The following is a 288,358-nucleotide window of genomic DNA, read 5'->3' on the forward strand; positions in this document are numbered from 1 at the left end:
TGTTTTTTTACTGCAGCCCATTTGGAAATTGGGCTCAATCCTAACAGTGCCTGAAACCTCAAAATTTGTGAAACAATTAAAAAATGTGTTCTGTTTTCTATGGTAACAAAGGAGCTGACTTAAAAGCAGAGAAAAATTTGAAGTCCTTCCCACTCTTAAATAAACTAGAATGGATCTGTTATTTGGAAACGAGCAACCCTGAAAGAAGAAATGAACAAGACAAATGTAACCAGCAATTTTGTAATGGCAACATATTTTATTAAGGTCAGAATATTTCAAGTCTGCCTGTGCACGCATTCTTTAACAGGAGAGAGAATATCCCTTGAAAGCTAATGGGTGGAATAAAAAATATGAGCCAATCCACACCATACTGAGGTGGATATGAAAGAAAAGTTTATAGGCAGGTTTTGCTGTTAGGGTTGTTCATACAATTTGTAGACCAGAAGGTAGATTGAATAATTTCCCTTATTCAGTTTGAAATTTTTACGCTCACTTGATGGAGTGCCTGGGGGTAAAGAGATTGCTATGGATTTCGTTGCATATGTCTGCATAAATTAGGATCACAGTATCTAGAAATTTTAGCCAATTTTTTTACTTATACTTTAAGACAGACTTTATAGGGTGTTTTTCATGTCCAATAAATTCATTTGCATCACTTGTATATAACCATAAATTATATTCTTTAAAAAAACAACCGCACTGGTGTCCATATTGGCAATTGGAAATCAAACACATTTTGAAATTCTGTGATTAATCAAGAAAAAATAATAACTAAAAACTAGACTCTACAATTTGGCCAAATAAGAGACATTTCAAAATGAACAAAAAGCTATCTATTTCTATTTTCCTCTTCTGTCATTGAAATGTTTTTTAATTCCATTCTCTGTGGTCTGTCACTATTAACATCTCCCACAATAACAAAGAAATGGTGGAAAGAATGGGATTAGGATCCGAGTTCTTGAAATACCAAGAGTGCCCCCACCAAGGTTATTTGAAATTGAGGGCACACAGAACACTGAAAATTAGGGACTCCAATTGTTCCCCTGAGCTTCTGAAGAGTTTCCTTTGCTACATGTTGATGTACCACATACATCCAAATAACAGAGGATTTTCATCCCTTGGGCACAACAAAGACAAAATTCTTAGGTTTTGCTTAATTTATGTGAAGTGGTTGTAAGCACTAGACAAACTTAGAGCCTGAAGTCCGCCACAGAAAAGGCACACCAACTAGTGTTTGTAATGATACATGCTTTAAAATGATGGATGTGCCACTAAAGATGTTTGAAATAAAGACATTTTTAAAACAAATTAATTTGTATTCATAAGTACATCCTAAATGAGTCATATTGATGGAAATGTTGCAAATTCTTGATTAGGCAAATTAGAAGAACTAAATATATCAGTACTGCTGTAAGTCAGTAAGTCCTTGACCTTTTTTATCCAAAATTAAAAAGATATTTTTGGATATTGAGAATTTTAAATTTTCAGTGTCTGTCTGAGTTATTCTTATAATTTCCTTCTTTTACAAGTGGGAAAAAAAAGATTGCCTAGGCATTTATTAATATTTTCCATAATGGAAATAACAGTCGGGAATCTAAGTCCCATTTAAAGTGAGCAAGAGTCAGGAAGCCAAATTTGTCTTTTACACTGAAAATTACCTTTTCATGACTTACAAGGAATCATGTGGGAAGTTGTGAAAGAATCTGCTGAATAAACTGTTTATCATCCCTCACACTCCTCACCTCAGATACAAGAAAATCCTTTATATATCTTTGCAATATAGTGGGATATTGTCTCACAATCTCTATTTAGGGTTATTTAAGCTCAGAATTACATTGATTGTAAGGTATTATTGACTGAAAAAGAGGGATAACAACTTTTGTTATGCAAGGATGTATCACATATAAGTATTGAAGGCTAGGGTTTTGTCCCCTTTTTTTTGGTCTCGTTATTTGAAATATTAATTTTGCCATTATATTGGCAAAGAAAAAATGCATCATGGCATTTTTTTAAATTTGATAAATATATAACAGAAAACCTGACTCCTCCTTGTACAGCAATTACTTTTTTACATCCTTACCTGTGCATCAAGAGGATGTGCACATCTCAGCTATAACCTCTCCACCTTCTTGCTTAGCATTTTTTGCACAATATAATCTTTTGAAAGATGAAATGTTTGACATCCCTCACAGAAAATGCTGCACTTACTTTGACAGTGCTATATCTAGCATGTTGTTTTTACTAGGCAAACTGTCTGGAAGGGAAAATGGAAGTAACAACACAGTGGCTTTTGTGTTTGTTGCTATGGCTAAACTGCATAGCAACAAGACTTAGGACACTTGCCCACATTGAGGAAAAAGTGAAAATTTAGCCTTCTGAATCAAGTGTGTGATGCATGCACACAGAGCAAAACCTCATATCAAAATAGAGACCTCACATCTTATCCATACTTTTCAGCAAGAAAGATAGATGGACCTTAATTTTCCAGGAGGTTAATTAAGCAAAGGTAAATTAAGTACCACTTGGCACTGGGAAAAGTTTCTTTATATGAATTAAGCAGCTGGATTAATAAAGAGAAAGAAACATTAAGAAACATAAAAAGAGAGATCAGTGGTGTGATAAAGAAGTAGGAGAAATAAAGCAAATGACAACCTTCTATGTACAGCACAGATTTCTAGCTGTTTCTCATGCATCTTTCAAGAGATGAGCTTTTTCAGAGTTTCATAGTATATAGGAATGACCAGGATATATTTGACTGTTGAGTTTATCTGTTTCTTTATTCCATATTATGGAATCTTATGGCTAACTTTTAACTGTTAGGGGGCAGGGAGGGAAGAGGAGTTTCTGGTTTGTTTGTGGGGTTTTGTGGTTTTTTTCCTCTAAACCTTTATGTGAGGGTTTTTCAAAAATTTACTGTTCTGCACTCTGTATAAAAATCTTAACTCAGCTTCTATAATGGGCTTAGTCTGAACAGCTAGAGAGCTAGTTGCAAATAAGGCAGCAAAGATTAAAGTGATTTTCAATTCTTTTCCTTTTTTCCTTTACTACTTTGAAAGAAATGCAGAGAAGAACCAGTTCACCAAAAAAAAAAAAACAAAACCCAAAAAACCCTAAATTGTAGCTCATATCCCAGGTTAAAACGTTAGTTTCTCAAGTTTTCATAAGACAAATTTTTTTTTGCAGATCTTATCTGAGGGTATCTGGACTGCAGACTATAATTAAACATTGCATTTTGCTGCTATATTTGAGCTATTCCATGACATATTGCTTCACCTCTGTGGCATATTTTTACTCTCAAATGTCTCAATCATTGTAACAAAAGTGAGAGTTTAGCTTCCAAGGCTGATTTTGTACTTTAAGGTTATCTCCACCTCCTCCTTGATTATATGCTTAGCTACTTTTGCTCGACTGAAACTGTTATATAGAATATAATCTATTGTACTCTTAGACATATGTAAATGGAAACAAGGAAAAAAAAATAACCCATGCTGAGGGACATGTACATTTCCAAAAGACTGAGCAGGAGGTATGTAGACAAATCCTATTATTGGGTAATGAGATTTGTGCGCGTACCCGGACACCATTATGAAAATGTAGCTCTTTTTCAAAACAAAGTGAAAGAAGGGGGCAATCTTTTCAGCTAAGGTCAAATTCTGCTTCCAGTAAGGATGTAATAAATTCCAATAAAATCAACCTTATTAGTGTTCAAAAGTAGCTGAAAGAAATAAGCAGCCTTTACATTCACAGATATTTCAGATGACTTTGAGCTTGATCACTGAAAGTAACAGGAATTTTGACATTGAGATGTAGCAACAAGCTTATTAATTACTAATCTGCTAAAGCTCTTTTCCTGTCAAGAAGTTTGCATTCCTTGCAATAGTTTTCTATGAAGTGAAACAATTAATGCAAAATCAGGAATGTTATGAATAAAAGATTCAACCATTTCATCATTGATGGACTTGGAAGCAGATTCTGCCAAACATTTTTAAGTCATAAGTAAAGATCTTGATAATAATTTAAAATTGTGAGTTTTAATATACAGTAGGTGGTGTATATCTACTCCGTGTCTGCTGCTACCAGACAACATAGAGCTATGTTCCCGAAGTTTTTTTTAATAATGACACTGACTAAGACTATGCTTTTCCATAAAGGAAAACCGTAACTCTTTGGTAATAGAAAGATTCTGCCAGAAATATAATCTAAGGAAAACATGCAACATGACAAAATGCATAAACCTGAGAGCATTGAGTCTCTATACATTTGGAGACAGCTATGTATAAAAGATAAAAATTGACGATAGTTTTAGATAGTGCTAGTACCCTTTGTGTTTTACCAGCTCATATTCTGTAAAATATTTTACACATAAAATACGCCTTTGCTTTGTTTAATATTCCTGGTAACACAGAACCATTTAATAGTAGAAGATAGATAACTCATGAAATTTAAGTAATAATCTACTATTTTTAATTTTACAAATAGGCAGCTGTTAAATGTTTCATACATGAGAGAATGAGGTCTCCATATATCTTAATTCCATTTTTACATTGCAGGGTTGCTTTTTTCCCAGGAAATTCCTAGGGGAGAGGATCACACTCCTCTCACAGTCTGAGGAGTTGCAACTTCAGAAGCTGCAGTGAATGAAATGCTGACAGTAGAGGTGGAATTTTCACCATCATACCCAAAGTTAAGTTATTTAGCAGGAGCTTTTAATGTTCTGAGATCACACTATTGTGTGTAAACACAGTGTGTGCCTGTTATATGTTATCTCCAAGATGGGTGTAAAAACTGTTCAAGTTATTGGATGACCACTTTTAGGGAATATTTCTAATCCAGATGATGTTCCTATTTACAGATCCTTTCTGGTGCATGTATTGTTGGATAGCTGTTGAAAATTGGATGGATGGTAAAAAAATACTTGGTGGTAAAAATGGAACAAATAAGTAGATTAATGAATATCATCACTACTTATAAGAACTGCACATACTTTTGTAACTACATTAGCTGATACCTCCAATCTTTAAGCTGACCATGAACACATGTCCAGACTGGATGCCACTTCCTTTTTCAACAACCATGATAGACTTCAGAAGAAAGTCATGAAGAAAAATCACAGAGGAATAATTTGCATGTTTGGTAATACAGTGTCTCCCTCTTGCACCAACTGGATGTTCAAGCAAATGTGTACATGGGCAAATTGTGCAAGACAGGGTTTGGCTATGGAAAATGTGACTAAATTCGTCTCTCAGCGGCCCCGGTTTCCTCTTACTGGCTCAGCAGGAGGGAGACCTTTTAATGAAATTTTGTCTCTATCCATATTTTACTAGCATGTGCTTTAGTATGTCTACTACTTTCCTTCACCCCTTTTCACTGAAACTACCATTCAGGTGAGGTGATCTCCGAATTCCTCTCAATGTGTATTTATGGGCTACATGTGTATATTATGAAGAAATATGACTCTGTACATGAAGGAAAATAGCTTGAAGAGCTGTGAAAAAACTTTTGAGTGATGAGAACACTTGTCATTATGTCAGTTCCAGCATGACCTTATTTCTGATCTGGTTTTCATTGCTGTGAGTGAAACTGAACATTTTTTCCTAGGTAAGGTTGACATCCATGTAAAACTAGTGGAGACAAGCTCAGAATGAGGCTTCATCTCTCTAGCAAAAATAGGGATAGCACAAAATAATGATTTAAAATAGAGGAATTGGTGAAACATTGCTTCCACACAGACAGGGGTTATGCACTAAGAATGTGTGACAGGAGGAGAGTCCCACTGTTGTCATGGAGACTGAAAAATAATTGATAACAACTTCTAAAAACAAAAAAGTGCTTGGAATCTCTCCCTTCTTGTTCCTTGCAAGTACTAATGTGCAATTTAGTGATGTTTGCTTTAGACTTTAATGAAATAAACAACAGTAAATAGCAATTTTTGGCTCTAAATGTATGCTTTTGTTTTCCCAGAACTAAATTTAACTATAAATAATTGAAAAAAAACCCAAACATATGTACATTTGTAGATGCATACACAGCCAGCAGACAGGAAGGAAGTCTGCTAAAATTTCTGCAAAATCATGCAGAAATTACAGAGTTCAGCAGCTACCTTGCATGGGGTAGCAAGAATGTGGCCCAGCACTCCTTACAAGGGGCTTGAGGGGATTTGAAGGTCTTGGAAAGAAATGTGCAGCAGACATTTTACTGCATGAGGGTAATACCCAAAATAAACAGTGCAAAAATTCTTCTATCCAATTCATCTTGAAAATGCCAGCTTCTCAGCTCTAGCAATTTTGAGTCATAGCATGGAGCTGTCACCTGCCATGTGAGGTCTGTGACATGCTTCAGCAGAGGTCACTCTCTTCTTTCAAGTCACAGCTAGAGAAGACAATTTCTATTCCTCTTTCCCTCATATGTAAAGAGATTAGTGAGTATTCACCAAGGAATAAATGCTCAACTTATTTAATAAAATATGTAAATGATATCAAGGTCAACTAGAAGAAGAATGTGTGTTTGCAAGTTTAAGGTGAATATGTGGTGATGTGGGAAACCAGGATTTACTCTCTACTAAGACATGTTAACCAATAACTCTTCACTGTAAAATGGGCAATCCCAGGCCCTTTTTTAGGGAAAAGATTTCAGCTCTACCATAATGCTGCATATTGCTATACTTTTTTCTAAATTATGCTGTCATGTTATCACAGATCTGAGGTAAAATGGACTTTCATAAATCTCCTGACTTATTCTTGCCCAGAAAGTGATATTTCTGTACTTCTCCAACAGAATTCCCTAGCAACATTTAGAAGTCTTATGTGAAGAAAGTCATCACCTACTGTGAAAAGGGTTGTTCACAGACCCCATGCAAACTCAGGAGATAATTCCCTTCATAAAGTATTTATGAACAAATGCAGGGGTGTTAGTGATTAAAGACTGTTTTAATGCACTAATTGTCATGGAAAATAAGACTGTAACTTTGCTATGATTTTTTTTATTGTCAGGAATGAAGTTCCTGAACTAAGTGTAAATCTTTTGGGGTTTTATATTTCATATGCTCACAATAAACACAAATACTATATAAACATAAATTTTTTTGTAAAAAAAAATTTAAATGAAAGAAGATGGAAAATACAAAACAGAGTATAACAATTGCTTGAAACCAAGCCAAACCCAAAATTTTGAATGGTTGTATTGGATGCTTGTGATTACTGAAAATTTAGCAGAACATCAAAATAAGATCAAAATTGTTGATTCAGTAGAGGTCTTTTTGATGTATCAGCTGGTGTATTATTACTAGTTAGTAGTTTAAACCGAACTTAAATTGTTTTTTATTGTGTTTCAGAGCTGAGACTTTGACTTCCTTTAGACAAGGCTGTTTTTTAGGTTTACAGGTATTGTTATCACAGCAGAAGGTCACTTGAAATCTATTGTTTGGTCTAAATGATGCTTAAAATCAATAGTAGTTCCTGAAGAGTTTTCCACCCTTTTTGGTTCTGTGGATAAACAGAGGCCTCATTCAAAACAACATAGAATTTTCAGACTCAAAGTCACCTTTCAAAAAGAGGGAGCCATAGGAATTTGTTTCTGTTAATTTCTTTTTGCAATAGTGTTGGGATTTATTTATATCATGTCGACAACTGCTGCTGTAAGGATGCCCCAGGACAAGAGAATATATTCTTACTTCTCAAAACTGATCTCTTTAGAAAGAAGGCTAACGCTTAGCTCATATAGATATACACTGCTATGCAAATATCTGGGTGTAGTGAATCATTAAATAAAGAGACAAAGTCACAGCTAGTGTAAGAGGGCAGTACTTGTGAAATGAATGGAGCCAGGCTTGCCTTTTTCAGCAAAATATTTTGCCTGAGGATTTTTAGCTTCCAAAGTGTAAAGAGCCAGCATGTTATCATTCTGCCTGAGCTGTACAGTTTTGCTGCAGAACAAAAGACGTTTCTCGTTAGCAACAAGCCCATTGAAAACAGAAGCAATGGATCTTTTTAGCTATTAATGGAAAAAACATTAACATAACATTAAGTACACAACTGGGGAAATCCCCAAATTAAAATTCTCGCTTGGTGTCAGTTCAGCCAAACTTTGTACAATTTATATCTTACTCTAAAGCATGGGGTTCTGATTTTCCCAAATTCATATGTACACAAATTTAAGATTTCAACCCAATTTGTCTGTACAATTTCAGTAATTGTATGTACGAATCACAGATTTGCCTGTAAAAATTCCCAATTCCTTTATAGAGGGTGAAAACTTGGTCTAATTAGAACTAAAATATTGTCTGTATGTATCATGTACCTGTTGGTAGACTGTAATACAGCATCTTTGCGATGATGCAGGAAAATCTCTGTGTCCAGTCTTGTAAGAAGATGTTTAAATAGTTCTTGAATATTATCAGGTCAAATGCATACATCAATTTTCTTAGGACAAGGGATATTTATCTGAATTTGAACTTACATACATAACTGCAGACTTATTTCATGTGCCAATTATTTCGTTATTCAGAACCTACAGTGCAGTAGCAGGGAACTTACAATTAGAGAAAGGAGATTACTGAAAATGAACCATTCCATGTCTTTAAGTGTAGTCCTGCTGATCCAATTGAAATGGATAAGATTTACAAGACTGGTACCCTAGAGCATAAGGTCTTATGATTTAGCAAAGAAACTCCACATATAAGCAAATATTTCTGTTGGTAAGTTTAAGTGCACAAGACTCCATAACAGATCACAGCCCACTAGCAGAAAAAAAAAAAAGTTCTTCATTCATTTCTGTGGAAGCTGGATAAGGTCCAGAAAAAAATATATTTTGACACATTTTGAGGAAAACTTAAAGAACAGGAGATAAGTTAAACAGATTTCAGATCAGTTTCTGCTCTCTGACACTAGTAGCAGACTTTCAAAAGTAAAAGGCAAAATCTCCTGCTAGTTACACCTGTGTAACATTGACTTCAATGGCATTTCACAGTTAACAGAACACAGAATTAGATTCAACATGTCACTTCTCACTAAATGCATCCCGATACCTTTGCCTTTCAGGGCTTAAACATCCTGTTTACTAAAAAGGTGAAATAGAGCAATGCAATATTTCTATTGCCTTTTGCAATGGCATAAAGGAGTCAAGCAACACAGGTGGAAAAAATCCTTCAGCAACAGCAGGAGTGTTTTTTACCAGTGAAAGCTATAATTCATAGGGATGCTATAATCTCAAGTCTCCTCTGAAAACTAATCCTCTACCTCACTTATCACATTTACTTTCCTTCTTCTCTGTCTATTTTTTATTATTTCATTTTGTAATTATTTTGCCTATCTCAGTGAGAAGGTTTAGGGATCAGAAATTTCAAACATTTGTTTGAAAGATGTTATGTACAACACATTTGCATTGTATGGAGCCATCTATACATGTGAATGTATTTTTCTATAACTATGAAAGCTGATAAACCTAGCTGTAATAAAAGCTCTAACAGATAAAAGCTGTCAGACACAGAAGCTGTCTTGACTGCTGGTTTATTCCATTTTCTTCATTGCAATGTGAAATTGGTTTCTCTTGTCCTCCAGAACAGGCAAAAGTTTCTCATCTTTTATCCTGATTCCTCTTGACTTACTACAGCAATTCAGTCAAATTTTCTCTCTGCTGCTCAATAAAGTTAATAGGTTTTTTATAGGTGTAGAAGGATCAGAATTTGCTTCATTTGTTCTAAACATGCTGTGAAAATACTAATGTGTTTACATAAAAGCAGAAGTCTGAAAACACAGTAAATCAACCCCATGCTGTTTCAGTGTCAAAAGCAAAAATTATGTAAAATGTCATTAAATCATTGCAAAAATGGTAAATTAAATCTAAACTATAAATGATCAACAAATTAGAAGTGTTTTGAGTACAGTTGACAATGTTTGTTTTATGTCTTTGTAAATGTCAAAATTTAGACATAAATCCTGAAAGTCTAAACTAGATTTAGATTTGGTGGGGGTTTCTACAAGTAAATATGTTTTCTTCCTTTCTCAGTCTATAATGAATTGGTTTTTTTTAGCAGGACATTTGGACATTCAGACTGTTTCATTACCTTTTGATAGCTCTGAAACTTTAGGGTTTGAGGGTGACATGTGAGTCAAAGTGGAAAAATTCCTATTTTTCATGTTACACTTTTAATGACAAAGAAAATATTATTTTATCCAAAGCTATTATTCTATTACTTTTAGCACTAAATAGCAAACTGTCTTAGACTGGTACATTATAGGTGGAGAAAAAAAATACATAGAGAAAGAATGTGCAATCTCCTGGCTGTAGGATAGGAAGATTATTAAATTACTAAATTATTTTTTAAGTTTGCACATTACATAGATTGATTGACTGCAGTGAGCAGATTGCTTGTTTGACTTTTCCAACAGCAAGTCCAAAAGGCTAACTGGCTGATTGTAAACTTTTCAGGAAAAGGTTTCATTTTCCTATGAAGAAATATGAGTATGTAATATTATGAAGAGCTTTTAAAATTCCTCCAAAGATGTGACCTTTCATATATTATGCCACAATTCACACACAAATGTTAATGATACTGAAGATATTTAAAACTGTTTCTTAAAGATTCATGCAGGTATTCATTATTTTATAGGAGCATTATCTTCATTTATTTGAATTTTGTTTTCAATAAAATTTGATACCCCAGTATAGTATCAATAGGAAAGCAGAAGGAATAACTGAGAATTTTAATGCTAGATTCCTAAAGGAAATATGGATATTGCCATAATCTGAGCTCCAAATTAAAGGAACCAGAGCTAGTTATGTCAAAAAGACCTTGAGGACGTGTCTTGTGATGACTCAGTCCTGTAAGTCTAGGCTAGAATGAAAGTGAAAGAATGAAATTCACAAAACTTTATATTGCAGAAGAAAATACCTAACTTAGGACAGTCATTCCTGAAAATCTAATGAAGGATCAGTACTGAGTTTCTATCTAATATCCCATAAACCTACAGAAAACTGGTCTGTTTCCCCGTTCCATTCTCTGCTTGTTTTAGGGGAGGCGTTTACATCTAATACCACCAGGTTTATTATGATTATTGCACTATACAGTAATTTAAAGGAGACTATCCTTCCTCCTTTCCGCTCAATCTTTTAAACATTTCATTTTTGAACAAGAAAGAGGAAATTACTACAGTCTTATGATTTTTACTCTGCAGAGAGACCTAAACATGCTGAGATTGATACAGATTCAGAATTATATGCTATGCGTGAATGATACAGATAATCACAGAATCAGAGAATCATTTAGGTTGGAAAAGACCTCTAAGATTATCAAGTCCAACCTTTGACTGATCACCACTTTGTCAACTAACCATAGCACTAAGTGCCATGCCCAGACTTTTCTTGAGCACCTCGAGGGACAGTGACTACACCATAGCTACACCACCTCTGTGGGCAGTGCATTCCAGTGCTTAGCAACCCTTTCAGTGAAGAAATTATTCCCCATGTCCAATCTAAACTTATTCTGGTGCAACTTGAGTATATGTCTTCTTGTCCTGTCAATAGTTGCCTGGGAAAAGAGGCCAACCTCCACCTTGCTGGAATCTCCTTTCAGGCAATAAAGTTCTCCCTGACTCTCCTTTTCTACAGGCTAAACAACCCCAGCTGCCTAGCCTGCTCCTCATATAATTTAGTCTCCAGACTTTCATCAGTTCTGTTGCCCTTTTCTGGACATGCTTCAGCACCTCAACATCCTTCTTACAGTGAGTGGTCCAGAACTGGAGACAGCACTCGAAGTGTAGCCTCACCAGTGCTGAGTACTGGGGGACAATTATTGCCCTGGTCCTGCTGGCCAAGCTATTCTTGATACAAACCAGGTTGCCAGTAGCCTTCTTGGCCATCTGGGCACAGCTGGCTCATGTTTAGCTGGCTGTTGACCAGCACCTCCAAGTCCTTTTCCAACGGGCAGCTTTGCAGCCACTCTTTCCCTAGTCCGTAACTGCATGGGGTTATTGTGACCCAAGTGTAGAACCTGGCACTTGATCTTGTTGAACCTCATGCAGTTGATCTTGTCTTATCAGCCCATCCTATCCAGATTCCTCCAGCAGATCAACACCGCGACTCAACTGTGTTGTAGTTTCTGAGAGTACACTTCATCCCCACATCCAGAGGGGATAAAGATATTAAAGAGAGCAGGCCCTGATACTGAGCCCTGGGGTACACCACTAGTGACTGGAGGCCAAGTGGATGCAGCACCATTCATTGAATTATTAACAAAATATCAATAGTCTGTGTGAAAACCACAGCCTGAAGACAGGATGGAGTCTATGTCATTCTTGCCATGTTATACATGTTATTTTTCACATAGAATGGTGAAAAGGAAGGCAAGTAATAAAGGAATTCTTACATACTCAGACAAAAACTAACTAGAACCTGAAAATGAAGACTATGCAAGAAAGGAAAATATCACATTAACATCTCAAAATGTTCTCAAACCATGTTCAGCTCAGGAATTGCTACTACAAACCATGTGTGTCTTCTCTGTATTTGACAATCTTTTATGAATTTCTCTTCCATAAATTTATCTCTCAAACCATGCAAACTACATATCTTAAGAGTCCTATCAAGAGATATATATTAACTATAACATTGTTTTGGGTTTTTTCAGTTTTTTTTAGTTGTGCTTAGATTTTCATGTCTATGGAAAACCTAGTGAACACGACCTCAAAAAACTTACTCTGTGTCTAAACTAGCAAGTTAGGCAGTGGCCATACGTGTTTCCAGGTGTTAATATTTATTTTTAACACCACTGAAAATTTTAAGTGGTCATTGGAATGGTTTTGGTCTAAGTAACCACTTCCCCAAACATTCCCTCAATATGAACAAAGAGTCTGGAAGTCACAGAAAGTTTTGCCAATAAGCAATCTGAGAAAAAGATTTTAATATTATGAATGTGGATCATGCTATGTCTATTAGACTCTTTATCAGAGAAGAAACCTAAGCATGTCCAGTTCACAGCTATAAATCTAGTCACAGGAGCATCAGTGTGTCCAGCAGAAATGCCTCTACTAGTGAATTCACACATGCTTTGTAGAAAAACGTGCATGACTTCTCAGTGAATGAAAATTATTTCATTAAGTTTCAGTATCTTATAAAAATGCAATGAAAATACTGGTAACTTGGATAATGTGGATAGAAGAGAATTACAATAATGTTCACATGACTGTCAAAAAAAATGATGAGAGGAAGATGTTTTCTGGAAAGTATGTTGCTGTTTCTTCAGTCAATTAACAGCTTCTGACAGTGAATTGTCATCTCACTTGGGTGCCTTATGGACAGCTCAGTTTAGAAGGTACTGCCTTTAGACAACATTTTTAAAGAGTTTTCTCAGCTGGAGTGTGTTTGTGCTATCGATCCTCTGTCTACGAAAATTCAAGAGTGATGGAAACCAGGTTTATATTTCTACAAGCATTGACAAACCCCAAACTTTCCTTTCTAAACTGCAGAGTAACAAGTATTTCTACCGAATAGGTACAGTTTATACTGACAATTTTGAAATCCCCGTGATAAGCCCAGAAAGTGTTTAGACTTTGCAGTATCCTGTGGAGAAACACTAAGTGCTGTTCGCTGTGGCAAAATTACCTGTGTGTAAGTGCTGACTTGATATAAACAAGAAATGGCCTAAGAACCACTTGACAAAAGGAGATGGTCTGGCAGTGGCTTTCCTGCTACAGCTCAGTAAGGTGTAAAATGAGACACAGGAGAAGTTCCACTGTGCACAGCAAGATACAAAAGAATAGGACAAAGAAAATAATAAAATCTCACTCTAACAAACACTGGAGAGGTAATTTGCACGAGGTGGAGGGTAGTTACCTGAGCTGAGACCTGAAGCTGTCTGTGCCCTCAATCCAACAAGCCATACAAGGTTTCAAAAACCAACAAATAAAACATTGATAAATAAATGTATAAATTTCATTTCTATAGCTAGCTTGCACTGAGATCTTGAGAAATGGTCTAGTAAAAGGAAATAAATATCCACACATGATTAGCCTTGCTGCAGCCTCTTAAGGAAAGAAACCAAACCACCTTTACCTCCAGAGGCTTTTTAAGCTGTGATATTCCTAAGGTGATCTGAAGACCATAAGGAGAAGCATGCATGAATAATTGTTTCTCTTAACTCAGAAAGTACTATTTTCTGTGATTAATTTAATTCATAATTTGTTTTAAAGTAACTAATGTTTACTAAGTTCCCTTTTCTGATGAAATGAGTAACTTCCAAGAAAATCAACAGTAGTCAACCTGACTTTACAAAGAAGTGAAAGAGTGTTAGAAGTTTTTTTCTGATAAAATAACAGGCCTAGATTCTTAGACTTTTTTGTGTGCCCTTTATAAAAGAACTAACTCATAATCCACTAATTACTTTTCCAAGTTTGATCACCAAGTTTGTTTCATTGCATGTGCTCTGTATGGAGTACTAAGCAACATAGTTTTCATCTTGGGAAAGAAGACCACATGGAATGTTGATGGAATGGCAGAGTCCCCAGACTGAAAACCTGAGGAGTTACAGCTGAGCATTTTACAGCTAAAAATACCCCAAAACAGCAAAACAAAAAACCACCTGGGCAGGGCAGGGCACCTGGCTTCAATTATAGGGGGGGGAAAAAAAGGGAAAAAAAAGGGAAAAAAAAAAGAAAAAAAAGAGGGAAAAAATAAAGAAAAAAAAGAGGGAAAAAAAGAAAAAAAAAAGAGAAAAGAACAAGAGGAAAAAAAACCCCTAAAACCACCAACCAGTGCAAAGGTTTAATTTTTCACACAGAAACTTCAAACAGAAATTTGAATTTAAACAACATTTGAAAACACTAACCTCAATTCACTAATCATTCTAATAAATTTGCTCAGAGCAGTAGACAGCCTCCTCTTTCCCCTCTGAGCTCTTGAACTGTGAATCTGCGATAGCAATACCAGAGGTGTATCTGAACAACTATGAATATACACTGTAGATTAAATATAAATTGGTGATTAAGTAAAAGAAGACTATGAAAGATAGAGCATATACATATATATATAAAACCAGTAGCTTCAGTTCAAACATATTCTGAAGGGCAAATAGAAATAAGCCAAGCTTTTTTTACTTCCTAACACATTCATCACTTGGAAATACTGGTTTATCTAACCAAAAGCCCTGCAACTTAGAATATGTAGCCCATGTACAGATGCTGTGGTCTAGATTCATATGGTCCAATTTTAGGTGCCTAGGTCAGTTGCAAAACCTGGAAAACTAACCTCAAGGCTTCTTCTGTATTTAAAGAGAGAGAAAAAGAGGGTTTTCCAAAATGTGGTTCAGTCAGACTGAGGTCTGAATTGTAAAATGAGAATGAAATGCTTATTTCACTCCATCAGCTCTGTAGATTTATCACCATCAGCTATCAGTGGAACCTACAAAATCAAACACAGATACCATGAATGCTTCAAGTAAAGTGAATTTCTATCTCAAAACAATTTGTGGTGTTGTGTAATTCAAATAGAGAAAAATGAGACAGTAGAAGTCTGTATGACTCTTTTTGAGTTCACATTCAGAACTGATGTGTGACAGCAAACTGACAGCAAAATGCAGTTGTCTACCTTGCCTGATGTTTCTGCCTGGGGTGACATTCACAGCTGTTTATCTGTCACCTGCCTCGCAGAGGGTAGATAAAGAGCATGCACCAAATTTAAAATCTCAAAAAAATGTTTATGTAGGATTCAAATAATGACCCTATTCAGATGGTGGTTAGAACATCAGAAGCATTTTGAGATGTTCTGGATCTACTTTGCTTGTTTCTACCAAGCTAGAGCCAAGGTTCCCTTCCTTGCTGTGCTCCATGGATGAAGGCTGAGCCAGAGGTCAGCAATGAGCTGCCCATACAGTCTCATAGCTGTTCCCTTGTGTGTCTGTCTGAATAAGAGACATTGCAGAGACAGCCAGGCTCTGTCCCACTTATTCCCATTCTTCTTGGACCTTAGAATGAAATATTTTTGACTTGGTTGATATCAGAAAGTTGTGAGTATTTAAATGCCTTGTCAAAACTTGTATTCCTTGTTTTATGTTATCTTTACATGCTGTTGAGGATAAATGATTTCTACAGTGTCCTGGCTTGTCTTGTACTTGATTTTGTCATGTTGACAGCATGGTGCTCTTTCTGAAGCAAACACAGAATGAGCTGTGTCTTGTTGTATATGTCTGATCTTAAAAAGCAAAGTCAGACGAAGTATATCCCTTTGAATGGGCATTGACTGCTGAGCTGCTAGTGAGTACTGACAAGTCAGCCTTGTCTGAAAGTTTTGCAGGACAGTATGTATCAGTGAGGGAGGAGGATATAAACACCTACAACTTTGCCACCAGGAGATAAAAATCAGCCTAAATTTACTTAGACAGCAGTATCTTCCAATTACAATATGACATTCAAAAACATCAATGCAATGCAGTGTTTAAAAATGTACATGTATCTGTGTTTAATAGTGAAGAGATGCCTGTATAGTTCAAAAGTAAAATCATGCCTTTTATATGTCTTTAATAAGAGACATTTTGGAGAAAAAAATTATGGCGTAGAGAGGGTAATCTTGTCTTCTGTTTTTGCCCTATAGCTCCTAGGAGCGTGGAATATGATAATCAAAGAGTCTATATGAAATGTCATTCATGTACAATGGTTCAATTGTTATTTAAATTATCTTTTCAGAGCTACTACCCTGCTTCTGCCTATCAAGGGAACTGTGGGGAAGAAAGCTTTTTACCATAAGTGTTAATTTTGCCTACATATAGGAGTTTGATTGTAAAAGCTAAATCTGGATGTGATATTGTGCAAGAAGAATATTTTTAATTTAGGGGTGGATGCAATATTCATTGAAAAAAATATGATAAAAATAAAAAAAAAGCCTTGTGAATTTTGAACTGATAATATTATGTCCCACAAGCCTCCTTGGCTCACCTTTTAGACTGACATTAGGAAAGCTGTTTATTAGCCTTAATTTTTATTATGTTTGATCACAAGTGCGGTAATTCTTGAATTTTCTCCTTTCTGAAGCATTATCAGAACCCTTGGGAGTTCTAAACTTTTTGCTTATCTCTGACAGCAATTCATCTATGAAATAAACTTCAAAACAAATTTACTCCTCTTTGAAGTACAAAACTGCAGCGTTGAGGTCATTTGCATTTACCCATTAAGCTATAGTGTTTCTTTTTTTTTTTTTAATCAAAATGACAACCATTAATGACAAAAACGTATTGAGCCTTTTTTTCTCTTTCTGCCTAGCGTGAATCTTATAGAATGATAATAAGGAATCACCTCAGACAAGCACAGATGAAAATGAGTTCTGCCCACTACTGTATCTGAGCAGCTAAACATTTCCAAACTGCTTTGATGGCTCTTACTTTCTAAAAGGCTTTATCTGAGCTTCCATATTCTCAACCACATTGAACTGTGTGTTATTAAAAAGTAGTTAAAGTTCTCTTTCTAAAGTGATTAATCTCACCCCAGCTAATCTCCTCATCCACACTCTGCTTCTAAGGCATAACAGAAGCTATTTTTCATTGGATTTCAGTTGATTAGATAGTCTGATTTAAAGCTAGTTAAGCTGTGTTTCAATTGTGGTAGGGAGATTACTTCTGAGTGCTAAAATCCCATTGTATCTTCTGGGGGTGTGGGGCCACAGGGCTGTTTTCCCTTTTTTTTTTTTTTTTTTTTTTTTTTATCCATTGAGCTAAAGAAGAGACTAGTCCCAGCTGGATGTAAGAGCACATCCTTAGAAATCCTTTCCCTCGGGCAAATGCATTTACTTGCTTGCTTTCTTTTCTCCTTCTAGCTTCCCATGACATTCACAAATAAAGCTGTTCCGCTATTTGGGGAAAAGTTCCCTCCCCTCTCCTCCCCCTATTTTTTGCTTTGATTATAAGTTCAGAGCCAAAAATGTTGGGAACAGAAAACCCACACAAATAATTAACATTTGTCAACAAGAACCATTATGCTGCTGGGTGTAAAGCAAAATTGTATTTGCTGCTGAAGAAATCAAGTATGTCCTGAGGAAGGGTGAAATTAACGATGTTCCAAAAGTGACTGAAATACTGAATTATTTTTTTTAGTGAATAAATGAATAACACTAATAAGCAAACTTTATAAACAGGTGATATGAATATAATGCTGAAAAATTTTCTATTCTGATGAGAAGGAGGTTAGGGAATAATGGAGGGAAGTGAAAGTATGCAATTCAGAAAATCTGAATATTTTGCATCCTACTGAGTTAACACATATTACCTCAAATATGCATTGTAACACTGCTTCAAATATCAGAAAGAATGAAGAGGGCTTTGAAATGTTAGTGTGAAACTATTTTTAAATACAAAAGGAACTATGAGACGATTAGCACATGATCCTTTTATATATTCAGCACAGCAGCCTTGAGCTGGTAGATAGTACTTTCAAGCATGCAAGTATTTCTATTGACTCCAGCAAGATTATGTCTGCGTTTAAAGATGGCCATGTGTTTCATTGCTTTGCTGGATTGGGGCCATCCTGCTCACTGTCTTGCTCTGCTTTGTCCTTGTTCTTCCCCAAATAGCAAAGCTCATAGCAAGAAAAAAGACCCTGAATGTCTATAGGCTAATGCACCTAGCAGGAAGACGCAGAATAGATGTAGTAAGAACAAAGGGGGAGAAGATAAATCTGATTTATTTTTTAACTAGAACTGCAAAGAAAAATGGGAACATGAAAAACAATAGCTGCAATATATTTGGTTTGCAATACATGTTAAAATCTTGGTCAACATTAATTAAAATTGGCTTCAATAGAAACACTGTTCTTGTTGAAAGATTGAAAGAGGATGAAAGAGCATAAACGAAGGATAATGCCAGCAATATATCCAGATGGGAAGAGGTGTGTAACATGGTGCTTCAGGGATCTGTATTAAGTAAGGGATTAATATCTTCACTAACCCAGGAGAGAAGTAAATAGCATTAATTACATTCACTGATAATACTAAAGAGATGCTTGGAGGACAGAGAAGTAATGCAAGGAGACTTAATTATCTTAGAACCAGCATCAAAAAATACCTGTATACTCACATAATGCCTGGCACAGCAGGTCACTGATCTTGACTGCAGCCCCTCAGATGTAATACAATAAAAAAAAAAATTGTTGCAGAAATGAACAAGGGTAAAACATAGATTTTTACTATGTTTAAATGCAAGAATAGGGGGCAATGGTGACAAGTTCCTTTCCAGACACAGCAGGCATGTCTCCTTTGTGACTGCCCCCTTCCCAGGTGCCCTGTCATAATGGCTCTGCAAATGAAACTGAACAATAATGAGGATGAGAATTCATCCAGCATGGAGGTGACACTGAGGTTAAGTCAGTCCACGCCCTGTGTCAAAACTGCTTCCATAGAGAAAAATATTGGTCATTGTCATAAGAGACTCTCTTCTGATGTAAAGAGAAGGCTCAATATTCAGATTTTTTAGAAGTCGGCTACTTCTGGGACCAAAGATAAAGTTGGGATGAGAAATCTTCTTATCCTAATGGAGCCCTTAGTTAGCCATCCATTACTGATTTTTCAGGTGGGCAGCAATGAAGTTGGAAGTCCAAGGGTAATCAAGAGAGATTTCAGGGTTTTGGGACAACTAGTTAAAGGATCAGGGGCACAAGTGCTCTCCTCTATCCTTCAGTTACAGTGAATGATGTCAGAAGAAACAGGAAGAACCAGCAGGGCACCTGGCTTCAATTCTGGTGTCACTGACAGAATTTTGGAGTTTTTGAACATGGATTTGTTTACAAGCCACCAGGGCCTATTGGTGACAGACAGGGTTAAAAGGGGGAAAAGATGCTTGTGCAGAAGTTAGAAGGACTCATTGAAAGAGCTTTAAAGTAGATATGGAGGGAGAAAGGAATAAAGCAAAGCTAACTAGAGATTAGCCTGGAGACGGCATGCCAGTGTCTGAAGGATGATGTGCAAGAGAGGTCCTTCGGTCTGCCAAAGCAGGACACCCAAGAGAACTTCAAAGAAGAAATGAGATAATGCAGGGAGCAAATTAGAGGGCCCAAAGTCCACCTCGAACTAAATCTGGCTACTGCCATAAAAGACAGTAAGAAATATTTATATAAATGCATTAGCCACAAAATGATGGCTAAGGAGCCATCTTAACCTCTAATGTTTACTGAATGTGGTGAAAATATAGTGACAAGGGATGATGAAAAAGACAGAGGCACTTCGTGCATTCTTTGCCTTAGTCTTTAATAGTAAGACTAACTGATCTCCAGGTATGCAGCCCCCTGAGCTTGTAGGCAGTGACAAGGAACAGAATGAAACCCCTGTAATCCCAGGATAAACGGTCAGCAACTTCTTATACCACTTAGGTCCACACAAGTGTATGTGAGCCACCAAAGGGTACTGAGGGAGTTGGCAGAAGTGCTCACTGAGCCATTCTCCAACATTTACCAACAGCTCTGTCTCACCAGGCAGGCCACAGTTGAGTATAAGTTCACAAATATGATGCCCATTTACAAGAAGGAGGGTCCTGGAAGCTCTAGGTCTGTCAGCTATCAAGACACTGCTTTGTGCAGTGAAAAGTCAGGGAGCAGGTCATTTGAGAGACCACATGGCATGTTTAGGACAATCAGGGTGTCAGGACAAGTCAGTATGGGTTTTAGAAAGGCAGATCCTGCTTGACCAACATGATCTTCTGTGACAGGGTGACCCACTTGGAGGATGAGGCAATGACTGTGGATATTGTCTGCCTAGACTTCAATAAAGCTATTGACACCATTTTCCACAGCATTCTCCTGGAGAAAATTTCTGCATATAGCTTGGATGTTTTCACTGTTTTCTGGGTAAAACCTGGCTGGATGACCAGGCTCAGGGAGTGGTGGTGAATGGAATTACATGCTGTTGGTTGACAACTGGCTGAACGTGAGCCAGCAGTGTGCCCAGGTGGCCAAGAAGGCCAATGGCATCATGGTCTGTATCAGGAAAATTGTGGCCAGCAGGAGCAGGGAAGGGATTTTGCTCCTATACCTGGCACTGGGGAGGACACAGCTCAAATCCTGTGTTCTGTTTTGGGCCCTTCATTTCAAGAAAGACATTGAGGTGCTGGAGCATGTCCAGAGAAGGGCAGTGGGGTCTGGAGCACAAGTGACTGAGGGAGCTGCATTTGTCCAGTCTGGAGAAAAGGAGGTTGAAGGGAGACTTTATCACTTCCACTCTTTCTACAGTTACATGAAAGGAAGTTGTAGCTAGGTGGTGTTCAGTCCCTGCTTCCAGGTAACAAGCAAGAGAAAAAGAAGAAATGGCCACAGGTTGCTCCAGAAGAGGTTTAGCTTGGATATTAGGAAAAAAAATTAATGAAGATCATTGTCAAGCATTTGAATAAGCTGCCCAGAGGCGTGTGGGGTCACCACCCCTGGAGGTGTTTAAAAGATGTGTAGATGTGGGTTAGTGGTAGATTTGCAAGTGCTGGATTACCTGTTAGAATCAATGATCTTAAAACTCTTTAACAACCTAAGTGATTCTACCATTCCTTGACTCTGAAAGGTAAAAAAATATCACAGGCATTATAGAGAAACAGCAAATTGGACAGCAGTAGTTCTGAACACAGCTGTAGGTGTAAGAGAGTAATTTACAAATGTTTTCCATACAGTGTGGTATGAAGAAATCGACTCATATTTAAGTCATGCATGAAAAAAAAAAAAAAAAAAAAAAAAGTCTTGTGTCAGAAAATAAAGCCACTGTGGAACATGATTGAAGTGTGATGGTCTTTAGAAAATTGCATAAAATTCTGAGCAAGACCTTGCAAGGAAGATATTAAGATACAGACAGGAAAGTCTCAAGCTCAAAGAAAATATACAATCATTGTAAAGTGACTGGATGCGTAATTATGCCTCTATGGTAATATTTATTGAATTAGAGAATTTATTATTATTATTGTTTTTATGCATTTAAGGATGGTATAAATATATGAAAACATATATATATAAAATTCTCAAGTGTTCAAGATAGAATATAAGAAGGTAGAATGAAAAGCACATTTTAGATAATATTATTTTGATCTAGAGTTTTATATTCAGAAAAGAAAGTTATAAAAATATTGTTATAAGAAGACTTCTTCCTTTCCTACAATTTCATTTGGGTATGTTCAGAAATTATTAATTAAGGTGATTCGTTTGGTTTATAGTATACATGCAATTATCTTTATATGCAATTTTTTCACCTTACATTTTGCAATGTTTTATTTTATGTCGGTTCCATATTCATTTATTGTGCTGTTTCAAAAATTATTTATCTCTATTATGGTTACTAAGTGTTTAAAAATATTTAGAAAGACCAAGTTGGATTGATTTATCATGTAGATTTATAGGGGCAGCACAGAAATGATAAAAGCCAAACCAGGTTTAACATCTGAAGGAACAAAACCACAGATTTTCTAGCAGTTCAATAGATTCCTGTGTTAAATAGGATTCAGATAAACATTTCCACATCTTGAAACACTCAAACTAAAAATTAATAGCTGGATACAAATATCCCAATGTGATAAGTCACAAGTTGCAAGGGAGATAGGAAGCATGATTCAATAGTTTTTTTTTTCCATGTTTAATTTGCAAGACCAATATTATTATCAATATACTCTGAACAAGTGGGGTTAGTGGATGTTTGAACCATCTGTGATCTATCACCTCACCCCCCTGCAGACTGGCCAAGTGCTCTGCTGAACCAGGCCTCGATGCTTGCAGCCTTGTTAACCTGCAGGGTAAGAGCCCTGGGAGGATCAAGATCACTTCTGAACTCAGGCAACAGCTGAATTTTTAATGAAGTGACTGCTAGACAGAGGGATTTGAAATCTGGATTTTTTTCATTAATATTGTAGCTGACTATAATTTTTCCTAAGCTACCATTCTATACTCCAAATTTCTCTGAATTGACTACTTTTAATAGTTCTGTCAGTACAACACCCTCTTCAATTATTTTCTTTTAACATAAGAAAGCAAAGCATAGTAAAGGAAGACTGAAGCTCAGCTTTTTCTGAGCCACATGAAAAAGCATATTTATTTTCATTAAATACTATAATTCAGGGTTTATTATTATTAGATTAAAATATGCCTTCTTTATTTTTATTGTATTTTATTTTAATTATTTTTATTTGTATTAGAAAAATCCCTTATATAAAAGTTTTATGTTTGATTTATAGCTTAAACCTTGCTATTTTAAATCTGCCGTCAAGAAACATATCAAAATATAATTACAATTAAACTGGCTACCTGGTTTCATAAGACACAGTACTGATGGCACCTCACTGACTCATATAACACCTATGATCATTGCTTATGGGAGATTAGCCACTTCTGGGAACACAATGACTATAAAACTATTTTGCAGATTTATGGCTCACCATATTTTCAGAGCAGTGTGATGTTGTTAAACAAAGATGTCCAACAATTCTCTTTGCAGTAATCTGTATGCTGTTGTATAGACTCAAAGATCAGATGAGCTGCCCAAGCCAGAAAAAATGGTGGAGGCAGAAGCAGGATTAGGAGACAAGACTGAAACCTAGTAAGCATGGATTTACTTGGCCGACTAGAAGTCTCTCCATTCATAATACTTGCCTACAAAACCTTTACTTTGTTCCTAAACCCAGATTGGTATTTTAGGCACAAAACCAAATTCAAAGCTATTTTTATGTGTTCTGCCTAATATAGGGAGAGACTCCTAAATACCTTTCTACATCTAATTTCAATAGTGGAGTATAATCCAATAGCATCACTTTATGTGGGATTCAGTGTCCAACAGCTTCAACTCCCTCATGCAACATTTCCAATCAAATGCAGCAACCTTATATACACAAATGTGCTTTCATTTATGTTGTGCAAAACACAGAACTGGCTTGTCTTTGCAGAAGAGTAATTTATGATGTGAGTTAAAAACACAACAGCAAACTTGTTTCTATTAAATTAAATATCTGGATGATCTGGGTCACCGAAGGTGATAATTAATTCAAACCACAATATGTCAACAGTCATTAAGGAGGAAAGGAGGTACACTCTGTGTTTTAAATTATCTCAAATTTTGGAGATATGCCCTATTCAGACATTTTTTTTTAAAGCTGTAACTTCGTCTTTTTATTCACATGTTACACATTGTCGTTGCTGAGTTGATACCAAATGAGACGTAGAAAGAGATGGCAACACTCTGCACAGTTTACGATTGAATTACCTGGACCTCATACTAGCTTTTCTTTAGCACTAAAGAAACATTTTAGGAAGGGCAGAACTGAGTTTCAAAGAGTTCTCAGAAACCCCAGTGAAATTATTTTTAATGGGTTCCCCAAAAACTGTGCTTTGCAAATTCCTATGCAGATGGTTGTTCTGCTTCCTCAATACCAATTCAGATCAAGCCTTTTCTTTTCTCTGCATATTGTTTGTTTTTAGAAGTCCTTTTTTCAATAGCACTAAAACAAATTGCTAGTGTGACATTTATATCTCTCCTACCGGTTTAATCTTCCTGTAACTCTCTTGGAAGAGAACAAGAAAGGGGGAAGGTGCTCTCAGATTGATGTGTTTTTCAATGTTCCTTTTTATAATGTTTATTTGGCCATAAAATTTATATTAAGAATGATTTTTTCTATTTGATTATAATTGCAATATATTTTTTACCTTTTGGCCTAATTTTTGCAGTGAATTTACTGCTCATGAAAATTCCTGAGTTAATCACTTAGAGACTGAATTGCACTAATTCACTCACAGGCTCCAGCAAGCTGTAGTGTAGAACAAAATATTCAAGTCATTAGCAATCCCCTGTCCCCTTTTCCATCCTCTTTAATTAAGTGATTCCTCTCAAAAGATAGTACAGATTGAGGTTGTCCAGTGTTTTTGCAGCAGTTGTGACTGTGGAAACCCATTCACAATGGGAGCTGTCTGAAAGGGAAAACTCCACTGGGATGGGGATGTGAGGGAACCAGGGAAAAGGGGGGTTCACTTTACAGTCCTGCCAGCAAAAATTACTTACACATAGCCCAGGACTGTTCTGTACCTCCTAGTGTCTATCAATTTCCATCAGAGAAATGAGGGGATAAGAGAGAGAAGAAAGGGCAAAAGAAAGGTAAATAAATCGATTGAACAGTAGATTTCTAGGAAGCTTAGGAAGGACTCACACTGATAGGTGACAGAGCATCAAGATCTACTGTGATATATTAAATGTCTCTCCCACAGGCTTTCCTCTCAGCAGTGTTGTAACTGTGAAAGGTGGCCAATAATTTAAAGCAGACAATCCCCTCAACCTTGGGAGATGATACTTGTCTGGCACTGGACCAGCCCCTGAAGATGCAGTGAGACTTTCAGCAGGGGAAGGGACCAGGCTGGCCTGCAGGTGGGAATGAATCTTACCCCAGTACACCTGCTGTACCCCAGCTATTTTGTACCTCTATGGTCCAAACCAAAGGAAAATCCTTTGAGATGTTTTTTGCAGTTATACAATTATGTTATCCTTTCCTTTGCAGGAGGGAAAATGGAGGGTGAAGAAGTGCTTCTTCAAGCACTCTTTTGCTTCAGTGTTTCTGTGTACTTTAACTGGTAGAAGAAACAAAATAACCCCAAAATTAAAATATATTACCCGATGATAGAACATGTATTGTGGTAACCAAACTACTCAAAGTTGCGTATTAACATTACAGAGTGAAGCTTCTTTGACAAATGTAGGAAAACACTGAGGAGTTCCCTGTTTTCATTGCAAAAGTTGTTCAATTGTTAACAAAGAACTGTTAATGAATAATAAATCAAGGTCCATACTTAATCAGACAGCCAAAGTGCGGTTTTGTGTATAAGAATATCCTTCACTGAATGTTTTTTAATAAGAAAAGACCCCCAGAATCTTAATGTGGAACACTACATTAAAATGTACTTCCACATAACAAAATATTAATAAGATATACATTGTATTTTACAGTTTCATGATAGTTATTATAGGTGTACACTTTTAACTTATATTTTAGTTTTTTCATATACTTAGCCCCATTTAAAATATAGATGTCAAAATATGATTAAGAGAGGCATTTTTTTGCCAAACATTTTCATGCTGAGCACAGCAGTTAAAGTAATTGCTTCTCTCTCTGAGAAGAAACATGTGGGTTCTTAAATTCTAAAGTAATAGACATCTTCTTCAGACTGAAATAATATGGCTTTCCTCAGGAGGGAAAATTGCTGTGCCATGGAGAAGGTTAATCTCCTCTGAAAGCTGTTCCAGTTTGGAACTCTGACAGTTTTCATGGATAAAATTCTCCTTGAGAATCAATATAGGACAGGGAGGAGAGGACAGTGTGCAGAATAATGCCCTTCACCTTTCAGCAATGACCCTAGTGGCAGTTCTGCTGTGGTTTGCATCTTTCCTATACAGGTGTCTCTGATAATGTGAACATTCAAACTCATTTATGCAATTGTTGATGGAGAATGTTTGGGATGCAGGTAAGGGTCTGAATACCCATCCCAGGTAAGGTCTTGACTTACTAAGTTGCCTCTGTGACAACAAGATGCCACACGTAGCTCACGAGCCAGGATTCCAGTGTCAGCTTTGAAACAGCTGCATTACATTCAAGTCTGGAGGGAGGGAGTTTGGCACGAGTTCAGTGGTAGTTGCACAGCATAGGCAGACTATGAGACATGTGCACTGTTCTCTAGAGCTAATAAAGGGTAGAACACAGAGTTTACCTAAATTAGACCATATCACAGGCATCTTAAAAGAGGCTGTAGACAGAAACATGACCTTGCTTGGAACCTTCAGCACCAACCCTTTCTCAGAAGATGCATGTATGTATACATTTTTTTTTAAACCAACAACCAAACAAGGAACAATGTCTTATTTGGAACTGTTGCTGAAAGAAATAAAAATTAAGTGACAGCCCCCTTTCACTTGGTTGTTACAAAATATGCAGGTGTAACTTTCTCCCTTGCCTGAGACTGTGCTAAAACACATCTGTTTAAGAAGGAGCACGCTCACGAGGATCTAAGATACCCTGTATATCTTAGTTATATCTGGATATACTATCAGACTCTCTTTTTTTTTAAAGAGGGCCACTGTTTAAGATGAAATTCTACATCTGCTGGATCAAAAGAAGGGTAATATTATGACAAAATATAGCCACCTGACCTAGTGGTAATAATATTTACTGTAAGGTCTTTTGTGCTGATTTTTTTTCCCAGGCTTGCTTGAGTGCTACATTTAAACCACAAGAGGATGTGAATACTGTTATGAGTGGATAAAAGAGGGAATCTAGGGCACCTGGCAGATAGAGTATACCCTGTTTGGTTCCACTGAGTAGCCAACCCAGTATTGGATAGTCCCATTTTGGGTAGATCTCTACTTTTCTGCACAAGCTCTGTGGTTCCTGGGCTAATACACACAATACAATTTCTTAAGTAAGTTGGAGGAATGGAGACTTCTCTGAAAAAATAGCCCACAAGAACCTTATAGCACAACTTTAACAGTTGCAATGAATGACAATGAGGTAGTATATATTGGAGAAGTTAAACGGAAAATAGAATGAATACTAATTTCAGTAGTAGCTATATGACAGCTGTATTTGGCTACAAGTCTTTTTCTAGACACACTAACAAAGTAAATTATACTGGCTGGCCTGTACCTGCAGGCAAATAGAGAAGTGGGAAGGAAAGAAATTAAAAACCCCAGGACTGAAGCATAATTATTCATTTATTTGTGGTTTGGGAAACCTTGTTTATAATTGATTACCTGTTTGCATCATTATGCAGACACTGTTTTGTTACCTGTTTCGAGACATTTTTGTTCTGTTATTTCTCTTGGAATTGAGAACATTGTAACATTTTTAGTTACTTTAGAGGAGTTCAGCAAATTAAGTGACATTTAATTTGGTAGTGTAGCTTATACATTTATTGAGGTTTAAAAAATGGAGAGCAATTTGTGGCACATGTTTGCATCACTATAAAAGAACTGAGCAAAGCAAGATTAATGCAAATTAGACATTATTGTGCTCAGAGGCATCTACTACTAACAATGTTCAATGTAATGAAGGGTGAATGTTGTGCATGATTAAACTAGTCATATACAAACAATAGCTCAAAGAAACAAAGCATAATTTTGGAATGTGATTTTCTTCTCCCACACCCTTCAATTGCCCCTAGTAAAAACAGAAAGAATATGAGGAAAGGAAGAAAACAGCAAGTAGAAACAGAACCAAGAACATGTACTTCACTACTGAAAGCAGAGTTGTTCAAGGTGAATAATGAACCTAAAATGTAATTTATGGTTCAGTGACATAGACCAAGTAATTAAAAATTGGCTTCTGTGAAGTTTAGGTACAACTTGGAGCTGGTGTACCAATTCAGCCTAACAGGCCTTAAGCAGACACCTGCACACAGGTCTGAGGTATCCTTCTCAGGGTTTGTTGTTGTTGTTGTTTTGTTTGTATGTGTAAGCCAAAGCTGGTTTCTCTATGATTCCTTTACAGTAAACAGAGAAAAATATCACTTCCAGAAGGAAGCTCATGTTGATGACCTTAGACACTTCATGAAAGAGCCTCTTTCTCTAACTATAGCTAACTATAGCAGCAACATTTGAGGACTCTGCTAACTATAGCAGCAACATTTGAGGACTTCCTCAGTCTTGAAAAAGTAATATCTTCTGTTTTGAGTGTGGTGAGATTAATCCCTTGGCTTCTGATATCAAGTGAAATCTGCTGTATAAATGACTAAAGAGGTAATGTCTGGTCTTGTAATGATCTCAATACATGCTGATTCTTCTGTCAATAAGGATTGGTTCAGACTGGGCACACAAGATGTAGGGCCAAGGAAGAGTCTCAGTATCAATCTCAAATTTCGGAATTATTCACTCACAGGAATTTAGATCCCAGAGCTTCCAACCTTTGGTTTATATACAAGCAAGTGAGTGTTAAAGCAATTTTCTCTGTTCAGAGTACCTTGTAAGATTATTTCTAAAAGCTAAAACTATATATGAACTCCAGTGGTATCAGTACCATTCAAACATTGCACTTCAGTGGTCTTGCGAACAAAGTTTACAAAGTTACTAGATTAGGAATAACTTTTATTAGGCTTTAAAAATTGTATTTTACTTTTGTGAACAGAAAGATTAAGTATTTCTTGATTTTTCTTCGATAATTCATGTAATGTTCATTTTAATTTCACGTGTTTCCGCAAATAGAATTGGTTGTTTAATTATCCTTAAGAAATTTTATGTAGAGCTACACCAATGTTAATGATTTGTATCTTCTTGTTTCTTCTGCAATTGCAGAAAAAGATATTCTTCTTATTTCCTGCAGCAACACAGACCCTTGTTATTCAATAAGCCTTTCCCTTATTCACGGAATACAAAAAGCTCTGATGCTTTCTTTTACTCCAAGTGTGGGAGTGGGAACCATGCCCTGAAGTCCCTATCCGATTTCACCAGATTTAAGCAGTCAGATACTTACGGACATCTTAAGGATAAAATGAGCCAAGTTTGAGCTCTGACAGTACTCTCTTTAGGAGGAGATGCCCTCTATTTATTGCATGGGTTGTTTATTTTAATGCCTTAGTTGGGTTTAAGAGTTAATCTGAAACAAATCTCCCAGTTGTTCTAATTTTTTCTGTGCTTTTGCTGTCATTGTAAAGAGGTACTGGAGTGCATGAGCTGGATGCCATTCTGATGAAACTAAATCAAAAGACACATGCCAGGAGCACATGCAGAATCCTGCAGCCTTTAATGGGCATTTAGACTAGAGCTAATCCTAAATGCTCCCTTCTCCCTCCACCCTCTGCCTGCCCTGAAACATGCACAGAATGCACACTGGGTCCTCAGTGCTGTTTTTCTATAGGGTTTCACTACAGGTCTTCTCTCTGTACTGCACAGCCTGCTTAGGCAGACATAACTTCAATCACTTGATGTTTTCTCCCTTGCTTGCCTTTTAATGGTACAAATGAAATTTGAAAGACATGTTTTTCTTGGAAAAAATTATTTAGCTCCATTTTTCTAATGCTACACACTGGGTTTTACGTTCCCTCTGCTTCACACCCTATTTTTTTCAAATTCTCCTTATCACTAAAGTATAATTAAATTCAAAGAAAATAACATTATTCTTTGTAATTATAATAGAAATATGGAATGGCAATTCTTTCAATAAAAATTATTCTGTATCTTCTTTTGCATTTAATATGTGGCTAGTTTTGGTTAATATCCCACTTTGCACTGCCTTCAGATAGTTACACATGGATAAATTATCACCAAAAAGCACTCATATCACAACTTGAGCATCTCAAAGCCCAAAACAGTTCAAAAAATCTGAATCTGTATTCCACCTTATTTTTCCATATGAATTGCATCATATAATATATCTTGATTTATATTATTATCATTGTTCTAATATTCAGGGATAACTAAAATTGTATGAGAAACACTATTTTTTAGATTTTCAGTTTGACACAAGTAAGATTTGGTTTGCTTTGTACTAACTTATTATTTACCTTATCATCACAGCACAACATTTTACAAAATTAGAGTTGGTATTATTTATCCATACACCAATCAATTATTTCCCATCAACATTCAAGGAACTGAATGTATTTTCACTTATAGAAAAGCTTATTTTCTATTCAGGGACCAGATGTACTGCTCTAAAAAGCCCACAAATAAGTTTTCCATGCACTTGACTGACTTGCATGTCAGACTTGTACAAGAGAAGTCTTAATTTTCAGTCAATCAGATATATAATAATCTGATGAGTACCCCAGTTCCAGAGATTTGTTGTTTCAAAATGTCCTTACCTAACTGACTTGCTGGTTTTCCCTGGGAAACATGGAGCTCTAGTTATATGTACTATCTTTCATTCAGGTTAAGCCCAAGGAGAAAAATCTGGAGCTAGTTAGAAGATTGGCTCTTAGGGGAAAGGAAGCAAATTGTGTGGGAAGACCTGCAGTATAAGGAAGTGAATAGAGAGACGAAGAATGATAAATCCACTCAATTTCAAACTTCAAGTGATGAACTGGACAACAGGGCTACAATCTAGTATGTCTCTGATGGATAGGTGGAGTGATAACTTTTGTGTCTTTCTGGAAACCAGGTTGTGTTACCTAAGTATTAACAACCTGTGCATTCTGGGACTGGGAGATGCAGTTAGGGTTGGTGGTTTTACAAACACAGTGCTCTAGTTTAGTCAATAGGCATATTTTTATTAATTAACTCTACAGGGGATTAAGGATTAACCATATCAGTGTTAGAAACTGTGGAGATCCTTAATAATAGTATTTTAGTTATTTCTTTTGAAAATAAAGAAAAATATTTTGTTTACAGATGAACATGAGCACATATTAATAACTAAGTGACCTCTATAATTGAAATATCCCTAGAACTAATAGGGAAATATAATGGTCTTAACAGTACCAGCAGGAAAGAAAGCTGTAATAATTGGGATTGAAATAGAGAATCTAAATAGATTTCTTTATTAAGCATGATGATTTCTCATCAGAATATAATATTCTGAAAACAAAGAAATAAACTAATAGACCACTTGCAGCATTTTTAGCAAGACAATACAATGAAAATTTTCAGCATCAGAATCTGTACATAGAAGTCCCAAGGGCAGAAAACACTGGGAGTTATTGATCTTTGAAAAATTTGATACAGCAAATGTTTTCCCTGCAATAGTGTACCCAGGAGACACAGAGTAAACATGTTGAAATATAAACAATTATTTCAAATTTAGTACTACAAAAGAAAGGAAAAACTTTAGGCCAAATGGTCCCTTGACAGAGGAAGTTTGACTTCTATTCATTTAGTATAATTGAGTTCAGTTCTCTGGCTTCTCCCAGTCTTTGTCCATATACATTGGAATTCCAGCCATATGACGGTTTTCACTAAATGTGATTGTGGTCTGTTTTATCTCCAGCACTCTTTTAAGGCAAGCAGAAGGCCAGGAAGATGCCTATATCTTCCTTTCAGATAAAAGCCAGTGGATTTCCCTATATTATTATTCCTCTGGACTTAATCCTGTTGTTTGAAGATGTCTCACAGTTACTATTATTATTATTATTATTGTTATCATCATCATCATCATTATTAGTTTTCTTTCCTAATATCTAGTCAATATTAGCTCAGACAGCTGATCCTGGCAGAATTGAAAACATATTTTGGATAATTTTCTTCCTTTGCTTACTATTTATGATTCACACTTTCAAGTTGCTTGAAGCTCAGCATGTTATATGGAGATCCTGAGCTTGTTTGCCTGCTTAGTTAGCTGTATCAGACACCAAAAAAATAAAATCTCCTTTTTGTCACTAGTCAGAAGTAGTATTAGAGATTCATGTATTTATAACCTCCATGGTCAATTGCTTATTCTTTCTCCTGGACCCATCAGTCCTCTGTCTTCCATGCTGTCAGAATTTCAAAGAGCAGTCAGTTTCACCCTCATAACGGAATGATGTCCTACAGAAACACTATCAGGAATTTGATACATCTGATTATTCACTGTAAGATAAAGAGATCATAATAGAGTTGATGCATGTGCTAAGTTGTTCAGAGTGAAGGTAAACCCCATTTATAGGGAAAAACAAAGAAACCTCCAACTTCTCGGTTTTTCTTAAGAACAAATGAATCTTAATTTTAGTGGAAGTACTGGGCATTGAATAAATGTTGCATGTTTTTTCCCCCATACATTTTATGTTTTATATTGTCTTTATTTTTTAAAAGGTAAAATCAAAAGGGTTTTAAAAAGAGATGGCATTGTTTTATTCTGTATGATACATGATTTTTTAATATTTTTGTTTGGAGTGTTTGTCTGTGATTTGTATTTTTGAATGCTAGGATTTATTAAATTCCCAGATTTTTCAAGAAGCTGTGGTAGAATCACAGACTTTGACCTGAACTAAAGCAGTGGCTTCATATTTATCAGGAATTTGTAATGCCTTAAAGGATCTCTAGTGAGAGGTAATTGTATGAGCATATAGTACCTTAATATTAATAGAATAGCTTCTACACTAAAACCTTTATTATCATTGTCTTACCCTGAACAAATTAATTGCTCCATTTCTGTATTTACCTACAAACTGGACACTCTGAAAAGACACCTGTAAAAACATTTCTCTTCTAATGAAGAAAATTTAAATGCTTGATATGCTTGAAGCCCAATTAGCTTCCCTGAAATTATTAAACCTGATAATTACATTAAATCATTTTATCAAATCACGAAGTAGATTATTTCTACACTAAGGGTGCTTTCTGGTCCTTTGTAGGAGCAGCAAAATGGCATAGCATCCCTTATGTACCCAAGGATAAACAGCAAGTATTCAAAGTAAAAGCATAAGAAGCCTACACACAGAGCCAAAATTCTGTTTGTGGAACTGAATCCATGCTTAAATGGAAGAGAGAGAACAATACCAGAAACGTGTCAAGTTAAGCTCAGTGTTCTTTAGAATTTCTGGTTGGTAGAAATCATTCAACCTGAGTAATTGAAATTTGGCATTAACTCTTGTTAAGAAGCAGATATTAAGAAGCATAAAGACAGATACTGTTAGTATTTTGCTTGTTCTAAGCTTGATTAGACTTTCTTTCAACCATGATGTGCAGCACTTTCTTAAATCTAATGCTAGAATTAGCTTTATCAAAGAAAATCAAAGTGCTGGATTTCTTACGCTTAAAACATTTTAGATTAAAGTAGCCAGTGATAGAGTGGTTTCTTTAATCCTTTTCTGATCACCTAAGACATGGAATCTATTTTCTCACATTGTTTTCTCTTCTAAAGAGATATAAATTAACATGTGGGACATAAATAAAACATTCCTTTTCGCTGCAGCTGGGGCTCTGTTTTTCTACTGTGGAAGGAAGTATTTCTGCATATGTAGCTCAACAGTTGGTGTGGTGATTAGTTCATGAGTATGGGTCTGAATGCATATCCAGGGGTACAGAACTGAAAAAAACCCCTATAATAAACAGGTTTATGACTACTCTTTCATGTGAGAAGTTATTGAACATACTAGGACCCCCTGTTGGGGCAGGGAGGAGTATTAGGAGGAAGGAGTAGCAGAGAGAATGTGTGATGAATGGACATTTCCCCTGTCCTTGATGACGTGGTGATGATGAGGTGATGACGTGGAGGAGGTAGAGAATTCAGGAATGAAGTTGAGCCCAGGAAGGAGGGAGGGGTAGGGTGTGTAAGGTTGTAGCAACGTGGGTTTTAGGATTCCATGTGCTCCTTTGTTCCTCTGCTTTGTATACCATTTGTTCATTTTGAAATATGCTCTGCTGTACCTCAAAACCTATTGGTGTGTAACCCTCCTGCCCATCTTCCCTTTGTCCTCCTGGGACTGGCTCAGAGAGAGCCAGCCCCTGCCCTCTCTCCTTCCCCTTAAAAGGCAGAGCCTGGATCAGCTCGTGGTCTTTCCATCTCTGGGCTGGCACCCCTTATCCTGTTCCTGCCTTTCCTCCCCCCTTTCTCCTCCCCTGCAACCCCCTTTTCCCCGTTACCCCAAATAAACCAATCTGCCAAAACAGAGATGGAGTCCAGTTCCTTCCTTTGTCTCACGATATTCCTGCTGAATTGACGTGGTTGGAAGACTGCCGCCATGCCACAGAACCTCGGGGGCCGCCCGCTCCGGATCCGGTGGGATTTACACGAACCAGGGACCCGGTCTGGGGGGGCCGCCAGCCTGTGCCGCCCTCCCGGACCGTGATACAACACAAGGTTTTGGTTTTATTTCTTATTATGTTACTCTTATTTGAGTAATATATTAGGTAATATATTATTTGGTAATACATTAAACTAATTTCCCCAAATCAAGTAAGTTTTGCTCATGATGGTACCTGGTGAGTGATCTCTCCCTGTCTTTATCTCAACCCTTTTGTTGTATTTTTCCCCATCTGTCCAGCGGAGGGATTGGTTTTGGTGGACACCTGGTATCCAGACAGGGTCTACCCACCATGCAGGGATAGAGCAATCACTGTTTAGTAAAAAAGAGGAAGTTGAACACAATGAAATTTTGATGGATCACTAGAAAAATAAGGTATACAGTGCCTACACATTGCAGAATGCGCTGTGGCAGGACACTGCAGCATGGGTTCAAGAACGAACTCCATGGCCCCATGAAATACAAGTGTAATCTCTTGCTTCAGAAATCATATTTCAGGTTTTAAAAAGCTGAGAACTTATACCAGGAAATAACCTCTTGCCCCCTCTCCTTAAGCATTAATAAAACAAAATTGAGCATTGTCAGAAATAACCTACTGGCATAGGTAGACCCTTGTTATAACAAAAAACCACACTCCAAAACAGAAAAAAATAAATATATGAACAATTTAGGGCAGACATTTAGATACTAGTTTTTAGGTATTAGTCTATCAATCTAATATCTTTAGATATTAGTTAATATCTAGACTAATAAACAGTCCCTGGGACCATTTTCAGATTTTTTGTGTCAGCCAGCACAACCTACCCTTAAAAGAGAGTGGCCATATCGAAATTGTATATTCAGAAATATTCCTGGTTAATGCTAAATCCCAAACAATGTCCAGGAATTTTGTTATTGAGTACCAGCTTGCTCAGGTCAAAGGCATCCTTTGTACTGTTCAAACAATTTAATGTCAAGGATAATTGCATGCCATTATCCAGGACTTGTTTAATATTCTTCTATAGGTATTAATAAATGCCTATAACTAGATAAACTTCTTTTACTGCACATACACCACTAAAAAGACAGCAGTGATAAATAGAGCAAGAATCCTACATTTGATGTTTCTCTCTGCAGGAGGACAGCAGGAAGCGGCGGCCTCACAAAACCAGGTCCCCCCCGTGCGTATCTCTGCCAAGTCCAGACCAGGCAGCCCCCGGGGTGCACTTAGCGTGGTGTGAGTCTCCGGCCACAGAAATTCTAACAGGAAACGTAGTGATATGAAGAAACGAACTGGACTCCATCTCTGTTCTGCTAGGGAGGTTTATTTGGGGTAACGGGGAAAAGGGGGTTGCAGGGAAGGAGAAGGGGGAAGGGAGACAGGGAAGGTAGCAGATGCTAGCAGCTCAGAGATGGAAGACCTCGAGCTGATCCAAACATCGACTTATCAAGGGAAAGGAAGGGGAGGGACTGTCTCCCCCAGAGCCAGTCCCGGGGAGTCTGAAGGGAAGACAGGCATAGGGAACCCACCAATAGATTTCGGGTACAGCAGAATGCATATTTCAAAATGAACCAACGGTATAGAAACCAGAGGGACAAAGGAGCACATGGAATCCCAAAACCCCACATTGCTACATCCTACTCCTCATTAATGTAAAACAGATGATTTATATTTTGTGGTATTATCGTCCTACACAGGAAAGAAATATTGATAGAAATAAAAAATAATTGCTGAATACTTAGTATTGTTTCTAAATATTCCTTTCCCATGCTTTCTCATGTTTAGCATAAAGACCAGCAAAGCAACAGAAAGGAAAGCAGGATTTTAACAGTACTCTTTGCATTCACTTTTATTTTCCCCTGAAGTTAGAAATGACAGTGCATCACAACTTGTACAAAAAAGCTTAAATGCTAAAATTATACCAGTAAAACATAACATAGTTTACTCCATAGTAAACGAGATATTTGGGCTATTCCAAATGTTGTGCTCCAAAACCAAATCTTGGGACAGTAACATTACCCCAGATAAACCTTGGAGAAGGCAAATCCTAGTATGAGCATCATCGTCAGGGCACTTCATATTTATGATACCCACTGAAATATGGAATAATAAAATAAAACCTAACCAAATTACATGATAATGAAATAAAGTTTCTGTTTAAAAAAAAGCTTTGGCCTTCTCTTTGTATCCTTATCAATCTGCTAATCTAAGAATGGCTAGCTCTACACAGACCAAATAACTCTAATTGCACAATTACAGCATTAAGACTATTCCATTTACCCAGCAAATTGATTGGCTAAACGTACCTAAGTACTTTATTATAATATAGAATTTCATAAGAACTAAAACCAATGTTGATGTTCAGGACTGTTGAGAAGAAAATGTGGGGCCAGGGTTTTAGCTAATGTAGATTGGTAGGGATGCACTAAGGTAAATGGGCTTCACTGATTTACACTGGCTGAAGCACACAGCTGTACATACCAGTGTTTTGCATACTCCTTCTTCCCTATAATCACGCCTCAGCTGATCATGATATTTGTTTTTCTATGTCTAAGATGGACCACATTCTAGAGGCATATTGCTTGCAGGAAAAGCTGTCAATCTGCACAATCCTATTAAAGTTACAACTGAATCATTCCAGTATGCAAACTCTTAAAGATTTAGCTGCTTTGTCATGAAGCTAACTAGAATCAATTGAAAAGCAAACATCAAATTTGTGTAATGTTTAAATATTCAAAATAAAACATGAATGCAGGCTAAACTTAATTTTTGCAGTACAGGAATGGTAATTTAATAGTATGCATCTTTCAAGAATCCATAAATGTTGCAGAACAATATTAAGCAATGTGTTTTGCAGTTGGATCATTAATATACTTATTCTGGTTTTTGGAGTGGGAGCAAGATCATATTTTTTCTTATTTTGTCTTGGACCAGAAATTAAACTTCTGTTCACTGGGGATGATATATTTTGACCACAAATGAAGTGGTCAGAAGTATAAAGGCTAATGTTGCTTAAGTAGGGAAAATATAATTAATTTTGTTTTTTGTAGCAGAGTGAAGCAAAATTCAGGAAGACTCTAATGGGAGGTCTTTCTTGTGACATCATTGCAATATTGGTTGATATTGTGGCAGTTATTGTTCCAGGATTTTGAAAGTCTTCACAGATAATCCTATAATAGGAAATCCAATTACCTAAAACCAGTTGGATAGTTTTAGATGTCTTAGGGTACTGTGGTTGGCCTGTAGCTGTCCCTCTTGAAAGGCATCTATCTTCTGCAGGTTTATCTCAAAAGACAGTAAAAGTTTATGGATAAGTAACTGAATCACATTTTAGATGTTTACATTCAGCTGAGCTGAATTACTCTGCTGATGTTATCAGCTAAGTTTTCTTCAACTACAGATGGCCAGAATAAAGTTCAGTTGCTAAAACTTATGCACCTAGTACTATTTCACTGATCTCATGCATCATCCCCTATATACTTTTAGCAACTGAACCAGGCTGGCAGTTACATCACAATAACTGCAGCAGATCCATACCTTCTGGAACAAGAACCAGAAAGCAGGTGGGTTACATGAGGATGTTTTTAACATTATTAGATGCTACTGTTAGCAACTAAATCCTGGATGCACATCTGTAGACATGTAAGCCCAGCTGTTTCACTTTCTGAATAAAACCTGTCCTTGTGTTGAATACTGCTCTTCATAACAAAAGTGCAACAAGGCGAAAAAAAAAGAGTACAGCTGTGTTTGGTTGATAAATCACTGTTGCAACTACTTGTGCATTTGCCAAGAGACTTTGATACAAGCAAAGGAATAGAATTTATAAAAATAATTAGTGGCCAACCCCCTAAATCTATGACATTGGCTCTCAATAAAGGAGATGAAAAATGTCTTAACTGAACTAAGACATTTGGGTTTTTTCCTAATTTCTGCTTTCATGCTTAAAGCATGAACTATTTAGCTTGCTGAGTTTGCAGAATGATTGTGCAGGACTATTCTGAGAAATTTATAAATTGAGAAAATATTTACATACTGAGGATCACAATTTTAATACTTATATAACAATAACTCTGCCAAAGGTTTTACATACACTTGGAATATGAGTCTTATCCCACTTATCTATGCTTCTTAAGTTTTTAACATAGATCTTATTTTAGGCACCTGATGAGTGATTAAGTTCACCTTTATGTGACGTAGCAGGCTCCAGGGGGGCTGCAGGAGCCGGCTTCCCACCCCGGAAAGAGGTCCCTGGGCTGCTTACCTCCACTGGGTTCAGGGTGGGCGGCCCCCGGGGTCCGCTCAGCGTGGCTTGAGTCTTGTAGCCACAGAAATTCAGCAGGAAACAAAGTAAGAAGAAGAAACAAACTGGACCCATCTCTGTTCTGCCAGGGAGGTTTTGTGGTGGTGGGTGATACCAACTCATGAACTGCTGGGGAGCCAAGTGGTTCCAGTACAGCAAGGTTTCACTGGTGGGAAAACATCCCTGTCCAATTAACACGGTAAGTCCCTCCCCAAATTATGTAAATCCCCCCTGGCTGTAACCTAACCCCTGACTCCATCCCTCCCTTCTCCCCATTGGTTGTGGTGTTCCCCCCACCTCCTCTCCCCTGACCCCAGGTGATCCCCATATCTAGAGACACCTGGGGTCTCCTCTTCCTCTTTCACCCTGGAACCCTCTGGAATAAACCTCTGGAACATCCAGCTGATTGAGCCTCTGGATTCTTTGTCTCTGGTTACACATGAGCTATCCAGCTCTCTGGGTGAGTGAGAATCTGTGCCTTACACCTGCTCGGGTGTTAGAAGTGTCTTTCTGTACAGCACCAGAGCAGTGCTGGCTGGAGTGATCTCTCAACAGCCTTAGAGACACTTTCAGTAAACACAGAGGCCTGTTCCACCCCTCCTCCACCCACCGCATTAAGGTTTATTTGGGGTAAGGGGAGAGGGTTGCAGGGAAAGGAGGGGAGAAGGAAAGCAAGGATGGGATAGGGGCTGGCAGCTCAGAGATGAGACCTCGAGCAGATGCAGACATCAGCTTTTAAGGGGAAGGAAGGGGGTGTGTTACGGCCCAAGCAGCTGAGATAGAACTCAGTGCCCTTGAGAATGTGGAAGATTGGGATGAAATGGGAGAAGTGCCAGAAGAAAGTGAAGAAGAGATGGATTATCCCAGCAACCTCCCAGAAAAGTATTACAGATAGTATAGACCGTTATCTCTCTCCAACCACTCGACGCTTGCATATCTCATTGTTAGACATTGGTAAATTTAGACTGTAAATTACTTGTATTCACTTTTCTATTTGTTCTGAAAACTTGTAAACCCGCCTAGTTATGTACCCTTATAACCTGTTGCAGAGCCTTTGTTCAGGGCTCTTCAGATCTCTCTCCAAACTTTCCTATCCCCGATGTAACCCCAAATAAAGCTGAAGAGACCTCATCTCGTTCTCTCGCCTGAGTCGACTTCCAGAAGCCCAAATTCATCTCCTGTGTAGCTCAAGACAGCCCTTCTCCCCACTGAATGAACTTTCCTGTGGCATTTAAAGCACTTCTGGTTATGACTTCAGAAGTAGCCGCCACAGGGGTGGGGCTGGCTCTCTCTGAATCAGTCCCAGGAGGAGGAAGGGAAAATTGGCAAAGGGTACACACCAATAGGTTTCAGGTGCAGCAGAATGCATATTTCAAAATGAACCAATAGCATACAGGGCACGGGAACAAAGGAGGCCACATGGAAATCTGAAAATCACATTACTACATTTATGCAAATATTCCAGATAAGATTCAGTTACTTACAGGGAACACACATATTTAACATTTAAAATATATTACTATCAATATAAAGGATTTCAGGAAAAAGGCCATGATTTTTAGGGCAGTAAGTTTCACTAATTCCTAGAGCTGTGCTTTAAGATGTATCCTTTTCCAGCCTTATCACAGGCATATTGAGAAACCATGTTCTGCTGACCTATGCCAGATTGTAACATAACACCTCGAGTTTCATGATCATGGGACATGGAGGTGCAAAGAGGTTACAGTTTCTTATTCTCTTCTGTGATCTGCTCTGGATATGGATATTTTCACTTTGCATGTCATGTGCCACCACCTGTACAGGCACATGGCGGCATAACTCAATATATCATTCCATACATGATAATACACTCAGGTTATAATATTTGCACCTGTGTGTCATTTAAAACAAAAAAAAAAATCAGGATTACTTATTGTTGTTTGGAAACCATATTGAAGTAAATATTTTTCATTATAAGAAAACCTCATCTGGTGAAGGAATAATATTAGGCATTAATTTATCTTCTCTGGTTAATTGTTTTTCTTGACCTATTTTATATTTTTAATCAATGATTATATTTAATTCACAAGCTTCAATATATTGAAGTTTATTAAAAATGCCTTTTCCTTAATTCAATGTTTACATTCATTTTTCTTACTTTAAATCAAGGAGGGGTGAGAAGTGCTAATTCCTTGATAAGAATTGGATTTCTAGATCCTTGATTGAGAACTCTGAAGTTTAGGTTTGTTTTCTATCCTACTTTCCCCACATGTCTTTCCCTACATGTCTTACAGGCAGCAAACACACACTTGACTGTTTGAAATCACAGATTTTTAATCAAAGTGAGAAGTCTGGGGTGTTTCAGGTTTCTTTTCAGAACTAACCCTTATAGTCTTATATCACACAAAATTCAGTGAACCTCCTAGCCTCACAGCCATCAAAGCTCAGCCTCTGGTTTAGTTCTATATGGGACAGGCTTTCATTCAAAGGTTGAGAGATTGGAAATTTGTGGATAGCAATGTTTCTTTTCTTTTTTTTATCAATTTTCTTTTTGTTTCTACAGGTATCTTGAGTCTGTTTTTCCATCTTTCCCCTCCCTTATTATGTACAGATACCTACTGTAGAAGTGTCAGAACTAAAACCATTAATTTGAAGTTCTCTTAAAAGAATGAATAAAAACAATTATTAAATGAATAGGTCTCTTCCCTCAACAGCATTTTATTTCCTAAAGAATTATCTTGCAAATTAAACAATGGATGGACTTCTGAGCAGGCAGTATACTAACTGGGTTTTAGTGTATAACAGCAGGAAATATTCTGTAAGAATGATTTTGCATTCAAATGATAGTTTTCTTCAATAGAGTGAAAAAAACTTTTTAAAGTTTTCCTCCAACAATCTCTGATGCTTCTCTTTGATTAAGTTGTCCATGTTTCTATTACCTGAAAGTTATATGAGTGTTTTTTCTTACATAGGGAAATAGTTCAATAATGCAGAACATAGCTGCGCCACATTCTATGGAATAAAAAGGGCAGTATCTAAGGGGAATTTGTAGTTTGTTAAAGATTAATCACCCTCTGGAGGTCAGTTGTTCCCTTTCCATTGGCTACAAAACATATCTAGTTGAGAATTTTTTGCTTGAAGCATGAAGTTATAAATGAAGCCCAACCTCCAATATTAAAATGTTGAGTCTAATTCCTCTGAAGTTGTTTTTTTCTTTCTATATAAATACAATGATACTAGATTTTTTTCCCCCAAAATATCTAAAAGCAATTAAATCAATTCTTTATAAACACAGGCATTACTGGACCATGATTTTTAACTGTGAAGTTTCAAATGACTTAGGACAGCATTCTTTGCAGCATTGCCTGATTATATTATTCAAATAAGTGTAGCAAAAAAATGTGGTCAAAACACGAAAAAATTGTATTATTTAAGCTACTGTCAAAGTCACTCAGCATCGAAAATGAGTTGCCTATTTGATTTGACACAGCATAGGTCTGCTGACATCCAAAATATTCTGACTTCACAGTCTGTTGGTTATTTTATTTAGCAAGGACATGACTGTTTAAAGACATTTATGTTTATAAATATTTGTTGGTCTCTTCCCTATCAGTTGTGCTATCTTGTTTGAGCTTTGTAACCCCCTTTGTGACTTCCATTGTAGAATCTCTTGGTGTGTCCAGGGACTAATCATGGATGCCTCTGTACGTAAGCTAATTTAGTGAAGAGAAACAAAATTAAAACCAATAAACAAAGACAAACCCCAAAAAAAACCACTCAACAACAAAAAAAAAAACAACCATAAACATTCAAAATATTAATTCTCAGCTTCAGTGCTCTGATTTTCATTAAAGCCATATTTCATCTGTGAAATGAATTAGTACATAATTGGACTGTGAGGCACAGCTAGTTAGGAAAGTTTGTCAGTTTAGTTACTCCTTATTATTTTCTGCAACAAGGATCCAGAATGCAGTGTTGGAAAAGTTTCATGCAATATATTTTTCAAGAGATAATGCTGAAAAATCTTTTATGTTTTATCATGTATTTTGTAAGGATTTCTTTCCTTACCTAGTCCAGCTCAGCACATAGGCATACATTTAACTATAAATACAGAAGTCCCTTTAAATCCATTGAAAACATTGAAATATTTTCTTGCTGCAGATGGTTCCTATTTATAGTCACATTTACCTCTGGGTGTCACAGGGGTTGTGTGAAGAAAATTTCTGGACTAGAAAAGATAAGAAAATATTTTGCTCTGACAAAACCACCAAAATCTGCCTGCTGCTTCCCTTTCCAGAAGAAAGTCCTGGCAGACGATTTATTTACTCCCAAATTAGTTCATGGAGCTATACAAAGATATTTTGCCATTTCTATTCTAGGTGGTCTCCACCTTTCTACACCATTCAATAATCCACCTGATCTAAGAAAAACCCCAGAAATTTAGATTTATTTTTACACTTATTTCCCACAACAGGTGGTAATTCTGTGTAGTTTCTTACTTTCTAAATTTGATAAAATAAAAGAAAGTAGATATATTAAATTGTTTTTCCCTATTTTATAGTATGTATATATTTAGTAATACATGATAGAAAAAATATTGCAAAGTTAAATAAATATCTCATAATACAAATGGCATTCTTCTCTTGTTTGAATTCCTATTTTGGCAAATTGGCACCATTACATTTTTAGTTCCATAGCATACGTTTCAGGACACCACAAAAATCTTATTGTCTCAGGTGTTAAGACTAATCTGGGATTTGATTCAAAATTCTTAAAAATATTTTTGCTGAGATTTTAATTTAAAATCCACGTGAGCCCTTTGTTACTTCCTGAAACAGAAATCTGTTGAATAAATCTAAGGAATAGCCTTGTTCACTCATGCTGATGTTATACCATAACTACTATGGGTTTAATATTGCTATTGCCAGGGTTATTATGAATGGAGTACATCTAGGGTACAGTTTACCTACCTTTGATCTAGGTTTCTACAACTAGGGAAGACTAGACTTATCCTTGAAGTTCTGAAAAAGTATGAACTCTGCTCCTCAGCAGAGCAGCAAAAGATAAACTTCTTGTGTGAACTAGTAGAGAGGCAATTCGGAAACATCAGTCATAGAAAAATTAGTTTCAAGAAATCATGAAGAAAACTAAGAACTAAATCTCTGTGAAAAATCTGTCTTTCACAGTCTGAAAAATATTACCTTCTTTTTTTTCTCTTTCTTTTTTTTTTCTTTTTCTGTTTTTTTTTTTTTCCAATAAATACTTTAAAATAATAGACTTGTAACCTCAACCAAAGGAGAGGTAAAGGAGTGAAATGACTTTGACTTATTAAGTTGATAGAGATGGACCAAGACTGATTACTAAAGCTTTTATCAGTGCAGTTTACCCAGAGATCAGCCTAGGGAACTTCTGAGAAGGAAGAAAAAAATATGAAAAAATGATACGAACACACCAGAAGTTACATAGATTTGCATCAAGTTCGTATCAGAAGGAGGACACAGCTGAAAGCTACCTGCAAGTTTTAAGGGCAGCACAAAAGATACCTCATAACTTCATAATTACTTTATTAAACTTGATTTGCAACAGAAAATATCATTAATTTTGTAAAAAGCTGGATTTTGTTTCAGGACTGAGCATAAAAAAACTTGGTCCCCCATTTAGTTTAGGACAGGTTGCAGAAGAACATTATTGGATGGTGATGAAATTTTATTTCAAAGTCAAGTTGTAGTGAAGACATATCTGCATATTTCTGTAAGTAGAAATAGAATTAGAAATACAAAGACATTAAAAAAACAAGCAACTGTTCTTTCAGATCCAAGAAAACAGCATTTTTAGCACAACGAGGTGCAGGAACAGTTTGTCTGAAGAAGTTGTGGAGTCCTTGGAGGTAGTCAAAACCAACTGAGCAAGGTCTTGAGCGACCTGCACAAGCTTTTTCCAGCTTCAGCATGGGATGTTGGGACTAGATGATTTCCAGAGGTCCTCTCTCACTTCAATCATTCTGATCTTTTGCCATATGTTTTTCAATGATTTTTTTTTTTCTCCCATTTACTGGAGAGCATAGGCATACCCAAATTCAGTTTCTGGAAAAAGATTGCTTGGTTTAGTCAGGTATTTGAAGCAAATGACAACAAATAAAAAGAGTTAGACAGAGATATTATTCATGTCACCTAAGAAAATGATAACCCATGGCACAGTCTCTAGCCCTGTCAAGACTGGAAGAAAAGAGACTAAGTGGAGCTGTCACGATTACAGGACAAGATATCTCAAATATTTCTTAATTAAGTAATTGATTACTAATATCTAAGTCATATTGCATTAACGTAATGGACTAGTGAAAGCAAATATCTTTCACAGACAATTCAAAGCCTCAGTACTGAGCCATATCTTGAATCTTTTGCAAGATGAACATGAAAAAATATAAAAGTGGTGGTGATGTAGATACAGCCACTGTAGATAGTATATTTACCATTTTAATACAATATTGCGGGTGTTTGGTGCCTTATTATATATTGATATCATCAGTGGAAAATTAAGAGACTTAAGAGGAAATTCTGAGAAGATACACAAGATTTAAGATTATCTTCTGAAGTCTATTAAGTGTTTTTCTCCTTTGAGATTACATCTAAAATGAGTAGGTAACTGATTATCTTTATTTTTCCATTGCTTTAGATATGCAGATTACAACCACTGAAACACACAGCATAGCTTCAGGGGGAAGGATAAATAAATAAAGAAATTGGGACATCCAATTTGGAATATGCTGTAAACACATCTTTAATATATACTTCAGTGTTGCTGTTGAGCTGCTAGCAGAGAAGGAAAGCCCCGATTCTCAGCATGGCATAGAAAAAAGTACTTTATTGTTTGAATCCAACATATATATAGAGTTTTCAAAGGTCACCCAGATTGGTCAGTCAGAAACCTCCCCCTAGGCTTGATTGGCCAGGCCTGCACTGTCCAAATCTCGAGACACTGTTTTTAATAACATCCAAACTTTATCTTTGTTTATAAAACACAAAAAGAATTCTCATGGGAAAGACCTGTGCTAGCCACACTTCAGGAACAAGTATCAGAACTGGGTCAAGGATGACCAGAACTCTAGGCAAGTCAGATGTATTTGCACAGAGGTCACCCACATTCTAGTTAGCTATAGACTACTGGAAGTACGATCTCCTGGGATGTGTGTGGGTATGTTATGGGATCACAGAATGGTTGAGGTGGGAAAGAACATCTTGAAATCAAGCAGCCCAGCCCAATTATCCTTCTTAAGGAGAAGCCTGGGACAATATTCCATTGGGTTTTGAAAATCTCCAAGAATGGAGACTCCACAACCTCTCTGGGCAACCTGTGAGAGTGTTTTACTACCCTCAAAGTAAAAAGTTATTTCTTGTGTTTGGATAGAATTTCCTGGATTTTAATTTTTCCCCAGTGTCTCTTGTCCTGTCAGTGGGCATTGCTGAGAAGAGTCTGGATCCTTCTTTTGCTCCCGTCAAGTATTCATACACTTTAAGATTGCCCTAAACCTTCTCTTCTGCAGGGTGAGCAGTTCTAGCTCTCTCAGTCTCTCCTCATTTGAAAGTTCCATTTGGAATATTCAGGTCATAATGTGACAGCTGAAAACACTTTCTGAATCTAGTCCAACTTGGGTGGAAAACTACTCTAGGAGTTATTTTTTAATTTAGACATCAAACTGTTTGCCTATCTCAGAACTTGATAGATGTGTAGTGGAACAAGGTAACTTCAGAATTCATCAGCACACAAAAATTTTAATGCCCTAAATTTTAGATTTGACTTCCTAAAATAGGGCATTCTTTTTGTCTCTAATCATAGCCCAAAAATAATTTGGGTTGTTTGAAAAACGTATTCAGTATCTTTAATCTACCTGCCAAATATACACAGACCTTCAGTCTCCTACCGTAGAACTAATCTCTCTAAAATACATATGCACAATTTGCCATAGTATTACACACCTCTAAATATGATGATTAATTTTTTTAAGACATCAGCAATTATTTTACAAGGAAAAAAAGAAAAAACTTGAATGAAAAATGTCATCAGTAGATATAGGAAAATAAATATGAATGCCAGTCCATTTCTCATTAGCATGAAGATTCCTGATAATACTGTGCAAAATGTAGCATTCATTTCACAAGTATGCATAATGAAGATGTGAGTGGCAGAGCGTGTGTCAAAAGTATGTAAATGAATTGGTGTTTAATCTACCTATGCCTAAGAAAAGCAATCACCTCCTGCAGAAGGATTGCTTTTATTTTAGTAATGCCAGCTGATGAAATCCCAGCACTCTAACAAGGGTTTATAATTTGATAAAAATTACTGGTGACTGGATCTGCATTTTCTTCAAACTGCTGCCCTGCTTCTTGCTAAGTGCACTGCTGACATGTTTGATATTGAACTTGAACTTAAAAATTACTATCCCAGTAGATGTTTATTAGATTTAGCGGCTGAAGTAAACCTAGACATGGTGCCCGCAGTACAATCTAAAAACAGACCTTATTTATGTGTGCCGGGAAATGTTGCACATTTCTTCCTGGAAAAAAGAGAAAATCAGAAATAACAGGAGCAAAAACAACCACAAAGCAAGGTATTATCCATGCTATTAGAGGACCAAAGAAAATTGACCTGTGTTAGACTAATGTAATGTCATCTTTGAAAACATTACAATACTGTGTAATGCAATTTATTTTTATATAATCATTTTAATACTCATTATTGGGAAAAAGCTTGACAGAAAAAAACCCCAGTTATAAATTCAATACATGCCATGAGCTGAGGCAGAAGAATCTCAGCATGGGGATCTAATTTTTCATGTGAAAATGTTGCACACTTTTTAGTAGGAGCTCAGTGCATATGGTTTATTTGAAATTGTTTAAAAAATACCTGTAAAGTTAGCAGAAGCTGTAATTTATGAAGGAAGACACTCACTGAAATATTTAAATGTTAATAATATATGCTTACCCTTAGAAAATGAATATAATTTTTGAAATTAAATATAATGTAGTAATCTGACAAATATTGCAAACCCTTTTTTTCTGCATGCAGATGACTGTAAGACTATAATCCTAACCACCATGTAACTCTTTACTTGATTGCTAAGACTTCTGTTCCATAAGACCTGTAATTTTGTGCCTATACCTACACAAGTTAGTTGGAGAAATATACATTGAAGTGACCTGGGCTCACTGGCATTGGATGTCTCGTGTCTGTAGGAGCATTTCTGTTGAGGTTCTGTGTGATTTCTGTCATCCCTTCATCTCCTTTTGTTCTGCAGTTCTTTGCTGTCGTTCGTTGATCAATAACATTGAGCTATTATGAGCAGAACATATCTCAGATGTATTCAGTGTTGAATTTCAAGTGAGGTTTGAGTGTTGTATATCATTTAGTGTCAACTGTTGTACAAATATCACAAGAATTGTCTGGATAAAGGAGAAGTAATGATAAATGCAGAAAAGAGAAAAGACACAGAGACATAAAAAGACAACAAAAAGAAAATGAAGAATGTGTATATAAAGGAATCAGGAGCAGTCCCAGATGAATTAGTGTGCACTGGCAGCCAGGAGCATCAGGGGGGGCATCAGGCACAGCATTGCCAGCCAGGCAAGGGAGGGGATTGTCCTGATCTGCCCTATACTCTGGCAGCCTCATCTCGAGTGCTGGGGGCAGTTTTGGGACACCGCAATGTAGAAAAGACACTGAGCTGTTAGAGAGCATCCGATGGCAAAGGGCCTTGAGAGGAAGCTTTTTGAGGCGTGGCTGTGGTCACCTGTGTTTTTCAGCCTGGAAAAGAGGAGATTGAGGGGAGACCTCACTGCAGTTGACAGCTTCCTCATGAGGGGAAGAAGAGGGGCAGACACTGATCTCTTCTCTGTGGTGACAGTGACAGGACACAAGGTAATGGCCTGAAGTTCTGTCAGGGGAGGTTTAGGTTGCATATTAGAAAAAGGTTCTTCCCCCAGTGGGTGTTTGGGCACTGGAACAGGCTCCCCAGGGAAGTGGTCACAGCACAAGACAGAGTTCAAATGCTGTTTGGTCAATGCTTTCAGGCACATGGTGTGACTCTTGAGGATGGTTCTGTGTAGAGCCAGGAATATTTTCATTTTGCATAATGAAACTCAAAATTACTGCTGATTGAAAAGCTTCAAAACACAAGTCCTTAACAGTACAATATTGGTCAGTATTTTGTATATTGAGTTTTAGGTTTTAAAAACTATTACCTGCATTTTTTCCCAATGCATGTGATTATTTATTTGATAGACATTTAATTCTCTTTCTTAGGGCTTTTTTTTTTGAAGGGTAGGGGGTTGGTTGAGGTTCTTTTGAGTGACAAGGTCTTTTCTTTATCTGTTTTTAATTTAATGTCCAAAATTTTTATGATGATTGTTCATGACAAAGGAATGAGAACATTACACAGTTTTATTCCTCATTTCTTCTAGTTTTTCATATGAAATGCATGTAACTCACTATCTGTAGTTGTCAGCAAGCTGTCCTAATTAAATTTAAAACACACATCTCAATATGTTATGGACAACAAAACTTCTCCTCCATCACTGTCCATTTGACCAAAAGAATTCAAGAGTAAATCAACAATATGGTGATTTTTCAAAGCTCTGAATATTTCAGTTTGTTGGAAACTTCCCAGGAAAGCTCAGAGTGCTCTGTACTTTATGCTAGAAATCTGGGCTCTCAAGTTCTGGGATTTTTCACAGATTTTAGGGAGAGCTGTCCAGGCTACAGGCAACTGCTATTTAAAGAATCACAGAATCACAGAATGGGTCAGGTTGGCAGGGATCATAGTGTTGCATCTTGTCCAATCTTCCTGCTGAAGGAGAGTCATCCTAGAGCACAGGACTGTGTCCAGGTGGTTCTCGAATATCTCCAAAGTGGGAGACTTTGTAATCTCTCTGGGCAATCTGTTCCAGTGCTTGGCCACCCACACAGTAAAAAAGTTCTGTCTTGTGTTCTGGTGGATATTCCTGTGCATCAGTTTCTGCTCATTGCCTCTTTTCCTGTTGCTTGGCACCACTGAGCCTGGATCCATCCTCCTGGCAGCCTCCCTTCAGATACTCACAGACATTGCAAAGATCACATCTCAATCTTCTCTTCCCAAGGCTGAACAGGCTTAGCTCCCTCAGCCTTTCCTCGTAAGAAAAATGCTCCAGTCCCTCAATATGGACCTTCTGCTGGACCCACTCCAGGATCTTCATGTCTCTCATACTGAGGAGCACAGAACTGGACACAGCACTCCAGATGTGCCTCACCAGGGCTGAGTAGAGGGGCAGGGTCACCTCCCTTGACCTGCTGCCAAAGTTCTTCCTAATGTACCCCAGCATACCATTGGCCTTCTTGGTCACAAGGATATGCTCTTGGCTTTAATAAATTACTTCATTGTATACAAATGTAATGAATAATAAATCAATTATTAATATATTTGATAAACAGAGGATAGAAGACTTCTTCAATGTGTAAATCAATAAAACAATAATGTCATAAAATAAATGACAAAGTGAAAAAAAAGTTTATTGTACTGGTTTACTGATATAACTTCCTTCCTATAGGTAAAATTCTTAAAATCTAAGATTAGGAAAAGAGAAAGGGCACATAACACCCGCCCCCTTACAAATTACTTTAAATATATTGTGATACAAACCCTCAAATTTGCAGAAGATTACTGTAGTTCTAAATATTGTTGTTGGTAATTCAGAGTGGAGGATGGTTTTCTGTTCTTAGTATTTTGTACATTTAGTTACGTAGAATGAAATTCATGCCTGAATAAAAACACCATTTTGTGGGCTTCATAACTTTAATCCTTGTATTTTGGATCTAAAAGGGACCAAGCTGGAAAAGAGATCTTGTGCCAGGATTCTTGCAAAATGAGAAAAAATTCTCATAACTCATAATGAATATACATTAAAACTATAAGACGTAGGACAGGATATCGAGTATAAAAAAATCACAGCTATAAATGCTCCCATGGATATTTAGTTTCTGTGACACAGATCACTATTATTTTTATCTTTCTTCTTCTCATATTGATGTAAAAATTCATGGTTTCCCACGTGCAAGATTAGCAGTGCTTCTAATGGTATACTGACTCATCTGAACACATAGAAGAAATGCAAATGTTCTACAGGACTTACAAATCTGAGGCTGAAAAATCACCACAGTGACATTTCCTGAAATCTTTATTTGCCTTTTTTATGAATGAGTACCAAATGTGTTTCTGTTTGTGTGACAACAGGGGGAAGAGCAATGATCACTGCACAGGAAGGGAACTATATCCTAGCCTTTGAGAAAGGCTCTGATATATTGAGACACTCTGCTGCGCTTCTCATCTCTTCCCTACACTGACAGGAGCTCTGTCTGACCTGCACTGTTGTCAGGTTTTCTCACTCCTCTCTAAAGGACCTCAGAAAAAAAAAGTGGTTTTTTTTCCTAGTGTATCTACTCACTTAACAATAACGTAAATGGGAAAACCTCTTGAAAATAAACATATCTAAAACCAACAGTGATCAGAGTTGAAAGGATAATATAACAACAATAAAAACTTAGTACATGCTGTTAAAATTCAGATTTTCACAAGACAAAACTGCTACCATAAGCACAGCCTCAGAACACCCAGAGGGGTAATAAAGTTTAAAGGGTTTTTGTATTGAATCCAAAGGTTTAAAATTATATAATAAATTTGTGCTAAAGGGGTTTGTCTGTCCTTCTCAGTGCCCAGGGACATTACTTCATCAGATTGAGGTGGCTGGGGCACAGGCTGAACCCCTCATTTTCTGCTGTTTTTCTCAGAAGCAGAACCTTTGTCACACTGTTGAAGAAATACCTTCTCTGATTTGAACAAGACGGTGCTTCTGTGGCAGGTTTGCACTGCATCTGGCCATCCATGCCTTGAGTTTAATGTAATCTTTAATATAAATGCTGAGTCTGTGAAAATATCATATATTATGCAAATAACAAGCAAAAAAACCCTCACCACTATTGTTTTTAGGGTGCTAAAATTACACGTGTGTAATGAAAGCACAGACATAAAAAGTTCCTCTTAAAGAAACAGTACAATTTTTTTTTTTAAAAAACATATTAGGAGCTATAAGAAGCAGAAAATTATTTTTAATTATGATGCTCTTATGTTTTATTGCAAAGTTTGGTGACTACTACATTCCAGGTAATGTAGGTAATGAGGCAAGGAAATAGGTTAATCAGTTCTATATAATAATAATCCTACCACACCTAGGAACAGACTGCTTTAGGTTGTTTTTTTTTTTGCTAGTAATAATTAGAAATAAGAAAACTGAGCAGCAGCAACAGAATCTGCCAATAAACTATTTAATATAGTTTACTTCCTGATAAAAAAGTCAAATGCTCTCATTTTCCAAGATTAATCCACAGCATGAAAGAAAGTAAAAGCTTTGTGTATTGAAAACAATATATCACCTTTTTCTAGTTTGAAAAACACAGTCAATTTGATGAAAACTGCATATTTTTCCCCATATCTAGCACAAATACAATGAACTTTGTGATCATTGTTCCGTGATGCACACTTGAAAGGAGAGTAACCCCACATTTTTCCTGATTATCTTCAGGACATCAATGAAACTGAATTAGGACTATTTGAAGAAAGAAAAATTATACTACAATCAACTGGTTTGAACTTTGACAACATATCATCATTTGCAACCAGTACCCCTAAGATTAATTTTGGAGAACATTCCTATGATTACAGAGTTAATGGGAAATGAAAATGAGTATTTGCTTGAAGTTAATTGCTTGCCTCATATATTGCATAATGCAGTAAAGCACACTATTGAAAAATTTTTATTTGGCTTTAAAAGCTGTGTAACAAAAGTTTTCAATTATTTTATGTTCATGCACAAAAGCAATTTCGGAACTATGAAAAGTATTTCACTTTACCAGTGTTCAATACTCTGAAACATTGAGGCACATTTACAAACTTGTCATTGTCCCATGGATTGAAGGAATTCTACATTTTCTACATGAAGTGAGTTTTGCACACTCAGCCAATGTATTTTGAAGTTTTTTAAGTATGGTGAAAATCTCTCCATTGCAAAGTTCACCAGATTCTAAAAATCCTATCCTTTGAATAACTTTGACAGGTTTCTTCTTAGTAATTGTTCTGTTAATACCAAGTTTCAAATTAATTTCCTATGTACATGAACTGATTTTTAAAAAATCAGTTTTTTTAAAACTGATTTTTACTTTTTAAAGTAGAGTAAAACTGAAAAATATCTCTTACAAGAATAAATGGAAGTATATGATAATATAATGATGCATGTAAAAACAACTATAATAAGTAGCTGAGCAAAAAGATGTGTAATATGCTAAAACCATTTTTTTCAAACCACTTTCCCTGTATGTTCTTTGACATACAAGGAAGGTTGGTGAAGCCTAGAGTTCTTTATTTCACAGAAGCTATGCAGTTTTCTAAGTTTTGAGTTTCACATATGTATCTTTTCTAAATACCATTTCTCTGCAGTTTATTTTTTAAATTATATTTTGAAATTAAACATAATGAAGAATATTGAAGGCAACTAGTGATAGCAAGGAAAAATGTATTTTAGCCAAAATTAAAATTTATGAGGATCAAAATAAGTTCTACTTCATCATGAACTAGGGACACAAAATGATCAACTGCTAGAAAAGCCTTAATAGAAAATAAGTTATATGATTGTAGATCATAAAGGTAAGAAAGGAAATGAATTTCAGTGGCAGGAGTGTTGTATCATGTATCAAAAATTGAAAAATACCCCTCATGTTTCAGTGAAATTCAATATGATATCTTAATAGTTACCATCAGAATTTTGCATTTAAAATTCACTGTGAATTTCCAGGGAAAAATACAATTTTTTAGTAATTCCTGCCATTATGGACTGATATTGATGGCCCTGAAAAAAACAGATATGTATATATGTTTCGTATTTTCAGAGATTAACTTGACTTTCTCCTACATGAAAGTTCATTCAAAGCTTTAGACAACCCCAAGTAAAATGTTAAAATTAATGACAACCGCAACAACTGCGATAAATTGGAGATTTAGCAGGGAGATTAAGGGGCTTTTTGTCATTCCATTAGCAATATCCAACGCAGCAGGCACTCCCACAGCAGGTAATATATCCGGGATCACATAATTTCCATCCACCCCTCCTTTCATTTTGGACTTAGATCTGCATTGGGTGTGGTCTTAAATTGATATAAAAGTTGACCTGTATCAAGTAATTTATATTGAATGTTATATAGAGAAAGCTTAACCACCTTCTTTATCCAAATTATTTGTGGATTAGGGGAAGGGAGACTTTTCTTACAATAAATGTCAGATAAAAATACATTAAATATTTGTTCATGTGCTCATAATAACATATTTGTTCATGTTCAGAAATCATTTAAATTATTCCACATGGGACAAATATTAGGAATGCTGCAGGAGAGTAGGTATAGCATTGGTTTCCACTGACTTTCACATTAGGCAAAGACCAATTCTTCTGTCAGGGCTGCTTAAAGTGAAACATCTCTACTGCATAAAGGATCTCAGATATAGGTGATGAGAAGAGAATTTGATAAAAAGTGCAGAAAAGTAGATCAGTACAGAAGCTGCAAATACTGAGTGTATTCCATACTAAGAGCTGAAGGGAAAAGAGGAACTATTTGCAATACAATAAATGATGCTCGCTAGGGCAAGGTCTCCATCAAAGTCTTTGCATTCTCTTTGAGTTCTCATTGAGCTCAAGAGCAAATCCTATTTCCAATGGTGCTTTTAATCATGATAGTAAATTAATTTCTTGTGTGATTATGATCACTTATGGGAAATGAATAAACCCTATGCTATCTATAAGACACTTTGAACTTGAAACCCTCAGACATTTTCTGGACCTGCAAGAAAAATGCATGCAACTATGATGGAATTATGACAGTATAAAGTATGACAATCATATTTTTTCACATATATGGAATGTATATATATAATCACATAATTGTATGCATTTATATATACAAATTCCATCTTATGTGCATGTACAAAACCACACACACTCTCGTTCACCTTACCTTCCTTTGTCTTTGCTTAGATGGTTAAGTATTTTTCTTACCTAGGGCTTTATGCCTGCAATTTACTTCTTCTTTTATGTCCATCACGTAATTTTTCAAATGTAAGTTCAGCGTGTTTTGTAAAAGTGCATGATGTCTTGCAATTGCCATCAATGTTAAACTGCTTGTGTAACTGACACCCATTTTTCTTTATCATTATCATAATGGCTTCTGAAGATTTATCAGACCTTAAAGAATTTGTGTTATCTATTTCCCGTATTATTGAAGGAAAAATGTTAGGTCTTTTTCTTTTCTTTTTTTTTTTTTTGAGAAAGCAACACAGTTTGGAAGAGATAATGAAATTCTTTGATGAAACACCAACTAGATGTACAAGGTATCCTGCATATATGATGTGAATCAGGGATATGAGCAGGTAAAAATTTCTTAAACTGTTGCTAAAAAAATGTGAAGCTAAGCTCTATTAAAAAAACTTTAAAAAAACAGTCTGTAAAGCCTTTATTTCATAATTTTTTAAACTATAATATCATCTACAGGTATAATATGCTTTTAATATATTCAGAAACTAGGCTTAATCTTATAATCCATTTATATTTTAGGTGGTACAAGTGGTATTAACCAGAACAGACTATGACCTCTGACTGGTTAATCCTAATTAAAGCTGAGCAAGAGATTTCTTTGCAAAGTTTTCTGATGAATTCAATACCAGCCTGAACTATTACTCTTCTTGGGTGTGTTATTCCCACTACATGAACAAAGAAGGGTAGGGGGTCACCCATGTTTCAGATCAATTTGAAGAGTTTCAATGGTACCTATGCAATGAACTGAGCTGAAATGGGAACAGCACAGCGAGGCAAAATAAGGTTTCCAGAGAAAAGCAGTTAGCAGAAGATAATATCATTAGCCTCTACTTGACAGAATATTAAAATTCCTGTCCTACCCCCTTGCCCTCCACTACTCATAAGAGTATGTTAAACCAACCCTTTGGATGTTTTAAACCTCCTGCATGACAAGGATAAATCAAAAAGTCATCAAGAGTAGAAATGGTAAGGTTAAATTTCTGATTCTAGCTAGCATTGCTCCTGAGATGGACAGAAGCCCAAAGGGTGGTTTATGTGTGGTTTATCTTTAAATCTTTACCGATTTAGAGCAGGGCAGAGAAGCTGAAAGTACAGCTGAAAGCTGAATAGTACAACTCAAGCCAATGACAGTGACATGTCTACTACATTTGTCTTGTCCATGGAATGGGGTAAGCAGCAGCTGACAGAGCCATGTGATGCTGGATTTATCTGCCACGTCACTGCTCCCTGGTAACTGTCATCAACCTACCAGGATAAATCCCTATCCCATGGTGTTATTCAGGTGAGGCTCACAGATTCACTGCTGTAATATTAGGGGACATCACCACCACAAAGTGCTCTCAGCCCAACCTCAAATCCACTGGCAAGACTCCTCAGTAGTCAACCAACATAACAGACAAAAAACTGCAATAAATGAATGTATAAAGAAACCAACCAACCACAAAAAACCCCTCTAACCAGGGCTCTGAACTCACTTTAGCCTTCTTTGAAAGAGAAGTTTCCAGGGTTTTAAACGATCAATTATAGGTTATACTTCAAATTTATTTTCAGAAATTAGTAAAATGAGATGCTTAAATATTTTCCTCTGTTGGCCAATAGGTGTCACAATTAGAAGTGTATGAATTCTGTTCAGCACCAGTTATTTTTTTCCTGAGAAATGGCTCACTATCCTCACTATGAAAAATGTGCAATAATCCAAATATCTAAATATTTAATTTGATAGTCATAAATTTTTTTCTCCCTTAAAAAACAGGATTGATCTGAGAAATACTCGTCCTTTTCCATCAGTAAAAATTAGTTATTTAGAATTTGAGATAATAGAGCTGTGTCTCAAACAGGTTTATAAAGCTTTCTTTGAGGGAAAAAAGCTTGCCAGTAAAACCTGTGTGTTTCTATTGAAAGTTCAATATGCCAAAACTTATTTCTATAAGCAATTTTAAAATCAAATGAATAAATAATTAGGCAAATGAAAATAGAATTGTTGTTTCTTTAATGCAAGATTTTTGTGTTCAGATTTCCAAAAGTTTTTCACTTGGTGATATACCTAACTACTCTTTTATAGGAGAGATTCCTTTCCCTTTAGGTAGGTGGTAAAGGTTACAGAAAACCTAGATGCTTATTAAACCTAGTTTTTTACTGAAAAAATGAACTTAATTCCACCCTTTAATAGGAAAATGAAGGTAATGTGAACTTCTAAATTTGGAATATATACCTAGACAATTCTGCAGGATTTAGATGAGTGCATATCCTTCTGCACTTGCCAGTTCAGTCACAGAGCAGGTTGTGACCTTTGCAGTGATCAGGTCAATATCTTAGATGTCCGTATTGTAGGGCTGCAGATGGCCAGTGAGAGAAATGCTGCTATTTCCCAATCCTTTTGCTTGATTTTCATGCAGTCTCTTTTCCCCATTCAGTTTAAACTGTAACAGCTACAGCAATAATTAACTCACACACAGCTTTACCAGGGGAATAAGAGAAAGAGCACCGAGTCCTCTGAACTGGGTTGGAGACCATGAAACAGTCCCTTCTCCATGGGCATAGTAGCTATTTATAGTCATTTGACCCTTAGAGCTGAACTGAAATCAGTTATTTATATGCTTTATTCCATTTTCTTTAGCCTTCTGTGGTGGCTTGTCCCTGTCTGGACACCTGGTGCTGACCAAAGCCGCTCTATTTCTACCCCTCACAGCTGAACAGGGGACAGAAAACACAACAAAAGGCTCACGGGTCACTGAGAGATCATCCACCAATTAACATCACAGGCAAAACAGACTTGACTTCGGCAAAGTTAATTTGATTTATTGCCAAAAAATGAGAAGAGATTAATGAGAAATAAAACCAAACCTTAAAAACACCTTTCCCTCATCCCTGTTTTCTTCCTGGGCTCACCTTCACTCCTGAATTCTCTACCTTCTTCCCTAAAATGTCACAGGGGGACAGAGAATGGTTGTGGTCAGATCACCACAAGTTGTCTCTACCACTCCTTCCTTCTCAGCAGGGGAGAACCCTCACAATCTTCCCCTGCTCCAGTGTGGGGTCACTCCCACTGGAGACAGTTCCCCAAGAACTTTTCCAAGGTGAGACTTTCCCACAGGCTGCAGTTTGTCGTGAGCTGTTCCAGCATGGGTCCTCTGTGGGGTGACAGGTCCTGCCAGGATCCTTCTCCACCATGGGCATCCTATAGGGCCACAGTGTCCTTCAGGCACCCAACTGCTTTGGCTCAAGGTCACCCATGGGTTGCAGGTGGAGCTTTGCTCCACTGTGGACACGAATGGGCAGCAGGAGAACCTCAGCTCCAGTGTCTGGAGCACCTCCTCCCTCTCCTTGTCCAATGACCCTGGTGTCTGAGGAGTTTCTCTCACACAGTCTCACTTCTTAATTTGTCCAAAATTGTGTAGGGTTTCTTTCTGCTGGAGGATTTGTTCTGCTGGACATGGAGAAAGGTTCTAGGATCTTCTCCCAAAAGCCTCCCCTGTAGCCCCCCCAACTACTAAAACCTTGCCATGCAAACCCAATAAACCTAGCTTTAAAGAAAAATATTAAAATATTTATTTAATGGCAGAACATTAGGTCCAAACCATTTGCAACATGTAGTCATGCTGAACTGAACTTCAAGAAATATTTTTAGTTCAGCTTTGCAAGCATTAAAAGAAAATAACTGCAGCAACTACCAGTTAAGAAGAAGAACCTGAGCCAAGTAAAAATCAATTATTGAAAACTGCTGATATATTCCTTCATCCAGCAAATATAAAAACAAACAAATTATACGAGTATGTCAATCAGAAATACATGCAGGGGAGGGAACACAAGAGAGGGGAAGAGGCAAGGAGAGTTCTGTAGTGTTTATTTTCTTTTGTAAATGTTTAACTTGTAACAAATAGGGGGTAAATCCCCTAACCTGCAGTTTCACATGAATATCTTCCATTTACATTTCTGTTAATTTCTTTCTTCATTCAACCAGAAATGGAAAACATAATGCCTTGTTAAGTTCATTGTGGAAAACCACACAGCATTAAAAAAGAGTCATAATTTAAATCAAAGACAAAGTTTTTAAAAGTGGGATTGGACCCCTGTGCTTCCTTTAAATATGCATCTGATATTGAAAAACAACTGTGAAGATGTCTTCTGGCTTGTGTTACAAGAAACTTAATCCATTTATTTACTGCTGTGATGTCCTGCTAGAAGGAAACAAACACACACTAAGTAAGTGCTTCAATTCTTTATTTAAATGCTTACACTGCATGACCAAGGAGAAGGGTGTCCACGGCAAAGAGAGAGGTGTCCATTGCAAGTTATTCTTGTGGATATTTTGGATTTTTAAGCTTTGGTTGTCACAGATGTGTAGCGGTTGTTAGCAAATTAGTAGTTATGTTTGCAGTAAATGGAAACCAGAAGCAATTATGGCAACAAATTATTTCAAAAATATTAGAAAAGCAAGTTGAGCTGCTATGTTTCTAGACCTGTAAAGCTATAAGACAAGACCAAAAAGTGAAAAAATTAGCATCAAAGGAAGATATTTTACAGAAAGATTTAATGTTTCCAGGTGCCAGTTGAAGTTCATACACTGTGAACACCAGCTGGGTTTATATTCCACAAAAGCTGCTTGTCATAATTTATGTTTTACATATTTGTAATCCTTAAGATTTAATTGCATTACACAATTGTGACATGGAAGATTACTTTTGTTTCATACCAGTGTGCCCAAGTGAGATCAGAAACCTCCAAGAAGAGTGTAAATGAAGAAAAAATTTGACTGTTTTGTTTGGGGAACCAGATTCCCCCCAGCCTTCGAACTAATTGATTTTTTGAAATAATTTATTTACAGAATTTACTTTGATCCTACAGTGAGGTTTTTTTTGCTTGCGTTTTCTAAAGAACTCATTGGTTTACTTTATTATTTGTCTTGTACCAACAGATTCATAAAGCTTGAGACAGGTTCCTTTAGTCAGAGAAAATGACAGACTCCTCTAATGAGGGGTGTCTGACACTGGAGATAAAGAAGAGAAGAATGCACTAATCTTGCAGCAGAAAGTGCATCAACTGAAAATATTTACTGTTCCTATTAAAAATGAATTAACAAAAACAGGTGGCCTTTTAATTGAAGCCTTTATCACTCTTTGCTCAATTTCATTTAAATGCAAATTTGAAATCCTTTCTCTAAGCCAATAGAAAGTTGTAACAGAACAAGAACACCGTTTTACTAATGATGCAATTACGTGGTAACCATTAGGTTTATTATGGGATATGCTGGAAACATTAAGCCAGAGAGGATCCTCTTTTTCAAGTATATATTTGTAAACTACTAAACTCATCATCAATACAACTTATTTTTCTGGGTTTGGTAGGACATTTATTTCAATTCTGCCTTAAACATGGCGCTCTGTATTTATTTTGGGCTGTATATCTCCTTTGTCTCGTGGAGAGGGGACTTTATCGTCAGAAGAGCCAAATCTTGTCGTGGCTGTAAAAAACAGGTTCATTAATACTCAGGTCTGACATTACAGGTTCTGTTGAATTCCTGGGTAGGAGGTAGTAAGTTAAGGAACTAGACTGAAAACTGAAGCTTTCAGCAGCTTGCTAAGTGGTAATTTCCACTCGGAGTGACTCTTCTTCTGAGTGATCTGGAAAAGTGATTTATAGATCCTTCTGGAGTATTGCTCTCCTCTCCTCTCCTCTCCTCTCCTCTCCTCTCCTCTCCTCTCCTCTCCTCTCCTCTCCTCTCCTCGAAATTTCTTTCATAGAAATTTGGACCTTTTTATCTACTTGTCAAAAGGATTTTGTTGTCACATCCTAGCATGTTAACTCTAATCGTCATTGATTCTTGAAGCAGATTTCATAATTGGGCTGAATTTTTCTTTAAAATGTTTGTAGTCTACACTACAGTCTTCCTAAAAAGACTGTCACAAAATAGCTGAGAGGAAGGTGACCTTATACTGGCTGCTCAACATAGTTCAGGTGAAACATCTGGGATAAGGAAGGAAACTGTTCTTCCTCTGAGTATAATCGGAGTATTGTATTTAGAATTTAAATGGCAACAGACAAACAAAACCACAAACCAAACAAACCCCCAAAACTAAAATCATAATAAAAAAAAAAATACTACTCTGTTGTCACAGAAACCTCTAATAACACTAACTGGCTTCTAAGAAAGAAGAATTAGCCTCTTGGAGCCAATAGCAGCATGAGTCTGTATGATATGCTCAGTGCTTAATTGTGCCCCTTTATTTGGGTTTTTGCTTGGTTTTTTTCCTATTCTGATTCTATTAAATATATATAAATTAAATAAATACAATACAAAACAAACAAACAAAAAAAAACCCAAACAAACAGACAAAATGAGAGAAAAAAAAGGAAAAAAAACGCGACAATGACATGGAGATAGCAGTATAAAAGGGGAAAAAAAGAAGTCATAGCAAGAGAAATAAAAGGATTTATACCTTTTATCTATAGAGAGAGTTAAAGACAAAGAAACAGTAAGAGAGATATAATTTTTTTACACAGTAATATTTATCCCTCTTAGGATATTAGGGAATACTTCAGTTTTCCACTTCTGTGCTGCATCTTCATACTAAAAGAAATCAGAACAAACATTTTAGAAAGGGCTCATGTGTACCTGCCATGATTCAGCTGTCACAGGTTAATGTGGTAATTTCTGACCATGAACAGGGATATTTTTCATCTGTTAAGGAAAAAAAAACCTGTTAGTAGGCCATATCAAAACTCTCAGGACTGTGTAAAAAGCAATTTTTGCAGCTTCCCCGTTCAAAAGTTCACATCAGAGGTGTGGTTGCATGTGATTTATTTTGCATATGAAAGAAACAGTCTCGTGACTTTCCATATTAATGGTCCTCTTTCATTATAATAATAAGTACACTGGGAAGGATGATACATAGCCCAAGATAATATAAGTTGACATATACAAAGGAAGCATAAGAAAGCCTAGCTCCTGATATTGCTATTTTGCTTCTGGGTATCTCTGAAATGCTGAATACATTTTTCATTTGATCTTAGCTTAATGCAGGCATCAGCTGTTTGCAGAGGGAAAAGCAAAATTAAAAACCATCCAGCCATCATTCAGCCAAACATTTAACTCAAAGAGTTTTCCAGTAATTGGTGAACTATTCAGATTCCTCTGACACCTACACAAACTATTGTGCAAAAAGTGGGTAAATTGAGGCATACAGCTAACAGCTGTCTCCATAGAAGCCCATTTAATTTATTACTAACCTGTTTTTTTCCATAACCAAGTCAAGGGCACGAAATTTGGATTTTTACTCTCTGCTTTCCTTGGTAGCAGGAGGGTCCTTTCCAGGCTGCAGAGGCAGACGAGGCAGCAGGCAATCTGCAACGGCTGATTCAGCTCCTTCTCCCTGAATAAGGAACTAATCCAATTGACACGCGGTGAAGTAAACACATAGTGACATATTTGTAGACAAACTGTCATACTCTCAATTATTCCCTCCAAAAAATTATTTCTGAACTGCAGGCATGGAATTTTAAAAGTCTGCCAGCCTCAGCAGCTAGTACATTTCTATGAGACCCAATCATTAAGGGGAAAAGTTAATTTCAGTATCATGTAGTACATTTCCTTTCATCTCCTAGTAAATCTTTCTTGCACACTGCACTGAAGAAATGTGAAAATGTTATTTTCACACTCTACATATTTCAGTTTGGCTTGTGTTCTACATATTTTTTTACATATTTAATTTATGCTTTGAAAAGCATACTGACGTTTTCCTGTCTTAAAATGTCTTTTCTAAGTCCAAGACACACGCAGAACACATTGGAAAATATTTATCTTGGTTTCACATGTACTAAATAGGTTGGATTTTCAAAATAAAAATTGGTTTAATATTTTTCTCACTGAACACTGAACTCATGCAGTGCAATGAAATCAGGACTCTACCTGCCTTGCAAGGAACCTCTAAATTACAGTGTTATTATTGTAGGGGCTGAGTATCCACTCCTTTGAGCCTATTGCAACAAAGAAAAAAATAAACTATTTAAACAGAGTGATGTACTTATCTGTCAAACTGTACCTCATATCTTTCTAGTGTGAATACTTCCCTTCTGAACAGAAACAAGGAAGAATGTTATCATGGCCTGCCATTACATATTTGAAAGGGGTGAAGAAGGAGTTGTTCTTCTAGCACATTTATTTTAGGTTCCCCTAGACTGAAAATACTTTCAACTATAGTGCTGTTAGAAACAGGGCCAAGCAAATAGTTGATGTCCCCAAGTTCATTAATACAGCTGCAGAATTTGGAGTAAAGATGATTTTCTCTGAGCACTAGAGAAATAAAATATCCAGAGGTGTTTTTATGGCATGGTAAATACTTCTTAGGCAAGTCCTAGGTTGTCCTTCTCTGTTTTCTTGGGCTTGGGTGAGAGCCTTTGTGGAGGATTTTTGAGCTTGTGATTTATGAGGCAGATCATCAAACATATTTTCTTACTTCAAAAATTCATGCCTAACCTTGAGTTAACTCTATATTAGTTGATGAGATTTATATATATGAGGAAAGAATTTTTAGAAACTATCTAAGTAAGGCATTACTTGAGCTAATTATCACTGATATGCAGAGCAAAGGCAGGGAATTACCTGGTAAAAGGAGGCAGAGATGAGTAAGCATCTCTGAAATTATATGTAGCTTCTTTCTCTTGGGTTTTTGAACTGTGAATCATAATCTGGAATTAAACTCCTGTTCAAAGTTCCTTGTTAAGCCAAGACACATGTTTTGGTCCCTTTCCTTTGAGAAAAGACAAAAGTACAAAACAAACGAAAATCTGGAGAGTGAGAGAGAGGGAACAAGTTAGCTTGGCAGGTTACCCACCGGTGCTGTAGGAAATATAAATCCCTTATGTAAATACAGAGAAATTATATAAACTTCAAGAGCATCTCTATTACAAGACTATCCTGAGTAAGCTAAAGGGTGAATTTTTTGATCCTGAGTATTTTATATTTGTCTGTCTTCACCGGGATATGTTTGCTTCTGTGGTACAAACCTGACTTGTTAATCGTCTTTTGGAGCTACTACATGATATACAAATAAGTTTTACTTATTGGAAGAAAGAGAGAAATATGGGTGTGATCACCAGAGAAATTGTCTGGTGACCACTCCTGTAATGTATATGTCCAGGTCTGTACTGCTGTGTAATCTGTCAGGTTGGTTGTTTTTTGTAGGGGCTTTTCTTAGCATGCTCTGAAACTAAAGGATCATGCTCTTGTAATAAGAAAGCTTTTCTCCTAGCACAGTCTGAAACTCTCAGAAATTTTAACTTGAACAAGAGTTTCAAGTAACTAATTAGCTCCTGTCAGGATTCAGCTGCAGCACCTTGTGTATGCAGGGCAGCAGATAATTGGTTTTAAGGATGTCACTAGTGGCTAAATGGAAACTGAAGAGGAGGATAAAGATGGACGCTTTTCCAGAAAAATTGTTGAGATGCAGAGTGAAAAGGCTGAAGTACTTTTTTGGGGAGGAAAAAAAATTACACAGTATTTAAATGAAAGGTGAATATCTTTTGTTCTGAACACTTAAGCATTCTCCACTAGAATTTCTCAGTTCAAATTCAGTTACCACCGGTTCAAGTTTAGTTCAATGAAGCCATTGAATATCCACAGGGAACCTGTGTGGAAGCAATTCTCTTGTGCTCTATCAGAATCTTTAATGCTTCCTGTTACCTGAAAAAAATTACTCTTTGAAAAGAGTATTAGAAGAACTGAAGAAAATGACATCTGTGCTTCTAATTACTGAGAACAATCATGTGCTTCAAAAATTTTTATTATTGTTCTTTGAAGGAGTGCTAATGTTTACTGTTCCAATGAAAAGCCATTTTGCTTAGCTAAGCAATGTACTTACATTGAGTCTCTGACATAGCTTTTTCCATCTTGTCATCTTTTTTTTTCTTCCCTTTTTAATTAGCTCAGTCATCAAGAATACTGGCATTTTCTTCATAATTAATTTTCAAAACTATATTTGTATCTCATTTGCTTTACTCGTTCCTCGATTCTTTGCAGCATTTGTAGGAGACAATACTTCAAAGTGTGATGTAAAAGATCTGGGAGCCTCTAATTTTGCTTTAGATTAGCTTTAAGAAAACATACAAAGGAAAAGGACAGTGAAGTGTCTTGCAGATATCCTGGAATAAGTCTTTTTTATGGCTGCAGAACACAAAATGGCTGCTGTGTTTTTCAGTCAGTAGGCTTGTAGCAATGTGTAACACCAAAAAAAAAAAAGTGTTATGAAAGAAAAGCCACAATGCACATATAGTGGCTTATTCCATGAAACTCTTCCTGGTATCTACCCTGGCTTTGTGTTTGCCTTTGCTTTGTTCTACATATGGATATTTCCATGTATAGAAAAAACATTGCCATAGCAATTTTTTCCCCACTCTGCTTTTGCTTTATAGAAGAGCAAGTGACTGAACAAGTTGTAAAGAGGCAAGGAATCAAATTGCAGATGTGCCTACATGTGTACACGCACACAGAACTGCCAAAACCCCATCCGGATGCCACACTCTGGTGAAAGGAACATGATGACAGCTCAGTATCACACTTTGCCCCCACGCAGGGGTCATAGGAAATAAATTCTTTATCCAGCTGCAAGTGGATTTGGGAGAGCATTAAACAGAGACAGAACACGGCTAGGACTCAGCTGTTAACACCTCTCACAAAAAGGGATATGGACCAGAACTTTAAAGGCAGGAGATGAGCTTAACATCTCACTGTAGTGGTGTCTTTACTAGAAATGTGTTCCCACAGTTATAATCACCTGCAGGCTGGGAATCATTCTTAGGATGAAATCGACAGCTGAAGTGCTGTAGCTGCAGATTTCTTCTCTAAATATCATTGTCTCTGTTTTGCTGATAGGGAGCATGAAGGACTCTTTGAAGGTCATGGAGAGGCTTGGATAGAGGAGGAATTGAAACAACTACTGCGACTCTCAGCCTAGTCCCAGATACTTTCAGACATATGTTCATTGTAACAGTCTCACATTCTAATATTCTTATATTCATAACTATAAAAATGAACTTCAAATTTCATTTGACTTTATTTTATTTTATTTCATTTTTCTCTGGTAATACTTGAATGTGAATATTTCTGGTATTTTCAGTTTTTCACTTTGTGCCTCGGGTTTTCTCATTTTTAGAGCGCACCTCTACTTTATTAAAGCAAAAAAATACTATTTTTCACGATATAAATTACTTACAAAAGTTCTAACTAAATATTTATTTCAAGTTTTCCTTCCTTCCTTCCTTCCTTCCTTCCTTCCTTCCTTCCTTCCTTCCTTCCTTCCTTCCTTCCTTCCTTCCTTCCTTCCTTCCTTCCTTCCTTCTTCCTTCCTTCCTTCCTTCCTTCCTTCCTTCCTTCCTTCCTTCCTTCCTTCCTTCCTTCCTTCCTTCCTTCCTTCCTCCCTCCCTTCCTTCCTCCCTCCCTCCCTCCCTCCCTCCTCCTCCCTTCCTCCCTTCCTCCCTTCCTCCCTTCCTTCTGGGGATAATGCATGGAAATGCATGATACACAGGGGATAGATATACAGGAGGGGCAGAAACATCTTGGTTTCTCCTGGAGGCCAACAGTTTAAATTATTAAATTCTGAGAATGGCAAGAGGAAGTCCAAATGCCAGCAGCCTTCAGACACTATTAATATTTTGTTTATTTGTTCATTATTTTTGTATTTTGTTTTCCCCCAAATTGCTTTTGTTATTTTTCTATTTTAAGAGCAACAATTAACACTTATTTCGGCTTTGTTTTAATATTTCTGTAATACCTTTACTCTTTGTGAAATGTATCATCTTGGAAGCCTTGGAGACAAAAAGCAATACTTCCAAGTCAGCCAAAACAACTTGCCAGCACAGCTGAAAGTCAGTAGATCTTTGTTTTTCTCACTCAGTAAGCTTTGATGAATTGGAAAGGAAATAAATAAATAAATAACACTCTCACAGATTTCAGAGAATGGTGATTTCAAGTATTGACTCACAAAATACTTATTTTCTACAAAGTTCTGGAGGATAATTTACAAAAGGTTGTGTTAGATGATAAATAACTTCCAAGTAATCCTTTATAACTGTGCCCAAGCACCAAATCAACCCACCATTAAAATGTGAAACTTAATCTTGAAATGTAAGAAAAAGTGAAAAATAAAAATAAAATCTGATAGTTAATATGGGAAATAAAGGAAAAAAGAGCAGGTACAAAAGAGAAATGAGGCAGAAGGAGAACACTGTGTAAGAAAATAGATTATCAAATTTACAGAAGAAAGTTACTTAATGAAAGTACAATGGGAAAGAAGACATATTATTACAATAAAGAATAGATTCCAATGAATGAAATCATGAACTTTCTAAAAGTTTAGTGAAAGAGACCTTTTGAGGCTCTCTCATCTATTACAACATCTTTTTGCAAAACATTTCTTGCTGACTGCAAAATGAAAGAATGTAAAGGTTGATATTTAATAGCCTGGAGCAGCTGCAATCCACAGAGTCACAAAGGTATAAGGCTGACACTGCACAGAATATGTTTCTGATGAACATTCTTGATATGTTCCAGGAAAACAACTGAATACTTATCCAATCCATCAATTATTTTTATGTCAGACAGCAAGAGCATAATGCTATAGTCCTTGATCAAAAATGAAGTCAATTGATTAAATTTCCAAGTCAAGATTATTTTTTATTGTCCATCACTAACTGTGAGTAACATACCATTCCAGTAAAAACTGTCTGAAATCTTTTGCTTAACACAAAATTGTTTTCCTTGCTTGTGACAGCCATGAATCAGGGTAGAACATAATTCTAACCTCCATACTAGCCTGGAGTATGAAGCCCCCATGAAGTTCTATGTGAGAACATGATCGATACCTAAAAGAAATCTAAAAATGCTGTGTTATTGAACTTTGAGGAAGTTTACAATAGAAATCTCTGAAACTTTTTTTGCAATGTAATTATCTCTTTCTTCTTTCTTCCAGAAACTTTTCCTGAAATACTATCCTCTAAACAGGTTTTACATCTGTCCTCTTCAGTATTTTTATTATTTTAAGCTCTCTCTTTTCTGTAGTTAAGAAATTATCATAAGAGGATAAGATATCTAAATGATGTAAAGTCAGACAAACAGAAGTGATTAGCAACCATTTTCCACAAATATCTGGAAAGCAAAGTCTGTCAGCTATGCCAGCATGTAAATTTACACGCATATACATACTCAAACACCACTCTCATGTACTTAACATAGCAAATAAACATTTATAGAAGATGGCAAAAAGGAAACAACTATTACAAAAACACTGTTAGTATAGAGTAATTCTGAATAACTAGTTAGAGCTTTGTAAATTGTTGGAATGCATTTAAAAAAAATAAAATCAAACCATCAAGATGTAGTTCTAGAAACTGAAGGCAATTTCCAAAGCAAATAATATGTACAATAGCACTGTACGGTAAATTGGGAGCAGCTGCTGTTACTGACATTACAGATGGTTGCAAAGTGTATAATTTATGTTTTCTGTAACAGTAAGAAGAAAAGCCGTTTAAACATGGATTCATAATTTCATTTTTTTCCAGATCTCATTATTGTGGACATATACACTCAAAGTCTGTGTTTGGACTCATTTTCATTATGAATTTGTTAGCATGGAATTTGTCTCTTGGACTTTTTATGGATTCTCTAAGTAGGTGATTGTTTCAGGAGATTACCTGCTTTTCAACTAAATGGAAATGTGGAAACAGTCAAGCTCCCTGTAGTCTAGATGCAGCCTGTGTGAAGCTGAGGAAATACACGGTGAAAGATGAGAAATTTACCATATTTAACACTAGAATAATAGAATCATCAATGTTGGAAGACACTCTCAAGAATATCCAATCCAACTGTCCACCTGGCGCTGCCACTTAAAAACACTAAACCACAGAAGGAGATCTTGTTGATCAAGCAGGACTTGCCTTTTGTAAATTCATGTTCACTGGTGTGTATCCCCTGGTTGTCCTGCACGTGGTGTATAATGGCACTCAGGATGTTCTCTTCTGTAACCTTTTTCCAGAACAGAGGATAGACTGACAGGTCTGTACTTGCCTAGATCATCCTTCCAATCCTTCTTGGATATTGGCACTATGTTTACTAATTTCCAGTCAGCTGGAACTTCTCCAGTTAGCCAGGGCTGCTGGTAGCAGATACACTTGAGCATTTATCTACTGCAAATAAATCAAAGTTATTCTTGTGCATAAAACTCAGTGAATGGAGGGATGAAATGATATCAAAGCAGTTGTTTACTTACATTTTCTAGAGGAAAAAAAAAAACCCTTAACACGAATCAAGAAACTACTCTAATCATATCCCCCATCTTCCTCCCAAGATAAACCAAAACATCCTCCCAAGAAACGTCAACAAAAAATAGAGTCAATGTGAAGACCTGTCTTTGCAGAGAGACTGCAGGAATCCTGGACAGGCTGAGTGGCATTCATCTCATCTACCCTTAAGCCAGGGGAAGGCCTGTGGCTGAGCCATGTAATCTCAGCTCCTCCTCTGAACTGCTTCTGTGATTTAGTGAAAAGAGATAAGACTCTCCAGAGGTTGATTTGTCCAACTAACTTAGACACCTGTCTGGAGATGAAGTAGATGGATCACTCTCTGCAGGAGCCCTTCTCTCCATCAGCTACCAGGCATGTCTGTTTGAAAAGCTGTGACTAGGCTCTTGGTGCTTGTGGATCCATAGACCTCACAGCACTGACTGCAGTGTAAAAGCTGGAGAAGAATAAAATGTTGGTTTAGTGACAGTAGTAAATACTTTTTTAGGTTTGTGTTAAGAAATGGTACAGCATTTTCACCCTTTGGGGAAATTCTGCATCTTGAACATGAAAGACTAAGGAAAAAAGTTGTTGTTCAAGTTGTTATCGTCGAGCTAAACCTATGGTTGCAGCTTCTGTGCAATAGAGTCTTGCTAAAGTGCAAAAAATCAAGGTGGTCCTTGGAGCTCTTGGTGTCCATTTGTTTAATCACATGCTGCCCTTTCAATGGTAGATTTGCAAAAGCACAACATAATCTCTAAAACTCCTAATTCTCCTAGCAGCATAAAGCATTCTCAAGGATGAAACACTTGAATTGCTGACCAGAACATTAACACAATGTTCTTGACAATGCAGTGACAGCTGATGTCTGACTCAAATCCCAACATCATCAGAGGTGGAAAGAATTTAAGAACTTTGTTATGATGCACACCTCTAGGGCCTACTCTATCTGTGCATAATTAGGAGAAAAAAGTACCTTTTACTACTAATTGGAATGGTTGAACCACTATTCTTCTTTATGGATTTGATTTGACCTGCAGCCTTAACCATGCTGGGCTCTTATTTATTGTGAAGTGAGCCTTTGTCAGTTCCTCCTGCTTCTCTTATTCTTCCTGATATACATATTCATTAAAATACATACTGAGCTTTCTATGACTTAATTGGTAAGGAAGTCTTTCCTCTGTCTTTTGTTTTTTTGTTTGTTCCCAAATGTGCCTTTTTTTTTTTTTTTGTCAAAGTGAAACAGATTTAACCAAGTTTAACCAACTCTGTTAGGGTATCTTATCATTAAGATTAGAGACTTGGAGAGGGATTCTTCTGTCCTACCTCTGGCAAATAAAAACTTCTTTTATAAGACTGAAGTACTCACCCCAGGCTGACTATGTAATCCATAGTGAAATAGACACATCCAGAGATACCTCCCAGAATAGATGTGTGGGATAATCAGCAGAAGCCCCATTCCCTAACCACTAACTACAAAGAGAAACTAGATAGATTAGCTCAGATTTGAATGTCTTACTTTCAAATATCTAATTAGGCAATGAGAAACTCACACTGGGTCTCAACGCTTGCTTGTCAGCAGAGGTATTCGGACTTGAGTCCTTTGTAGAATAGAAGAAAGTTCTTGAACGAAAGCTTTGTTTGAGAAGAGCCACTCCTTCTTCTGTAGTTTTAACTGCCTGCAGAGCCTAACTCCAGGAGAGAGCTTAGTCCTCTTTACTCTATATGGAGAGAGTTGCCCTCCATTACCCTAGAGTCAAATGCTTTGTCCTTGGTGAATTCTAGCCACATCACACTTTTAAAAATATTCAACTGAAAAAATAAAGCAATTCCTTGTCAGTTGAGTGGTCGATGAGAAGGACCCCTCCAGGAATTTAATGCTTGTCAGTGGCTTAAGTAACAGACGACAAAGCTTCTTACTTCAGTGGTGGTTAGTCTTAAATTTGTGTTATGGGGAAAAAAATGGGATCTAATTCAGCTTATATTAAACCAGGGACCTGGCAGACAAATTCAGTGTTAACTGTGACCTTTATGATACAAGCTCATCTTTTATGCTGAATCAGTGATCCTAAGATGTTGTTTGAAAGGAAACCTTTCATACAGAGTTCATTGCTAAGCATTAATCTTTTTCAAAACACACTAAGAATCTATCAACACTGACCTTCACTGTTCTATATTACAATAGAGTGAGAGAGCTGATGGCTGAAGGGAATATTGCAACAGATTTGCTTCAAACTCAGAATAAACAATTAACATAAGAACATCTGGGTTGCATTCGTTTTCAGCACTGCTGGCTTGTACTGCTGCCTGGCACTTGTATATTTGAATGCATTTATTCACAGATATACATGTACATGTGCACATACAGATAAAATGAGGGTTCAGATTGCTATACCCACAAAAACCACTGAGGCAAATAACTAACCTGCTAGGTGAATAGAAGTCAGCAGTGTCATTTTTTTTTCATTTCCCATGAAAGGAAAGGTGTTTGTAACCCTTTCACTATTTCACTATTTGAACTTGAATGGATATTTTAAAATTTTCCTATTGACCTTAGTCAATACAAAACAGAAGCATAAACAGAAGCAAAGTTCTTTCTATAGGGGAATTCCTTTCCATATGCAAGGCCTTGCATTGCCATTCACCTCACTTCATGTCTATAGCTCACCCAAACTACACCCACTCTTTTCTTCTCTAAGACCTTGCTTACATACTCATTCATAAACATCCTTAATGACTTTTCTTTACTCCTGTCCCTACAAATGACATCATAAACCCCAGAAACCTCTCATGATTATCCTAACTTTTCTCAGATTTCACATAGAAAAATGGAGTATTATCTACATGTATATTTTCGTATTAAAAAAAATGCTTTTCACAGACACGCTGTTTTAAGTTGGGGCATCAGGAGATGGTACTGCAAATGAGGAGGAATTGAATTTCATCAGAAACTCCAGGATAAGGTCAATTTAATTATGAAAGAGAATAACAGGGTATTCTTTGTTCTTGAAATAAAATCTTAAAAATAAAACATTGTTTATTTTAATAGTGAATGAGCAGGAGTGTATGAATGTGTGAATGTTAAGGAGGGAAAACAGGACAACATTCAATAAGGAAATTTTATAATATATCTCCTTAAATATTAGTAAATATCTCACAAATTTAAAATACTCTGAAATTTCGTATTATCTATTACACTTACAAATTAAAGTATGAAACAGGTTTAATTTTACCTCAAGTAGCACTCTCATAGTACCTATAATAAGACACAATTTTCTTCCTCAAGGAAATGCTTTGCACACAGGCAAACTCATATCTACTGTCATTTTTCAATTTAAAATTGATCTTCACTGACTAGGTTTCAGGGAGAAACTCACAAAAAGACTCCCAGAAAGTCAGGTTCACATTAAACAGAAATCTTCCTATTGCCAAACTGTTGATATTTTCATTTATTTCCTGACATTTAAAATCCCATCATTCAAGTCCTGGGTGTATGATGATAACTCATTGCATATATCACACAACAGAAAAACTATGTCTGTTTTCACAGCTGAGCAGACTGATTTTACAAAATTGAGCCAGTGGTGTAATATCATCTCAAAGAAGAACAAGTTGTTGAAGGATTTTTTTGCCTGAGAGGCAGGCATACATTAACTCAAGGCTGCTAACAAAATAGTGACAAAAGAGGCACAATGCTCTTTCTGATTCCCTGCTTCCTCCTCTTGAGACTCAGACTCATTTGGAGCGTTGATGCTTACCAGATTCTACAAAAAACACAACAGCTGTTTTCGAGAGAGAAATCTCCATTTGCAACAACAACAAAAAATCAATTAAACAAGCACTTTAAAAGAGAACTGAAAAGTGTTACACATTTTGCAGTCTATGACATATATATATTTTTCTTCTTGTTTTAAACACACTTAAAAAACCTGAAAAACAACAACCCTTTCTAGAGCAACAACATCTCAAGGGAATTTAGCTCAAAACTTCAAAGCAGATTAGCTGCTTTTTGTTGTCTGACAGAGATCTTTTGTCTGTCTGCACATCTATAGCTTTTACTAATAATGCAGGGATGGAAGTCATTTCTAATATGAGTAGCTCTTGAGTCCCAAACAAAACTTCTCATAGGACTGTACCTCTGGCAAGGTAAAGGTTAGTACTTGCTGTCTGATTCCCTTTCAGCTGTTTCAAAATCTGTGGAAAGTATTAAGAGGAAAGAGATTCCACCTATCTAGCTGAAAGTTCAAAGGGGGAAAACATGGGGCTTATTCTCCATTTTGCTTCTACTGTTGTGTTAGAATTAAAAGAAATAAAAACAGGCCTCAAAATCGTGAAAGTAATTTGGAGGACTCTTTATAAGTGCTTATTTTGCTGTTGAACATCTATTTTGAAATTCATGTTTTTATAGAGATAAGCACCTTCTTTCTGATGTAGCACCTTAACTATTGGCCAAATATATATTTAGCATTTATAAAGTATTTTCCACTCCAAATAATACTATAGATCATTGAAAAAAATTGTAACTCTCTCAGATAAAGTGGAGGTTTTATTTACATATATTGTGCATTTTCTTTTACACTTTCAAAAATACCTAAAGTTCTTTTCTCAGAGAAATCATTGGATTTTATTCATCTTGCTTCAGTGTATAGAAAGCAGGGCATGATCCTACTATGAATATTAAGATAATTTCTAAGCCTCAATAATCTCAGAAAACTACGTTGTATTGGGTTTTTGTTTGAGTTTGGGCTGATTTTTGAGAAATGCAAAATTGTGGCCCCAGAGAGGCAAATATTTCAAACATTAAAGCTTGAATTCTTAAATAATGCCCTCTACAGAATTAGAATGAATGAAAAACAAATGCTACAGTACAAACTGAAGTTGAAATAATGTGTGGAAGAAAAATAATCTGTCCCAAGATTTTACAAAATAAACCAAACAAGTCTTAAGAAATAGCTTCCCTTCAAATATTTGCTTTGTCAGTAATCATTCCCTGCATTTTTCTGAGTATATATATATGTATATATATGTATGTATAAATATGCATGCACATATATGTATGCATATATATGTGTATAATATACATATGAGGTTTCTCGCTCTGGGGAGGCAGCTGGACCCCGAAACCTCACGAAAAGAGGGTTGCTGCTCTCCATGGGAACTCCCACGCAGTCCGGGCCGGGCGGGGCTGGGCTGCCGCGAGCATGCGGGAACGCGCAGTGTGGCATGAAGCTCAAGCGACAGAAACTCTGCAGGAAAGAGGGCTGAGGTGAAAGAACATACTGGACGCTGTCTCTGGTCTCCCAGGGAAGTTTATTCGGGTCTTCGGGGAGGTTGCAGGGGAGGGGAAAGAGGAAGGAAAGCGGGGGAAGGGCGAAAGGGCTGGGAGCCTGCAGACAGTGACGGTTGGACTCATGCAGGCATTGGCTTATAAGGGAAGAGAAGAGGGGAGGGATTGGCTCTGAGGGGCAGAAAGGCAGGGGAACACTCCAATAGATTTATGATAAGTCCGGGTGCATATTTCAAAAAGAGCCAATAACATACAGAGCAGGGGAACAAAGGAAAAACCACATGGAGCTTTGCAGAGCCACACTGCAACATACATACACACACACACACGTATATATATATATATATATATATATATATATTTATATGCATGCACATACATATGTGTATACTCACAATTTAACATACAGGCTAATATTTAGTAAAAATTTCAGTTCCACATTTCAATGAAAAACTATTGTCTTCTGTCTTTTCATGTCACAGAAATTTGAGGACAAATAAAGCATTGCTCTTTTTCTGCAGTCGATGAAAAAGTTATTTCTCTGCCTATTTCTTGGTGGTAAGTCCCCAACCAAAGGAAGAGGTTGTGTTTTCCAGAGTCATTTTATACAAGCAGATGTAGCGGATGCTCATTTCTTAGCTATGGTAACTTCTAATTTGACAGTCATTTTGTCTAGGATGCATGTAGGAAGATTACATGAATTCATTGTATTTTTCTCATGAAGAAAGAAGCTGGTTGGTTTCTCAATGCACTTGTTCCACTCTGAAATTGAATTTCTGACACCCTGTATACTAGCCTGTCCAAATGGCAATGTACAAAGCGGCTGACATTTGGCATTTCCATGTAAGACTCAGAAGAATGAACACATCTGTTTGCAGCTCGGCCTGAGTGAAGCTGTTTGGTTTTGGTTTGTCAAATTTCAGACAATATCTCTAAGCCTGATTTTCATCTCACACTGGTATAAATCAGCCATGATCTCTTGATCACAGTGAAGCCAGTGGGAGTTATGAGGTCAGCAGAGAGAGAATTTTCGTGCCACAAGTAGTTGTTCTGAGACTAATGTTGTTACACTTCCAAAGAATTAGCTTTTAAAAAAAGAATATCCTCTTTATTTTCAATTTATACGTTACCAAAATCCATGAGAATTTTTTTCTTTTTATACGTTATTTTCTAGGGTTAAAACTTCTCTCTGTACTGCAGTTTAATAGCAGTAAAAGAAAAATAGCAGCTAAAAGAAAAACTATTTACATCTGAATGACAGTGAAGAGGAAGTCTTCATTTGCTTAAGAGGTTGCTTACCTACTCACTTACATCCAATTCATGTTTTTCTAGAATTATATTTACTTCTCATGACTCCATCAGTGATATATGAGTTCAACCCATACTTTTAAAACATAAACAGTCTCTTTCCTTTCATTTGTTCTACCTGTAGCCTTTGGCCAACATAGTAAATAAAACACTACTATGACTCCGTGAAACAGTGTCTTATTTGAAAATATTAATTTACTCACACAGGTAGAAAGCCATGTCAAGGAAGAATACAAAATAATTTAAAACTAACCCAAGAACATTCTTAGCCTGTTACAGCCTAAACATAAAGGGTAAGATTTGTAATTATGGAAAAATATCCTCTTTGTAAATATAGATTACACTAAGCCAAGTGGTGTGGTTGACACACCTGAAGGACATGATACCATCTAGAGAGACCTAAACAAGCTCAAGGAGTGGGCCCATGGGAGTCTCATGAGGTTTAACAAGACCAAGTGCAAGGTGTTGCACCTGGGTCAGGACAACCCCTGATGTCAACAAAGGCTGGGGGATGAGCAGATTGAGAGCAGTCCTGCTGAGAAGGACCTGGGTGGATGAGAAGCTGGACATGACCCAGCAATGTGCACTGGCAGCCCAAAAAGCCAAATTTATCCTCAGCTGCATCCAAAGCAGTGTGGCCAGCAGGAAAAGAGGTTCTTCCCCTCTACATCACTTCTGTGTGACCCCATCTGGATTGCTGCGTTCAGCTCTGGGGTCCCCAGCACAACATGGGGTATTAACCTGTTGGAGTGAGTCCAGAGGAGGGACACCAAGATGATTAGAGAAATGGACCACCTCTCCTATGAGAAAAGGCTGAGAAAATTGGATTGTTCAGCCTGAAGAAGAGGAGGCTTCAGGATGATTAAATTGCAATCTTTCAGTACCTGAAGGGAGCCTACAAGAAAGATGAAGAGAGACTATTCACAAGGGCATGTAGTGACAGGACAGGAGGGAATAGCTTCAAACTGAAAGAGGGCAGGTTTAGGTTAGATGTTGGGAAGAAATTCTCTACTGTGTGGGGGATGAGACACTGGAACAGTTGTCTAGAGAAGTTGTGGAAGCCCCATCCCTGGAGATGTTCGAGGCCAGTCTGGATGTGACTTTAAACAATCTGGTCTAGTGGAAGGTGTTCCTGCCCATTGCAGGGTGGTTGGGGCAACAGATGATCTTTAAATTCTCTGCCAACCCAAGGCATTCTATGATACTATGGATATAATCCTGTTTTCTTTCTTGCTTAAGATGAAAACAGAGTAATTCTTAATTAAGACACTTAAGTATTTTGCTACAATATGCCATAAAGATTATGAAATGGACTAAACCCAGGAAAATTGTGTAGCTGACTAATATAAGACTTAAATTTTTGGCATCTTTTATGAACAAAAAATGTATATGCATTTCATAAACATTATTTTTGTATCTGTTCTGGGTTTTCTTTTTGAGGAGATTATTGAAAATCTGCTTCTTTCATAGATTTCAGACTATCTTACTCTTGGAAACATAGATGCACAGAAAATGACTGGTGTAGATCATGATTCAAATTGTACTGATTTAGCAAAATAGAGGATATATTTAATATGTTGAGTATCATACATAAAAATACTTAGTTTTGTACATTCTGAGATTTTGGGGTTTTTTTGACTAATGTTCTAACGTGTCTAACATTCTCTATGAGAGTTAATTCAGGAAAATGTGAGTTGTAAAAAAGTAAATGTTTTATTAAATCATGAAACATATTCTATCAGCAAATTTTAGAATATCAAAACAAAAATAAAACTAAAATATTTAGGGGGGCAGCTATAAAAAATAATTTTGCAAATGTTCAATAGCTATTCAAAAAATGTTACAATTATTGTTCAAGAAGAATCTTAATAATTCTCAACATATTTTTCACACATCACATATTCTAAGATGTAGAAACATAGCACTTCTGGGTTTATTTCAGAAAATCAGAGTCAAATTTAGACAGTGGTTGTTATGGTTATGTGGAAGGAATGGAATATAACCTCACTTTTGAGTATCAAGTAATTTCTTATTTATACGTCTAGCTTGCTCCTTTTAAATTGAAATTTGTGGTTTTGATTTAGTAGGATTTTTTGTCACTAAAATATAGAATTCTACATAATTACTGGTTTTTTTTAGAAAATTTATTGCATATACCATATTTTCCATTCTTCATACAAGCCATAGTAAATTCACAAGGTATAAATGAGTGGTAAAAAGTCAAATAACCAATTTTCATAGAAATATGGAAATTCAGAAATATAATGGAGAAAGTTTTTTGAAAAATGAGTTTTAGTAGCAGATTCAATTTTTAAATTGTGTTTTTTTCCTTCTCTATACTTTCTAAATGTAGGGCTGGAATATAATTTGAGGTGCAGGAAGATTCACATACAGGATTTAAAATACCTAAGACACATATACCATTTTTTGATATTTGTCTTTGTGTAATCTACGCCCGCATTCAAGACAGAGTGTGATTTGAAACCACTGCCAACATCTCTATCTGCAAGGCAACTCTTATCTAAAATGCCTGATGTGCTCAGTTACATTGTGCTGCATCACGATAGGATGACTAATCATGTCATAAAAGTTAAATGAAATCATCTAGCCAGGATGAAGAATGCATTTTAAGAGTTCCATATTTCAAGTAAATTATCTGTTCTTTCATAGTGACTAATGTTTGAGTGAAAGAAGCCTTTTTTTTTTCTGGGGAACCAGAACAGCTTGATTCTGCTCCACTAAATTTAGTGAAAATACTGTTGTTTACGTTTCTGAGTGCAGGATAGGAGACTTTCATTAGAAAGACAGTGACATATATGAATGTGTTTTAGCAAAAAGCTCCATCTACTTGTGTATGATTTTCTTTTTACCTCTGACATACTATGTTACTTCCAAAGCTTTCAGTAGCAGCAGCATATGCTCTTCACTGCAGCACAGAGCATAAAAAAATTATGGCATGTTGACTGTGTGCTTCTACATAGATGAAATGACATGACAGTTTATTTCTTTTATGAAGAAGTACTTATTGATGTAAATATTAAGCTTTTATACAAATAAAAAAGTGAAGCTGTAATAAATTTAGAAATGCATGAATTTTGAGAATCCCATTAATTGTGGTTGTCATCTATACGTGAAGCATTTTCACTTTTAATCTTTTTCTTACTCTCCTGCAATATCTTTTCACTGGGAATTAACTAAAGGAATGTTCAAGAAATCTTTCTGTCCTATGGAAAAATGTCATGTGATTAGGCAAGCTGGCTTTGCAGTATGGACAGTGTCCAAAACACCAATCTGTAAAAACTAAAAAAGCTCCAAATCTTATCTTAGGAGAATTATTGACTCAGAGGCACCATGTGTGATGGCTGTCTACAGCAAACGTGGTCAAGATTATTATTAGGCATGCCACACACCCAACACTAATTCCAGTGTCAGGAATTCAGTTCTAAAGCAGCTCTGCTGCAGCTGGTTTTTGGCATGACTTCAAAGCTAACATTCAAAGTCAGAGAGCTTAAAATCATGCAAGCTGATTTAGATTCTTTAAATGGCCTGGCTTAGTAGATGTGTGGGCATTTGAAGCTTTGTAAATCATTGCAGTCTAAAAAAAAGAAAAATAAAATGTGAATCTTTTTTCAGTCAGAGTTTTCAATGACATAACATTGGATACATTTCAAAGCATTTCCTCTGTACCTATCCCTCCACTGTCCCTTAAACTTAGGAGTACAGGAGCTGTGTGTATTGTAACTTTGTTGATTGTAGAATTGTTTTCTTGGTTTGGTGCTCTATTAAATCTCACAAGAGTTTTGGAAAACAAAAAGGTAACAAAACCCCTAACCTCTTCACTGAAATCCCATCTACATTAAGAAGTGACTGCTTTCTTATCTGTTATGGAAGTTGTTGGATTTGAGTCACCACTTCTTAAAGACTATCTTGTGACTTGATGGCCGTCATGGAAGAATGTGTTGGTACTCCTGTCAGTTAGATTTAAAGCACCTTTTGCAATGAGAACAGCTGAAAACTCTACTTATACAAGTATCAGTTCTGGTGCTACTACGTGCATAACTCTATGCACTTATGTGCACTCTCCAGAACATAAGAGCAGCACACAGCACAACACAAACAGAATATCATCACCTGTCATTACATCCTGATGTAATGTTACAACTTCCTCAGTACTTTAAAAATAGCTGGCAAGCACACTACCAAAGGAAATTTTCACCTCGCAATACAGAATTTTTCCTTCAGAATTATGTCTGTCCAAGACTATAAGGGTATGATGAAATCTGTAGGCATTCAGAGATTTTCTGTACTGAAACAAATGTTGGCTTGAAAACCCATTAGCACATTTTTCTGAGTCAGCACTGAGACCCATATATTTGAAGATATCAGAAATTAAATTTTGGGGTTTGGACATCTACTGTGATCTCAGAAATCACTTTTGATATTAAATATTATATTTATGAAATGAAACATAAAAATGTTGTCCTTACTATGTTTTATATTTACTAATTTCAAATATTTTCCTCTGTGCCCTATTATCATTTCAGTCTTAGTATTTAGTGTTTGTGATGAATCCTGAGCTGGCTGAAGACTTAAATTGAAACTACTCATCTTTTCTTTAAAAAAAGTCAACCAAAGTACATTGAAACTCCATTCTCAAAAAAACCAGCAGCTTCCAGCATTTAAAGTGAAAATGAAAATTCTTTGGCTGTGACTGTTTACAAAATGAAATTACAGTTCAAAGTAAGCCAGTTGGAAGACACTGAAGTGTTAAGGGTTAATGACTTAAAAAATTGGCCAGTTGCAAAGCAGCGGGATGATTTGCTGAGGCTGGGTTTGCACCCCCCAACTAAAGGGCAGAAGGAGAGTTTTTGGTGTGTGGTGGCAAAACCTCTGATCTGCATAAGAACTGGTGCAGATGGAGTTTGCATCCACCAGGAGAGGATGACCACAAAAAACTGACTTTTGTTTAGCAGCAAGCTGTGTTTTGAGCCAGATGGGGAAGAAGGCTGATAAGAAACAAATCCTGCAGAGGTGGGTTGATATTTTTTTTATGTCAATGTCGTCCTTATAAAACTGGCCTAGGTGTAACACCCCTCTGTGGGAGGTAACAGGACGTTCACACAGAGGCCTGAAGGTATTCATCCCATCTGACAGGGCATGACTGGCTTAACTACATGAGATGCAGCTGTCACGTCTTAGAAGGAGTAATTAACCATTGAAGGCACCTGAACTGCCCTCAGACTCATTTCTGGGGCCTTCCACCAGAGGCCTTCCACCACATGATCGACAGCTGCAACAGACAGTGAGGAGGTCTGCCTGCTTGCCTCAGGAGAGCAGAACTGCTCCAGATTTGCAACTGCCGTGTCTGCCCTTTGGAATAGAGAGAGTTCAGTGCTCCACTGCTGAAGGCTGACATCAGTAAGCAAGATTTAGTTTCTTATTTCTGGTATGAGTGACAAGGACCCTTCAAGACAATATGTCTGTATTTACTCAAAGATCTTCCTTTTTTCCTGAACCATAAGGTTTCAGCCGTTGATTAAGATTTCAAAGCAATTCCTTGGCTTTTGGGAGGAGGGGAAGCATTGAATCTGCCTTCTCAGCTGTCTGGCCAGAGGAATTAGAGAACTTAAAATAAACAAATGCTGATATCAGACAGTGTAAATGAATGGAAGTGCAAAATTGACACATCTTCCTAGATCTAAAAAAGAGGATTGAAGAAGGACAGACCTGCTCTCAGGATACATCCAGGCACATTGAAGCTGCATAGCCTTCATGATTGAGCTTAGTTTTGAATCTAGAGTCTCTGAAACTCTTTAGGATGTCTCAGGCTCTTTTACCCAGTCATTTACAAAGAGGATTTCCTGCCCAGACAAATTTCATCAAAGCCTTTCTCATAAGCCTCATGCAGTGAAACTACAGGAAATTCCTGAAGTTATCCTTTAAATGAGGGATTCATTAGTTGAGTATAGCTGTGCAGACTCTGAATTGCACCACTGGATCTAACTGCAGTTATGTGACTAAGTGTTCATCTCCTAATATTCCTGGGAGGCAAATGTTTATTTACTTGGATTATATTTCAGTTGTGGTACAAATGTATGCAAAATGCCATATCTTGGTAAAATTCCAGCTATGCTGCTGGACTCTGGTGAAATACATAAGAATGTCTCTATTAACCCCTTTTTTCTTCTCTCTTTCCTTGGATGATTGTTACAGCATCTTGGATGATTGTTACAACAAGCTTCTAACAAACCGTCACTGGTCCAACACTAGATCCACAGAATATATTTTTAAGTAAAATAATGTTTTATGTTGCAGAATTGCTTAGCTTAATTTTTCTGTAGGGAGAAAATTCATACAGCCAAAGATCAATTGGAAATAAGGTTGGCCAGAAATGTGGGGGACAATAAAAACATTTTTTAAAATATTTAATGAGAAAAGACAGCGTAAGAATAATATCCACCTACTACAGGATGAGGATGGCCACCTCCCATGGTGACATGGAAAAGGCAGAGGTGTTTAATACATTCTTTACCTCTGTCTTCAACACAGATGATGGACCAAGGGGGTCTCAGTGCCCTGAGATGGAGAGCCAGGACTGTGAGAACGATCAGCTCCCAGTCAACCCTGAACTCGTTCAGGATCTGCTGCCCTAGCTGGATCCTTATGGGGCCTGGTGGGAGTCATCCAAAAATCCTCAAAGATCTTGTCATTGCAAAGCAGCCAGGAGGGCCAACCCTGTCCTAGGGGGGCATCAGGCACAGCATTGCCAGCTAGGCAAGGGAGGGGATTGTCCTGCTCTGCTCTGCACTGGAGCAGCCTCACCTTGAGTGTTTGGGTTAGTTTTGGCTGCCACAATATAAAAAAGACATTAAACTTGAAATCTTGAAATTCATAATTTTTGTTGAAAATGGTATTAAAAACTCATCATTCTGCTCCCTACGTCAGTTATAATTGATAAAGGCAAGACATGTTACCACGTTTTATAACAAAAGCCTTACTCTCATGTGTTTCTATCGAGCCAACACACACAGAAATAAAATGTCACTAGTTTATTCATAAGTACAACTTGACCAGAATAGCCAAAATTAATGTATAATTTGAATTAACTCTATCCTACCATTGCTATAAGGAAGTGTATGCCTTTTTAACTTATAATTAAAGCTTTCATAAGCTTAAATGTGAGTCCCAAAATTGTTACTATAGTCATTGCTGGATTCAAAGTTGAAACTATCAAAAATGGAGAAAGACACCTTATGAACTGTTTCTTGTGAAGGATGGTTACTCAACACTTAGAAGAGGAGGTTTCTTTTAATGTTTTTTCCACTCAGTAACTAATATTCGCAAAATTTATTTTTCATTTGTAAGTATTCTATAAGAACAGTGTGGGGTTTTTTTGTGCAAGATGGAGAAAGGAGGGAATTTGACAGGAAAATTCAAGTTAATTGTTTGAAGTATATGTAATAAAGGTAAGCAATTAAACTCCTTTCCTTTTAGTCACCTTTAGTCATGTTTTCCATCTGAATAATTTTCAGCACTGTCATAAGATAGAGAAAAAAGGTTTTTTTTTAATTTTATCAACAAAAATGAACATATTCTGTTAGAAATGAAACCAAATGAAAAGTCGATGCCTTGTTTTGTTTCCAAAGGAAAAGGAGTTGCTTAATAAAAATGTATATTAGTTTTATTTTAAATCAGATTAAGAACTTTTTTTTTTTAACAAAAGAAGCACCTGCAGTTGACAGCAACAGCAACTGGCTGTCTTCAGACCTGCAAAAGAAGTAAGTGGGAAGTGTGGGATTGACTCTTTTTGCTAGAAATGTGGAAATACTAGTTAACCACCCTGATCTGGAGGAGATGAAGGAAAGGGTAAGGAAGAGCAAGCTGTGCTGCTGTCAGCAGCAGCCTCTCAACACCCATCTCCTCTGTCTCATCTACCATGACCTTCCTCACTGCTGCTGAGTGAAGATTTGACAGGAGATGGAGGATGTGCAAGGATGGCTTTGCATCTCCAAAAGATTCCAGGCCTCTGGAGGGTGTGAAAAAGAGTGGCAGACAGAGGTATCACCAACTCACCTGGAGATCCAGTGAACGTGCAGAGCACAGTGAGGGCCCAGTGTGTTTGGTGAGAGAAGCAGTAAGTGTTAGGGCAAGGTAGATGCCTCACTGTTGGCAGTGAAATGGTGATAGGAGCTTTGCTGACACTGCTAGGCAAAGAAGGGACTCAAGTGGATGTAAACAGCTGTTTTCTCTTCACCCTCATGTTTCAATAAAGCCCAGGTGCAGTGTATTTAACCTGGATTCATTTCTCTCAAATTCAGTGTGCATTGTAGACTTAATTAAGTTTAATTGTTCTAGCTCTCTCTCTCATGGCTACTAGTGAGAAAGATTTCTCCAAAGAAAGGGTTAGTCTGCGCAAAAATAATATATTATTTACTACTTTGGGGAAGTAATTATTTCCCTGTGTTATTAAAGCAATGTAGGAATGCTCTGAAGGCAGGCACCTTTAGTCAGGAAGAGAAAACTAAGGTTCAAACTGCAGTGTCAACTCTGTTGGACATACAGGTTTGAATGGGACTTTAAAATCCCTTAGACCTTTAACGTTTTGATAGCACTTATCTCAGGCAATCTATATATCTAAAGTTAACCATCTAAGTCTAAACCAGTCAACTTGGGTTGACACACAGGCACACCCAAGAGGTAGTTATCCTCCTGCTAAAATAGCTGTCTACAATAGGAGAGATGCCTTTTTCCTTAAAATCTGTTTTCCTCCACTGTTTTTATAAGGATGGTCTAGCATGACTGACCTATCATTAGTCAGACTTTTAGACATCTAAAGTGAAGTCAAATTAATCCCATGCCCAGTTTACACTTATAGAATCACTCAAGAATCTTTTTATGTCACAAACAATAATTAAATAAATAAAAAACTGTAATTATGTACATCCAGAAGTTTGGGGACTATGAGTGCTTTGTAAGAAATTATTATCTTTTTCATCTTCTGTAATAAAGAATAAGCTGAGGTTTCGTTCTGCTGCCTGGAAAGTAAGAGAGGGTCAATCCACATGTCAGTGGAGAAAGTTTTGGAAATCTAACTAATAGGTGAAAATATCAGACAAATATTTTTCAAGTGTTGCCTTATATTATATTAGCATGAAACTATGACAGTGACAACTTTTGAAGTCTAGATCCTGTCATCGAGCAAGTTCTCGCTGTTTGTTTCATTTTACTTTCTTGCATTCTTTATTCCCATTACAAAAGTGACACTACTTACATTCATGCAACGTACACCTACTGCTACTTTCTGTCACAATAAAAATCAAGCAGCTTCCACAATAAGCCATCAAATAATAATGACATACTATTCAGAATTTTATTACAAAGGGACTAAAAAGCATCTGAGTTGTTTTCTTTAAAACTCAATGCCTAGGGAATGCTGAGTCATCTCTGTGAAGTCTGTCACTCACTTCTGCACTTGTAGAAGTCTACCAGAACTGTCAGAGGACAGAACTGAGTAAAAGTAGGCAGGGAGAGGTCTAAGTTGTTTCCTCTCTGCAAACATATATACCCAGAGTATCAGGAAAACTTTTGTCTTGATCTTCACACCAGGATTGACAAATCACAAAAAACCACTGAGGTTTTGTGTGTGCTCATGCACAAATGCACAGATTGATTCTAATATTTGTCCTGATGCAACCTCTCAGCATAAAAACTGTAACAATAATTTGAATGGTTAGGACATTTTAAAATTTTGGTGTATGAGATTATGAAAACAAATTAACCAACATTTCTTCTGTCAAAATAATTTAACTTGATCCAGAGACAGAAGGCAACTGTGAATTTCTAGTAAATCTGATGCATACTAAGAAGAAGCCTAATAAATCTTTGCATATTTAAGTACTAAAGTAGGGTGAATTTTAACGGACATGCATGAAAATTTACACCACTGAAAATTTGAACCACTGAAAAAAAATCAATTTGCTCTAACAAAAATACACAAAAGTTTTATTTTACCTTATTTTTTACATCTAATTTCATGGATTTATATTAGCAATGCATTTTAATGGGACTGTAGATCAGTCTTGATATTCTTGATAAGGCATACTGAGTCCATGCTGTAGCATATTAAAATGAGTACAGTAACCAATCTGCAGTAGTATTTGATAGAAAGAAAGGAGCTGCAAACCAGACAAATAAGTCTTGTTCCCAAGACCTAAATCGCACAAGTAGCAAAGGAAAAATATCACATCATGAGAAAAGTTAAAATTTTTATTTATTTATCTGTTTTGTATCAGCAGTAAGTATCAGTTATGTGGTGGACTGAAGAAATTATGGCAGCTCTCTGTCCAGAGAAACCACAAGGTGGATGGGATAAGTGAGCTGTTTATTGCAGCGATGAGCACTAAGGGATTAAGGATTTTGGCCTATAATGAGAAACACTTCTAGGTTTTATAAGAATGGCAATTGAAACTGTGCACAATAAACTAAAGAATTATAATTCTAGATGAGACCAAATCTACCAAGAGATTAAATTTTTTTTTTAGGTAAAATTAAGGCTAATGTAGATAATTTCCTGTCTAAGGAAAAGAGACAACTATGCAATGACTTACTGTTGACTCCTAAAGCTCATTTGTGCAGTCATTTCATTCTAAATACCTGTTTTCTCACTGTTTTCTTGTGAAAAAGAATATTCAAATAAAAAAAAGGAAAGGAAAGGAAAGGGAAAAAGAAAAAAATCAATTTTTGCTATATCCAACATAGAAGAGTATCTTCTACATATCAGAGAGACAAATTTGTGGTTAATAAATAAAAGTTTGGTCAGGAATTATGAAATAGGAGTGAGAAAACTATATTTTGCTAGTTCATTCAAATTTACTTCACATACTGAGATAAAACCTAACTAAATGACTTTGGTTGAGGATGTGGTTCTCTGCACTTTAATGTACCTCGGAAAAGTAGCTAACATTATTATAAAACAGTACAATGCAGAAGGATTTCTTCCCCTGTGAAAGGTCCCCAAAAGCATTCCCAGAGTGTTTTGTATGAGAGCATTATTTGTTATTCTTTTTTATATAAATGCATCTGGTTACATGCAGTCAAATTGGGGATGTAGTCCCTACCACAGACTTCCTTCACACTTATCCTAAACATGAATAACCTAAGTTCAAGTAGTGAAAACTAAACACTGCAAGAAAGACATGTACAGCTCCTGAAGACAAAATGTAGGGTTTGCGTAAGTTGCTAACTAAAAACCCCTATTCAGTTTGCAATGCCAGTATCTTTGTGTTTCTACTGTTTGACACAATGATGGATTATTTATTTACTGAACAGCACTGGTGGCCAGAAAATCTGATTTTCATGCATGAAATCCATGAAACCTCAGCCACTGAACAGCTTCTTTTACACGTGGCAAAGGTCACCTATCAAGGGATTTTCTCACGTTTTGTGTGATTGGTCATGCCTCATTTCCTTCAAGAAAATATGATTTCCCCAAAGTGTGTGCATTTTAAGAGACTCTCAAAGACTGGGAAAGTTATTTCCTCTTTGTTTGTGATAAGCACAAAATATAGAGACTAACCTACAGGGAATGGCAAGCAACTGTTTGTAGCTGGAAACCATATTTAATCCTATCATTAAGGAAAACCTCAGAGCACACTAGGAACAAAAAGAGTGCAAAACTAGACACTTAACCCTGTCACTTAACCTTTCAGACTTGCAAGTATTTAAATAAAATGTTCAGTATATTTGATAAGTGATTTCCCTGTAAAGTGAAAGTGCTACTTGTTCTTACTAAGAACTTCTACTCTCTTAAGCAATGTGAGGTCAAACCAAATGAGGTGATGCTGGATTTTTATGGAGGTTTCACTGCTCTTAAGCACTAAAGGAAACAATTTTATTTCCATGTTCTAATGCCTTGGATGAACTGAACGTTACAGCTTGTATTAGCCATGGTTGCAGCAATACTTTTAGAAGGTGGCATTGCAACACATCTTCATTTTGAGTTTTATTCAGAACTAGGGCTCGCTGTTATTGCTGTGCGCAGGTATAAAGGACCTGCCGCAAAGGAGCTCAGCTGATGGCTGGGCCCTGAGATACCATGGTGATAAATAACTATGAGAAAAATCGAAAAATGCGGAAGAATCCACTGAAGTGTTTGGGTTTTGGTTTTTTACTGTTTTGGGTTTGGTTTCTTTTTTACTTATACAGGCCATAGGCCTGTCTTTTGAGAAGCTGAGTTTAGGATGCTGATGGATGTTAACTAATAAATGGAGAAGCTTCTGCAAGACCTCTTAGAAGCTTCTGCAAGACCTTTTAGATTATCTGTGGTTTGTGGCAAAGTCTGCACATTTGCCCCTGACAATCTATGCCTTTCATCTAAGGAGTGATTCCCAATTTTCTTATTTCTTTCTTCCTTTTTATTTTAAAACCATTGAAATCAATAACCTCCTGCACTGCTAGTGCATTTTATTATATCATATAGTGAGTCATCATCAAAAAAATTTCTTACTGCTCTTTCTACAGGGCAAACATCTGACTTAGAGTGCAATAATGGCAACAATGTCTAACATGAAGAATGCACAGCAAGAGGACATAATATCAAAAGCAAAACATTCTCATCTCAACTGCAAAAGTGTGATCTGTTCAAAGAGAAATCTCATGACTTCTAATTTGTACTATCAAAATATAAATCCCTGCACATCAGGGAGGACAAAAAAAACCCCGAAAAACAATGGAAAAGTTTATGTTTAATGGGCTTTCCATGATCTTTTAATAAATTGTAATATCTAAATACTGGCATAGTGTTATGTTTTAATATGTCAGTGGCAACATGCATTTTTTATTTGGCTGAATTATTTACAAACATTTATAATCTCCCCTATATCTTTGGCTTGCAGTGTTGATTGAGTCTTTTGGCAACTTTTTGCCAGGAAGGTAGTGATGAATTATTGTGACCATTCAAAAAAAAGCCAAACAAAAACAACAAGGTCAAAACCAACCAAGGAGCAGAAAGGCTTAAAATAGAGTGGTAGAAGAAGAAATACTGTACCTTAGCAACAATGAGGAAGAAGGTGATAATGTAAAAATGTTTAAAATAGATTGGATCAAAAATGTATTAAAAAATACAAATTGACTCACAAACCTCAACAAAAGAGATCATCATGGAAATTCTTCTGTGATAGCTGAAACAAGAGAAAAGCTGCTATTAGCATAAGTTCATAATTGGTACAAAAGGAAAAGGATGAATAATTTTTTAAATTTAAAAAAAAAGGAAAGATTTAAGCTTTGTGTCAGAAGAGAAAGTGGGAGTCGATAAAATTTTAATAGTGTTTGGCATTGGGATATAGAATATTTTTTGCATTTCAGGTCTTGAAAATTACAAAGCTTGAGACATTTAAAACAAGAATGGACAATGGATGAATAAAACGTACTGAAGAGTGCTTTCACAATTAAGTAGAGAGATGGAGTCAAAAACCTCTTCTCTGTCTTCTCCATCTTACTGCTTTGCCTCTTCAATAATAAAAGATGGTCTGTAGTACTTCATACCAAAAATCATAACAAGCAAAAGACAATGCTTAAAAACATTTACAGAATTTATGTATCTGCCCTTTCATCTTCTGAGGCAGGACTCCATATCAATGTTAATGCCATATAGCACCTTATAGGTTGCCTACATCAATGCCACTCTCACAATAAATATGATCAGATAGTGCTACCAACACTGAGGCTATGAAAGCGGAGAGTGGATGACTCTCATTATGGTAATTTTGCCAGCTCAGACGTGGCTGCTGCTCCAGCTGCCACTGCTATTTATGGAAAGCAAGTTTGTGCTAATAAACCTCTCGCGTCGTTACAAATTGCCTGGAATAAGTACGACTGTTAGTGCTCTGATTTGTCTTGGGGAACTGGAAGGAATTTTACATGTAGGTTGTCAGAATAAATCAAAACAGTATAAAGATTTTTTTATTTGTTCATTACTCTTGAGATAATATTCTTCCTCTAGGCACATGGTATAATGGGATAATGCTTGTACAAAATAACAGGAAAATTTACCAAGGAGTCTTAGATTTTGTAAAGAAATCCTTCTTTTTTCTTTCCCCTCCACTGACCCACTGAAACATAAAGTTAATACCTGAAACAGGATGGTATGTCTTCAATCTGAAATAACCTCCTGCTAATTTGCCTCCTATTTTATATTTACATTTCATATTTCTAGACTGCCTGCAATAAGGTTATTTATGGGATGGCCTGTCTTTAATTTTTCATCCTTAAGTATATTTAAAAAGGAAAATAATCCCAAATTTACATATCAGCTTCTTTTGAGGGTTCCCAGAATTTTAGAATTCCCATAGAAAAATTTAATTAAAATGCCTCTCTCCCATGCACATAGTGTACTACAATATAGACAGCAGATATGCTCTGTTTTCATGCAAGATAAATGTTTGGTTGAAAGATGAGATTTTACCTTCCTTTTTTTTTTTTTTTTAAAGAAAAAGTAATTTTTCATTTAATGAAAAAAAAATTTAATGATTAGTTTAACATTGAGTTCAGCCATAGACAACAGTTGCAACAGTGTTTACCAATCAAAACAATGAAAATATGGTCACCATTGTGTTTCTGAAAAACAGAAATTTACTACAGCTGTAAAGCAGTTCCATTTAATGCCTAGTGAACATTTATTTTTCAATTTTGTCATCACTACAAGAAACGTTAGTAATTGTTTCAGTGACAAAACTAACTCAATGCTAGAGAAAGACAGGGAGGGAAAAAAACCAACTCACAATTACCATAGAAGCAATTCTTTTAGGAATTTGGAAAATAACAAGTAATCATTGCTTATTATAGTTTTTGACAGCTTAAGTATAAAAAAATCAATTACCATGAAACTACTATCCAGATTAATGTTGAAAATAAACCTGCTTCTTAGGTACCTGATAACATAGCATTGATTTTTATTGTTTGAGGGAGGCTGGCTATATTTAATTTCTTTTATTGATTTTTTTTCCTTAGGTCCTATATTCAATGCATGTGAGATACAATGCAATTTCTTATAGCAAAGTAATGCTGGGTACCAAGCCTGTGAATTAATTTTATATGAGTGAAAGCAGTGCTTAGTAATTTGCTGAGTATTTGAGAGCAAAACTAGTAATTTTCCTCATTATTATTTATAAATATCAAAAGGTCTAGAAGCTGGCATGGTGGTGTGGGCTAAAATAAGAAGACCTTGCAGCAATTTCTAATATCTTGACACTGCAGCACCTCATGTCCTGTGCCTCGTGTACTTTGAATGCCAGTGGTGATTGAAGGGTTTTGGAAACTGGAGGAAAAATATAATCAGCAAGATTTCTAGTTGCTTTGAGACTGTAAGCTCCAAATCCAAATGCAATTTTAAAATGAAGTGAATGCAGGATTTAAAACCACACACAAATATGGCGACTAAAAAAAAAAAAATCATATTTTTTGGTGTTTAAAGTGGTTCTAGTCTTTCTTCAAACAAATAAATAACTTAAAGCAAATAGCATCCATGAGCTTCTATGAGTAGAATTTTAATGTTTTCTGCTTCAGCAAAGTGAAAGCAATGTCATTTTGATAAAAGAAATGCAAAAGTATTTATTTCCTTCAAATAAATGTAAAATATGCAAATGCAGTGATTCAGAAAGATAGAGTGAAAAGTTTGGAGAAGTAAGTATTTCATTTTCACTGAAATGTTGCTTGTTGTGTCACGCAATATAGCTTTACAGCAGAAGCTTTCCTTGTCTAAATATGTTAGATAAGGTGGGTGCCTGTCAGAGAGATTGCCTGTTATTTGGAGATAACTGAGCGGAAGAGTTTCTCTGCAGCAAAGCACTGCTGTGTTTCACCGTGGAGATGATGGTGACACCTGAAAGTGGGGAAGCAAAACCTGACACACCAAGATCCTGCATCACTCAAAGCCAGTTTCCTGCAGCAGGTGAAGATCATACTCTATCTGATTCAAAACAAAGTGAAAAAAGCCTGCCCAACCTACCCCGAGGAGCTTTCAGAAGGTAATAAAGATGTCATGGCTGTACCTGGAAAGACTTGATTGCTCATGAACATTTAGCTACTTACCCTCACGGCTTTACCTGTGTGAAGTGGAGCAGTGGGTGGCAGTGTTACGCTGCTGCTTCCTAGGCAGAGAAGCTATTTGAAAAAGGGGAATGAGAAGGAATGTATCTAAATTAAGTTTGAGAAATCCCTTCTTTACTGATCATTTGATCAGAGGTGCCGTAATAAAACAAAATCGTTTGATTTCTCCTAGTGTCTCTTCTTTCATTATAGTTTGAGTGGCACAATGCAGTCAGTTCCAGGAGTTTTATTGAAGAAAAAAAGAAGGAGAATGTGATTTGAAATGAGTGTTTTGAGGGGGGGTTGTTCTTCATTTGGTTTAATTGGTGCACATATTTAATAATTGTGCCTAATTATCATCACTTTCTATAGTGATAATACCTACCAAGTTTCCATCAGGAAGAACAGTTAAGTCCTGTATAAAATGTAAATACTATCTTTATACACTGCCTTGAAATTTCTGTTGAGCAATTTGTTCTAGAACAGATGTCTGTCAAACGACATTAACAAAAAATAGCATAATATTAATGAGAAATTATGCATTTATAAGAAAAGCTTGAGATGAAGGGTGGTATTTGGGCTGTTTAGGCATCTGGGTGCCTAAGTTATGAGGCTTATTTCCTTGCCTTTGCCTAAAACTGAATTAATTTCTGCAGAGAACAACTAAGAGATTGAGTAAACTTTCCACCTCTGGAGGAGCTTGTTTCTCTCACCTGTTCTCTCAAGGTGTAGAGAAAGGTCAGCTTCCTAATATCAGCACCAAAAGTCTGAGAGCTAAATTAGGGGATGTACACAGTCCTATCATACAATGTTTTGTGCAGCAAACCTATCATGGAAATAATATTTTGTATGTGTTGATAACACTGCTGCAAATCTATGGCTGTGTTCATTAATATACTGACCTGCATTGCCAGAGTTCATTCGCTGTCCATCATCAACACTAAGCCTGCAAGTCCAACAGTTTAACTTCCTATGTTGCAAAACCAATCTGGATACCACTAAGATACCTTAAATCTGGTCCAAAAATATGTCACTTTTTTTTTTCCACATTCAGTTCTGCTCTGGATTCTAAGAATCTGTTTTCTGATGTAGCTAGGTGGGCGTGTAAAATGTATCAAACTTACTTTGCTGACTAAAACCCACTCCACCTTCATTTTATTCAACACCTCTCAAGATTTTGAAAAGACAAAATATTTTTGACTTTAACATATAATACAGTTATCCTTATGGTGTTTCAAGAAAGACTGGATGAATCCATCAAAACAGCATTCCATTCCAAAGTCTCCTCAAGGAGCCTTAGTGAGTTGTTCAGTCCTCCGTCTTTGGTGTCCAAGTACAAATATACCAATATACTTCACGGGAAACTGTAGTTTTAGAAAAGCAGAACTGAGTTAGTCAATTTTTTGGGTTCTTTTTCTCCTCCCACCTGAATAGCTGTTTGTCAAGAGAAAATGTAAAACAAACTGGCGAGTTCAAACAAAAAGTTTCATTGTACAGACATCTCACAATAAGTATTTGTTCAGTGCAAAGATATTACATTTCCTGCTTAGACATTGCCTGTACTGCATCCAAGTTGCAATGTAAGTGCTTTCACTCTCTGGCATCAAGACAGAGCCCTGTGCTCTGTAGGGACAGACATGAGCATATTCTTCATTCCCTCTTCAGGTCTATATGCAGGGGACAATGCACACAGACATGTAGGCTATGAAGACAGTCACAGCACTAGGTCCTGACATGTGGGCATTCAGGTCCTGCAGGGACCTCTGATGCAGGGTACAAATTCACTTAGTGCTTCCTCTTCCATTCTGGAAGTGCAATACATGTTTGCAGAGTTCTTGCATTCTTTTTTCACACAGAATAATAGAATGGCTTTAGGTTGGAAGGAACATTCAAGACCATCTAATTCCAATCTCCTTTCCATGGGCAGGGACACCTTCCACTAGACTAGTTTGCTCAAAGCCTCATCTAATCTGTCCTTAAACATTTCCAGGACTGAGGCATCCATGACTTAGCTGGGCACCCAGTTCCCATGCCTCACCATTTTCACAGTGAAGAATTTTTTCTTATCTAAACCTACCCTATTCCAGTTTAAAACCATTCACCCTTCTCCTACAACTACATGCCTTGTAAAAAATCCTTCTCCAGCTTTGTAAAAAGTCCTTCTCCAGCTTCCTTGCAGGACCCCTGTAAGTACTGGAAGGGTGCTCTAAGGCTCCATGGAGCCTTCTCTTTTCCAAGCTGAACAACTCCAACTCTCTCAGACTATCTTCATAGGAAGGGTGCTCTACCCCTGATTGTAGGCAAGTTTGGTTTGTTCCAAGTACAATCATCCATAAACTTCTTAAATTATGATCTATAAGGGGGGGGGGAGGGGATGGGTGTCCATTTTTTAAATGCAAATTTCTGACAAATGTAACTTCTTGTTTACCAATTGTCTTTTCTGAGATGTGATCTTTTATATCAGTTAATTATTATTTTTATTCTTTAGGTAGTGCCCAAGAGATACCAATCAAAACCTGGAACTCCATCATTTTATAGTCTTTACCCACACAAAGAAAAAGAACAACTTCCATGCTAAAGCTCTGACTAGCCCTATCCATGATAAGACAGTGCTAATTTGTACCACCAAGAGAAAGAGAAGGAAAAATGAAAACACAGCAGTTATATTTATAGTAAACATTTATTAAACAAATATTATTGCTAACATCATCTTTTTAAATTATATTCCAGAGGAAAGAAAATCAGCAATCATATGAGAAATGTCCTTTAATCTGTCATGGTTACGAGTAGCTTGCTTAGAGATTGCTTTGCAAGAAACCAACTTGCCAGTAATTTTCATACAGTCATGGAAAGCAGTAAAAGAACCTAAAGAAATGTTCAGTGAAAACCCACCTACCTAAGCTGCAGTCTGTGATTTCTGTGTGTGCAGTTCTGATTCTGGTACTGGGGAGAAGGAATTTGCAAAATCTGATGTTGGTGGACCTTGTGTTGCTGGCAAATTATTAGAATTGTGAATTGGAGTTATTTTACATTAACACTTTCTGCTTTTGTCCAAGGGCAATGCAGAATGGCAGGTGTGGTGTGGAAGCCTCTTTAGCTTAGGGACAATTTAACACAGAATTATGGGGAGAATCCCTGCCCCGCTGTAGTTACTCACTAAACTCTCATTTGAGTTAATTAAAATCACTGTTTCACCCACAATGATAAAAATAACGTAAAAGTAAATGCTCCTCACTGAAGCATAACAAAGGCTATCTATAGTGGGGACACTTAACAAGAAAATGTGCTAGGCTACATAGAGGAAAGTACATCCTTTTTCACATTAAATAGGTAAAATTGACCTCAGTTAGGGTTCAGATGATTATAAAATAGAGCTCATGTACCCAATTACTTCCCAGCTAGACTTTCCAGAGTCCTTGAAGGTACACCCCATTTTTCACATCTTTCTCCTAAAGCTTCATCACCCAAAGCCTTTCCCATACCAGTTGCTCCTCCACACTAAGGAAGCTGGAGCAGCCAGTGTTCCAGGCAAAGCAATCTTGGACTTTAAACCTACCCAGGGAAAGTTTCACCACCCAATTGGTAATCAAGGCTACGAGAATTCCTGGAAACCACCAAGAAAGGTACAAGCATTATGTGTTCCCAGAGCTCACCAACAGGCCTTAGTCACGCTGCTCCTGATTCTATTTTTCTTGTGGATAGACAAGGTTTGTTCTTGGTTTGGTTTTATTGGGTGGGGTTTTTTTGGTGGTTTTTGTTTATTTTTTTTAAATTATTTTTGTTTGGTTGGGGTTTTTTTGTTTGATTTGGTTTTGGTTTGGTTTTTGGTTTGGGTTTTTTTTCTGTTTGGTTTATTTTCATCTGGGTTGGGTTGTGGTGGTGGTTTTGGTATTTTGTTGTTTTGTTTTTTTTTCTGTGTACTAACAGTATTTTTTCAATAATCATAAGCTAAATTCTTAGAACTATTTGCTAAGTATTTTGGAGAGAATGCTTAGAGGATAACAGCTCTAAGGTTTGTCCTGGTGGATAGAAATGACAGTTATTATTGTGATTTTGGTTAAGCTTCCTTTTTGGTTTTTGAGTTTTGGGGTTATCTTAGGTTTTTTTGGTGGGGTTTTTTTTTTTTTGTTTTTTGTTTTACTTTTTTTTATAAAAAACATGAAAGATAATATTTCAACTTATTTATCAGAAATTAGGTGCAAATGTTTCAGCAAAGATTATAGAAAATGTGATTGTCACTCGTAAGACTTACTTTGTTCACAAATTTATTAAGCAAGAAAGAAATCTTCCACACAGTTTTTTGCTGACTTAGTCATTTTTGGCTAAGAAAGAAAGTTGCTTGGAAAGCTCCAAAAATTGTGAACATATTGACATAATTTCTCAGTAAAGTATTTCTTTAGAGTTTTTCTTACATATATTTACTGAGGGGATAGTTTATTTATTTAATTTGGGTTTTGTCTTTTTTTTTAAATTCATTAAAAAAACAGTTGATAGAAAACATCAATTCCTCTTTTTTTTTTTTTTTTTTTTTAATGGCCCATCCTCCCAAATTCCCTGTCTTTTTTTCGTTCAGCAAGGAACTTGGGCTTTTTAGCTTTGAAAACTGAGCTGGAAAGGCCAGCTGGCATAGTTCTGGATACAAAGCCTCTGAAACCTGGTTTCCTGTCACAGGAAGCATAAGGGCAGATTCTGCCTTGAAATAACTTAGCATGGTTGCATAGAATTGAAGGAATAGGTCAATAAAAACTTTTTCACTTGAGAATATAATTAAAACACAAATTTGAAGGATTCATTGCTAACAGGGCTAATACTTGAATGACAGAAAATATCCTTACCTAGGAACATTAATCTGAATTGCTTTGTGTTTTATTCAGATATGTAGAGCAAGTCTGATTTAAAAGTGAAGTTTTCATCCAAACAAAAGGAGTTATCCCAAATTCAGTGAATAAAAATAGTTTATATTTTTATATATGTATTATTTTTCTGACTTATTTATTTATTAATCTGTGTAACTGTTCAAATATATTTGGCCAGCACTTACTTAGGAAAAAGATGGAATAATTCAGTGACTACTGCTTTAATCAGAATGGAAGGTCAGTGAATTTCGCTGCTTCAGGTAATGGGTAGCTTTCATACACAAGTAGAATTCTAGTGTGTTCAATTCCAAAATTCTTTACACTAAAATGAAAAAGAGGAAAACTTCCACTGCAATCTATTTTAGCATAACTTCAGATTACATGAAATTTTTTCTTGAGGTAATAGTTCCTTTGTCTTGGGTTCCATCCTACACAAAAAAAAAAACACAGCAAACAAACACCTCTCCCCTCAAGCCCCTCACACCTCTAAGAGGTGTACAATTTATTATTATACTAGAAAGGAACAAATTCTTGTTAAATTCTTTGGAAAAACTGGTTGAGTTTGTTTAGCTGGGATTTTTTTCTACTCTAGAAAAGGATTTTTTTCAATCATGAACTGCCAGTATATCGTATCAGGCATAAATTTAACAAAAGAGCCTAATATGAATGCTGTCTTTTCAAAGTGTTGAAATTCTCTGATATAAAATGCATGAAATATCTTCTCTAACTAAAATCTAGTGTAGTATACTAAAAACCAAAAGACATCACAGAACCCCCAAAACCAAAAAGCATAGAGCTATATCTGTATTATTTTTAATTTATTTAATTTTAAAATCACTAGGAACACCTGTCTCATGACACAATTTTGCTTTTGATTTGGCAGTTAAGTACATTTGGGCAGGATGGATGACAAATCTAACTTCTTTTAGGCTTAATGAATTCTTTTTTCTAGATATTGTGGTTTCCATTGCATTTTCTTGGTAGTGAAAATAGAACCATGTTTCTAATCTGGTTTGCTCAAGAATTTCATGGAAGATAGATAGTGAGTAGTTTTCAGATATTTGTATAATTAATTTAAGGTGCCTCTTTTTGAGATTACAATGTGTCTGAAAGAATTTGCACTAGATGTCCACCACATCAGTAAAGGTAAGAAACAGAATTGTACTAATTCTGCCTTTGGATATGCAGTTTTAATGTCTGTGGAATTCTGATATTTGTGAACCTTCATAATACTAGATAGATGCCAGTGAACCAGATATTCAGTCATTACTAAGACAGATATGAAGGGCTATTGCTTCTAAAACTTTCTTTTTTCCTCCTAATCTTTGCCTCCCCAAGACTGTGGAGGCAAAGAGAACTCACAGGAGGCACAGAACACACACCAGGATCTCCCATCTTTTCTCCTGAAGGTTTTGATCAGCATAGAAATAGTTCTTGACACTAAAAATTGGATTGCATTTGTATTAATATTCAACAGTGTGATAAATGAAAATAAATTTGCATTCATTTTGTGCATCAGACCAAATGAGACGTTGCTGATAAAACCAAACACATTCACTTCATTGTTTGAAGGTTATCTTTGCAACTATAAAGGTTATAGGTTGTGTTTGTTTAATGGAAGATCAGGTACTGCAGTATAAGATGACAGACATGCTGGGAAAGTCTCATGACTCAGAATTGGAGCAAAATCCAATAAACATAGCTTGCCATGAAAAAAAGATAGGCAAGCAAGAAAACATATATTTTTCCCATTTATTGGAATATATATATAATTTGACAAAATTTCATAAGTGACACTGTAATGATACCTTTTAAAAGCTAATTCATTGCCAGAATAACTAATTGTAAGACCATGACATTAAAATTTTAATAATGAGGTTTACAGGTCTGCATATTATGGATCATTATAGACTTGAATTCAGGATTTTTTATCTCAAGTGAGTTTCCTGACTATAAGGAAAATAGTAATTTAGGAGTTCTTTCCTCTCTTATGCATTTTTGAACAAAACCTTTAATAAAATCTAAAGAAAACTGTCCAAGAAAGATGCAGTCACTAAAATCCATGTATATCTATGCAGGGTTTATTTTGAACAAATCAACATTTTTCATTAATATCTCTTTTGTCTGAATACTCCTGAATAGCATTAAGTCTGAGGTTCCTTGCCCCTAGTCACATAGAGGAATGAAGGATGCTGTTTAGCCATCTGTCCTTCCTTTTTTCACTTGAAACACAGTGTTAGTCCTGCATGTTATGCCTTGCATTTGATGGGAAGAGGGAATTGCCTCTTTTGCATTCTGACAAGAAAAACTGTTGCAATTCAAGAAGTGCTGTTATTTCTTAATGACAAAATCATTAGAAAAGAAAACAAGAAAGAGAAGAAAAAGAACTTGTGGTGCTTGAATAAAGAGAAGGCCAGGTCTCTTTAAAAAAAAAAAAAAAACCAGCCTTTATTTTAACTGTGACTACTGAAAGCTTTGTAGTGTGCTGTTATCAACAGCTGACATCTGTGCAGAACTGTCCTGTATGACACTGGCGTTCCACATCTCACATACAAGTAGCTTTTAAGCAGGGATGAAATGGGATCTGGTTCAGAAATCCCCTAAGGACAGTCTATAGGAGGAAAAATCTGTGTCCAGATTTCCAAATCTTTGCTGTAGGCAACCACTTCCAAATGGAAAGAGAAGAACCAAAACAAAACAGCAACACAAGGTATATAGTTTTCTGACTTCAGAAGTATTTCCAGCCTGATCTCCCTTCATGACTGCACATCACTGGTTGGAAATCCATAGTTGCCAAAAGAGTTTTCAAAATAATTATAAATGTAGAGATTTTTCACTTTTGTGCAATTATGCATATTGAATCATGATGATTAAACACAGTAAGCTACCTCCATAAGATTTGCTGTTTTCTTTCTAAGCAAATAACCATAGCTAAGATGACAAAAGGGAAGTAGGAGACTGTGGATGGAGACTTAGGCCATTGTTCACTGGAAATAGTATTTTATGTACCTGACCTGAAATGTTCCATTACTTTAAGGAACAGAAGGACTACCTTCACCCAACACTGGATTCAGGGGTTTCACTGTTTTTTTTGTCTCAGATGCTTTGCCTAAGATTGTACACAGAACTCCATCACAGAAAATATTGCTGTTCTCCTAAATACAAATTTTGTGTTTGAGGATTCTGAGCCCCAAAGTTACTTCATAAGCCTTAGCAGAAGTGGGACCAGAATAAAAAGGGGCAAGAGGTGCAACTATTGTTCTGTCTGCCACTGAAGGAAGATCAACTTGGCAGAGAGTACACGATCTGGCTCACTGGGCTGAGTGTTAACAGAGCCATACTTGGGTAATTATTAAGGTCCCTTGGAAATGGGACCTGTAATTTTGGGATTTGGCCCTCAGCACTGCAGTTTATGCAAAAGACACAAAGGAAAAATACCTATATTTCAGATAATGCAGAAAAGGAGCTCTGTTTTTAGGACTGTACATTTCTCTTTATTAAGACATCACATTTTCAATCTCTTAATCAAAACAACGTAAGGAGGCTTGAAATCATTTTATCCTACTAAGCCTAGCGCTCTGCTCAATTATCATCAAAAAGGAACAGCTTTTGTTCTGCATTTCACTGCAATTGGTTTTCAATAATTACCTCTATGTCTTTTCACCTATCTAGTTTACAGAAAAGATCATAGTGTATGTAAAGTTTACATTAAAAAAAGTTCAATAACTTATTATCTGAAGATAACAATTTAGCCTTATGTTCGCTGCATATATTATGGCTTTTGTGGCTCCTTTTCTTTTTGAATGACACGGTCAATGGTTCATCACATTTGCACCTCAGAGGCAATTGTTACCCACTCATGTGTGAAAATAGCAGAGTCTATTTAGATTAAATTGCTCAAGATCCTCACGGATTGGTAAGGGACAAATCACAACATTTTGCTAGGAAGAAAATTGCTGTTGCCTTCCACCTCATGCATTCAGGGCAAATTTTAAGTACTATGCAAAAGCATTCTCAGGAACACAGAGAGAATTCAAAATTTATTCTGTTCCTTCTGCTCAAGGAAGATAGTGTACTTTAGAAAAAAGGAAGAAAGAAATTACAACAAACTGTGTTAGTTACTTGTGTTATCATTTAAGACCTCCTACATGATAGGAAAAGTACAAGAATACAGTAAAGCATCTAGGGGAAAAATACATATTAAAAAAAAGCGCAAATTTTCGTACAAATGCAATATGTGCAATAAATATAGAAGCCTACATTAAATATTTTAAAATCATCAATTCACTTGAAAACCACATGTAAAAAGTAGGACATTATATTTAAAAACATCTTTCTTTAAAGTACTGAATAAATCAAGGAATGAAATTGAACAGTTTAGGCCATTTTCTATACAAGATGATTTCAATTTCCAAATTGCAGTACAGCAGACCTATGTTTACTTTGATTCATTGCTTCAATCAGCTTGCAATTGACTGAGATAATAGTGTAAGTGAAGGTGGTCTGTACTCAATAGGAATATAACTATATTCATAAATAGTGTAAATATTATAAACAATAGAATTAATATAAACATCAATCCAAAATTACATTTTTAATATATTCCCATCTTGAACATAAGAAACACATTTCTTCAGACAAATCTGTCTTTGAAGACAGTCTGTTCTCATTATCTTTACTGCTTGAAATTACACCAAATATATTAAAGTACGATTAAAATGAGGTGCTACTAAAAATATTGCATTATCAATTTTATATTAACAGTATTTTTCCCTGCAGTAAAATTATAAATCTAGGGCAACATAAATGAGGAGACAGATAAGCAAATCCTGCAAACTAACATGAAAACAAGGAGCTCTCAATTCCAAGATTATTGAGATATGCATGGTAGAGTAGTTATGAATATTTGAGGCTGTTTGGAAAAGTGCATTCACATAAAATATAGCCAACATTTATATTCAACACACATTGAAAGAAATTGCAGTAAATTGGTAATAACAAAATAATAAAGCCTGTTCAGTTTAACTGTGCTTTTTAAAATTAGATGTAAAACCCTGGAGCAGTAAAATTGGTGACCTTCTTGTTCCTCTTGGAGTCTGATCTTATTTTCTTTCTAACCACACATTAGAAAGAGGAGTACCAGTACTGTAAAATCTCCTTGATCACAAGTTTTGCCAGGGTAATTATTTCAAAAGACAAGCAAAATATCACGCCTACTTCATTATTATCTCCTCTCATAGGAATGCCGGACAGAAAAAGGTTCAGTTTAATGATAATTCTCTATTTTGGCATGTCTTGGTACTAAGGGTGTGCATATAGACAGGCACCCCACAGACAGAGACAAGCGTTGAGGGAAGGAGCAGGTCTGGTAGGCAGAGCACACAACTCACATGCAAACAGCCGTGCTGCAGCTGATGCTCTGGCAGAGCTAGAGGTTGGCTCTAAGTGCTGCATGTGAGACTACACTAGCTCAGTGGCAAGATGCACCTACATTTTCTACTGGATTTCAAGGACACCAAGGACACACCAGCTCAGCACTCTTACTGAAGCTCCAAAGGGCACTGCAGGCTGTGTGCTGGGTAATGCTGATGGCTCTGTCTGTACAATACACACAGAAAATCTTTCCCACTTACAACTCCACAACTGAGAGCTGATTCCTGGGGATGCAGCACCCTGCTTTGGGCCATGCCCTTTTCCATGCCTGCCTCACTGCCAGCAGCATCCTTCGTCCTCTGCCTTTGACCTCTGGGAGCACAGCAATCCAGTCCTATTTTCTGCAGGGAGGAATTTCAGGACAGAAAGGGATTCCCTGCAGTTCTGCATCTCTAAAGTATTCCCACAGAAAGCAGACATGGTTTGGCTATTCGTTTCCATGACATGAAAAGAAGAAAAATGCTGTATAAATATGGAGAGGTTTCTTTAGCTCATGGGCTGTAACTTTATCCCATAAGAGGAACAGAGAAAGCTTTCAGAAGAGACAAAATGAGGAAAATTACTAAGCAGTCTGTGGACAACCAGACATTCTTTGGTGTTCAGAATATTTTTTTCTGAATAACTCATTTATTATTTCTGGGGTGTATTCCAAGGAAATATTCACTTGATTATGTAAAGGAATTAGCTTCATTTAAAGATCACAACTACATTGTTTTTTTAACAATGAAGTCTGCTTTGTCTTTCATGTATAGATAGAAAAGAATAAAAATTATTTTACAAAAACAAGTATTGCCTAAACATTTACATAACTGTGACAAAAAATGATTGTTTAGAAATGTGTTTTTGATCAAGATATATTAATCTTAAGAACCTTGAAAAATAAACATACAAGAGAGCATCTTTATTTATTTTGTGCTAGGATTTTGCATTTACAACTTAACAAATATTTAAATACAAGCAAACAAATAAAAGCAACCAACAAGCCTGTGGTGGTTTTGATTGGCCCAAAACATCGGTGAAGCATTTCTAACATCTAGGAGAAATTTGGACCCCTCAGAAGCTGTTCCAGTGGGCCTAGGGAGGTGTCTGAGGGGTGGGGTGTGGCACAAAGATGGCCCCTGTGTGTCTCCTTTCATTCAAATGTTTACACGAGTGTGGCATTGATGCATTTCATGCATTTTATTCCAGATTTACAGGCATGTTTTCGAGCCCCTTGCTAATTTGTGCCAAAGTCTACATTCTGAGATGACGTATCCTTAGACAGGCAGTTGCTCTCCACCTCAGAATGTCAAAAGTGTTTGAATACAAGTCTGTTTTCTTTTTCCTCACTGATTTCAGAAATGATGATGCTTTATTCCTAGTAGCCCAGAGGACCACCTAGTCTAGAGACTGGCCTTTGATTACCATCTTAACTAACAGCTGTGATAACATGAGGTTGTATTAGAGCACAAAGCTAAACATAGCCAAGTGGTGGCAATTCAAAAGAGGCAGTTTGGTGCTCTCAGTAGATTACAAACTATATTTGGCTGTAGTTTATTCAATATGATGCCTAATTTCAAATTTTATTGAAATTCCTAATCCTTATTTATTCCTCAGTAGATTTCTTTTAATATATAGTCAATGTTCAGGAAAGACAAAACTAACAAAGAAGAAAAAGACACAACAAAATACAAACAGTGGGATTATATTTACTTTCTAGAGTTTGCATTTAGAACAATCAATGTATTCAGAAAAAAAAAATGCTCTCATCCTTGGTAAGTCTTTTTGGTTGAATGAGTGTTTGAATATCTAATTAGTGTTGGTTTTGAGACTCATGGGACTTTATCTTTTCAAATGAAAATTGATCAAGGTTGAGAATCAAAGGAAATATGGAAAAATACTTTCAAAATTTCTTATGAAAAGACACGTAAATTACTAATTGAAGTAGAATCAAGAGTTTCCTCTGTTAGTGAGATTATACAAGCTTTGAAAAACTGCTGAATAAGTATTACTACTGTGCTTACAAAAATAGAACCTTTTTTATTTAGACAAAAACTTTATTTTAAATACTATCAAAAGGAAGAATTATGAGCTCTGTTTGACTATAATGTGTGCTGTCAAGTAAATACTCATCTTTCATTAAAAACAATGAAGAAAAATGTAGCAATAAATAACAGTACTCTGAAGTCCAGTTCTCCTCTCAAATTGCTACTCATTGTTTTATTGAATGTTTACTTACTGCATGCTTTAGTTTTCATTTTAATCTCACCTCTGTCTGAAAGTCTGCAGAGTTGGAGTCTTCTGAGCTAATCATACAATGTTAAGTTACAAAGATAAATTGGGTATACTGGGCTGTGTCACAATTATGGTTTTAAAATTTGTCTGTTTTAAAATAAAAAAATAAATAAATGCATGTAGTGAAGAACTTAAGAAAAAGTATGTAAAACCATCTTATGTTTTGATGCACGCTGTTAATAAAGTAAAACTTCCTCATACAAATATTAATAAGATGGTCACTACCATAAAGGGCAATTATCTGCCTTTTGAATTTCCCTCTTCTCCTGAAAATTCTCTATAACTTTTGATATCTGAGTATGGGTCACTGTTGTATTCTGTGTCTTTCCCTGTGATGGGCAGAAATAATAGTCGGATTCTCACTTATCTATAATGGAACTGGTTTGTCTTCTTGTGTAGAGAATGGGGAACATTCTATATATATCTATTCAAAAGTTGAAATTTTGAATTAAATACTGCAACTAATTCACCCTTTTTAAAAAATTCTACATATGTATATAGATGATGCCAATTAGTAATTTGGCATAGGGCTAAACAATGTGTAGATTCCTATTGCAGTCGTCAAGATTGAATTTACAAAACAAATATTTATGCAACTTATTCATTGCAAGCAAGCCCCTGGGTTCACTGGAATAGCTGTTGGACTCAGGCCAATGTCCTATTATTTTGCCTAGAATATTTATAGTACAGAACATGTGAGTATGTTTTTAATATGTTCTGTTAATTCTTTCTGGATGTATAATTTTAGAGTGGGAATATGGTATTTTATTTACAAAGGTGCTACTACAATAACAGAAACTACAAAAACATAAATTTATATATCTATTCTCTGCACATTACAAGGTAATCTGCAACCTTTCCTTACTGCTAAACCAAATAACTTCATTTGCTTTCAAGATTTTCAAAATTTGTCCTCTTAGCCTTTGAAAAAGTTTGTCTCCATACATTCAGTCATTTCCCATCCCCACCACCCACAGACAATCCTGACTGTTTAAAATCAAAAATGTGGACTATTCAATGTAATTTATGCACAGCAGAAGATTAGCAAATTGTTCTAGTTTTGATCTGCAGCCATAAGACTGTCATTTAAGCCTATTGTGTTCTAGTGGACACTAGTATTAGGCAGCATCTGAAAAGGAAAAGCAGCTCCTGTACACTCCAGAAGATGTTCAGCACTAGTTTTAAACAGAGACTGGAAAAGAATTTCTTGTATTTGCAAGTACTATCACACATTAGTCTGACACAGTGGAAATAAAGACATTATTTCAGTTGGTTTTGTTTAGTTGTACACTGGTTGTCATCTCATTTCTGACTCTGTGGAGAACATTAGCTACAGAATCCCAGGCTAAACGAAATCAATCTTAATCTTGTCTGACACAGTGTTTAAGTGAGTCCGAATGCACTTTTCCTGTTTCTGCTTGAGAGCTATGGAAATGTCTGCAAAGCAGCAAGGAACTGCAACGATCAGCACAGTGCTGCCAAAAACATATTTACAATTTGCTTATATGATATCTGTTTATGCTGTCTTTGAGATATAGGCCTAGAAGACAGCCAAGTTCTGATATCATCTGTGGGCATCATTGTCACTTTTTGTGACACTTGAAGATGACAGAGGAGCTTTTCCTGTAAGTTAAATGAATATGAGATTTTATCAGTTTTTGACCAAGCTCCTCTCTTTTTTTTGACCAAAGATGGGCATGAGGAAACAAGAAACCTCCAGCTCTGATTCTGCATGCCAACTATAAGGCAAATTTAATGTTTGGGCACACTGAATAACTTATTTCTCAAGGCTTTATCTATGTTGCTAAAAACACAGACGGGAAAATATACCACTCTACTTGAATCTGGCTCAGTGTTCAGATAGGGTCTTTCCAGGGGCAGAAGAATGGAGAAATTTTGTATGAAAACTCTGTAGTTTTTTGAGTCAACCCTAGAAAGAGATTTTGTATCAGTGGAAAAGATGATGGGCAGAGCTGCAAACGGAATGATGAAGTTGGTAAGAATGGTTTCTGTTAATGTGTGGCACTGAGGTGACTCTTTTGCACAACATATAGCTCTTCAAGAAAGTGTTGCTCGAAAAGAGCAAATGATGTGGATGTCTCTTGTGAGCCAGATAAGAAAGATTGTTTCCTGAGGGAGTTCCAGGACAGATGGCATTTGCAAATGAAATGGCAGTGATGACAGAATTTGCCCAAGCAGATGTAAGCTTCTTCCAGGGAAACAAGAAGTTGTTGAATGAAGCAGGATCAACATAAACACCTGCTAGAATGGCCCATCTGAGGAGATGCTCAGATAGCCATTATGTTACTGCAAGCTAGAACACCACAGTGCTGTTAGTTTCTGCCTCGGAAATCAAGTTTCGTTTTTTTCCCAAGGAGAGCAGTCAGCGGAGAAGAAGAAGTGGAAAAAACTTATGTACCAGGAATTGAGCTGGTAAATACAAAATTTCATCTGCTACATGCAATGAGGATATGCAGCTCCTAGGAACTTCCTAGGGTTTTATTACCACTGCTGTGTTTCTGAGAGTCTTTAGCCACTTTTGCTCAGGGTGCACAGGGGAAACTGTGGAATCTGATGGTGTATTTAGACACACTAGTGACATCTTAGGTATACATATGAATGACAGAGATGAACATCTTCAAACCACTGGAATTCATTTTTTTTTAAATTAAAAACTGCTCTAAATCCATATGACATAGCGGATTCAACATTGAATTACTTCCACAAGGAAAAATATTGTAATAGATATTTTAAATAAAATGGCAAGTTCAACTGCAGTTTAACAGATGTCTTAGTGGAAATAAGCAGTTTTACAGCCCTTAAGTTTGTTTTGTCTTCCAAAGAAATACAGAAAAACAAGGATACAAACAATGGATTTCACCTGTTTTTTTACTTCCAGACACCAGGGTGAGACAGAAATCCAGAAATATGCAGAAATAGAGTATGATAGTGACTAGGTATATATAGTAACAGTTTCAAAAAATAATTGAATGTTTTTGTTATGAAGAAATGGATGACAGTTATTTACATCTTGTTTAAAACTGAGTCAACCTTATGGAAAGATGATAAAGCCTTTACTTATAAGAATTAAAGAAAATATTATGGGATAAATCTGTATGTCAAATTCAAATGTCTGAAATATTACGAAATAATATTCTCCAATGTGGTATTAATGAAGGTAGTTTGGTCCACTGTGATTCATTCATGGAGTAACACAAAGCATTGGGTCATAAGCTACTGTCATTTCTAGATGCAATGTTGTCAGTAAAACCTTCAGGCAGCTATGGTCATCACACTGGGGTTCTGTTTTTGTTTAAGATGAAGTAGAAGTAGAGGCAAAGATGTAGATTTCTCACCTTGGTTGAGCTATGAGCAAAACAGATGTTGTTCTGTAAAGTAAAACATTACAGAAACAATAAGAAAGGATGTACTAACAGCCTGTGCCATTCTGAGAGCAGGCTCAGATTTCCAGCATATTGAGGTTTGAGGACATCCAGCCAACTGTTAATATACAGGCTGAAATTTTAAGACTCAGATTACATTGCAGAGAAAACTGGAGTATTTGGAAAGGATCTTTGTGTCTTGGGCAATCTGACTATCACACACTGTGCTCACATTATAAAGACTGAAAGAGAAACTGTAAATTTGTTGCTCTCTGAGACAGCAAATATACACAAATAACATTAACTGAGTTTACGTGTAACAGAAAAAACACAGTCAAGTCTGAACAGAGAACATTGGAAGATTTATTGTTCAATACATTTCAAAATATGTTATTTATGATGTTTTTGTATTTGGTTTGTGGCATTTTTTTGGTTGTATTTTTGTTTTATTTTTGTATTTTTTATACTTCAAAAAAGCCCAACTGACCAAATAAAGGACGTTGGCAAAGTTAATTAGGAATTAGTAATAATTTTCCCAGAGTTTCACTTGTTACTATCTTGTAAATTTCCCTTGTGTGACTTTTTGAGCACTTCAGAAAAAGCTTTACTCTTTTCTTTACAGCATTAAAGAGTTAAAATAAATTAAGGGAATAAGTGTATAATACTTTTATATAGTATTGTCCTAGCATATAGTTGCTTTTGTAATTTAATTTTATTAGTCTAACATTATTAAGACTGAAGCTCTCTATGGTTTGGACAGTTATGCATTCTCTCTGAATATTTAAGATTTCAACTTTTGAACTTGTTTCCTTTACCTAATAAGAATTAAATATATATAATAGAGTGAACCTTACCATGCAAATACTCTAAAGCAACAAAGGATTTGTTGAATAATAATAATAGACATATATATATATATATATTGCACATGTATTTCCTTCTGACAATTGTATCAAAGGTTTTGCCCTTCTAAATATGCCCTCTGTCCAGCATAGGTTCATACATCTGTGTGCTTCCTACACAATAGGGTGAGAGCATTTTTCAGTTCTGTTGGACTGTAGTACTTGTATTGTATGTCACAGTTAGGTCTGGCTGTCAACTGTGCACTAATAACCTGAAGTGCTATCCATTGTGTAACATCGTACATTATGCTCAATGACCTCAGAGCTTGTAGGAGGCTGATCATATTGAAGTGGTTTCAGAAAGAATAATATTTCATATATGCTTGTTTTGTGTACCTCTTTCCTTTTCTTGCCAATAGTGGAACAAACACATTATAGATTGCTTCAATGTATTAAAACATTTTTTTATTCATCCACATGCAGGATAAATGTGATGTCAGGCTGCTAAGGTTAAAAGATGTGGTGCTAGACAGTATTGAACAGCTAACATATTAAAAGGAATTTCACACACATGAGGAGGATCTTCTGGCTATTTAACATGAAGGTTAATGAAGGAGAAAATTTGCCCTCCACTAATGTCACAAATTTTGCACAGCTCCTGTTTCACCATAGGCACATTCCATTCACTATTCCTGATTTCAGTACTGTCATGGTTTCTGTTTCTATTAGTCCTGACACAAATACATATAACACCACTGGCAGATACCAAAAAATATGGAATACATATGTTCCAGCAAAACAAACAGGGCCAATGCACAGACTTGCCCATGGACATGTGGTCATTCATACTGTTAAATACTTAGCACTGCCCCTGAAATAATTTTGGACTAATCAACCAGCACTCTCAGACACTATGCCCAGGCACAGTTTGATGCTATCATGGGCCAGGGACACCTCCTCCCAAGCAATCTGGATGCAGTTACTACAGTTTGGGACAAAAGAGAATTTGTCTGTACAGAAATAAGATGTGCCAAGGCAGATGGCAGCAGCACCAAAGAACAGTTTGTGGTGCATTTTCTTTATTAGCACAGGCATAGACATGTATTCTAGACAACTAATAACATGCACTCCCCATGTAACTACATCTATTTGGATTTTGCATCCTTACTTTTAGCTTTGTAATGTGGGGAGTGATATTTAACAATTCAGAAGCCATCATGATTTATGCACTACTGCGAAGACTTCATGTATTTCTTTTTAACTAAGGAAAGTGGATGATTAAAATCAACCTAATTCTTTATTAAGGCAATGCTTTGTGATAATATTTCTTTCATAAAAGTGTTCTGCGGAAGTCATAAATGATTCTGTACAAATTATGTCAAACTCTGCCTAATTCCCAGAAGTGTTTTAAGATTAATTGATGCAGGAGGCATGTTCCAGCCAGAGCGTTGCATGTAATTTCTTTCGTGACATTCACGGCTGAAGCTAAACCCCTGAATGTCAGAGAGACATTCAGGATTCTTGCAGTACTGTCTGCAGAGAATGTTTGACCTTCACCACAGCACTTGCTGGGGGCATTCTAGTCTCCTGAATGCTCATAGGAGGCCACAGATACCTATGGCCTGTTTTGGCAGAACATAAAATCTAGTGCTGAGCAATTTTCACTTCAGACAGAGCCTGCAATGCAATTGAGCCATGCTTTTTCAGCACAAAATACCGGGTAGCATTTAGGCTTCCAGATCTTCCAGTATCCACAGTGTCAAAAATATAAGGATCGAACTTGTCTGAATTAGTGGATTTTGGATTAAGTTCTATATAAGAAGTCTGAAGATGGTGCAAACTTCCTATAAACCTCATTTCTTATCTTCTAAACTCATAGTTATGCATATATCCTTTCAAGAAACTTGTGCTCATTACATCTGTCAGTACTACCTTACTTAGAATCACCCAGGCAGAAAAAAAATCTCCTCATGCTCTTCAGCTACAGGCTGTTTATTATATATTCTTCTCTGTTTAATTTATTATTTTATTTTCTACACTTGTTTTGTTTTATGAGACAGTGTCAAGTTTAAAGTTAAAAAATTTCTTGTAAGAACAGTGATACAATCTCAGGCTTTGGTGGTTCATGATCCTACATGTAACTTTTACTGGCTCAAATTCTAAGTCATATCCAAAGATGCAAGAGTTGATAAGATCCTTTAGGTTACCTCCATAACATTTTACAGCAGAAGAACTAATGTTTAATGTCTTTTGGATGTAGGTACAGATTCATTTACAGCAGTTTCATAAAATAAAATTTAAAAAATCCATTTTCCTTCTTAAAAAGGAGAAAAGCAATTTCTGTTTAATTAAGTATATAAATAAATATTCTAACAATAGAAGGGGAAAAAAGAATGATGAGTTGTCCCAGTCCTTTGACTCAAATGTAAAGAGACTGAAGCAATCTGCTTTCAATTAATCTAAATTTATATCAGTGTCCTGAAGAATCAGTTCCTACTCTTAACATATTTTAACCCAATTTCTTATTTAGAATATACCCTTATACAAAAAAAAAAAACCAAACAAAAATTTTTTGCTCACTTTTGAGTGCCTTATGCTAAAGATTCACTGTTATCCTGACCAATAAAGGTCATTAAAAATACTAATTGGTCTCTTCAATTTACTTTTTTTATAAAACAGACACCAAACGTGTAACTTGGAGTGCTGTGGTAGCTCAAGAGAAACTATATCAATGGTCTCTGTTGCAACACACAATATTTACTTGAATTCCATTTCACATTCTCCACTTCCATTTTCTCCAGACAGAAGGATTAAGTGTGTTAACTCACTTCTAAACTCCACTTCTAAACACAGCTTTGTCCTTGGAACAATTGCAGAGCACTGTGGTTAAATAGAATCCATTCCTAACTGACATTGCTACAGCCTACGTCTTGCCACACTTTTCTGCAAGTCCAGTCTGAGGCTCCTTGATACCTGTTTTTCTCAGGTGGCAATGGCATACTGCTCCTCTTGAGGGAGGAACCACACTGGTCTTGAGGAGCCAGATGTGAACAGAACTGGAATTAATAACACTTCTCAGAATATGCCTAAACATCTTTCTTATAAATAAAGCTTTTCTATAGCAACACAAAGAAATATAGATGTTGATTTTCTACCTGCTGCTGAAATGTTTTTAAAGGAATCAAGGAAGCAATAAATGAAATTTTTTGTACTACCTTTCTTGGGAAAGTGGAGTTTGACTTTCAAGTGACCTATTTGGATAAGAGATGGAAGGAGTGAAAAATGCATGTTTTTAAAAGAGCTGTAAAAGCTATTTTGTATGGTTTGATATTTTAGTATACATGTAAGCTGAAGTATTGCCATTAACAATGACACATATCTTCTAGCAATTTCTCCCCAAGGAATATCCTCCATCGTAATCATTCTTACTTTCAAAACAAATATGTTTTCTACCTACAAAATTTCTTGTTAATAACTCATTGTAAAGCTGTATGAACAAATTAATACACATAGTATATTTTTACGGTGAGACAATCACCAGAGGATGTTTAATTACCCTTTTGTAGTGTTTTCTGGCAGCTCCTCCATATGTGCCATTAATAGGAAGCAAAATGCTTGTTTAATTGTTTATTTTCCTTCTCCACTGTACAAAGGAAGCACTTTTTTTGTTAGAATATGGGCATATATAACTCTTAAATGCATCACAAGCTGCTGACAGGAAATTTATAACTCATGCTCTCCCATCTGCAAATAGCATGCTCCCATTATGGAACAGGTCAAGCATTCTTTTTGCCTAAACCACATAAGACTGCTTTTGAAGGCTCTCCTAGAGATTAAGAGGCTCTTGCTGAAGGACTAATGCAAGATAGTAGAAAGTTAAAAATATTTAAAAACACAGATGAGGAGAAGACTTATGAACAAACCTTCCTCCAGTTTGTTCAACATGCATCCTGAGAAATTAGACTGAAGCCAGAAAGTTTCTCTGGAATGATAGCAGAAGGATTGTAAACAACATAAAACAAAAATCTTGGAAGAAAAGAGAAGGAGAGAACACAAAGTTCACTTAAGCATAATTGAAAGATACAAATTACAAGATGAAATGTCTCAAAAGGAAAACAGAACAACTGGGACAAGGTTTAGATAAAATAGCTAAAATCAGCTAAATCATCAATCTATCTACAGAAAAATTATAAAAATACCCTTTGTTAATATACAGCTCATATCTTAGTAATTATATCAGTCTTCAAATGTTGAGATAAATGAGTTAAAATCTGCTGCTCATGCTGATTTCATCTGACTTCTCCATGTGCTATGGAAGCTTCTGTTCAGAGTAACCTGATTCTCTCGGAGCACTGCACGGGAAGACATTGCATCACCCCTCTCACTGCACATGCTTAGAAAATTTGTGGTATAAAGCAAATAATGCAATCATTGAGGACATGAACTGATAAAGTCAAAGGCATTTGCCTTCCTAACTACCAAAATTTTATAAAAGTTATCCTAAAATCAGTGACAGGTTTTGGTCCAAATCATTGAATCAGCAGCATGGTTACAAATCTTCCTGAACATTGTGTGATTTGTTTTTCTAAATTGAAGCATTGATAATAAAATGAACACCTTTAGCTTGCATACCAAATTACTTATTTAGCTTACAAGCAAAATGTAAAAATAGTCAGGAGAGTATCAAAAATTACCACTCCCCACAAGGGTGTCAGAAGTTATCTGTCACCTATGCTAGATATCAGAAGTTATATCATAGTCAATGAAGAATTAAGCCATAAAAGTAGTAAAGCTTAGGGAGTTATTCAATTAAATGCAACTTTTCTCAGGTACTGTAAAGTGCCCTGCTTCCAGGCTGGTCACCAGCTGCCTCTCCAGAGAGCAGAGATCAGCTGCAACATCACCTTGTGTCAGCCTTATGCACATAGCCTGTGTACTCATTTGAAATGGCACAAGACAGCAATATTTAAGTAAATGAATCCCACCTTAGTTGCTTATACTTGAATGAGATTTGTTGCTCTCTAATCTGAATTAATTGCATTGACTGAACTCTACTGAACATAATGAAAGACCTGATAATATACACATTTGTGGATGTCTGTGTCCAGACATTCAATCCCACTGTCTTAATTTCATGACAAATTCTATTCTAGCTGGCCTTAGTGACAAGTAATTGAATATATTGTAACAACATCAGCAACTTCTTGACTCTGATGAATGTTAACTAATATTTGAGGAGCTTTGGTTCTGTCTAGGTGGAAAGAATCTATACCTGTGAAGTATATTTATAATCAGAATTATTATCTGATTAAAAGTTGAGGGCCATAATCACAGAAACTTTTAACTACAACTTTAAGTTTTGGTAGCCCAGAGAGTCGAAAAGAATTATATCATAAGTAAATTGCAATAATGGCAAAAAGTTACAGAGTAAAAGAAAATAAATAGGATAAAAATAGCTGAATGAAAAGAAAAAAATAATGCTTGGGTAAACCCAAGAAAATAAGAATAATAAAAGCTCTTTGTAAGACCCTGGACAAAGTTCAGTTTCATCAATTCTTGATATCCATTCACCCTTTTTCCACTCTGTCTTCATTAAGTACTAACTTACTGAAGACAATAAATTAGTCCTCACCATGTTCCCATTAAAACAAGTAGTAAAACTCCAATCAATTTTAGTAGATCAAGGGATAACCTCAAGTTTATGTTATTGAACAGACAGTTTTGTGGATATATTGGAAAAAAAAAAGTTTAAATTCACACTAAACTCATTTCGTCTATAGTTCTACTTTCTTTTTTCCCCTTAGAAATATAGTTGTTCCAAATCATGTTTTATTTTGTTTTCCTTCCTGTGGAATTAATCAGATTATTAAATGGTTTGTTTCAAAGTAGAGCAGGCAGGTAATGAAGGAAAGTATTCTGAGATCTCTTTTACTGATACGATCACAAATTTTTTTGAACTCTTGGTTATTTTTAAGTATAAATATAATGCATGCTTATGGTCTATTATGAAACCAGGGGAAAAAGAAAAAAAGAGAATAGGGGATATATTGTGTACTGTCTGTGATAAACAGTTGACCAGTTCCTTTAGTGGAAGGCAATCCTTAATCAGGTTTGCATAGTGATTTTTTGACTGTCTGCTAATGAATGTCTCAAAGTGCAGAAACTACTTGAGGCATATGGATACAGAGCTCCTGCTTTCAGCAAGGGTCCCATGTATCCTGTATTGCCATGGCAGTTTGAAAAGAATGCACCACAATATTTCCACCATATTAATGCTGCATATTTGCATTGTGTAAATGCTAATTAGACTATAGCTTGTGCTGGGAACCTTCCACAGCCAAGATGGGTTTACTTCTCTCCCTTGTCTTCTGGAAAACTTGGGAAGGAATCTAGGGAAGAGGACGAACTTCTTCAGAATCACTGGGGACTGACAAAGGAAGAAATGGGATACAAATGCAGTTTGAGATGATCTGTTTTTCTTTATTTAGGGCACAAGGTTTGGTGTAAGGATCTACTTTTCGCAAATAGGAAGAATGGATTTGAGCTGAGGGAGAGAATTAGTGACCTGCTTCCTTAGAAGGTGTTTGTGAAATGCCTATTTCCTCAAAGATTAGTTTAACTAATCCCTCTACACAGCCGAAAGGTACTGCTGATGAATTTGACTGTATCTTCCTCCTGGGAAGTTTATCCTGTTCTATTGCAAGACTTATGCTTTTTAAATATCTTGTGGACCTTTTTTGTCTGGGGATGTGAGCATGTTAAATGGTGAAATATTCTGTGTACCCTTTTGAACCAGACAGACCTCATGGCTCATGGTCTATTACTAATAACCAGGGTTGTCATGCTCTGGACATAACCTTTGGTCTCATATACACAAGGTCACCAGGTGAAGGCATGAGGAAATCCCTTGGAATTCACACAATAATTTTTTTGTTTATTTTTTTTACATAATCTGCAAGCCTGCTTAAACCACACATAGCAGAATTGTGGTTTGAGCTCTGTTTTTCCTTTGTGTAGCTGAGCAATGAGAAAATAAATTACAAAACAGAAGTACAGGAGTGAGTGGGCAGGGATCCCAACAACTCCAAAGTACACTATATTATGTAAGCTTAGTACTTCAACTTTTTTTTTTTAAACTTAAAACTGTTTTGCAGTGATTGGAATACCTACTGCAATATCCTCTATTCCTGAATTTCCTCAGGCATATAACTGCAATCACTCTATATTCTTGATATGCATTTGAACATTACTCTCCCTGGAGATTCCTGTGGGAAATATTCTTTTCCTCTTTTTACTTCAATAAAAATCATCAGCTGTGGCATATCGATTACCGACATAAAAAAATAACTCTCCACAAACCTAACTAAACAGCAAAAAAAGATGAGGATTATACGAATATTTTGCTAGTGTGGAGTATTTACTCCTTCATGGGAAGTTCTCAGGAGAAGCAGACTGAAACCTTATGATGAAAGTCCTAAAATTTGCCTCAGACTGTCCAACAAGAAAGGTTCCCCACATAAAATAAGAAAATGTATAAAATAGATTAAATATTAAAGACTTAGTAAAGAATTACCAAAGTAATATAAATAAACAATTTCAATATGAAAACAATAGCAAAAAAATGTTATTTAAAGGTTGATTTAACTGCATTTAAAAACGTGACTGTGCTTTTATGCACAACACTTAACAAGAGTGAATTTATTAACCTTACATTTTTATGTCTAGCCTTGGGAAATAATGTGATTAACACAGAAACATTGTTGGTCAAATGGTAAAGGACATCTCTTGATAATATCTAATCATCTTCACTGGTCAAAAACCTTTTGTGACAGTGTCATCTGGCTAATAATTGGAAAGGTATCAAACAAAAAATTACAACTCCTCAGAGAAGGCTTTACTTGGTTTTAAACATTCATGTGTGAATACAGCTTTCTTTACCTTTATTCCTTAAACTTAGGAGTTAAACTAGACCTTATCCAGTCTAAAATTTCAAAGCAAATATTTCCATTCATTAGCTTCTTCATGAACTTTGTGAACAACACTTGAATTTTAGGTGATTATCTTTTAGATTTTGGGATTTTTTTTCTTTGTTTCCTTCCCATTTTCGATGAAGAAAGATTCTGGGGAATGGACATGATGGAAGTTATCATTACAGTGGAAGTGGCAAGAGACAAGTCAGCAAAGGGAGAAATGCATCCCCCTTGGAGAAAAAAATCTTCTGGTCCTTTCCCAAGCTACTCAGTTTTGGGGGTCTTGATCTGTTTGAGCTTTGCTAACAGTGACTTCAAAAATTGAAATGCAGAATGCATAACTAGTTATGATGGAATTCAAAGATCCTCTTTATGTAACTTGTGGGAAAAAAACCAAATAAATGAAAAGTAGAAGACTTGGAGTTGAGTAGCAAAAATAGTTTTCTTTATGGAAGTTTGGTTGTTTTGAATAATTTCTTCAATTCTTTTAGAGTTAGATTTTATAGGATCTTTCCATTAGATATTTTTGACAGTGAAATTGTTTTGTCTGGAACAATTGTTCATACTCTCCTTGAATTAGCTCTTCACCTGGTATTGCACTTAATTCTGAGGGATGGCATGTTTTGACAGCAAGTTTTTGTGTAAACTAAATTTTGGCAGAAGAACACAACTAATTGTTACAATCCACAACACTTTCCAGTATTTGTCTCTACCTCTGTGTGTAGATATGTAAATACCCCCATCTGATTGAAACAAAATGTAACCAAATATATGCTCTCATATTAATTTCTTCCATTTAGACACTTCCATTTAGACATTTCATTATTCCAAATGAATATTACTCAGGCACATTGCACAAGGAAAATACAAAATAATAGGGCCAAGCCTGTGCTCCCAATACATGCTTTATTACTCTACCTGTTTTGACTCATCAGAGGATAAGTACTTAAATTATCTATCATGAATTTCCAGTTATTTCTTAAAACAGATTCAGCTGAAAAATCTAAATCTAAGCCAAAACCCTTGTATTTATACCAACACAGAAAAGAAAAGCTAATAAACTTCATCTGTAGCAGCCCATTGTGAACTTGTTTGTGGTTTACCCTTTCCATGAGGAAAAGACAAAGCTGCAATGTGGGAGTGACAAAGAAAGTAAATCGTGTGATCATCCACTGTCATGGATTACCAATGTGATAGGATACGTGCAAAAATACTCTACCACGAGCTATGAACGAGTGGTTTCTTAACACTGAGAAATGTGACTGCTTTGCTCCCTTTGGTGAATATATATAAGCATTGAAAAGTTTCATTACTCAGATTCTCCAGATTCCTGAAGAATTTTGGTCTAACCTTGAAATTAAAGCATTTTTTTCTACTTTAAATATTCACATAGGCACAAAACACCATTAAATTGTTGGTTTTGTTGGTTTTTTTTTTGAAGCACCTCCACTTCAGACTGGAAGCAGGATAGATTTTGAATGGTACCAAATATTTGGATAAAAATCAATTATTTTGCACTGCAAACTTCAAAACACTTGTAAAAAAGGGTATTTATTCCTAAGAAAATGAACAGAAGATATTATTCTCTATATACTTTCTACTTGTATTGAATGTATCAAGGTTGTAAAGTTAGTTTTGTAGCACTTGTACAATATCAAAATAATATTTTTTTGGACAGACATATAAGAAGATGGTATTATGACACTCTTAGGTAAGTCATTCAGCAAAGTCATACCTTATGTCCTTGTATTTAATTAAAATGTCTTCAGAAATACCAGGGAATGGGTCTGGGTCCTGAACCTGTGCAAGGAATGGTTTCTAGGAGGCACTTGATGCAAGACAGTGGGCCATGCAGATGACTCTCCTAATGCTCCTACACGTAAGCACACTCTTCTGCTAAGGGGGTGAAGAAAATTTTGCACAATAAGTAGGAGAATTGACAAGAAATTTCTCAACAAAAGGTGAAGGAATCTTCCTTTATACATCTGTCCCTCTGAAAGTAACAACAAAATAATCTCATGTGGTCCACATCTGTGATTCCTAAGTAAAATATTAGGATACCACAAAAAAAGAATTGGGGAAACAAAATTAAGAAGCTATGGAAGAACCTCAAAATTCTGATTAAAGAACTTATGCTGACTATTCTGAGTAGTTATGCTCTGCAGGATGGCACAAAGACATCTCAGTATGAAGAAACAGTCCTTAAAACAACAATATCTACATTGCTATGAATCTGAAATTGCTAAAATTCAAAGCACATCAAAACAAGCAAGGTATCAAGTCTGGTAACTAGTTACCAATTTATCAGGTTTTATCTTATATGTGCCACTTAGATTTTCATCCAAAGAAACAAAATTAATTCAGATGATCAGTTTAAGAATATTTTGTTGGATTGCACGTATTTTTAAGTTATACATAGACTCCACATTTTCTTTCACTACCTCTTCAGTTAGCAAGTTATGAGTTATAACCTTTCCACTTCTAGCCATGCAAATCATTTTACATGATTGATTGGTGTAATTAGGCTGTCTAGTGGAGCAGCGGCAATTCCTTGTGCTGCCAGGCAGGAGGGACCTTGCTGCTGAACTCTTACAGTCTGGGATGGCCAACAATGGACCTTCCATGGAGAAGCTGGGCCTGACCTCTGAGGAAGGTGGTGGATATGCCACTCAAAGTGCAGACTTGCTGAATGTAAGCAGAAAGCAGCTGATCATGAGCCTCTAATGGCTGGATGGAAACTGGTAGTTGCATAAATCTCTAAGTAAAGGAAACAGTGATGAGGTGAGATGTTTTGTTAATATAAACATATGTTTTTTGGAGCGGACTGATGGAGAAGGTAATTCTGCATCGAGTTAAAAACTCATGTCTTCTCTACTACATCATTGTGTATGATGCAATATGCAATGATATGAAAACGTATTTTAAAATATTATAGGCTTGAGTAATAATCCTCTAGCCCAATGGTGCTACCTTGTTTCATACCCAAAGATTCAGACAGATCCTTGGCATTAAGATCTGTTCTGATTAAGAGCCCTCATGAGATGGCTGCTTAGCAAAAGGGTTCTCTTTAAAAAAAGTTCCAAAATTATAGCCTAATTAATCCCCAAGTTCATCCCCCTGAATAAATATTTGATTTTGTGCATCTACACATTTTATGTACTTGTACATTGATACATCAAAGCTAACACTAGAAATTTTTAGATTAAAAACTGAACCTCAATATTCATAACTCTTTTCATTGAATGTCTACACAGTAATTAATATTTGGTATCAGTTTTCATCATTTTATGTAGGTTTTTCCTCTCATCTTTGCTGTACATTACAATATTAGTGCATATAAAGTGATGACATGCATTCTTATATGGCCTGAGAAACTAAAATAATTCCAAATCTATGTATAAAACAAATAAAAATATCATTACCTTGAAAAAACTCCTAACCTCTAGTAATTTGATTTTATATGTCATTTAGATGTATTGTTTCAGAGGTTCTCAATTTCACTGGCCTTTATTGTTGTGATTAAAAGCTATTACACAGACAAGTCAGAAAAGGTTTGGTGGCTCTAAACAGCAGACATTAGCTGAAGTCCTTGGTGTACCAAGCAAATTAGAAATTTAACCAATTTGAAGAACTGGAGGTTAAAGTAGAATCAAGATGAGTGAACATGAATTTCAGACACTAAACTGTCTGTCTAGAAAAGAGTCACTGGAAGTATCTGGAGAATCCACATAATCTTGATGGAATTCCTTTAAAGAGTGCACATATTGAAATCAGATTAGCGTTATTAAGGAAACAGATATTAAATATTTTTGGCTGATAAAATCTCAGAAAAAGATAATTATTCCTTTTTTTTGTGCAGATAGCAACAGTAAACTCCTTCTCTAAAAACCGTGCTAAAAATTTCCATATCACAGCTGCCCAGAGTGCATAACAAGGAGAATATTAGTAATGTCCAGATGCACATAAATCTACAGGGATGCCTCTTGCCAACAGGAAAATGAAAGGGATGACAGTGTCAATCACATCCAATAGACTATGTTAATGCTTTTCAAACAGTTCTTTCACACTCGAAAATAGTGCTCATTAATAATGTATGGTCCGGTATGAAGAAGAAGGAATGTTGCCTCCAAAACTGATAGAATTCATTGTTCGTCTCTATACTCGTCTGAACAATAAAGCCCCATTTCTGAAGGACAATTTTTCTTTTGTCTTTAGGAGTGTGCTGAAATGATTTCAAACCTATTATACTAATTGGCCCCTTTAGTTTTAGTGCGTGTGCTGCAAATGCTGCAGCTCAAGAGCCTTCTCTCCCCCCTGCCTCTGTCCCCCTCCTCTCTGACTGGCATTTCTGGATTGTGTGAGTAACTTACCAAGCTTTTCAGAATTGCTGGGTGGGTGACGGGGCAGAGTTTTTTCTCTGCTCCCCCGCTCTGTTGTTTGAGCAGCTGTCAGGAAGGTGGGCCTGTGGGTTTGCAGATATATTTTGAGACTAACAGATTGTAAGCTCACACATGAGAACAGAAGAAATACTTAGAATCTGAAAAGGTTATCCACCCCTTGGAGACTAATCTCCTAATATACTATTTTTGTCAGAAAGTACCTCAATTGCTTCTCAAACAAGCCCATTATTTTTGCCTCACAAACCATTCAGAGTGATGTTTAGAATGGCCTGCTTATAGAAAAAGGTCCTTTTATACCTGTGTGAATTCAAGTTTTATTTACTTTCAGTCACTTCCCTTTGTTCTATCATCTAAAGTGACAGCCTGTATTTGAAAGAGTGACTTGTAATGTTCCTGCCTCAGAGAACAACCAGACCAGCAAGAGATAAATCAGCACACTTTCCTTCCTTGCTCTTAAAGAAACAGACAGAATAGGGCAGACTATCAAAATCCTTATCTTTTTGGTCAGCTAACCACAAACTCTCTCTTCATTATTGCACCAACTGTATAAGATCTCCTTTTCCCACCTCCCTGACATGTTTTTCTTCCTCGCTTTTCCACACCCCAGTCAAAACAAATATGTATAACACCAAGGGTATCAAACAACCTGATGAGTCCAACAACTTCCTACATGCTGAGAACAACAGCAGGATTTGAGGTTTCAATGCCTCTTGATTTTTTCCAGTCAGTGTAAAGTTCGGACTTTAAACTTTGCAGATCCATTTGCAGCACTGCAATAGGAAGAATAGAAAAGAAATTTTGTTAAATGTTGTGGCATGGTAGCCCACACTCTCACTGTTTATTTTTATTTTATAAAGAATAGAATTTACATTCTGATCCCCATCTAATATGCTTCATGTCTCATGGTAATCTGTGAGAACTCATAGATCCTACTCTTCCTTTGGCACAGCTAAAATCAGTGGCTATTGCTAAGTCAGGTACTGCTCATTTGGAGCCATGCTGTACCAATCTGACTAGCTTGTTGGTTTGACATATGCTTTTATTTTTTTCTAAAGACAAACACCTTTTCAAATTTTGAGACTCATCCTCAGTGCAATTTCAAAAGACACAAATTTCTAGATACTCATTCATTAGTTCAATTTTTGAATGTTAATGAATATTTGAACTAAAATTCTCAATAATATTCCAAAATTTTAATCTCAAAGATGGTTGCAGTCAGAATAGTCAGAATTATGATATATTATGTATACATGTACATTCTTTTCAAACAAGAATCCCATCAAAAATGAGGGCTAGATCCAATAAAGGATTTATACACCATCTAAGACAAGGTGTGTGATCATGCAGAGGAAAGCAAAAACATTTGATTCCCCTTTGCTATACTGGATTGAATAAAGCTCTTCAATACGGAGCGGAAAGAGGTAACTGAGCAAGGTGAGAGTGACCAACAGAAACAAGTCCACAGCAGCTTGTGGTCTGGCTACTCAGCAAGACTGAAGCATCCTAAACAGCAGTTGTACTTTCTCTCCCTGTTCAGCACAGGTGGGGAGTGATAGAGTGGCTTTGGTGGGCACCTGGTATCCAAACAAGTCATTCACCACAGTGACCTTCCTTCCAAATTTGGATCCTCCCCCTCAATTCCTGTTCACAGTAGGGCAGGACTTCAAGGTCCATTTATTTTCTATCCCATTCATCAGAAATATTCAAAAATTCAAGACACTTACTGCCTTCCCACCCTAGGTATATTTCTCACTTGCAGGTTATATGAGGTTCATCTGTCTGCAATGAACTCAAGGATGTAAAGTTTCAAAATATGATGAGTTTTTTTAGGGAGCTGCCGATGACAAGGAATATCTTCTTTTAAAATTCCTTCTGGAAAAGTAATCTGATGACCTCTCCATATTTTTATGAATTTGTGAATGAGACAGTTTATTGACCTGATGTGTCCTATCAGGGAGAGCTGAATATTACAGAACTATGCCAGTACATGGATGCTCAGCCTCATCTTAAAATTTTTGGGGGAGAAATATCCAGAATACACTGAGAATAGATGAGGAGACATATAATGATAAAAGAGGAATATAATCAGCTCAAAACTGATAAATGCCATCAGAATTTTCCTCAATGTTTTTATGTTCTGATTGATTCTTCATTATGAAAGAGACTTGATCCTTAAGCATCACCTCCTATGTATTTCAATATTTATGCTGAATGATTCTTAATAAGCAATTTTTTTGAACTGTTCATATTAGCAGACCTTATGATGCCAGATATTTAGTCAGGATAGGCTCATAAACCTTAGTAGAATCAATTTCAAGAGGAACCACTACGCTTGGAATTAAGACATTACCCGCCACTGTGAAATCACTTCAGGTTGTTGGATAATTCAACCTGGGAGGTCATAATAAGAGTTCATTCATAGAAAACACTATATAATTTTCATCAGATATCTGTTTAACATAGAATATAATCATAATCAGTCTTCTTTAAATTTTTCTCAGAAAATAATTCAGCTTTATAAGGAAATCACAAAGAAACATGAACCTATATTAGAGAACAGCATAGAACACAATGCAATAAGAAAAATATATACAAGTTAACATTTTAAATTAATAGGAAAAATATGCTTGTTCTCCAAAAGATTCTGTACAGCTAATTTAAAATTAATGGAAGTTATACCTTAGCTTCTCACTCAGTTCACTGGTTGTTTATTTAGTAATGAGTTTCATGGAAGCAAAATGAGGAAGTAGAAAAACATATAACAATGAGCAAGTCTGGCCAAAATGGCATCATATAAGAAAAGCACACAGAGTTTGGAGGGAAAAAGTAATTTATTAGATAACATTTGGTGCCAGTTATGAACTGTCTTCATGGGAATGATGACGTAGAGAGCTGAAAAACGAAGAAAGCCAATAACATTGCAGAACATCATTTCACATATGGCTGTTATATGATCAGGACTTCACTTGCAATTTCACCTGAACAAGACTATTTTCAGCTTATGCATTTATAGTTCTTCCCTTCACAACTTATTTTATGTCCACAGAAGAACATATTATCTAATAGAGAAGGAAGAAGTTTCCCTGGTTTGGAAGTCTGATGGTTGAGGGAGACTTTAGAGGAGCATCATAAATGCATATTGCATTCCAATCTTGTTAAAAGCCATGGAAATCTGTACCGAGTATTTTGATTCCTCAGGCATGTTTGCAGATAAGGATGGAGCATCCAGACTTTTATTACAATTTATCCATGTGCTAACACAAATCAAATCTATGCAGGGATTCAAGGTTGTGTATATCCCTCACCATCACCTCCACCTGCCAATTCTTCCCACATCCCTTACCAGTGCCTCTCCAGGCAACCTCTAGCTTGGTGGACTTCCATCCCTCATTCCTGTTAAACAGTAGTGGTTAGTAGCTCATGTTTACCTCCTTTTTGGAGTCTGCACTCAAAAAAACCCCCAAACAAACAAACAACAAAAAAAAATCCCAAAACCCAAAAAGCAAAACCAAACCAACAAACAAACCAAGAGAAAAAGAAAAAGAAAAGAAAAACTGAGGTTCTTTACTGCTTTACTTACTCCATTTACAACACCTGCAAAATCAGAGGAGCTCACCTTCAGTGAAAGGCATTAAAAAAGAGATGGAAACTGTAACATTCTTTTCTCTTCTTCTTTGGCACATGGTGTGAATGTTGTTGAAGTCAAAGCATTTCACAATGAGTTGAAATGCAGCTGCGATGTGTCAACAAGATCTGTCTTCTCACACATTCTACAGCCAAACAGTAGGTGTATGACAAACTTTTTGGTTCAAAAACATGCATGTCACATACCACAAATTAGCTTAGCTATCTCTGACAGTTTGTATAAACATTTTCCATCTTTTCAAGCAATGTCACACATGGCATTCATAATCTGTTAGGAGACAAACTGTGCCCATTTTGTCACCCTCTAAATCTGCACCCTTCCAAAGGGGAAACAAATGCAAGGTTTGTTTGCTTGTTTGTTGTGGAGGAAGGTTGCTGGAATTATTCCTGGTTTGATTATTTTGCAAGGAACTGTTCAACTTTGGTAACAATCTCCAAGATCTAGTCTGAGCTCAGCGTGATGGGAAGAAATGGCCAGATTCTCTAAGGGTGACTCAGAGAGAGAACATTCCCGATTGTTTTCTTTGCTGCTGTGGGTGGGGGTTGAAGAAAGTGCAGAAAAGGCAGAAGGAGGTAAATTGCTGTAGTACTTGAAGTCTATTGTGGTGAGCAAATAAAAGCATAGGACTGGTGCAAAAGCTCTGCTGACTCCCATTTCATCATGTTCGCCTTCTCTCCATCTGGAGAGTGAACTTGTTCAGAGCTGTGCCCTGTAGCAGGCTTGATCCAGATCCAAGGTGCATCCTCCTGCACCAGTCAGATGGAAAGAGTATGAGGGAAGGGCTTTGGTCATACTGCAAGAGCAGTGTTAACACAGCTGCACAGCAGGGAAAGGTGCCCTTTGTAGAGGACAACGCAATGCATGACGTTCCTAAAATGCAAGACATCAAAAAGTGTAAAACCTCAAAACTTATCACTTAAAGCACTAGTTATAGCAAGATTTCAAATTTATTTTAAAAGAAAGAAAATGACTGCAAAGATTTTAGGATGTGAAAAGGATTTTTTCCTTACTTTATACTTTGTGAATGGTCCTACAAATTAAATTACTGCTAAACCAGGAAACTAGGAAGAAAAAAAACAAACCCACAAGTATTTGCTAATATTCCTAGCAATGGGTATTTTATGGACTCTGTTTTATATTTTATATTTTTTTTAAATGTTTCACTGCATTTTCATATGTTGCATGCTTATTTTATTACTGAAAAGTACAGTTACATGGAACTGAAAAAAGGATTCACCAAATCACACTAACTACCACTTGAATTGCCAGCAGTGGGACACTTGGAAAACCAAGCCAAATTAAATTGCTTTTAGAAACATTTCTATTTAAATTAAGCAGAATGGTACTGGAATGAGAAAATACATTAAATATCATCTAGACAGTGAAGCACTATCTGATGCTGGAAGAGAGGTCATGGCAAAAAAGAAAAACACAGAGCAGACATCTTTAGAATACATACTCTATACACTGCATTAAAGTTTACATCTTTATAATCTCATAGTTTATCTGAATCGTATCAGCCACCTACAGTGCAATGTTTGAATATCCAAGTTTATTTACTTTCTCAGATTTCAATATTAGTAGCATGTTTTCGGTCTGTGATGATCTGTATGTCCTTTATAGCCTCCACAGCTAATTTTACAAGGAAAATACTTGTGTCATAAATCCTTCTCCTAAAGACAAAGCTCTATAGTCTGTTGATCTGCCCCACAAACTGTTGATTAACATGTAATATTTTTATATCTGAACAAATTAAAATTCTTATTTGTAGTTTGCACCTTTTCAATATAGAAAATATTTTCAAATAACTTTGTGTGTTAATTGAAATTTACATTTTATACTGATTTTAGATGTCCATGCAGATGTTTCTATTTGTGTAAGGAAAGTTTTTTTCATTCCAATTTATATCAGTCAGGATGAATTTTAAGCTATAGAAACAATTTTATTTCTATTGCTATCAGGAAATGAATTTCTAAAAAACTCAGAACTATGTTGATTTAGGGAATAAAACTTTTTCTGTAAACAACACCTCCAGCAAAATAACAGGGGCTTACATGTTAGAGGTACGGAATCAGATTAAAGCAGTTTTTTTTAAAGTGCATTTGAACTAAAAGACTTTGCACTCATAATGATAAACCATGAGCCATGACTTTTTTTGTCCCAAGTTTCTTCTTGACAATAATTAATAGAAATGAAAACAGTATTGCAGGAGCAGTTGTAGAAAGAAAACGTGTCTTGCATGCAATCACCTACTTATTTGAATCCATTTTGTGAAGTCCTTGTGGGTGGGAAATAGAAGGGAATGAGCATGAACAGCAAGCACTGGGTAGTGGGAAATTATTGTCGAAAACACCACCTACAGTATGGCAAAGCCTCACTCTAGGCACACAAATTTGGGCAAGAATATTGCATACTTTCAAAGACAGGCCATTTATACAGAATAAGACTGAAGAAGGAAGAACTGCAGATATAGAGGTCTGGTCAAAATGCTTGCAATGTGCAAAATATTGTCATCCTAGAAGAGAAAAATTCTCTTATTCACAAGTGAAATGAAGAATGGAAAGCTGTAAGGACCACAGAATTGCTGCTACATACAGTCAATCTCTGATGATAGGAAGAAAAACAATGAAAAAGGTGGACCAGAAATCACTTACTAGAATAGGAAATATTATTAAGTATGATTGAACGATACCATGTCTCCAAATAGAAACAAATCCAGGAAAGAATATCACAATTTTGTTTCCTTGAATAAATTGTTCAAAGGAGAAATACAGAAAGAAAATTATACTGTAAACAAGTAGAATTATGTGCACCCAAACAAGTGTTTGCAGTAGATATGGAAACTCAAGTTAGAAAAACAGTAAAATATTTCTGAGTAAAAATGTCAAGATTCTTTTTAAGAATCCAAAACAATATTTTTGTAAATGACTTTTGAGCTTTGGAATTATCATGACTTTTTTTTCAGGAAGCTGCAAAAAGACATTGTACACACCATCCTATTTTAAGTGTCAAAATGCCTTATCAAACTACAAAAATGTTTGAACAAACGCAAAAACATGATGTTTTCTTTGCAGATGGTTTGAAAATATGGCAAGGGCTTAAATTCACCAAGTAAATATTTTAATTATGCAGTTTATAAGTGCAGTTTATTAACGCAGATATTGATTTTTTTTAATGTGTCTCTCAAAAAGTCATTCTCTTGTACAGTGTTGCAAATGCTCAATCACATGAAGACCCACTCCCCTACATATATGAACAGCTATGACATTTTCTTTTTCAGAGAAGCAACCACTATTTCCTTGTACTGGTCAGTCCATTATACACCAGAGAGCAATAAGACACATTGCTCTGTTTGAATACACCTGCAGAAGTTTTGGCCAAGCAAATGAAATTTTTTGTCCATGAAAATTACAAAATGAATGCATAATAGAAAATCCATCAAACAAAGAAAATGGTAGTCAAAACTGGGTACTAATCCAAACTTCCTCTTTATTTATTGAATATATTTAACGTTTAGGCAGTTTTCTAAATTTACAATAGTTTGAGTAAATGGTCTTTTTCAATTACTGACCTGTAATTTACTACAATTATTTGCCTTTGTGTGACCAGCATTAGATATTCTTCTCAACAGATTAGTTTATGTTCACATATAATATAGACATTTCAGATTGAATAAATGCCAGAGGCCTGACCATGAATATAGCCAATAAACAAGGTCTTAAAATCTGTTTTAATGCAACAAGTATGGATTTTCCTGTACTAAACAATCTTAAAACCTAATCCCTTCAGTATGTGATTAATCAATAATACAGACATTAGCTGCTACCTCTTGTCTCATGGCACTAGAGCAAAAGCAAATTTTCAGTCTAAGAATGAGGGTGTAGCTCTCTGAAAGCCTGTAATTAATGTAAGCTTGTAGACAAGAAATTAAAATAATATTCGAAACACATATATATGTGCTTTTAATCAGTGAGAAACAAAGAGGCAGTGATTAGTATGGAAAGGGTGCCAAATATATTATTAGGATTCAGTGATGTGATTATAAATTTGACTGTGTAGTGAACGTAAAAAGGGAAACTAATACAAAAGTGAAAGGGAAACTAATACAAAAGAAAAGGTTTTGCCAGAAATTATGAATGGTGAATGTAGAAAGATGCTTTAAAATTACCTGGATTTTGCCTTCTATGTTTGTAGAATTTCTGGTATGCAGTCCAGTGTCCACAGGCAGAAATTGAAGGCAGAATATGGACCTGCATTATTTTTTGCTTAATTTACCTTTTTTAGTGGTAAGTAGTATAATAGTATCTTAGTGGTGCTAAGTATGCATGCCAGAATAATACCTAATTTCATTTACCAAGAATGCTTGGGCCGTTCCTGTCCATTAGTCTATCATTGCAGTCTCAGTGAGATAAAGTAGGACCCCTCTTGCTTCAAAAGAAACCTTTTTTCCAGTGAGAACACAGTGCATCTGTGCCTATTCATTCACTGTGAAGATCATCAAAGTTTACTTCACTCACATTTGAAGAAATGTTAATTTATTGAACATGGTTGAAACTCAGTATAGATATATGATTAGCCATAGCAATCTAGTTGTGATTCCGAGGTTATACAAATAGAAATTCTGATGCTAACATGCTGAAACAAAACTTCCACCTTTTCAACATTCTATTTGCTTTTTGATTGGTTTTATTTTAATTTTTATTTGGTTTGCTTTTTTTTTTCCTGCAAGAAGACACTAGAAGCTAAGACAACATTTATGCCAATTTAAACCTAGAGGATGCAAATTTTTAAATATATAAAAAGAGTTCCACTTTAAGGTGCTCCACCATGTCTTTTTGGTGATGGCCCAGTGTGTCCCATAATAATAAAAATGATTCTGAGAAAATATTCAGCAAAATTGTCAGATAAGTTAAAAGGAGTTTATTTTTTACAGGTAGTTGCCAGATGAGAGATAATATTTCCTTTATCATGGTGTACAGACACCTAAATTGTTTCTAGCTTGCAGGAAATAAGAGGTGTGTATGCTTGGAGAGAGGAAAGTAGTTTGCTGTTGAAGATAATTGCCTTACTCCTAAAAAAAAAAAAGCAGCTGGATATTTTAGTGGACTGAAATGAAGAGGAAAACCTGAGCTGTCAGGTATGAATTCAGGCTTAGCCAGTAGTGGGTAAAAGAGACTCAGTCTGTATCTGTGCAATCCGTATTGGATTCTTTGGGACTACAGTCTCAGTTTCACCATTCTGCACCCAAACCAGGCTATGGAATACTTATCACAGGAAGGTGTTGGCACTGCATTAGTCCTCAGTGAATGCAATACCTCTAGAATAGTGCTAGTAAGTTTGTTTATTTTGTTCTAAACCACAGGAACTTTCCTCTCTTAGTATCTTCTATCTCAGCGTACTTTGCAATTGCTAAAGTCCTCTAAATGAGCCAAGAGATAATTCTCCCTACAGCAAGACTGTTTAGCTAGACAAGCTTCTCTCAACTGAAAATTAAAAATAGTTTCCTGTTTTGTGTTCCATAATTATCTATCCCTGATCAGACAAAGCACTGTGACCATGATGGCTTGGTATTTACTGTAACTCAAGTACTGAATAACATAAAGCAAAAAGAGCTATATTTCTGTCCACAGATATATACCATGAGCACATGATAATGAAACTAATGGAAATGCCCAATTTCTAGTAAGAACATGCAAGTGGCATCACTTTAATGGAGATAAAACTTGATGTGACATGGCTAACATGTTAGCTGAAGTTCCCAAGCCATTTCAAGACAATAAAACCTCTGCACTCTCTAGATACACTGCACATTTTCTTTAAGTTTTGCTTCACTTCTATTTGAGAATCAGACATAAAATGACATAGCAGGAGGAGTGTTAGATTTTTATTTTTCATTTACAGGGCTTCATGAAACAGTAGTACTTTGGCACTGAGACAACATAATCTGTGAGTCGCTACTGCTCATAGTGGTGCTCAGTAATGATCAGTGCCTAAAATTGTTCTGTATATCTCCTGCTCCTGTTTCCACACAGAGCTTCAGGTTTTCTACTTGCAGTGAGGATGGTTTGTGTTAGAAGGCAAAATGAACTTAGCAGTTTGACTTCTTTTGAGGAAATATATTCTGACAAATATTTGGGAGCATTTTAGGGAAAAAAATGTCTCATGTCAAGCATATTGATCAGTTACATTAACACACACAATGCTGTCAAAATCCAAGACAACAACATATCTCCCTACCAAATTGTCCAAGCCCTCAATGCATTGATGTCAAAATATTTTGCAATAAAAGTTTGAAACTCAAACTCCAGTACAATTATTTCTTGCTGTCCAGACAAACAGAATGAGTAAACACTTCCCTGCTATTTCCACAATGCAACAATGAATACATATATGCTGTTGATCAGAGGAGACATGCGTGACAAAAAGTCAACTGATTGATAAGTGAGTATGGGAGGTAAAGTTTAGGCTCAAACAAACACAGCATGTTTTCCTTAAGACTGAACAGCAAGAATTATCATAACAACAATGGCAATGACAACAACCTGTCCATCTGATTAAAATCTGGAATGGAAACAGAAAATATAAAAGAAATTAAAATTTGAATCTCATTATAGCTTTGCATTATATAAAAAATTTTATCCAGGAAAAAATAATTAGATAAGAATACAGAAACTCAGCTGGTATAAATCATGACCAATAACTGCCTTCACTGATTTCTGCTAGCTGGGAATCAGTTTCAAGGTCATTAGCTGTACTCTGGCAAATCTTGAAAAGAAACATCCTAGAGCGTTGAAACTAAGAAAATCCTTTTAGTATGAATGATTAACAAAGACTACAGTTTAAATTCACAACTGTGGCCATGCTACCTTAGCTGCTGACAGACAACAGAAAGCAGTTGTGATCCCATTGCAGTTCTACCCTCTGATTCACTTAGTCACAGAATGAATAAATTTTCATCTGGCTTGTATAATATTTATCCCAAATCAAGTGTCTTTCCTCATACCAGTAACCCATAGCTGTGGGAAGTGCCACCATAGTCTCATTTTCCTAGACAGTTGTGTTCTGCATCTCAGTGCCTCCTGCCAAGTCTCTATAAGGTTCCAAGGCTACATCCATAGATTTTAAAGAGCTACATGGGACTAAATTTTCTGAAAAATCTATATGGTTTGTAAAGTATATCATTTTGAGAATACTAACCTGGGTTATTAATAAAAAAATTTAAAAGTGATATGATCATAAAAATTAAAATCATAGTATTGCTACATTCAAGTTCCTTTATGCTGTTACCTGAAGAATACTATGAGTTTAAAACCCCAAATATTGTCTTTGGATACCTTTATCATGTTAGCTTAGTCACAAAACAAAATATGCAACAGATATGAACTCAGGCGTAGAATATGCTTTACCAAAAAATAAGGGTATAAAGTCTGTTCCCTGAGAGGATACATCAAAAAAAATAATTAAAAGATAATTTTTGCTCCTAATCCCTCAGTTGACTAACATGCTCTATCATATAGAAAAAATGTTTCTAAAAGTTTATAACCCTTTATAAGAGATTATAATCCTGTCCTTATAATATTAAAACAAGAGGGATCTATATTGTTGCACTAAAAGTGCAACTAAATTGTTGCAACAACTAAATTGTTGCACTAAAAGTGTTTTGGAAGAGAGAGAAACAGTACTTAAAAGAAATGTAGTAGAAATCCTACAATTTTATTCTATATCAGAGCTTCAAGTCAGTAAAAAGGACAATCTTGAAGTAGTATGTACTGATTCTGAATGGGGTTAATGTTGTTCACAGTGTCTGGTATGGAACTGTGTTTTGGATTTGTACTGAATACAGGGTTGATAATATAGAGATGCTTTTGACCCCAACTGACCAAAGGGATTGTGTTGGTTTGAAAACAAACCAGTGGGAGATCAAAAGTCCAGATTAAAATTAAAAATAAGTGCAATAATACAAGGAAAAGCAGTGACAAAGTCAGATACAACCTAACACCCTGTTAGGGTGGTAGTAGCAGTCCAACTGAAGTAGTCCAGTTGAAGCGGTGATCCTGTGAAGGTCTAGTCTCCAGCTGAAGATCCAGTGGTAGCTCTTGTCCTCTGGGAACCCAGTAGACAGGGCTAGCTCAGGCAGTTCCAAGGCCAGGTTATATCCAGGTGGGAACACCTGGGTCCTCCCTCCTGGGCAGAGCATCCCACAATGGGATGAGATAAGTCCATGAGTCACAAGGTGGGTCCCTGATGGCCCATTGTCTGTCATCTGGGGTGGGTCATTAGCAGGTGATAACAGCTAATGTCCCACAGCTGGTGGTAATAGAATACTTAAATACATCTATATTGCAACCTAGGACAGGCATATTCCAGACCATATGACATCATGCTCAGTATACAGAGTGGGGGGAAGAAGGAGGGAACATCTGGAGTGATGTTTGTCTTTCCAAGTCACTGTTACCTGTGACAGGGCCCTGCTCTCCTGGACATGTCTGGACACCTGCCTGCCCATGTGAATCAGTGAATGAATTCCTTGCTTTGCTCTGCTAGTGTGCTTGGCTTTTGCTTTCTCTATTAAACTATCTTTATCTCAACACAGGAATTCTCTGGCTTCTACCATTCTGGTTTTCTCCCCAGTCCCATTGATGGGAGACTGAGTGACAGGCTGAGTGGGACTCATAATACATAATACAAAGACTGGAATACACTTATGAGTTTATTTCAAAATATGAAGAATGTTTATCTCAGAACCCATCTCAAATCTGACTCACTGTCACAATATCTAAATATTTAAAACTGAAATCCTGAGCACAATTTTAAAAGATTTTTGTTGCAGCTTGGCAATTTGGTAAGTTGTCTGGAAAATGGGTTAAAGAAAATCTTTTTAAATGGGAAAAGACATGTTTTTCACTAAAAACTAGAATTAAGGCTAAATGAAATTATCCTAATCAATGGGATTTCCTCCCGATGAGGCACTCAGTGTAATTCTGCTCACCTGAATGAAGACAAACCACTGAAAGCTCTCTTTTTTTCCACTTAAAGCAGCACACACTGTCTGGTTTTCAGCAGCCAGTTGAAGCCATCCAGTTATCTGAGGAATCTCCTTGCTCAGCCTGAGGATTTCCAAGGGCTCAGCTCAGTCTCCCACGAGCAGATGTGATCCCTGATTTGCCCTGTTTGATCCCTGAAATATGTTTGCATTGAATAAAAGATGAAAGAAAACAGGCAGGATCCCAGGAGGGGAGATGCACCTTTCCTGAGTGTAAATGAGTGCCTTAAACTCTGAAACTAGGACCAGGCTACCCTTCTCCTGGCTCTGGGGCTGTTGCAGCATGGCTGTTCAGTGCACTGCAGGCATTGCCACCCCCAAGGCAGGTCAGGGAAGATTCTCCCGTGGTACTCCTTAATACAGTGTTCAGCGTGACAATATTTAAATTGAATATTTTTTTTGAGCCAGCCTGTTATTATCTGAAGATGCAAAGTCATTGATCACTTTTAAATATTAGAATTAGTATTCTGGATTTCTTTTTTGTTGGGGTACATACTTGTTTCGTAAGAACTAGACTGTCTGGATAAGAAGCTCCTACTTCATATTGATCCACAGTGCTTATAAAATAATTCTTTACTCCTGAACTGGAAAGGAACTAACTTTAATGGGAGATTACATCTAATAAAACTTTACACAGTGCAATAGCTCTCTGTTACTTTCAGCATAACTGTTTATACTGCTACTATCTAAAGCAGACATTTCCTGACCCATTTTGGCTCTTTTTCAGTATTGTGTTACATTTAACATAACACTTATAGGCTGAGTCAATTTGGCAAAGCCAAATTTCCTCTGAACGTGTTGGTTGTCAGGGACCTACTTTTCAGGTCAGTAGTTTTGTAAATACAGCTCTGAGAAAGTAGGCATGGCTGCTTGTGGAGGTAATCATTCCTAAAACTCCTTGTGCAATCTGTACATGTGCAGCACCATAACAACAGTAACATATGAGGGATGCTGGGGGGGATTCCAGAAGAAACCCCTTGTTCTGCTCCTGCGAAAAGATCCATACACACCAGGAAGGTTTATTTTTCTGCTGAGTAACCTCAGGCCAGAGTTTAGCCAATGAGCCAGTCGCAAGCTTTCAGTCCCAAAACACTATTCGATAATGTTAAGAATAATTTCTCTACTTTCGATGTCCCATACTCTGCCTCTGTGTACCTCTGCCTATACCCTGCTAGATCTCCATTTTCCTCCCTTCTCCGTACTCTATCTGCTGTTTTTCTGAGCCTGTTTTTTCATGCTGAAGACCTATTCATTGTGTCTCTCAGTGATCTGAAGGTCTAACATATTATCTTCCTTAAAATTCATAGGTCCCACCTGTTCTCCAAACCTCAGTAGTGCTTTTTAGCCAGCCACGAGTTTCCCACTTATTGCTACTTTAAGCTTTCCAATTGACTCAGGTGTATCTTCTTTTCATGTCTCAGGCTTTTCATTTACACTGAACAGCAGATATAAAAGATTTCAGTCTAAATAGTCTAGATGTTACTTGCACTCCAGAATAACTTTTAGATTGCTTACTCTGTTCAGTCTGTCATCAAACTTCAACCTGTATGATCTCATATACCTTGGGTCATAGGTTACCTAGCTTAAAGTGTTAATTCTGCTTACAGTAGAAGAAAAAGTGTCAACTGAGGATATATTGTCAATTTATCAACACAAAAAATGTAAAATGTATAAGGAACACTGTGGTTTTAGTTATTTTCCAAAATGTTTTAAAAATCTTTGAGTATCGAATATGTTTCATCTTTATGGAAAATGAACGCACATTAAATGTGCTCAAACAGATAACTAAAATTCACATGTCTAAAAATTAATACATCGCAAAGTAAGAGGTAGATTAAAAAAACTTTTACTGTTTCAGCCATCACATTTTTCCCCACCATTCCAAATTCACAGATGTGAACTTCTGAGTTACATTTCAGTCACCATGTAATTGATAAACAGTGAATCTTTCAGTGAGGTAGCAAAAAAAACACATAGGGAAAAAATGTATGTATCCTGTTAGAGCACTTTACAGAGGAGCATATACATTTTAAATTAATGACACATAACTATTATCTGGTGCCAAAGTTATATATATTTACAGTACATTTTTTATAGCAATTCTTTTGTGTCAGTGCTAGAAGTGTAATTTACATCATAACAAGTGCATTAATCTCCCTTTGAACTTGAAGAAAGGTGCCCCTATGGGTATGATATATTCCTGCATATGGAGCAGTTTATCCTTTTGCAATTGTCACGTTAATTTTGAAAAATAAAAAATAGTCTTTAATTTAAATTTCTCCACCCATAAGCAAAGCAATATATAATATAAAATTAAATATGTAGTACTGAGTAAGTAAATTGTATTGATGGAAGACTCCAGGAACTGTTTTTCATGTTTTAATAAGTCAGTTAAGAATTCAGAAATAATATGTGAGTTGTATTCATTATACTCAAATAAAAATAAAAGATTTAAACAAACTGTTACAAAACTTACATAAATTTGGGTTTTATTTCATTACCTTAAACATTTTGACTGCACTAGATCTAATGTAGATATGCTTGGCTTTGTATCAAGCTCTAGACCTACACATCTGGATTTTATTTAAAATCAAACCTGAAGCATCAGTTTAAAAAAAATTTTGAAATAAAATTTATATTGAATATATTCTTTTCACGATGGAGCAGAAAAAATCTGTTAAAAAGCAGAAAAAGTCCCTAATTCTATGTTTCTGCAAAACACCTAAACCTGTTTATGGTCTTGTTATTATGATCTGGTGAGAAGGAATACAGACAGGATGTTTCATACAAATGCCTTTTAAAATATTTTAGAAAGCTTCAGAGCTTCAAACAGTTCAGATAAATTTTGGTATGAAATGCAATTGTGAATTAAAAGCCTGAGAGCTTTGGAATTTTTATCTTATACAAGCTGAAGGTCCAGCCATACCTGCCGTTTAATACACAGAAGGTTTTTCCTCCTTTATTTATTAAATTTGCCTGTAGACATAGTCTCTTTATTTTTTAAAAATATCTTGAGATCAGGTATACAGCTTTAATTAGACATATTCAAAACACATATTTTATAGTTTATGCCATAAAAAACACAGTGAAATTCACAGAAAATGTGATTTCGTCATTCCTCCAGAGACTTTATAAATTCAAAAATGTACATATTAACAAGTAATACACAGAAGCAAATTACAGAACACCTGTAATTTCCCATCTGCATGTACCTGTCACTGCATATGCATAATGGCTGATTCCACGGGAGATGAAGAAGAACACATGTATGCAGCCAGAATTAAGTTATCAGGAAAAATACAGTAATACATTTACACAAATAATAGCTCTGTGGTAATTGCTTTATAAAACTATCATGGATGGTTTGAAATCTCATGTGATAAACACCTAGTTCTCAATATGTTGAAGAATACAAGGTATAATTGTCTGATCTGATGAAGTTCAGAGGGGCAAATGGTAGGTTACAAGGTTCGTATTTAAAAACACATGTATTGCTAGATGGAATTCATAAAAGTTAAAGGGTTAGAGAAGATACAGGACAGGAATGTTGCCTGAAGATGCTTCCACAGTGTCTGATACATCCTTTTTTTCAGTCTCTGGCAACTTCAGCTTCTCAGTAAGAGCTATAAAATTCTCTTGAATTTTGACTTCAAACCATGGTGCCCATTTTGCCTCTGAATCTGCCTGTGGGACATCACTTAAGACTCTGTCTTTCCCCCAAGGAATTTTAGTATCTGCTGTCACTCACAATGATGCTGTCATTCTCACTTTGAATGTATGAGGCACAATTAGCAGTTCTTAGTAATCTCTGGTATCCTTTTGCCTGTCACCATTCTGCTTTACAGTGCACTGTAAAATTTGCTTTTTACAATTGTCTGCAAAAAGCAAAGAGGTATTATCTTTGTGCTTTCGGTGTAGGCACTTGGGCCATGACTGTATCTGTATGTACTGCAATTCTTCCCTCTGTCAAGCAGCTACAATGCTGGTTTTGGAGATGACTGAAAAAAATAATTTCTTCTTGCCTGACCAGTGACTCAAAATTATGTGCAAAGGCAATTATCAATCAGTGCTAGCCACATGTCTGCATAAAGTACCTATCAGAGATGCTCCTGGCAGAGACTAAGCTCTCATTACTTTGAAAGCTTGATCCATACTTCATACAGTTAAATCAAAACACAACCAGTTGGACAGTTTAATCAAAGTTTTACTGTAATTAAAAAAGCTTTTTCTGAAATATGTGTCTTATTACCATGTTGGGCTTGTGAGAGTTTTTTAAAACACGAACAAGCCGTCTATCATCAAAATGGAAGAATCATCTTCTGATGACACATAAAAAAACCTCAAAACTTATTAATCATGTAAAATATTCTATTTGTGCAATTTATATTGACTATTTCAAGTTTTCATTTAGAACTGATTCTTTGAAAATAAATCATATTTCAATATTTAACTCAAAAAATATGGTATGCCCAAACCACACTCATATTACTTCTACCTGAGCAACATTTTTGATCATAACAAAATTGATTGTTTTCTAATAAAAAATGTTAACCTTTTCTTTTTTTTTTCCCCCAGTCTGGAACAAAAATTAAAAAATAAAAAAAGAAAAAAAAAGAAAGGTATTAGGAAAATGGCAGTGCTCAGAAACACTTACTGTTTCTATTCATATGTAAAATTGATGCTTTGCTGGAGGCAAATTAATTGATTTTCTGAGTTATTTTCATCATTTACTGATGTAAAGTTTCAGCTGCATATCCAGGAGGCTTTTAATATACACTGATGAGGAAATTCAGTATAGCTATACGAAAATGTAGAAAACGTGAAAGAGCAGAGTTCAATTTCAAAGGAGTCAAGTCCTATTTACTGTGACTGCCAGGTAAATTTATACACAGCAAATCACAGAGGAGACCTTGTCTGCCACATTTTCCAGCTAGAAGCTTCTAAGTGCCTGACTGTCTCAGAAATGTCAGAGGATTGCTTTTTTTAGAGGAACCACTTCTTGCCCTGGTTCTGACCCTGAGATTAGCCCTGTTGGTTGGAGCATGGTGCCAACAACCCTAGTGCTGTGGGTTTCGTCCCCATATGGGTCATTCCCTTAAGAGTTGGACTTGATGATCCTTATGGGTTCCTTCCAAGTCAGAATGTTCTGTGATTTTGTTAGGAAATGAGCTTTTCTATGGACATGATCATATGCATAATTACAAAGCGAGAGTCAAGGATCTTTAACTAGCCTTGTTTGATAGAAGTAATCTTAGCATCTCTGGAGTTACATTTACTGGTACCAGGAGAGAATCTTTCTGTAAATCTTTATTTTAAAAACACAGATGGTGCTGATATTTTTGGGAAGTATTTCTCAAGGTTCACACCTTTGTGATTTCTTCTGCACTTTCAGTGACATCTTCTATTAATTTACTGGAAATTAAGGATAATACAATCATCCTAAGGCTTAATATTGTGATGAAAAATTGCAAAAGGTTGTAGTAAAAGGTAAAATATATATATACATACATGTCAATGTATATGCACTTATAAACAATTTCTAAAATATAAATATGCATATATTATTCCTTAGTCAAAACGAAAAGTTCTTACTGTGTTTAAGAGGATTAATTTTTAGTCTGTGGTTATCAGGACAAAATACTTTCACTCATTTGGAATGTACTTGTGATATTATGTAACATGTCCTCCCTTTGATTTATATGAAGGAGATATTCTTAAAGCATATTTTATAATGCAAGTTTTTTTTGGCAAAATAGAAAAAAGATACTTGGGTACTAGCTCAATCTATAAACCGGTCACATTTGTGATGAGAAATAAAATTCAGCCTTTGATTCCAGATTTTCTCTTCCTCCTCAAAGTTTTCTCTTACTCCACTTCTCCCCTCCCACATACACACTTTTCTTTAACAGTTCAGGCATTTAACACTCCCTCTGAAGCTAATCAGAGTTTATGTCTCCCATGATACACAATGAACTCTCTGTGGAGCTCAGAATGTGCATTCTATTGTTATTATGTGTCTTTTTTAGACGGCTTCCCAGAGGAAATTTCTAGTCAATAAATTTAATCACTTTGAAAAACATGTTTCATTTGGTTTTGTTTGGTATGTGTGGGGTTATTCTTGTTTTTTTTACTTGTAAAGATGTCTAAAGTCCTTGAATTTACCCCTGGACCCAATAGCCACCTTTGATTCTCATTTCTAATCCCTGAATGCTCTTAATCAAGTCCTCAGTAGTTTTAATTACTATTCAACATCTAATTTAGGATTAAAATTTTTCTATGATTGTACAGTGAATACAGATCATGAAATACCAATTGTATAATCTCAATTAAAATAATAATCCCTTCAACAAAATTTGGAACAATTTGAACTGCCCAGGATTTAAAAGAGCTAAGTGATAGAAAAGGAGATTTATAGCTTGGCCAAACATCCAGAAAGTTAAAACAGATTTATAGTAATTCTTAGGGAAAAATCAATTGTTGGGATAGTCCAAACGTGATTTCATAGACTGTGTCCTATTATGGCCCGTTCCAAGAATAGAAAGAAGATCTAAGAATACAGAGCAAGAGAGTATAGAAAAATCTGCATTTGTAGTTAGGGCTCTTCCTGATCTTTGATAGTGGAGAAAGCATAAACCCTGAAGCTTTAAGATAAGGATTTCTACAATAAAATTGCCTATAAAAATCCCAAGTACTTTTGTTATAAATCCAAAAATTAATTTATTTTTAGTTAAGATTTTGTCTTCAGAAACTACAGTTTTCAGAAAGAGCAGGATAACTGGGCACAAAATAAAAATTTAGATGCATGATAAATTCAGCAGTCATGAAAAACTGTGTGCAAAAATGCAATCTTTAAATTTCCTTTTCCACTATGACCCAAATGCCACTTTATAAGGTTCATGAAGTAAATTGTCACTAGGTTTACAAAAATCAAGCATCTCACCTGTCCAATAGAGTAGTTCCATGTATTTTAACTCTATAACAAGTTCATTAATCTGTAAGCCACTACAAAGATGCTTGCAAACAATCACCTTGGTAAAATAATTAGAGGAAAAAAGTTGAATTCAAAAGCAGCATGTGATGAACACACGTTCCTCTCAGGAATGAATTTTTTTAAATTTCCTATTAACAAATCTTAAGAGAGACTGTTGATCCTATTAAAAAAAAGGAACTTTACTGCAAAAAAACCTGCTGCAGACTGCTCAGTAAGATTAATGGTGGTCAAGACCCACACAGAAGGTCAAGATGGTTAAACAAAGCCCTAGTCCATGGATGCTGCTGTCCAGCTACCTGTTTCCCATGTGGGCAGCCTGCATTCTCACTCCTGTGGTACAGGCTTCCATGGACTGAATGCAGCATGTACTGCCTTTGCATGGCTTCGTGTTGTTTTCCTTTCCTGACAAGGGTATAGATATTTTTGGCAGAGATAATGCTTCAGACAACAATGGTTTTGCTGCTTTCACCTGCAACATACATTTCACATCTCAGTGTCTTTCCTTGTACTTCCTTTTCTACTCTGAGCAGCAGCTCGCATTTGGATTTTCTGCATTATTCTACTGTTCCTGTATTTTCCACAACTCTCTGAAAAGCAAATTTTGTGTGACTTCCCTTTCAAAACTGTTTTAAGTGTTTTTCTCTCGTTGAGCTTATTAAACTACATTGGTGCAAGCCCAGTGACAAAATAACTTGAGGAGGAGGTATTCCTATTTTGAAAAAGAAAATTGTCCAGTGCAATTGGCTGAGTGTCTTAACACAGTTGATTAAGAAAACATAGTCTAAAATTCTCAGAACACGCTTGAAAAAAGTCTTTTCTGTCAAGGGAAGAGTGGGAGGAGAGACAAAAGAAAGGAATGAAACCATTCAGAGAAGAGTTTCCTAGCAGGTGGCTTGATTTGTGCCACTTCAGCAAATGGAGAAAAGCAAACAAGCAGGCAAAAACTTACAACAGCAGTCAGGGTGATTCATTAAGTTATATTTTCATTAATGTTTTAGGATGTCATTAAAACATTGAAATATTGAGACATTTTCCATGTTTAGACATTAGCCATTGTATCACACTGGGATATAGCCCAGCATTGCACTCTGTCTTACTGGGAGTCTGCTTACAACTATCCTGTGTTGTCTGTCATCAGTGTTCCGTGTGGGACTTCCTGCAAGTTTTCAAAGACAATAATGAAACCTGGGGATTGTATCCTTCCGAGCAAGTGAGTCATCAAAACATCACAGATGCTCATTACCATATGAATTTAGCACAATTTCTAAATCCCCAGACCACTGTTATCTCTGAATTTACCCTTTGTTGTGAATGGAGGATAAATTGTTATTTTATTTATCTGAAAACTGCATTGTGATAAGAAAAATGCTGGAAATAATCATGTGTTCAATGTAGCACCAGACTTTCTGGTAAAGCAAAGAAAAACCCAATAATTTGGTATAAAAATAAAAAATATATAATAATTTTTAGTAGAATCAATAATTGTAATTGCTATTTCTGATACAATATATATTGGTTTTCCCTCTCAAGAAAAAAGTCAAATTTCACATGAAGGAATAGAGAATACATAAGATATCCCATGGGCCTAGTTTGACACTGTGTTTGTTTCATTTAGAAGGGAAGACACCGAGGATGGTGTCTGTGCAGTGTTTTGAAGACACATTTGATCTCAACCAGAAAGCACTGAGGTGATGCAATTCCAACCTCAAAACTGCACAGGTGAGAGAGGAGTTTGTTAGAGAGGATGCAGAGCTGTACCTACAGCTCCACAAAAGAAACTCAAATAACACACAGTTATTCTCTCAGGAACACTCATTCACTTGTGGTCTCACATTATTAGCTCCAGTTTTAGTTCTTGAGCAGTTTTGGCTGAAGCCAAGCAGCACTCTCTCCTCCAGGCTTCCTGGAGACAGGTCAGGAGCTACTGTGGGCCAGCACTTCTCATTAATTAGGTAGAGATTCTGGTGGCATGAACACAAGCTGTCCTGTGTCAGCTAGCATAGCTAATGGCTCTGTTTAAATTAAAGCCGTTATGCTTCCAAGTAACCTCAAAAAGAGGTTTTTCTGCTCCTCTTTCTTCATTATTTTTCCTTTAAGCCCACATAGGTTTTTTTTTTTCTTTTAACAAGTTCTGTTTCTCTGTGCTGAACTTCTTCATCACACCTTGATTTTGTTCATCCCAATTTGTTTACAACTGTATTTCAAAAATATATTTTAGACAAGGAAACAGAAAAAAGCATAGAATATGGTGAGGACCTTAAACAAGGATTTAATATTTTAGGAAACAAATTCAGTGAAGAAAAGCTTTGTATATAAGTCAAGTGGCAAAAAAAATGCAGGGTAAAAATGCAAACTATCTATTCTGTGTGCATGAGTGTGCATAACTGTGCACAGGTAGGCAGGGTGTAGGAAGCATTCAGGTGGCTGGAAACTTTGGCAAAGCACAGAGGAAATCTTTCCACAACTGGCAGGTACAGCTGAAAATCCACACTGAGATTTTGTGGAGCAAGTAAAGCACTTATTTTTATTAAGCTGAGCTTGATATTTCTCCAAAGACTGGTGTAAAAAGAAAAAAAAAGGCAAGAAAAATCAGCTGATGGACACACCAATATAAAAAGGATATCAATGACATTTATCTGTAGCATGAAAGAATCCCTCTACATGCAGTTACAATATTTTTAATTGGGGTAATTTGATTTCAGTTCTTACGTTTGCCAGATTTCATTTACAAAACAGACATATTTGCTATCCTCTAACTCTTCAGGACAAGCAAGCAATACCAATAGGTATGAGGTGCAAGCTGGGTTAGATAAAACAAAATGCCATTTGTGTAATCTCAAAGATCTGACATTAACTGACAAACATTTGGCCACTGGTTTTAATCACTAAATAACAAAAAAAAACCCCATAAAATTAAGACAACCTTTCTCAGTCATATTCTGGCTTGTAGAATTTGAACAAAATTACTAAAACTGGAGAACCATCTTTTATGAGTATGGGGAGTGGGGTGGGGTGTGTGCATCTAATTCAAATTAAAATTTCCAGTTTCTATCTGTAGAGGATTGAAAAGCTTTTAGTGTTATAGGGACCAATAGCATCCACACAAGTGCATGGTCAGTAATAACTGGACTAAAGAATAATTTGATGTTGACTAAGTAAATATGGGCATATTTACTTCACATTTCTGCATAACAAAGTAGCTCAGTTGAAGCTGAAAGTTTCAGTGACAGAACTGCTTCGTCCAGGCCATCAACCCTTCATAAGACCTGGAAGTAATGAGAGTGATAATCTTTATAACTCCCCCACTGCCAACCTGTAAGTACAAATGTTGCTTGCTTTGTTCTTTATTTATGCTTGAAACACTTGTTCTGGCAAACGACACGATCAGGGATCCTTCAGTCCTTGCTATAATTGGTAGCAGAAGGTCAGCTCAATGGTTCATCCCCGCTTGTCTATGCTGCTAATGAAACTCCAGCATTATCACTTCTTTTCCTTCCCCAGGGAATACAACTGCCTAGTACCCTCACAAGTTACAACCCTACCCTTTCCCCATTGCTGAAAGACACTTCCGTGACCTATTTCCATATGAAAGTCTAGTTTCTTTTGTACTCTAGAAAATACAAAGTTAAATCCTAACCAGCTGAGGATCTGTCCCGGTTGCTTTTTCTGTGTTAACTACTGCCTAGCACTCCTGCTGAGGCAAAATGCCTCACCCGTACCTCCTGCAGTGGGCTATGTCTTAAAAGCACACATTAATCGTTAATTAACAGATTATAATCTAAAAAATAAACTCCAAACAGCTCATTATAGTGACATTTAAATCACTCAATTCAGTTAAATAGGACGACAGTTTATTTAATAATGATCACAATGTTCCTCTATTCTGTTGGTTTTCTGATACGGACAAAAAAAGATACTGTCAACAAATACAATTCAAATGGTCTCTCTATGAAACAAAATTAGTGCAAGCTGATTTGACTCAGGCTGGTATTGTTTCTTGAAGGATGGGAGGGGTGGCTGTGAGAACAATCTGTTTCTTTTAGAAGCCAATTATGCATGCCTTACTGTGTAAAATAGTAATAATTGTAAAAAATACCAGTTTGGCTGAATGAGAATTGTAGAATTCAGCTGACTTCACAGTTCTAAGGGTATTCTTTCTTTTTAAGAATGATTGGTCATTGAAAATGTGAGAAGCAAACAACATTGCAGGATCTATTTTTATAGAAGGAAGCATCCTTCTGTATGATCCCCACATGAAAAGCTGTCATCTGTCTTCTGAATAAGTTTTATCCTCCTCCCCTTCAATGGCAAGTTTTCTGAAGCTGCAGAAGACTCCAAGCAATTCTTTATAATTCCCTACATAAAGACATCAGAGTACTGGCAGAAACCATACATGAACAGGAATAGGCAGCTGACTCTGAGAGCAGAAAAAAAAATTAAAAAGCATGCCTACCAGCTTAGTTAAAAGCTGTGAAACGTTATTATTGAGAGTATGTCAATGTGATGTGTCCTTCCAGTTTTAAATGGTGCTTTAAAATGGTGCTTCAAGCAGAAGATTTCTCACTTATGATATATTAGCCTAAGTCTATGAACTGTTCCATGGCAAGAGTCTTACCAGTCCATCAAAGGTAATTAAAGGCTGAGAGTAAACTTCAAAGACAAAGTGCAAATTGAATTGAGGGGTAAAAAAGAAGGAAAAAGGGAAGAAGAAAGAAAGGAAGGTTAAAAAGAATTCATTTGGGAATATTTAAAAAGACATCCATTTTTAACATGCTAGTAAGAACGTTTTAAGTATGATCAGAAATACAAACTACACCCCAAAATTTTATTCTCTTTTATAGAACTGATGTAAAAATAAGAATGAGGTTGCAGTATTAAGTGTTACATGACATTATTAATGGTATCTTATTATTAGGTGGAAAATACATTCTGCTAATAGCTTAGACATTTATTGCCAAAATTGTAACTCATTCCCTTGGATTAATTCCATTGCAGGTCAAATGATGTATTGTTTTTGTATGGTGCTGTTTCTTAAACAGCTGTGCTAAGTATTCAGTCTACTCTGTAGAACATGCAACTGCAACTTTGTCTCTGCGTGTATTTATTATTTCAGTATTAATTTACAGGTTCAGATGATTTTCTCAAATAGCATGGTCTAATATGTTACTTGTTCTCAGATTTTTTTGCCCTGTTTTTTTCTGGGAACATCCAAATACACTTGAAATAAATACAATGTAGTGGAAAATTTAAATTTTATTGTCATTATTTGAAGAATTAAAGCTGTTAAATAATCTTAAAAATAGGAATATTTGCATTAAATAAAACATTATGTTCCTCTCCTCTATCTTGGTTTTCCTTCAAAATTTGTCAAACATCTTGCATAAACTATCTTCACATACAAAATAATAGCCAATAATAAGAATAATGACAGTACTAATAAACATCATATTCCAAGACAACAAACCTACAAAGTTTCAATCTGAAAAACTGTAAGTTTCAGAAAACTATGAGATGCCATAATGGACTGTAATGGAAAACATGTTTCATTTAACTACATGGGCTGGCAATCTCCTGTTATAAAAAGCAGAAATCAGTCTCTACCCAAATAGAGAGTAAAGGTAAATTGTTAAAATATACTGTGAGATAAATTAATGAGCATTTATTTACCGAGTGAGAAATTCTTCAGAGTTTTCATATCTTTAAAATCATAATGCATGGAATTGGCTTTGTACCACTGGGATTTTTATGTATTATGCCCCAAAACATACTTCCCACAAAAACGGTTACCTTTTCAAGTCAGAATAGAGTTAAACAATAAATCATTATATTGTTCCTTATTTATGATTCAGCAGTGGATGAGAATCTTATTCCACCCCCCCATGAGAAATGACCTATTAAAACTTCCAGTTTCTTTTGATCTTAATCCAAAGCTCATCAAAATCAATAGTTGTGTTTCCACTGACCTCTAGTATCATTAATACTAGCTTTTTTGAAGAGTTAGGGGAGTGGATATATGTTACACAAATGCAGCTTTACAGAGAGCCACTTGTACCTGTTTTCTAACTGCTTGCTTATAGTTTGTGACTATTTAAATAGGGCAAAAAGAGCATCTGAACGATAGAGAAAAAAATTGAAGGACAGAAACTGGCTAACGGGAAAACACAGTAGTTTTAGTTTATATTTCTATTCTATTTTGATCTAATTTAAAATTAAAGGGAAATGTGGAATGTAACATATTTCAGAAGATGAGACAGATGTCATGTAGGAAAATAAAACGCCTAAGCTCAATATTAGAAGTAGCCAAAACTTAAAGCACTCAATCAACTCAAAATTAGAAAAGCAGAGATTTCATAAAATTTGATCTAGATAGAGGTTTAATATAGAAATAAATAAAACTGTAAGAGAAAGAGAAAAGCAAAAAATGTGCATAAGCTGATATAATTTTATTTTCCTTTCCATTGTTTATTACATTTCCTTGTTTTATGTGAGCATAAAATTAGACAAGAACTGTAGCCTTTCTTAGTGTTTATTTTTTACATAGAACTTTTTTAGAAGTGCTCATATTCATGAGGTCTACTAATTTTTCAATAGGATCACAATTTAGTTGCAAATGGATGCTTCTTTTATTCTTTTTTTTGGAAAATTAAGGATCAAGTTTGTTATTTTCATATAGCAAGCTTTCTTTTTTTTTTTTTTTTTGCTTTTTTTCCTTTTTTTTTTTCATAAAAAGAAAAGGAAGAAAACATTTCGGGTCAGGATCCTGGTACATTATAATAGATTTTGATTTTTTACCAAGGTTGTTGCTTTACAGTTAGCCAATGGTTATAAACAGCAAGTATTTTTTCTTTTTGAATATTATTTCAACAGATATTTAGGAACTGCTCATTTTCACCTCTTCATTTCTACATGAATGCCAGTGGAATCAGTATATTTCTCAGCGCCTGAAGATTGACCTCCAAGCTCCAAATAAAACCAAAAAGTCTTTAAATCTCCTTCAAGGAGAAATAATATATTTATTTAACTGTCAATCCATGTTTAATGATTATTAGGGCAACCAATTAATTAAAATAAGCTACATGAAAATGAATGCAATTAAAATGAAACAAGAGATGGGATTACAGCCTCTGCATTTGTACTGGTCTACCTGGTAACTTTTATGTCCTCAGTTATCAGTTCCAGTGAGGTCTGAGAAGAAGGAAAGGTAGCTCAAAGATATGCTTGTTCTAACACTTTTGCAAACTCAGGAGAGAGAATAAGGAACAGAATTTATTGCTTCCTCTGAGGAAAGAACAGTTATATCTCGGTCAATTCAGAGTGCCTAGGATGATGCTGGGAAAACTGGGAGCTCAGATCTGTGAATTCTGTGCATATGGGAGGGGGCATGGAATTGGTTAGGAATACAGGATACAGTCTCATAGGAATAAAGGCTTCATTAATTCTGCTAATTTAACTTAGCTTTAACTCCTAAGCACATAACAACGAGGTGAGAGCCCTTAAAGGGGTGAATGCACATTGTAAATTGGTTATTGCAATCCTGACTTATAGACCTATTTACATGTATATATTCATATAAAGACATGTATGCCTGCATCTGCACGTATATAAATATGTAAACATACATGCAAATATATATATGTGCTTGTGTTAGAGAAGGTGCCAGTAGATGGCACTCCAGAATGTATAACTGATGAGGTTGTGGCTGCCTTTTCATGAAGAAATCAATAGGAAATCTAATCAGTTCTTGAAACAATGATGGCTTCCACCCAAGACAAAAGCTAACAAAGTCTCTACTTGATACTAATACAATGGTTCTATCCAAAACCTCCAAAGTCTTTCTTTTCACTATGGGGGGTTTGCACGTACTAAGGCTCAACTGTTAACACTATGGCTGCCTCTGAAGTCCTAAGTAAAAAGATTCAGATGGTATTTATTTCTGTCTCTAATAGCACCTATCCTGGTATGATGCTTAACCATCAATCTAAATATTTTTTATTACCTGAATGAGGGTAGTGTTGTCCAAACTGCTTGACAAGAGTTGACCCAGCCATTCTATCCATTGTGCATTCTGGACACAGAGAGGAGAACGACTCACCCAAGGAAAAAAAACGTACAGGCTTGTATAATGATGATTTACAGAAACACTCCAGTCCTTAGGCTTGGTAAATTTCTGGATATAGGTCTTTTATTTATCTTTGATTTGAGAAAAAATAATTGTAACATCAGTACACAAAGATTTCTTCTTCATTAATGCAGACAGCACCGGCAGCACAGGCAATACAGACATAGTTCATTACACTGAGACCTCAGTCTTGCCACTATAACCAAATGTGCCCATGTCAGAAGACCCAGATCTACACTGCCCTCCTGTGTCTCCAGATTCTTCTTAGAAGGATATTTGAGATCAGGGATGAGAAATAAACCATACTGCACAACAATAGTTCAGCAGGTCCGGGCAGCCTCCATATAGATACAAAGAGAAAATGTAAAATTAAAGAAGCAGGTGGGGTCTGGGGTGGGGAGAAGAAGAGAGAGGGAGGGAAAGAGAGAGAGTACAAAGATCATCAGCATTTGCCATTGAAAGTGAGAAGCTTAAGAAATCAATAATGAAAAAATACATACAGACTGGAAAACCACATGCTGGATAAAAGTGGCTTGAAGACATGAGTAAGGAAACACTCTTTCTTTTCGTTTGGTTTGTTTGTGGTTTTTGTTGTTTTTTTTTAAATTTTCTTTGTGGTCAGTAAAATGGGGACTTGTTCTCTAAGAACAAATGGCATTCATGATAACTTTATTTCAACACTGAAATTCTCCTTCTATGATATGTCCCTCTCAGGTCTGAAATCTTAATCAGACTGCTCAGATCTCAGATGATGAGAGAGAGCAATGCTGTGCAACCTGGGTTTGGAATGTATGTTACAAAAGAATGTATTTACAAGTTTCTTTCTTTCTAAAAGTCTACAGTTTACAGCTTCTCCATTCAACCTTAAAAAATTAAACCTTGAGTGGGACCTTATTTGGGAGCTTTCAAAATGCTCACAGAAGAGCAAATTTATCCCTCTATATCAGTCAAGCTTGAACTACACTCTACTGCCCACCCACTGTATCTTCATTTTCCTTAAGACCTTGTTTTGACATCTAAATCTTATGTAGCATCAAATGAAGTCAGATGTACTGTTCTAATTTCCATTAATATTCTCATTCATCTGTGAACCATGTTCACATAACACACATGCAGGGAGAGGAATATGGGTATTTCACAACAGAAAATGTTTGGATCAGCCACAATAGTCTTCCATGAGAAATGTTTTTGCTTTTCCACCATTTTAAACAAACAGGAAGAGAGAAAGCCTGAAAAAACCTCTGAAAATCTGCAGAAAAATGAGAATTTTTGTGTTGACTTCTCACCAATTAAGCCATTTCTTTTTTTTTTTTTTTAATTAAATAAGTCCTGAGATATGCTACACTCAGAGGTAACTGTCATTCCTGATCTAGGTTTCACAGATTATTTTTCCTGCCTTTTCTCAGCTGTAATAAAAAGTCTAGTAGAATCAATTGAGAGAAAAGGAGAGGTGAATCTGTTGAGAGAGCCACTAATGACTGCTTACTACAGCATTCTTTCCATGATGGCTTAATTAACTAGTATGTTATATATCTGCTATCCTCAGTGATTACTTATTAAAACTTTTATGCATACTCACACATGCAGCTTTGAATACAGCTTTTAAAATACAGGGGCACTTTTTTCCTTTTTTTTATTTTATGAAGCTTTTCCTCTAATTCTCTTAGCAATCAGCTAAACCTAATTATATTTAGTCTACAAAAGGTTGCTGTATGCACTTGTAATATGCCACCTGAGAGATACCTCCTTGAAGTTTGGTAGAGTTTAATAAAAAACTAGTTAGTGAAGTCTAAATCCCGGGAAGAACTAATGCCACAAAGTCACTTTGGCTACATGGGAATTCTCACTTTGCAGTAAAGGCACGTGTCATTCTTAAAAGCTCTGACTGGTTTGATGGATTCCTGTTTATTCCTACATTTCTAGTTCATCCACAGTTACTTAAGAAATGCTACTTTAGGTTTGTAGAAGTTTTACAAGTCTCACGTAAATTGCTTGGACAACTTTATGCAAACCAAGGTTTATTTTCCTTCATCTCTCAAACTAAGAAAAGTAATTTCATTCTTCTCTCACATCCCAAATGACAAATCACTTAAATTATTTAAGGAAAGAGCATATTTTATAATATTCTATAAAGTATAATATGTAATAAAGCATAAGATTATTTGAATAAGAATCAAGTTACAGATATAATGAAAATTAGTCATTTGCTCCTGTTTTCTGTTGACTCACCTATTGTAGGAATGACTAAAGTAGCCTACACATATATCATAGGCAAGTTTATTATGACATAAAACTCTAAAATAAGAATTTGGTATGCAAAGCAAACATGTCATCTTCCTTCCAGAATTTTCCTACTCCACATACCATTCCATTGGACCAGGTTTTTCTGCGTAAGACAACTTCATGCACAGGCTGCATAGCAGGAGAATCACACATACAACTTACACTAAAAGGCCTCTTTTTCTACAGGACATGAGGCCATTGTGGTACAATGTCATTAATCTAACTATAACTTGGAAGGCTAATGACTGTCAGGTGGCGAGTCACACAGCAACAACCACTGCCTTTACTACTTTTTAAACATAATTTAAATTATTAGCAAATTATTTTGGGGCACTTTTCAAAGATTAAATAAGGACCCTGAAGTGCAGCTGATTCTAGCACCTGAAATTCTTCTGAAGAGACTCGTTTCATTTTGTATGCTGGAGGACTGAGAAAACTGTCTGCTGAAGACATTTCTTTTGACTGAGCCTTTAACAATAATTCTTTTTTTTTGCTAGATAGGCTAAATAGGACTAGTACTAGTATTCGTTAACAGGAAACAGGTTAAATGAGCCTGTGCAAAGCCTAGCTAAAAATTTCCAATACTTGAGATATTTTATTTATATAACTAAAGAAAATATTTCTACTCCGCCTTGCTTCAGTTTAGAAGTAGGAACTTAAATACTCAACATTTTATATCTACTTTTTTTTTATCCCAGGGTGTATCTGTATTCGTGACGATCAACCTCTGAAAAGGGCACTGCGCTCTTATTAAAGGCAAAGCTGCAATCTAAAGTAGGTCAAAAGAAAGGAGCACCTGACAGAACAGAGCTTCCAGAGACCATAACTAAAAAACAAAAACACCCCTCTGTAGTGCCCTTGCTAATGACAAGCTAAACCTAGGTGAAAAGGTTCCTTTCAGGAGAGAACTGGGAGGAGGGGCAGTGCAATAAATACAGTGGTACATGCCTGCTTGCCTGAAGAGCTTCCTCTCGCTGAGCCCTGATACCCCTCCATCAATCACTGCTGATGCCTGCATTACATTCTAATTCCTAAGACACATCTTCTGTCATCTCAAAAGATCAAAGGGGAGGCTTGCTCAGGGACAAGGGAACATGTTAATTGCAATCCCACCTCTTTGTTTGTAAATCCTTTGCAAGGTTCCAGTTGTAGTGAATTAATTACATTGGTTCTCATACAATTGCATTGATTCTACCTGTTTCTCTCATTTTTTTGTTTGTTTTTAATCTTTTAAAAGAAATATACATTGTAATAAGCAGCCAGCCTTTCAAGGATATGAATATGATCTTGAAGCGTTATGATTACAGAGCGCTGGGAATCTACATGTATTTTCTCTCATACAAGAAATGCATTAACATTTCACTTACTTAACCTCCCAGTAGAATTGTGAAGGTATCATTTATAAGAATTGTATAGGTAGTATAGGAAGAAGAGAGGATTGATTGATTCAGGAGGGAAAATCATATTTCTTTCAGGCATATTCCTAAATTGCTTGACACACATTTGCTTATATGTGAAGGCTATACTTGAAGGAAAGCTGATATCTGAGCTTGAATAAAATACATTTCAAGACAGAACTGGGAGATTTAGTGAGGAGACAGTTGACGGCACGAGCGTTGCATATACAAACAAGATATTATCACCAAATTTACACCACTTTTTAATCCACTGCAATGTCACATGGGTTTATTGAAGTTTAATTTAAGCCATTTCCTTCAATCTGGTTACCAATTGACTTAGACTATGTCTACCTTAAAGACTTTATTACAGTTCAAAGAGGCAAGCTGTGGAAACTGAACTTAAACTCACACATCTGAGCTAATATAAACCCCTAGTACAGATTCTGTTTTACCAGCAAAAAGAAAAAATGTTCTTTAGCTTGATTTGCTTCAAGACAGTGAATTTATTATGTTGATAGACAGGTTCAGTTTGATAATGACTCCATTAGGACCACTTCGCTGGTTTACCGTATTGGTATTTCCATAACGGTAAAGTGTTTCTAGTATAGATGTTTCCGCATATTAAATTGAACCAAACCTGATTTAAACCCAGAATAAGAGCATCACCACAGCTTTCCACACATACAAAACCCTATTGAATAGTGAAATAAAAGGAGATTTTTAATCCCTAAATACGCTATGTTCCAAAGAAAAAAAAAAACCCAACCATTTTATGATGGGTCTTTGGAGCTAAATAGCAGTGAAGGCCATATTTGTACCTGTCAAAAATCACAGACCATTCCTGAAGTTCAGATGAACTCCTCCACAGTGCATGCATAACTGTATTAGCTTCTTTCTCTTTTTACAGGTATGATGTATTTACATCAAGCTTTGAATCTCTGTGAAGAAAGACACTTTAAATGAGATTTGCAGAATTAGTTAAACAGGCAACAAAACGGAACATGAAAAAGTTAAGATGCGGAAGAAAACAGAAAAATTCCTCAAGAGATATGTTGATGATTCGAGAGTTTAAAGCTCTTGGAAAAAGAAAAAAAAAAAGGGAAAAAAAAGAAAAAAAAAGAAAACTCCTTTAAATAAAAGAATTTAGAAGAATATCTCTTGCCACTTTATGATTGATAGTGGTGCTTCAAGAACTGATTCAACATCTCTAAGTCAAAGGAAAATTAACATTGTGTCAAACTCAAACTCTTATATAAAAGCAATGGCTATTTCTGCACTGTGACTTTTCCAGAGTTAAAAGTCCGTGTAAGACCTTTTAAAGTATCATTGTACATTTGCTGGGGTGAATTTTCCTGTGTTTTATGTTGCACAACATATGAAGGTTTTTATAGCTTATATACATAAATATTTAAAAAATTTTAGTCTGATTTCAATGAAATTATATGTCCAGTCCTACCTTCCAGAATTCTGAAATAAAAACATTTTCATAATTTTCTTTTTAAAATTTTCTTATTTTATCTTTTATTTTTGTTTTATTTTGGGTAATAAATTATTGTAGACTACCAATAAATGTTCACCTATTTGACATGGGTGAAAAAATCATGCTAGGTGGCAATGGCTGGTGTCAACACAAGGTTTGAAAATTTTAAAAAGTGTCAGGAGGGGAATACAGTTCCCTGCAGATGTTTCTTTTACATTTTTTTTTTAAATTTTTTTGGGATGTGATTTAGGCTCTTTAAAAGTGTAGTTATCTTGGTAAAACTTGATCCTATGTCATGGAGCCCTGAAAAAAAAGAAAAGAGAATGTGTTTGTTGTGTATTTAAATCTTGTGGATGTCTGAAGGTATTCTTCTTGCTCTAAACTAAAATGCAGAAGCACACATGGTCTTGAAACCTATGTCAACACTCATGTTTAGTGAGTAGTAGGCATCCATGTTAAAGTCTGCTCCATGTTTTAGTATGTTACAGTCTGTGACCTCAGCAGGTTCCTGAAATGGGGAATTCCACAATTCCTCAAACATATAACAAGACAAAAAGGAGTCCTTCCATTATTTCTTCATTTTCCTTTTTTTTCAAGGAGAACCTCTGTGACCTCTTTTAAATTATTATTATATTTAATACTGTGAACTGAAATCAAAACCATTTTAATGTAATAGTTTAGGTCAACTGCCCTACTGCAAAGACAATAAACTTTAGGAAAGGAGTAGAATCAACCCTGGGAAGTGACTACTTCAGCAGGAAGACTCCAATTTTCTGTGACACTGAAGTCAAAAACCTAAACCCTTAAGTTTCCAGTTCCAGCACTATGTTTTCAAGGATCTTTGGAAAGGATTAATCATATCTAACTCTTGGCATCAACAGTATGGAAAAATACTCCAAACTCTACACAATGGTCTCCCTTTCTTCCAAACAGAGACAATCAGTCATTGGGGAAAGTAATTATCTTGGTGTGTATTGGTTGACTATTTTAGAATGAGATTCACTACTCTCAGAAAGAACCTGTTTATTTCCAAGGATTAAAAAAATAGCTCAAAGATGATTATATCTTCATAATTAGCTCAAGGATTCATATATCAATATTTGTGAAGTTTGTGTCTGTTTAGTCAAATAAATGGTACTCTTTCTTTTGTACTATACAGTGATTTTAGTATTAGGTGTTTGTACAATGCCTAAATAATCCATCCAGAAGATCATTTTGAATGTGCTAAGTGTCTAGGTCTGTGATGTACAAATAAGTATAAAATGGATCCAGGCATGACTATGCACATTTATAATTTGTGTCTTTATTACTTATAACCAGCCCAGTTCAATAAATGTGCTTTGTCAGCAAGCAACAATATCTACTCAGTTATATTTGAAATGTGCATTTGAACTTAATCAGTGAAACAGTGGTAGGAGCTTGAATGCTTAATGTTCCACCAAATAGCTTTACATGGATCTTTAAATTGCATATCTAACACAGAAATTGAAGTCCAAAAACTATTTAGGGGGACTATTTCCTCTCATCTGTCCTATTGTTAAAGCCAAGCAAAGTCTCAAACTAACAGCTTTCCTCCCAGCAGTGGTATCTGAAACAGAATTAAACAAAGGAGAATCTGCTTGCAGTCTAAAAATCTTATACGCTGTATCATTCTCAGATCTTTAGATGACTGGATGATATATACCTCTAAACCTGAGGGTAGAGATCAGATTTAAGAAACATTACATATATTAATTCTTTCCCTTCACAGCCACTTAAATGTCTCCCATTTTATACACTAATTTAATGATTAGATGAACTTGAAGGACTGATATTTTCCTCTTTACAAGATAGGGAACCTAAACAGTCAACTTAAATAAGGTTAATTTTAAAGAGCCATAGGATAGATTAATCTTACGTTAGGTTGCCATTTCTCTCTTTACATGTAGACTGACTTCTATAGGACTGTAGGTGGAGGCTCTTTTCTGAGAAAACACCCAATGCTTCTGTTCAGACTCTTTTCAGTCCCAAACCTATCCAGGGAATTATGCAACAAGGCTGTGCAAAATAGGAGTTCCATCCCACTGATAATAGTGCAAGGCAGTCATTAGGTTATTTTGTGCTGTGCTTAATATTCTGTTTCAATTTAATGAAAAAATATGTATTCATGTCTAGAAAGCCTTTAACAACTTTCTTATTTCTTCAGAAAAAAGAAATGCTGTGTAGCAGTCCTAAAAAGCTCCATTTCAAGGGAACTTGACAATTAAGAAAAGTCAGAGTGATTGTCTAAGTTGTTTTGAAATATTTGCTTGCTGCCTACACAAAACCGAACAAAGGCTTACTCTGCCTTTTAGGTCAAGCCAATACAGGCCAAGCTGGAGTTCTGATTTGCCCCATACGAGGTAATATAATGGAGTGGAAGCAGTAGCTACTTAATATAGGAGTTAAAATTACCCATGACTGAAATGAGCACATCAATCAAAAGTTTTGGCATGTAATGAGCTAGAAAAACTGGTGTGGCAGGTTTGGGGGCAGGAAAAGGCTTCACTCTGTATTCAGCAGTTTCTAAATTACCATGACATCCCTTTGCATAAACCACCCGACTTCCAGCAGGTGGATTTTACAGGCATTGTGCTGCCAGCACAAAGATGGATCAAGTGGGAGCATTCAAAATCGCTTCCTGTTTTGTGTTCTTAAAATCAGAATTCCATGAGGTCTGCCAAATTTCTTAGCATTTTTAGAAGCTAGACTATAAAAAAAATAAAATGGGTAGCAATGCAAGAATGAAAAATGTTACAGGTTTAATACATTACACAAGCAACAGTGCTTACTTTCTCTCCCCTGAAAAACCTATTTTTTTAATATAAAGAGCTACATTAAAATGAATCAGAGAGCTATGCTCAATTCTTTCTAAGGTGTCTTTCTAACGCATGCATATTATTCAGTGCTCATTGGTGTCATTTATAACTCAGAGTGTCTCCTCTCTTATCACCTGAATGCTTTTTGATTTATTATTCCTGTCCTGATCTTTTAGAAAAAGATACTGACATGTTTACATGTCTAAAATCATTAGCTAAAAAATCTCCCCTGAATATATAATGGTGGCAAAAGTGTGTTTGGAAAGATACCAGATGCATGTTATGACACTTTTCTATAAATGCCTTCCAGGCATCTATATATAGGGATTCAAATTCTTCATTCAGATTCCCACAATAGTGTGATTTGTGTTGGAAATTCATGCAATCACCCCAGTAAAGATTACAGGCAATGAAGGGATTTAGAGCGTGCTTCTGAGTTGGTCCTTAGGAGGCTCTCTGTTCTGGGTAAGGTATAAAAGCAGACCATGTATTAGCATTTTCTATGCTCTTTGTTTAACAAGAAAACCATTCTGGTGTATTTTGAAGGCAGTGCTGGAACATGTTTCTCAAGGAGTGTTAAATTAGACTGTGTTGACTCTGCAGGACTGCTAACTCACCCATTTTGCACCAAAGTGCAAAGTGCACAACACAGATGTTCATACGACTGCTAGAAAAAATCCACTGTTCAGTGGTCAAAGGATTTTCAGCTGCATGGAACAGTAGTCTAGTTTCAGGATACACTGTGCTGTTTAACAAAGCATTATAGTTTGGAAGCAGTTAATTTGTAATTGTTTTTCTTTTTTCGTATTTATGTCAATGCAGGACCAGACCTCAAGATTTCATCCAAGAGAGGAAATAAGATTGAAGAGAAGGAAGAGGAGAAGGAAAAATCACAAACCTACAAGAGCTGCATAAATAGACACCTTTTGCAGGCTGATAAGTTGAAAACTTAATAGGAGTGTTTTTCTGGAAGCTGAAGAGAAGGCTTTCATGAACTAGAAGTTTTAAACTAAAATCAGAATATATTTTGAAGAATGATTCAGTGTCTTGTATTTGAGCTGGACACATCATTGCTAGCTGGCAAAACCTTAGATGAAAACTAGGTTTCATGGCAATCGATAGCTGTATGCCATTGATTTCTGTGGAGGCAGGATTTTCTCCCAGCTTCTCGTCATCGGCGTATTACTGGAAACTTCCCCTCTCTTTTTGCTTTCTAAAACAACGCAAATCTCAGCACACAAGAGACAATTTCAGCTTTAACTATTACCTTAGACCCCTGTTTTCCTGTCCTGATGTCATCCACTCATCTGCTCGTCAAAGAAAAAGTTGTTTATGAACCCTTTTCATAAAAATGCATTCAGTAGCAGGGTCAAAAAAAGAAAAAGCCCTCACCAGCCATTGTATTTGTTGCACTATGTGTGAAAGAAGAAGCCAGGGATAATATTTTTTAAAGTGCAGGATTTTAAAGAAATAGTAACATTAAAAGCCAAATAATCTACTGGATTTACTGTTTTGCTTTTTATCGCTTAAAAAATTCTTCATTAAAGAGCATGTGCTTGAGGTCTGGCACTTAATTGATATATACTGGCTCTAGATCAAGAGGATTATTCTGATGTCTTTCCCACCCCCCTCAGTAACTAAATCTACAACCTCCTCACTGCCCCCATCTTTTTACTTTCCTACCTTTAATGGTTTCATTTTTTCTGAAGCAAAGACAAAAATTGTTTGGAATTTATTCTATGATGTTGTCTGTGTCTCCTTTTAAGGGCTGACAGCACTTTGTTTTTCTGCTTATTTCATGCAACTTAAGATCAAACCCAAACATTTTGTTAATATAGGTTAAACACAGGCTAACAACGATGGAGTTATAGCTGCAACAAAATCCTGATCTAACAAAAAAAAAAATTTCCTGGGACTTCAGTGGTAGCTGTATCAAATCTTGTGTTTCTTGCATCAAGTTTTGTGTATTCGCTTTTCTTTTTGAGAATTTCATACAAAAAGTAATTCCCAATTTCAGAGGAAGCCTAAAGTTCTTAAATTATGTTAAATTGCTTACATTCCTTGGGCTCTATATCCAGTATATTCCTTTTAAAATTGATTGCATAGTCCTATGCCTTTTCTGCGGTGGTGGGGAAGGTCATGCCCAGGCACAGTTATGGATGAGCTCTTTGGAATGGAGAACAAGCTGCCTGCATTAAGCCTCCAAGTAAAGGGGGAAGAAAAAGAAAATACTGATTGGAATTATAATTTAAAGAAAGGAAACAAACTTACAATTAAGATTTTTATAAGTAAATCTTTTAGACAAGGCAAGTTGGTTGAATCCATGCCTGATTTTGCCTAAATGAAATAGAGATGGAATACTTATTTTTCCTACTAGCCATGTCTCCTTAAGCTAAAGGAATTAAATGTCTGTATTTATCCGTCTTTTCCCCCTGCAGTACATAATCACTGTCTGTCACACTTTGATGTCATAATCATCCACTGAAGCTTCACTGTTAAAGAGTAAATCTGCTTAACGCACCCAAAAAAGGCAAAGAAAAAGAAAAAAAAAAAGCACTTGCTTTTTATTGCCTCAGTGGCAACAAATTTGAATTAGAGACGTGTGGTGTTATGTCATTCTGGCCTTAATGAAACCATTTGGAAAGGCAAAAGTGCATTTTTAAAACAGTACCTTAATCAGTTCAAGCAGTAACTGCAACTTTTTTCTACTAAGTAAGCATAAAGAGTCCTTTCTTGTGTGTAATATATGTGAGTAGCATGACCTCAGTGTCAAATACTACTTCACAATATCTTTTTGCAATCATTTTTCCATTAAAGGTAAGACATCTAAACCTTGGTATAGATTTCAGTTGTGAATTAAATACTCTTTTATGTATTTAGCTTTTCAAAAAGGTTGGTTTACATTTGGATCAGCTGGCCCAAAATGTAGACAATATCCAGTTCACTTCTGGAACAACGTTGAAAGTTGCTGTCCATTTCATGTTATATTATATTTTTAATGCCAAGTCAAAGCGATAGCTTCTGTTTAAATTCTGCTATTTATTTGCACCAGTATCATTTCCTAGATTGTTTTTCTACTTTTTAGTTACTGCCCAATTTTTATCTAACCTACTGAGCCTTTTAATGTATGATTCATTGCATCCTTCTGTTGAGGTTAATTGCAAGACTCAATGAAGAGAAAGGACTTTCTTATTTCCAGTAATTGTTGACATTCTCCTCATGGACGCCATATTATATGGTCAGCTATTGTAAAAAGGAAAAATAAGAAATCAAAGGGAGAGGAGAGAAAGAAGAATGGGGTAATCTGTGCTCAACAGACAATCAGCAGCTCACATTACTTCTTTAGAAATGTTTCCATTTTTATAAGACAATTCTAATTTCCTTGCAAATGCTGACAGTAAAAATTTCTCCATCTAAAAGTATAAATGGATGTTAACAATCAAGCCTTAGGGAGTCACCTCTCTATCGTCCAACTTATTCTTCCTGATTTTATCTTTGCCATATTGCAAAGAAAGCTTTTTTAAAAAATAATGCTTCTAATATTATTAACACCAATAACAACAACAATGAATTTCCAACACTATTCTAACACAATGTTTTTGGCAAGCACTCCTGAACTGGTACTTATTTTATATAGTGGGTCTGTAGAGAAGCTTCAGCCAGATGCCAAAAATACCTCTTTGCTCCATAGAATACTCAATGATCTTTTTATTATGTTAAGGAGTTGATAATTTCAGTTTAATTATCTTTTGGCATGATAATATAATATTTACAGTGCAAACTGCTTTCCCTGTTATATTTCTCTGGTGCTTTTCTGCCTATTGGTTTTTCAAACAGTATTTTTATGTGTAGTCCATGGGTAGAAAGAATGGCTCCATTTTATTTACATTCAGTGCAAATACTTCAGTATGGAATCAGTTGGTTCACTCAACAAAGTAGAAAAGATTGTTGCATTTCATTACCCATATCATGTAGCAATTTTATCCTAGTTTAGGCTTTGGCTGCCTCAATAACAGCCACAATAGCTAAGGAAAAATAAGCTCATCTTTGCACAGTCCCCACATCTGATCAACAGCACTAAAAAAGCTGTGAAAGGATTCCACATGAAAGGTTGGTCAAGGAGTGCAGATAACATGATGTCAAATAAAACAAGATGAGTTGAAAAACTCATCTTGAACTCACCAATGCAAATGTGAGATACCTTTCATTCGGTACTTTTAATGACAAAGTAAACCTAATGAGAATGTAGACACAATGAGGTTCTTGTAAACATAGAAAATGAAGAGGTGCTTTTCTTAAAATGAAGAAGAAATTGGAGCCATAAGACAGCATCTTTGGGATCAAGGAAAGGAACACTGGCTGTTCTCAGTACGAGTGCCTGTCAGCTTGAAGATGCTTCACTTTCTTTTAGCATATTCTGAATACACCAGTTTAATAACACTATGGAGACTTTAATGCATAACAGTGTATTAAAAAAAGGAAGGAAGTAAATTACACGTGGGTGTCTTTTAAGATCCAGCAACTATTGTTTGAGTTTCTATGCCTGTTCTTCCATTATCCCAGAATGAGTTTCCTTTCAGAGACAGCAGAATGGTTTGACACAACAAAACAAATAGCTCTCCTCCCCCTCCCTATTTGACTCCCAAGCCACGTGCAGGTCTGCACTGCTGCGCTAAGCACCGTGTCAATATATCAGTCATTTCACACATCTCCACAACAGTAGACTCAGCTTAATGGTGCATGCTACTTTTAAATGTACAATTTTTAAATTATTTTTCCCCTTGGCACTTGTAAGTGTGAGAAGTCAGTAATATCAGTTCAACTCAAGCCTGCTTCAAGGAAGCATGTCTGAGGCAAGCTCCATCACTCCAAAGCAAACACATTTCTGATTCACAAGGTATCTCCTGTCTTTAGGAGAAGTTGGACCATGAAAAAGGAGACTGCATTTGCCTGACAATTTGGGACATAAAGCATGCCTAATCCTACTGGCTTTATAAACCTGCTTCAGCTGTAATCACAATGTGGAAATTGTGCCCTTACATGCAGATATTTCTTTTTTAAATAAATATCAAAGAACAGAAGTGATGTCCACTTTACAGGGCCACTGTTGACTTTCAGTTTTAGAGTCAGGTATAATTCAGATGATAATTCACTACATGACTATATGCATTCAAAATGTAAATATCTTTATTGACTCCACCAGAATTACTGGCATCTTGAAGTCATAAGTTAAGCAAGTTTTGCAGGGAGGAGTAATGTCTTTTGATAAACCCAGTGATCCAGTTAGGGAAAGAAAGACAGACTTTCTGATGCAAAATCCATTTCTGGTTCAATTACAAGTTAGTCTAGTGAAAGATCCCTCCCCATGAGCCTTGCTTCTTTTCCAGATTCTTGGCCATCAAAGCTAATGTTTCCCTCCATTCTTAATTTTAAATGTATATTTAAGACTTTACGGCATCAGAAATCTATTGAAAGCTCTGACCTATTTGACAGTAATTTAAAAAGAAGTCATCATATACATTTTTAAAAGTTAGTTCTGATACATCTGTATTCTATGTCTGCATTTTGGCTCTAACCCTTCCCAGCATGTGAGCATCAGCTATGTGATTCCAGCCTGATCTGACATGTGGCAGTGAGAGCATCAGAGTGACTTGGAATCTTGGTATTGTCATGAACATGTGTTATGCAAAAGAAGAATATCATCCATAGGTGACCTACCTATGTTTTCAAAGTCTTCATCTCCTCATGTATATCTTACCGATTTATATTAGAATTCACTTTCCCACTTTTACATGTGTAACTGGTTAAAAAAGGGAATGGGAATATGTCTAACAGAAGAAATCATTCAGGTTGTCAAACTACTTTCTAAGAAGCTTTGTGCTTTGAAAGGATTCATCCACCACTGAAAGACCTAGGAAAGATCCACAGAACGACAAAAACTATACCGTTATGGAAGTGTTGTACATAAAGACTGCCTTGGAAAAGAGGACACAATTAGACATAGTTCTATAAAAAGAAAGATACAGTTCTGTAAAATCATGGATTTTTAAGATAAGTCGAGTGGGAAGTCTGTTTTCTCCCTACAAGAGCTGGGTAATATTTAATTACATGATCAGGCAACAAACTTTAAACACACAAGAGAAATCACATTTCTTAAAACTGATCCATTATATTTGAAATGACACTATATGGGTATCAAGTGTCTTGTCATAAAATCAAATGACAATGTTTATTGTGACAATTTCTGAAATATGAAAAAATAAAATAGCTCTGTGTCATAGTTCTGTGGAAAAAAACAGATTTAAGGGTACACCATTATGAGTTTTTGTTGTTTTGTTCTTTGAAAACTAATTCACTACTATTTTTTATTTCCATAGCTGTGTTTTTGCATATGTTATTTCTGTTTTCACATCATATTAGGTCACAAAATAGAACCTTTACCTTTGAAAGAAAAGTTTAAGAAAGCATAATACAAATCATTATATTCTTTTGATATTAGATAGTTGCTGTACCTCAAAAAGTACTTCCGGTTTATAGCAACCACTGCTTATTCTTAGTTTTAGAGTTTTTAAATTCTGTATGGATAAAGGAAGAGAAATTCACTAGGACTAGACCATTTAGTTCAGAACACAGGACAAATACTACTAAACTATATCTAAAAGATGTTTGACTAAATTGTTATTATCCTCAAGTGATCAAACTTTGTTTTAATTTCTATTTTTTCCTCTCTCACTGGCATAATTTCAAAGACATACATTGGAAGCCAGAAGTGTATGCCATACACGTTTTTAAGAAAGCAAAATATATTCCTTCTCTGAAGCTTCTGTGTAGATTGCTGACTGCAAGAGAAAGAGATTTTTGTCTTTATTGACAATATGAGCGTATACATCAACGTCCCAAATGTAGAATTGTATATCTCTACAAAGGATTTTTCCCAATTGACTTCTTCAAATGGAAGACACAGAGACAGGATTCTTCTCATAATCCAATCTGTCTTGAAGTCGTTAAATTGCTTTGCTATTTTTGACTTTCTACACATGCTTTATTACTCAGCTGAAGCATCATTGTGTGTTCTGTCCACTGCAAAATAATTATCTTCTAAGCAAATCTCAGGTATCTGAAAATTATCTTTGATTTTTTATTTTTTTTTATTATGAGGTTCTTTTTTCTTGCAATTTTTGCTGCTATACAGTCATGCTTGATATTAAATGGTAATGTTGCTTCTTGTTCACTCTTAAAATCCCCATGCCTGTAAGACATCTCAGTAGCTAATCCGTTTTACAGGGACATATTTTATCTACTTGTAAGAAACATATTCTGAAAGTTATCACAACCAGAACTTTTTCATTTCTCTGTGTAAGAGTACCACAAGTGTATATGTCAGCCCATCTAATTTGCTGACCAAACACATCTCTTGCCTGACAGCAAACATTTTGCATTTTGCAGTAAAGTAACAATAATTACAGTTGATTGTGTTGATTTGAATTTTGGTGACCATGAAAAGTTTAATCTCACCACCTTGTCTCCTCTACAGCTAATGAGTCTTGTTGTGTTTACAGGAGTTGGATTAAACAAGAAAAAAACACTCTTCCGTTTCCTTGGCATTTATTTTGCAGAGAATTAGAAAAACACTATGTGGCCACTGGCTTTCTTTTCTTGTTTACTTCATTGGCAGTAGCATTATCTCTGTTTTAAATCCAACAGCCTAACTCTCTGTTTTGAAAAATATATCTTATATGTCAAATGGTGGTACAGGGTATTACCATGAATTCTACTGCTAGAACTGAAACAGGATAAGCTGATTCCTCACTGATTTTGCTCCATTCTCCTGATCTTCCATCTTTCTGGAAGAGCAAATCCACCACCAGGACTGTGAATTTTGATGCATGCTTAGTAAGTATTCCTTATTTCACATTAAGGCCATCTGAAAAAAAAAATGTCAATTTCAACATAAGTCTCTCTTAAAGACCCAGCATGACTCCCTCAGGCATTAACAGGAATACACAGAGTTTTTGCAAAGGAGACATCGAAAATAAAGTTATATTTGTGCTGATGCTCTGCAATATGGACAGCTTTTTGAAAATTGTGACTCACCGTAAATGCCTCAAATCAAAAGGAACATCTAATGGCTTTTTACTGACGTCATCCCTTTGTATGTGTGAAAGCTATCTCTACAGATCAATTTGAAAAGGATATTATAATTAAAAATGCTTGTTACAATTAATTCAATGTCTAATAACCTGTTCTTACAGGACTAGAAAGATTTCAGTTCTGAATACTGTGCTCAGAACTTAAAAGTAGTTGATGGTACATGTCTGGCAGATTAAAAGTATTACTGGTAGATCAGTAACAAAACCAAATTTAATAAACCATCTTCAAATGTATATTTGAACAGTTTTGGAAGAAATTATTACCTTAATTTCTAAAATTGAGAAAGACTGTATCACTAAATTTGGTATGTTGTACCACTGACTCTTGTAACTGCCATGTAGCTCCCATGTTCGTTAGCTGAATGACACTTTTGAAACATGTTTAGGAATGAAAATTAGGTGAAGAAATCACGATGTTTTTCAAAAACACTTCCTATAAATGGAAGAAATGTCATAATATTCTTTGTCTTTAAATGCAAATTATTAACCTTATATAAAACAAGTGAAACAGAATCTTCTTTCTTTGTGGCTGCATTTTGAACGGTGTTTAATGCTTTTTTCATAAATGAAATTATTTCCTGTTATCAGATGTGCTACTCAATTCAATTTGTTATTTTGATGACTGGGTGGTATTTATTGGTAGTTTTTCTTGATATTCCTGTAAAAGGTCTTCTTTAACCATCAGTTCCTGGAATCTACTTTTACATCTTTTATTCATTGCTGTCTTCCCTTCTTCTCCAGGTAAGAGAGAGATTTTTCCATATCTAAATACTGGAAGTCATTGCTGGTCCTTGTGTAAGCATTATACTGGAAGTCATTGCTGGTTCTTGTGTAAGCATTAAAAGCATGGTCCTGGAACTGACATGTAGAAATGACTGTTTATTGTATCAATCATTAATCATTAATCTTGTATCTTTTTTTTTTTTTCTCTTTTATCTGCTAAGGCTTTTATTATCTTAAGGACATGAATTCTTTAAGACATGGTCTGTCTTTTTCTTTTGTATGTGTACAGTGTCTGGCAGAATCAAATCTGTTGTATAAAAGTAAACTATAAAAATAGAAATAGCTAAATATGGCCTTGAATTAATGGCTAGACAGAGCACAGTTTCCTTCTAAAAGAACAGAAAGGGAATCTTCACTGTCAGCAGGGAGTGAGAACACACAATTTCACACAGAACTCTTCTTCCCTTTCCCACAGACACATATATAGGCATAGAAAAAGGAGAGAGAATGAAAAGATTTACTCAAGATAATACAATAATGTCACTATCTACAGCAATTCACCTGCAGAGGTATCTTAAATTTTCATTTTATGGTCACTGAATAAATAAGCACTTGAACAATATTCCTATGATTCTAAAGCATAAGGCTCTACAGGAGAACTGAGTGTAAAGGAAAAGCAAATTCTGTAGTGGTTTGATGAGTTTTACCCTCTTCATTTGAACAAACTGAAAAACTCTAAAGTTAAAGCCTATATACAAAAAGTCATTCTTGTTTGTTGAACTCTTAATACTACAATGCAGGGATTGCAGCATTGTAGACAGGATCTGATTTTTTTAATAAACTCATAACACTGAAAAAAACCTATAATATAAATTTAGCTTGTTTAGCAGAGAGTTTCAGTTGAGGGAGTTCATGGATGTACATGCTAGTGCTGAGTTGACACTGAGCAAAGTGTAAGTTTTGTAAAGAGCTAATTAGAGAACTCCAGGTAGATAAAGTGATTGCCCTTGCTCATTTTACTTGGTTGACATCCCTCCACTGAGAGCTACTATGTGGGAGCAGTATAACACCAGCTCCATTTCATGCTCCTTGTCCTGATGGGCTGTGGTGTCAGGCTTGGTGCTTGCACAAGTGGGAAACAAAGCACCCAAAAATTCAATAAACCTGAAGTTCCTGATGAGGATGGATACCTCATTCCCCATAGAATATCTTCCCCTGGGAGATTAATAGACTTCCCAACAGCAAAAGCTAAAGTGTCTATGAAGAAAAGGTATGGGGTGTTGCTCCCACATATACATTCAAGAAAATGTACATTTGTGCAACTTGCCAATTCACTTCTGGCAGACTGAAATGAGTGTGACAATAAGGGCTACATAATACAGAGCCATGTTTATGTATTTTTTGTGTTCACACAAAGCACCTCATAAACCAGACTCAGCACTTGTAAGTATGATACTATTTTTACAGTTTTTTGATTTAAAAAAAGACTAGGAGGTATCATGAGATATAATATCTGTTCATCCAATATTTCTAGGACCACTTCAACACCAAACAGAGTCAGTGACAAAATTGCCAGTTAATCTTCAGATAACACATCTAAAGAAAATGACTATGATCTCTGTGTGTGTTTGTACTTATCACTAATGTAAACATGATAAATGATCTTTTAAACTCCCCCCTTGAAATACGTAGTTATTGATGTAAATGCAACGAGCCAAGAAAACTAACTTATAAAATGACTGATAGGTATTTTTGGTTCTTTCAACTAACTAGTCCCAGAAAAAAAAAATCAGTTTGGTCAGAATAAGAATACCTTTTCCTTAACATAATGTGTGTAGATTGATTGGGATTTAAATTATTTTCCCTGTATTTCTCTTGATGACTTCATACAAATACAGGTATATGAAAATAACATTTTCTTTTAATTTAAAAAAAATTATATATATGTTAGGAAACAACTCTGACTGGAAGAATTCTTTCACAGAGTAGAAAAATTATAAGGTAGACCAAAACCATGAAATAATGAGGTTTTTTGTGTATCCTGGCTGCAATTCAGAATAAGCATTGAATCAACAATCAGAAGAAAAGAAGAAGGAGGAATATTATGTTTTGGACTAAACATTTATGGGAATTCACTATACCGCCATGGAAGGTATTTTGTTTTGATTTTTTTTTTTCAGTGGAATTGTTTGAAATCTTAAGAAAATAAGACAAAAACGATGCATGTAGTTTTATAAGCAATAAAATTGTCTCATCATTGTTATGATTGCTTGCAATTTTTTTTAAGAATAAAAACAAATTTTCTACATAGTTTCTTTCCTGTCTTCTGAAACCATAGAGTTATTAGCTTGCTGGCACTCTGATTAGAGAGAAAAGCTTATGTTGGGAAGTCTTATATCCAAAATAACATCACCACACATTTTATCTCCTCTCTGAACGTTTTTTTTACTCAGTTACATAACCAATGGACAAGATTATTGAAAAAGTATCCTGTGTCTTTCCTTACCTGACACCATTTCAGTTGGCAATGAAAAAAATCACTTTAGATACACTGATATTTGCTGATAGTCATAGATTTTCTTGGCTTAATTTAGAGTTATCTTGTTGGTGTTTTTTTTAATTTATTTCTTAATAAATGTAACATTCCCAAAAAAACAAAAACAGTCTTTCTGAAAGGTGGAAACCTGCTTTCTGATTCTGGTGTAACTTGCAGAATTATCAAATTTTGAGGAAAAAAAGTAGGGGAAAGCAGCTGAAAAACTCTTAGGAAAAAAAAAAAACAACAACAAAACAAACTAATGCCCATGTGCTGACAAAATCAGAAATTTAAGATTAAGACCAGCAAATAGGTGTGTGGCACAAAGGAATGTAAATTCTGATCCTGAACAAATAATAACTGTGAGAAATATAAATTTTGCCTTACAAGACTGATATATTTATTTTGTCACAAACTTAATTTAATATAAATGTTTTCTCTGATCTCTCACATTTGGAAAAATTTAATCCACAACAGAATATTTCTGATTCAGATCACATTAATAGGTTAATTATCTACTCAGGGAAATTAACTAGGATTTCCCCCGTAACTTTTTTCTGAAGATGCTGGAATGCACTGAGAGGCCCTAATTTGCTTTAGAATTAGTAAAATTGGGTCCAAGATTTTCATTTGCAAAGAATATATATACCTTGTTTTCTAGGTTAAAGTTCTGCCAATGGCCTTGAAGGTTTTATATGAAAATGGGTATTTCACTTGTGATTAAATTCTCTAGGACCACATCTAGTTTTTTTCTGGAGGAATGGACAGATCAGAGAAAAATTTAAAATAGTCTCACATTACAGTAACCAGAAGGATATCAATGACTTGACAAGTTGCTTTACTCTTAATAATGATTTTTGAATCCACATCTTCCCTCTCCCATATTTGCTGTTTCCCACCCTATTTCCAATGTTCCAGGCACGGTTTATCCGTGCTAATGAACATACTGAAGAATAATTCTTTCCAAAGTTGATATGGCTTCTTGCAGCCACCAGGATAACATAAAAATAAGCATGCAGAATAGAAATGCTTTGTTGTTGTTGCTGTTGTTGTTGTTGTTATTGTTGCTATCATTATCATTATTAAATTGTTTGCACAAAATGAATATGCTAATTATTTTTGAAGACAGCCAATATCTTTTCTAAATTAAGTCATCCTTTCAATTATTATTGTATGAATAGTGTATATTTATATCTTCTTCACTTGCGAAAGAGCACTGATTGGGCACTGGCTTGTGGTCTGGAGAGATGAAATATATTAAAAATTTGAACTAGATTCACACTACTTTGCCACAGTTCCTAAGCATGGCTCATCCCATGTGCTATAAACAACCTCGTTAAGATGTTTCCTAATAAAGACACTATATTTCACAAAGAAGAAGGATTTGCAGGCAGGAGTAATATCTTATGTTTAACAAATAGATGTGATAGGGAAAAGAAGATGAGTTTGGGAACATGATTTCTTCATGGGATCCTCATCAGATGTCTTCTGTCTGTGATATTTGCTGCATCTCCTTAGGGTTGGTATTTCACTGAAAGAAGAAATAACAAAGGAATGCAGTAATATCACAGAAGACATTTCAGTTTTAGCATAATTTCTACCTATTTCTACTAAAATATTACTATCTTTAGTCTCTAGATTAGTTTGGGGCAGTTACATGCTCTATTTCAGAGCTGAAGCTATTTTAATCAACATTATTTTTTGTGCAGGGGAAACAAGAAAGTAAAACAAGATCAATTTCCATGTATTTTATTCTTGATACAGATGCACATTTAAAAATATTTTGTCCTCATTATGAAAGAAGACTTTCTCAGTCAGGGTTATTATTTATGGTTATAAATTATTCAATTAACATTAATGCATAATTTGCATAGTTGTTCCCAGTGAAATGTGCGTAGCCACGCTTTAGAGGATACTCAGCTCAGTAAGAAAAATGAGAAAGAACAGAGAAGTGTATTCATTACATTTGAAAGGATCATGACTTAGTCTACTAACCCAAATTATGTGTACTAATCTGGTCATCCTTACACTGAGCTCATATCTTGAGGTTTAAATGCAAAGCACAGATATCTCAAAGATCGATATCTGACCTGTGACCAGGGATCTGTAAGGCCTACACTGGTAGTCTGAAAGCAGTACAGAAAAAGTCCCTGTATCTAGGGCAGGCTCATTATCAGTGAAACATTGCAAAATATTTGCTACCCTATCCTAAAAATATGAGTCTCCCTCTGGGTGTGAGCAGGATGCCAATGATGTGCCTGGATGTCTCAGTATCAGTATATTCAGTAGATGTGTTACAAAAGTGATTCCCAGAAGAAATGATTGATGCCTTTTGTACTACAGGAAGAAAATGATCCAATATTGGAGGCACAGATGATTTAAAGCCAGAATAGACAGCCCAGTATTAGTCATAAATTTATTTTTCAATATTCAGGCCAATGTATTAGCAAACAACAAAACGTGGCTCACACACCTATGAGAACAGTTTTAATGAAGAATTTTATTCAAGCTTATTTCGTTACTGTTTTCTTGGTAGTGTGAACTGTGAATTAAGTTGAATACAAAAGATTTTCACTGCACTGAATTACCTGTTTCACCTTGAAAAGCCACATGAAATGAAGCTCTTAAAGCCTTTTGAAAATGACCTTTTTCCTCAGCAATGATTTATCTTTCCCCTCGAAAATCCCTTTTACAAAAGGGAGTATGATTAAAGGAAGCCAAGCAGCACAAACACTCGGTGAAGATCCTGCTTATCTGGAACTCACTTGACAATGTGTGTTTTGGGGGTCGGGAATGCTGCAGGTTCAAGGGATAATTCTGCCTTTCAAGCACTTCAATTTATTTCATGCCTGAGCACTGTCATTGTATGCAGACAAGATGAAACGCATCGTTGTGTAAAGAAATTGAAATGAAATCCTACTTGACCCAGCAGGATGGGGCATTATGTTTGACTCAGTAGTGATTCCTGGAATAATATCTAATTCCAGGAGGAAAATTTCTTGATATGGCCACCTGCTGTGAGAGTCTTTGTCCAGGGATCACAAGTTGTTCTGGGTGACTGGGCTCAGGACATGCCTAGAAGAAAGCGGCCAGCCTCCTGCTGGCATTTAGATCTCTTCATTTTCTGTATGCTGCCATTCAGTGGGAATGAGTGAATGGAGAGTGGGAAAAGCTGAAGCACTTCCACAGGAAGACACATGCTCCAGCAGAAATGAGAACTAAAACCTGTTTGACCCAGGTTTCTCATACAGCTTTCTTGAGGAGAGGGGAAATCTGAAATTAAGAGTCATTGGTTTTTTTACCTTGACAGGCGAGTTTAATTTTTTTTTTTTTTTGGTCACACAGCCCAGTCCCTGGGATGTCATTTCCCATTCACTCCCTGTGAAGTGCTTACTTTGAAAAGGCTGCACACCACCAGATTAAATAAAATGGGAGCACTCCATGTCTCACAAGAGGGAATCATGCAGACGGCTTTATTACTTCTGTCAGAGAACAAAGGTTTTCCCAGCATGCAGGGGATTATTAGGCCAGCAGCAAATAAACGGAATGCGCAGTGTCAAAACTTCAAATATGACTAACAGAGACAAGAGGGGGGGAGAATCCATAATTGATTTCTCTGCTGCTACAGTATGAAGAATAAGATTATTCAGGTGATACCACCTAGCCAGCTTCACTGTTGGGGTAAAATCCAATTTTGATGCAAAATTCCATAACCGTCACTAATACAATTGCCCCAGAAATTGATAATTACTTCTGCCTTCAGATAGTCCATCTGTATAATATCTAAATATCTTTCTATACATTAGAAATAAAATTTATTCAAGAGAGGAAAAAAATACAGCCTTTTATTCCCTTCACTATTACTTTAAGATATCTTACATATTCAGTAGAAGACCCAGCATTTATTTATTGAATTGACTAAATGCTTCTTCCTTGTTAATGCATACTAACACAAGTGGTCTGGTCCTTTTTTCCTCTTTTTTTTTTTTTTCTTTGCTTTTTAATGACTTTTTAACAGGAAAAACCTGTCCTTATTCTCCTTCCTTTACCATTTTCTCTACCCTTAAATGTTACTACATTTGCCAATTGGAGTGGAGGTCAAGGAATTTTCATACATTCCTTTAGTCTGAGTTGCCTTATTTTCTACATTGGCAGCTTTCTACAGCACAGCAGAGAGGATTGATTGCACAAATATGCATGCACTATGCCATGGCATGAGTGAGTTTCTGAATATCATGAGTGTTGTAGAAGGTCAAATCTTCTAAAAAACAGACTGTAATCATAAGCCCTACAATAACCTAGTAAAGAACAGCAAAGTTGTGGAGGATGCTCTGATTGGCAGCATCCTGTCTTCTTTATAGAACTAAAAGCAGCTCACGGTTAAAAAAAAACAACACTGTAAATTAAATGCTAGAGGGACAAATACACCTGTGCCAAGCATTTATTTTTTTCATAATCAGTTCTGCTTTATGTTACATCCTTATACCAAAATTGGTGGGAGTGCTCCAACCTAGATAGAGACCTGAATTTACCCTTTGATATTTCAACTGCAGACACTGCATTTAGAAACCAGCAAAAAAAAAAGTGATTGCTGCACTCTATTACTCAACTTCAGTGCATCTCTCTTGCCCTGTGCTATACTAGCTCATGTGTTCAGGCTTTGTACTGAAGCATGAGAAGTAAAGTATCAAAAATGTAATAAGAGAAAGGATAGGCTTAAAATAACTATTTTTTTAAAATGCCAAGAACAGTTTAGAGTCAAGAATGCCTTAGGCCATGAAGTAATCCTAGTGCCCGTAATGAAAAGAATTTGTCAGACTAAGACATGTCAATTTACATTAAAGAAAGGGAGCCTCAATCACAGGCACAACATCCAACAGTTAGGAACAAATTCTGTTTCTGTTCAGATCAATAGGATTTTTTGTCACCAACTTGAACAGCAGAAAGAACCAAACCCTTCAATCAACATTTTCAGTGCCAGTTTCCTGAGCTTTATGGCACAATTTGGCACTGGCAATGAATTGTGTATCGATTATGTGCTCCTGCAATTAATTATCAGCACAATAAGATAAGCCAGGTTACAGCCCTGATTCAAAGCCAGGCTTTACCACGCTACTAAAATATAACCAGTCATAACAAAAGGAATTTTTTGTCATACAAGTCAAAATTTTATATTTGATCCATCAGAATCCAAATGACACTGTGTATGTGGCACTGTGTTTTCATTTCCAGGGGAATAATGTCTTGAACTGCTGACTTGCCAACTGAAAAAAACACCCACCTTTGTTTTTTAACCCCACTGATACTTAATACAGCACATATAATTCCAGTGTTTTCTAGCTTGTAATATTTCACAGTTAGAAACAAAATATTTCAACAGTGTTGAGGTCTCTGTTAAAAAATGTATCTATATTATCATAAAATCTAGAGCACTAACCAAACTGTTGACCTTTCTACTTTTTGTACAAGCTTATGTCAAGATAGCCCATCTATTCTTACACTCTTCGGTATCTAATATGACAACTGGCATAAACTGAGAACATTGCAGTGGAAGGAAAATATGGTACAATCTTTTATGTAGTTGCATTTTTGTTACAATGTCATGCACCCATTTTTTTTCTCTGCCTAATCTTGGACAGTGTTCTTCCGTCAAAGGGATTAAACTACAAGAAGCAGTTTTTGAGAAAAGTAAGGAATATATTTTAGTTCCATTCAGGTCTACTATTACACACATTTAGCTACCTTGAAGTAACTGATAATAGTAAAGAAGACAGAAAAACTTGAAAGTCTCTTATCAAGTTTGGAATTTCCATCAATTTTCTATTGGATAGAAGATTTGAAAAGCAGATCCTGAAATGAGAGAAATCATATAAAAATAGGACATCAGTTCATACCTAGCCAAGTGGATGAGAAAGAGTAACCTGTCCATTAACACAAAAATTGAGGGAAGTCTGCAGAGGAGTTGCAATTTCATGAATTATTTTTTTGGTATGAACATGCAGGTAGGGAAACTTGCTCCTTCACTGCCAGCAATGACAACAGAGAATACCTAAGCAAGACTCAGAAACAGAAAAGCAAATGGAGGTAGAAGGAGCTGGAGTGGGAAGTCCATTTTTTATGGAAGCAAACAGTATGAATGACCTGAGATTGTAGAACTAGACCCTACCTCCCACAAACATGGACTAAAACCTTGCTGTGGACCCTTCAGTAAATTATTTTCCAATATAAAATTCTAATAATAAAGAGGAAGAGGAATGATATTTCTCAGAAACATACTGTTGGCACAGAGTGATAGAGAATTCTTTTTCCTGTAAAAGCAGATTGAAGACCGCTTATCCCTTAAGCAATAAGGGTATCTGAATTTAAAAGATTCAGAAGTCTGGTTCACCTAAGCATTCAAAAGTTATACATGAATCTAATCTGAGAGTTCAAAATTCTCTTGCAGGAAAATGTTCTACCTGTTGTTAAAACCTGGTCCAGAGAGCTTGAGAGCCCAGTTGTCCTTGAATGTTCACTGGCACTTATTGCCACTTTATGTGATCAGTCACCTAGTTTCTGGGGAGTGTGGGGAAAAAAGATGATACCTTTAATTTTGGCTGTACATTTCTATGTATATTTTTGGTGCTATAAGAAGATAATTAATAAATACATCCCAGATCTTCCCAGGTGATTCAAATGCTTCAAATTACAGAGTGTGACTCAGAAACCCCAGAGTGTTTCAGATTTGAATGATTCCAGGGCTTCAGAGACGTGTCATGTGCTTTGAAGCAAGATTAAAAGAGAAATGCTTAAAGCACCAGGAAATTTGAAAGACATTGCTGCAATACCCAACAGAAATGCTCACAGACCTGCTTCAGTATGAGTGATGTCAGGTACAGAGGTGCGGGTGGCAAGGAAAAAGGATCCTGTCACTTCTGAGTACAGCTGAACAACTGTAACAATAAAAATCTCAGCTGTGAAAGGAAGATGAACCCAGGGGACTTTTCCTCACAGCTTTGCTGGATGTTGCTGCTAGTGTTCCCCATTTCCAGCTCAGTTGTGAGGTTGAGTGCATATTCAAAGATGCAAACATGTGCACGAGAGAAGCCTGCCAGGCCAACACACACATCATCACAAACAGGAGAACAAGGCCTTTCCTGAGAGCCACATCAGATCAACAGCGCTCATAAATGTGAACACAGATGGGCTTAAGCTCTTCCTCGTGTCTGATTGATGAGGCTTGAAGTTTGCAAGTTGTTACATTCATATATCCTCACTAATGACTGACAGGCATGGCTCCCTCAGACCCCAGGCAGGCCTTAAGGCAACACCCACAATTTGTGTCCAGACCCTCAGCCTTTTTTCATCCAGTCTCCAACTCTGACCTTGGGCCTTTCCTAGTGCTGATTTCCTTCTGTTCCAAATCAACAGCTAGTCCAGTGTAAAGTGCATTACCAGACTGCCAAAGACGCACAGACTGCATCACACAGGAAATACAGTTTACCAAGAGGATAGGACAGAGCGCAGCAATCAGATGCAGGTCTTGACCAGAGAATTACAATGAAACAGTTTACAAATGACTGGCACATTTCATCCTCCCTGCTCCCCACTTGGTCACACTTGTTTCTTCATAGTCCAACTTTAGCTCTCCTTTTTTTTTTCACATGTGAAAAAGAATTCCTAATACATTTAAGTTTTGTATATCTCCAAAATGCCCTTAAAATATCCGATTATGAGTTAATTTTCTCATGAGAGCTATGATAATTTCTCTTTTCCTTCTTGTAATCACATTTTTTCAGGCTGAACCTCTCTTAGTTTGTACTTAAGTGGTTCCCTCCACAGCCCAACAATTTGAGTGGCTCAAGTGTACAGAAGGGAGAAAAAACTCTTCCATGTTGGTAGAAACACCCCAAGGGAACTGACTAGCTGGACAATATTTGGCTTGTCTGTGGAATTTCCTTTTTGTTAAGAAAGAAATCTCTTCCATGGAGGCCACAGCTACCCACAGCTTTTATTTTTGCTTCTGATAAACAGGCTGCCATGCCCTCTTCCTCAACAAAATAGGTCGAACACCAAGTCTTATGTTGCCTTCTTTCATATTGTCAGGTATTCTAAACAGCAGTATTAAAACTCAAAATTGCAATCCAACCCCAAAATAATTGTTTCCTGTAAGGTACTCTCTTTTTCTCTTTTAACTATTTAATAGAAAATGGTTTCATTACTTTAACCTGCCTTTGTATTCCAGTTAAAACTAGTTTGATTTATCCGATAGCATGACTCAGACCTACCCAAAAGTAATCTGGATCAAAATGTTAGTATTTATTTTTTAAATGCAATTTAATTTTTAAATGACTAAACAGCCCTGCATCAAAATGTAACATTTTAGCACTGCATGAAGTTTTCTATTACACATCATTCCCACCAAGGAACTTTTTGTCAGCATACCCACTTCATGAAAACTTCCCTGAATTTGCAAAGCAAAGAGGCAGAAATTGTTATCAGTTTTGACTTTTGGTGGGGTTTACACACTTTTGGTACCAGAAGGTTATGGCAGGAGGGCACTGGATACTTGCTGTTTATAATTATCACCCCTTCCATGTCCATCATTAGGTACTCACAACTCCTGTTGACATGTACAGATAATGTACAGCAAAAAAGATAGCAAATACAGCCTGAAAATGAGTAGAGAGAGTGTTTTTTTAAGGTAACTTCTCAGAAGGATTGCAATGAGAAATAGTCCTTGAGAGTTCACTATTCAAAGACCTACAATAATTTTTATCATTATCCTTAAAATCTGAAATATCCAGTGCTTAAATTTTCTTGATGTCTCTTTTCCTAAAATTTATTAAAAATGAAATTCCTTATCACAGTTTGCTTATTCTTAAAAATCTACAGATGCCACAAAACACACAATAATATTTTTATTTACCCGCACCAGGATTAGTATGCTTGCTTTTATTTTTCATGGTCTGAATTTATTTCTTTTTTTTTTAAATTGCCTGGAAGAGCTTAAAATTCTAATGTCACTCAAGAGTCAATGGACAGAATTCATGGTATATTTCAGGTGATTGAATTCCAGAGTGAGTGTTTATCGTCTCAGTGTATCTAAAAGTATTTTCCTTAATTTTTTCTTAATATTTTCTTAATATTTTCAATTTCTAAACAAAAAGTTGGATCTTTACTTGGATTCATAAATCAAGCTTGTGTGAAAATATCCATATATATGTGAATATATACGTATTTGGTTCCTATATGATGTTCTTGCAAGAGACAAGAACACTTCATATTGCTTGGGTTGATATTATAATGAGGTTTAGAAACCACTTTTATTGAAGATATGGCTGATAATTAAAACATTTTTACCACTGCCTATATCATGCCCATATAACATTGTCTGAGGACATGGAAGGAAAAAAGTGTCCTCAATCCATGAGAAAAGTAAAAGGTGTCACAGCTTTCTGTGTAGAACTGAGAGTGAGATCACTGCTGTGCCTAAACCTGTAAGAAACTGTGGTATTACAGGTGTAATATATTCAGCATGTTAAGTAGCCTTCGTATTTGACAAAGAATTTGTGTGCGTGAAAACTTTGAGAGGGGTTCTTTGGGAGTTACAGTTTAGAATTCTCAGCAGGTGTTTGTTCTCACGATGATGATTAGATTTTAATTAGCACAAGAGCAGTCAAACTCCCAAAGCCTCAATTACTTACCAGCTTGGACACTGGATGCTATTCATATCAACAAGATATAACTGGAAAACTGAATCCGTGTTGAAACTAAAATTAGCATTTTCAAAACCAATAAGTAATCACCCTTATTTCTAGCACTCCCAGAAGATCTAGATATACTTTGCAAAATGTTGTTAGGCACAGAAACTTCCAAACCACAACAATCAACACAAGTTTCTTTGCATATACTGCTGGCTTCATGTTAACTTGTAAAGTGTTCACTGCTTACCTCTATAAACAGCCATCTCTATGGCACAGCTGCTGTCTACAAAGCTTAGACCCTGGAATACAAAGACCAAGAGTATTTTTGATTATAGCATGCATGAAACATTCTATTTCAGAAGATGTTTGCCTATTTTTTAAATTTCTCCAGCAGTTTATGGATGTTTATTATTCATGTAGGTGGATAGATAGACACTGAAATAATCATAGGCTAATTTAGGCATGATTTGAAAAGGACCTTTCATGGTTGTCTAATTCAGTTCTCAACCCAAAGCAATAAACTAAAATAGGTTGCTTTGCACCACATCCTTTCAAAATGTCTAAGGATAGAAATTCCATAATCTCTCTGGGCAATCTAATTTAGAGATTAAATACCTTCATAACTATTGTGGTTTAACCCCAACCAGCAACCAAGTACCACACAGCCACTTGCTCACTCCTCCACCACCAGAATAAGGAAGAGAGTAATAAGAATATAAACTAGAAAACCAATGGGCTGACATAAAGACATTTTAACAGGTAAAACTGTGCACTCAAGCAAAGCAAAATAAGGGATTAATTCACCACTTCCTCTGGATGGACACTGTTCAAACATCTCCAGGAAAGCAAGGTTCCATCACAGGTGATGGTGACTTGGGAAAATAAATCCATAACTCCAAACCTCACCTCTCTCTTTGGAGGTGGTGGAATGACACAGGCACTCCTAGTGTATAACTCATCATACAGCAGAAATTGTTTAGGCTAGAAAACATATAAGAATGTAATTTCCTGATGAAAATCAAGGTAAAATGAATTCTAAAGAATATATTCCCAAGATTATTTTTCATTACAACATGAATATCAACCTTGTTAGTTTAATGGAAATTTTCCAAATATACAGACACTGACAATGTGTACACAAGATGTTGTTTCCTCATGTCTTTTGATATTTTTAGAAACATCTAATTGCATCAGTGTTTCTGGAGGCCCAACTTTTACTCATCTGAAAAGAACTGGATTGGAATATAGAAGCATGTTTGAAATATTTTAAGAGCATATAACCTAATTATTTTCAAAGATGGCTGTGTTCCATGTCATATAAATATTTTTTAGCATTTCATCATCAGCTAAAAGAAGCTGCTGCAGCAGTAATGGTCTCAGGTATAACCCTGAGGCATGTGTCTAGTTCTTTTTCAGGAGAAAAAAATACCTCTTTGATGAATCAATGAGCTATGTTCTCTGTAACAGCTTGTTGGCGTGTCTTTGGATCTCCTAGTGTCCTACTATTCCAGTTCATTTTACTTGTCAGAATTACAGCTGAGAACATATTATGGGTGGTTTATAATAACTGTCTGAAGTGTATATTTGTATACACATCTGTATATACATGTACAAATATATATATGTCGATATATGTGTGTGTATATGTGTATATATATGTATATATATATATGTATGTGTGTATATATGTATATATATATGTACATATGTGGTGAGTTTATCAAATGCTAACCAATAATCCAAAATAAGCTACCAGAGTTAATGATGTGATAAGAATCCCCTTTGATAGACTTAAAGATATACGTGAGAAATGTTTTTTGACACATAATATGGTCTGTGTTTTTTCCATTTGATAGATAACAAGACGTTTTAAAATGAAAATTTATACAGCATTATGTATGTGTGTACATGAGAGTTTAATGATTAAAATACTTTGGTTAAGAAGAAGGAAATATCTATAAATTAAGTGTAATCCAGAGTTCAGAATAAAACTGTAAGACATGAAGAAATCATAAAAAAATGATAGATTTAGAATTATGGTGTATTATTATATGCTGAACTAAAACTGAGTTTTAAAGACAAATTAGATTTTTTTATGTTGTTATTCTCTGAAAGGGATGACAGAAAAGAAACTTGGCTAATTATGAGTGCAGATGAGAAAAAAAAGCCCTGCCTGTCAGACCTGAAATTAAGCAGGAGAGGAACACCTGAAAAGTACCACTACCCATATCAACAGCCAAAGTGCCACAGCAGAAGTTAAGGAACTTCATGCAGTGCTAGAGAGGAATTAAAGCTTCCCTGCAGCAAACACTGGAATATTATTTTCAGAGCAGACCATCTTTTCAGCAGGATATTAACTAATTGCCTCTGACAGAAAATTCACTAGGATAGACACAACAAACAAGCCTTGTGGAGTTCTAACATTTTTTAGGGACAAAAGACAGCTAAGTTTTGAAAAAAATAGGCTTGAAGCATTTCTCATTACTGCTTAAATAATATGGAAGGGCCTTTTTCAACCTGGAGCTCCCTAAAATGTTTCCAAAGTGAACTTTTACCCTTCTAGAAGTAAAACTGGTTAACAATTAAATGTCTACACAGCCACTCACGGATTCCTCCTCCTCATCAGAACAGAAGGATATAAATGAAGAAGAAGCTGGTGTGCTCATTCAGGGACATTGTTTGTCAACTACTGTTGGAGATGTAACAGACTTGACACAAGGGCAATAATTTTTTGCAAATTAAAATATATCTCTATCAGTTAGAACAGAAAGACAAACATCAAAACACCTATCATCTCACTTCTCCATGCTTAACTTCCCTCACTGTGGACACCTCTGCCTACTCCCCTACGCAACACAAGAGAGTGGGGATTTATGGCCAGAACACAACAGTTCCTTTTTGCCATTCCTTCCTTCTTACTCTTTTCCCCTGCTCCAGCAAGGGTCCTCCACATTCTGCAAGAAATATTTGTTCCAGTGTGGAACCATGGAACATCTCTTCCTTCTTTGTCTCTGACTTAGGTGTTCACTTTGATGCTTCTCACTCCAGTTTTTTGTTGGTTGGAGTTTTTGGGTTGGGTTTTTTTTTTTTGTTTCTTTTGATTTTGGGGGGTTTGGGTTTTTTTCTGTTTTGTTGCTGTTGAGGCTTCGCCCCCCCCCCCCGCCTTCCTGGCATTTTCTGCCTTTTTAAAATATGTTTTGCCAGGACTGTCACACATTTTACTGATGGGCTTAGCTGTGGCCAGCAATAGACTCACTGCAGAACCGGTGGTGTCCAGCACAGGGTAGCCCAATCTTCTTTCAGAGGCCACTCAGACAAGCCACCACTGCCACAAAAACTTGCCACCTTGATGAAATACATACAGTCCATATGAACTTGCTTTTCATCATCATCTTTGATAGATTCCTTAAAATTAGTTCATGGATCATTACAGATCTTTTCTCTGCAGGCAAACAATGACTTCTCAGATAATTGCATTCTTCCTTTTCAAGTACCTTACCAAATTGTTATTTTAATTTAATAAAATCTGAATACCTCTTTACACTGGTCAAGCCCAATGACGTCTGAGGTAGAGGCATCTGATTCACCTCCAGCTAACACCAACTCCAAGTGAGGAGCTCTAAACTATACTGACCCGAGATGATACATCCACATAGGTCAGTGGCACACCAGTTGAGCATATAATTAGGTTACACACCTTAGTCTTATCACCTAACCACATTTACCCAACCTTATGACCATGTATGGTGATAAAATATTAAAATATTTTAGATGTCTTTATTTTCATTTTACTTTCTTGGGAGTACTGGTGTGCCAATATAATATAATGTTTTCTTTACTTGAGTGCAACCTTGAATATTACTTAGTGGTTCACCTGGTCTACTGGAAGGGATCCCTGCCCATGGCAGGGTGACTGGGACTAGATGATCATTAAGGTTCCCTTCCAAACCAGAGTATTCTACGATTCTATGTTCTTTCTAAACAATCCCTGAGTTTCTGTAGGAACCCATGTAGACTTACTGTTTATGCTGCTGGTAGCTCAAGCATCTTCAATGCTGGCCTTTACAATAATCACAGAATCAAAGAATCACAGAATAAACAAAGTTATTCTCAAAGGAAAAGACCTTTGAGAGCAGCATGTCCAACCTGTGCCCTAACATTACCTTATCAGCAAAACCATGGCACTGAGTGCCCCATCAAGTCTATTTTTAAACACCTCCAGGGCCAGTGACTCAGCCACTTCCCCAGCAGCCCATTCCAATGCCAAAGAAGCATTTCAGTCAGTGTTAAATATAGCCCGGTATGGTGCAGTTGTGCTTGTTATAGTAGAAGCTACATTGTTGATAATGTGTCCAAATTAGGCACAGAGATAACAAACAATATTTTATTTGCTAGGTGTTTACTTTACATTCCTAGGTGGGAAATAACATTTAGAAAATTATATGATCTTATGATGCAGATGAAAATGTCCAAAAGGTTCAACCCTACCCAGTAAAAACATTTATCACTCTTTGCAGTACTGACACAGCTGAAATGAGCTTTTGTAAAAGTGAGAGGAAGCTGATGACACTAATTTTTTTCTGTGGGGGCTCTTAGAATCAATCCCCACCTGTACTGAACTAGGCCAAATCTATAGACATTGAGGACATATTGCACATGTCATTTTCCCAAATGCATTTAAAATTAGGTTAACAAGGGGGAGGGGAGACTTGAATTTTCAAATAGTGAGACTCACTCTTGATGGATTGTATTAAATCCTACTGCTTCACTTGTCATATTAAGATTTTTTTTATATAGATAAGAGCACTAAGAAGACCTAGACAACACTTTAAAGCATTCAGATAAAACAGAATGAATAATTAAATACCACCAGGTATTTCTTCAGACTTTCAGTGACTCGATACAGAAGCATATAACCAGAAAGCAAATGATAACAAATGCAGACTTTAAGGAATAGTGAAGAAAGAACACCAAAACCAAACACAAAAAACCTTGAGATAATACTTGTCTCTTCAGCCTAGGAATCATAGACAGGAAAAGTTTTGTAGTTTTCCAAGTAGTAGAAAATGAAGTCCTCCTGTTGTCTCTTCAATGAAATTGAGTCTCTGTTTTTGCAGCAGCAGTGTGTTTCATGCCCTTAAAAGACTCTTTGGTGGTTTATTTCAAATGTTATGGCTTGTCACTTTTGGCTTTTGGCAGCATACTTCTTTTGGCAGAATACACTCCATAAAAGATTCAGTGGAGTAGAGTGAGCATTAGAAGCATTAAATAGATTACCAGTATCTGGAGGTGGGTCTCCAGAGAAGCCACCCGGGGTGACAACAGAAATTATGTGACACAGGCAAGAGGAGCATCTCTTTTCAGAGCTGTGTAAGGAAGAATGCATTAATAAAAGTGTTTGCAGGTCTGGTAATACAAGAGCAGAGAGGAGAGTGAATCTGGGAGAGAGATGAGCCCTGAGAATATGGAAGAAGGCAGATTCTATTAAACATTTTGCATTCTTTTGTATTCTTATGAACTTTAAAATCAAACTCTTTGCTGCATTTGACCCCTTTCTGTTCCAGAAGATAACAGGTTATCTGAGATTATTTCAATGAACCTTTGTAGGTTTTACTTTAAACAATTCATTCCAATAATATGAAATATAACAGTGAAGAAGTTATTTGTTTTCCTTCTACCAGATGATTTCTGTTTCCAATAGATTTAGTTTCAAAAGTAAATCATAGTTTTGAACCAGGGTGAATTTCATCCATGTTAAGAAAGTCTCTGGGGTTTTTTGGGGGGCACAGCTTGTTTGTTAGTTTTTGACAGAATTGTCTCTAGCAGGAAGCAAAATATCCAGTTACTTTTTTATTTGCGTCTTTGAAATTCTCAAAGGTCCTGGAATTGCGTTAGTTCAGTGATGTTGCATAGGTACATATGGTACACTGTTGGGCTACAGCTGGTCACACAACAATACGTGTTATAAAGTGATCCATAATTCCAGTGGGTGTTATACTTTGTCACCAACTCAGAGAAGATGACTTTTAAAAGAGATGTCTCATAGTTGGTTTGGTTTTTTTTTGGTTTTTCTTTTTACTGTAGACAGCTGGAAGTTTCACATTTGTCAAAGGAAAACATTAAACAATTTTTTCATTGAATCCTGAAAAGTTTGCTTAAATTAAAAATTAAATAAAATTACAAAAAAAAAACAAACTAAGAGAGAGAGAATAGAGAATTGAATATAACATTTCTTTATATGTAGACACATATAGTCTACATTTTTGTGCACGGACACTGGGCAATATTGTGTTGGAAAATACAGAAATAGGAAGGATGATTCTGACTATGCTTTGCACAGCTGAAGTCAATGAGATTTTGGATTTAGACAGGAAGTTTGGCATATTTATAGATGCAAATGTAAAACATGTAAAATTTAATCAACTGATGTAAAACCCAATAAAAACAACAAAAGAATCATTCTGACTTCTGAAAAGCCATAGAAATCCTTTATGCCAATCAATTTGTCAGTGCTCATATGGCTCTAAGCATCAGACAAACTTCCATGTTTTCACTTTAAAAAATAGCTCTGGTTATCAGGACCATGACTCCTGATATATACCAAATTTATTTCTTATGTGTTGCAAGTGTATTAACATTGATGACAATAAAGTCCCACTTCCCAGAAAATGGCCACTGGTCTTACTGTAGAACTAAAGGGTCTCTTGCCTAAGACTACTACCACAGCTATGTTATGAAAGACAGATGAAATGCCATAGGGAAAACACAACCGCCACCTTTCTCATTCTGCCCACAGTGGAGCTGGAACTTCTCACTGCAGGGGTTGTCTTTATGGCATGGCTACTAACCACAAGGATGCAGAAGTTGATCATCAAGACAGATTTCCTGCCAAGCAAGAGAGCAGTGTATGTAACCAGCACACCAGAAAATAATATGTGACCATGGAGTTTATCACGAGGGAAATTTAACATAAATCTGACCCAAGGCACCGTAGCAAAATTTGACTAGGCATTCAGATCCAAACTGTGCAAATAATATCTCTTGGGAGTCACAGGTGTGGAAATTGCATGCCATTTCTGCACTATGGGAAGTAATTGGATTATTATAGTACAGTGCTGTGCATATCAACTGTTGTTTTATTCTCTTACTCAAACTTAGGCCAGTGCATAGGAAAATCTGCAGTTCGGCAGAGGGAATTCAATGAAAGCTATTTTCATTATCACATGATTTGAGTCAGTGTAAAATTAATGCAAGAGAGTCATACTTTACAGAAATTTTCTCAAACAGATGAGCTTTTTTGACAACAATTTTATTTAAATTTATTTTTATTATTTATATTTATTTACTATATTTACAAGTAAACACATAATTAAGTCCTTACATTCCAACCCACACAATTCTGTTTAATTATACAGTTATTGCCATTATCAATCTGGTAATATGCTTCATATTTTACAAGAGAGATTAAGTGTAGTTATTCATAATAACTTCTCATATTAATTGGACATAAATACATATATACTTGGCTATTATATGTATATAAGGATCTGGTTATAACCAACAAAGAAAGCAGAAAAAAAGGCAGAAAATGTTTCAGGTTGCCTAAGAAATTCAGTTGTGGTTACATATTAGTTTGATGAATGAATAGAAAGCTTATTTGCTTAATTTGTTAGTATGACTATTTCAATTCTTAAATGAAATAAAAGAAAATGGCTAAACTGTTGTCTAACTAGGTATATCATAAAAACAGAATATAAGGAAGAAACCATAACAGAAAGTAATTTTTCACCCATTCTATATGAGTGCTCTACCGACTTGCCATATGCTGCTTTTTGCCTAATGAGTATTCAGAAAAGTGAGACAGTTTAGACAGATATGATAAATGTTCTACCACATTGCAGATATACTTTATTTGGAACATTCTTCTGGGGAAAGGGAAAAAAAAAGGGAAATGTGACTTCTTATGTCCATTAGGCAGAGAAGAAAATGTATCTCAAATCATCTCCTGTGCCTCCCTAGGACATGTTCTAATCACTGAACTTTTCATTATATATATGTACATCCTTTAGTTAGAAAAGATGAACACAGGAATGCCTAGCAGGGAATATGAGTGAGAGAGAACATTTAGCTGCTTATACCTTTAAAGAGGCATTTCCTGAAGCAAATATTTCTTGGTTTAGAGAATTTTGCTGAGAGAAGCCAAGCAAATAAAAATTAAAGAAACTGAGCATCTACAGAGAATGTGTGGTACCAAGCCTGATCGCTTGCCTAAGCAACCTCAACTGGATGATAATTTCTTTTGAAGATTTACATTTTCCAGTCCCTTCACAACCACTTTGATAGAATATGAAGCGCATCTTGACCTTAAGGAATGATCAGGGCATCATATCATTGTTCATCTGACCAGCGTCAGATCCAGTGCTGGCCTGGGTCTGAGCAAAGCATGCCTGAAATATTTTTGCAGAAGTACTCTGTACTCTAGCATTAAGATAAAGGGCTAAATAGGCTGAGTAGCCTTTCCAGATGATACCTACTGTTCATGCCCAGATACCTTCATGTGAATTATAACTACTCTTCTTCAATTTCAGAATCTTGTAGGGCAGAAGTTCAGGGTTAGGGTTTCTGAACGGGTATTTCCTTTGGAGACACTAAAAAAAATAAGTGTTGCAAAGTGTGCAGGCTGCTGTGCCCTTTTGAGGCTGCTAATGAGAAATCTGAAATGAAGCTTGTAACTTGTTGGAAAACGCAGTTTTCCACCAAAACTCATGCTAACTGAACAGGGTTGAGCAAGGCTTCAGTGTTCCCAGGCCTCAGTAAAATTCTGACAAGCTGCAGTGGTTGTTTGCCTGAGAATGTTTTGTGGGAAGAATGCCATGAGAAAGATTAGGAGTCAGGAGTGTTATGAGAAAAGAATAAGGGAGTTAGCAGGAGGATCCCTGGGTGTGTGAGAACAGCTGCAGGTGTGTGTGTATCTATAATTAGAAATATCTGTAACAGTATATAAGTCTCTCGTTTAGTGAAATAAAATTGGAGCTTACTTTATATCTCATATTGAGAGTGCTGTGAGTTTTCCCTCGCGCCGCATCTCGTTAGTAACTCTAATGAGTTTTTAATTAAAAAGGAAAACAAAAAACCAAACCAAACCAAACATAAATCTCAAGCCAAACCCAAAAAATCACAAACAGTTTAAATTATTAGTTTGAGCTGTGGACAGGTTTTTTTCATTACTTTTTCATCTCACTAAGATAACCCCCTAAAAACTATTGACCAGAAAGTACCAATGAGTGTTAGAGTTCTTGAGATTACAATCTCCATATAGAGAATAAGGAAGCTGCCTCAATAGTAAAAAAAAAAGCTTCCTAGTTTAGTCAAGTTATTTTATAATCTATCTGGAAGGTAGTCAGTGGCGAAATTGTCACTGTCTTGTAATGTATTATCCTAGAAACGCTACCATATGTTACATATTAAAAAAGCAGACACAAGCTACACTGTGGATTTGTAATGTTAAGTGCCAAGAAATTTCTCACTCATGGGAACCAGACAAATCAGGGTAATAATGATAATTGAGGAAAGTACAACAAAAATAAAAGCTGAGTTCAGAGGACATTTGAACAACACATAACTGATGACTTATGCTTGCGAATGGCAGAGCAAGCTCCTACCAAGTTCCTGTTGGCTCTGATGACTGGTTAAACCGATGTGTAAAACTCCTTTTACAATGAAAAAGGAACATCAATCTCTAAAACAGCACATAAATAAAATTTAGACTCCTGAATGGTAGGTCACAGTCCTAAGCACACAAGAAGAGCAGCTATCTAGTCTTTACTAATCTAAATCTTCATAAGTGACAGGGTTTCTCATTTGCAGATCTCAGTTATGACAGAGCTGAGCAATGGACCATCTCTCTGAATGCAGATACCTAGACAGTCTTCTCTCCTTGTTATCCAAAGGGCTTGATGTTTTGAATGCTCACTAAAGGGATTAATCTCAAAACAGAACCTAGTCATGAACAATACTTTATTTAAAAAATCATTTTTAAAAAATATCAGAGTTACATGTCCATTCTAGAGAAAATCTAGCCTAGAGAAAATTTTCCCTCAGATCAAGAGGATAAGAAGCTTTCCAAACACTAATAAAGAAAATATTTTAAAAGGTTTATTTATATTTCTTCCTGTTAAAACTGTATCACTGAACAGAAGTGAATTATATGATGCGGGAATGAAGGGAGCAAACATGAATCTTTTCAGATAGAATGATGAACATTTTTCTTTATCCTCTCATTGCCATTTCTGTAAGTTTCCCTATTATCTGCATTTTGGTCAAAACAATATTGAATTCTCTTTCATACAGCACTTGAACATAAGAAGTATCTGCATGTCCTGCACTAGCTTCCATTCCACTCTCCCTATGCCACTTCCTGGTAAGAACAGAGATATGGATTTGAATTTATTCATGTGAAAAAGGAAGATGGATTACTATTCTTGAAATTACTGCCTTATTTACTGGCCTATTGTATAAAGAAAATTGTCTTTATTCAACATCTGTTGCTTTAAAACAACTTGGTGGAAAAGAAACAAAACAGGACAAGAAAACGATGAGTCTTGAACATTGTAATAAAAGTTTCTTTGGGACAGCTGTTCAAGGGAAAATAAATTTAAGACTCTTCAATAATGGACCAGGTGACTGTTGGTAACTCCATAATTAGAAGCATTATGGTGCCATCTTGAGATCCTAAGAGACCCTAGATGTGTTGAACAGACCCACTAACAGGGTCAGACATCAAGGACTTCATTGCTAAACTTTCCTAAGAGTTAAAGTTAAAAAAATTTAAATTCTAGGTTAATTCCAGTTTCAAAATGGATGGAAATGAAAGGTTTGCAAAGAAAATTCCCAACATATGACAAAGGAAGCTTTCTTTGAATCTTAGAGAGCTGAATACAGTTCAATGTTATCAAATGCAACCAAATTTTAAATAACAAGAAAATAGCTGTAAGAATGTGGCAAATCAAGATTTCTGCCTAACCAGCAAGCTTTCAACTTACTGCCTAGCTAAGTAGGGCAATGAAGTAACCACACCTTATACCTGAAGCTATTTCTACTTTCAATTTTCTACAATGCCACTGGCATTAATCAGTTGCATGGTTAAAATCATTAGGGAAAACAAATTAAACAGTATTTTAAACTGAAGCTAAATGTACAATTTATACATTACACATCTCTTGCTATAGCTTTTACATGGAGGTTTATCTGAGGCTCCATTTCAGTGAAAATTGATACCATTTTTATGGGTATGTAAAACCATTCAGTTTTAAAAATATTTTTAAATATTAAAAATGATGATGTAAAATCGTTAGGCTATACTTCCTCTTAGCTATCTAATATTGTTGGTGGTCTAGAGATCTGATCTCAATTTGAGTCTTTCCAGGTTTGAAGACATTTTTCTATGATTGCCTTATTATTTGTTTAGCCCACTGGCATGAATAATCAGGATTTTCCAGTACTAGAAATGTGTGTAGCAACAGAGAAAGCTTGCTCTTTTTACTAAAAGTCAAGAAAATAAGGATGCTTATTCTCTGAAGACTAGCAAGGATTTTAATTAAATTCTCCCTTGAAAAAGCAAAACCCCTTCAAGGTAAATTACTATGGTGCAAAAGGTAATCACAGGGTTGTGGTTCTGTGTTCTCTACACATAAATCAACAGTAATGATGTAAGATCTTCAGCTGTGTATTAAACATAACAATGCAATCTGAGCAACTGGAGGAAGTCTTCAGCGGCCAAGGAATGAGTAATGCCATTAACTGATGTCCCTACATGAGTAATCTAGAAAATCTAAAAATACTGATTTGAGGAGGACTACAATTAAAATTTCTTCCACTGAGGAAGAATGAGGATTGTTTTCCGTATCACAGCTGAGCAAAATGGTGGCCTCACTTTTTAGACCCTGACATCGAGTTCTGCTCAGAAGTAAGAATCCATCAGTAATTATTATAAATCAAATTCTGCCAAAACCACATGTGAAACATTCTCTGTTGTACCTGAAACCTATTAATTTTCTGATGTGTTTCCTATAATTGATTGAATATTATGCTTGTGGGTAAATGTAGTATCCATGAAGTTTTTTAATGTGCAACTGTTTACTTCATCTTCTATTGTTTCTTTCTCCTGAAGAAAAGCCTGAAATTATACAGACAACCAAACACACTTCAATAGCACACGTTTGATGTCCATCAGAGTAGTGTAACTGAACAAAACTACTCCTGATGCTTATTTGGCCTCCTCTAGCTCTGTCCCTTGTAAGGGTGTGGTTTCTTGGCCATTCTTAGGCACTGCAAGCTGACAGCCTCTTCTCAAAGCAGGTGAGAGAGAACAGAGAAAATAATTTCTGAGACTGCTGAATAGATTTCAAATAAGATTTTGACTGTCTGTCCAGCTGTTGTGTTGTGCCTTAAAAACATTTAGAATCTGGAGGAAAGAAAGTGAAATGGAAAACACTACCAACCTACTTAATGATCACCTCAGGTTCTACAAATCCCTCTTCAGGTTGTGACAGGTTTTTCCCATTACTGATGTGGTGTCAAATAAAACACCTGAATCAGAGAAGAGAAAACAGTATCATTAACTTTCCTAAAAACAAGCTTCCTATAGCAGAAATTATATGGTTCTTAAACAGCTCAGGATTCTAGAGAGAAGCTGGTGTTGCCATAGGCCAATTATGTTCTGTGTTTAAGGTTAGTCATAACATCTGAAACGGCATATAAATTTTAGATGGTCACGGGGTTTCTTGTGTTTGTCTTCACTGTGGATTATTACTTGCTGATGTAACTGAAAAAGTATCTTTGTATAACACTAGAAGTATGATAGGTGTTGTTGTCCTAAGCTGCAATCTACAATGTAGTTAAATCATATGACAGAAGAAATGTTACAAAAATTTCATGCTTCAGCAATGTGTGAAGCAGCAGCTTAAAGTTTGAACCATGCAAGAGTTTCTGTGTAGCTGTCTCATTGTGACCTGCCTTGTGCTTGGTGTCTGACTGAGTATGAAGAAATCTTAATGCTAATAACCATTTTTTTCTTTGCTTGTTATTCACGGTTGAATTCTACTGTTTTCTCTAGGGCAGAAGAAGCCTTTTTTCTTTTCCCAGAACACAGGAATAGATAAAATATTAATTCAGTGCCTGACTTCCCTGCTCAACTGAAGTGTATATCAGTTCACTGCAGTTAGAAAGGTATATAGTCCAGCAGCTTGAAACAGCAGTGCTTTCCCAGGGACCCTCAAGAACACAGTGAGTTTTTCAATGTCCATTAAAAGGTGAGTCCTCAGATCTATGCTTCATTTCCCTTTTTTTCCTCAGATCTGGAAACACAGTTCTGTAATGATGCTTTTCACTTAAATAAGATCTGCAAATATGTGAATGAGCTAAATAATAAAATCTCTATATTTTATATTACCTCTGAATACTAAATACTGATAGATCTAATTTTCATGTGACAAGCACCAACCCATTATTAATAATTATGATAATGATAATTATGATTGTGATTATTATAGTATTAATATTAATAATGGTAAAAAATTTAAAATGCTCACAAGCCTACCTCTAAAAGTAGGCCACAGGCTCAGTGTCTCCTGAAATTCCTTGAAGAGAGATACATTGGGCCTTCATTTTCAGACCTTTACAGCAATCTTTTTTTCTCTCTCCTTAAACTTCAAGACATAAGGAACAATGGTAACTCTCTTCCTACCTATCACACTGACTGAAATAAAGTCTATTGTGATCTTGTCTTTCCTTCAAATCAGAGAGAATAATACAACTCTTTTTTCTTTTTTCTTTTTTTTTTACTGCAATTAACCCATCTTTGAGAAAATGTTCTGAATTGTAATTGTCACTTGCAACTTACTCTTTGCGTAGAAAATGACCAGGGTTTGTAAATCTTTCCTACCCTGGGGGCAATACATCCAAATCCTTTGGCCACTAAACACTTAAATTACACCTTCAGAAAGTAAAAGAAAGGGGGAGCTCAAGAAATAATTTGTACAGGAAATTGGCAATGGCTTTTTATCTTCCCATTGCATAATGTCAGGCCTGCAGTTGAGTCTCAGTGATTCCCAGGATGGAGCACACGCTCTCCAGCCTTGCTGCTAATCTGCTGGTTTATGCCTCTGCACGCAAGCTCATGAGCTGTACTTACCCATGAAGTATAAATCAGCTATTCCTCTTGATATATTCCATTTGGGTAGAAACTTCATTATCCAGTGAAGATGCTGAATTGATTATCACAGGAGAATGCAGTTTGGCGTTCAGATCTCGGGTGAGCTGATAGAGATTGAAGGTTACAAAGTGTGAGTAACACAAAAATGATCTGGGTGTCATTAGGAAATACTCAACAAAGAAACACTATTCTACTGTCATACTCAGTTTTCAGAGGGTAACAGAACATTTACTAAGTTAAAGAACTTGTTCCTCACACTTGACAATTGAGAACTTTTGCCCTGCCAGCAGTTGGTCACCAGCTTATGTCTTGGGAAATAAAGATGGACTGGTTTTAGATTTGTGCAATTCTGAGTCCTACAAAATATTAATCCAATATTAGGCTTGCGTTGGAAACTCTGCTACGTATTCTGTGTGAGTTTCTTGGGTTAATTAACTCTTTCAAGAATAACAACGGCAGTTTTAAAACTATTGTTTTTAAATGTCAGACTAACATCCATCATCTATTTTATAGAAATAATTATACTAGAACATGTAGTAAGGATACCGGATAGAGATGCTTTTACTATCTCTTCCTTTTATTTTGCTTTGTTTTCTGGTTGAAATTCTCTAAAGTTCTTAATCTCTAATTACAGAGAATATACAGTTTGCTCGCTCACCATTACCTGGTCACTGCTGTTCTATAGATCTTTCCCATTCACACAGTTTTGGGGTTTCTGTAATGAGAGAATCAAAACTGAAAACAGTATCCAAGGCATGTTTTCATTCTCCAAACTGCAATGATGTCTGTCTTTTCCATAGGACCACACTACATGAAGTTTTTCTCACAGTGCATTCTTTGCAGCAAGTATTGTCCAATGTAAAATTAATGTACCATAGTTTAGACCCCAATTTTTCTACCTGCAGTTAGAAATGCATGAAAGTGTTCAGTCTCTTTTTATGATTGTTGATACATAGAAATGATAGTCTAAATGTATATAGGGTTTCATTATTCTGTCTTATTTCTACTTGAAGTTTGGAATAAAATATGGAAAAAATAAGACAAAAACTTAAGGTTATGGCTATTTCATGCATCCTGATTCTGTTGATTTTGGCTTAAAAATGTTGCCTGCTGGTCTGGACAAGGGACTAAGTCTCAAATGCAGCCAGCTGGCTGAATATCTTAAGGGACTAAATCCCACTGACATAAGTGTCCTCTTTCTGAAGTAGAGACCAGCAGACTATTATGATAACAGATAAGAAGACACAGAAATATTTTAAAATGAAAAAAAATCCAGCTGGACTGAGTCAAAGGCATTTTCTCTCCCTCCTCCTTCTCTCCCTGTATGAAATTTGAGTAGTATGATTTTCCGGGAGACTCCAGGGATTTGAAGTAACAGAATTTATTGCCACAAGCAGTGGGAAAGGTAGAAGGTTGCAAAGCTTCTGGACTGCCTGTCACTTCTTTGACTGAAGATTTCTGGCTAATGGAATCTGTACTAGAATATATGCCACTAGTACCTATAGGCATTGATAAAGCATCTTGGAATCCACTAACATTTATGGCGGAAACAAAAAAATTAATTTCCATGTAGAAATTACAAGGGAAGTATAAAATGAGAAAGTTAAAAAAAAAGAAAAAAATTTGGTAATCTATTTTACCTCTTTCATGCATTAATAGCACATAACATCAATTTATCTTTTTGTTTGGGATTGCCGTATTGCCTTCTATGGTTCTTAAATCGAATTCATCAGAGAGCTAACATGAACTATTAACATACAGAGACTCTTGTGTGAACTCTCTATATGCATCTGAATCATCCCAGCTCTCTGGTGGTTGTAGCACATTGTATGTGACAAATAACTTGGTGCTAACTGGGACCTACTTAATCTGATAAATTACTTGTATTTAATACACTTGTCTTAGGAAATAAATAAAAGATAATATGCTTTTAGTATTTTCAAAAATAATTCCCAGTTCTCAAAACTCTGACAGAACAATTTTCTCCAATTTTTCTGGCAGCTGAATATTTTTTCACATGGTTCTAGCTCTACAGATCTTGATGGGAGGAAGAAAGTACAGATTTATATCTCAGCAATTATGTGAAGGTGTAATCTTCTCAGAAGAAGAACAGATGAGCAATAAGCATTTGAATCTCATCTACCTGATTTTTTCCTGATAAACACCTTGTTGGCATGCACAGATAATTCCTAGGCAGAGAAAGAGAAAGAACAAAAGAATGCTAAAAACTCAGATTTTACTCTCAAAGGCCTTACAGCCCTACAAATATTCATGCCCAGCTCAGCATAAACCAGAAGGGCTGCCAGCACTGGCAGCATTCCTAATGTGGTAGATCAAGGAAGAACCATTTTCACCAAGACTACTTGATAGCTTTCATTACAGTCTCTCTTGAAATGGAAAAGTCTCCTCAAGACCACTGCAGTGTACCAGATCACTCAATTTATCTGCATATTTGTTGTTGAGATTTAGTTCTATAGATTTAGATTGTTATTCTAGACACTACCCTTACAATTTTGGGTATTCAGAGACACTTGTACTCTTTTCTCCAACACTTATACTCTTTTCTTCATAAGTTTGATGACATTTCTTTAGAGAAAATGACTGAAATGGAAGCTCTGTGGCAAGCAAACTGGAATTTTTTTTAATTTTTTTTTTTATTCCATGGTAACAAAAGTAATTAAACCCCAGAATTCTTTCATTGTCCTCCAAGAGTCTGTTTGAAGTCACTTGGAGAAATTTCAGTGTCTCAAGTATTGCCAGACAAGTTCAAAAACAAAATGAAAGCAGATTTTCCAGATGAAATCTGAAAGCTTAGTCCTGAAAACTTTTTACCAGTAGTTTCAATCCATCCTTTTATTGAAATATTATTACTGATATTACAACATTGTAAAGTCACAGTCTCCTGGTAAATGTAAAACTATTCTGTACAATACTACTCTCTCAGTATATTTGAATTAGCTGCAGGCAGGTTTTCTCCTGACCAGACCTCATAAATTACCAAAATACTTGTGTGGAAAACAGCTCTGTTTGGCTATTAGGAAGAGATGGGGATGAATTTATTGTCATGAAATGAACATATCAAATGTTTGACTTATCATGTGCTTTATCTGAGGTAATGTGACATGTACCCTGTCAGACAGTAGGTGGCTAGTGTGAAAAGTATCTTCAAATAGAAATATTTCTCTGACTTTACCACATCTGCAAGAGTTACTTCAACATCCACAATTTCATGGGCTGCACCTTGTGTGTTTCTTCCAGCTAGGTCAATTGAAGCATGCCTTCAGGTGGGAGAAAGGCAGTAGGCAGCAGTACCTTGTTCAAAACATATGAGATTAAGGCCCTGAGGTGAGAAGAGAAAAAGAAAGTGAAAGAGCTGTCGTCATGTCTAAACTGCGTTGTGCCTGCCTGAGATGATTGTAGTGCAGTTCTTTTGTCGTTCAAGCTCATATAAAATATAACTGACTGCACTGGAATAGAAAAACAGTGAAAAACATGTTGTAAAATCATAGAATAATAGAATCAGATAATGGTTTCTATAAAACATTTAGACTGTATAAATAAAGTTACTGACCTTTTACTGGAAAAGTCAAACCTGACTTTCAATTGCCCTATCAAGATGTCTTGCATTCATTTGAATTTTAAGACAAACTTCTCTAGTCTCAAGACTTTACTATATTTTAAAATTTGTCCTTCTAAACAATCCACCCAAACTCCAGAAAATTTAGGAGAAGATGAGGAAAAAGATGATATCCACTAGACACATGTATTTTTTTATGTGACAGTGGTACACTTATTTAGAGAGCGTGGCCCAGCCACTTGAACTCTCATGCATAGACCTTGACATTTATGAGCCAAAGAGAACAATTAACAACTCAATTGCCATAATAAATTAGCAATAAATTGAATAGTTATAATCTGCACTTTTATTATAGCCAGTATTTCCAACTGCTCTGTTCCAACTGAAGTTCTGCAACATTTTGGGTACATTCCTTTAGACCACAAGCATGGCTCTTGCTACTACTCTTACATGCCAAGTGGGCAATGTGAGAAAAAATACAATAAAAAAGTAAAATTTGTAAAAATATAAAATTTCAGCATATTAGTCATAATTGTCTAGTGCTGCAGATGATGAAATGTGTTATCTATGCCCTTGGAAAATATCACAGCTATGCAAGACATTAATAACCTCATGCATGCTTCCTTATGATATACAATGTATCAAATAAATCAAAATGATTTTTCTGTGATAAAGCTAGCTATATTATACCTAGAGGTAGTCAATTAAACAATAAGACATGACACTGGGTATATTGCACTAATTCATCTTGAGCTTGGTCATGAAAGGTGTTATCTCTCTCGAGCTTTCCCCCACCCACTCCCAGGACTTTAAGTGGAAGATGAAGCTATTAAGCCCCAAATAATTTGCATTTTGATCTTTTATTTTCTCACAGAATTTCTCTAGATACTCAGGTACCAGTTTCCATTCAGTTCCTGGCTTTGAGTGAAGAATTATGAATTGTCTTCAGCCTTAATTACTCCTCTTTATGTTTGACTTGAGGTAAAACTATAAATTTCACAAGTATAAATACAGTTAAAAATATGATATATGTATGGCTATGTCTACATTTTTATAGCTACTTAAATACTTATAGTTCCAAAGTAAGGGAGCAAAAATATATAAAAATAGAGTATGTATGTGTGAGACTGCTTATCTTTTTCTAAATTTTTTTTCATTCTTTTTATTGATACATGAGTATGTACTTGACATAAGTGTTGATATGAATGGTCTACTTCGCTTAAAGCTAGAGTGAAAGTGTATCAGATCTCAATTTGTCAGAAAAACCTGTTTAAATACCTAAAGGGCTAGAGAGGGCTATGGGAAATTATCTGAAGGAAGAGATGTAGTAGTGGGCTGAGCAAAATGTAGCTGTACAGTTATCCCTTCATAGTTTAACAAAACTGTAGCTGAATGGACTGTGAAGTTCCTTTTCCTTTGTCCTCTTTCCTCTCTGTAAATGGGAAATCTACCTGCTTCTGAATGGAGATGGTTCTCAAGTCCCTTTATGTCCTGTGTTGTGTGATTCTGCACCTGCTAATGCAGTTTATACCATCTGGTGACCAAACTGAACCTCAGATACCTGAGCTCTTTGGCTATAGTGTGAATGCTGGTGGAAAGAACGGTGGATGGAATGACATTTTCCCAAAATCCCTAAATACCATTTATCTATCCAAATGTCTGCAAAAGCTTCAATTCCCTTGCACTGTTGATAATTTGCTTTACAAACAGCATGAAAAAAGACTGGAGAAATCTTATGGCAGTGACAAGAACACTACAGAAAATATTTCTAGGTATTGTATTATGTATGTTTTAAATGCAGCATTCTCATTATCTGACTAAACAAAACCAACAAGCAGTTAACTACAGAGAAGGCATAGACGGGGGAAGGAATCTTTATTTAGGAAAATGACCATATAGTTATTTTAATGCATGCACTTCAGTCTCATCATGCGTCTAAAGGAAAATCATTGAGTGAAAAAGTAAACATGACACCATGTGGATAGCATAAGAATATATATTTTTACAACACATTTTAAGAAAAGACAACCAAAACATGATGTGCATCTCAAAGTTCGAGCCCAGAGAAGACTGGGCTGACAATTCAGCTTCTAAAAAAAAAAAAAAAAAAAAACAACTGGTTTTATTACATACTAAATTATAATAGTTACATACATTTTGGACCTCTCAGATATTCTTTACAAAATGCTTGTGGATGCAGGAATTGGATTCCCATGTGCAGGAATGTTTTGGCTATTTTTACGTGTTCTTAAGGGAGTTCAGAAATCTAAAGAACCTTACCTAATCATTCCAATTGTCACTTCTCTTCACTGCATGTGTTGTAAAGAAAGGTTTGGATATCTTCTCCAAGGATGCTACAAAAAATCATGTCATCAATGTCCCATGAATATTTTAATGAATATTCATAAGTTTAAGAAGTCAATTAAAAAAAAATAGTTGAAAAAAATCATTGCAGAACTCTAGTAAATTTTCCATAATAGAAATGAATTTGCATATTGTCACGACATGCTGCATGATACCAAAGAAGACAGTGTCAATTACCAAATCTAACACTTATTCAACAGGCAGAGAAATTCTGTTTCAGCCATTCAAATGTTGCAGTAGGAAATACAGTCCAAGTCCCGGTGCTACCTAAATTTCTGCAGTAAGTAGGGACATGTAATATAAAAAGAGAATTACAAGTTCATTAGGCAATACTACCTTTACATCCAAAAGATCAAATAGTTGTAAGAAAGAGCTGCAGGCCATGCCTGAATGCTATTTTGCTTCTCTCCAGGCCCTGTAAGATCTTATTTTCTTTTGGTGCTCTACTGTACTGACAAAAAGACAAATCTCTTGCCACTGTTCTTTTTATAGAAAAAAAAAGAAAAAAAAAAAAAAAAGGAAATTTCTAGTGCCACCTATTGGTACAATTTGAAAAGAAGTAGCAAATTGGATCACCACATGAAAGACCGAAAATGAAAGATGTGACCTGTTGAGTATCAGAGGAGGAAATAAATCTGTTCACAATGTTTTTCTTCTTTTTTTTTTTCTACAAACAAGTATTTTAAATATTTTAAGAAAGGACAATCAGTTCTGATTCAGTCAGTGCTCAGAATGAATATATATTATCTCCTGCTTCATGAGGCATTTAAGGAATAAAATAGAGTTTTGAATGAAGTCCATTCATAAGTTCGGTTGAATTAGGCTAATACAGAACTGGAATAGCTGTTGATAAGGGTGAGAGAAAAAAGAAAACTCCTTGGGAATTATCGAGACAGGATGATCAACAGCAAAAGAATTAAAAGCAATAAGCTGTCACATACAGCTCTATACCTACTTTTTTGATTTCTTGCTGTGGGATTCGTCCTTGATTTCATAAGACATAGCAAACAAAATTCAAAGCAGAAGCAGAAATCAAGCAATCATTAATATCTCACAATGATCTCATCACTCCAAAGCACTGCTGTCCATCCTTTAAGGTTCTAGTCATAGCAGCTATTTCTTTTTCCTTTTTGAAGAAAACACAACAACTTCTGAGAGTAATTCATCTCAGCAGTCACAAACACCTTATCTTTGGAAGGAAATATTGTTCTCCATTGACCACAAAAGAATATTAGATTGCTAATTTGGACTAGACATGTAATTTTGAGGTGGCTAATGGTAGATGAATCTGATTGCTGAGACAAGGATACAAGTTAAAAAAAAAAAAAAAGTCAATCAAAAAACCCACAAACACAGAAATATGAAGTGACTGCCCACACCACCCTCATTACATAAGGTACATGCCTAGGTTCAAGAATAGGACTAGCTCTACCAAGGTCAATTAATTTGTTCATTAAAGACATGGGAAGGGAAAATTAAACATTTACAGCAAGTTTCAAATTGTTTTCATTTAAAAAATTTCAAATGGGGCTCATTTTCATTTTCCTGAAAACATTCATGACATGCTAGTCAATGGTTATACAAACAGTTATCATAATATTTACTGAAGTCTTTTCTTAGTAAAAAGAGATTAAATTCTTTAATAATTTGAAAAACGTTCCTCTGATTTCTACAAACACTGATTAAATTTTGAAGCAAAATTAATTACAAACAACATATCTGAAAGAAATCTATGCTTGCACAGGATTTTTTTTTTTTCAACTGATCAACATTTTAATGGAGACATAGGAGACACTTGGGTCATCTTTACTCTTTATACTCTTGAAACTCAGCACTAGCAAATAATTCTACTGAATTGGGATTAGAACCTAAAGTTCTATATGGGAATTCATATCTGGAAAAAGCCCAGTGGTAAAGTCAATTAATAAGTATTTCACCGACTCAGCATAGGAAGGACAAATGGGAATTCACACAAGTATGTAAGAAGTTTAAACTCTGCATTATTTTTTTTCCTACTACTTTTCATAAACCAGCTTTGTCCTTTGATCATCATTGAGATTTACTTGCTTCTAAAATGAAATGTTAATTTTGGTTATTTAAGATATCATTGTCAGAAAAAGTGCAAATGAAAAGGCACAACCAGGAGAGTAAAATTTATAACAGAGAAGATGAAGCAGCAGAACGCTCTGGGATGAAGGTGGAAAAAACATGTCAGAAAATCAAAGTGGAAAAGTAGGGAACAAGAACAAGTCTGGTCAAAAGATGCAGGCTGGAGAATAACAGCCAGCTTTCTCTCCCACTGTAGTCAGTGGGCAAAGTCCTGGTGACCTAAAAAGGAAAAGATCAGACCATCTTTAGATCATGTGTTTATTCTGCCATCAAGTTGGTATTCATGCTTTTATATAAGTCTAAGTCCATGACATAGTGCTCCTTAATTTTACTCAGCATCTCCTCCTTCGAGTTCTTCTGTGCTTTTTTTTCTCCTCATGGATGCTAGCTATGCTGAATTCAGTTACACTGCTGCTTGTATATTTGATTAAAAGATAGTTGTCTGAGTTATTTGAAGTTCTGCTAGGAGAAAGACTTCATTGTTCAAGGGTTATTATTACTCTGTCTCACGCTCTATTTCTCTCTTTCTCTCCTAAGGTACTGCAGTGCCTATAATGAAGTGAATCCAAATGACTACTTTGAGACTGGCAAAGAACCTGACATGCACACAAAATATTCTTTTAACGTTGGTCTGAACTAATCATCCAAAGGGATTTTCTATTTCATTTACGGGATTTGATTCTCCCATGTGTTTTTCTTCTAATGTGATTGTACTGATGCAAAATCAGAAGCACTGGTAAAAAGTCTGGCATGCTTTTAGTCTGCAGGACTTCATAAAAATTCTGGAGAGGCTTAACTAGCTTCTAGCTGATAAAGAGGGCAGTCTGATTGAGTAATAGCAACACAGAAGGCATTAACACCTGTAGGGCAAATTCCCTCCTGCATCCCTTTTTTTCACTATTGAAATGGAAGAGGGTGTGGGCTTCCTTCAGTGGGTTTAAAGGAGGTATAGCCCTGTGACTGCTTGACACTTCAGTTTCTGTTCCCTTTGTACTGATTTGATTATCACAAGCGACTGGTAGGTTAAAGCCTCTTCTACAAACTACTGAATCAGATGTTTTTTTGTCAGTGAAAGAAAGTTTAGGAATAAAGTCACACAATTTAAGGTTTTAATATAAACTTCACAAGTCAGGATGAGATTTAGAGTTTTCCTCTTTATTTTTTTTTTTTTGGCAAGTCCCCCAAAGAGTGAAGTTGGCAGAGAAGCCTGAGCAGTGCTATCAGCAGATCCTGACAACATTTCCTCTGGAATGAGCTGCACTTTTTTCGGAATGTTGTGATCAGTACTGTCTCCAACTTCCACTACTTGTCACACAGTCTTTTCATCAGCCTTCCTCATCCTGCTACCTTAATAATTTTTCTTTCTTTTTTTGTACTTATTTTGTCCTCTCCCTGTCTCTTGACACGCCTTTACAATTAAATGTTGTTTTTTGGGGTTTTTTTAAGAAAAGAAACATCACCATCTAATCAACAAAATAACCTACTGTTGTCTCAAGTAAACTTAGCCCTCTTTTTGTAGGTTTAGACTTCTTCCCCTTCCCTACAGTCATTTACCAGGGAAGCTTCAGGCCTGGAGCAATGACAGTTGCTGACAGTTCTGTATTGGATCACAAGCATGGACTTGAGCATGCTTTTGAAACCAAATTGTGATTGTAAATTCTGTGTAAAATTGTATCTATATCTGAAGAAAGGCTTTTCAGCTGTCTTGTGCCTGTAGTTGCACACTTGAAACTACTACTAACACATGTAGGCTTAACGTAAGGAAGGATAGGAGTGGTGCAATCCTTAGCTTTGAGATTTTGCTAGAACATTTTTCCCCACTGACGTTATAGCAAAAAGGGTAAGAATAATCATACTGGAAAACTAAACACGTCTATCCATGCCTAAATCCTCTTAAGCTTTAAAGTGATTGAACAAAGAGATGTGGAATTTCATCTGCTTTTCAAAATGTTCTAAAGGTAAGATTTCTGACCATGTGCCCTATCCTTCCTATTGTACTGACATAAAGTGCAACAGGAGGAGTAGTCTAGATAATTGGAAGCAACTATTACAATAAATTCATATGCTTTTGAAGGTATGGACATGGAAATATATGCTATGATATAAGCTATACGGAGCAGATGAGTGAGTATTGATTTCACTTTGTTATAAATGGGTCTGTGTACCTGGACCACAAGGTGAAATTCACATCTCAGGAGGATGAAACAGCTTTTGTATTGCTACAATAGTTAAAGAGCATTCACCTAAAGAAAAAGGGTTTTTAGTATGACCAACCTATTTAGGACACATAGACTAAGAATACTTTCCTTCTAATTTAAAAGCAAGAAGGAATTTTCCTTCACTCCTTTCTTTGCCTCCCACAAAAATAATGATTTAATTCTATGGGGTTTTTAACAAGCAAATAACAATTCAAAAGATTCTAGAAGTGCTCTAATAGCGGAGATGTCCTCTGCAGGGACCATTAGGTCCAGCCTATTTCATTTTTGCAGTTAATGCCCACTCTGAGTAGAGAGGCCTAGATTTGGTTCACCTTACCAAAGTTAGAATCATAGACATTTTGCACTGCTGCAGTTCATTTCCAGATTCATAAAGTTCTAGGACAATCCTAATGGCAGATGTAGACGTGAAACAGTCAGGACTAGGCCTTTTTAGTGTACAGAGAGTTCTCACATACTAAATGGGGGAGGAGAATTACTGTGCTTTCAAATAGTACATGTTTTTTCAAGCTTTCTAATAGTTTTCCAAATGAATGTTGAATTCAATTCATTTTACATATGTCAATAAAGGTGGCATTTTCCCCTCTATAAATAGATACAGTCTCCTACACAAACTTCCAGCCTATCAAATCGCAAACTATCTTTTCTTTTTTTTTTTTTTTAATTTGTGTTTCCAAAACATCAAAAGACAAAAATCCTGTGGGAAAATTATGCCTCATTCCATAACTCCTTTTGTTGCTAAACCGAACCTTAAATCTCTTCAATGCCTTTATAAGGAGCTTTGCTTCTCAGATGCATAAAACCCACCCACTTCCTCTCCATATACTATTGTCATCCCCTTTGAGGTTTGTTTCCCTGTTTGTCCTTTTCAAATGCTAGCATTTCTAAAAAGGTTCTTTCAAAGACATTGTACTCGAGCCTTGATGGAAAAGAATCTTCTTGTCGATACAGCTGTCCATGCTTCTTTCACTCTTTTTGAAAAGGAATCTAAAAAATAACAAATATTAAGCTACTAGAATGAACTTTGTTTCAAAGCAGCTTCTTTGTTTCCCTCCAACAGTTTAAAAAGAGGATGATGTTTTCCAGGGAAGTGATTCCTCCCACTGAAGTTGACATGAATTCTGTTTTTGTAACAGGCAAAAGTAGAAGTTGCCATAGATTGGCTTGTACAGCTCAAGGATGTATTGTATAACTATATAGCCCAAGAAAGGTCTATGCAAAACTTAATGGGAAACAGTAGGAAAATATTGGGTTTTTCACAATTTAGAAATAGAAATAATTTTATGCATATATACCACTTACTATACTGTAGGTAAAAGCCTCAAGCTTCAGTGTATATGGTAGCAAGTCAGGTATTTCATAGGCTGGATTTGTAGCTCAGGTAAAGCAGTGTAAATCAAGAGTAATCCCATTAAGATAATTAAATTAGTATACCTGTATGAGCCTGGAAGAAGTGTGTGAAGATTGAAACTCTCTAATTACATTTGTTTCTAGAACAGCTAGAGCATCATCGATATTTAAAAGGACATTGTTAAATAAATTGCTACCAAATGAAACACTGCAAAGAAAAGAAGCTTACAAGATAGAAATCAGTGTAGACCTGTTTTATTAACATTTTTTTATTTATTTAAACTTTGCCTTAAAAATGTAGAACCTCAAAATCCCTAATGACTGGAACAATGTGACATTGTCAGAGCCCCAGTTTGGGAAAAAATAAAGCCAAGAAAATCCATACAGGTTAATAAATCAAAAGGCAAAGATTTTGAATTTTATTGTGGTTTTTGATTGTTTGGGTTTGGGTTTTTAATCTTTTTATAGTCTTGATATTCCAAAATTCACTTAACCAGGTAGTTTTGATGTTTCAAGTGGGATTTGTATACTTTGAGTGACTTTATCCCCGTCTGTGGATTCCTTGTAAGTTAACCCTAAAGAATTTCAGTGTCCAAGTTTAAAAAGGAATGGCTCAGGAAATAAGCCTAAACAGAGAGTTAATGATAAAAGAAGATCACTGAAATAGCATGCTGTTCCAAAATGCTGTTATTGAAATAGATGTGAATGTCTGCTTAACAAGGGAGCACCAAATTATTTTCTGCAAATGTTTATGCTAATAAATCTGATTGCTAGTTTAACTTAGAAAGAGAGTCCAGATTTTTTTTTAATCTAGAAAATAATCTTTTCACCTGTGAATTATGAGATTAGGGCAGTATATACTTTACATATTTTCTCCTTTTTACCTTTATTTATTTTGAAACTGATTGTGAGTTCTTTATATCACAACAACATGTTTTATAAGGAAACACATTAAATAAGAAATTAATGAAAGTAACCTCAAATTAATTAAATAATTAGAAATATTGTCATTGCTTGCTAAGAACTTTACCAGAACCTTAATTATTTCTGCAGTATGCTTCAAATACAGTAGCCCAGTTTGGAATTTTAGTGTTTGGTAACCTTTGGTCATTTAGTGGCAAATACTTTGAACCTTCCATTTTTTAAAACCACCCCCTTGAATATTTGTTGCTTTAGTTTTTCAGTAAGTAGTCAATGATGCAATTGTACATTACCCTTTTCCGTCCCTAGTTCATTAACTGTTTCTCATTCTGTTTTAGATGAGTGGTTAATTTTTAATAATTTTGCTGCATGATAATAGACATTAGCTTTTATCTCTGTCAACTTCCAGATTAAGGGATCAAACTAAGGGAGAAACTATTGGATTAAGGGATAAATTAAGGAATAGTTACTTGAGCAATTAAATCAGTGAGTTAGCAAAATATGTGGATTTACTGGCTTTGGTTCTTGGACTTATTTGAAGACTAAAGGTGAATGGGTTAGAGGAAGGGAAATATTATCTTTGTGTTTTCTTAACCCCTGGATTTATTAGAAAGATAACCTGCCATTGGAGAAAATTTAAAGTAACATCATGACATTCTAATTTGCACCATCTGTTGATAATTGCCAATCCCCTAACATGTCAAATGTGAAAGGCTGAGAGGATGGAACAAAGATGGATATGCTTTGTGCATGCCAATCAGTTTTCTTTGTAATGGGGAATCTACAGCGTCTGAAAAAGAATGTACTTAAGGAGAAAAAATAAACAAAAATAGCCACATGAGTTACAAAATTGTCACAAACCAAGGTGGAGAAAGGAACATCTGTCTCCCCATAATTTGTGACAGTAACCACAGAACATTTCTGTACTTGTACTTTTCCTAAAGGATGATATTTAACAGAATAGAGCCTATGAAAAAAGACATGTTTTTTCTTAACCCTGAAAATATTTCCTTGAGTACACAAGTTTAACTGTTCTGTTAAAGGATATGCCTGGACAGCCAAACATCTCTTCTTGGATCAGCATAACTAGAATGGATGCTTTCAAGTTTCTTCTTATTTATAAGACTTCCCTACTACCAGTCTCTCTTGTTAAACAGATGGACCCAGATGAATCAGTCAGGTTCATCAAATTAAACAACTTTTAAGTTCAACAACCATATGAGGACTCCAGTAAATTCAGGTGTATTTGTTGTCTTCATCTTATTTTCTCAGGCTGCAAACAGCCACTGAAGAGGTCTGTAATTCCAGATGTTACTTTCCTTCAGTTGGAGAATACAGTATTAAAACCCAGGAAATATATGAGCTCCCATGAACACTTCCTAATCTGTTCCAAGTATAAATCATCTGAGTTGTTCTGAGGGGTTTAAATAGGAAGCGTCCACATAATTCTTTTGATTTGCACAAGTGAGAGGGTAGGACCTCTGACTAGTGAGCACTAAAGAGCATATTTGGGCCATTCTTGTTGTAAGAACAAGCTTTAATCTTCTCTCTGTTCAGCTAATCCTATATTCTGAACAGCAGGAGCAGATAGTATGACTACTAATGCTATTAAAAAAATCACTTTTGAAGAATATTTTTGCCAGCTACTATTTTTGACATTTACTAAAGGAACTCAAATTTAGTACCCTTTAACAAGTAAGATAGTTCCTCAATATGCCTATGTTTTTTCTTAGTTTTTTAAAGTGGTATATTTGACTTGAAGGGAAAGAAACATACAGAATCTTTGTACTTAAAAAATAAAAGAATTATTTGGATCTTTTCTGTTTCCTGGTGTTCTTATATGTAAATGGTTATGTTTCTATGTATGAATATATATAAAGACTAACTATATTGCAGAGAATTAGGCTGATGATATTAATACAGAAATAAAATCAGACTCAGTTGTTAAAGTTATTGTTGTTTCTATATTTCTATATGATCAACACAATTTATAGGAAAAAGATCTTTGACTCTCCTGTAGCTGCTTTTATTGTTCTATATCTGTAGGAGGAACTCTGGTTTAGAAAATTTCACAACTGAATATCATGTATATACAGTAAGAAATGTGTAAACTAAAGAAAAATAATCATGTTAACAGATTAAAGAGTCTTGTCCTGGGAAAGATATGAGAACCTTTCTCACAGCTGAAGACAGGGAATATGAAAGCAACTACTGACAGTTGAAGGTGAAAGAAAATGTATTATTTCTGTTTACTTACCCTTGGTAGAGTTTAAATTGTTTCAAGATGAAAGATTTTTTGTTGGAATTGAGCTGATTTAAATCTATTTGCTCTGCTGCTGCTCTTTTTATAGCACCTGTAACATTAACTTCTGCTTAAGTAACTGTTTGCTAATGGGCAATAGACCACTAGGTAATTCCAGAAAGAACAAAGAAAGATACTGTACAATCAATATTCAGGTAGAGATTTACTGCTTCTCAGTTTTTTATTCCTGCCATTGACTAGAGCAACTGCACAACATCTGCAGCCAGACCACTTTAATGATAATAATTTCACAAGTTAACTAAGCATGGGTTAATTCCATATTTAGAGAAGAGACTTTCAGGAAAATGTCATGGTGTTCTCCAACATACTATGAACTATTTTATATGGACTCACTCTCCTCTTAATATCTTCAGAAAATGAATGATTAAGGAAGAATTAAAATTCAGGTCTTACAAAATCTACTAATATAGATTGTGTCAATATATTCTTCCACTTTTACCAAGTACCAGCTCTTCTTCCTATTAAAAAAACATCATCGTTCCATTTGTAGACCCCTCTCTGTCTCTCTGAAAGCATCAGTGCCTACTTCACCAGCCAGTCACCAAATCACACGAAGCTCCAAATGTTTAGATGATTTTTCATAAGTAGTTACAGTAGAAACTGTTTGGTCATGCACAAAAACCCCACTGATTATCTATTGTTTGTCCCTTATTCAATTCACATTATAAATAAAGACAAATGAAGAGTCTGTTTCTAAGGTTGTCTTTTTTGAAAGGTCAACTGCTGATAAACTAAAAGAAGCAGACACCGAAACTGACTGCTCCATAGCGTTCAGGAACTTGGACAGAAAAAGGATACAGATTTTATTTAAACCAAAGGAGAGAAATCATCTACATCACGTAAAGATCTCGAAAGTGCAGGAAGACAATTTTTTTAGTGTTCCAAAGTTAACTGGGTAAATAAGCAATGCAAAGAAATATTGGAATTAAAAGAGATAAAATACAGACAGAAAGTAGAATATATGGGGACAAACTAAAATAACAATGAAGAAACTGATACGTCTATGCTTCCTACAAATTGCTTCAATCTCATTAATAAAAGAGACTGGGAACAGAAGAATCAGAGTTAATATGCAACAAGAGTAGGAAGATATCTGTTTAAATTAATATTTTCTTCATTTTTCTATTAATCTGATTATGATGAACATAAAAACATCATAAAAAGGCGATGAGTGTGTGAATAGTAGTTATTATCCATTATAATGGACATTACTGCAACCAGGATAGAGGCTAAATATGAAGATCCTAAAGTATCTAAAGCAGAGAAACAAAGTCTTTTTATTCCAGAATTTGGAGCCAAATGAAACATAGAATTTCAGACTTCACAGTCAGATTTTGTAGTTGTTTTTTTTTATATATATATTCTGGGTTGTTTCATATCAGTGGAGAATAGAAGATAAAGTGTGAAAAGGAGGGCAGAATGACAACCCATTAGTCTGATAAATAATAATATTCAAGGTTTCTTCTGAAAGACATTTTGAAAGAAAGAATAAGATATTGCCAGTCTAACCTGATAGAATTCATTGAAGAATGATTGATTTTCTAGATGGGAAAAGAGAACAGATCTTATCCGTCTGATACCACACAGGAATTGTTAGTTAAGAAGAGGAGAAAAAAAAAGGATTAATCTGGGAATTATAAAGTGGGTAAGGGACTAAAGGAGGGGTGACAATAGAAGTAAAGAACAGGGAAGAACTCAGGTAGAGGGAGGCTGCAACTGCAGTTCCTTGGTGATTGGTCTCTTGAGTGGTTTCATTAATATTTTCGTTAATAACTTTGAAAGAAATATGATACTGAGCTAAATGAAATATGTAACTTGTTAGGAAAATTGGGATATCAAGCAGAAAGAATTGGATGACCCTGAGTACTGGAAAAATACGAGCAGAATGAATTTCAATAGTATGAAATATATGGTTGTTCATTTATGAATTAATAACAACAATTTTTTCAGTAAATCAGAAATTCATTATTTGGAAATTACTGAGGAAGAAAATCTGTCTCTATATGTCACAGACAACTATGTACCATCATGACAGTATGACCTTGAAAAAGCAAAATATGATCTTACAAAGTATCATTTGAAGTGTTTTCAGAGGAGACAGGCAGAAATCAATGACACTGTACAAGGAAAAAGTAAAATGTCATGGGAAACACTATATAATTCTGATCATATGCAATCAGGAAAAGATGCATTGAAACTGGAATAGGTTGGAGAAAGGTGTATAAGATCAGGAGAAAACCTTTTTACAAAAAGAAACAAAATATTATTGGTTATTTATTAGTTTAGTCATAGAAGAGAAGGTCAAGACAGACTGAAAACATGTACAAGGTGTGAATAACAGAAAGAAAATTTAAACTCTTTAAGTGATAATTATGATTCAGGACTTAAACAACAGAAGACCATTGGTCAGTTCATGAATAGACATAGAACAGAAAGGAGAAGAAGATTTCTGCCATAAGAACAATGTTTTATCTACAGAAAGAACACAGACCCAAAAAAGTCTGACCTATTTTTAAAGTGGAACTTGTTTAATTTATTAAAAGTATTATGTGTTATAGATACCTGTAATATCAGGAACTGAACTACATTTCAAAAATTAATTTCATCCTCGTCCTATGTTCCTAAGTGTTTGCTCACTTACCAGTAAGGCAGACTTATCACCAGCTAATGTAAATCAAAATGACAGATTTCAGCCCTTTGTCATTCAGTGGAAATCCCTAATCAACATCAGCATTTCACACTGTATGCAGCTTTTTGTTGAATTAGATATAGCATGTCAATTTGAGTTGGAAGGCTGCATTATTTTAGGACATTTCCAATTTTTATTTACATAACTTTTCTAAAACAAAAGTTTTTATTTGTCTGCAATCACTGCCATTGTGCTATTGTGTGCCTCTTCCAATTTTTAGAGGTAGGTGTATAGGGTAGGTTAGTAACTGGCATGATTGCAGGTGTGAAGAGTCTGTCACAACATACACACTGTTTAGAACTTTCCAGGGACTCCAGTCAGAGCTGTGTATGACCCTTTGGGAAGGTAGGCACCATCTGTTTCTAATGGGATAAAGCTTCTGCTTCTAACCCTGCAGGGCTGCAAGATATTGAACTTACAGTCTGTCTTATATTTAAGGCAGAGTGCATATCGAAAGGCAGTTTGGGAGAAAGAAGAAAGCAATTCTCTGGCAGTTATTGCTTGAAATGACTGAGTTTGAGAATGGCAGAAATAATCCAGGAAGAAATGATACAACACAGGAGACACTAAAACATGGTATTAGCTTAATTTATGACGGTCCTCCAAAATCAGGACATAGATAAACTCATGATGTGTTTAGCACTCACAGAGCTGATTTAACAGTCCATTCAGTAGAAGAAAACTGATTTTAGACTTTGTGAATTCATGGGGACAGTGTGACAAAATATTCAGGTATCTGCAGGTCGTTAGATTATGAGGACTGAAAAATATAAGCTTAACTTAGTAAAATTTTCAAAGGAAGAAGATGACTGTAAAAAATCAGCAGGATCTCTATTAAATGTTATTTACTAGAGAATAAAATTAAGCAAGTCAAACCAAAAGGTTAATCAAAAAGGTAAAGCAAGGGATGAAATGCTATTGTCTTTTATTGATGTTTCAGTATAAACTGAAGAGGAATTCAGCTGCCTGATAGAGGTGATGAAGGACTTCTCTAAAAATATGAAGAACTGGTTCTTGTCAGGGCAGGTTTCAGAGATACCTCAACTCCCTGCACCCATAGGAGATGCCTCTGGAGGCATGGAGAAGGATGTGCTTTATGCTTCGCTTACAGATTCTGCAGCAGGTGAGAAAGCTTTTGCTGGCAGTATTCTACATATGACTAGTATTATACATTGGCAATATATAGAAAGAAAGGTACCTTCTGCCATCATGTCATCCTGAAATTAGGATTTAGCTCTTCTCCTCTCTTCTCCTGAGAATTCAGGAACAAAGAAGAAACATGAATTGCCTTCATCATTTAGGATCTGTCCTGTTCACAGCTGCCTTTGCCAAAGTGCTGGCCCTTTATGCTGAAAGTTAGTAGTAAGGCCAGCCTTAGGACATGAAGCAGGACACCACTCCCAGAGTAGGGACAGCAATTTCATTTTCATCTAGTTTCTTTCTTACCAGATAAATATCAGTCTTCCTTTGCTCCTGCCCTGGGACTCTTAACCTCTTGATTGTAAAGAAGCTGAGTGTGGCAAACATCCACAGACCTGACAGTTTGGGGACTTTGTCCCCTCTCGTTGAGTATTTTAGGACCTAGAACAGGATTCTACCACTAGTCTAGATCAACCCTTTGTAGAAAAAAAATTGAATCCCAGTCAACAGACAGCATGCCAGAGGATGCTAAATATAATCTCATAGTCCATGTTTGTCAAGCTGCTCTAAAGGCTTTGACAGAGTTCGGGTGTCTATTTGCACTGCCTGGTGTGAATGCAATTCGTATATCTGGGCAATTAAAATTAAACAGCCAGGGGGCTTTAATATAAGAATGAAAATACTGTATTTAAATGCCTTAGGAATTAGACTATTTCAAAAAGTACAAGAGTATTGGATTTCTTTTAGGGACTTTGATGGGCTTTAGGCACAGTGTATGTCACATTGAATTCCAAGACTTGGATTTTCAAAAAAATTGCAAAAGCTGCACATTGAGAATGGATTTTAAAAGTAAGTTGACAGGTTGCCTGTTTCTTGCATATTAACAAAGTCCTGTAAATAGGCATTATTCACTATAGAAAGAACTTAATTTTATTTAACATAATTTTCTGTTTTATTAAGAAAAACATAAAACTGTGTATCTTTATTTGTGTACACATACAATACACTTTTATGACATAAGTTTAAGAGCCAAATAACCTATATAATTTATTTACTATGAAGTTCACAGCAATCCATTTTAATAACTTCTATTTTTAAATACAAGGCAACTAGGAATGGATTAATGAGGCCTAATATTATGAAAAAAAAATTAATGATACATGTGGAGATAATACTTCACAACACAAGCTAGCAGGGGGCTATTCTCTATTAGAAGCCTGAGTTCTGTGAAGGTTCAATGATGCAACTGAAAGCATTATAATATTAGCAGATAGTTACAGTTTGCAGAACTCTGAAAATTCTGTTTTCTCACAGGATAGCATTGACAGATATTGGAAAGCTCACCCAAACACCTTTGGTCCTTCTGAAACCCCTGAGATAATCATCTTTTCCAAAAGTCAAAACAATAATATGCAAGGTTACAAGAAGAATAACAAAATTGTCAGAAACATGGAATTCCTGCACTAAATGAAATTAAAAGAGCCTATTCTAGTAGGTCCCAACCTTGTAAAGAGTTCACATTCCTATGTTTAGCTGTGCGAATAGTCATATTGATTTCATATTCAAAAATCTTCGTGGGATTAAGGTTTAAATTGGGGTCAGATGTCTTTGGTCACTTCTGTTGCCCTTCTTGAACTCCATGGCACTACTCACATGCTCAAAATTAGATGTTTGCAAGGTCAGAGTCTCAGTCTGGAAACAACAAAAATGAAAGCAGATACAATAGAGAAGTAATTTTGTATTACTTCACTGATAAAAAAAAAAGAAAAAAATAAATAAAAAGCTTCTCCTTATATCCAGTTATGAAGATGTTTAGACTGAGTTGCCTAAAAAATCTTGGTGAATGGTCCCTCAGGAGCAAATTTCCTGATTCCAGTTCAGATTCTCTCTCATGAGATCTAGAAGGGAAAATGGGATAGGGTTATAGCAGAGATTTGCATGCTAGTCCTCAGGCATAAGGCTACATAATAAGGCTAATAACCCCTGACTCTATACAGTAGATGAAGATGTGTATGTTTCCCATGTACAAAATAATCAGGGCACCTAAAAGAGGACACAAATCCAACATGAAGTGGCTAGATCTCTGTGGCAGCCTGAGCTACTCTAATTGTTGGTCTTGCTTTTTTCTCCACTGTTGGGTAAGATTTTGAGTTCCTGCCTTGCCCCAGCTCTGTTGTTGCTCCATTATTGGCTTTATGAAGGTCCTTCAGTGCACTGATAAGTGACTTACTGTCTAATTTTCTGTAGATATACTGAGTTGACATCATGCAAGAAAGTGTCCAACAAGTGCCAGCACCTTTCAAAAGGAAATCATAGGAATATCTGACCACAGGGAAGAAAAAGGAGCACAAGTGTCTAGTCATGGACTTGGAATGTCACAAGAATCCTGAACAGCTCTGTTTCACCAGAAACTCCTAAAAGTTATACTCCTCCGAGGACATCACTACAGCTGATATCTGTTCAGCTTTCAGAAATATTCATGGGTCTTGGACTAAGCATTAGCATTAAAATTGGTACCTTTAAAATAAATTATTCCCTCTTCTGCCTTCTTTATCCACTTAAACAACTCACAATATAGCAAGGAATATATAATTTCCACTCCCTCCTTTTCCTTCCCTTCTCCTTTTACTAAAGTGGTATAAACAATCATCTACTATGTAAATAGGAACCACCTGGTTAAAGAGGAGGGAACACTTACATTTCTACCTGATTAAGCTATTTCCCTCTTTCTGGGTTATTTATATTCCCTTGAGAAGGTGGTGATCCCATATTCCAGGTGAGTGCTTTAACTGGCAGGCTGGGAAATTGTTCTGCTCTACCTCTGGCTCCTCTGTTATTCAATTATTTCCTGGTAAATGAGACAGAAGAGGCTGAGAAACTCCCATCCTGGAATACCTTATCAGTGGTACCCTCAGGCAGCTTGTGTTCAGTCAGAAGAAAAGTCAAAATTTAACTACTTTACATCCCACCAACCACTGAATTGGCCCTTTAAACATACAGCAGCTTTGCCTTTCTTACAGACTGGCTATGCTGTGGATCTACCCAGGTAAAACTGCTCTGGAAACGCTTGTTTTATTAATCAGGCTGAGATTTAGACAGGATGTTGGCACTTCACTCTTTAATGCTGACAGAATTAAACTGTTGTGCGTGCCAGGATTAAGTGGCTAGGAGGACTTTGCTAATGGGAATTTAGTTGCTCAAGGGCTTTAACCTTGGCTCCTACAGTAAGTCATGAGGTGGAGCATTGTGAAACCCAGTAGTGCCCTGAAGAAAGGTGTGCTTTACCACTCAGGTATGAAATCCTTGTAGTGTGTTTCAAATTTTCACCTGGAGAGTATCCCCTCCTCTCAGGAATATGATTAGTAGAGCACAGTATTGCATCCTACTTTTTAGGCAAATTATATTTAATAATCAAATACTGATTAAAGGTATGAATTCAGTTTGCAATTTTCTTTAGCTAGTGTACATAGAAGAACCACTTTAATGACACAGACTGTAAAAAATCACTGATCCTAGCTACTAAAGGAATTTTTTTGGTGTGGCAATGCAAGTTCATTGGGGTTACCTTCTCTTTCCCTGAGCAGTTTTATTGAAGGTTCCACTACATTTCTTCTTCTATTATACTTTTGAAATCAGTATCTCCATGTGGATGCCTACATCTTCTGCATTGCTTTCCCAAGTATGAGCTAACAAAAAATAGACAAGGAAATTGTAAGGTATGCTTAAAAATCACCCAGAATTTAATGACATAATCCGTTTATTTGTATTTAGGTAAGGTGCCTGTCTATACATTTGATCAGAATTCAAATAAACTCCAAATATAAGTAACTGAAAAACACAGATTTCTGGGAAGCTTGTGAAGAGTGAATATGGAAGTCATGTAAGAATTTTCAAATGTCTCACCCCACAGATGGGATTCAACCCTCTTAATGCAACTATGTAAGACCCAGCCTAGTGTAAGAAATCTGTCAGGTCTCCTTTTGTAATCATTGAAGAGAGACAGGCATATCCAGAAAGCAACTTTTCTCAGTTCTAAGTCTCCATGGAAGAGGAGGAGGATTCCAAGGAGAAGTCTAATTTATATTTGATCACCCTTAGATGAGATGAGTTCTACATTTGACTTTCCATAACACTCAATTCTTGTCAAGATTAAGAGGATGAATGTTTTCTAACTCGTTAAAAACTAATGACCAAAACTCAGGTGTGTTTAATTCACTTCTACTTCATTCCTCTGTCCAGACTCCCACTGGTGCAGACTCCTGACACAGTGGCCATTGTGATAATCAAAGGTTTGTCAGGCTTAGGATGATTATTGTAAGAAATGGGGAGCCCACACCTGGTAAAATCTCAAAGATGCTTAGGCTGAAATTCTTAATTTTCTCTGTTTCTTCCCAATGTATAAGGTTAATAGTCTGTATAGTGTAAGAGAATATTTAAAAGTAAAGAAGTTAACATTGGTTTTCATTAATGTATTATATAAAATTTAATAAAACTGCATATCTGTTGCCTATAATGCTAATTTTTCCTGCGTTTTTAAAATGTATTTTTCTCAAAATAGTCTAAATTTTTCACCCCAAAGCAAAATAACAGTCTACATATATTGACTGATAATCAAAAATATTTACAGGTGTGCCTCATCGTATGCATGCATTTGTTTAAAGCATCCTTTAAAGCATTTCTAAAGCTTTGTAAGCAATGCAAATACTTAATAATAAGTATTTTTGTATAACACAAAACACTTTCTGGCACTTTGTAATAGCTTTTTCAATCTGTATTTCCTTTGTGCTCACAGCTTCACTGCACTGTTATTTGTGTATATGGGTATATCTGAATCTGGATGCAGCTGTGTGCAGGATTCAGCTGACGGTAGCATAAATTGTATCTTTTCCAGATTCAGCTGTGACAGAAAGAAACTCAGATTTCTATAGTAGTTTCATCAGCACAAGTCAAAAGAAACTTGGATGCAGTCAGTGAGGTGACTTTGCATTCCCTGTGGTCTAAGTAGTATATATAGCATAGGACTGAAAATCTATATCAGCTGAGTAGCTGGAATCAGGTAGCAGAGGATCCAGGAATTGGAGTTGAGAAAATCTGGGGATAGAAATTAGTGCTATCTGTCTGTTTCAGGTATGCTCATTTAGTTCATGTGGCTGCAAAGCAACTCCATCGTTTTTGTTACTTTTAACATGATTTTGAGCAACCTCATGGATGCCTACCTTTCTGTTATATTCATATTTCTTATTTACAGTCTCAATACATTGTAAGCAAGATCAGACTTTGCTCCTTATGTAAAACCCTGATTTTACCTGGAAAAAAAAAAGCAAAAAAAAGGAGCACTTTATTTTTATCCATTATTGTTATTTATTATTATTGCTATTTGCTGTCAAATCACATCTTGCTGGTTTCTTTCACCCTGACTGAGTATCCTCCCCACCCTCGCAGAACTGCCTGCTGGCTGCCTATCACAGGCAGGCAGAAACACCTGGGTGCTCGTCCTGCACAGCTGTACACATGCCACTGCCCAGCCGTCTGCAGAGCAGTCCATATGGCGATTTCTCCTGTAGAGTGGGCTGACAGGCAGCTCCATCCGAGAGGGAATGTTTATTCTATAATTAGAAAACATTGCATTAGGATTAGTTACAATAAGAGCAGTATCAGGCCTCTGCCCCAATCACCACCTTTTTCCCTAGTTCAAGGACATTTAGTTTATTGGTTTGTTTTTAGGGGGTGGTTTTGGGGTTTTTTATTCAGTTTCTCTGCCTTCCCCTGCCACCTGTGAGCTGAAGTGCCAAAATGCCATTGCAGTGGCTGTTCTTGCCATGTATATTCTGAGTCTGAAAATAGAACAGATTGAAAATTCCACTTCAGAATTCACTGTGGTGAATTTAATTCTAGTCCAGCCCAAATAACAGGTAGGGATACTGTTGTCTGAAAAGCAAAAAAGGAAGAAAAAGAAAAGACTAAACTTGTAACATCAATAATATATTCAGTTTAGATGGCTCAGAAAAAAATTCAGGTATGAGAAAATGTCTTAACACCAAATCTAATACCCTTTCAAATCTGTGGGGTCTTCCCGGCTTGTCATTTTGTCTACACAATGAACTATGGTATAGAACTACAAACATTCTCAGAACCTCTTTGGGATACGGCAGGGAGAAAAGGACTGAGACATTGGGAGAAAGAAGAAGGGGGAGAAAATCTCAACTGATGTAAATATGCATAGCTTCAAAGAGGTTACAATGTTGTCTTCAGTCAAATAAACTAACCTTGTACTTCCCACAAATACTGCTGAATTATATTTTTTCTCACTTCCTCCTCTTACTCTTTTCCTGAATTTTCACCATTGATTTACCACATAAGAATTACAATGTGGCTGTCTATTAGAGACAGCACTATATTTTTAACCTACATAGTCATGGGCACAAGAAGGTTTCTCATCAAAAGAAAGCTGCAAGCAACATTTTCCCCTCCTCCAGCTCAATTAAGAAACAACATGTTTTTCCTCTCAGTGCTTGCCTTTTATCTATTCCTCTTCTCATGTTTCTCTGTTATTTTTTCTCCTTCATGGCATAGCAGTGGTACTGAATGCTGATGAGATAATGCTGATGAGATAATACAAAGTTTAACCCCATGGAGTCCTTTCCCTAATTTCTTCAAGGACTAGAAATATGACCTGAAATTTTCAGGTTCCCTGGTAGCCAACAGAGATGATACAAATGGCACAACATTCCCACTTTCTCCAGGACCAGTGAATACAGAATAGTTCTGGGAGACAGAGGTAGTCAGGAAACCACATACTCTGTGTCAAAAGCAACTGTTGTTAGACTTTGTGATAGCTCCCTTTCTAGTTTTCTCTTAAAAAAAAGGTGAGACTTGTTTCCAAGACAATCATTATTTTATTCAAATTCTTTCTATCACCATTTTACACATAAAAAAATAAAGTAAGTCTGTATCGGAAAATATTGTATGAATTATTTTTATGAATATCACTTTTTATTACCCACTGAGACTATAGAGAAATGTCTTATGTCTGAATTTGTTTAGCTTTTATAAAATTCAAATATGGATATTTGAAAAATGGTCAATATAATGGTATTTGTCCTTTTTTTACAGCAAAATGAAAATGACAGAATATTTGCTTAGTTGCTGATACTGTAAGTAATATATTTTGTAAACATTCAGATTTGGTGATGTTACTGAATTTAGAAGATCTACTTCAATTGTATTTAAAAAAATGTCAAAGTTGGTGGAGTGAAGGAATTCTTTTCATGTTATGGATAAGTATAGTAATTACAGTGGTTTTGCTATTATAATACATACACTTTCTGCAATATCTGCTATAAACTATAGTTTCCTCCATGGCACTTAAATTTAAATATTAATTTCAAATTACAGTTGATTAAAACACACATAATGAATGAATGTTTAACATTCATTTAGAATGAATGAATAATAACAGAATGAGAAGTTAACAAGGATTTTTTGTTTCTTACAGAAGAGTGAAAATGCTCTTCTGAACTGTGATGTTTTCTTCATTTTCTAACAAGCATTGATTGCAAATTAATATGTATTATCAAAGTTTTCATAAACTGGAGGATGGAAAGAAGAAAGATGAGGTGATTTGAATTGTCAAGAAAACATGAAGCTGAGGTTTTAGTCTTCACTGAAATTATCTGAGCAATGTTGTTTCTAACTCTTGATTTTCCCTTTCTTATTTTTGTAAGATTACTGAAATACAGATCAAGGAAAAGCATAGGTAAAACTAATAGGAAAATTTTCAAAGTTGGATAAAACACCAAACCACCACATCAAAATGCTTTGGTTTTGGGCTCTCAGAGTCTCTTACCATTCTGCTTTGTTTTATTTTCTCAAATATCTCTGCAAATATGAACTTTTGCATCTTTTAGACATGTTTTTAATACTATATATCACAGGCAACCTTGTGAATTTGCTCACAAGTTCACAGATCACTGAGCTAAAAAGTATACTAAAGCATAGAAGACTAAATTAAATTTGTAAGTTGTGAGGAAGGATTACACTGCTGGATGCAGTGGTTATCTGAATATCCCTTAACAGCATTATCATACCCGATAACCATCATCTGGTACAAAGTGACATCGTTGAACATACTGTTAAAGCCTCCCAAGTTTTCTTAGTGATTATTGCAGAAAATCATGTTTACTCTCCATATATTGTATCTCAGTTTATGGAAACATTTGCCAACAGAAAAATATGTGGACAGTACTATTTGTTAATGGGGGACTCAGTCATTTTTCAGCATCCTTTCTGAGAGCATTGGGAGATCTGCACTTGCTGAGGAGTCTCACTCTTCACAGCAGGGCTTATGCCAGGTAGAAACTATCATCCTAACTAATAACACAGGATATTGGTTTCAGATACACTGATGACAGATTGAAATCTAATGGTCTACAGGTGATAATGTGGGAAAAAAAATAACCTGGATACATAGCAAAACTTCGTGCAGATAGTGACAGTGACAGCCACTGTGTCAGCAAGGGAGACAGGAGGAGAGTCCTTCAATACCAAAGTGTGTGTGAGAGTGTGTGTGTGCATATATGTATGTATAGATGTGTATATATGTGTGTATATACATATATCAAACTTTTTTAAAATATCAACAGTTAGACAAGGTCCTTTCTAACAATACTGACATGGTATGATAATGGGAATTCTGACTCTACTGTATAATTAATTTATGTTGTACAGATGTTAGAGAAACTCAACCAGCCATATAGAAATAATGGATCTTTAGAGAATGGAACAAGTAATTGTCGTTGTATTTGCCAGTGAAAGCCCCCAGAAGCAGTTATTTTTTTAGAATGAATTTAAACTTTCAGTTTTAGAAAAGGAAGCCTGGCACCTAATAATTAGCAAACCAGAATCTATGCACCAAATTATTATAATGTACATATTCATTTCATTAGATTCACACCACCGTGTGGTGTAAAGCGGGAATAATTAAACACCAGATGGTGGTGTAAACTCCAATAGCGAGAGCTTATGCATAATGCATGAGAATGGGATTTACTGTTGTTTTTATCCATTTGGAGCCATTATGCTACTCTTGGACCCCAAACAATGTCTCAGAGAAAAAGATCTCTCTGTATTAAACATTCCTCTATACTGAACAATTTGTTCATTTGCCTTGTCATATCCTCATCAGTTATCTTCCTGCTCAACTTCCAGAATTTCTGAGAACACATTATTTTCTGGCAGCGCTCACAAAACTCCTGAGCTTTTCCATCATACAGAAGCACCCGCGCTTACGGGATATCATTTTATGTTTCTGCCAGCCGTATAAAGTTTAAGATTGGGACCTTTGGAAATTGAATCTGATTTTTAATGATTGTAGTGTCACATTTCCAGCCTGAAATACTTTTAAAATGTCATTAACTGATGTACCATTAATCATTTAGAATTTTTTGACCATTAAAATATCTTTTTTTTTTCATTAAAGAAGTAATGAATATGAAAGTGAAGTGAAGACAGGATATATAGTATATTAATGGCTTGCATGGAGAGCAGATTATTAGACTTAATTCTCCTTCAGTCATGACATTTCCACTTAGGTGTTTATACTGCTCCTGAGTAAAACAATGGCAGTGAGAAAAAACAAATGAGTAGTTCACCTACTAATCAGTTCTGTTAAAGGATAACAAGAAAGTTGATATCTGATCACTACCAAGTGAGTCATGATCAAGAAGGCTAGAAATCAAGGTATACCTTTTTAACTTTTTCATGAGAAACCATATTCTTGATAAATAATTTTGATGCTCACAACATTCACAGAATTCATCATCCCCCCCCCCAACAGAACTTCAATTTGTTCATTCTGTGCCACAGAATGAAAGACACAGGGTCTATGGCTTAGCTGCTGCTGATTAATCCTGATTCACTGTGTCTGAAAGTTCCCCTTACCTTCCAGCACCCTCTCTGTCTGCCCAAGAAGGGAGAATCAGGATGCCAGAAGGTCCAGCTGTTTCATGGGTATAGCAGCTATGTGCAACAGCAACAATTCTGCTGTTATTATTTCTCAGCAAGCCTTGTGAAAGATGTATACCTTCCAGCACCCTTTTGAAATATGAGGAGCTCCATGTCTGCATGACACAGCACACACCCAGAAAGTATATGTCTGAGAAACAGGGGTAGTTTTAGGACATTTGTAGTCACTCAGCTCCAAAGTAAATGAAGCTCCACTTCTTCCAGGGCAGAGAGGCAGACACACAATCACAGCTGCTTCCCATAAAAGAGGATGGGATATTATGGCTCCCGTGGCCCTGAAGGAAAAATTATCAAAAACTTTCTAACTAGCATCAGGTAGCTTTACACATGTGACTAAATGCATGGTGTGCATGATAGTAAGTGCAACAGCAAACCTCTCTACCTCTCTTGCCTCTAGCTTGTGCTGTCTGAAGTCCCCAGAAATATTCACGGGACTAGTTACAGCAGTTAGAAATTCTTTCTCAGATTATCTCAGAAGCCTGTGCCTGACTGTGATTCATCCTCTACCTCACCGGCCCTGCTGCAAAGTGGGACCATTCAGAGTGAGGGTAGTTCAGGACAGAAGGTTTTAATTTTTTGTCCTTCTGCACTGAAATAACCCATGGCACAATTAGAAGAAACTGTGTCCCAGCAAACACTGAAGCAACCAGAGCCTTCCAAAGCAACCCAGGTTTTCCTGCAGGGTTGAGTTGCAAGTTGATTGCCCCATCCTGCTAAAACCAGCGATTGAAATCACAATGAGGTCACAAACCAGCAACCAAAGATGAGTTTATCAGGTTTCACTCACCACTTCAGCTTCATCTCTTTAGGACACACAGCCAGTGCTCACCCCAGTGCAGTAGAAATGCTTTTTCCTTTGCTCTCTCTGCATCCCAGTCTTTTGTACAAATCATCCTGAGTCCTGCAAGGTTCCATGATCACCATTGCTTGAGTGATTTAGTAGGAGAGTCTATTCTACCTGAGATTTTTTTCATTTAAACACAGTTTATACAATCTGAGCTTATGTCCACTACAACAATGTTTTACCTCAGAACTACAATGGCGAAGAGCTTCTGTGTGGATGCATCTGTCTCAGCCAGAAAAGCCCTTTAGCAGTACAAAAAAACCATAGCACGAGCTGTGGTATGCACAGGTGTTCTAAGAACATTAGAGATTTCTTCTTTCACAGCTCTTTCAGCCCTTGGTTTTGCCCCTACTGCAGTACACAGCTGTACTGTCAGGGCTCTGTATCGTGGACTTAGAGAAGCACACTGATATTCACTGCTAGGATTATCATTGTTTTCATAGTCCTGAGCTTTGATTCGGTTGGAATTTTTTTTTTAATTAAATTCCTTTCCTCAGAAGAGTTTTATGAAAGTTGAATCATTTTAGTGAAGCCTAAAGCTAAACAAAACCTAGAGAGCCTATAGAACAAAATATAACCAGAAAATCTTGATTAAGAATTTTCTTTGAGAAAGTTTTTTGATGAAAATTGTAAGTTCTGTAATTCCAAAGTCTCTGAAACAGTTAAACAAAATTTAAAAAAAAAATTCTGTGAAAATATAAACTCAGTTATTTCATTACATTAAGTAGTCTCCTATTCAATTTCCAGCTTCTTCAAAATGTTTAATTTCTAATAATGACAAATTTGTGTAAGGGCTTATGGAAAGTGCAGCTCAACTCGCTGTGCTGTCTTTTGCAATGGACTCATTTGAAATCTGTGACCTCTTCAGTAAAGTGCAACATTTTTATCACAAGTTTAAGGCTCTAGGCACTAGAGATTATACTAGGCCCCTGAAGATTATAATTCCCACAGTCCACTTTCAAAAAAATCTAGAGAAAGCATTGTTTTCTCTTGGGTTAGCTTGAAACATTTTTTAAGAAAGCTGAATATATTGAAATAATACACTTTACAAGTGCAACTTGCTTTTTCTCAGGGTCCAAAAATAATGTCACAATCGTGATAAGCCTTAACTTGTACTTCCTACCACTCACTGAGCTCAAGCACAAGCACCGCAGTGAGGGGCATGGTGCTGACTCCAGTGCAGCACTGTGAGCACATCTCTGTCAAGGCCTGTAGGAATATATTCCAAGGTCAACAGCCCTCACCAAACATGACACAACAGCTTTCTAGTGCAGTTTAGTATGTGGTACATTTTGCCTACATGGAAAGTTTTCTGCTCCTGAGAAGTTCAAACTATATTGTACATTTATTTCACAGTTTCCCTTCCTTTCCTCATCCAAGCCAACTTTTTTTTTTTTTTTTTGAGATAAAAGGAAAACATGAACAGTCTGACAATCCATGTGAATACATAGTCCTAGAGCTGCCCCAGAGCTCAGCTCAGTGACCATAACACCAATGTTGTGAGTTCAATCCCTGTACAGGCCATTCACTTCAGAGCTGGACAAGTGTGTGCCTTCCAGCTCCTGGTGTTCTTTGTGTGTGTGTGGGTTTGATCAGATGGGTTTAGCTCTGAAGGATGCCAAGTTCCTCCTCATGGCTGTGTGTGTAAAGGGAAAGGGGCACATGCTGTCTCTGTAATTTCTCTAGAATGGCACAGCACCCATCCCCTGCTATTGCTGCTCTTAAAAGATTATTCTCTGCTGTCTTCCCAGATAAAACAACAGTTCCCTTCTCCCTACCACCTGTTTTTCCAAAAAAGAAAAGGAGAATCTGACATTTAGAGCAGAATCTGACCTTTAGGGCAGAAAGGATAGAGCTAACCACAGTAGCATTATCTGTCTGGTATTAACTTGCTTTTCACTTCACATTCCTACCTATTTCTTAGCAAAGACATTCAGAATATGAAAAAAGATAACTCATGTATTCCTTCATATTCCATGAATTGATTGTAAATATCTTCCAAACTGATAACATTTATTGGGATTTCTCTGCTGGGTCTGAAAAAACTGAGTGTATAGAGACTGTAAGAAGAGCAAATTTTGTACTGTTTTGCAGTATAAATAGCATTGGAACAAAGAAGATTTTGGTGTCGTTTAATGGTATACTAATAGACATTTTGTAAAATTCTACCTCCCTTTCCTCAGAATACAGGAGCACACGGCAACCAATAAGATGGCAAGGAAGAAAAGCTGGAATGGGTTAAAATGTGTATTTTGGATAAAAAAAATTCTATGGAACTCACTGTTATAGTTGAATCCCTAAAAGAATTAGATGTGTGTATGGACAAAAAAAACATATAGCTCTATAGTGAAGAGTGTTAAAACACGACTCAAGCAACTCTTTTGGAAAACATTGAAATATTTTGAGCTTCAGGCATAAACAGAGACAAAGAAGAGGAAAAAGGCACCATTCATCAGGCAGATAATTAAATAGGCCCTCACTACAGTGTTTCTTGAATTTTGCTTTGAAGAAACTGGCATTACTCACAGTTAGGGCTGTTCTTAGATTAGACAAATAACAGATCAGATTCAATACAGCAGTTCCCATGAAATTACTAGCAAAACTGAAATGGTATATACTTCATAGGAAATTATTCCACCTGGCTTTTAAGCCTAGCATGAAAGCCAGGCCTCAATAGCTGATTTTGAAACATTCAGGTATAGGCAAATCTGAAGCTGCTTTTCTAACTCTGCATGCTCCCAAAATGTAGAACAAATGTACTCACCCAATGAAATATGAATGAAATACCATATCCTTAGTGTGGGTTCATCTCCTGTAGATAGGAGATAAGGAACATTATTAAATGCTGGAAATAGAGTTAATAACAACCAAAGTATATTTTAAGAGTTTTTGGGTAAAGTGACACTCCTAACTATTTGTGGACAATATGAGTGTTTGCATATCAACTAACTATATCCTAGAATGACATAACTAGTAAATGGCTACTCACTGATTTAATTTTCTGACTTCAGATTTTTCTTTTTTCTTTTTTTCTTTTTTTTTTCTTTTTTCTTTTTTCTTTTTTTTTTCTTTTTTTCTTTTTTTCTTTTTTCTTTTTTTCTTTTCCTTTTTCCTTTCCTTTCCTTTCCCTTCCTTTCCTTCCCTTCCTTCCCTTCCCTTCCCTTCCCTTCCCTTCCCTTCCCTTCCCTTCCCTTCCCTTCCCTTCCCTTCCCTTCCTTCCCTTTGCCTTTCCTAGTCCTTTCCTTTGCCTTTCCTAGTCCTTTCCTTTGCCTTTCCTAGTCTTTTCCTTTCCTTTTCCTTTCTTGTCTTTTCTTGGCAACTTTATAAACCTAAGAGATATTTCCTTTTTTCGGCAGACTAATATAGTTGTTTTCCACCAGACCCTAGGAATATGCTAATTTTGATACTCCAAAAAAAGTGTTGCTCTTTATTTTAAAAATATCCAATTTGATTACATCTAACAGGGAAATCAGACCAAAAATCACTGAATGTTTATTAGGGTAGTTATAAAAAAAGGGGTATAAAAATGCAGTTTCCAGGTAAAATGGCCATGCTAATACCCATGTATGTTAATGGATAAACAGAAGATAATTCTGCATGTTTGGATTACATTAGAGATGGCATAACTGCTTCTGTACAGGCATTCCTTTTGTGTGACTCTTCTCTGCTATCTCTATGAAGCTGCAATAGAGACATCAGCATTTAAACTAATCAGCCTGGACTCCCTGCAGACTCAACGGAGGTGTAATTTATCTTCCCTGTTTCAGACACCTACTTCAGGATATCATGAACTGTGTCCTGAAAGAGCTAATATACAGTTCTATCCACTACAGGTTGGCTATCTCAGACATTCACCACAAATATCTATTCAGCATATCCTCCTTCTGACCATCACCCTAATAGGGCTGCAGCAACAGTTTTGTGAGGCAATTTTTGAATCTAGTAGGAGTGGTCAAAGAAGTTACTGTGCAGAACACAGCAACTGGGTTGCAGTTTTCCTTCCAGCAGCTCAACCATCAAAATCCATTGACATAAGTGAAGGTATATCTTCCTACAATGAGCTGGTCAGCTGCTACAAAAATGTCTCCCAAAGGCAGCTTTCTAAGATGGGAAAGTTAAATACTCTGCTGAAGACCAACAAAGTCGTTAATGGTGAGTGCAGGTACATAATTTTGGAATATCAACTCCCACAGCTGAATGAAGATTATGAAAGCAGGTCCCTCTCTGAAGGTTTCAGAGAAATAATCCATGGTTACTGTTTGGGTGCAGAGGACTGTTGTACTTAGAGATGTGGTTATCAGATGAGGGATTAAATGAAGAGGCTGTTGCTGGCCTCGGCATGAACTCCAGGGCTATACATGTTATTGTGGCTGTAGGGCTGCTAGACAATGAGGCAGGGTGCTGACCAGAAAGGTTTCTACTCCTCTATCAGTGCCTGGGAAAAGTCTTACAATTGCAACAGAGAGTCAGTGGAGGATTTCATCCTGAGTGTTAGCTAAAGGGCTGATGATAAAACAAATGTCCCACAGGATGCTATTGCTTTTTATTACAGAAAGGTCTAGAGGGAGTTCAAACAATTAGCTGTCAAGGGATGCTTTTAAGGATGCTACTGTACAGAAGCAGATAAACTAGAGTTCAAGTAATATTCATTGTAGGTACAACTAAAATTATCAATGAATATGCATCATCTGGAGCATATCTGAAAAAAATATACTACTGATTTCAGTTCTTCTCTCTATCAAGCAATATTAAAGTTTATTAAAATATGAATTTGTCCCACATTATAGGGGATATAATTTTTGTTTATTTTTATACACCAAATCTCATTTCCAATCCTGCATGCCACAGATATTTTAAAATAAATATCCAAAATACAACTGGAGACATCACAAGCATTGTCTTATATTACAGGACAGGGATTTATTTAAACCTGATTTATTGACAGGCTGTGTTGGAAATATAGAGAGAAATTATGCTATTAACATTGTTTGCATATAATCTTCTAGCCTCAGGGATGCTGAATATTAAAGCAGGCAAAAAAAATTAGTGTTTATTACAGAACAGATAGAGAACATATACTGAGTAGAGTATAAACTTCTCAAAATACACCTACATGACCTGGAGCCAATTTTCAAAGAATTTTGTCTTTTCCAGATTTAGATTTCTAAGACATCTAAATGTGTTTTAAAAGGGACATATGATTGAAAACCTTGTCCACTAGGAGTATTTTTACATTACAGTCAATGGTCCCTTTGGCTAGACTGAGATCTAGTTTAATAAGAAAGAAGTCAAGGGAAGGAAGGAAGGAAGGAAGGAAGGAAGGAAGGAAGGAAGGAAGGAAGGAAGGAAGGAAGGAAGGAAGGTAGGTAGGTAGGTGGGTGTAGTATCACGGTCCGGGAGGGTGGCACAGGCTGGCTCCCCCCCGGACCGGGTCTCTGGTTCTTGTAAATCCCACCGGATCCGGGGCGGGCGGCCCCCGAGGTTCTGCGGCATGGCAGCAGTCTTCCAACCACGTCAATTCAAGCAGGAATATAGGAGACTAGGAAAGAACTGGACTCCATCTCTGTTCTACTAGGGATGTTTATTGGGGGTGACGGGCAAAGGGGTGCAGGGAAGGAGAAGGGGGAAGGGACACAAGGCAGGGAGGGGATGCTAGCAGCCCAGAGATGGAAAGACCTCGAGCTGGTCCAGGCTCTGCCTTTTAAGGGGAAGGAGAGGGGGCAGGGGCTGGCTCTCTCTGAGCCAGTCCCAGGAGGACAAAGGGAAGATGAGCAGGAGGGTTACACACCAATAGGTTTTGAGGTACAGCAGAGCATATTTCAAAATGAACCAATGGTATACAAAGCAGAGGAACAAAGGAGCACATGGAATCCTAAAACCCACGTTGCTACAGGAAGGAAGGAAGGAAGGAAGGAAGGAAGGATTTCAAGCAATTCAATAAAATGCTCTCAGTTTAGTCCATAAAATTATTTTGGTGCCAAAATCCAACATAATTCCATACTTAGACTGCTAAAGTGGTATCTATTGTTCTTGAATTATAACCTTTAAATTATCCCTGGAGAAACCATCCACTTCAGTAGATGTTCTCAGCGGTCCAGACAAAGGCTACATGTGTGTGTCCATATAGCCCAGTGTCTAGCTGAGATCACAGGTCTAGAGATTAGGAAATCATCTGTGAGCATATCTTCTTGTCTTTAAGTCATCGGGAAGTTTACAGAAATAGCTTAGAATAATGAAATCTGGTTAAAGAATTGTGCTACCTTCTGCAGCCTTAGCATACCAGAATGCATTACATGCTGCTCCTGTGGCATCTTCTATCCATTATTACAGACATCTTTCGGCATGCTCTCCATTGTCTCCCAAGAGTCTAAGCCTTTCCATATGTTTTACACTGACCCTAGTATCAAACTCAATTAGCTGTTCAGCTTGGAGTTAGGAAGACAAAGAGCTGTATTAGGAAAGCTAAAGGAGCAGTACCCAGCACGAGTGCTTTTGTGGATCCAACTTAAGTGCACAAGCAGGAGAGGATTTAGTGACCAAGTTACCAAGATCTTTTTCCACTTTCCCAGGAAGCAAAGTAGTATTGTAAATCCTTTTCCATATCTGAGTCTGGGTGACTTTTGAACTTAGGACGTTTTTGAAAAGTTTGGAGCTTTCATTTGTCCCTGTACAAGGGCCACAAATAGAAGACTCATACTAATAACTCCTGCTAATAAAAAGGGAGCCGCATCATCTAAATTTATCTGTCAACTTGTTGCATTCTGTTAATTAAGTTGCTTGTGAGATGCTAGCAAAACTCCACCATAGTTTTTCAAGTTAATTTTTTGGCCTCTTTAACATTATGGATAGGGAAGATTATAGCAAAATCTTACCATTTCCTCCTTATTCTTTTAGACCCTTTTGGTCTTAACGTAGAGGACTGTTTTCATAACAATCTGGGACCTCCAGATTGGCAGTCAGTGAGATATTCCTTTGAGTATATGACTGCTAAAAATGGTTTGAATGCATTCACATGAGCCATTTTAACCAGATCTGTGACTGTTCAGCGGTTGTGTCATCAGCCTCAAGCAGTGTTTCTCAAGCACCTCCTGCCTGAGTCACAGCAGCAGAGAGGCCTGTGGTCTGCATGGGCTGATGATGGAGGAAGAGAGATGAGAAAATGGAAAACTCTTGTATTAGAGTCTCCACTGATGGATTAACACTTTGCAACCACTGTGTGAAAAAGAGGTGTATTAACACAGCTCCCTATAGTTAGGCTCTAGAAGAGAGTAATGATCCATACAGTTATGCTGGAAGACCTTAGAGCAATAACTACTAGTGAGGTCTGAGATCTCTGAGTATAAAGATTTATATATTTGCTTTTGCTACTGCCTTATACATAGTATTTGTCTTCTGTGTTTCTCTCTGGTAATATCTGTTTAAGATCATGATAACTATTCGTAAAGTTAATTGAATAGAAATTTCTTTCTTGTTCCCTAGATTCATCCTGATACTATTGAAAATGTCCTTTTTATGTCATGGCATTACTGGGTTTTGCACCAATGTTGCAGGCAAACTCACCTCACCACAATAGTGTTCCAGGAATCATCTAAGAGTAGCCACAAATCAGTGCAGTAATGCTTCATTTCCAAAATCATCTCCTTTAGGTCTGTTACTGGAAACATCACAAACAGCATTTATCTGTTACAAAAGGAATTCACGTTTCTCCTGAGTATTCTCCTGTGTAAATTGCTGCTTCTATTTAAAAACATCAGGCTCTGTCGAATTCTCAGATCCAATGAATCTGCTTTATGCTATTCTTCCTAGGCCAAGGAAGACTAATTAATTAATCCCAGTGGAGAAAACTTCCACTACCGTTCATCTCTTGTTGCAATTCTACAGTCTCTTTTTTCCACTGTCCCAATTCTCGATGTATTTTTAGGAGCAAGGAAATACAGGGACAACAGTTGAGACGTTTTTCTCTGCAGGTAGTCTTTAATTTCTTTGTGACTGCACCCCAGAGCATGGAATTGTTGATTTATCCCCAGATTCCTGTGTATCTCTTCATGCACTTCTCAGCTGCAGATGTACCTTCCTCAGCTTGGGCTGTAAATCTCTATTGCTATTCTACTGGGACTTCCATTGGTGAAATCCACTATGTTTACTAAAGAATAAACAGGGATAATGGATATTTATTGAATCAGTCTTCCTTGTGCATTAGTTGTAACATATTGTTTTCATTCACAAATTTAATTCATGCTGTAGTAGAGCATTAAAAAATAGGAGTAGTAATTTTTAAATAAAGGACTGGATCAAAGATTGTAGCAAAATTTAGAGTCAGATGGACAGACAGACAATCTAAATAGCTATCACTTGGCACTAGATGACAGTAAGTTGCCTTATGCTGTTCACTGAATGATGGATGACAAATCTTATTGTTATACAGATGCTTAACTCGCTGGTGTGAATTATAATTTTGAAGATACCATCTGATTTGCAGAAATTAGTATGCTATGCAGCTATAGATACGTTGCAGGCAGTAGGAACTGGAATTGGGTTATTTTTTCCTGTTGTTTGTTGCCTGACAACTTTGACTCCAAGACCCATTCATTATAGCAAACTGAATTTATAGAGGTCTGGACTTTGGCTTTTGCTTCAGTAAAAAAAAAAACAGGTTCTCATTTATTGGATTTGCAATGGAGATATAATGCCTAGCACCTACACAGATATATTCTTGATAGAAAAATAAAATACCATGGTGAAGTTGACTGGCACTGAAAACTAATAAAGAGATGATAAGAGAATATTTGCATACTGCTCACCTAAACATATCTTCAAGTTTGCTAATGTCCCCATTCAGCTTGGCATGGGCCTTAGAAGAACTGTGTAACAGGGATAAATTCCCAAACAATGTGGGAAAGAACATCTGCTGAGGGGTTTATGTAATTTTCCACTCAATTTGCTCTGTCAAGAAGATAAAGTATTTCACTCCTTTGAAGAGACCAATACTATGGGTTAAAAAACTGAAACTTAAAATGGCACAAATTCAGTATGAAACAAACTTTCTTTGTTAGTTCTAGTTTTCTATATTATTTTTCCCCATTCTGAGCCATCAATTTGCTTTTTTAAAATTTCTTTCTGTTGTTTCCATATTTGGTGCTGGGGTAAAACATGCAAAGATCCAGGAAACAAGCAACATGACATTCATAACTAATGAGACAGAACCATATTTCTTGAGCACTGGATTTGAATGGCTGTTTGCTCCTTTTACTGTCTTTCATTGAATATATTTGTCCTATATTGCAAATAAAACAATAAAATTCTACCTTTAGCAATCACAGTCTAGAAACACTCAAAATGAGTAAGTTTGTGGTTCCTATTTTCCACATCAGAGCAGACCAAGAAGAAACATTACATGGATAAAATTGAGAGGCTTCTAATATATTATAGGCTTTCAATATAGTACATTTAGGGCTCCCTAAACAGCACAATATGATTTATAAACTGTACCAAAAGCTTTCTCCTATAGTGCAGTGGATGTTATCATTGGTGTCCTTATCCACACTTCCTGTGGAGGAAATAGCTGTTATCAGATAGTATAAATATTGAATAATATCAAATAGTACATATTATACTGCCTTTAGTGTCTTGCTCTGTATCTGATTCATTGTTTTTACTTTTTTTGCTCATGTGAGACAAAAGCTAATATTAAAGTGTATTTAATTTGAAATAACAGAAAGATATGGCATTAAAAGTGAATATAGAGAGTGTTTAAAATTATGGGCTTAACTGGTATGCAGCTTGTCAAACACCTTTTAGCATTCCGTGAGAGCAGCATGCTTCAGAGCTGCGGGGCAGGAAATCTGAATAGGCTCACTGGTGCTAGAAAAGATGAGCATGTACCTTGCTCTCCTCAGAAATGTGTAATACTTCCTTTTCTCACGACATTAAAACAGTGCTAAAAGTTTTTGCATCGGTTCCGGGAGGACATGAGGACAAGAGCTAAATACCTTCAGAGAAACCAAGGGGTAGCAGCTCCAAGAGCTGCTTCTGTGTTTGTTTTCCAAGCTGGTTGAACCAGAAAGAATGAGCACACACACAGGAGAATGTGTGGTCACAGAGCTCCCTCATCACACCCAGCTGGACAAATATTTGCATCAAACACCCTTAGACTCTTACAAAGCTCTCAGTCAACTCCTAACTGCCCCTGCACAGCAGTACCTGAACCATCTTGAGTTTGATGGGTTGATAACAGAGGTCCTAGAGAAGCCAATATTGTCCTGAACACATGTAGATGGATCTGTGTTGTCTGAAAAGCCAGACATAAATTTTTTGGACTGAATCTCTGGATTCTCCAATGTCACCTCCTTGCTTGCTCCTCACTTTGTGGTAGTAGGAATCAAAAAATGAGAGTAGGGTTATGCAAATTAAGAACAAAAGGAAAAATATACTCAGATAAAAAAGACGCCATTTAAAATCTGCACTAAATTTTATAATTTTTTTGTATGGGATTTGTATTGGATTTTGGTTTTGTTTTTTTTTTAATCCTCTCAGTGTTGAGTTTATATATATTTGTTTCAGTAACACAGCATACACATAATCAATAAATTTGTACACTATTTGTATGTAATGAAGTAGATGAGATCACAAAGATTACAAAGCAAGGGAGTGCCATACTTCTCTTTCTAGTGATCTCTAATAGCAATCAACTCCTCCCATTTCATAATTCTCAGTCATCAAATGTATGATGATTATTTTAAATTAGCCTGAATTCTGTTTCGTTCCAGCCTTTCTTTCTCTCCTACACATTCTTTATACCTTCTTCCTTCTGATTTGTTCTTTACTTATATAATACTTACCAGTTCTTGTATTTTTACCTCTGTCTTTTAAATATTTATAGGCTACTCAGGTCTTTTGTACATGTGGCAAATCTTAAATCATGGCAAGCAATTTCCCTGGCATTCCACTATGAAATGTAATATTTAAAGAAATTATTGTGCACCATGTAGTGATGGGGAAACTGACGATGCCCTAAATGAGGAACAAACGTGAAACATTTTGAGATATTGACATCCTGTGTAAACAAAGAGCTTTTAATTAATTTCAAAGTCATGTGGCAGTTAAGGTTTTTGATGGTGGTCAGGACCCAACAGTAAAAAGTCCTATGTAAATTGAAATGTTTTAGCTCTGTTCAGTCCCCTCTTCACCTCCACCACAGCAGAGCCTTTGCCATCCCGTGACATGAACTGGGCAAATTCTGGAGCACCCACCAGCCATCCAGGCATGCCTGCAGCATACTTCACTTTGCTGGAGAGGCAGCCAGTTCACAGCAATCTTTGCAAACCACAGTGTGTTACTAGCCTTTGGTGCTGTTGTTGATTGGAGAGGAAAAGAGAAGATATAGAAAAGGAAAAAGGAGCTGCAGGGTGCAGAGAGGGGTAATTTTCTCATTTGTAATTTTATCAGTGAAGCTGTCATTTGTTTTCCACTGAGGCCTCTGGCTTTTGCCCAGCAGAATTCGACTAAAACCTGTGGTGAAATGGGTAATCTCATCGGATTGTTTTGTCTTTCAGGCAAGGCAGCAAGGAGTGGGTAAAGTCTGTATTGCTGACAATGAATGTGGGCAAACTCCATTTGCTTGTGTTTACCCTGATTGCCTCACTGCCTAAAGCTGCCTCTGGTTTCAATCACGGTCAGTGTCACAGACTGTATCTCTCTCAGGCACTCAATGACCTGGAACAAGTCTGGCTAGAAGATTAACTAAGCTCTGGAGTGGAGACAATAGCTGAGAACTTTCCTGCACAGATCCACGGAAGGTGAGATTCATCTGAAGGGTAAGCAAAGTTTTTTTGAAAGCTGGCTTGAAACTGTGAACCCTCACAGAAACTGGGGGCAGTTAGAAGTCTTCACTGTGTCTTCACTGAGTGTAAGGTTTTCTTATTCTCCCTATATTGTCTCATTCAAATTACACCTTGGCTCAATGTGTCTGTACATTCCTTTAATAGCAATATGGTTAAAAACAATGGCAGAAAGAGGTTTTTCATTGCATGCAGTAATCTTAATCTGGGAAATAAAAACACACCAGTGCAATGTTTGCTGTATTACACTATGCAATACAAATATTGTGCACTCAGGTATTATGGTGAACAAACCAGTATGAGAATGTAATAGAATAGAACTAATTACTGCTATTGACTCATATGGAGTTGAAAGCCTAAACTGCAACTCTAGTGTCTCCAACTAAAAATGGCCCTATTTTATTCAGCACACTGGCTTTTCCTGGGTGTATTCAATATAATATCCTTTTACTGACATAGCTTTTACTTTTTACTGGTGGCAGTCCTACAGAAGGAAAAAAGCTCTAAGAAAGGAACTTTCTTTTTTTTTGCTCATCAATCCACAACATTAAATTCCTTTGGCAGGTTCACTCTTCAGCCTGAGTGTACAAATTATGCTCCTAGATACGTACATCTGTGTAGCCCCATTGAAGGCACAGACTTACACTAGAAGGCCAAAGTAGATTTCAGAAAGCAAAAGAAAGCCAATACTGTAATCTAAGACTGCTCTTGCCCTTCAAAATATTTATTATTTGAGATGGGGTATGAACAAAAAAAAAAAAAAAGCTTTGTATCTTCACTTTCATATGCCAGATTTAGTTTGCAGTGGTGACAAGTAGGAAAAAACCCCAACTTTATCATTCTTTTCACAAATTTTACAGCACAAATTTTAAATTAAAATTATCAAAGAGCAGTAAAAGTAGAATTTCTTACTGAAAATGAGTGAGAAAATGTTTTGTACTCTGACAGTTTCCCTTAGATACCTATTTACATTTTGTTAAAATTTAAGTACCAAAATATATTATTAAAGCTATATTGTATTACATTGTAATTACACATTCTTTTAACATTAACTACTACTATAAATAGTAAATAATGAATCAATTTCCTTCTGGTCATAACAGTTTTAAGAACATAGGAAAGTCCATACTATGGAACTTTCCTCTCTAATTTTTGTGTAAAATTAATCCCTTTTCATGTCTGTTTTTTCTCCCTATGGGACACAATAATTTGTGCTACAAACACAATTCAGTATAGACCAACTCAATTTAGCTATTCATTTAGCCAGAGGAGCCTCCCCTTAAGTCACCTGTTAGATCTCTTTTTTGGATAGAAGAAGTGAAGACAGTTTTAGCAGCAAGTTTCATAACCGTACATACTTTTCTCTTAAAATATTTATGTGTAATCTTATGCTTAGTCCTCCACTGGCAGACACACGAAAAAGTTAAAGACGAGTCTCAAAAGAAGAGATTTAAAACTATTTTAATATTTAGGTGTAAGAGGAAATAGAAGATGGGAATAGAGAAAACCCACATTTAAAGATGTGAATAAGAAATAATATTCATAACCATAAAGGTAATGGTTTAGACATCAAAGTCACTCTGGATGAATAATTAGAAGTCAAATATTTCTTGAATTCAGAAACCACAGGTTATCTTCAGCAGATCCAAATAAACCAAGCAACAACCCCACAAACTGAGCTTTATTACCCCACTCCTTTACTTCACTATGAGGCAGCAGATTTTAATTTTAAACCATGCCCATTATCTATATCAAAAATCCATTTCCTCAAAACATTACTGTTGATTTCATTTAAACAAACAGGCTGATGTGGCTTAACCAAACACTTTTGTCTTGTAGTGATATTGAGGACAAATATGGCTCATAACAAAGTAGAGCAGAGAGGTGATACCTAATTTGGGGACATATTAATTTTCAGAAGCTCTGAGACAAGATGTGTTTCACAGATAAAAGCACAGTAAAACCAGTGTTGAACATACAGTTACAATGAGAAAATTTAGCTATACGAACAAAGCAACCATCGCTGTATGAACAAAGGAACCCTCATTTTCCTCTGGGTTGCTGAGATCATCTTCTGCAAACAGAGCCAACACAGAGTCACATATGGCTCACACAACAGAATGAAAAAGTGGCAGTGGTCAACAATTTTATTATCATCCACTGATCATGAGTCTTGGCCAAGTGTTGCATCCTGTCTTCAGAATCATGGCCATAATGAAAACCCAGTTATAGTGAACTTGAAAAATAATAAAAAGTAGCAGTTTTTGTACTTTCTCTTCAGTGTATATGTAATGTTTAAATGTTTAGACAATCACTAGTATAGATTATTTTTATATCTTTTGCATGGAAGGTCCAGTAGATAAAATAGATCCCTTACCACGGTGTGATTCCAATCACTTCATAATACTAAAATCCATCCTGGGGACCCCTACAACAAAGAATATGAACTTTTGAAAAGAGGTTTTAAAAAAAAAGGTGAAAAAAATACAGAGAAAAGAAGCAGGGAGATAAACCAGGAAAAGGTATATTTACAAAATTCTTGATAACAGAATAATGATATATATTATTATTCACTTGCCTGATACTGTTATCTAGGGTTTCATGAAATTAGCAGATAGGGCTTTTGTCTGTTTTAATTTTCTCTTAGAATTGTGCTTGCGGCAGGCAAAATCAACCTCAAAAACAAGAAAAAGCTAATCTTGTAAACTTAAATTTCTCTTTCAGCTGAGGAAAGTGTGTGGTCTTTAACGCTGTGATATAAATGATATGGCCAAGGTAGTGCAGGAAGCTGGCAGCAGTAAAAAAAATTCAGCATGTATTTCCAAAGCCTCAAACCTCAATGTGGAGACCATTCTCAATTTATTGCTGTGTTTATGATAAACAGCTTTGAGAAGTTCTGTGGACCAGGAAAAAGGCATAGTGCAGCTGACTTTGAACTGCATAACTGCTTAAGACAGATATTTTACGTATTTGGAATCAGAGTATATCGCTAATGGTTTCGTTTATATTTGCATGAAAAGGATATAGCAGATACCATTTGCTGTGTCTGTGTGTAAGCAAGAACTCATTAAAACTAGAAAGCATGTGAGGGAATTAGGCACTCCAGTCTCACAGGATTTTAGCATGAACTGAGTGACTAACTTCCTGAGATATCATTATTGCCTAATAATGCACTTGACTGTTATAAATTATCTTCACACACTTGAAATCTGAATGGATTCAAATATTGTTTTTCTCCAGACAGCGAGTGGGTTCTTTTATTTCTTTTTGACCAGATGAAAGCTTAGCTTTATAGGAATGTGCAAACAAAATCGCCAATCACAACAATATGCTTCACTAGGATATGTGTGAGATGAACCCCTAATGAGAAAAAAATCCTCTTTATTCAGTTTACTCTCCCTTCGTTTGGCTTATTGACCGTATCAAGTTAAATGTTAATTGCAGGCTACAGAGAGGTTACTTATCCTTTTGTAATCAAATATCTCATTCATTAACTACCTATGCAACAAAATATCTGCTGTTGGAGATCTGACAGAAGCTTTTGTTTTCATAGCAAAGGGAAGATACCACCAATCAGGGTTAAACATGGAGAAAAATAATGTTTTCATTTTAAAAAAATGCATTCAAAATAATAATGTTAAGACACAATTAAAAAAAAATACAGAGATATATTCAAGAACACTTTTAATAAAAGAGTTTTGGGATTCAATAAATCCACAGAGATTAAAAATACCTTTTTTTTTCTTCACTCATTATTACTTTCTCATTATACATTGACTTGCTGTGTGACCTTAGGCAATTAATTTACTCTCTAGCCAAAATTTTTCAACCTGAATATGTAAAATTAAACATCTGAATCTATTTTTAGGTGCTCAAATAAATGGCCTGATTTTCAGAGGTCATTTTTACCCCAAATATTCATTAAGTTGACAGGGGCTCTGCCTGCCCTTTGCCTCTGAATAACTCATTACTTCTTGCATACATAAAGTGGTGGATTTAGATGCTTAACTCCTGGTATCAAACGTTATCCCCAGGCTCCTCACACAATGGGGTATGGCACAGGGAATGCCTGAACTAGCAAGAACCAAGAAAAATAAGTTTGAACAACTCAGTCTTGGTCAGGGTCAAAAGTGATGCTGCTGTACTCGCATGTCTCAGCGCAGGACTCCCCCAAAGGTTTTTCTGACAAAGTTCAAATGGCACTCTTCTTACACAGGAGGCATATCTGAAGGGATTTAATTTTCCTGGATGTCATCCTGTGCACTTAATTTTGGTGCTTAATTTAGACATTACGCACAACATCCTGTTTGGCCCTAGAAGGAGGCTGGAGTTTGCCTGTTGTACTGAAGAGAGAGAGAAAGAGAGAGAGAGCCTCTGAAGATAAGCAGAGGGAAATCCACTCCTATTTTAAGAGTCTATCTTTCCTCTGAGAGTGAAGAAAATTAATAGAAAATGTTAGGTGCTTCCATCCGCTCAGGACCCAGAGCATTTTAGTCCTCTTTTGAGAAAGATATCTGGTAAAGGTGACACCGCCTTATGCTTAATAGTCTAGTGGTTTGAGTGTTCACTAAGCAAATGAGAGGTTTGCATTCCCAGCCCTGATTGTCTTACAGGGGACTGAATCTACCTCTCCTGTCACCCTGGAGAATGACCTAACCACTGTGCCATGAATAATCGGAGTGAGGCACTTACTGTTCCCTCTCCTGAGACTGAGCTGCTCTGTAGCCAGGAATGCAAAATTCATTATTCTGGGAAAGCAGTGGTGAAACAAGTGCTGGGTTGTAGTCACAGGGATATACCTGAGAAGGGGGTGTCTCCAGCTTTCAGCCTTCTCTTGTGGAACTCAAACACATCTCACCTTGTGCAGAAAGGAACAAAAAAAGGGAGGGAGCCCTGGCAAACAAGGCAGTCCTAAGCTCCCTATTCCTATGCCACCCCATTTGAGGACATGTTTTCTTTTACACTACTTCCTGCACTCACAGCTCCTGTTGTTGACTTCACAGACACTCAAATTCAGAAAATCACACCTGTTCAGAGTGCCTGATGATTTACATCTTGGCAAAGTGTCCTTGACACAAGTGTCATCTCCTAAGGTGAGAAGGGTATAGAACGACTACTTCAGAGGTTTCGTTCCTTGTGTGTAAAAATTATATGCACAAAAAATTGTCAGTTTTGAAAAGTAAAGCATTTTGAGTCAGGATTCAGAGCTGTGTAAGTTCAGGAAGGATAAAGTTTATCTGGTGCATTGAGTGGGCAGTCCCTTCTTGAGTAAGAATCCATGTATGTGTTCACCATATATTAAGGTTTATATTTGCCTGGATTTGTTTCCAAGTTATTACTCAGATTTCTGCTGCAGAGTGTAACCTTCAAAAATATCTCATGATAAGCAGAAAGGGATGGCTCACCCTCTTCTCAGGCCCTGAATATCAAGACATTAACCTGCATTTTTATGTAATCAATCAAAAACCTGCCTACAAATGGGTCTAGACATCAAGCTGCACTGAGTAACAGATGTTTAGAGCTGGGTGTAAGTCCAGCAGCTTCCCCAGTGTTCACAGGTCTAGTCTGAGGCTTAACTGTAGCACTTGCAGTTTTTCTCTCACTGTCCCTCTTTGACAGGTGTCTCTCAAAGCAATAACTCATTATTAAAGTTGTCTTTTAATCTTGCTTTGCTTTTACACCAGCATAGTCCAAAGAAGACATGATTGCCTGCAGAGAAAAAGAGAAAGAACAAACAGAGTTTAACATCAGAAAAAAAAATTATGAGAATACCTCACTTCTGAGATCGTCACTGAAAATAGTTCAGTCCATGGTGTTTTATGTTTTATCCATGCTTGACGTACTTTAAACTCCAAAACAGGAAAACAAATGTGCAGGTTTTTGCACCATCTGTTGCTTATCACTTGACCATCCACAAAATTTTTAAGGGTTCTTTACTGATATTTTCAGGTGCATGGGATAACATTCAACAGCTTAGTAGACTTTTAATATTTCTGTCCATAATACTAGAAGCAGAGTCTTTACCTGCAATTTGTTTTATTAAACAATTGAAGCATTTACCTCAACACACACCTGATATTATGGCCACAATCAAGTACTTAGGTATTTAAACATTTCTCATGAAGGAACAATTTGCTGGTACAAAATAGAGGCCATTAAAAAAGAAAGAGCATTATGTAGTTTCACTTGATAACTGCAGAAACTTAATGTATTGAAAATCCACACAGAGCTGAAGAGTATACATTTCAAGGGCAAATGGGATTTTTTAGCTTAATGGGGTAAAGTGATAAGAAATTAAATAAATAAAACACTTAGAAAAATGTAGGGAAAAAAGTGGTAAGGTATCTGGTGGTGGTGAAAATCCTATGAAATTATGATTTTTCTTTTTTTTTTAAAGTAGAAAATTTCATTGCAAAACACCAGTTCCTACAAGAGGGATAGAACCCAACATTCCAGATGTGTCTCACCACTGTTGAGTAGAGAGGAAGGGTTTCTGAGCAATGTTGGCCCACTTGTGACCTGTCCCCAAGTGGATTATGCACTGCTGATCGAAATCCTCTGGGCCCACTTGTTCAGCCATTTTTCAATCCACGTCACTGCACACTTTTCTAATCCATAATTTAACAATTTATCTATCAAGATGTTGTGGAAAAAAGTGTTAAACACCCTATTAAAGCTGAGAGAAACAACATTCTCTACCCTCCTCGTGTTAGTCTCATCATTACCTAAGGTTATAAGGCTGGCCAAACATGACTTCTCCTTTTTACACCCAACAGCTCCTGATTATCTGCCTGTCATTTATGTGTTTGAAAACATTTCCCAGGATTAGTTCCATTACTTATGCATGAATTGAGATGTAATTCCTCAGATTTTCCTTTCTGCCCTTCCTGAAGACAGGAATGACATTTGGTCTTTCCAGTTTTCAGGGACCTCCCTGGATCATCAGAAGCTGTCACAGATAAAATTACAGTGGCCTCACAATGGCATCAGTCAGCCCCCTGAGCACACCTAATTGCTTGTCACCAGGCCCCATGGACTTACATATGTCTAGCTTGTCTTAAGTTCCATAACCTAATCTTTTCCATTGAGAGTTTTTCTTTATATTCTGCAAATATTGTAATATTCTTTGTTCTCCTTTTCTGATAACAGCTAATATTCTTATGCACATTCATATATCATTGTATACATATTTTATTCTGTATTTATTACCTACATGTTTGTGAAAGCCCTTGAATTTCATGATATTGCTGGATTTACATTTTACCTTAGTTGTACTAGAACCCCCCTGGTTTATAAAAACCTTGCCATGTGAAACCTTTGGTGTTCTCACAGGGAAAGTTTCACAAGGAAATATCAAGACACATATTGTGGAAAAGTAAGAGTTATGAGCAATAAAATGGAGACAGAAAGAGAAACCCATCAAAGATCCAGGAAAGGGGAAGTAGAAAGATGTGCTTATTTTAATAAATCCCAGGAGAAAGATCATTCAAACCTAGCTCTGACACCTGAAGACAGCAGAAGAGAAAGTGGCAAAGTTTTTCTGTCAAATATTAAAAAGACAAAAGAAAAAGTAAATTACTGTTCTTAAGTATACACTGTCAGAAAAATTTTCCTGAAAGAGTTTCCTTTTTTACTAAAAAAGAAAGACAGGAGTTGGAGTGCCAGATGACAGGTTATAAGGAATAATTAGTGATGGAATTTCTGGACTGTTAAAAGGCCAGCAGCCAAACATGGGGAAAGTAAGCATTAAGAGATCCATAATCTTCTGAAGAGCTGCTAATGAGGTATTCACTACATTGCAAAGGATAATTTCTGTCATTTGGCATGCTCTACATAAACTGACTTTCCATAATTTTATTAGATTCTTATTATTCATTTCCTGCTTCACCAGATTAGTGAAATACTAATCAGGGTGAAACACAATAGCTCTCCAATCAATATGCATATTACAGGGAAAGTAGCTATAAGGTAATGCCTCTTGCAAAAGAAAAAAATGAATATGCATCTCTCAGGAAGTCTCTGGTCAATTTTATTCTTTATCAAAATATTTTTCACAGCTTTTTAGAAATTTCCTTAGATCAAAAATTTCTAGTTTATTGATGAAAACCAGAGCCGAAGGTATAATAATAAAGAAGAAAGCTAAAATTTTCAAAGAAAAAGATAAAAATCTTATTAAAAATAGTTTTTCAATGTATCAAATGCCCTTCTTATTCAATGACATAGAAGGAAAGAAAAATATTACATTTTAAATAAATTTTTATGTTATATTTTTAATTCATTCAAAAATAATCACAGACCCTTTTTCATTATGCTTTAGTATTTGTGTGCATATTTGAATGCTTGTATGCTGAAATGTCATAATAAAAAATCAGAATTCATGTGTATTCAGTGACCAGAAAAAATGTTAGCCCTCTATTTTAGCCTTACAATTTCTTCTCTGCATTCTGAATAAAATCAGAATTGGATAAGGAAAAAAATAAGACACAACATTTCACAAAAGAAATCATAACAAGAATAGAAAATTGTACTCATGGTGGGAATCAGTCCTCAAAAAATGTTAAGAAACTGATGACAACTTCATATGTTATATCATTAGTTAGTTTAATTGTAGCAACTTTTCGCTTAAGAATTTGTCACTATATTTTGAAGACTGAACTTCTTCTGGATATCCAGGGGACAGAACAAAACATTATGATTCATAAAATTGCATATCATGGAAGGAAAAGAAAAAAAACACAGGCAGCACCCTTCTATAAATGAATGGCCCAAGAAGGTCCAAATCTCCTTTTTCCTCCTAAAAGTTTTAATCTATTAAAAGAGCAGAATATATTAAAGGAGGGCAAATTTATTATAAAGTGAAGTTCAAATTAATTGAAATTATTTTATATGAGAAATATTTTATTTATTCTTCATGAAGAATGTTTTGCAATCCTCATTCATATCAGGTCAGCTGCCATAAAACATAGCAATAAATAAATTTTAAGGACTGAATTTACTCTAAATAATTGAGTTTTCACATTTCTGCTGAGAGTTAAGTAGAAACTTGAATCATTCTCGTGTATGTTGTTCTCCTTAATGCAAGATGTATAAGCACCACTAAAATTCCTCATCATGAGAGTGTCTGCTTCATTTGATTTTTCAGTTTCTGACAGTACTGAGCTCCCAGCTTCTGGAGGGAGCCCTTAGTTTCTTACACTATGATACAGAAGTTTTGCACTACTTCTGTTCTGGATCATGCCTGTTCCCAGCCAAGTTACACTGATTTCACATGCCCATCTGTCTAAATGTAAAACTCTTCAGAGCACCAAGAAAGATACAGATGCCTATCATCTCAAAACAGGCCTGTGTGAGCACTAGTGGGAAAGTTTGTTTTCATGTAACTTGTAGGTAATCTTGTTCACCCATGAGCACCCATTTTGATTACACAAAGGAACAAAACAATCTGTAGAAATACGTCCTGTCAGACAGCTAAAACAGTAGGTAGGTTTTAAACATATTGACAGAAAAATATTGGAAAATGAAAATTTTCCTCCTTTGTACTGCTGATGATCTGTCAGTGACCTCAGAAAACTGATGTACTAAATGTCATGACTAACATAGTTACATCTGTAGAAATTAAAAAAAAAAATCTTAATCAATCCAAGTGCAATAAAGTGAAAATAATGTTCTAACAGAAATTGTCTCTGGCAATTTCTTAGTGATATCCTCTTCAAGAGCCTGATTATTTAATCAGTGTTGTTATGATAACTCATAATGGTTTAAACTACTGTGACAGCAGCATCTTTTTGTAATCTCATTCCATCACATTTCTTATATTATACAAATCAGGCAAAGATTAAGAATAAATCATGGTGTAGGATTTTCCAAATCAAGCCACTGAGTGGAACATCAGATATCATGAGAAAGGAAAGCTCCTGACTAAAATAAAATAAACCTGATGGAATAAGTATGAATACTATCTTATCTGTGCACAACTTTAAGAAACCCTGACTTTAGCAGCAGATATGAAAAGACATGCAAAAGCACAAAACTTTCTTTTACAAAGCAGGTAGAAAAGATAGGACTTTTTGATGTGGTTTGGTGGGGATGATGATATCCATTTGACAGATGGGCTTGATGATCTTGGAGGTCTTTTCCAACCTTAATAACTCTATGATTCTATTCTATGATTTTTATAACTTTTCTCATTCTTATAGCAGGTTGCTTTCTGACTAAAGTTTATTTCTTTCCTGATTAAAAGGAAAAAATTTTAAAAATCTACCAAGAGTTCTTTCATTTTTTCCTGTGCCTGGAAGAAAAGATGAATTTACAAATTGAGGAAATGAAGGAAGAAAAAAAAGCAGATACCAAAATTTTTATCTTAGAATAATTACTTCTTTCCTCTTTCTAAAGTTAAACTTTTCAAGATGTATGGATTTTGAACCAATTGCTAGCAATAATGGAAGAACATACTTTCACTTAAAGACACAGGGAAAATAGAAAGCAAGGACTCCTAACAAATTGTGGTTCACTGAAGCCAAATTAGAAATAAAAAGCTTGAGAAGTCACCAATTTTGGCTAATAACACTGTATCAGAGAATCATAGAATGGCTTGGGTTGGAAAGGACCTTAAAGATTATCTAATTCCAGGCCCCCAGCCTTGGACAGGGACACTGTCCACTAGACCAGGTTGCTTAAAGTCCCACCCAATTTGGCCTTGAGCATTTCCAGAGGTGGGTCTTTCACAACTCTTTTGGGCAACCTGTTTCAGTGTCTCACCACCCTCACAATGAAGAATTTCTTCTCGATATCTAATCTAAAACTACCATCTTTCAGTTTAAAGCCATTCTCCCTAATCTTGTCACTGTATGACCTTGTTGAAAGTCCCTCTCTGGCTTTTCTGCAGGCTTCCCTAGGTACCAGAACGCTGCTATAAATTCTGCCTGGAATTTTTTCTTCTCCAAGCTGAGCAATCCCAACTCTCTGTCAGTCCTCATAGGAGGGATTCTTCAGCCCTCAGATCACGTTCATGGCCCTCAACCTGGACTCTTCAAACAGGTCCATATCCTTATCCTAATCCATACATTAATGTATCCTCTGTGGAAGGATATTGATTAAGGAAAACATTAAATATTCTTTTGTCAAAGATTAAAAATTGGATTGTTTTTCCACAGCTCAGATTAGTAGATCATAGCTGGTGCTATCTAAAGCAGTAGCAAGTATGTCAAGAGAACAGTTTTCAACAGATTTATATCAAGATAATGGTATGATCCTGGCAGATACAATGTAGAAAAATATTTCATACATATATATATATAATATGTGTCATAGATGAAGCATCTTTTAAAATCTTTTAAAATCTTAATCCTAACATGTATATATTAATATCCCTACCACTAATATTTTGCTTACAATACTCATTTGGGTTTAAATCTTACTTTTTGAAAGCTTTCTACATCTCAGTGTTGAAGCCTTTATATATTTCCCATTACAATACATTCTTTCAATCTCCAAGACTGTATGTCTAGGGTACCTTCAAATAGCAAACCTGGTTGTTCCAAAATTCTTCAAAGCTGAATACTGTGTCATGCTTATGTCACACTTTTTCAGACATGACAGACATTTCTTCATCTTGCTGTAGAGCCAGGCCTGCTGATGTGCTGTTTCTAAGCCACCCAATCACCTTGCAGAAACATGCACTGAAATCCCACATATTATTATGGGCTCTCATGTGTCACACATTAGAAGAACAACTTTTGCTTTTGAAAAAGCTTTTCAAAGATGTCATTTGTGAGCATCAGGGAACTGTTGAAAGACCTACAATGGGGAAATTGAAAAGACAGTCTTACAAAGGTAATCAACTTGCCTTTGTTGGCTTTTTCATATTATTTTACTCAGTAAGGTTTTAGTATGTTGTTCCATTTTTGTAGACTGGCTCATCCAAATATTTTTGTAACTTCATGAACGTGTCAAAGGTCCTCTGTGGGAATTCTGTGGGAAATATGTAGAATGACCTGCCCATAAGGAAGAAGGAAAACATCACAGCATGAGACAGTGTGGAAGTTAAAATGTAATTTCAGCTCTGTCTGTGAACTTTTAAAAACACTGCAATAGGAATTCTGTGTTCACAGAGTAGTTGCACTTCTGTGTTCAGATCCTAGTTCCAAAATTCAGTTTCAGTACTGTTAGGTAGTCAACAGTTTATAAATCAGGTCTTAAAAAAAAAAAAAGAAAAAAAGAAAAAAAGAAAAAAAGAAAAAGAGGCTGTTTTCATTTACACATTTTTCACTACCAACTTACATAAGAAAATTATCTCTCTCCAGACTTCTGCTGGCTTGTGCATTCTAAAAAATGAAAGGGAAAATTTACAGCCAGCCAGCCACATGGAGTCTCCAATGACATTATGTGATGAGCTGACAAGGCTGTCACCAATCATTGGCCTTAACTATGAAGGAAATAGAGACATGAAGATCCTGAGAGATTCACTGCTTACTTCAGTTCTTCTTGTACCAACAGAAGGAATCAGGTTTTGACATGTTATATCACCTAAACTGCCAAATGGTAACAACAACCCAAACCACTTAAAGGCAGTTCTGCTTTCCAAGGTTGGTACAAGAGTTCCTGTGTGTATCACATGAGTGACACAAGATATTGAATATTTAGGAACAAAACTAAGCAAAAAAAAAAAAAAAAAAGCAAACTCACACTTCAATTTAATTCAAACTAAAGATGTTCCTAGTCATCCACCAGATCAACAGAAGTAATTTTTGAGCGGCAATCAGTTAAAATCAGGAAGGGTGATTGACAGACTTGCAACTCTAAATGCATTTCATGGGAATAGTAGGTCCTTAACTTTCATAATATCTAAACTTGGACAAAACTGTAATTTGTATAACTAAAAATCTGCTGTAAATGTAATATTTTTCCTCTTAGGTAAATGGAAGTATGGTAGTCTCTGTGGCAATCACACAGTTATAGAACTAAAAGGTTAAAAGCCTCATGTGATTCATACAACTTGTCAGATAAACATTAATTCCCATCCAGTAAACTTCTCAGATCCCAGTCTATGGCCTGGAATACATGTTAAAAGAGCTAATGGTGCAGTCTCTCATAAATAGGGGAGTGCTTTTAAAAAATGAAGAAGTGTTTCTTAGGAACTGTAGTAGCCACATGATGATGCAAACTGTACAGCTTTTTCACGAATCACAGTGGGGACATGCATGTGCTACATCAGGTAATGCCATCTGCCACTGTGCCCTAGAAATTTCATTAACTGTTCCTTTGAAATAAACTGTCTCCTCAGATTCTCCATTTCCTTTCTGTGAGTTTCTTATAATATCCTTTATTTAATTTACTATTAATAGCCGCATAAAAAAGCTTTAACTCCACTGTTCTATTTTAGTTGAAATCCTTGGTTATTTATGTATTTGGAGAGAGGAAGTACTACATTCTTCATTCAGACATTAACGTACCTAAACCTCTGGTTTTGCATGGGGGAAAAAATTATAGATTGACTTACCAATACCAGCTAGTCTCCTGCTTTTAAAACACTATCACTGTTGTCATTCTGTACACAAAAGGCTTATATTTCCTGACTAGCATGCATTGCTCAAAAGATTCTTTTCTCATCTATTTCAGTTCTCATTTGTGCAGTCTGCAATGAAAACAGGAAAAGATACAAGAGGCAAATTCATTTGTTTAAATTTATTCTGTCAACAGACCGTGAATTACTGACATATTACATACTCAGTATTGTGAAAATAATTCCAGTCACATGCTAGGTCTCTTCAATTATCCATACAGAAAAATGAACTAATAGAAGCACTTGTTTCTTAAAAAGTTTTACACAGAAATGGAAAAAAAAATAGAAAAGGATTTACTGATATAATGTCAATTCAGAAAATCTACAATACCCTTTTCGAAAGGACACTGAGTTCACCTATAACCTGTAACACAAAACCCATCCAACATAACCCAGTAAGCCTGAATTTGACAGGCAATTCTTTCCCTATCAGTTCAAGAAAAGTCCATAGATAGGATTTATATCACCTCATTTCAGATGTGTACATGTCTACACCTGAGCTAATCTCTCCAGGATCCTTTTATTGGCTGTAGATTCAGCCAAAAAAGACACTCTGGGGCACTATTCATCTGGCCTGTATTAGAAATCTATTCAGAGGAATCACACTCAAGAAACACTGACTTTCAGTTCATTGATTAAAGAGACAATAAAGGGTGCATGGCACAACCGTGGGTCATATTAATCCTAGCCTTTATATATACATGGGAGGAACCCAGACTGAACAAAATCTGCAAAAGCAATGCCTACTTTGGGATGAATCTATTTTGCATGATTGATCAGACTATCTGCCGCAGGGATGAAGGGCAAGGAGGTCTAGGGCTCACTGTCTGATGTTTTAGCTTCTTGACAACAGATTTCCACAGCTGAGAGGACAAGGTCCTGAGAAAGCTCTTTGATGCTGCTTTGAGCAAGAGAGTAGAGCAGATAAGGAGCAGGGAGCACAAAGTACTTCCAACCAAAACTACCCAATTACTCTGTGAAATGTCCCAGGTCTGGATCCACCAAAATTAATGTCCAAAACTGCAGGAAACCTTTCTCTCCAACTCTTGCTTGTTTTAGAACTGGTGCTCTGTGTCTTGAATATTTTAGGAGTGGGTCTTGAATAATTAAAAAAAAAATTATGCCTAATATCATCATATAAATATGGAAGTCTTGCCAACTGTATTGGATGTTCCAAGTGAAGATGACTCTCAACTCTAATCTCTGCTGTCTACACAGCATTGTAAAGCAATAGACAGTCTTTGCTTTGCTAGAGTATCTGATTTGTATTTTAATTTAAATGCAGATCACTTCCTTTCTAGAGAAGAAAGTTTCAGCAGACAGAAACTGTTAAAAAAAAAAAAAAAGAACAGGAATAAAAAAGGAATGACTGTTTCTTTCCTTATGGGGTACCTTTTAATAACTCAGCTGTAGTCAAGCTCTTTATGAAATATGGACCTTTCACACTCAGGATGAAAACCATAATACTTACTCCTTACTAGTGAGGTATATTAATAGTAGATTCAGCTTGACATGATGGTCATTAAGGCCCTCAGGAGCTGTGCTATAAATGTCAGGAAATGTTGTCAGAGAGTTAAAGTCTTGTTTCATGTGGGCTACAGTAACTGTATCTTGTTTTCTGTCCTGTTGAGGTCCAAACATACATTTACTCATTCATATGTGGTGAAGAAGAGATAAAATATGCCTGCTAATATACTAATATATGTATTAAGAATATTAATGCCCCATAACTCTCAAATAATATGTGAGTACTTGCCCTTTTAATTTTGCTATCTAAAAATCCACATTGAAAATAGAAGAAAAATAATTAAATTTGAAAGGCAACAATAAATTACCAACAAAAATATAATGTCTTTAAAGGATCATTTGCACTAGTGATGGTGTTCCCAGATGCTTTCAGAAAAACATGCTCTTGGCTATTATATTTGCAATTCCACTGAGCTACTACAAGGAAATATAGTATGTCACCACTTTTACTGAACTTTAGTGTTGTAGCCTGTTGTGGGTCAATGCACTCACACAGCCAATTCATTATAAAACCAGGCTAAAATTTATATTATGCAAATAAGATTACTAACCCATGTTAAATTACAGCTATGCTGTGATGCACAATAAACCACTCTACAGTGATTTGTTGTGGACTTTTTATTTATTTTCAGTTCTTATGATAAGCCAAAACTAAGTAGAAATAATTCACCATGTAAACACTTCAATGAAATTGAACTACTCATTTTCAAGAATCAAAACCTACTTCTCTGTACTGGAGGACAGAGATTACCTTTATTCTAGAGAGGAAAAATGAAGTCATATTACCTAAAGCCCTCAGGTCACCTGCATTTAAATTTCTCATCACAGTTCTTTAAAATTTCTTGTTAACAAATTGTGCAATTATATTGAACATCCAAGTATCTTATATTAGAATGCATATAGATCGACTTTTGTTTAAAAGTGAAAATATATGCAAATGAGTCTATTGCAGTGAAACATCTGAAAACTAAAGAGGTGTGGTGTCCATTCTGTGAGTTAAACCTGATTCTAGTCTGAGACAAACTTCTTTCAAATCAGAGAGAAGTCAGAAGCCTTTCTTCTAAGGATCAGAATTTGTCCCTGAAACAGGTTTTTGTTGGTTTGTTGGTCAAAAAGCTCTAACAATTGTTAAAACATCATAAACAACTTTTGTAACGTGCCAAAACTCACACTGAAATTAAATATTTTTGTTTGCAGAGGTAAGATGGACCAAAAGGAAAATGAGACAAAAATTGTTGTGTTTTCTTTCCTGAATAAGAAAGTAAGGCAGTATATGGTCCAGAAGTCTTCCCAATCTCAGCAGGTTCTGAAAATTTTTGAATAATGAAAAAAAAAAGACAGAGTAAACTTTTTCTCTCCCATCTTTTTTCTTACTCTTAGGTTTTAGAACTGTAGCCAATGCCATACTTTTTCTTTTCCTGCTCTTTGCTTCCCAGTACTTTGTGAAAATGCATCATAAGGGTGTTAATCCTATTATTTTCATAATCTCAAGTAAATATATTTTCTGTGTGTACACTGGGGAACATCTTATCTCAAAACTGGGATTGAGCCATTGGAGAAGAAGGCTGTTTACAGGCTTTTCTCACATATTTGAGGTTATTATGGTTGCTATGTGACTTTGTTTTGTTACAGAGCTGTAAAATCTATTGAACTACATTCTCTACTTAGGCATGCTTTATGTATAGAGGAAGGAAAATCAATATACATCATTGAAAAATTAAGTGAAGACTAAATTCACTCAGAGTACCTAACTCATAGAAAGAGTTAAGACTTAGTAGAACAGTAAAAATAGTTAGACAATTTTTCCTTATACTACAGGGCCCTGGTAATCTTGGTCCCTGGAGATATGGCAATAAAATTTCAGTTGTACAATGAAAGCAATCAATCCTTCCAGAGTATTTATCATGTTAAAATGTCTACAGGTGTTACATGATTGTGCTATGAAGCTGCTGAATGATTACATGCCAAAATAAATCAGTGTTTGAAAAGCAAAAAAAAACAGATGGAAATAAGTAACAGGCATCACATTCTTGGTGAAATCATGCCCAAGCAAAGTTCCAATCAGGATTAAATAAAAAAAAAATGAAATAAAAATCCTTGTGAAAATACAGGATTTATCGCCTTGAAATTCAGGTAGGAATTATCTAATTTCGCCATCTAAACATTAGTCAAAGTCTAACCTAGTCATCTGGGCTCCACGGGCAATGAGTGGAAAAGGATACCACTTCAGTTCTGGCAGCTTATTTGATGCAAGTTTGGATCTTGAAGATGTACAATTGATACTCACTCCTCATATCCCTTCATTAATTTTCATGAGACAATTAGTTGGGAAATCTAATTTCCGAATAGTTAACATTGTGTGACAAGTCCAACACTCAACCAAAGAAAAGAAAATTTTACTTTCTTGCTAAAAGCAAGAAACTGTCTGTAAATTTTAAGTGAACATTCATCAAAAAAGAGTCCATTCAGCTTGCATTTTGTGTAACAAAGAGCTAAAAACTTAACAAAACCTCTTTGCACGTAAAAACTGCAAAATTTATTATCATAATAAAAACACAACTGAATATTTTTCTTGTCCTTTTTTTTAACAGTTAACAAAAAAATTAATGTTAGATCCTAAAGTTACTCATCTTTCACAAATTCTGATTTTTCTTTTCATTATTCTCCCTACGCCTCCCCCCAAGTGAAAAAATAAAACTTTTGGACATTTAAATCACACCTGTGACAGTCCTAGATGTGGCTCACTGCTCCGACAGCTGCAGCTGGGGGCTGTTGGTGCTCCAAGGGGTCTGGAGGAAGGTGAGGGGCAGTGGCATGGGACTGTTGGGTCCTGAGGAAAATCAGGGAGCTGCAGAGGTGGCCCTCACCCATGCAAGGAGCTGATCCAGGTAGACATGGCTATGGAAGTGCCATGCACACCCCAGGGTTGCTGCAGCTTGATCCACTGCATATTTCTAATATCTCCTGATGATAAACGCACTGTGTGTAACATGGGCCTGGTGACTAAAATCAGTATCCTCTCAGACCTGCTTCTGTCAGATTACCTAGGTCAGAGCCTCCCTGGCAGTCAGTCATCCTTATGCAGCCAGTGGTTAAGGAGCCAGCAGCCTGTCATGCTAATCACATAACTTGCCAGCCACAGCCGAAAGTATGTCTTTTCCTGTCACTTAGTCCCCACAGCACACAAATATTTTCTTTGTCCCTTTATTCTTTTGTTGGAGGTCAGTGTACAGCTCTAACCCAGTGCCTCTGCACACAGCCTGACAGGGGACAGGGAACACTCTGTGGTGTCTGGAGTTAGTAGTTGACACAAAGAGCAGATGTCTTAGACTAACAAACACACATCACACAATACAGCTCCACCAGCAGTTAAATGAGGCCTTTATTTTTCCATGACAATAGGAGTCCTGGACTCTGCAGCTGCTGTATAAGATATAGTAAAAAGTGTTGAAATCCAAAAGCTAAGGATGTGAAGTAGATTCAGCCTCCTAAAATCTTATTTCTGCTGTTCTGTATACTTCAGTGGCCTGAGTAGATTTGAAATGAAATAAAACAGAAAACAAAATCAGAAGGAAATGCAATTCTTCCTCCTCTGTCTGTATTCAGAAATATCCCTCTGGCTAAACACAATGCAAAACAGTGGGAGTGTGTGCATGCTCACATCTGTATCATTAAGATGAGCTTTCCTGTTCCTTTTCTGAACCTACCTGTGACAATTGTGGTGCAGATAATAGTACTACAGTGGGCTTCTGGCTGCACAGCTTTTGCTGTGGGGTGCTTATGAATACCTCAGATGCCAACTGCTTCAAAGAAATATTCTGGATATCACCACACACTTTATCAACATGTGTTTCCAACAAAAGCTATCCTCATTAAAAAAAGACAAATGTCTAATCCTTTGCTCTTCCTGTTTCCTATTGTTTCCAGTGCTATAGAGGGACTCTCCGAAGTCTGCTGGTTTTCACGCATTTGTATTTTATATGTTCATCACTCACAAGGAAACTGCTTTTAACTCCACATTTACAACTCCACTAGCAGAAGCCATTGACAGTTATGCTGGCATGTTTAGCTTTAAAATGCTCAAAAGCCTTACAAACTGGAATTAAAGGTGCAAGAGCTCCATTTTAAGGATTTTTTTGTAGTAGTAGTTGTAGTATTAACATGTTTAGGGACTGAATGTAGTCCCAGTGGACTCTGCAGGCACAAGTAGAACAAGCCATAGTTACCTTTTCTTGGAAAGCAGATTATGATCTCCATTTTCTTCCTGGAGCGCAATAGACATTTTTCCACAGAAATAATAACCCCTCTTTTTTATAGCAAATTGAGCATAGAAATCCAAAATGTGCATTCTTTTGCCGAAGCAGTACAATATGCTCCGAGGTTTCAGTTTCAAGGCAGTGACTGACCAGCTGTCCAGAGCCTTTCCAGAAGGATGTCCCACAGCTTTGCAGAGGGGGGTGCAGTTCTGTAGGCAAATGGTGACTGGATTGACATGATAATCCAGGAAGCCAAAGAATGGGCGGATCAGGCCAGACAAACATCTCTATTACTGCAATTGTAAATCCCTTTTCATCCGCACACCTTTAAAGGTGAGAACCTTGTGGAAGGGGAGAGCGTGATTAACCCATGCAAGTCCTGGTGGGGAGTAAACAAACAAACAAAGAGCCCCTGAGGGTTTTCCTGTCTCTATAGTAAAGAAAGTAATGTGAGACAAATCTGACTTTCCTGGTTTTACAAATGTCATCTGGGAACACATTTATATGCAAATAATGGATAACATCAAGCCCTGCTAAGCAGAATGGTATTAATATCTATATGTGTCAGGAAACTACAACAATTATTTTGCAAACAGGCACCAGTCACGGCAAAATAGTTACATTATGAAATCCAGATACATTATTTTCACCACTGGAGGGCTCCCATATTTTTCCTTTAATTCCATAAGAACATATTAAGATTTGAGGAAAAAAACCCCAGAATGTATGGTTTAAATAAAGTGTATTTCCTTCTTCTAAATGCAAGTATAGTATAGGCTTACAATAAGAGGTTTTTACACCTTCAGTGCACCTTTCTTTCAAAAATAAAATCAATATTATTTTGTTAAGAGCAACAACATCCTTTGATAACATATGTCATAAAACAATTGCAGGATGTTGTACAAAAAAAAGTGGGATTATTTCTCACAGTTATATAGGGAGAAATGAGGAAAATTGAGTGATTTTGTCAAAGCTACAGGCCAGCAGATCTCAGCTCAGGTCTCCTTGAGTTTGCTCCCTTTATGTTAGAATCATTAGGATGCCACAAAACAAACAGTGGAGTGCAATGCCTATTAGTCTGCGTTACCTGCACAGACCTCATTACTGTAGAGGTCAGATGCTTTAAACAACTCCAGTGCATTTATCCTCAGGAAGCATTGCAGCACAAGGAGTTTTTGTCAATGCTAAGATATCTCAATCGTCTTCCAAGCTGTCACTCCTATCACTGCACCATCTTTGTTTTTCCTAAGTGTGCTGCATTAAATGAATATTATCTGTTCTATTGCTACCAGTCTTTGTTGTTATTTGTAACAATTTAAGCAATGTAGGTATGGTTATCACATAATCAAAAAGCATTTAAATAAAAAATGGTTGGATTTTTATATGACGAATATGATTGTAAGATAAGTCTTCACTTCGGATGATTCATCTGGCTGTTTAAATACCAGGGCATTTATCATCATTACCAAAAATGTCTATATATCAGGTATTATAACTTATTTAGATATACCTTTCAGACATTTGCCACCACTTGAAATCAGAATCAGCAAGCTGTTTTGTTTGTCCAATACATGTGTTTAAGTATTGCGTGTATCTGACCAGATGAGTAATTTTTAGAGCTTTGTATTTTCTGGTGTTTTAGCTTCTCTTGGTATTTAAATCTAAACTAAAGAAATATCCATCTACTTGCAAGCCTGACACTCACAAGTATTTTAAGTGCTTGGATAACCAGAGAACAGATTTAATACATGAAAGACCAGGAGATTCTGTAACATGAGGTCTGCCAACATTGCTGTTCCAGGAATGTGCCAAGAAGACATAAGCTGTCACTAAAAATATAGCTCCTAACACCTTTGAAAATTATTTAGCCTTTTGAAGCAGATGAGAGTATTAGTGGAATGGTGGGAGGTAGATCTCTTCTAAATAAATTCTGGAAGTTAAACAGCCCCACAAGAATCCTTCTCTAGGAGCAAAGAATATATCATACATAAGACTGTAACCTGAAGATACTAAATAAAAACAAGAAGGCTCCTCAGTTGGGCAGTGGCACTGCACACAAGTTTATTTCTGGACACAAGAATTTAAATTAACTTTCAGTAACAAGCATTTTGTGTGACAGAAGTTTGCTGGTTTCTTATTTATTATAAAAAGCCGTGAGAGAACACAGATACACAATATGGGTTTGTTACTTTATTCAAAGAGTGAGAAAATCAGGAATAGCAAACCTATTTCAGAGAGATCACAGCATACTAACAAAAACATCTTTTGCAATCCAAAAGTTTCTGAAGGGCAGCCTTGTTTAATTTGAAATTAAAATCTCCATATAATCTATTCCTCTGCAATTACTAAAAAAAGACCTGCATTGAAATGTTATCCAGCAGTGCAAGGTAGAACAAAAAGTGTTTTCCTTTTTCCTGAATAAGGTGTCCTTATGACAGTTACCCCAGCTCTCTGTCTGCCCAAAATCTCTCAAATATTTAATAATTAGCATCTGGTTGGAAGTCAGCTGTTTTAGTGACTGCCTCTGCTGCTTTTCTTTGCCAAGAGGAATTCAAATAACTCAGGAAGGAGCCAGTAATAAATGTATTGCCAGAAAATTCTCAGCATCACGTCCCTGTCACCTGAACTCAGACATACCAAGAATTCCCCTAGAATGTCATGTTGTAGTCATAATCCTACTCAAGTACACTTAAAATTAATTTCTGTGACCAATATTATCACAACTAATTCACAGTTAACTTTTTTTTCTGCCATCCACTAGCACCAGCCTCCTTGTCACTGCTCCTTTTAGCATCAGGTGTGGACATAAAAGTCTCTTCAGACTCATAACACTGCCCCCATAACAAATGTCAAGTACACTATTAAAAGGCTTGTAGGAAGTTCGTAGTAAAGCACACTACACCTCCCACATTTAGAAAAGTATATATAGCCAATTGTGTCTTCAGATAATTTAAATATATCCAGTAAAAAGTTATAATTACCCTTATGTATCAATGAATATTTGAGTAATTTATGTAAAAATATTAATTTAACCAATAAATCATTTTATGATACATTTTTGATAAGTAATCACCACATATTTTTTAACTCTGTTTATAAGAATCTCTTTATATTTTCCATTTCTCTTCACTGAGCTCATAGCATTTCTTATGAACTTCCTGGTATCACATTTTGTCTGTCTTATTGTGTCTTTATCAGAACTCTAGGAGGACAATCTTTCTGCTTGTCACTTTTTCTCATGGTTACAGGAAAATCTGATACATCTGCAGCAGAGTGTTAGCAAATATTTATGGCCAAAATATTTTTTTAACAGGAAACTTGTGTTAGGTGTATTTCCTCATTTCTTTTCTCTAACTCTGGATTCTATTGTGTTAAAAATAAAGGGGAAGGAGAGATACACAGTCTGAGAATATTTTGGGTCTAGCCATTACTTGCAAAAGCATATACTCTAATACAAGCTGACTGACAGAGGCTTTGATGTGTTGGATTTGACAATAGTGCCTATAGCACAAAAGCGATATAAATTTATTTTCAGAGTGAGTTATCTCCTTGAGAGGATGATAGGCAGGCAAATCAAGAAAGAAGACTTAAAACTCCCTACTAAACCAAAGCCAAATTTTTTGGGTGCCCCAAATATTTCATTGTCCACTTTATTTCTCCTAGTTAGTGTTTAGTTACTGTTCCCAGAATCCACAAATAATTGTCAAGGAACTGGAAATCTGCTTCACCAAGGTAGAGCATCCTTCACAAAAAAGCAATTTCATAAGAAGACAGGTACCAGTGACTACATGGAGCTTATCAGATGGCAGTGGGATGAATAAGGCCAGGCTTCTGACTATTTTGGGAATCAGAAGGATAATTCAATGTAAGCCAAAATGCAGGGTAATGGCTATATTGAATCACAGTTGTCGTTATTAAACTGTTTGTATTTACATGCTCATGGACAAACTTCTTAAATGTAGATACCTCAACATTTTTGTCCATTTTAGTAATTTGTTTTTCTTATATGACAATTTGCTTCTTATACTTCTGGGATCTCTTTTTCCTTTTTTCTTTGATTTGGATTTTCATCATTGAATCTGCTTACTGAATCAAGGAGCACAAAGAGCACTATCTGAGATTAATTAGCCTAAACCTGCTCATTTGCAGGTGTCATTTTATTTCTTTTTATACCAATTCCTCCTACTTTTAAAGAAAATTCTACAACATTTTACATATTACGTAAATTAAGTAAATCCATATATTCATCATACTTAATAGAAAATATAATAAAATTTGGGAAAAATGGCAGCATTAGCTAATTCTTACCAGTTGAAGAAATATGCCTTCATTAATTAATCTTTAATATAAATTGACCTGATCCTTCTTTCATAAATTTAATACCAAAATCATTGGATCCTGTTATTGATATGCTTATTTGAACCCTTCCTTGTACTCTTTTTGACCATTAATTTCTTAGCTCCCACCCCAAAATCAGGAGTAAAATATTTGTTTGTATTTTTTCCAAATTAGTTATCAACATATTACAAAGAACTTTGAATACATTACCCGTTAGGATTTTTATCAGGCATGATCTTTTTACTTCAGGAAGAGGGGTTTTTTGAGTACCTTAATACAGTCTGTTCTAATACACCCTTTATTCATGGCTATCAGAAAGAGAAGATACTCATATTGAAAAAAACCAAAACAAGTCAAACACAATACCTCAGATTACTCTAAATCGGTTGTGACAACAGTAAACTAGATATGTTGATACCCTATTTTGAATTACTACCCAGTGTGAGCTAGATAAATATTTGCTCTTGTTGTCAGAGAGAGCTCAAGCTGATAAGGATTGATAAGTGCGTCCTGCTTGAGCGTTAGAGTAGATTAACATTCTGTCCTCATTTACTAATTGGTTCCTCCACAATGTCATTAGGATGATTTGCTGTGTTTTGTTATTGCTATTGGACAAGTCAATAACACTGCAAGTACTAAATCATAATACCAATACTGTAATTGATATTTTAAAACTTCAGGTTAAAGGAAGACTGTGAATTATGTAAATACGGACTCAGGTTTGATTCTTACTTTACAGAGGCAAGGCAGCATAGCATTTCAAGGTAAATTTTTAACAAATTAATTTGTTCACTTCTTTGGAGGAGGAGGAGCACTTGCAATATTGTACCTCCTTATTCTAGTATTTTTTAAATGTTGACAAAAACATAGGATGTATTAATGGAGTAAAGTTCTATTTAAAGGTATCTTATGAGATAAGTCATGTCTGAAGGTAATAAACTTTAATATCTTTGGTAGATAATTTAAAATAGTGTCTGAACATACATCAGATATATCTAGAACCAGCTTTAAAACTCACTCTTATTAGCATGTTGCCAATACCCAGAAATAGAATGTGGAAAAAAATACTGACAACCAGTTATTGAGAGATAATGGGGACAAAACCTCCAAGCATTCAGGTTTGCAAAAACACTTGGATTATCTGACCTGTCCAGTGTTTCTCCTAGGCAAAGGAAATTTTCATTAGGTATAACAAGATTTATGGAGGTAAGAACTTTTTATCAGATAAGATTATATCTTTAAAGCTATATATTGTCATAGAAAGACAGAGGAAAAAAATACAGAAAGTTACAGCAACAAGTGAGCATCACTGAAATGGGTGTTGTGAACCTTTTGTGTTCAGTTGAGTGCATTTATTGGGCCTACAAGAAAATGTAAACCTGAAGAGAACATTAAAATTGCACCCTGTACACTTCCATGAGGACGTGAGTAAAGACTGTTGTTAAAAGTTCAAATATATAGAATAAAATTTTGTGTGGTTTTACAGAAAAGTTTCATTCATACCTTGGATGAACTTAATTTTGAATACAGTTTTTAATTTTTGTTTGGTCTCATAGAAAGGTTTATTTGACAAAGCCATAGCTGTATCAAGAAAATATCCAGTTTTAACAATCCTCCAAAAAAAAAAAAAAAAACCAAAAAAACCACAAAACCAAAATACCCTCACATCTGAAGAAAGGATGCCAAACATCAAAGAATTTGCATTGATATTTTAAAAACAGAAATTTTAACACTTTGTTACAAAAAAGATTCTCATTTTTAAATTCTCTGTTAAACTCAGAATAGAAATGTTAAAAATAAGATATGATCTTTGAAATGCAATGTTTCAATACTAAGAAATGAAAATAAAAAGTAAATTTATCTCACTTTTTTTTCTCTATGTTAGCTCTTTTTTTTAGAGAGAGATATTCCTAGATTCTTACTTTATATCCCAAACTGATATAGAAAAAAATCACCTTCAAAATCTGTCACAGGACAGAAAATTCACACAGCTCTGGTTTTGCATGCCATCTGTTTTCTTTTTCTGTTTCAGCATAGGGCAACCTATTTTTGATGGTGCACAGTTGTACTTCAGTCTAGAGATGACTTTGCTGCCTGGACTAGTACTAGTTTAGTCCATCTGAGACAATTTTAACTTCTAAAACACAGAGAAGTCAGTAAAATATGTTGAAACAAAAAAGGAAAAGAGATTCTTTTGGCTACTGAGTCGGTAGGTTGACAACTCCCCCCATTGTACTCCTACCCATAATTCTTCACCTATTTTTGCATATTTTTCATTTGCTTCATTATGTTTCTTAATTCCAAAAATCATTGTGAATCTGATTTGCATGAAATCTTTGGATAGAACTTGTCATCATAAACCTGCTTAGAGGTTTTCAAGTTACATCCTGTGGGGGAAGAGAAACACCTTGTGCAATTTAAAAACAAGACACAAATCTACTAACAAAAATAAGTAAGGTAAACACATGATTCTGAGAAGGCAAAAATAGATCATTTGAGTACTTGGGTTTTGATTTTTTTACCCACAAACTATTGATCATATGAGATAAAATCATTCACCTCTGAGAGGTCTACACTGGACCTGTAAGCCCCAGTTTAACAGGAGTGGGCTTTGAATCATAGCAAGGCATTCAGAGACTATTTAGTGAATAAGGTAGCTGCTACTTTCATGGTGGAGGAACTGAGCCCAGCTTTCTACGCATTCCTTTTGGTAAGAAAAAAACTATTTTTTCAGCATGTCTTTAAATGAAGGCTGCAATAGACATATGAGAAATAAACAACCCCTTCCCCCCCCAAGAAAAGTACAAAAATGCCACCTCTATTAAACGCATGAAATGAGCCAAAAGTCATCAGACTTTTTTTCTTTTTAAGTATAAAAAAAACAGACTTACAAATATGCATCTACCAAAAGCAAAGTGACACACACTGGTCTCTCACTAACTGATCAGCATCCAGCAAACCACTCTTCTCCTCTCAACCCTTTCAATTCCCTCAAAACACTCTGGTTAACTTACGTTTGTAATATATGCATGCATTACAATTTCATAACTGATATGGGACTAACAACAGACATTTAGATAATAAGTACAATCCCACACTGATGAAAATATGGGATGTAAAGCAAGCACTTGAGATGTCAGCTGTAAACCCCTTATACAGCTAGCACACAATGTTGAATATATTTAGAAACCTCAAAATAATAGATAATGAAAATTAGTTTACTTGAGCCAAATAACTGCCTTAAAAATATATCTGGAATGTCTGAAGTATTCAGCATGAAAACCATTTTATTTAACATAGATATAGTATCAACTGTTTCAAAATATATGAATACTTCCAGTAGTAAAAGTGATTATCCTAACTAAAGTAATATGCAATTGATTTATAATGAGACAAGTATTTATTATGGAATCATTACTGATATGCTAAATTTATTTATTTTATTTCTAGCACTTGTCTTCACATAAAAGATTCATACAATGGCCATGAATTTGATCTCTGTATGCAATAGGGTGTAGTTACTGTTGCAAATACATCAGAAAAAGTGTATTTTATTTATTATGTCCATAAAATTTCATAGACAAAAACAAAGCAATAAAATCATTTTATCATGGTATTGCAAGCAATATGGCTATGGGGAAAGGTGAGAGTAAGTGAAATGAATTGGTGCTTAGGATAATGAAAGTGAGGGACTAATGGGACCCAAAGGACCCAAGTGAAATACAGCCAGATTCCAAGTAAGTTGCCTTCAACCCCTCAGAGAGTAATTCTACTTGGATTTGACCAATAAACTACAACAGCCCCTCATTTCTAATCCCAGGCTTTTTATAAGCAGTTTGCCCATTCACACTGAATAGTGTAAGAGGAAACCAGTAGAAAGTGAATAGATCTGCAAGGTCTGATGGAAAATAATTGAATAGTTCCACGAGAAGTGAAGGGTTTGTGATTAGAACCATGGAAAGATGTTACCTTCCGTTCAGAGTACAAGGAGGGAATTAAATGGATTTATGAGAAATGTTGGAGAACAAATAAAGCGAGTTAGCCTCTCTCTCCTCCCTCTCCCCCACACCCTGTTTTCTCTCCCTCCTCCTCTCCCCCTTTCCTCCCCCCATCTACCTACCTGTCTGAGACATTTTCCTCTAGAATCATTGAAGCTTCACATGAATTCATGCTCTAAGTGGTGTTACTTCTTTGCTTTATAGGGGCCCCTTTCTTCAGGGATGAGAAAAGATCTCTCACTGTTATAGGTGTGTCACCTGTGATAAACAATCAACCCTAGAAATCATTTTGAAAGGCACCTCAATTCACACAAAATTATTTTTTGTCTTCTATTTTTTACCAAAAATATTTCAGCAGTCATGTCCAGGCAGAACTTAAAATTTTAAGAGAAGTTACATGAGAAATCTTTCTTTCTAAAAATTATTTTCTTCTGAAAATCAGCTCCATAGGTCCTGGGGTTTGACTGCTTACTTTGGTTAAGTATCACTGCATTCTTAACAAATCTTGTCTCAACCACTCAACCTTTTCTGTTTCACCCACCACTGCCTTTTTGCATTTAGACTTAATGAGTAAGGTACAATAATCACTGGGTATGCAAACCTACCCAACCTGTTAAGAATTTCTCACCCATACTCTCTGTGAGACTATTTCTTTCCCCTTTGGTTAAACATGCACAAACAATGAGTCTCTTTCACATCTCACTTAGTCCATAGGAAGTGCATGATCAGTGACTCAGGAGTCACTAGCAGAGATCTTGGAGTTTACCTGTAGCCCTGTTGGACTCAGAGAGCTGCATTATATGAACCTAGCTTTGTTAGGATCAAATTCAAATTGGGAGTATCATCATTCAAACCACCCAATGTTTTCGGATCCTTCAGGGAGAAGGGTATATAAATGCAAGATATTACTAAGCACTGCTAATTAGGATCATTACTAGTGTAGCAGATTAATACCTAGAGTGTAAAAAATAGGCTTGCAAAGGAACAAGTCTACATTATGAGATAAATGAAAAGTAATAGGCATCAATATCTTTCACATTTAGCACAATAAGAATCTGTTTTCCTGACTTATTTTAGTTGCTCAAGTCACCCTAAAGTAGAAAAATATTATTAAGTTCTTTCTAAAATATCATGACAGATCTGAATCTGAGCTTAAAGGTTATTCCTGAAGGTTCAAAAAGATTAATATTTATTATTCTGTCATTCTCCCTTTCTCTTTAAGAAGGAATTCTAATACTAAGCTAGAATTGGCTAAGCAAGCTATTACTTGCAGGTATGCACCTTATCATTAAATGAAACCTCTCAAAGGCCTGTGTACTGGTGTTCTGATCTAAAATTAGACCTCTCTGCTATTACTGCAATAGCTCAAAAATCGAATAAACAAGCCATCAATTTGACATTATACAAAAATAATATTGGGAAGAAATCACATGAAAATTAATATTAAGTATGAATAAATGAAATATGATCAACAGTCACCCAGCACAAAACATAAAAAATAGCTTTTGTAGGAGCACATAACAAAGATAAACCAGCCTGTTAAATTTTGAATAAATCACTTTTTATCCACTTGTTGTGACATACAGCCATGGAAATTGATAACTTCAGAAGTCCAGGTCCCCATGAAATATATCTTTTTCAGAGGTGGCCTGTGCCTTAAATCAGATACTGTGTGAAGACTACCTATAATTTTCTTTTTATTTCCTCCCCTGGACCAGCCTAACAAGATTCCATCCAAACACCAGTTTCAACTTCTGATGTGAGCAGATGGCAAAAGGCAGGGACCACAGCAATTACAGGATAGTACATAGAAAACAGAGAACCAAAAAGATGATAAAGGAAATCTGGACTTTTTAAATTATCTGCTATTTAAGCAGGGCACCTTTTCGGCAAAAGGGAAGGATTATCTCAAGGTTATTTATTCATTTACCAGCAATCAACTAGGTTCAGATAGTTGAAATCCCCAGTACCCAGAGAGTCAGTAAGAGGCCTCATGCATATGTTCTACTTTATGTTGCTCATCTGCAAAACAATGAGGCTTGTAATGATGTGAAAGGTTTAATGGACTCTCTCCTGGTTTGTCCTCTATCCAAGCTCATTGTTATTTGTGTAATGTAATCTTCTTAAGAGTGTGGTTCCTGCAGGGAGACGAGCAGGCAACGACTGGGCTGTGGATGGCAGCTCATGTCAGGGATCAAGGATCATCCAGTTAATAGTTTTGCATTTAGAATTCCCTAACAGTCTGGTTCTAAAGATCAGCTTGCTAACACCTAGAGTTAGTTTTGGTTATTTTGCACTAAAATAAGTTCCTTTAAGTGTCACTATTTGAAAATTTGTTAAATACAGGTCAGAAAGTATTACCTGTCAGTTAATTAATAGCTATTATCTTATTATTATCTAGACTCAGGGAGGCTAAGGCAATGATGAAGGTATTTAGCACATTAGCAGGATGTTATGTGATGACAACAACAATAACAGCAAAAGAATAATCAAGAAAGACAGTATCTATATTTGACAAAGCTATTCAGGAGAGGTGATATTTTGATGCATGGATTAAGACACCACTTCCCTTAAAAATTGAGGCTTAGCTGAATATTTGCTTTAAAATTAATAGGAAAAAGGAGTTCAAATCCCATAGGCGTCTTTGAAACTATGAACCTGAATATTTAACATTAACTCATCTCATCTCATCTGAGAGCATCCTGAATCTTCTTTTTATTCTTAAAAAAAGTGCAAAGGAAATCAAAATTAAGTAAAAGCATTTCTATAGTCTTTTCTTTGTACCTTCAATTGTCTGTGGAAGAAAATATTTAGCTAGCATGTGCCTCCTGTAAGTATTAAAAAATAATTTTAAAGGTATCAGGTGTTCTTTCACATACCACTACTTTTGTCACACTTGCTTTCAAACTTACTTGTAGTCCCAAAATTAAAGGCCAAGCTAGTGCCATCAAGTAAAATCATGAAGCTGTGATATTTCACTTGGGAAATCTGTCACTTCATAGAAAATTGTTTCAGATCAGGGTGGAGGAAACAAAACTGTTATAAAGAAGGGATAACTTACAAAAAAATAGAGTCTGAACGAGAATAATATGAATCACAGACTCCCAGAGTGGAAGGTCAGAAGGGACAACTGCTTCACCTACTTTGACCCACGTCAGACCACAGGACACTGCATTTCATCTGCTTAACCTTGTATGGAGCTCAGTCACTTGTGTATGACTGTGGTAAAACTTGAGCTTAGCTAAAGCTCATCATCGGGAATTCAGGCAACTTTGAAATCAAAACATCAAGGGAAGAGGAATCCAATAAATTTCTTTCAAGCACTTTCAATCTTTTTTTAATGATAACTAGTTCTCTTTATGTGAGAAAATGTGTCATTTCTCTTTTAATGTGTCAAATAGCTGCTGTTATACCCTTTGCTCCAATTATTTTATGAAAATACTATTATCATAGCTTTTAGAGTGATTTAGGTTGGAAAGGAATCAGGAGGTCATCTCATCCAAACGTCAACCCACAAAAGGAGCAAAATCAATACCAAATCAATTCTTTTTCTTTCTTTCTTTCTTTTTTTTTTTTAAAGAAGGAAAAACACTGTGTAATGTCATTTCCTGTCCTGTTTTTGGAGAGGAGTTGGGAGGAGTATGTCATAACAATTTCATTTTATCAATATTTTTTAAAAATTGTAGATGCCAAAACTGAAAAAACTTTCAGTATACATCAATGTTATTTGTATTACAAAATGTCATTATTGCTTTTTGCCGCTGATCTACACTCAAAAAACTTTCATTCAAAGTCTTTTTTATCAGCCATTTTTTTTTGCAGGTGTGCAATATTTCATGTGTGACGTACAATCCTTTTCCTGCAATGATATTTGTCTTATGAAAACATTTATACAGGCCTAGACATAAGGGCTGCCTGATCCAGACATTTTAGAATTATCTTTATGCCATCATTGTGGCAATTGTGCAGTTACACATTTCATTCATAGGGATTTTATGTTAACTTTTGGAGAAACAATCCAGATTTTCAGATGCATATATTTTTATTTCTCCAGTGTCCTTTCTCTAGATTTTCGCCCAGATATTGAAACTTTTTTTCCTTCTTTTGATCTATCAGACCACTGGACAAAAAAATCCACAAACACTATTTCACTAACACTGTATTCACTATTTCTGCACCTTCAGGCAAATCAACATTTGCAGATCTACTTCTGCTCTTCAGATTTGTCCCTTCCTGCTTGATTAAAATCTTGGCCTGTCTCCCTGACCACTGGTCTGATTTTTTGTAAAACACAAGCTGAAGGTGGCAAAAAATAAGGTGGAGTTTGGATTTTTTTAGTTGTTTTTTATGGGTGGGGGTTTTTCCTCCCCCAGTTCATTACTCTTCCTCTTTTCAAATTTTCTTTAAACATCATCACACTGTCCCTCACCACTAAAAGGCCTAATCATGTGAGACTCAAAACTGAATGACGTAAGTGACTCCATCATCTCTTTGTATTGTCAGATTCTAGCTACAGGAAACTTTCAGTACAACTAATTTCCATCACAAGGTGTATCTTTCCACATACAGACACTAATAAAGCTTTCATTCAGGTTGTCACCATACTCAAAGTGCTTAAGCAAAATATCATTTTCATAGCTCATTGCTTTGGTAATGACAGCCCTCTATATGCATCTTTCTATTTATTCCGTTTCTATCACACCAAATAGAGATTACTTATTTTTGCATCCAATGCTCTTTGGAGCTCTCATCTGCCCAGTCTTTCTTGTTTACTACTCAAATGTGAGATCTCATCTCTGCTTTCTATTCCTACATATTCTGGAAAATGCATTCGTACACTCTTCTGTGATAATACTTGCTGCTTAGAGCTTCCTAAATATCACTTGACTGTGCTTCTACAGGTTCATCCTCATGAATTCCTGTTGCTGCCTATAGAAAGTTTCTCAACTGTGAACCCCACTTCTTGCACACTGATCAAAATTATCTCGTTTTTCTTTTGGTCCAGTACGCCTTCCCTCTTTCTCAGCCTGTAGGTGCCTCATGGTTTCTTACTAAGAGATAGAAAGTTGATTTATTCAAACAGGAGTTCTTGATTTGTGTTTATACAATTCATAGCACAAATGGGACTTGGCCAACAGAGTCTGTAACACAAGTCAAAGATTAATCTGAAGGTCAAAAGTCTCATTCTAACTCCTGAAACCTTTCATGATTTCTGTTTATTTATTTGTTTCCTGGGTGGATTTGAGCTTTTAGAGAAGCAGGAAATGGTGGCAGACTGCACTTCATGAAATTAAGAGATTTATAGATGTGGAAAACTGAAGATGGATGTTGAAGGAAATAAAAGAGAACGAATGACTGCATTATACGCTAGGGTCTTTTAGATGAACAGAGATTAAAATTTCTCATTTAATGCAAGCTCTTTTTCTAATAAATATCTACTGGAGGAAAATGTCAAAATATTTCATACCTTATTTTTTTCTTCTCTTTTCTACTTGATGTTTTCTCAAAAAGGTGTGAAGAGAAATGAAAATATCACTAGGAAAAATGTGAACAGAATCTGTAATACCATCAATTTTGTTTCTTTTTTTTTTTTTTTGGAGAACAGAACGTTGAAGAAAGTTTCCTCCAAAATTAATATTAACAGCACTTTCTCCCTTTCTGATTAAACACTTTGAAACAGAAAATATTGCCCTTCCTGATGCATTTATATTTATATTTATGATGATTTGAATGAGTTTAAAAGCTCCTAATTGTGTAATTGTTATTTTATATAACAGTACAATCTTGTCATACCTCTCTTCTCCATTCCATTACTAGCTGTGTACACACTGCAATTATTTGAATGAGTCATCAGTCTATACCACTATTTTTTGTATTTACAATTAGCATACATGTGACGTCTTTGTTTCACAATGTCATGAGTGTCCCAAAACACTTTTAAAATAATTTAACATATTAAGTAAAAAACACACAACAGCATCTTCTTATTTCCCATCACCCAGACCACTAACAACTAAAGTGTTTAGCTCATTTTGAACACAAAAAGTAAAATATCATTCCTTTTTGGTGTTTGAAAAGACCAGCAATGAATCACTGAAGTAGGAAATTAAACAAAGAGATGATTTCCAGTCAAGAAATAGAGACATGTCTATATCAATGTAGGACATACCATGAGGCTCTTAAAATAGTATACACAATTCTGTTCATACATTCTAGAGTGAAAAACATTTAAACTGAAGTCAGACTTAAATCAGATGTAATAGTTTTAGACATTTATTGTGACTAGAAAAAAGATACATTTTGGAAGGAACTGTGAACTTATGGTTTACTTAAACTAACAAAACAAAGACTGGGAGTGAATATGACTTCCATCAATAAAAACATCATGATAAAAGCAGCCAGAGAAAGATGGAGATATTTGAGCTAAAATCTAATGTGTAAATAAGAATAAACAAGTAAAAAGTGTTCATGCATACATTTTACCTGAAAATTAGGAAGCACTTTCTAACCTCAGAAGAATAAAACACTTTTAAGCCTGACCAGAGAGAAGTGGAGCAGACCACAGAAGTTCCAAGGTGAAGCTAATAAAGGAGTTTTTATGAAACATTTGGTCATGGTAGGGATATTTAAACAACACAACTTTAGGCATTTCCCACAAACCTCTAATTTCAGATTATTTCCCGTGCTGCAAGTGCCATATGCACATCCCTATACAATATCATATCATATCATATCATCATATCATATCATATCATCATATCATATATCATCAAATGGCTTGGGTTGGGCTAAAAGGAAGTTTAAAGACCATCCAATTCCAGCCCCACTGCCATGGGCAGGGCACCTTCCACTAGACCAGGTTGTTGACCTGCAACCAACCAGGTCTTGAACACCAGGACGCGGTATACACAGCTTCTCTGGGCACCTGCCCCAGTTCCACACCTCACAGTATGGAAAATTGTTCCACCGGTAATTTATGGTCTGTAATCCACTGTAGGCAATAGTACATTTATATGTAACAAATTTTTAGGACTGCTCAAGCTGAATTGGTCTTTCTTGTACCCATTAATTAAAATAGATCAAAAGAATTCTCTGAACAAGCAGGCAACTCTAGAATGCATAAGAACTATCAGCTGCAGACCTTGTTTTTGCCCTAATTGCTCTATAAACTTTCCTGTGAAATTTTAATGTGGTTCTGTATATATACATACAATAGTAAGCTTCTAATCGTAACTATTTAGATTTTTACAACTTTTGTATGCAAGTGTATACATGTATATTTGTATATATATTTGTGCATATTTATTTACATACATATAAAAGTACAACTATAAATGCATATTTATATAGAGGTATAAATATACATACCCATATCCACAAACCACCATGTAATAACTCAAACAGAGAGATGTATAGCAAGATGTTTACTGGAAGGCTGCAAATGGCTTTGAACACTTTTAGTGAAACACTTCAACATTTCTCTACCATAATATTTTGAAAGGGCCCAGGGTCAATACAAATGTGATACATGAAGGCTAAAGGAAAATTTGACAGAAAATTTGTTCCAAGTGCACAGTTAGGTGGCATGTAAAAACAATAATGGGCCATTATGCTGTCTTATTAAAGAAATTAAAGCATTGCACACACTGCCTGACTCATAGTGTCTGGCTTTCTACTGAGCAACTTGAATCCTGTGTTTTCAACTCAAGAAGTGATTTTTAAAGTCTAATTTCCTTTTGACTCTAAATATTTAAGAATATCAGATGTGGTAAACTTGTTTGGGAAGCTCAAAAGGAGGAGGGCATTTTGGATACCCACAAATACTCTCTGGTAAGGCCAGCACTAAATTTTGTATGCAAACAGGCTAAAGGGAGTCTTTGCAGGTGCAAAGAGTGGTGATTCATCTTCTGCATATGTGCAGAAAGCTTCATATTTTGAAAAGATTTGTAGATACAGCAGTACAAAGAATGAAGCATATAGGGAGTTAACATATGGAGGATCTATGTACTATACAACTTCTCAAAGGATATACCTACCTGGGAGCCTTGCAGCATGTCACCAGTGGTGGAGATTTCACCTCCGCAAGTTGCCAGCCAGGAGGCCAACCATGGGGGCAGGGACAGCTGGTGCTGTCTCAGTCATGGTGACAGGAAGATCAGCCCATGAGCCCCTATGGCAATGTATGCACCAGCTAAGAAGATCATTGGCCCAGACACCTCCCCCGCCCCTTTTCCATATATAGGTTGTTTCTAGACTGTTCCACTTTGTTCCCTTCTTAAGTTGTACAGCACTGGTTGGTTTGAATTGTGTATCCTCCCCTTGTTTGTAATGATTGGTTGATACCCCTGTCCCTCTTCCCTATGGCTTTCCCGATTGCCCTGCGTGCCAAACCACTCCCTCTTTCCTTCCCCTTAAAACCCCATACCACTGGGTGCTCAGGGCCTTTTTTGAGACCTGCTGCTGCCGGCAGCTTGCAGCCTCCGGAGCTCCAGACCCCGCGCCCGTCCCCGCCTCTCCGCCCCGTCTCTCTTTCCCCAGACCTCTCCCTGATGCAACTTGTAATAAACCTCTGGAGAACTGCAGACTGCTTGCTGTGTGTCCTTCTGCCGCCGCGCCTCCTCGCCTCCCCGCCTGCGTCTCTACTACAACCAGTAAATTATCCCACCAGTCTTTCCTCAGGAAGGTAGAAATTCTTTCCATGCGATGTAACTTACGCTATTACATCAGCTAAAGAGTACTTTAATAACCAAAGTTCCTGATACATTGGTGTGGTTACTTTATTACAAAGAAACTAGAAAAAAATGCTTTTGTGAAGACATGATTATACTTAGAAGCATTTATCATACTGTCTACCTATACAACTTTGTTCTCCACCTCATAGTAGTGTAAATACTTGTGGTTGGAACCCTAAATATTTAGTTGCAAAAAGAAAAAAAAAAACCCAAAAACAAAAACAACCTCCCCAAAAGAAAACAACAAAAAAGTCAACCCCCACAAAAAAAAAACCACAAAAAAAATCAGCAAACAGCAAACCACTTCCTTCGAATTTGTTACACTGTGAATGTTCAAAGTCTCTCTCATCACACAGGCACTAAGTACACTTTTCTGTGGATTCATACGGAGGGCATCTCTCTGAATTTGTCCTATTGGAAGTGATTGGTATAAAAACTGCATTCATTTTATAGAAGAGGGTGAAGAGAGCAAATATAATTTTCTAAGATGTGTTTAGAAACATTGAACAAATTAATTGGGTTAGATTTCTTACTTGGGATAAGGAGAGAGGGTACTATGGAAGAAGAGGATATGACTCATTCATTAAACACTTTATTTCTAGGCCTTCCATGACATTTATTGTGCTAGCATCTAGCAGGCTTGTGAAATGCTGGGAACATTTTATGTTCATTCTACTTCTGTGAGTTACAGATTTACCACCTCCCTTTTGCTGATGCAAGTCTGAAGCCCAGGGTCAATGAACCAAAGTTATCCAAGTCTGGGAACTTGAATCCAAGTCCCTTGAATCAAGTATAGCTGAAATAACAACCTCCTTTCCAGTTTCCTCTTCAGCAGTACTTTATAGCTAAGTGCAGAAATGAAAGAAAAGAATTGTTATAAAAATAGATAGAACAATGGACACTATGGCATGACTGTTTACAAGGCCTGTTACAAATTAACTTATTCTTTTCTGGACTGACCCATTTGGTCTGACTCATTCTTAAAGTTCTCTAAATATTTTAAAGGTATTTTGTATCAATAATATCTCTATTTATTGTTGGGGTAGAAGATACCACCTCAGGAACTGCTGAGGAGCTGAGGGGTTCCAACACAGCAGAACCCCACTGGTGGAAGCCTTCTTAGTCCTCCCCCCTGGAGAACACGATGGTTCCTCCCCAAATTATGTAAATCCCCCCAGCTGTAACCTAACCCTTGATCCCATGCCTTCCTCCTCCCATTGGTTGTGGTGTTCCCCCCGCCTCCTCTCCCCTGACCCTCCAGCCGCCCCTTTAAATGTAGACGGCTGGGGTGTCTCGTCCTCTTTTTGGCCCTGGAACCCTTCAGAATAAACCTCTGGAACCTCCGGCTGACTGAGCGCTCTGAATTCTTTGTCTCTGGTAACGCACGAGTTATCCAACTCCGTGGGTGAGTGAGAATCTGTGCCTTACACCGGCACGGGTGTGAGAAGGGCTTTTCTGTACAGCACCAGGCAGTGCTGGCTGGAGTGATCTCTCGAAAGCCATAGAGACACTTTCGGTAAACGCAGAGGCCTGGTTCCACCCCTCCTCCCCCTCCGCATTAATTTATTTATTTTTTGTTTGTTTTTATATTTTTTCTGAAGTGTTGTCCAAATTAAATCTTTCTTTCTGAGAAATTTGTATATGTATGTGTGTATGTGTGTGTGATTCTTGTTTTCCTCATTGAGACAAGTTGTCCTCAGTTGTCCTTTTTGTTCATATAAGGCTGTCTAGCTGAACTGAATCATGAAATTTATATGTCAGTTTTGGTTGTTAGTTGTTTTGGGAGGGTTTTGTTTGGGTTTTTCTGTTGTTTGATTTCGTGTTGGGTTTTTTGAGAAATAACTCAATAAAAGGTTAAATAGGAAAAGGAACTTCCACATGTAGAAGTAGTAGCACAAAACCCAGTTATTTTCTCTTTTACTACCCTGTGTTATTCCTCCCTGTTCAGGGACATATTTTGAGTTAAAGGAAAAATTCCTAGTATAGGCAATGGTCCAGGGCTATTCCACAGACTTTGTGAAATTATCTGTGAAAAGGAAAACATAAACTTGCTTAGCCTCTACTCTATAATCTGCCCCTGGATGCTAAGTTGAGTATAAATTGGCTGAACTTGAGTATTTGTACCACCCTGTGCTGGCATTTACCTGTAATTACCACTCAATAAAGACACAGGTGAGTCTTCTCCCGAAACCTTTTGTTGATTGCAACTGATAGCTTAGACCACTAACACAGAAACAAAAAAAAAGATATTCAATTTGTAATTTGCAGAGTCTAAAATATTTGTCAAGGAATTTCTACTGTTTATTTCAGAATTATATGAATCTTTATTTTTGCTTCAGCAAGGTTGGATAGGATAGAGAAGTGCTGACTCATGAAGCAAATGGCAGGTCATCACAGTGTGAAACTGTAGACAGGAAAACTCAGCAGCCTTCACCACAAGATAAGAAAAATATTTACATAAAAATAATATGACAAAAGATTCAAGATACAAAGTCTTATAGAGGTGTTGACTATCACTGACTCCATGATAAGTGTTTGGAAATAGTGAGAAAGTGGAACAAACCTTTTGCTAAGTTTTAAGAAACAGTAGGCATTTGTATGAGGAGACTCCTGGGAAAGAGAGAAAAACAACTGTTGGGAGTTTTGCACTTGAATTCCAGTGTCTGGCACTTCCAAATTTTTTGTTTTGACTCCCTGAGAAAGCTCATTGTTTTTGCCTTTTGACACATGCTTAAATTTCTGCTAGTTTTCTCTACTTTCATCTCTTCTGATCTTCTGGGAGGTTTTTTGAGAGGAATGTGAAGATTTGCTGCAGTAGGAGAGTGTATGGAAATTACCTGAATGTCCTAGCATCACTCCTGCTCTTTGCAAAGGAATGAAGGGAGATAAGGAAAAACTGGGTCAGGGTCATGTGAGGTGAAATCAATGTTGTATCATCTATCTATTCCTTTCAATTGAAGGAAAATGGGAGCAATTCAGCAATATGGTGAAATGACCGAACAGGAATTTGGAATACTTCTTCCTGGATAAAAGTTAGCAGAATCATTTAATCAGAAATCCCTTTTACCAGAACATGAAAATGCCTTAAAATCTCCCTGCCCTGACACATGGTGGAAGAGTGATTGCCTCACTTAGACTGAGTAGACAATTCTTGAAAATTGTACTTTCATGTTATATTTATCATCCTATAATCTGAGTGAAACATAAATGGAATGAAGGATAACTTTACCTTGATTCAACAGTTACTGTCAGACTTCCAAAAATTTCTGTGAAAAGGAAAAGTAAAATAAAATTTACAAATATTTACTATTTTCTTCCTATTTAGGGGTATTTACCTCTACCAAGTAAAACTAATACAGGTCTTGGGAAAATCTAATCTTCACATTCAACCAACTCTGCAGATACTTAATAAAAAAATGAGCCCCTGTTATTAGAGTAGAATAAAAGCAGAATGCCTGTACACCTGCCTCCTGAAGGAGAATTACTTTTCAGCAAACCTCAGAGGTTTTGGGGCAGCCTGTAACAGATTAACCCCAGAGATATGCAACATTCATCAAAAGACCTGAGGCAAGGATATTCACTGCCTAACTCAGTAAACTCCTTGGGTCATATAGCAATCAACTTTTCACCACTGATAGGGATGATGATCTCTTAGTAACATAAAAGTTATGGAAAGGTTATTATTAAAAAGTTATTTTCAACTTCCATATTGTGAAGTATGCTCAGGAGCATACCTACAGTGTAACCAGTTTGTACCAAGTGGTTATATTTTAGACAATTGCACTTAATGATTTTGGGAACAGTTTTCAAAACACTGTCATTCAATTTTCACTCAAAACGTTAGTTTCCTTTATTTTGCACCTTTAGGTTTCTAACAAAAAGTTTCTAGGGCCTCTGTCCTAAAGTGCACTGTTTTTCCCTGATGTGAACTCCACAAAAAACCTACATTTCTTTTCTTCCTTGTTACAGATGCCCAACCATCAGCACTCAGGATATAAAACATCTTGTTTACCTCTAGTCACATCACTGGGACTGTTGTCATGCTATTTCAGAAATGTGCTGCAGCTCGCTACAGGTACCAAATGGAATCATAGAAAGGTAGAGGTTCTTGATTGAATTTATTTGTGTTTGAATCTGTCAGCGATAAAAGAGCCAACAAATAATAAAATAGATGCAAGCCTCTGTAAGTCAGCAGCCACCTGCTACCTCTGGGCTATTAGAGGGGCCCTCAGCATGACAACACAAATCCATGCTGGCAGGCCAATCACAGCTTAAAAAAAGCCCTACATCAGCTCACCTTTTCAACTCAGTCAGCAGAGTGACAGCAATGTTGAAATTTCAATTTTCTTGATATTAGTTGTGAATTGTTTTATCACATTATTTTTACTCTCACTGTCTCATTGTCTTTTAAATGCTGATAGTGTTGATGGGTCTCAAATGCAGTCTAGCTAGTTGCTCTTTCAAGAAATAAAGGTTTGGTTCTGCTCTTTTTTTTTCAATTTTATTTCCACAAACAAGGCTGAAGCTTTTGTTTCATTTTTCTCCTTTTTATACATCTAAATCATGTAAATTGCATGGAACTGTAAGAGTCAAAGTACTCATCACAGGCATCATAATTATTGATAATCAATTATTCTTCAATGCTAGCACCATTTTACATGCAGTTCAGTACTTTCACTTCCACTTATAGAATGTCAAATTCTGTTCTGCTTTGTATCACTTGCAACTGCATAAATTAGCCCTAAACATTTCCAATGATGCCCTGTTTAATAAGGTTAGGGAAAGAAACAGTAAAATGTACTTTTTTTTTTCTTTATACAGCAAATGAAATCTTGGCGTCAGTATGCTCAGTAAAAGTTTTCCCATTAAATTCAAAGGATCTGGGTTTTCACTCTCATGGACTGAATTTGAGTATAAAAGGAAGATCATAGGGGTTTTGTGGGGTCTGTTTTGTTATTGTTTTTTTTCTTTATGTTGCTGGCTTTAAGAATACAGTCCAAAGCATCCTGCCTGCATCTGAGGCTCCAGAACCAATATTAGAGATGATGGAGAAGGGAGAAAATAAAATAAGTAAGTTATTTAATTTCCTTTTGTTTTCTGTAATCACTGTATACCATTATTTGTGCTCATTAAAAACTATTTTAAAGCTTTCTGTGTGGACTCATTTGCTTTCTAGAAAGGCTGCATTACTAATCTGAACCAGCTATAGAAGAGAATTCAGTTTGAAAACAATGAAGGTAAATGGTGAGACTCCCCTGGGACTACATCAAAACTTGTATTTGGCCTTAGTACAAGGCCTTAATAATCATACACAGGCAAATTTCAGCATCTCTGAGTTGTCAGTGACCTGATTTTCTTCATCCCTCATTATCACATAGTATACTTGGGAGATGCCTGAAAATATCCAAAAAGCTGGCTCCTTTGAGAATCCTGGGGAGTTGCATGTGGATAAAGAGGTTCAAATGTGGGGCTGAACATACAACATGAACATATGGAGATATCCTAATTCGACCTCTGCTCTTTTTCTTCTCTTAAGGTTTTATTAGTACTGAGAATGAGCATTTTCTTTTGCAGCTCCTACAGCTTTTCATTACAAGATTCCTTTGTTTTTCTTTTGTTTATTTTCTATTTTTTTCATATTCTCTCTGAATCCCATTTAGCAACTCTCTGCTTCATAATTTTTATCTTGCAACTGTAATGTTTAACTATGAAACCTAGTAAATAAATAAAAAAATAAACATGAGGAAGACTTTTCTTCTTAAAGTTGCATTATACATTTTTTAACTCCTAGTATAGATTCACCCATGGCCCTATTTACAGCACATAAGCATAGTTCAAGCAATTTAGAAGTGAATAAACCTTTCTGTTTAATACTGTGCTCCTGCTGCATACATATAAGTCTAACACAGTCCAGTAATAACAGTACAATAACTGCTGTACAGAAACGCATTCTCATAAGCAACAGCTGTCAGCTAAAATTTTCTCCTGAAATAAATTTACCATTTCTTCCTGCCTACATTATTGACAACTTGATATCACACAGAATCAGAACAAGAGTCAGTAACATTTTAAAACAACTTTCCTGTTTACATGGTGCATTGGGCATTTTTTTAGTCAGACCAAAAATTCATATGAGAAAACTGTTTCCCATGTGATTCACATTAGCAAATAGAGTACTATTAGTCCAAGAGTACTACTGTAGGTTTGAAGCTTTCACAAAGGAGGTTCATGTTGGATGTTAGACAGCCAGAGGGTGGTTGGGCACTGGAAGAGGCTTCCAGGGCAGTGGTCACAGCCCCAGCCTGACAGAGTTCAAGTGTTTGGACAATATTCTTGACACACGGTGTGACTCTTTGGCATGTCCTGTTCAGGGCCAGGAATTGGGTTTAAATGATCCTGATGGGTCCCTTCCAGCTTAGGATAGTCTATGATTTTATGATACTAGAATCTTATCAAGCATCATATTTTTCAGGTAATCTCTATAGTTTCTAGAAAGAAAAAAAAAAAGAAACTAGAATCTAGACAGCTCTGTTCTTTTTAAATGTGGGACTTGCCTTGTTATAATTCTGCCTTGAATGATACATTGAAATATGTACCTTGTGTCACACTGTTCATCAACATGTCACATTGTATCATGTCACTTTATGTGGCTCAATATGACAGATGCATCTCTAAAGCAATGCGTCATCATGTCCCTTGGTATGAGGAAATGTGAAAATAAATATATTCTTGTTTTGTTTACAGTACACTACTTCTAGAAATAGAAAAAAATGGAAAAACCTAACCCTCATAAAACAAACATCAAACAAAGAACTTCTATTTAATTTTGCAATATTTTATGCAAATGAAAGGAAAGGGTGGTGCCTCCCTCATTCATCTTAAACAATAAAAAAAAAAAGTATACAAATTAATAAATGCCCAGAATGTATAATTTCAATTTGTTATTCCTTTGATTTAAAGGATAGAAAAAAACATGCCTGTAAGCATTTGCTTATGTTCTAAATATAGCTAGGGAAATTATGGACTTGGGAAAAATTACTAACAAACCGAACATGTAGTGAATTTGTGTTTTCCTGACAACAAATAATTGTATTTAATTATTTAAAAACACACATAATAATTAACATTAGGAGTTATTTCATTTTTTCTTTCCTAGTTTCTTTGAAATAAATTGTATTGTGTGGCCAAGTTTTGGTGACAGGGATTTGTAGGGGTAGATATTTTGGGAAGGTGCTAGGAAATGCTCCTGGGTCTGACAGAGCCAGTGTGAGCCAACTCCAAGATGAACCACCACTGGCCAAAGCTGAGCCCATCAGTGGTGGTGGTAGCAGCCAGAGAGAGTGAGAATTTGTGATGGAAACAGCTCTGCAGACATGGAGGTCAGGGAAGGAGTGAAGGAGAGATGCTCCTGGTGCCAGAGCAGAGATTCCCCTGAAGCTGCTGGTGCAGACCATGGTGAGGCAGCTGTGCCTCTGCAGCCCAAGGAGGTCCATGATGAAGTAGAGATCCCCTGCAGGCTGTGGAGAGTCCCACACCAAAGCAGGTAGATGTGCCTGAAGGAGACTGTGATGCTGTGGGAAGTCCATGCTGGAACATGTTTCTGGCAGGACTCGTGTCTCCATGAAAAAAACAAGCTAATGCTGCAGCAGATTTGTGCCAGGACTTGTGACCCTGTGGGGGACCCACGCTGGAGGAGTCTGCTCCTGAAGAACTGCACACCAAGGGAGGGACCTCACACTGGAGCAGGGGAAGAGTGTGAGTCTTCCCTCTGAGGAGAAAGCAGTAGCAGAGACAATGTGTGATGCACTGTCCGCAACCTCCTTTTCCTGTCCTACTTCCTCACTGGTGGAGAAGAGATAGAAAACTGGGGGGTAAAGTTGAGCCCAAGGAGAAGGGAGGGGTGGGGAAAAGTGTTTTTTAGATTTAGGGTTTATTTCTCATTATAGTACTCTGTTTTGACTGATAATAAATTAATTTCCTCAAGTTGACTGTTTTGTCCATGATGGAAGTTGCTGAATGATCTCTCCCCTGTCTTTATTTCAACCCTTGAGTTTTCCACTGTATTTTTTCTCTCTTGTCCAGCTGTGGAAGGGAAAATAAACCAGCTTTGGTCAGCACTTGGTGTCCAGTCAGGATCGACCCAACACACAAATTTTATAAAATAATTCCACATTGTATTGAACTGCCTCAGTTTTCAAGACACTGAATTCCCTGGTATGTTCTATTTACTGTTAATTAGTGCTGTGTTGAAATATGTTGTAAAACCAGATTAGTTGATTGAAGAGACCAGACCCTGGGCACTGAGAAATTTTAGTCCATTAAGATTGTATTTCCAGAGAATCAAATTCACTCTTTCACGAAGCAGAAATGTGAAGAAAAGGCAGCCTGTCACATTATGGTTTCCTAGCCGTGTTCAGCCTCCTTGATGGTTGCATCCAACATCCCAGGTAAAAGTAGATGGCAACGATCTATCATCCACAGGTCACTGCGCTTTTCCCTGTGTCCTAGGCTACAATATAGATGTATTTAGTATTCTATTACCACCAACTGTGGGCCATTAGCTGTTATCTCCTGCTAATGACTCACCCCTGATAACAGACAATGAGCCATCAAGAAACCACCACATGACTCATGGACTTATCCTATTGTGAGATGCTCCACCCAGGAGGGAGGAGCCAAGCATTCCCACCTGGATATAACCTGGCCTTGGAACTGCCTGAGCTAGCCCTGTCTACTGGGTTCCCAGAGGACAAGAGCTACCACTGGACCTTTAGCTGGAGACCAGACCATCCACACGATCACTGCTTCAGCCTAACTACTTGACTTGGACTGCTACCACCACCCTGACTAAGAGGGTTTCAGGTTGTACCTGACTCTGTCAATGTTTTTTATTGTATTATTGTACTTATTTTTCTTTTTCCTATTAAGTTATAATCCTGACTTGCGATCTCCCACTGGTTTGTTTTCAAGCTAATATACCTTGGCACCCAGCCGCTTTTCTGTTTCTCCATAATATATCCTCATATGACAGAGACAATACTTTTAAACACCCCTTATGTTTTAAAATACGAAAGGCAGCACTCATCTCTCAACCTTGAGAGTTATTCTAGTCAAGATATTGCATATGTGAGAAGAAAGGACTGACTGTTGAAAACCAAAGTCCTATGTTCACATACATAGAAGAACACGTGTCCAAACATGCAGAAGTTGATTTGATACCTCCAATCTAGCCCTATCTGTTTGCTTTAACCCTTATCATGGAATCATAGAATAGTTTAGGTTGAAAAAGGCCTCTAAGACCATCAAGTCTCACTGCTAACCCAGCACTCCCAACTCCACACCTACATATTTTTCGCAAATTTCTGAAGAGTTTTTATCAGAACTTTGAGGGCCTAGAGAGTATGGTCTTACCATGTACTATGTATTAATATCTGCCCCAAGATTTTGTGTACTTGTGCTAAATGAGAGAAACAAAACACTCTTATGTGGTGACATCATCTGCACAGAGTGGGTCAAGAAAATACCTCGTTTGGACTCACTCTCAAAACACTGAGATAAAAGATCCTGTAGTCTAGCTTCTAAAATGAACATAGATGAAATCACAAAAATGAAACACTGCTGGCTGCAGTGCAGTGAGTACTGTATCGTCAGTAAATATGTTTGTGAGCATCTGAGTCAACTATAGAATCATAATGTAACATCATACAGTTCTGACTTAGGGGCTCTCCAAGTTGACATACACCCTGAAAGATTTCCCATCCACCCTTAACTCTGCATTTTCAAGCTCTAATCCAGCTATTTTAAACAGGTTTAGGCGCCATGGGTAAACATAAACTCAAATGACATTTAGATTGTAGTATGCTATGTAATGTAATTTTATACTTTAAAGAAGACTAAAAAATAATAATATTGAATAACAAAGTAAAAAGCATCAGTGAGGAAAACTCCCATTTTCTCCTGTAAAATATCAATAAATTTTTAGCAAGGCAGGGACATTTTTTTTGCTTCCTTTTTATTTTTACATCCAACAAGGATATATCAAATCAGTCCACAGTTTGTGAATGCCCATGTTATCACTCTCAGATTGACATCTTTGAGTTCAGTTCAAAACAAGGACTGATTTATTTCTGATGTAGAAAAATGGACGATTATTTTAAGAATAAAAAATTGCATTCTTTTTCTTGATAATTCTTATGCTATTCAGCTGATTTTTCTTAACCAGGGGCTGATGCACTGTGGCCATTCTACTCCTTCCTACATCTCATGTTCTTATGGAGAACAGACAAAAGAAAAATGTTTTCAGCATGATGTTGTCAGATATTTTTAATGAACATACTTGAGAGAAGTGAGAGGAAGAAGAGATTGCAAAGCCTACCTGTTTGGAACTCAGTTCTATAAGACTATTATTGCTTTCTATTCTTGTTTGCTCTTTCTGTAATATGAATAATGACAAGGCAATTGTGTATGATTATAGATAGTTATTTATGGAACTAGATATTGCCTCTACACTTAATTATGATTTTGACTGTGAAGTAAGAATTCTATTGCCACTAAGGTGTTTAATTGAATCTATTCCTGTTGCCTTTTTTTTTTTTTTGGTATTAATATGTGTATTATATGAAAAAGCTTCTGGTGACCAAATACAAGTAATGTAAAAATCTTATAAAATATACTATATCTATACATATATTTTAAAATTATATAAATACATTATGTATCCATATGATATCTATACCTATAATAGATATTTATATACTTATATGATACAAGTATTTTAAAGTATTATCTTATGAAATCTGAAAGTTAATAATCCTTATTACTATTAACCATTTAAATTTATTTCAGGAAACTTTTTTTGTTTGTTTTCCTGAATAGGTCTACTAATTGTAACCAAATATTGAGTCTGTATTCAGGTGCATGTGCATATGGAAGTAGGAAGACACTGCAAGTCATGGAAATTATCATGGAACAACATTTTGTCTCTGTTTTTGTGGGGTGGGGGTTGTTTGTTTGGGAGGGTTTTGTGGTTTGTTTGGAGTTTTTTTTCTCTTGTATGTAGGAAGGAAGAAATCGGTGCAGGAGCAACTCAGAATACTTTCATTCTTATGGTCATAAATATGCACTAAGAATATCAATGAAACATGAAAGGATATTAATGCATTAGAGAGAAGAGATTTCCATACTAGTGTTGCTCCTAAAAATGTGTACTTTTACACATTATTTATCTACCTTGATTTGTACAGTCTAAAAAAAGCCATTTTTTCAATGCCTTGGATGACTGTACTGGCCTCTTCAAATACAACCCCCATGCTGTTTCCCTAAAACATTAACAAACTTGGAAAAAAACTATGTATGTCAACATAACAATATAACACTGAATCATTCCTTCAAATCTCCAGGGTATGGAAGCACATTTGCTTGTCTTTAGAAGTTTCCCACAGAAGAATTGCTGTGTAGTTTGTGAAGTTCTCCTCTGACAGCCTGGATATCTTAGTCATGTCCAGAAGTTAAGGTATGTATCGTCTAAACTTAGGGAGGCAAAAGACATATATCTCAGGAAGGTGAAGATGGATTGGCAGCCAGTGTGGCTTTGTGGAGAAAAAAGAAATCAGAAATAGCTTACCAAAGCAAAAGAGGTGACACAAGGGTTCCATGCTCTAGAGGTTTTCATATACAGAAAAGATAATTTCTCAGACTTCATGCTGTTGAAAAACCCATGAGATTCTGAAGGAGGATCCTGCAGGATTCTCTGCGACAGCTAATGTGATCAGAATCAACTCACTAGACCTGCATTTTTAAATACTACCTATACTTAATTACACATTCAATTCAAAATGCTAAAAACTAAATAGATTGAGAAAAACAACAGAGACATCCTAGGGGGTACTCACGTAAACTGTTTGATATTTGAAAGAATGTATTTTAATTAAGACGTTGGTTTAATTAACAGAACAGCACATTCCACTTCATCAAGACGTTTTCTGGTGGCATGAGATCTTACATATGCCCATAAGGCTTGTAGAGTATGTGGTCCTCTCCTGCTAGGAACCTTATCTGCTTTTCAGAAAGATAAAGTGGTTCTTTGCACATAACTGAATTACCTTCCTAGGGTGCTCCTTTTTACCTTCTGTCACTGCCTCTTTGCCTGGAAAAAGAACCTGAAATATTTTTAACTTTCAGAGGATTTTGAAAATTGATCTTAGTGGATCATGTGCAAGAGGAAAGATGTGCCCCCTTTGAAGGTCATAGAAAGGATATCTGAATGTTTAGCTCTGTCCTAGTCAAATGGATTTGCTCCATCTATGGAGGAGTAAAAAAGAAAAAAAAAATCACTCTTCTGTTAAAATGTCAGTCCATATTATCATAACTTTATATCCTTTGCTAAAGGAAAAAGCTTCTGTTAATGTGCAGTGCATGTTAGCTCTCTGGTGAGCTTCCCTGAGCTTCACAGTACTGCTTCCTCATTTCAGTGCAAAATATGGAGTGTTTAAGATGAACAATCCTTCAGCAGTTTTCTCATGGCAAGTCTAAGTGAGACAGTTTCCACCATCCAGTTATCATCCTGTTAGCCATTTTCACTGTCCAGCAGTTTCAAGCCTGTTCTCAGATCTCTAACACCATTGTATTAGGCATTATAAGAACATGTTGAGAGAAGAAAAAGGAGTTTCTTATTTCAAGTGACTGCCAACCAGAGTCCAGGACAAGACGAAGTAGATGGATTCAGTTAAATGAGGGAGTTCCAAGGACGGAGAAAGTATGATAGAAGCAATCAAGTCAGTGTGAGATCATTCAGGCAGCAGAAGGAAGACAATGCTATTGTTTGGCAGCTATACATGAAAAGATTCTCTGAAGCATGGAGAATATGGCAGAAGAAATTATGGATCATATTGTTTAACTATTAAGCAAAAATTTACATTTCAGTGATAAAACTTTAAAGCAAACCTTGAATTTGAAGAACTGATGTTTCAGCAGACTAGGAAGTGGTCAAGAATGCTGTGAAAGAGAGAGAGAGCATCATGCTTGACCAAAATTAGTAGACCTATCCAGTGAATGCAAAGAAATCTATAACAAAGTTATGGAGTCCTTTTAGCAGGATTCTGAAGTAGAAAGTGTTGGATGGTGTTGCTTCTAGTATAGTAAATGACGAAGTAATGGACATGTGAGAAGAAATGTGGAAAAGAGGTTTTGTTTTAGAGGTCAATAGAAATTATTTCAGCGATGGATAAAGAATTGTAATTCTCATCACAATTAAACAAAATGTAAATAGGAAGACGTATAGTGGCACTTGAGTTGAATTTAAACTGAGGTTGTAGCAGAAAAATGGCTTTTTCCATCATGATCAAGAAATGGTGTAATGAAGAATACTTTGAGGAAGAAAAGGAAAGACAGTTATAGTTTAGCCTAGTGGAATTTGAGCCACTAAAAAAATATGGACATGGGAGTGTAAACAAGCTAAAAATTTGCACAACTGATGATTTTACATTGTTGCAAATATTGTATATTATTGTGGAACATGTTGGGTTAGAAAATAACTTTAAGATAATGATCTTTAACCTTTAGTATGGCCAAGTCCATCACTAAACCACGTCCCTAAGTGTCAGATCTACACATCTTTTGAATATTTCCAAGGATGGTGATTCCACTTCCCTGGTCAGCCTGTTTCAGTGCTTGAAATCTCTAATATCCAATCTAAACCTTCCCTGCCACAATTTGTGGTCACTTCCTCTTGTCCTATCATTTGTTTTTTGGGAGAAGAGACTGACCCCCACCATCCCACAATCTTCCTTCCTCTAGCTGTAGAGTGTGAAAGGTCCACCTGAGCCTCCTTTTCTACAGGCTGAACAACCCCATGTCCCTCAGCAACTTCTCATAGGATCTGGACTGGACATCCACCAGTCTGTTTTGATAGTGAGATATTCTGTTACACAGACATGCTTTTTCCCTACCTTTTTATACACTTTTTGTGGTTTGGTCAAATAATTTAAAATACCTTTCCCAGAGTGGTTTTCTTTCAGGAGAAATAAAAAAACAACAAAAAAAAACCAAAACCCCATGAAACTGTGGTAATGTAGGGAAACTAGAAAATAGATGGAGTTTGCTTAGCCAGCTCTTTAATCTTTGGAAAAACTGTATATGAGAGAAGATGCAGGAAGTACATAAAGAAGGGTGAGAGGCAGATAAATCCTCTGATGTGACTAGCTTTGTCCTTATAACTACATTTTAGATGAGAAAAACAATGCATTTTAGAACAAATCACCAACAGCACATCAACAGATAAAAAGAAAATAAGAGCCTTCCTTTTATTGCACTGTGTATCCTTCCAGTCAGAAAAAATTTCTAGAAGTGTGCAACATGCTTTCTACAGCTCCTCTTTATAACTAATAAGAAATGCCAGCTAATGGTGGTCATGATCAAATACATTTTCTGTATAACCAGCAGTACAAAATAATACAGTTTATAATAAGGCAACATTTGCTCATTATATCATAATCACCAGGAAATAAATCAATAAACTATTTAATGGACCAAACCCATATTCTTTTGAAAAGAATTGTGATATGACTACCACCAAACAGCTTCTGATTTTTATTCATAAGTTTCTTTCACCAATAATTAGTTGGTAAAGGATGTGTCAGAATCAACTGTGATTTAGATGTGCATGCAGTGAAGTGATGGGACAAGCCACTGGGTATCCTTGTAAAATTGTACTTTCCATCAAACAATAGAAATTGTTTTCTCCTCAGTGTTCAAAATATCCCACTATTTGGTTGAAATCTCCTTGTGATACTCACAGATAAAGGAAAACATTTCTAGGGATTGAAAAACAGTAGGGTTCTGTCAATCATGACATTTTTTGATTCTGAACAGTACCAAAGCTTTGGCTAAAATATTGTTTCATACTGGTGGTTCTATGAATTCTATTTCTTTGTTTTTATGAAATGGGACAACTTTTGACCTATTAAGAAAAGCTCAGCTGTTTGGTACACTTAATGTTCTTTTTCTGATCACTCATGTGACACCATTTTTTTCCCAGTCCATGTCTGAATGATTCCAGAGGTTCCCAAAAACATTCAAGATAGCTGATGTAAATTCCTGCACACACACAGATTTCTGGGAATCTTTCTCAAGAAAATCTTGCAAAGCTTCAAATATGATACTTTAATCTAGGACAGAGTTTTGAAAAAGAATTGTTTTACCTTTTGTTACAGTTCAGAATTATGTTGGTGTGTATTTTTTCCTCCTCAGTTTAGTACAAATATCCACATTTGTTGTTATGTTTCTTAAGAATATTTGTCATGGTCAATTATGTGAAAGAAGTTCAGAGCTAAATTAAATCTCCAATTTATTTTTTTACTTTTAATGTATTTGACTGGAACCAAAATTTAAAAGGCAATTCAGGGGTTCAGCTGAACTAAAATTATGGAAAGAGCTGCTGAATAAAAAATTCTGCAAGGCTGTAAAGTAAATGTTAATCTCAGAAACTCTTCATATATTTTTGGTTGTTCTTTTGGCTCCAATTGTTATCTTTAGAAACTAAGCCACTGAGAATGATAATTTTAATGCACTGAAAGTTATATCGTCATGGCAAGTCTATCAATGTGGAGATATAGGCTACTTCCTTCCAATTATTATATAGGAGTTTTACAATAGATATTACTCATCTTCATTTCTCCTTGGAGAAAAACACATTTACTTTCCATTAACTAGTTTACTAGCCTTAGTGATATGAGTCAGTTATCTTCCCTTTAAGTTATTGTAGTTTCTGAATGTTAGATTTAACCCTTTGAGTGTATATATATATATTTTTTTTTACATTTTAAACATCTTTCTATAACCTACACTTTATCAAAATAAGAAGACACAGTACTAAAAATTCTATGAGGCAAATTACTTATAAAATATCTTACACATGATATCTAAACTGCAGTAAAGTACATGCTAGATAATCATCCAAAAGTTCTGATGCTCATTTTCTCTGGCCTTTAAAGCTTGTAAGTTAATTTGCTTCTGTGTTGGACACATAACCTAAAGTAAGAAAAGCTAATCTTCACTTCATTTTTTTCTTTTTTTTTTTTTTTTCTGTATAAGAATAGATCTCAGTATTGCAGTATCTTATTCATAAGAAGGTAATGCTTTGCTGTTTCTGTTTCATTACACCAATTACGGACTTAAGCCTAATATTTCAGCCTGCATTTTTTTGATTTTCCATGAAAGGTTATTTCAAGCTTTTTCCTCATTTTTCTGGCATAGATGCATAGCTGCCATTAAGCATGATGGTCGCTATAACAAAGATAAGTGAAGTGTAAGGTTTTATCAGGCTTTTCAGAATACTCTGAGAGTCAAGGAAATAGAGTAGGTAACATCACTAAATGTATGAGGTGAGTGGTGGTCCTGATGAGAAGGCTGAGAACAATTTTTGTGATCATGCAACATTGTCAAAGTAGATACAGATAGCATCACTCAGGGGGAAAAAAATCATTTATTGGCATTAAGAATGATGTGCTGAACACCTCATTCCAAATATATATTTAGACCTTTAATGGTTAAATTTGATATGGTCAGACTGAAAAGAGATTGCTTACCTGTTGGGCTAATAACATTCAGACACACAATCTGTTCTGGTAGTCTAAGAAGAACCAAGATAATTTTTTTTTTGAGAATTGAAAACATCCTTTTTTTATTATGGTACAAATATAATATGAGAAAAATGCACCTACAGGGAATATCTGTGCTGTTTTTCAATTAGCTCAATCAATCAGAATAAACGTGATTAGTCAGAATAGGTTTACAACCCTGATCATCATATATCAAATTCCACAAGGGAATATTTCTGCCTTTATGACGTTGGTAAGCAAACTATGCATGAAATAATAGATTTCTTCCTGTGTCTCTAAGCTAGTTAAAAACCAAAATCATTCTATAGGGTCATCTAAAGCTGAAGTTATGTCCTCTTAAAGAGACTTTTAGTTCTTTCAGGGTTTTGTGAGGTTTTGTTTGTGGTTTTTTGCTGGTAGTGATTTGGTTTAAACAGCAAAGAGATGATTAGAAGACTTCTCAAAATTTTTAATTTCCTCAGATTTCTGGCCAGATACACTCAATTTGACTGCCCTTGCATGCTGAAGGGCAGGAAAATAGATAATAGACCCTGGATGTTTGTGGATCCTCAAAGAATATAACATCAGACAAAAGAATGTAGATGTAGAATATCGATTGACAATTTTCTCACTCCTGGTTTCATTAGAGAATTTTTTGGTTTTAACCTTCAGAAAGTTAAATATCAATTGACTTTTATCTCAGAAGGATTTAGACAAAATTCTTTGTGCATTGCTCCCGATGACATTTTCCCCTTCTTTGTTAATCCCTACATTTAACAATACATCATTTAAGACAAAGGAAAAATATCCCTGCAGGTCCATTTCTCCTCTTTTTTGCACAGATGAAACTCCTATTGACTTCAGTGGGAATTAAAGAGGGTGAAACTCAAAAGGAAATTTGATGATGTATGTGTATGTCCAAGCAGGAACAGCCATCTGTTATAAACTGTAGTATTAATGGCCTTACCAGCTCATGTCTGGAACTTGAAAGGATGATATAAGTGTTGCTACTTTTAACTGTGTCCCTGTAGTTGTGGTGTGTTTGTTTTCTTTTTTTTTTTTAATCTGTGGTTTGGGTTTTGTTTCTTTTTTTTGGTTTGGTGTGGGGTTTTTTGGTTCCTAGTAGCCTCAGCTAAATCATGGAGTCTTTTCCTATTCCTCCTCTTGAAGAATGGAGTAGCACAGGTACTTAATGGTTCAAATAATTTTATCTTGGAGCTTAGATGGGACACTTAAAAATAGCTAAAAGTGTTTCTCCTTGAACAGGAGAAATAAAGTTATTTCTTTTGTAATAGGAAACCAGTTGTTTAAGTCCAAGCAGAGATAGATTACTCATAGGGGCACCTAATTAGCTTCATATGATACCCTTAAAGTGCACGAGCTGGAATGGTATGCATGCCATTTAAGCACTGCACTGGAACATCTTTGTATGGGTTTGTTTGAGTTCAACCACTTTACTGGAAGTAAGGGAAGTATTTCATGACCTTTGCCTCATCTGGAAGCCTAGAAATGGTTTGTAAGAATTGCTGCAAGTAGAATTAACAACTAATGGACATTCTTCTTTCACAGAATTCATAATGTCAGTGCTTTGGGGGGAGAGGGTCTTGAGTTCAGGTTCCAGGATTCCTTACATAGGGGTTTCTGCCAAATTCCTTACCCTGTGTGCCACTTCTGACAATATATTCATGGACATTCAAAACAGGACAAAGTGTTTTACAGCTGTCA

At 36.0% G+C, this 288,358-nt stretch overlaps 1 long non-coding RNA gene across 2 annotated transcripts; it reads left to right on the forward strand.

The window, feature by feature from the left end:
• The first annotated feature begins 190,636 nt into the window (after positions 1-190,636).
• On the forward strand, positions 190,637-193,149 carry LOC146440006 (uncharacterized). Of its 2 annotated transcripts, none has more exons than XR_014851331.1 (4): positions 190,637-190,750; positions 191,136-191,331; positions 191,628-191,749; positions 192,105-193,149. It is a non-coding gene; the product is annotated as an uncharacterized LOC146440006 (long non-coding RNA). The 2 variants fall into 2 exon arrangements; XR_014851330.1 differs by having other exon boundaries at positions 191,631-191,749.
• The last annotated feature ends 95,209 nt before the right edge of the window (positions 193,150-288,358 follow it).

This window comes from Lichenostomus cassidix, chromosome 3 (assembly GCF_008360975.1).
Source record: "Lichenostomus cassidix isolate B80296 chromosome 3, HeHo_3.0, whole genome shotgun sequence".
Taxonomy (NCBI): Eukaryota; Metazoa; Chordata; class Aves; order Passeriformes; family Meliphagidae; genus Lichenostomus; species Lichenostomus cassidix.